General features: G+C 39.3%; 9 protein-coding genes and 3 long non-coding RNA genes across 30 annotated transcripts; 5 read left to right on the forward strand and 7 right to left on the reverse strand.

The window, feature by feature from the left end:
* Positions 1 to 2,372: 2,372 nt before the first annotated feature.
* Positions 2,373 to 6,893, forward strand: LOC114144195 (uncharacterized). Of its 2 annotated transcripts, none has more exons than XR_003595433.1 (2): positions 2,373 to 4,245; positions 4,318 to 6,893. It is a non-coding gene; the product is annotated as an uncharacterized LOC114144195 (long non-coding RNA). The 2 variants fall into 2 exon arrangements; XR_003595432.1 differs by having other exon boundaries at positions 4,339 to 6,893.
* Positions 6,126 to 7,537, reverse strand: LOC114144196 (uncharacterized). Its single transcript, XR_003595434.1, has 2 exons — positions 7,246 to 7,537; positions 6,126 to 7,165 (listed from the first exon to the last, which is right to left on the reverse strand). It is a non-coding gene; the product is annotated as an uncharacterized LOC114144196 (long non-coding RNA).
* Positions 7,538 to 17,090: 9,553 nt separating this feature from the next.
* On the reverse strand, positions 17,091 to 73,460 carry mgat3b (beta-1,4-mannosyl-glycoprotein 4-beta-N-acetylglucosaminyltransferase b). Of its 4 annotated transcripts, none has more exons than XM_028016742.1 (6): positions 72,724 to 73,459; positions 28,826 to 28,967; positions 24,235 to 24,688; positions 22,224 to 22,822; positions 18,947 to 19,229; positions 17,091 to 18,858 (listed from the first exon to the last, which is right to left on the reverse strand). In XM_028016742.1, exons 2-6 carry the CDS (start codon positions 28,894 to 28,896, stop codon positions 18,367 to 18,369), a joined length of 1,899 nt encoding a protein of 632 aa, XP_027872543.1. In that variant the 5' UTR covers positions 28,897 to 28,967; positions 72,724 to 73,459; the 3' UTR covers positions 17,091 to 18,366. The 4 variants fall into 4 exon arrangements, with proteins under 4 accessions (XP_027872543.1, XP_027872546.1, XP_027872544.1 ...); XM_028016745.1 differs by having other exon boundaries at positions 24,316 to 24,688; positions 72,724 to 73,458; XM_028016743.1 differs by lacking the exon at positions 28,826 to 28,967 and having other exon boundaries at positions 72,724 to 73,460.
* A 6,024-nt stretch (positions 73,461 to 79,484) lies between these two features.
* Positions 79,485 to 94,233, reverse strand: tab1 (TGF-beta activated kinase 1/MAP3K7 binding protein 1). Of its 5 annotated transcripts, none has more exons than XM_028016845.1 (11): positions 94,123 to 94,233; positions 93,454 to 93,581; positions 92,498 to 92,648; positions 92,225 to 92,320; positions 91,297 to 91,405; positions 88,637 to 88,753; positions 87,122 to 87,233; positions 85,378 to 85,522; positions 85,011 to 85,224; positions 83,966 to 84,119; positions 79,485 to 80,591 (listed from the first exon to the last, which is right to left on the reverse strand). In XM_028016845.1, exons 1-11 carry the CDS (start codon positions 94,153 to 94,155, stop codon positions 80,369 to 80,371), a joined length of 1,482 nt encoding a protein of 493 aa, XP_027872646.1. In that variant the 5' UTR covers positions 94,156 to 94,233; the 3' UTR covers positions 79,485 to 80,368. The 5 variants fall into 5 exon arrangements, with proteins under 5 accessions (XP_027872646.1, XP_027872642.1, XP_027872645.1 ...); XM_028016841.1 differs by having other exon boundaries at positions 79,485 to 80,594; XM_028016844.1 differs by having other exon boundaries at positions 85,008 to 85,224.
* Positions 94,234 to 96,884: 2,651 nt separating this feature from the next.
* Positions 96,885 to 119,346, reverse strand: syngr1b (synaptogyrin 1b). 4 transcript variants are annotated; one of them, XM_028016849.1, is made up of 5 exons: positions 119,195 to 119,346; positions 118,934 to 119,140; positions 105,863 to 106,100; positions 103,209 to 103,354; positions 96,885 to 100,052 (listed from the first exon to the last, which is right to left on the reverse strand). In XM_028016849.1, the coding sequence occupies exons 2-5, from the start codon at positions 119,033 to 119,035 to the stop codon at positions 99,837 to 99,839; spliced, it is 702 nt and encodes a 233-aa protein (XP_027872650.1). In that variant the 5' UTR covers positions 119,036 to 119,140; positions 119,195 to 119,346; the 3' UTR covers positions 96,885 to 99,836. The 4 variants fall into 4 exon arrangements, with proteins under 4 accessions (XP_027872650.1, XP_027872647.1, XP_027872649.1 ...); XM_028016848.1 differs by lacking the exons at positions 96,885 to 100,052; positions 119,195 to 119,346 and adding exons at positions 100,320 to 101,896; positions 101,941 to 102,089 and having other exon boundaries at positions 118,934 to 119,164; XM_028016846.1 differs by lacking the exon at positions 119,195 to 119,346 and having other exon boundaries at positions 118,934 to 119,164.
* A 711-nt stretch (positions 119,347 to 120,057) lies between these two features.
* Positions 120,058 to 127,418, forward strand: ift27 (intraflagellar transport 27 homolog (Chlamydomonas)). Of its 3 annotated transcripts, none has more exons than XM_028016852.1 (7): positions 120,058 to 120,238; positions 121,001 to 121,080; positions 124,629 to 124,688; positions 125,552 to 125,662; positions 125,759 to 125,876; positions 126,943 to 127,052; positions 127,233 to 127,418. In XM_028016852.1, the coding sequence occupies exons 1-7, from the start codon at positions 120,139 to 120,141 to the stop codon at positions 127,269 to 127,271; spliced, it is 618 nt and encodes a 205-aa protein (XP_027872653.1). In that variant the 5' UTR covers positions 120,058 to 120,138; the 3' UTR covers positions 127,272 to 127,418. The 3 variants fall into 3 exon arrangements, with proteins under 3 accessions (XP_027872653.1, XP_027872651.1, XP_027872652.1); XM_028016850.1 differs by having other exon boundaries at positions 120,060 to 120,238; positions 127,167 to 127,418; XM_028016851.1 differs by having other exon boundaries at positions 120,060 to 120,238; positions 125,552 to 125,611; positions 127,167 to 127,418.
* A 5,860-nt stretch (positions 127,419 to 133,278) lies between these two features.
* cacng2b (calcium channel, voltage-dependent, gamma subunit 2b) lies at positions 133,279 to 203,266 on the reverse strand. Its single transcript, XM_028018887.1, has 4 exons — positions 201,042 to 203,266; positions 150,706 to 150,789; positions 137,757 to 137,897; positions 133,279 to 135,599 (listed from the first exon to the last, which is right to left on the reverse strand). The coding sequence occupies exons 1-4, from the start codon at positions 201,250 to 201,252 to the stop codon at positions 135,082 to 135,084; spliced, it is 954 nt and encodes a 317-aa protein (XP_027874688.1). The 5' UTR covers positions 201,253 to 203,266; the 3' UTR covers positions 133,279 to 135,081.
* A 12,194-nt stretch (positions 203,267 to 215,460) lies between these two features.
* LOC114145376 (protein CutA homolog) lies at positions 215,461 to 219,676 on the forward strand. 5 transcript variants are annotated; one of them, XM_028018907.1, is made up of 8 exons: positions 215,535 to 215,581; positions 215,885 to 216,028; positions 216,101 to 216,166; positions 217,451 to 217,569; positions 217,810 to 217,869; positions 217,988 to 218,033; positions 219,088 to 219,137; positions 219,331 to 219,676. In XM_028018907.1, the coding sequence occupies exons 3-8, from the start codon at positions 216,104 to 216,106 to the stop codon at positions 219,428 to 219,430; spliced, it is 438 nt and encodes a 145-aa protein (XP_027874708.1). In that variant the 5' UTR covers positions 215,535 to 215,581; positions 215,885 to 216,028; positions 216,101 to 216,103; the 3' UTR covers positions 219,431 to 219,676. The 5 variants fall into 5 exon arrangements, with proteins under 5 accessions (XP_027874707.1, XP_027874705.1, XP_027874709.1 ...); XM_028018905.1 differs by having other exon boundaries at positions 215,539 to 215,581; positions 217,421 to 217,569; XM_028018906.1 differs by lacking the exon at positions 215,885 to 216,028 and having other exon boundaries at positions 215,461 to 215,581.
* On the reverse strand, positions 219,558 to 241,090 carry LOC114145375 (somatostatin receptor 3). The gene is made up of 3 exons (XM_028018903.1): positions 238,335 to 241,090; positions 221,989 to 222,841; positions 219,558 to 221,497 (listed from the first exon to the last, which is right to left on the reverse strand). The coding sequence occupies exons 2-3, from the start codon at positions 222,772 to 222,774 to the stop codon at positions 220,823 to 220,825; spliced, it is 1,461 nt and encodes a 486-aa protein (XP_027874704.1). The 5' UTR covers positions 222,775 to 222,841; positions 238,335 to 241,090; the 3' UTR covers positions 219,558 to 220,822.
* Positions 226,044 to 228,354, forward strand: LOC114145377 (uncharacterized). Its single transcript, XR_003595673.1, has 3 exons — positions 226,044 to 226,350; positions 227,256 to 227,365; positions 228,060 to 228,354. It is a non-coding gene; the product is annotated as an uncharacterized LOC114145377 (long non-coding RNA).
* Positions 241,091 to 246,230: 5,140 nt separating the features above from the next.
* LOC114144414 (snake venom serine protease BthaTL-like) lies at positions 246,231 to 248,731 on the forward strand. Its single transcript, XM_028017195.1, has 6 exons — positions 246,231 to 246,464; positions 246,929 to 247,115; positions 247,282 to 247,494; positions 247,858 to 247,919; positions 248,050 to 248,186; positions 248,305 to 248,731. The coding sequence occupies exons 1-6, from the start codon at positions 246,425 to 246,427 to the stop codon at positions 248,476 to 248,478; spliced, it is 813 nt and encodes a 270-aa protein (XP_027872996.1). The 5' UTR covers positions 246,231 to 246,424; the 3' UTR covers positions 248,479 to 248,731.
* Positions 248,732 to 250,634: 1,903 nt separating this feature from the next.
* On the reverse strand, positions 250,635 to 264,281 carry rac2 (Rac family small GTPase 2). 2 transcript variants are annotated; one of them, XM_028017197.1, is made up of 7 exons: positions 264,124 to 264,281; positions 258,268 to 258,339; positions 254,604 to 254,721; positions 254,116 to 254,178; positions 253,083 to 253,242; positions 252,606 to 252,739; positions 250,635 to 251,086 (listed from the first exon to the last, which is right to left on the reverse strand). In XM_028017197.1, the coding sequence occupies exons 1-6, from the start codon at positions 264,156 to 264,158 to the stop codon at positions 252,609 to 252,611; spliced, it is 579 nt and encodes a 192-aa protein (XP_027872998.1). In that variant the 5' UTR covers positions 264,159 to 264,281; the 3' UTR covers positions 250,635 to 251,086; positions 252,606 to 252,608. The 2 variants fall into 2 exon arrangements, with proteins under 2 accessions (XP_027872998.1, XP_027872997.1); XM_028017196.1 differs by having other exon boundaries at positions 250,635 to 251,090; positions 252,605 to 252,739.
* Between the last annotated feature and the right edge of the window lie 2,449 nt (positions 264,282 to 266,730).

The following is a 266,730-nucleotide window of genomic DNA, read 5'->3' on the forward strand; positions in this document are numbered from 1 at the left end:
TGCCAGGCACCATGGCGCGATGTGGGAATGATGGCTCAGAGACACAATTCTTACTCATAGGTGTTTGAACTTCACACCAGGATTCTGCTCCGGCTTGTTCTGGTTTTATTCATAGACGTTTCTTGGAGTTACTCAAACTTGGAAGCTGCTTTCTGCTTCGGCTGCAGAGCTTGAATTATCGTCTTCCTAGAGATTGAGATCAGAATTTATTAACACGAGTTTCGTTCCTTTCACGATGATTCACAGACACAGTGAGGCAGCAAGTGTGAATGAAAATCATAGGTCAAAAAACCAATTGGGCCGGCAGATGATAAAAAGCTTCAAATTGACTAATAAACTGAAGAAGGGATCATTATTCTGATGGATTCAGCAGAGACAAGAACGTTTTACTGGTGAGGTGTTGAAAGAGTGTTTTAATTTACAATCATCGGCACAAATATAAACTGAATGCAGCTAATAAGATAAAAAATTTCTTTCTTTTTTTATTTTAAGTTCAATGTTTCCTTCTCAGAATGAGAAAAACAGCATCAGCAGGTTTCTTTGTGTGAGGCTGATCTGGGGTCTTAACCCGGACCATTGACACTCCGTTCCCCGTCCGGATGAGTCGCTTACATGACGCCATTGTTTTTGTTTTAGAAAGGATTCCGGAGCATTCTGTGGTTTATTTTTATTATTATTATTATTATTATTATTATTGCGAACGTTGCTGGACGTTTCTGACGTAAAGCTCGGGGATCACGTATCGTTTCAAAGTCTGAGTGAGACGACAGCCAGTCGACTTTTAACTCCGTTTTTAAAGGCCACATTTTATCGCTGTTGTTCGGAAACCTGCCGCCATGATTCGCTGCCAGCGGTGGGACGCATTTTAAATTGGCTGCTAGCTACCAAGAGTTCGCAGGAGGTGCTGTGTTAAGACCTCGAAGGTTTCCACATGTGATTGTTATTGGGATTTTAGGTGAGAGACAAACACAAAGTTGTACATAATTGTGAAGTGGAAGCAAAAATGCTAACAGTTTGTGACAAAACCATGAAGAAGAAAAGCCTGTGGGAGAAGGTAAGAGGAGGCTGTGACCATGGTGGTGGCGCCATCATGCTGCGGGGAGCCTTTTTACTTTTTTTTTTTTTTAGTAAAAACTGGAACACTGCTCAGACTTGTGAAGTTGGATTAAACTGTATTCAAAAATCCCACTATATTTGGTGGAATGGTTTGGATTATAGCATATTCATGCTTTAGAACGGCCCAGTCAAAGTCCAGGACTAATCTGAGGATTTGTGGCACGACTTGAAAATTGCAATCCACCGACGCTTGCTATGCAATCGCCACACGCTTATGAGACTTTTTACTTGTGAAATCTTTTTCTAAATAATGCTATTTTGAGTGACCATAAAAACACATTAAAGCAGCGGTGTCCAAAGTGTGGCGCATGGGCCATTTGTGTCCCTTGAAATGATTTTGATCGGCCCCTTCTGTCCACAAGTCAAGAAAAGTACAAATTTGGCCAACCAAATAGAAAACAACTGATGACGTCCCCACATTTGTTTTGTTTATCATGCAAGCAAAACTAAAAAAAAAGAGGGAGAAAAAATCCCAATACATTAATTTTTACATTTTAAATTTAATTATATTTTCGGTCTACCAGTTGTTTTGGCAAAGACTGAAAGTTTGGACACCCACTACATTAACGTCTGAGTTTATAAAGTGAAAAACAAATGGGAAAAGTCCACAAAATGGCTGATATAACATGTCAGTTTTTACCTCACATTCACAATTTCAGGCTCAAAACTGATTTTTAATCACAGAAAACTGGGACATTCAGTGATGTTACATTACATCAAAGCTTTTGTGAGTTTTTACATCTGTTGAACAAGGATCTAAAAGTGTTAAAGTCTCCATCCTAAAGTGAGAACCTCTGTCCCAAATGTTTGTTTTTAACCTTTTTACATTTATTTGGTGAACATTTGAAATCTTTCTTGTATTCAGAGCAGAACACAAAGCATTAAAGTTAATAAAAACACCAAGTGAAATTTGTTCCAACAGAAAAAATGAGTTGTATAACAGATGAGAACTTATTCTACATTTAAAATCAAAAAATCTGCTTCTTCCCACCATAACATCACAGTTTTTTTATTGGAATTTTAGATATAAATTTCAGTGAGTTGAATTAAGTATAAGCATTTTTGCTAAGTTGAAGTAAGTAGAAAGTTACAGTTTTTTCCCCCTGTGATGATTCCTATCCAGGTGAATTGATGTGTTTTACAGTGCTGCCCTCTAGTGGTACGACTGACTGATGACGCGAATCACTGACATGCAGAGCAGAGAAACATTTTACTACCAACATTTCCGCAGATGCTTTGAAGAAAGAAAAAAAAGACAAAAACGCCGACAATGTCACATTTTCATATTTAATTTATTTCCTTTTTTTTAAATGGTAGATCTCATTGCTTTTTCATGGTTTACATACAGCCATTCGTATAGAGAACAAAGAAGATTCAATTTTCAATTAACTTAGAAATGTACACACTTCTTTGTGACCACACCCAGGAGAAAAATATCCTTTATTCAAAAGTATCGTCTCTCTTTTGGGGAAAGTTTGTTTGCTTTGTTTTGTTTTTTTCTCCTGATTGGAGAACGGGTTGGTTTCCATCCACCTGCTTCCTCCGTATGTTCCCTCCGTTCCTGTTTCTGTTTGTTTGGATGAGCGGACGTGGAGGTCAGGGAACACCTGGACACACCGGCACAACGACGAGCTGAACACTAAACGACTCCGTTTCCACTCACTGTACAGAAACTCAATGAACATCTCACAGCGACAAACGCAATTCAATGGAGCGGCGCTTGTAAGGCTACAAAAATAAAACAAAAAAAACATTTTGAATAAATCAACAGCAATAATTTGGTCTATTTAGCCTGACAGAGAGAAAACAAAATATGTGTGTGGGTCATATTTTCACTTTTTTATTCCAAAATTTATGAACGCCAGAGTTCCAACTAAGAAACAAAGTATTTAATTCACAAGCTAAATAGTGAGTTTACACACAGCGGGGCTTATAAAACCCAGCTTTTATACTCAACTTCTGCTTGTCGGCAAGCTAATTTGCACGTTAGATAAATACTTAGCCTTAAACACTCAGCTGAAGCTAAATATTTAGCTAGCAATTTAAATATTTAGTGTGGCAAATACATATTAAGTTTGAAAATTAAAAGCTTAGTTTGTAAATGAAATATTTAAATTGGACCTAAATATTTTGATACAAGTTAAGTATTTAGCTAGCAACTTGCAAGCAAGGTAAATATTCAGTTTGAAAATTAAGTGTTTAGTTTGGAAAATATTTAATTTGGAGCCAAATATTTAGTAAATCTTTGGCTTCAAATGAAATATTCACTTGGGAACTAAATATTTTTGCAAGCTAAATATTTAGCATCCTAACTAAATATTTAAAATTTTGCTAAATATTTAGATGTCTTGCTAAATATTTAACTTGTATCTATGTATTTAGGTCCAAATTTATAAATGAGTGAATGACGTGGTGAAAATATGACTTTAAAAAATGAACATCATGTCTTTATGACAGGCTAAATAAACTAAATTAGTGCTGTTGTGCAACTTTCCTGCCACCCGTTAAGTGTCAATAAAAAAGACTCCAAAATGTGACCAAAACACCAGCGATGATATAAAAAAAAATGAAAAAAAGACATAAATTATGTAAAATTACAGTCAGTGCATGGGAACAAAACAATAGAAATTCCTTTCTTCATTTCATTTGAACAAGTTCACCTCATTGTTTTAGCATAAAGAGCAGCAAAAAAAAAGACAATCCGAGAGCTTCGAAAAGCTGTTGCTCCAGCTCTGTAAACAGCATTTAGTCAGAGAAAGAGCCGACGGGTCAATTTGGCAAACCGGTGGAAGGGATGGAGGGAGGATTAGACCTGGCAGGCGCCCCTGCTAGTCGATTGGCCGCGAACAGAACTCTGGCCTGAGGACATGGGACCGGGTGGCAGCGCTGCACCGAGCGCCAGGCTTCTGCCAAAGCTGGACTGCTAATGCTGGTGTGTGTGTGTGTGTGTGTGAGTGCGCGTTTGTTTATAATACCTTTTGAGGACCATTTTTCCTGACACATACAACGTTGTGGGGACCCACTGCTCCTTGTGGGGACCGAAGCCTGGTCCCCACAAGGTACACGGTGTTTTTGAGTCTGGGGTCAGATGAAAGACTACGGTGTGAATTGAGTTTTGGATAGGGTTAGGTATATAATGGTTAGGGTTAGGTATATAATGGTTAGGGTTAGGTATATAATGGTTAGGTATATAATGGTTAGGGTTAGGTATATAATGGTTAGGGTTAGGTATATAATGGCTAGGGTTAGGTATATAATGGCTAGGGTTAGGTATATAATGGCTAGGGTTAGGTATATAATGGTTAGGGTTAGGTATATAATGGTTAGGGTTAGGTATATAATGGTTAGGGTTAGGATAATGCTAAGGTTTAAGCTGTAGAAATGAATGGGAGTCAATGGAAAGTCCCCACAACGATACCCATGCAAACGTGTGTGTGTGAGTGTGTGGGCGTGTGTGGGGGTGGGTGGGTGTATGAGTGCATCTTCTCAGTTCAAAATGGACGTGAAGTGCAGTTAATGTTTACGTTGAGTACACAAAGCGACATGCAAAGTGCCTTGTAGGGGTCACGGGTTCAAAACGGATCAGGCGTGTGGGTGCGGCGACGCAAACAGAAAATCCCCACGCAGCTCCGTAGCAGTGAACGTTGTTTTACAAGGCAAACACACAACTGCTAACTTAGTGCATCACAAAAAACACATTTTGATTATTTGATTAATTTAAATGTTCTCATATTACATTATTTAAGCAAAAAATTCAAGAAAGGACTGATTGTGACTGGAAACGGTGGGCATAAAATGGGAATGTACCACCGGGTATAGGGGTGCTGCGCTAGAGGGGGCGCCAAACGACAGAGTAAAAATAATTTCTGGTCAGCATTTTCAGTATTTGACAGCTATTTTTGCATGATGTGATTTAGAACAGAGGCACGCCTGCAGTGTGTCAGAAAGCAGAAAGTTCGCCCCGGACACCAGCACAGGAGGAAACTAATCATTTCAAACAAACATGTGCCATTGCACATGTTTGCTTTTCCTTTAGTTAGCCATTTCTTGATTAAAGAAGACAAACAGTTACATAAAATGCCCAAATCTCTACAATTTAACCTACTATTATATTGTTTCCTGGAAACATGATAATATTTTTTATTTATTTTATCCTCTGATCAGTTTGGACTCTTTATGCCAAATTCCGACTCCTGATCAAATCAAAAATAACGGAGAGATCCTGACATGTTGGAGTTGTAAAAACACATGTATTAAATAAATTATAGGCACATCTTCCAAAATTAGCTAAATCTGTCTGATTGGTCAGAATGAAACGCTGGGCGGCTCCGTTACCTGGAAACAAAACAGCGAAGGCACCAAATGACCAGAACCGCCGCAGGCTTGTTTACATGCTGCATCAAGCCTTAATGGGTCAAAACCAGTATCAACATGGAAACCAGTAGTTACCAGTCAGTGAATCATTTCTAACTTGGGTTCAAGGAAAGCTCATTGGCTGCTTAGGTTAAGAACAAGAAAACATTAAAGAGGACAAAAACCAAAGAAAATAAATTAGAACCCTGTTTAAGATACATAATGTGCACCGAGTAGCTCTTTTATAAAACTCAAAACACACACACACACACACACACACACCTTCATATATAAATACATGTATGTATGTATAAAGACAACAAAAACAAAACCACCTCCTTCCATTAAGGTGCAACACATGATTTTGCAGGCAGTTGAGTTGTTAATATGGAAAACAAAACAACAACAAAATAAAACAGGTAAAGATTACCGTGATATTTTTATAGATCTGGAAGGAAATGAGGACAAAAAAAAGAAGCGACTTTATAACAGACACAGATCACAGATGAGAGCAATGTTATCAGTATCCTGGATTATTTATTAATAATAATAATATTAAAAATGCACCAAAACTGCAAGTTTTTTGTGTGTGCCAAACAAGTGGAAGCCTTCACAGTAATCAGTGAGGGCACAAACCAAGTGCCTAGTAGTCAGAGTTATAAAACATTATAATATATATTTTTTGCAATATCTTTTTTTTTTTTTGTCTTGCTTTATATGCTGGGTTCATTTTTAAGTATATATCTGTCACCAAGAAATCAAAAGACATTCTGAAGCAGACAAGAGCCATGGAAAAACTCCGAGTGGTGATGAAAGCCAGTAGAGAACAGCTTGATCTGAGCGACGGCGTGAACAAGACGGAAACGGAAACGAGCCGCTAAAAACAGAGCCGAGGGACCCCGACCTCACACAACCCCCTGGAGAGACATTAGAGACAGAGCTGCCAAGTAGATGGACTTACAAAATATAGTACAAAAAAAATAATGGAATTTGGGGGGTGGGAGACCAAACATTCCCTGTCAATTTACACAAAAAAATTATTTTATAAATATAAAAAAGAAGAAGAAAAAGACCCAGAAAAAAAACCCCTTTATTTGAGCAAACTCAAAATGCACATGTGCAAATCAAAACCAAAACAGGCAGAGACTGCAAACATAGGAAGTGTGGCGTTTGAGCGGAAAATCCCTCCTTCTTCCTCCGTTTCTGACTGCAGGGAACTCAAAACTCTCCCCGAACTAAAACTGTTTCCTTTTCCTTTTTTTCTCACAGTCCGTCAGTCAGACCGGTCCCCCTCCCCTCCGGCTTCAGACGGGAACCGATCCGCGGCCGGGCCAGGTACTGGCGGCCGGTTCCGCCCACTTGCCTTCTCAGGCACATATGTGTCACTGTTTGTCTTTCTGCCGTGTCACTCTGACTTTCATCAATTTAAAAAAAAAAAAGTCTTTTTATCATCTACTGTGTCACAACATATGGAGCCCTGGGCCTGATTTGCCTAATATCCGCCCCAGAGCCAAACAATCTGCTGCGGAGCACGTTCAGAAACGCAGAGACTAACAAACACATACCAGAGATTCCAGACATCCGTATGCTAAACGCCGCCATGTTTACAGAGGAGCAGTCTCCAAGTCACAGAGCAGCAAATCTTAACTGCCTGTTGATTCAGTGAGTTTCTCCTACCAATGTCCCCATCCGTTCTCTGACAGAGAAAATGTTATTAAAATGGACTTCTTTTAGCTTTATATCTTGTTATAATGTTATTCCTTCATCAAAACATACCTGGAGCCTTGATTTGATTCTTTCATGCATGTTTGAGAAACCTGTGAATTTCCAACCATTCAGCTGTGCAAAGTGCCTGGGGGGAACCAACGCCACCACTCTACTCCTTCAGACTAGCCAGCAGCAATTGGCGAACACCTGTTGAAACTGTTCATCTTCTGAGCTCATTATAGGAGCCACTTCTCAGTGCAAACGTTGTGCAGTAAAAACGTCGTTAAAGGGTTAATAGAGGAGCCGTGTTGTGGTGACTTTCTGAAGGCGGAGTTTCAGAAAGAGCAGAACCTTCTTAAAGAGACAGAGGCCCAATTTCAAGGCGTTAACTTGCAAAGTTACATTTCTTTTATATATACGGCTACATTATAACAACTGAAGATAACATAGTTACTTGATTGTGCTATAAAATGGCAGTATGTGCCTGGAAAATACACAACACTGCCCCTTTGACCTTTTACACCAGTTAGCCGGACTTTGTTCATCAGAACGATTATTCAGTTGTGTGTTTTCCCAATATTTTAATCTGTGAATTAAGTAAACTCTGATAACAGCCAGTCCAAAATTTGTGTGGGGTAAAAATGTAATGCCAACAAACAATGGCATAGTATGAATTTAATAAAGAACAATCATTGGTTAGGTCTAGGCTCCAATTAGGTCTCTCCATATAATAACCGTTAACCTTTTTTTGATAAATAATCACACAATGCAACCATGACAGCGAATTAAATAGTCCTTGGATGAACTGTCTTGGCTTTTTAAGATCAGAGTTGTTTTACAGGTTTGTTTTGGTCTTAGTCCCTCGTGGATTAGCCACTAGCTAGCCATTAGCTTGAACCTCAAAGCCCAAGCTAATGCCTAGCGACACATATTAGCTTAAAAACATTCAACAAATGTTCATTTCAAAGTTCCCTATAAATTCATTAGCAATAGGAAGTTTTAATTTTATCCTATAACAGAAACGTAAGCTATGTGCCAAATGAAGTCGAACATTATGGGACTACAATGATGCCAACAGCTTGTCTGAAAGTAATTTTGCGACAGAACCCCAGGTCTTAAAGTGAATTAAACTGTCTTTGGATTAAACGTTCTGATGTTTTAAGTTCAAAGTTGTTTTAAATGTTTGTTTTAATCTTAGCTCCTCCCGGATTAGCCATTAGCTTCAACATCAAGGCTTAAGCTAATGCCTAGCGACAAATATTAGCTTAAAAACTTTCAGCAGTTGCTCACGTCAAGAATTCCCACAAACACACTAGCAATAGGAAGGTTTTATTCTAACATACAACATCTGGACTCTGAACATTACAGATCTACAATGATGCCAACAGCTTGCCTGAAAGTAATTTTGCGACAGAACCCCAGTTCTCTCTGTGTCGACACATTAATGGAGCTACTAGATTCGGCGCTGTAACGCAGTTTTCTGAATGTAAGTTTTCCCATTTTAGTTTCAGCCTCTATGAAGGATTTTTAAAGTTTATGTTTCATCATAGTTTTATGGCATTGACTAAATGTTAACTCCACACTTTCCAAACCCAGATAAGAACCGATCAAATATGACAAAAACAAAAGCAGTAACATAAGAAAAAAAAACCTCGACAATGAACTCCATTAAACATCCAGTCCCTTTCCTCGACACCGCCATGCATTCGCTTCTCTTTTCATTTCCACTCCACTAGCTGCCAAAGTTTGTTTTTTTTTGGTTTTAGAAAAACACAAAAAGCAGCTTATTAGTGGAAGCAACAATGCTGGACGAGGTCCAGAGTCATGTAGGAATGTCGGCTGAATGCGCAGGCGGCCAATCAGCTGCAATGAGACAACAAAAACAGATGGGAGAGAGGTCAACACTACCCAGAATGCCATCTGAATAGAAAACGCACATGCTGAACTCCACAAATATATTAAATATATTGTTAAATGATCTTAAGAGTTGATTCAACTTCTGATTTATTTTATTTGTCCCTGTTTTCAAGTCGTGCGCAGAAATATCCCCTGCTGGCTGAAATTACTCCCATTTTTGCTAAAAAAGAAAATTTTAGACGTCGCAGGAATTCAAGGACATCTGACCGACATCCAGCTACTAACTATGAACTGATGTACTACAGTAAAGCTGCGCACTAAATATGAAACCCTTCTCTGGTCTCCCTTACAGTCTAAGTTTAGACACCTCTGGTTTCGTACTCTGAATGCCCGTTCCCCGTTGCTAACATCAATAACTCCGAGCAATTAAAGCTTGCACAGAGAGCCGTTTCCTAGCAACTCCAAAACCCCTGTGCAGCAGGATCACCCTGTCTTCTCCACAGTTTTGCATTTTATGCTTAATAAATCCCCTCTTTTCCAGTCAACAGAATCAAGTCAGCCACATTTACTCCACCAGGCGCCTGATAAGAAAGGAGAATACATCTTTGATGGCACGCCGTCCTAATGTTCAAAATATTTATTTGAATAAATAACTATTTTAATAGCTATTTATGACAAATGTGTCGCACATTTTTATTCTGAGTTGAAGGATACGACGGTAACATTTTAGAAGCCCTCTGCTTAAGCTAAATAAATATCACATATTATTCATTGATAGAGAATATAGTTTCCAGATTACCCCAGTTGTTGCTCAGTTCAGCCACGAATTCCTAATCAATCTGAACTTTTATTATTGTAAAAGAAAAAGAGCAGCGTATTACTCACTATTAATAAGAGAGAACGAGGATAATCCTCGCTCTGGTTTTAAATGCACAGTCAAAGGTCTGTTTGACCAGGCAGCCTTAATCTGGAAAGTCAGTTCTGTATTGAATAAGAACATCGTTGGACGATTATTACTCTTTATTAATACAGAACGAGAATCCTGGGTCATAGCTCTGCTTGTCCAGCACCTTTAGTCCTCAGAGATGTTTTCATGGGATTCTTTGACAATAAAACTGTTTCTGCCAGAAATAAAATTTACATCCTTCCAAATATGTTATGTGCTCTAAACTGAGTGAGGCAGTCCTTAGGTGTCTTCACACCTGACAGTCCGGTAGACTCGATTCGATTGAGGCCCAAAATTACAACATTTGTTATATTTTCAGTTGTTGTTGTTCACTTTCACATTGTCCTGCATCAAACCAACGAAACCTTTTGAAAAACTTGTTCCCCTCCTCGCCTGTGGAGATGTGCAGCAAGAACCACTAAAGGAAACGACACAAAAACCACAGACGAAGACATGAGTGCAACTTCCGTCTTCAAGAAATGTCAAAAATGGAGTGATGGGAGACTTTAGGAGTTGCAGGATTTCTCTTTCGTCACTGACAAAAGACAACAAGACATTTCTCCTGCCAATGTTAGGCTAGCGTTTGTTTTGGTTGTATTTACCCAGAATGCCTTGCGCTACATTCCTCTTTCTGCTTTTGGAGCGGTCTCTGGTCCACTTGCATCCACCTATGCTTTTGAACCAAACCAGAGTTCACTTCAACCAAACCGAGACCAACGTTTTTCGGCAGGCCAGAGTTAGCTTTTTTGGTCCGCATCAGAGTTCAACTGCGCGTTCACACATCCCCCAAACGAATCGGACTTTCTAGACAAACGGACTGGAGTTTGATTAAAGCGGACCAAACAGGGCTGATGGGAATGAACAATGAGAAAAGATGGAAGAGGGGCGTGGCGGTGGCGCAGGGATAGAATGTGCGACCCATGTACGGAAAACTCAGTCTTTGTCACGAGTCCGACTCCTGACCCCATGACCTTTGCCACATGTTCTCCCACCTTTCTCACAGTCAATAAATGCCACCAAGCCAAAAAACCTTACAAGATATAGACCCTAATTCAGTTTAAGCGAATTACCTCCATGTATTGAAATATTAGTTACCCAAGGTATCCCCCTGAGCCCAGATTAGGGTGTGATGAGTCTGTAATTAGTGATCAGACACACACTGATCACTAATTAGAATAATTGAACCCAATATTTAGCCATAAATGTAACGAACTACAGATTTACTTGGCCTTTATTTTAAAAACTAAATGACACAAATGTCGGAGAGCTTCTGAAGAGCAAAGTGCCTTGTCGTAGAGACACAACAGCTCCGTAAAAATGCTGACTTGGGTAGTGGTCATGTGAACTCTGCAAGACTTGGACGGATGTTTGAATTTGTCCACTCCCATTTAACTTCGGCCTCATTATTTCTTTGCCGATTCAAGGCTTGATTATGATAAAACGAGACAGCAAACTGGCGAGGGTTGCCTTCGGACTGTCCGCACGCATAAAGGCCTCGTCGCCTTTAACATCTGCTGAGTGGACGCAATCTGCAGTAAGGTCCTTGAGCGAGACGGACCTTCCAATTTGGAGAACGGCTTAAAAAAAAGAAAGAAAAAAACCCCAGAAATAAATAAAAGGAAGAAATTTCTGCAAGCCCAACAAGGCAGCACAGACCGCCTCAAAACATTACAACTTCATCCGGGCCGAATCCGTCAGCGCTTCATAGATTTCCTTTTCCAGGGATGACGTACGGCTCGATTCATTTAGGACGGCTTTCGTTTAATCACTGTGATGACTCTACTTCAAAGTGTAAAATCAAGCCCTCTGCCTCTCTTCCACACAAACACGTTTCACACAATAAAGCTGTGAAACATCTCCCTGCTTCACAAGCTGCTCCGCATTCTCTCGGTTTTGATCTGCCCATGTTTTATTTGCAGATTGCGCTACAGAGGTGGCACCGGTGCTGCTCTTCGTGCATAATAACTGGGTTTCTGGCCATGAGCCCACAACCGCTCTGAGCATCCAGTGGTCTGTGATTTCTCCCGATTACTGGCTCTTGAACCACCGGTCTGCAGTCTTCGTGGATGACCTCAGGCTGTTGAGTATCTCGGGAACCCGAGGGGGGGATTGCTGCCATGGCGATAAAGCCGGTAACTGGCCAAGCCTTGAAGCGAACAAACATCCTTGTACGGCCCGGGCTGGCATGGCTGCTGCTCTCAGACAAAGGCTCAAAAAATGTACGCAGAAATGTAAACATGGGCGCTGTTCGCCAGATGTTTGGCTTGATGCGACTGCAGCAGCCGGGGAGCGGGGTGTTAACTCAAAGTCAATTCCTCCTGGCAGGGCGTGAGTAAAAATAGCCGCCCACGTTCTTTTATGGGGACCCTGCTTGTGGTTTCGTTTCTCAGATGCCGTTGAGCTAATGCAAAACTTTTTTTCTCCCCACTTTTTAAATGGTAACACCACAAAGACAGACAGGGCAGAGGGCATGAAGCCAGAGATGTAGAGGGTGGGCACTTAAACTGCTCAGCGGGATGTTTCTTACTTTAAATTCTCAGAAAGTCAAATACTTTTTTTTTTTTTTTAAAACTACACTAGATTAATGCAATTTTCCCTCCCAAAATTCAGGAAAAATACAGCTGATAAAGGTTTTTGATGCAAAAGTGATTCCCTGAATTAATCTGCATGTGCTAACACTGCAATCACGCTGCACATGCCTCACAGCTCAATCATGAATTACTAGGGACAGCCCACTCCAATCCCAAAATCTGGATTAGGGCCTTGTTCACATTATTTTCAAATGAACAGTAAATAAATAAATAAATCCATCTCAGCTCCCAATTCCTGTAGTTGTACCCGTCTGTGATTTTACCTCCAGCCAGCCTTCGGGCAGCAATTTGCACGGCACACATTTAGTGTGTCCACAGCTTGCAAAGACATATTAGAGATTGTCCAGTTCATTTGGTTGATCTAATAAAGTTCTCTGTGTCTGTTTCCTGTGACCCGCCATGGCTAAAGCTCTCAGCGTGGGAGACGGCTGGACCAAAAGCAGCCGAAACACGCGTCATTAAAGTTTATGCTGTTCAAAGCAAATCGTTTAGTTAATAAAGCAGAACAACGACTAAATCGTAGTCTGCATGTGATTGACTGAAACTGCACAGAAATGTGTTATCAGTCAAATTACCAATGAGTGATAGCAAATGAGACAGAAAACACGCTAGCAAGAAATCCAACAACGTTAGCTGGTTAGCAGGGAAATGAGAAATTAATTTGTTCAAGGCGTCACCAGAATATGTGAATCGTCAGTGGAGAGAAACTTACGTTGGATTTAGCTCTCCTACATGTCATTCTTTGACTGGACCGTCTAAAACTACAGATTTTTCAAGTATTTACCAGGCTCCCGACCAGTTGCAGATTTGGGAGTTGCACACCAAATCAGCAACTGGTTTCTGAAACTTTCTTCAACTCAATCTTAAGACATCTTTAAGATTACAAAGTAACATTTAAAACCTATATACTGATGGAAAAATTATTCAGTCATATCCTGTTGCATGCCCCATTTCTGGACCGTAGTTGCTCCCTCTCCCAAAAACTTTAGTGTAGGTCTCACTGTTTGGTTCCTGTAGTTTGATTTTAGATTTTTGGACTCTAAATTGCACTTAGTTTCATTTACAACGTTTGTTGACAATAGAAGTGAGTCAATGGAGAAAACTAACCAACTGGTGATAAATTTGCATTTTTATCCATGATGGAAAAAAAAAAAGCTAACTTGCTAACTAGGGTATGTTTGCTACTGGTAGCTTCAACTGCTTGAAGTCACAGAATACACTGAAGGTGTCCGACTCAAACCTTTGCCTGATGGGAAAGTCCCGCAAGAAAACAAAAAGACTACATACTGCCTATGAGAATAAGCCGAAATTAAACAGACCTGCCATAACGAAATTTAAGACCTGTGGTTAACGTATTTAAGGCCAACTTGTGTTTCTTTAAATGAACTTAAGACGTTTTAAGGCCTTAGTTTTAAACACATGAATTTAAAACTTTTCAAGAAGATGTGGACACTCTGGTATTGTTAAACTAGAAAATTTCGGAAGAAATTTAGCCGGGGCCTGCCAAGGCGTGCCCATCGGTTTGGGCCCGGCGTTGTCACGCTACAAATTGGCATCGATGCTAAAGAACGCTGCAACGTAATCAATAGCATGCTGAGAATCACAAGAACGTTAAGTAAGGTGGACGTGCACCATTCAGTATGATTTAAAATGTTCTCAAGGCTTTTATTTTGGAATTTTTGTTAAACTTCATTTCAAAGGGCCAAACTAATCCCATGAATAACAGTCATTGGATAAAATCAGTTATATAGTGCTCAAAACGCAAGTAGCTGATGTAAAAATATTCAAGGCTTTTATTTTGGAATTTTTGTTAAACTTCATTTCAAAGGGCCAAACCAATCCCATGTATAACAGTCATTGGGTTAAATCAGTTATATATTGCCCAACAGAGCAAATATCTGATTTAAAAATATTCAAGGCTTTTATTTTGAAATTATTATTATGCTTAATTTTAAAGTTCCAAGCTAATCCCATGTGTAACAGTTACTGAGTTAAATCAGTTATATACAGCCCATAGCAGCAAGTAGTTCTAAAGGCCAGTTCAGTCCTGATCTGTTTCAACTGAGCGTTCCACTATAGATAGAACTACAGTGATGCGTATTTGTAGTCCTAATCAGCAGCCAATAGGCTCTTGAGTTCCGTTGCTATGGTAAATAAGTTTCTCACCAAGGTGTGAACTGTTACTGACAGAGCCTGAGACAGCCTAGAAAATCCTGTCACATGACTTTGCTCTGAAGCACCGTGACAGAAAACCGTACGATCTAGATAAATTTCGAAAACATTTTACCGGAGCAGACAGGCGTATCAATGTGAGGACCGATTTTGATACCAATCGTGCGATATTTGTGGGCGTGATGGCGATTTCAAAATTATTTTGGGCTCAAAAAATCTCTTCATTTCTCACTCTAGCCGAGATCTAAAGGCCCTGGCTCTCACTCTAATTTTAGGAAAAATGAGAAACTTTGGGTCGCTTAGAGGCAAATTGTGGACAAACCGTAACTGGTATCGACGAGCCGTCTTCACTTTCGAAGATATCACAGACGTATCTACAAAATGAAATTTGAATGGCATTTCTACGTGAATTCGTGACGACACAGAAAATCCTCAAAAATAGGGTATTTCTAGGATTTTTCCCATTGACTTATAATGGGGTTTTTTTCGTAGTTTTTTGCGAATTATGTCGCCACGTTAAGCCCAAATCCCACCAAAAGTAATAGCTCCAATGGCGTGAATTTTCTGCACGTTTTGATACCTCATTTGTAGGTGTGCACGCAGCGGTATGAGCCGCATTAACGGTTACGGAAGAAAAATAAAGAATTGGGAGAATAGCAATAGGTTCCTGCCATTGCTTTGCATGGCAGGCCCCAATGACTCAGATTTGTGTTAGACCAACATCGACCTTTTCCAAATCACACACACACAAAAACTACAATCTAATTTAAAGCCTCCCATAAAGAGTCCCTGGCCATCTGATTTCAAATCATATTTGGAGCTAATTTCTCTGCTGCCTCCCAGGAATTAGACGGTTGATACCAACACCAAACCCCCGACAGCTGCTGCTACGTTCCACTGTACAGCCGTCCAGCCCAGAAACAGAAACCAGCATCACTGGCCTTCTGGCTAATCTCATTTTCTCCTCCCCGAGCAACGAGGCCGACAATCTCAGGCCAACATCCGGCCTCCAAATCAAATCACAGCTTTAAGAGCAAACTTTTGCCTGGTGAGGGTTTAATAAAATAGCAAACCTCCCAGAGATTTTACACTGGGAAATGATCGTTTCTTAAACTGAAGAGAACGTTCTCTGTTTTAGGTCTTAGCAACACCAAGTTACCTCTAGGTGGAGCTGGTCAATCGGCTTAAAAAAAAAAGACTAAGGTTTTTCCCATTTTTAGTCACTCTGTTACTTGTAAAGTTTTTCATTTGGGTTTGTGGTGATGTCAACATTTCTGCCATAATTTCCCTCACCCTCGACAAGAACGAAAACAAGCAGGCCCTTAAAGAGCAGACTTTTGAAGTGAGGCTCTGGTGGTTCCAGATATCCCACCTGCAGTATGTCATTTTCTTGCGTTCCTCATTTATTACAACTTGTTGAGATTAAAACTAATGGCTAATCAGAGCAGGACAGAGCTCTACAGTGTTAAAAAGAAACCTGGAAATGGTTTGTGTGAATGTTTTTTCAAAGTAAGGCCACTGATTAATCACACAGGACACTGAGGTCGGAGGAGGTGCGCCATCGATGATCTTCCAGAGAGAAACGTTGAGATAAGAACATATACAGGGGAAACTAATAAGTTAAGCAGTCTGAAGAGCAAAAATATTACTGATTGAGACAAACTGCCTTATTTTATTTCATGTATTTTTTTCTAGGTTAGCTGCAAATGTTTTTGTTTTTAAGCGTTTCACACAGTGGGATTATTGGTGGCGCACCGCCTCCAATCTCCCTTTTCCATGTTTATCAGCCTCTTTGCAAAAAAAAAAAAAAAAAAAGACATTTTAAATAAAGATTTAAAAATCAATAAAGTGACTTTCATATAAACGCTTTGATATACAACAGCTGCCGGCTTCCACTTCCTGTACTGATTTAAACTGATCCTGAGTTAAGATGTAAAGAGTATTTTTTACAGCAGGTAAGATATTATCTGAATTTATGAACCAAAGCAAATGTTCCTAACCTGCATTAAATTTATTAGACTCAAAATAAATGCATCAGTGTAGATGAGGTCAGTTGGTGTGTCCTTTGAGAAAAATGGTGGGAAGTAAGTTTGTAGCAATAATCAATTAAAGTCAAAATGAATTAAAATGTGCTGGATAATTTGAATTCTGATATTGACGATTTATTTGTTTACAGAAACTTCATAATCCATTTTATTTATGTTGCGGTCGCGTATGCTTTTTTATTTCCATTTTTTATTATGTCATTATCGTTATACAAGTCTCAAAATGACAATATTATCGTTTATCGCAATAATTACTGGGACAATTTATTGTCCAGCAAAATTTGTTATCGTGACATTTTTTCCTGCACTCATTGATCAGAGCCAATCAGGAGAATATTGGCAGGTTGCAACGTCTTCCTGAATGACTGGTGTATTTCTAACAGATGGCAAAATGAAAAACTGGGCCAATTTCAACTCATCTGACTCAACACATGAAGATGAGGAACTTAAAGAGCGTAAAAAAGGAGAATGGAAAACAAGATGGGACATAAGAAGGAATATGGAGACAGGAAAGTTGGCAGCGGCGCATAAAGACTCGTCCAGGGGACTTCTAGTGTTCAGACATAGCTAAGCACCGATGTGTGAACATCCTCGCGCCACACTCTCTGCAAGGTTTCAAGGAAAACCTGGCGACCCCAGCTGCTAACCGGACAGATCTGAAAACCTAAGCCTGAAGCTTCTCTCGGTTCTCCCCTGATGGGACCAAAACGTTTCGCTCAAATCGGTCCGTGAGCTCCGGAAAACACACTCCCAACTCAGTGCACACCATCCATGTGGTCTTTCATTTTATTTCCTTTTCATTTCGGCACACTTTTTTCTTCATGAACCTTCTTCACTCGCTTTGATTTTCTTAGTCCGAACGGCACAAACACAGAGCGCACACACACACACACACACACACACACACGGCTACACACGCACACTATTTACAACCACGCAGACGAGCTTAAGGTGCATGACCATGAACGTGAGCAGAAGCCTGCGATACTTGTTTGGTACTCTCAGCAGACCTTCAGGTCTCCATGTTTTGCTTCTGAACATGCGTCCGGCTCTGGAAGGAGGTCACCGATTACGACAGGAAGACATCAGAGGGCGACGGGGTTGAAAGCCGAGCGTCTGGCAGGCTGTAAACTTCAGTGAAAGCAGACAGGAACAGGCAAAAAAATAAAATAAAATAAAAACGCTTGTTGCTTCCCTGCCTTTTTTTTTAAATTTATTTTTCTTCCTACAAGTGTATCCAGTGGCGGATGAGATACAAAGTAAGCGGGCGAGGAGGAATAGCTTCGCCTCTCACTGTGATGAGGGAACGATGGGGAAAGCAGTGATTTTTTTTTTTTTTTGTTCATCCAGTGGTTTCGTCCCACCAACGCTGAACTTGTAAACCCATTGTTGTCATTTTTGTGTTCCCTTTTTAAAACCCGAAAATAATCTGAAGAGCTTTTAAATCCCTGCATCGCCTTCGTCATTGTCGTCCGTCGAGATTTCGTCCGTCGGCGTCAGCCCACCTCCAGAGCTCAGTGCGAAGGCCACTCTCGGGCACTTCTGTTAGGTATTTTCCCAAAGCGTGGTCTCTCAGACTTCATTCGTTCTGGACTTTGTGTTTATAAGGGTTCTCTAGGAGGTAGTGATACCTTTTATGGTTCTCCAGCATGTACTTGGGGGCAAACATGTGCTCTTTGGGGTCCGCTGGGGGATATTCCTGCACGGAGCCGTCAAACCAGCCCCCTGTCCGGATCAGTTCCCGGATGTAGTTGAGGTCGCGTTTGTCTTCGTAGTCCCCCCACCTGGGGAAGTCCCCGTTCTGCGCCGACACCAGCTTGAAGTAAATCCCCTCGGGCGTGAAGCACCAGGAGCAGTGCCAGCCGGCGAAGTGGAAGGGGCTCCCCACAGACCACTGCACCAGGATGTGGCCCGTGTCGTTCTCGTACTTGCGGAAGCCCGGCATGGTGTAGTACTCGCGGCGCCGCAGCTTGATGCCGTCGCCGTCGTAGACGTCGCGGAGCATCCCGAGCGTGCAGCCAGACACCACCTCCAGAGTCCCGAACTGCTTCCAGAAGAAGCCGTACAAAGACTGGAGACAGAGAGACAACCACAGTTACAAACAGCTCCGCCGTATGGTCGCCGTGTAGACGCCACTCCACGGCGTACGGCTCGCGTACCTTTCGCATGTGTATGGCGAACGGTTCGGTCCAGCCGTCGAACAGCTTGAGGAAAAGGAGGCCTTCCTGCGCCGGGATTTCGTCGGCGTCGTTGATGACGAACACGTCGTCCGACCTGGCCCCCTTCACCCTGGACAAGCCGTTCCGCGTTAGGAACGTCCGCAGATAGTCGTCGGCTATCCACCCGTCCTGCCGGCCGCCGTCGGGGAAGTGGTCGAGGAACACGTAGAGGATCTTATGACGGACGTAGTCGTACGTTCCGTTCAGAAGGAGACGCAGGAAGCTAGGGAGACAGATAAAGGGAAATCGTCAACGCTAAAGTTGCCATTTCCAATTCTCTTAACTTGGGCCAGAACCAGCTAATGGGCCGTTGGTCAGTCATTTCAAACTTACAGTGCCTCATTTCGTCACACTTATGTATTTAATACAATTTGATGTGACAGACAAACCGGTTGGTCTATCACCAAGTGATAGATCAACGGGTTTATCGGTTGGCCCCTTCATCCCTTGGATGATGGGAATCCAAAATAAGACATGGTTTTCATCATTTTTTACAAATAAAAAATGAAAAGAATGGTGTGTAGCTGTTTTCAACCAAGTCAGCACTTTGTAGACCTTTTCCTCCAACGACAGCTAGAAGTGTTTTGGGCCGTGTCTCTGCCAGCTTTTCTCATCTAGAATAAACATTCTAGATGTTTATTCATCTAGAATAAACATAGATTTTCAATTCATTCCACAGACTCTTAATTGAAGTTAGGTCTGGATTTTGACTGGGACAACACTCCAACATTATTTGATTTTAACTCCAGTTTAGGTAGGTTTGTAGTCAATGTAAAACTCTTTTCATTTTCAGATAAACTGAACTTTGCTGTTAGATGTCTGGGAAAAAGTTGTAGAACCCTGGTTTAAACATCACGGCTGACCCGTCTCAGGTCCTCTTTGGTCTTTGCGATGCTTTTCGTTTATAGATCTTCTCCAATAAATCTCTTAAGGCGTTCATAGAAAATTTTCAGATTTGTATTTGGAATGAAGAGTCTCTGTAAAGCTGCTAAAATCAAATTTCTCTGCCTAACCATTTCCCTTGGTGAATTAAAAATGAATTATGATTGCGGTTATTCTGTCTAACAGAAACCGACGAGCCCAGACGATCTCCGTTGGGTCGAGAACCAAACGGAGATCCAAACCGAATCCGCTGAGCGTCCGCTTGACAAACACCATCTCTCTGCACAGACGACCCTGCTCAACACACACCAGACTTCCTGAGAGGAGCAACTCTATTAACCTGTTGATACGCGTAGCCAAAAAAAAAAAAAAAAGCAGCGTGTGTAGCCGCTTTCATGCTGTGATACGTCCTGTGACTGAACACACCAATCTCCCTCCTCGCCCAGTCAATCATGCCTCTCGTCATAATCTCCTGGAAAATTGCTTTCAAGGTGTTTCACGTCGTTGCCGAAGAAACCAAACTGTAATTATTATTCTGCACACCGAGTCTCAGCAAGCATAAAGAATGACTGCGTACAAAGGAAGGAAGCTGGAGAAAAACACTCAAAGCAACAGCAGTTTGTTTTTGTCATCTGAATGGGAACGTAGAGCACGAATGGAGCTTCTCTGGTATTGATGACCTTAAATCAGGCATTCAGCAGAGCATCGACAGGTACGGCAGCATCAAAAAAGCTGCAGCAGCAACCAAAGCACAAATCTTGTTTCGGAGCCGTGAAAATGGCTAACATTGGCTTATTTTAAAACTAATTCGACACGTTTTGTTTTGAACCTGTCCAAGATGAACGGCCAACAGCAACGTTGAGGCGAAAGCAACAAAAAACAAAATCCACAACAAAAGGACGATCTCTGACTTTGACCAGAAACGAGTCACACCAGGATTGAATGATTCCAGCAACACACATTTGGTGCTCTGCACTTTCCAATTTCAAAATTAATTTCCAGATACCAAAAAAAAATTAAAAATTTCCATAGAAGTGGTCACAGAACATTTGAGCACAAATTTATAATGCGTCATTAAAAAAAACCTAAAAATGAAAAGAATAAGTAAATAAAATCCGATATCTTAAAATTGTTAGACATGAGCAGTTATTGTAAAAACAAAGTACAACCACTGTCAATTCAACAACTTTACTTATCAGCTCATTAATACTGATGTTGCCTTTATTGAGTTTTTGAAATGAAATTTAATCTAAAAAGCACACAATGGATCCAAAACTCACTGATTATTCAACAGAAATAAAGCTGAGAAGGGAAAGCTGTAAGTGTGTAACCTAAGGCAGCAGCCATTCGTTGATGATTAAATGCATTTATTTAACTGTTTAGGTAAAAATGTTGGATGCGTGTCTGCTACGGCTTGGTCAAAGTTGGACCCGAAACAACTGAAAATCCTACAACCGAGTGTTAGACAAAGAACACTCTGTTTTGTTTTATTTAGGATATTTAACACTTTAACTGTAATGTCCCAGTTAAAGTTCAGACCTAAACCTGACGCGGCGCCCGTGCAGAGACACGTCCGTAAACCTCCAACGACTGCATGGATGCTGTAAAGTCGGTCACAATTCCTCTGCAATTATGTGAGAGACTGATGGAGGAACTTTGATTGCCGTTAAAGACTTCGACACAAGCTGTTGACTCAGGCCGTGTACTTTGTTTAACCACCCATAGCTTTTCATTGTGGATTTATTTGTGCTGGATAAATAATAAAGTGGAATATGTTGTATGTTTTTCAACCAGAGTTAAATAACTTGATGATCTTAGAGATATTTTAACCAGACATCTAAAGCTTTAGCCTGTCACAATAAGTTATAAATCAGTTAATCACATGAGATATTAACAACTTTCACTTGGACAACAGTTGTCAAAGAGACGCTCCCATTTCATATCGCTGAAAAGCCGCCATTTTGAGAAACGTTGCAAACATTCGACACCCGGTGTGAAGTAGTTGGTCTGCACAACCTGCCACTTTTGCCTGTTTTCCCTGTCAAAACAGAATGACCGTAACAGAAATTGCTCTGTTTTGTTTTATTCTGGATATTTAAAATGTCTTCTGTTATCAGAGTTAAATTTTCTTTCGAAATTCAAGTTTGTTTGACTTTTCAGTATGTGTGCTCGCATTATTATGCCATTATTATTATGAGTTGAAACTGGCTTTAACATGACAATATTATCGTTCATCGCGATAACGTCTGGAGCAATTTATCGTGCGGTAAATTATATTACTGTGATCGTGCATTACATCCCGCTCCCAGATGAAGAAACGAAGATTGTGCCATACCTCAGCGGCCGTTTCTCTCCATATGCGGTAAAGTTTGACTCGCACACCAGGAACAAATCCACGGCCCGCGAAAGCTCGTGAAAGCGCGTGTGCAGCAGGTCGAACTCGTGGTTGATGTTGATGGCGTTGATGACTCTCCGCGGCGTCTTTCTGGGCGTCAGCCGCTCCTTCGTCGGCAGGTTGGAGTGGTACACCATGGTAGGAACCCCACAGTAAGGTCCGTGCCAGCCCGGTCGGCAAACACACTTCACCAGCTGCTTCCCGCTGCCCAAAGGCTGACCTTTGCCCTTTGCCTTTCCGGGCTGCTGCTGCTGCTGAAGCCCCAGAGGTTTCCGCTGAGCGGCTTTATCCACGTCCAAAACGTCACCAGCTGCACCCGCTGCTGCTTTTACAGAGGATTCCTTAATCTCCGTCCCCTGTCTGAAACAGTAGGCCCCACGACTCGTGCGCACAAAATACGAGGTTTTGTCATCCTGGAGCTGGTGACTGCGGGTGTGAAGGTCTCCCATGGACTTTATCGGGTTGGACAGCTTTTCTTTCCCTAATTGTTCCCGCAGTTTTTGTAGGCTGGGGTCAACGTGACGATCGTCACTTTGTTTCTAGGAAGGAAGAAGGTAAGAAGGAGTTCAGGTACACTTCAGGTAAACACTGGCATTTCATTTACCACGTATTTACTATTAGCACACATTGGCTAACTCTGAAAGTATGTTTATTTGTAAAACAATCGCTCTAGAAATAAGTGTTGTCTACTAAACCTTCAAAAGATTTTTTTTTAAAAGGTCTCAGCTGGAGGTCTTTTAAGGAATTACATTAAAAAAATATACAAAAGTTGTCAGTGCTAACTAAAACATTAGCTGCACTAACCCCAAAGCACTAATAATAAAACATTACTTCCATTTGCTGAAGGCGCTATACCAACATGGTACTTAGCAGAAGCTAATGGTATATCGCTAAATTCAACCAAGAGGAGAATGTGAGAACAACTCACACATAAGAAGTTTTGCATGTATTTGTTTAATTAACAGCCCTGGTTGTTAATTTCCCTCTGGGATTCATAAAGTATTTTTGAAGTTGTTTATGCGGGTGCTGTATTCTGCTTAAAATATATCCAGAAAAGCTACCGTAATTTAGGAGACGCTATGTGCTCTTAGCATTTTCAAAGTTAGCAAAACAAATAACTAGCTTAACTATTAGCGCATTAGCGGAGGTGTACCCTCCACTGCTTACATATTTATATTTTCCGTGCGACAGGCACAAAATTATGTTGTGCTTGTGGAGGCTTTCAGGTCAAAGAGGATTGTTCATATGGAGGAGAAAAATCAGAAAGCTAGCCTTCACATGGCTCTCGGCTCTGTTGTAGAACTGAACACAGAAACAACCAAGAGTGTAAAAAAAAGTCAGACATTCTCCTTCTACAGCTTGTGTCAATCGTTTTACCACTCATTATCTTAATATTTACCAGTCCACATAAGAGACAGATTTTATCTTTCAAATTGAGATATATTGACAAACCAAACACAAAATCTATTTTTGTCAGAATATATTCGGACCATCTCGATGATGGGAGTGAGAAGGTCTTATATTACGTCATCTTCCTAAAATGATGGTCTAAGTCTTCTTTTTTTTTTTTTTTGCCAAAAGATGATTTAGGTAAAAAAACAAAAAAAAAAAAAACTTTTGGCAAAATTAAGTGACGTAGGCCATCATTTTAGAAAGGTGACAATATCATGAATCCACTTAAACCTGTGTTGATAATACTCTAATATAAACTATTCAACAAAAAGTTAATCAAAACTAAAAAAAAACAATCTCTATCATCTATGTTATAAACTGAGGTCACCATCCTCCTCTGCCTTCATTTAGACAAAGATGGATCGACCATCCCGACAAAACAAAAGACAAGCCTAAGCTTTTCTCTTGTATCAGGAGGCATGATTTATCTTTATAGCCATATATTCCACTCTGCATGCACTGTTAGCATGCAGTAACTCAGAAAGCCAGGGTGTTGAACCTCTCTTGGCGAGTCTCCCAGCTGGTTCTCCTCTGGTTTTTCCCAGGGATGCGGGGGCTCCGGCTCCTTCATCGCTCTCACCTCGAAATGCTTAAGGCCGGCCATGCCGGCGACTCTGGCGTTGGCATCCAACGCTCCCGGGTCTACCGCTCCCCCTCCTCCGCCTCCGTCCCCCAAAGACCCCGCCCCTCCGCCAGGCTTCACCGCGCCCTGGCGGAGGACGGGCAGCGGCGGGGCCTCTTCGGGAGAGGCGGGACTGAGCGGGGTGGAGGCGACGCCCTTCTCCCTCCAGAAGAAGCCCGAGACCATGATGAAGGACTTGATGTTGGGGTACGGAGCGGAGAGCTCGCGCAGCAGGGAGACGTAGTGCAGGGCCTTGTAGTAATGGAGGAAGGAGATGACACACAGACCCACCGTGCACAGCAAGAACACTCTGTGCCGCCGCATTTTCATCCTGATGGGGAAAGAAGTGGACAGAAAGGAGGAAACGTGTCAATAAAAACGTGACATCCATAGGCTGATGAAGCCAGCTCAGCACACAGACCCAGTAAAGCACCAGGCTCCGACATCTTCACACGTCTTGTTCTCCATCGAGAAACTTTGATGGAGTTCAAAGAGATGTCACGTGACAGAGCGATGCAGAGTTACCTCACAGTAGTGAAGAATTAGGAAAGCATGTTTTTTTCCCCCCCAAGCATTTTGCAGTTGGAAATCTTAAAAGAAATGCGACGCACATTTCTATTCGACCTTCAAAACTCAGATTAAACACCTTTTCCTGCAGTTACAGCTGGAAATCCTTTGCATTACGTATCTATCAACTTTGAAGATGATATATTTACGCTCATTTGTAGCAAGAATAACTTTAACTAAGACTGGAACTGAACAGCGCATCCTCAACTGGATTGATGCAGAGCAAAAACAAAACCTTACATAGCATATTTTGGTTGAGTTTCTAGCGTACTACACTTGAAAGAAGAAAAAAAAAAAACTTAAATGTTTTTAGCAAGACATGAGAGCTTGTTGTAGCTCGATGATTAATTTTAAAAACGTACTAGTTCTACTGGCAGATTATTTAATTCATAACATGAGAAAAATGTCTCGTTATAAATGAAATAATCTGCCAGTTGAACTAGCATTTTTTTTCTTATCAATATTAAGAAATAATTGACCTAAAGCGACCTCTTGCTTGTTTTACATCTTGCTGAAAAGTTATCTGTAAGTTAGTTTTGTCTTATTTCAATTGTACTGAGATATATATTTTTTCCAGAAACTTGACCAAAAATGCTTGGTAAGATTTTGTGTTCTTTGCAGTGTGTCTATACTTTGACTGGGCCAGCATATGAACAAGGCTTTCCGTTAAGCTATTGCTAGCTGATTTTAGCCCAAGGGGGATTGTGATGACGACATGGATCATAACAAACCCTAATGTTGGTTTTCCCAGCCTCCAACAGCTTTTTGTCAAGCTTTCCGATACCAAAAAGCATGATGCTGCCACTGCCATGTTTTCCATCGGGATGATGTGCAGAGTTCAGTTTCTTCCAGGCATTTTTCGCAACTTGCTCAATCTTGGGCCTCATTTGGACACAATATCTTTTATGAGCAGCCCATTTCAGCTTAATTGTGAGATTTTTCACATTTTGGAACATTGCTTTTGTAACCTAATCCTGCTTTCAACTCGTTCACAACCAAACTACACTGTCTCGCGTAGTTTATTTCTAGATAAATTACACTTTAGTAAAGTTCATTCACCAATTAGACGAGACCTAGAGGGAGTTTGTTGTACTGGATATAATTTATTTGTATAAGAGGGGGCTAAATACCAAACCGCACCACACTTTTCAGATTGTTAATGGCGTTGCTACTGCTACTGCCACGTGTCACTACTTTGTGTCAACACGTCTAATGAAAGTCCCACTGATAGACAGCGAAGGCTGTTATTTTAACATGACAAAATATAGAAAAAGGTTCCACATAATCAAATACTTCCGCAATAAACTTCATGTGAAGTGAGTGTTGCGCAGAAAAAAGTAAGTCAGAACAGCAACGACCGAAACACAGATGACAAGGTGAGAAGTGACAAAGAGTTTAAGCCTTCCAAGCTCAGCTAATGTTCAAACAGGTCCCAGAAATTGGTCTGTTTTCAAACGTTTTCCATTTTCATAAAAGTTTCCACGTACAAGTTGTTTTTTTTTTTTTTTAAATAGAGCAGCTGCAAGAATTCGCTCTCGACTCGAGTGAACTGCAAGGTTCACTTTCAAACGAGTTGGACCGCTGGAGTGGAAAGTCCTCCAGATCCGGCAGAAGAGCAGATGCTGTGATGACTCCACCGATCTGTTTTATCAACGCGGTCACAGACACTCGCAGCGTCCTCAGCATCCTCTCTGTACGGGAACCCAGCAGTGACGAGCGTGAGCACCAGAAAATCCCAGACATTCCGAACAAAATGTCTCGTTTGTGCATAAAAACAAGCAACGCGTTAAATCACTACCACATTTAGAGCCGAGCCGGCACCAACAGGCTGCGCATATGTGGAGGACTTATGATGAAACGGAGCGCATTCAATGAATAAAAGTAAAAAAATCACGCGTGCGTGTTGGAATATCAGAGAGGCAGCCGTGACCCGGTCACATCCGCTTCAAACCTTCCACTCGCAAAGTGAACTGTAACTCTAGGAGCGGGAGTCAAAGCCAGCAAGAGTCAAACGCTTGTGAATCCAGAGTGCCAAGCGCAGGCTTCAGGAAAAACAGACCGGCAGTCTGGAACTAAATACTGCTGCGGTCGCCCGGTTGCAAATAAAACCATATTTAACAAAGGCGCAAAGCACATATGACTAAATCAGGACGCCTGCGCTCGGGCCAGAACAGAAATCAATTTAGGGCTCGACCGCGGCGGCTCTGATGGTAAATCCTGCATGTTGAGGCAGCCCGGCCTCTTGCTCTCCTTTCTGCTTTTGTGGCGCTTGCAGGTTGTGAAACAGTGATTTGTTTTGATTTGGTCGAGTTGACGCCGAGAGAAAAACGTGGACAGGTTTGGACAGGCGCGGCAGAAGGAAAGTGCACCTCGTGTTAGCTCCGGAGTTTTCAAATTTAGAGAAAAAACTAAAGATGTCTAAGTGACATATAAAGACGTAAGAGACGGCCTAACAAGTGCAAGTCACGCAAACCTTTTAGTGTGACGTAAAACCTGTTCAGACTGTGATGTCGTGCGTTACTAGAAACACGTTTGGCCTCCAAATTGCAATCATACTTTTCTTTTCTTTTTTTTTTTACCTTTGTTTATACAAGCTATCTCATTTAGATCCAAAATCTCATTAACCAGACAGACCGGCTTTGATAACAAAACAAATCATTAAGAAATTTGACTCAATAAGATAAGCTAATGAAATATATAAGTTTAAAACAAGGGCACGTTTCAGAAGATTTCTCTTTTTGTCTAGAAGTTTGAATCTTCCCAAAAGAATCAAAGTGTGTGTTGACAGAGTAGAATAAGAAAATTATTTTTTATTTATTTTTTACATTTATGAAATCTTATGTGGAGAAACCAAATGTTCTCCAGGTATTCAGAAAAAAATGGTATCAACTAACCAAGAGTTGACACCAAAAATATAAACGGTGAAAACGTGTGAATGCTACACATCTATTCAGACACGCACCAAAAAACACAAGACAACTGCACATTTCTTATGTTGAAGTTCATTTTAATACGTTTTGGATATACACAAGGTCACATTTTAAACTTTCAGCTCTTCATAAAACGCTTAATTTCTTTGGGTTAATGCTGGGTTTAAATCTGTGGATGTAAACGTTTGGATGCAGAAATGATAAAGGAATTGTAAAATTTGTAAATGAACTCTTGTGGGAATAAGGTGCAGAAGCTGTAGCCCCGTAACTATATGTGGATACATTTTAAAATAGAGTTGAGATTTTGTTATGACAGATGCTTTAATAGTTTAACAAAGATCCTACTTAAAACTAGAGATGCACCGATCTGATATTAATATCTGTATCGGTCCCAAAATTGAAAAAAAATAATCTAGACAGGGTATCAGTCACAATTTGCTCGATCCATAAGGGCAGATCTATTCAGTCTAGTTCTACGCTTTGTCCTCTTGTTGTAGTTTATTTTTACATGTTCTACAAACGTAGTCAACCTATTTATTATACATTGGCTGTTCTAGACCTAATTTTACTGACTGAACAAACTAAAGTTGTCTTTACATGTTTGATGAAGCTTCTGAAGCTTCTGGTGTGTTTAAGTGCGCTGTAATGGTGCAGAGTTATCCGATAAATTTGCAATTTAGTACATTCACGTCTGTGTTTAAGAAAAAGAAACGTTATAATTAGTTCAGCTTTGGTTTCTGTATCGGAGTCAGCCGATACTAAATCTGTATCCGTATCAGCAGCGAAAAAAAGTGGATTGGTGCCTCTCTACTTCAAATTCCCCTTTCTTTTCACCCGATTTTGAATTTGGAAAGCTCTGCAGCAGAGAGAAGAATCCCAAGCCGTCGGCCCAAAAGTCCAAAAGGCAGCAGCAGCAGCAGGTAGTTCAGCAGACAGAGCCCACCACCAGTCCGTACACAAAAATCACTTACGGATGGAGCAGCCGCCATTTTTGGGGTGAATCCAGCCGACCAGAAACCCTGGGCCATCTAAGCCAAGCCATGACCGTCGAAACTAATCCAGGTTGCTCATGTCAGCGGTTGCTTCCACAATGTTCCTGCCGAGCGATCCTGCTTGTATGATAACGCACAGGGTGGAGTTTTACAAGTCAAACAGAGTCCGCAATGCTGCTCCTGCGATTAAAAAGGGACAATGCACCTTTCCTTCAAGTTCAACAAATGTCCCCGCCCATGAGTCGCCGCATGGGGCGACTGAACACATGCTAGAAGCCGCACACCACACACACACACACAAAAGAAAAAATGTTGGCCTTCTGGAATAACTCACCAACTCTCTTCTTTGTTAACCCAACTGTTATTAGAGGCATGGCCCATATCAGGAAGATCTCTGCTCCCTACCTGCAATAAATGTTTCATTGTGTGGTTTTATGTTCCTTTTACACACCTTTAGAACAATCAACACCTGACAAGAAAGCTTTTGTAAGTTTTGACTGCAAACAACCCTTTGGTATGGAGAGTCACAAACACTGAAGAGGGACAATTCTCCCCGTTCACAGTAAGCCGTGTGAACATGGGAGCCTGCAAACACTGAATGTTTCACCAACGTTTTTTATATAAATTCATTCACCATAATTGTTGCAAAAAAACAAAACATGGAGACGATTAATTAAACATTTTGAAGAAAATCCGCAGGAACTGCAGCAAAGATAAGATTTATTGTCATTGTCATCAACAGATTACAACGAGATTGAGATTTGCTCGACTCGAGTTAAGATGCAGGTTATGTGTATATACATAATATACAAAAATAAAGAAATAAATAGTACAAAATGAGAAATAAATAGACATCAGAAGATGGTTGCAGCGCCTGGAGGTGTCGCAACAGAATTTACATTTATAACAAAGTTGTGTCAAGAGCAGAAGTTCTTATGCCTTTGAATTTAGTGCCATGATTGTATTCGGGTAAAAACTGTTTTTTAGGCGATTTGTCCTGGTTTTTATTGCTCTGTATCTCTTGCCTGATGGCAGCAGCTGGAAGAGACCATGGCCAGGGTGTGAAGAGTCATTTAAAATGTCCAAAACTTTCTTGTGGAGCCTGGAAGTGTAAATCTGGAAGTGTAAACGTTAGGGATTTCAAGTTTCTATAGCAACCGCTTTAAAACCGGGGGCCATTTTTACAAGCCGTGGATGACGAGACGTTCACTTGCTGACTAACTGTAAGGTCACACAGCGTCCAAACGTTTCCAACACGGGCCGGAGTGCCAAAGTTGGAAATATGCAAATTGTTTTTCAACGTTAAAATGCAAAATGATTTTGTAGTTACATTATTTCCCCCCATCTGCTCAGCAATAAATGAAACACATTTTGATGAAAAAAAAAAAAGAGGCGGTTTATAATAGTTTGGTTTTTTCAGTATTGTAATATTACATTGTAACTTTTTATTTGTCTGACTCAGTTAGCTTTGATTCGTTTTTAAGAGTGTGTTTTTATTAGTTAAATGTTTAGTTTTAGTCTTTATTATAGTGGTAGTTTTAGTTTTTGCTTTGGCTAATTCTTGGTGCAGAATTCAAAAAGGCTAATAAATATATTCGTAAACACAAAAACAAAACACGTTATAGCTATGATTTCAGTACGTTTTAGTGAGTTTTAGAAACACGCAGTGTAGTTAGTTTACGTTTTCATTATTTTGTTTGTTTTAATTGATTATAATAACCTTGCAAAAAGGCACTATTTGTTTAAAACAAAAGGTGGAGAGTTTCCTAACTTTTTTTTCAGTTTATTTGGTCTATTACATCTTTGAGTCTCTTCCCACCAAGAAAAATGGAAATTTTCCTCAAAAAAAGCTTCTATTAAAGTTTAACAAAGTAACTCGTCCCTGAATGTTTATAGTTCTATTGCTATGAAATTTAATTAAAAAGAAAAATACTTTGCGCCTAACACTTTCTGTCAAAGAAGAATTAGATTGAAATTGACATGATGAAAAAAATGACAGAAGTGTCCACTGGAGGGCCAAATTTGTACTATTTCCGAACTGCATTGGTTAAGGGGTGGGCGGCACACAAATTTGTTCAAAGGGCCAAAAACGTTTCCGGGGAAACACTTTGGACCCTCTGAATTAACAGATGATCATGAAATGATCATAATGGACAAATGTATTCTGCAGGTGTAAAATGTGATTGGCTGAGCCTTCCACGAACGCCCATGTGAGTGTGTGATCGCACGCTTTAATATGATTGGATCCGCTGTGCAGGTAGTTGCACAACAGAGCTTCCCCTTCCTGAATTTGAGAGATTCGTTTTGAAGAAACAGGATCTCGGCGAGGAGGAGTTCACACACACAACTGAAAAGCAGAACAGTGCGTTGGTTGCCGCTGTGCGACGGTCAGTGATGCCTGTAAGGTTTGGTGGTGGCTGCATCATGGTTTGGGTCCTTATGTCTTTAGATGGAAATGGGATCTTAGTTCCAAATACCAATCTGTGTCGTCATCCTATTCTCTGGCATCTGCATGAAAACTGATTATTTTCATACGTCAACATAACAACATCCTAAAGCACACAAATCAACAAAAGAATAGTTTCATCAGACGGAGATAAATATTGTAGCTCAGTCCTGCATCAGACTGAAAATCTGCAGGATGATCTGAAGTGAGGAATGTCCAGCTGGCCTCAAAAATGGACGTCAGGTGTTTTTACAGTATGGGCCAGTTAAGACTGGACGATAAATCGATTATATATCACTTGATCAATAGCAGTAGGTAAGATGTCTGACAGAACATTTGATATTCAATATATAGAATATGCATCAAACTCTGATGCAGAACCGCACAGCATTCTGGGAGATGGAGGCAGAGGAAAGACTTTAGCTGCTCAACCTCTCATGGCGAGCTAACTAGCCGGATAGCATCAACTCACTAGCTAGTTGGTTACCTAGCAACAACCTGTTGAGTAACTTGTGCAGCAGCAGTTTCAAGTTTTGCCGTAACTGCTTAAAAATAATAATAATATATATTTTTTTAACAACAATGTGGAGACAAAACTATAAAACAGGGAAGGTTTGGTAGTATTTCAGATGTTTAAAACAAAAAACTAAAACCAATAATTATCGACATGGGCTGATATGAAACGCTTGTATCGTGATACGTTTCTCAGCCATATCGTCTAGCCATATGGCAAATATTAGCAAATCCATTTTTTTAACTGTATGCATTTTTATTTCTATTTTAATGATCAGCCACTTCTTTAGTAAATCATCTGCACAAGCTACAGTTTTATATCTTTGCAAGTGAAAACTCTGCTCATTCCATGTAAGTGTATATACAAATAGTTTTAGAAAAAAAAACAACAACAAAAAAACAATCCCATGTAAAAACCTCTAAGTTATTTTTATTTTTTGCATGTACACACACTTCAGTTCTAGAAAAGCTCTGCTTTGTCTGGGCTTCAAAGCTCCTTTCTGATTCTACAGCAGCACACAGACCCCTCTGACCAGTCTGCTGATCTCACCTAACAAGCCCCCATGGTGGAATCGAAAAGCAAAAAACAAGACACGTTGCAGCTGCTGGAGAGAAAGAGGCTTCCTGCTAGAAAATCGCTCATCTGTAAAACCTTCAGCTGCAAGTAGTCACTGTAGTGAAACTCGTAGATTTAGCTTAGTCAGACTCAGAAAGAGAGAGACAGATTATCCATAGAGATTAAAAAAAAACAAAAAACGTTTTACTAGCCTGATCCTCCTGCTGCTACACAAATTGATTATCTTTTTATACACTGGTGGCCACTTTCCAGCTGCTCATGTGACTTTTATGTGGCTGGGCTTTCACCTGACAAACGCATACATTTTCCTGTTAATATTCTGAAGAGGCCAAAGTTCAAACGAGCCTGCTGGAGCCCCTGCAGATGATGAGATCATGTAAACTGTCGTTGACAAAAGCAGGTAAAAACACAGGACTCAGTGTTTACAGACGCATGCTTCTACAGGCAAAGATATACCGATAGGCTCTTACAGCGCTGCGGTTAAATGACAGAGAAGTCTTCGATCATGAACTGTCAAGAAAACAACTAACTCTTGTGTCGGTCTGTGAAACGGATCACTCATACAGTAAACGGATTCTAAAAAACACACCTGGGTTATTTCTTTAGCCCAAATGCAAGTTAGTTTTAACCCAAGCGCCCTACACATTTACCAGGTAAAAAATCCAGACTTTTAAAGAGTTAGCGCACCTCTCACTCCGCTATGTTCAAATGAAATTATGAAATACTAGAGATCACTTTAAATTCAACGCACATATTGATACAGTGGCTTGCCTGGAAAACCACTGTACTGCTGGAAGGAAGGAGCAACAAAAAAAGCATGAAAATGGGATTGGAAATGAAGTTGAAATTCAGTTCTTCCCCAAACTCTTATTTTCTTTACTTATCCAGACCTGAAAAATACTAGAATAAAATAAATTTTTTTCTTGACCAGTTTTTTGGGAAAGAAAGGAAACCAGAGAAACCCTTGTTGTTTTTCACAGGCAGCCATTTTGAACTTATAACAACCTGACCCAGACTTCTCCAAACCTATCTAAACGGGATGAAAGAAACGCCGAGATTGTAAGATTGTGGCTCTAACTCACATGCTGGGAAATATTGTGCGATAATGTCACAACTGACATATTATGTCATGAAGACCAGCATCGTGGTGGAGCTATCCCGAGTTTTAGAGGTGCCGAGTTGGCAAAATAAAGATTTTTTTTGTTACCAGGGAGGTTTTAGAAAGCTTACAGCTAAACTTTACATCCTTTGTTTACATATAAAATTACTCCTAATGTGTTTTCAGACTAGTGTCAAAGAGCCAGAGACTTAAAACTACATTTGTAAATTTAAAAACACTTTATCGAGTCAGGTTATGTATGCCACTGATTTCTACAGCTCTTGCTCTTGTGCCTTTTGTAAACTCGAGCTCAAAACCGGCTGCACTCAAAAATCAGAACATGCGTGAAATAAAGAAAAACCTACTGACAGATCTGGTGACCTCCTGTTCACCTCAGAAGTTTGACAGGTTTTGCCAGTTTTTCTTTTTTCCTTCTTCCGAGAAGTGGACACCTTGTTGAACCTCAAAGCCTGGCTCCCTTTGGCAGCAAAAGCGGGAAGTCCATCTCATCTCAGAAGTTCACGGGCCACAAAGCAAGCTTCGGAAGATTCCTTACGCAAATGCACAGTTTCACATGTGTGCGTTTGTGAAACTGTGTTTGTGTAATAATAATAATTATTTAAAAAAGGGACGCACGTCTTTGAGAGTAGAGATCTGGAGTTGAAGTATGAATGGGTGAAACCTCTGAGCCTCAAGGCAGCATGCAGTTTTTTGGCTTAGTATGAATGCGTGTGTGTGTGTGTGTGTGTGTGTGTGTGGACCTACGTGATGATGCTTGAACCGAGGTGGGAGGATGGGGAAAGCCAGAGGAGTGCCTCCATCTCTCTAACCTCATCTATAATTCAGCGCCGTCCACCAGGCCTTTCCAGCTTTCCCCACAACTGCAGCTGGAGAGAAGAGCTCAACTGATCTGTGTTGCGTCCCACCATCGCAACATCAATCTATTTTTATACACTAATGCCTCTCTCAGGGGTCATCGTACATGGGTAGAGGCATTGTAATCTTTTCCAGAATGAGCCGTGTTGAAAATGGAGAAAGGCCACAAAACAAATGAGAGGAAATATCAGGCAATGTTAAGGGCGACCTTAAGCGAGGCGCACTTTAAATTTCCAAAAACCAAGTGTTAAATAGGGAAGTGAAAACAGAACTGCAGACACCAATATAAAAGCACCGGGTGAACTTTTGCTCAATTCACCCATGTTCCTCAACCAATCTGACTACAATTTTTTATATATGGGTGGAACAATATACTCTTCACAGTTCTTTGTGATGTTCACAACACGCTGTGGGAATGTGTTGACAGCAGTGAAAAGGAAATCCTTGAGAAATCTTTTAAAAAATGATGTGAAAGAAGCAAACAAGGCAAAAAGAATAAAACGGGGCCAAGGACAGAACCCAGCGGAACAATAAAAGAAATCTTCTTAATAAAAAGCAGCTCACTAAAATTTCAATAGATAGTCCCATTCAACATTTTAAAGTCAAAGATAACTAAATGTTGAACTCAAAGCTACTTAAGACTGGAGCTGTATGAAAATCAGACAGAAACGTGTTCAAGATGTTTTCATTCTTTGCCATTCATTAATTCAGTTCAGTTTATTTATATACTGCCAATTCACCACAAATGTCATCACGAAAAAATCTTTTCAGTCCATTCACAAATGCATTCCAACTAGTTACCAAACTATTATGCTCAATAATTAATCAAAACGTTTCTAAGAAACCACGGCCAGCAGATTGCTTTAAAGACAAGAAAAACCTTCATTCACAAGAAGGTCTAGCTAAAGCTCTGTTCAGACATATTCCACAGCTCAGCAGTAACGCTATCGCTCCAACAGTTTTATCAGCTTCCTAAAGAAAACTGCATCCACAATCATCTGTTTTCACAGACCTTGTCCCAACTTTTGTTTGGTGGGAAAAATACAGAAACGCTGATTTAGCTGAACCAGCTCAAATGGTAAAACGACAACTAGCCCCTTTAGTTTTAACGAGACATATTTTTCACATGCTCTCAGGTGAACTGAGGGGTCTAAACGTCTGATTTGTGTTTGTGATGATCTCAGCCAGCTGCAGCCCACAATCAGTTCACAGCCAGTAAAGATGGTAAGTTTATCATGAGTTGCGCAGTCAAACCATTTCATGCTAGTTTCATTTAATTTAGGGACTTTCGCCGCCATGCACAGTTGCTAGTTGCATTTAAAACTATTATGCGTAGTTTCAAACGCTTTCCTGCTACACTTATCATGTCGTCCCTTTGTGAGTTACCTGGGCTGGGCGTCGGCTGCTTCCTGCTTCAGCAGAAGGTGTGGCCAAGGTCTGAGGGATCGAAAATCACAAAGCCTGATCCTCAGGGAGAAACACTAGTTTGGCATTTATTCGGGTTCAGATGGTTTATGTCAGGTTTCCTCTATTATGGGTAAATATTATGACCAGTAGATGTTAAGATGGCCTTAGGAGATTTTTGTGCGTTAAGGGAAAATTTCAATACATTAAAAGGGATCTTTCACATGGAACTACAAAAACACAGCTGCCTATTGCTGTGAACAGAAATGGGATTGGAGAAACAGCTCCTTAACCTCAGTTGGAAGAAAGAGGGAAGATTTCTTCAGTCTATCTACTGTTTTTACTGCAGGATGATGAAAAAGTTGGATTCCTTAATCCAAGAAGGAGAACACAACCCAGGCAAAACCTGGTGATTGTGGGAATAATGTTTCTAAGTCAAAAATGCCCAAGGTTTCACCATGGTTTTAATCCTCCAAATTCAAAATGTCTGCCCACATCGAACTGAGTGGAATTAAATGACAGACGGACATTTATTCCCCCACTTGTGAGCCAAATTAATTCTCTCAGTATTTTCACTTCTTTGTCGACCTTTGTGGTTTTTGTGGACGGATGTCTAAAGTTAAATTTAGACAGACTTAAAGAGTCCTGGGCGTGACAAATGGTATTGTCAGGCTAACGGCTTTTCAAGTGCATTATACGAAAATGACATCAAAGATCAATAAAGCTTAAACTCTAATGAACATTTAACACTGGGACTGGAAAACATTTTAATTATCCAAAAATAAATAAACAAAACAAGACAAACAGCAAATAAAAACGAATTATGAAGTTTCTGTAAACAAAATTGCCCTTAAAAAGGAGCAATTTGAGACAAATCAACCAGACTGCAGACTTTTGTCATCCACTTTTTGGTATAAAGAGAAAGAGAGAGAAAAGAGTAAAATGATAAGTCATGCAAATGAAAATTGTTGATATTGTTTTAATTTGTCATGCGCTCAAACGATTTGTTGCTTTTTCTGAACTCACATTTAAGAAGACTTTGAAAACACTCCTTGCTTCTTGGGTGGCCAGTGTGTTGCAGAGTTATGTCAGATTTCTATACATTGCGTTATCACTTTTGTCCTTACGTTTTCCTTAATTACTGAACTTTTCAGGGAAACAAAGAAAGAGAAAAAAAAAAACTTTCCCAGTGTCGCAGTCAGGCCCCTAACAATATTTATAAGTCTTAAATCTAGACAGTAAGTCCGCCTCTGGGCCTGCGGAGGCTAAACTGAATTCTACCTTTTTCCTCAAGTCGAATCAGCCATTTTAACTTTTTTTTTTTTTGTTCATTTCCTTGCCTCCTTTCGTTTCAGCTTTCTGTCACTGACTCTCAGCTGCATCGCTGACACCAGGGGTTCACACAGGCAGTCGAGGCATATTCACATCCCAATCTTCCCCTCAGCTGAACCGAATCTTTTTCTTTGCTCTGTTTGTGCAGCGCCTGGTTCCTGTGGACAGGGTGGCTCTCACCGAATTGACCCCTCCTCCCCCACCACCAGCTCCCCTCTAATTACATTTCCTCCACTTACTGAAGGTCACTGCAGAGATTTTAATGCTGATAGATGCTTTTCAAAAATCTGTCGGGCCATGATTTATTACAGAGCCTGCTATTTTTAGAAGCAACCAAATGATGTCAAAGGCTGCTGGAGTCTGCAGTTGGAGTTTATTTTTTTTTATTGGATTTTCATGTAATTCCATCATTTTTGCATAATTGCATGATTTTTCAACAGACAATCCTGCACAAGCGGATAAGGAAACAGACTTGCACACAGAGAAAATCTTTTTAAAAAAACATAATAAAGCTGTCTGAGAATACTTTTTTTTCAGTCTTGTAGGATTACACCAAGGAATCTTGTTATTTGGTTACCATAATCGATGCTGAGAGTTTAAAATCTCTAATGCAACACAAGAGGCAATTTATTAAAGATTTGAACCAATTCTTTCTTTCATCAAACACATTTATTTCAGATGTTTTAAAATTCATTTTTGTTTATGGGTTCCGACAGCATTAAAATGTAATTTTATTAACAGCTGCATAAAATCAGTCAAATTCAATTAATCCTTTTTTGATACCAAATGGAAATTAAATGTTGTTACTCATAAAAGTGATAATAAGTCTCCTTCCCTCAGTAACGACCTCACTGCTGAAGAGGGTTGCTGTTATGTTACGATGCGTTCACTGACTGGAAAGTATCCGACTGGCAGCTGACGTTTCTTAAAGGTGAAAAGCTATTGCATCATTTAAGCAGCTTTATTAATAATATGTTTTCAAGCAAAAAACATCAAAAGCAGAAATGGCTGAAATAGGGAAAATGTCGATGAGCAAAGTTTACACTCGCTGAAAAAGATGCCTAATTAAAAATGACAATGTTGAAGCATCAAAACTTGCGGTTCGTTTTCTATAACTGAATGTTTTAGTGAAGTTTTGCTTACAAAGCACTTTATTGTCCTTTCCCCCCCTATTTTTGTCTCACCCACTCACTCCCCTCTCCATGAGAAACTGAAGCAGCTAAAGGTACTGCAGGCGCGATGTGACTGTGCAGTGCACCGAAAACAAAGAAAGACAAATCTGTGGTAATGTCTGAACTTTACTCCCCATACATGTCTTTATCTTTTAATTTTGCATAAAATCCAAAATTGTTTTATTTTTTCTTCCATCTTTTCTACTTTCATCTTCTCTGAAGACTGCCGAATTAAAAACGGTTTAGGACAAAAAAAAAAACCCAAAAAAGAAACTGCGCAGACAGATTTTAAGCTCTACCTATTCTGGATATCCAGCTGTTTATTGCGTATATGGGGGCAGAAACGACACCAGAGTCGCTGCTAAAACACACATCAAGCTAGAGAAATGCCCACCTCTGTTGCATCCTCTCAGACTGACAGATGACAATCACAAAATAACACTCCATCAAAACTGCTGACACATCAGCCAGAACTGCTTGCTTTTTTAAATTCAGCTGCACGTAGGCGTGCACAAGCAGGCCAGGGATTAACTAAAGTAGGTCAGCTGGCATTAAAAGAAAGCAGGCTCCTATTGTCTCTCCTGCTATCAATGTTATTATGGAAACAGGAAGATTGAAGCCATTAGAAATATTCCATTTTGGCCTTATGGTCTTTTGCGGTCGCCGTGGTAATTGCTGAATCAGGCCTGATGCAGCGGAAGAACAGCGCCGTTGTGTCCGTTACCGTCCCGTGTCGTGTTCATTTGCTGTTGTTTCATTTCATTCATTTATGACTAATCTGGAACAAACTTCCGGAAAACAACAAAAAGGCCGAAACTCTGAGGGGTTTTTAAAAACCCATTTGTTTAGAGTTGCCTTTCACTCATAATACCAACTGAAATCAATTTTAGTCTTTAGTTCAACTTATCTCTACTTTTATTTGTGACCTCACTGAACTGTGCTCTTTTATGTTTTCATAACTTAAAGTACTTTGAATTATCTTGGTGGAGAAATGTGTTCAACAAGTAAACTTACCCGGCGTTGCCATTGAGACTGTCGCGTTCTTTGTTTTTTTCCAAGGTCAAAGTAAAGCTCGGCTTCATCACGCCATCCGACAAGGTTCTCCAACTGCCGGCGTGCGCTTGCAAAGGACGGAGCAAGCGAGTACCTACGCCGTGACGTGTTAAACTTCCTGAAATCTGCTGATATCTACAGTAACTTCCTGTTTCGGCAGCCCTCAAGTACCAACAATAATCCACAGTCATGCAGTTTCCTGTATAGAAGGATCTAATTTCCATACAAAACACCCTGTTGATGAAAATAAAACTACCGAAGGTTTCGTCTTAGTCTCCGTGGTAACAACTTCCACGCACGCAGAGGAGCGTTGACGAGGCGCTCTCAGCTTCACTGAGCATAAAAAGATCAAGTTTTCAGTTTCTTATCATCCAATCAAGCAAAATAGGAAACAAAAAAAAACTTTAAGTCTGTTTCTGCATAATTTACATTTATTCAGGTGACTGGGTTTTTTTTGTTTTTGTCGTAGGTTTCCTTTGCTAGGCCTTTTCAGTTTCACTCGTGTTTACAAAGTGCAAAATGACTAAAGTTAATTTGAACGGAACCGACCCGAAGAAAAGGTCATTCGTGGCCATTTGTGCATACAAAACAATAACTTTGACGATAATCTCCAATTTCAGTTCTTATTTAAATGTTTAAGACGCTTGCATACTGGGATGTTAATTGCATAATTTTGTTTACATGCTACGTATTGCCAGTTCTATAAGTGGTGCCTATTTTACTTCTCCTTAAACCACAGGAAAATTTGTCCATTAAAATAGAAACTTCACTCCATATCTCTGAAGCCGCACAGAGCAACTCAGGTTTCTCCGTCTTCCAAGCAGCGCGTCTTTCCCTTGCTTGCCGCCTTTCTGCTTCGTGCTGACTGAATGTTTTCGGTGTTTGCAGAACTCAGAACTGGAGCACGAGCCGTTCTACGAAAACAAACCCAGGAAGGGGGCGACGGGGTTACTACTAAAAATGAAACCTTAAAAAGTTACTGGTAATACCTGGCAGCTCCTGAATTAAGATTCTTCACGAAGCAGCAAAATCTGCCACCAAATCCCAGACAGGATGTGGTGCTGAGTTTCCAAAGAGCAACTGAGGTTTGCCAACACTGTTCAGTCACTTTAAACCTATTGCATTTTTAAATGCTTCGGTTTAATTGAAAATGGACTTTAAATCAAAAGATACTAATTCTAGAGGTATAAAACAGAAAAAAAACCCCATAAAGATGAGAAATAATTATGAGCAGTATGAGCATTTTCATTTAGGCATTTGTTGCAAGGTAATGTAGAAAAACAGTTCTTCTGCCTTGGGCCACAAAAAAGTAGCAACCTTTTATTTCCAGAACAAAGCCTTGAGGTGTGGTAAGAGCTAAGAGGCATTAGGAGAAACCCAACTAAGTTAATTGAGTTCCACTTGTGTGATTACAAATTTAATCTGAGTTAAGCAACTCTAAAGGGATTCTGGCAGCTGGAATATTACCCTGCTGGCTCTAATCTCCCCCATAAAAAAGATTGTAAACAGAGCGGAGGACACGGAGAGGAAGGAGGAGGAGGAAGAGTGAGGGAAGCATGGCAACATGCTTCACGTTGTTTAAAGTGAAGTAAGAAAAGAAGATGCTGACAAGGATATGTAAAACTTTTCTGACTCCTCTCAGAAAGTTCTCTTAAATTCACATTTAATCAACCCTTTGATTGCCGGTCAGCGATTCTACCTCGCACCTCCAGCTATTGAAACATGGATTAAAATCTGTTTAAACGCAATATATTGGACAAGGTTCTTGATTTACATGAGACAATAGGTTTCTGCTTTCTCTGTACTTCAGGGTTGAATATAGAGAAAAAAAACCCAGAAATGTCATTGGCTGAACATCTGTCGTTCTGTATTTCGAAAACAAACTGGCTCTACGGGCAACGTTGTGTATAATGTTTACACAAGACCTCCGTCTGGAAACTGCTGGTAATTTCAGATGTTGACTGGAGAAGAGCCGCCAAGACACCTGAAATTTGCTGTAGTTGTCATGCCAGGGCATTAGATGGTGCTGTCATTTTAGCATGTAGTCGAAACGAGCCCACGCTTCCACCTCATTTAGAAAACAGTAACCTGTCTGCAATGAACCAAGAAAACACTTTTCAGAGGGAGCTTTGAAAAGTGCCAAAGACGTGCAAATACGCGGCTGGACCGCAACAAAAATGCTGCGGTTTCACTAGGAGTCCGATTCAGGCATTGCAGCGACAAGCCCTTTCTACTTGAAACCGGCTACGTGTGTGGCTTTTGAGAAAATTGTAGTCAGCGGTTTTACAGAAAGGTTATGGATGCAACATGTTGGGATGAGACACAACTCTTTATGAAATGTGTGATGCTGTGAGAGCTCTGGTGGAGAGAGCTAAATATTGTCTATTGTTTTTTTATTGAGAAAAAACAACAGAAAAACAAATCATCATCTTGCTACTACTTCCTGTCGTCTTCTTCATCGTTTTCTCCAGTAGATCACGTGACTCGTGATGTGAAAAAAGTGTTTCCATTGCAGTTTTGCAAAATAGATTTATTTCAATATGGCTGACAAACCACTTCATCTAAGCGCAACAACTTTATATCAAAAAAGTGTTTTGTTTTTTTTATTGCCGTGTTTATGTTAAGCAAATTTATTTGCATAATTTCAATTTGCTCAATTTTATGTCTAATGGAAACAGTTACTGAAAATCGTCTCTACGTAAACGAGTCCATTGAATTTACAGCTTTACTGCTAACAATCAGACTTAAACACAAAACGGTACAAGTAGCACTGGTACCGAGTAAAATCACCATACCAACCAGTAACCACTTTTACATGGGAGACATCGTTCTCGTCGAGGGCGCCTCGTTGTCGTAAGGTGGCACGAGTGTTCGGAAAAAAACAGCTTTGCCTCCAATTAAATTTTTATTGCTTAGTATTTGCAATAGTTAGTGGGTGCCGCACTCTGTTGCTTGTTGTGCGTATTACAAAGCCCATCATAACATATGAACGTTTACCACGGCAACCAACGATCCTCGTGTTAGTGTCTGATTTCCAATACAGCCCTTCACAGGTTTATAAAGGGAACTGAACTCAACTGTTATTCATCAATTCAAATCAAGATGAGAAACAGTGAAAACTTAAGGTTACTACGACGAGGACAAAGCAGTTGAGGATATAGTATTTTTATAGTAAAGATAAATTAGTTCTTGGACTATAATTGAGTTGGGAAAATGACTATATTTTCAGGTTTCTATGGCGTAAAACTGCTTGTTTTCCTGAGCAGCCGGCATGAAAGTTGTACAATATACCAGAAAACATTCAATTATTTCATTATCTCCCCGGCGTTCGACAACATTTTTCTAAACTCAGTTGGAATTTAGGAAACATTTTCACGCCTGTGGCTCTTTCTTTGATCGTTCCGCCTTTCTTTCCTTTCACTGGTCGCCAGCTACCTGTAATTAAGCGGCTGATTTCTATGAAAACTTGTCAGCGGCTGAATGCAGCTCTGAAAACCCTCATGAAAGGATCACAAAGGTTCCCACTTCAAAAGTGGACAAGTGTTAATTAACGGTCATCTACAGGATTTGGATGTTTTTTGTTTTTTTTCTTGCGGCTCCGCCGTTATAGTTATGATTAAATTACTTTAAAATGTGTTTTTCTTTTAGGATTCTATTGAGTTGTCAGCCAGTGAATGACGAGATGAAGTGAACATGTTCAGCTGTTGGTCAAAAATCATGCTGGGCAAGTTGTTTTTACTTTTATTTTTGACACAAACCAGTTCTATACCTCACCTCACACGACCCCCGGAGAACACATTCTATCCTACACATACACACACACACACTTACCAAAGACCTCCTCTGTTTCCTGCTCTGTGAGTGTTACTCCCAGCTTCGCTCCGATACGGAGAGCAACTTTCTAGGCACAGTGACAGATTGATCTGCCATCGCCGCTGCTCGTGCGAGGGCGACAGTGTCCAATGAAGAGTGGCAGACTGCATAGAGCGGGGAGTGTTACACATTTGTAACGACTCCAATTGCCAAAGGCAAAAACAAGGATCCCTTTTCGCACCGCTGGGCTAACTTATATGAGATGAGAACAGTTCAGGACCGTCTGTGTTTGTGCGAAAAATGTCCAAGTGGAAAAAAACAAAACAAAACAAAACAACAAAAAAAAACCTCTCATGGGTACCTTGAAAAGTTGCACGTGAATACATGTCTGTCTGGAGAAACTGTTAAATCTTTGTTACTTGAGATCATGCTGCAACACAAAGCTTTTTTCACCACACCCTCTCGTGTACAGACTTGACCTGCCATTCATCTGAGGAGCTAATTTTAAACACAAAGGGGAGGGAGGGGAAATGTCTGCAGCCATATGATAAATAGAGATGTAATTTCAACCTCATTACATTGTTGTTCACGGTGGAGTAAAATCCCGTTTTGACCTCTGAAACTCTTGTAAGAACAACAACAGAGATCCTGACAAGAAAGCAGCCTCCGTTCAAAACACTCTTGATTCCTTAAGTCATTTTTATCACATCATATAACGGTGATATAGCCACAGGGATGACAGCAGGAGCTTTTTTCTACATTCTGGGACCCGTGACGGCCTCTGTGTTTAGATGTACCATCTCTCCTGCTGATATGAATATAGTCATTGCAGGGCCTTTTATGGAATTATATGTCATGTGAAAATAAATATTTTGCTCTTAATGCTTCTTTTTTCCCCTTTGCTTTGTAAATGCATTCAAAATGCAACATAAATGCAGATACAGTAAAAGTCAGCAGCTCTATTTATCATGAAAGTGGATAAAAACCCACAAGATATGATGCAGACATAGTCAAATGTCGGGTTTTGTCTACTTTCTCTTGTTCTGCTTCAAGCAACGGTCAATATTTCAGGTCACACAGTTGATTGTGACCACGAAGGTTGTAAATAGCTTCAGCAAAAGTTCAACTTCCGCTATTCTTTACATAAGTGTTGCTACAAAATATTCAAAACTGTTCCTGCATGTTACTGCAGAGATATAATACAGGAACTAAAAAAGGAAAAAAAAGCACAGAGTATTATACAATTTCACAAAAACAACGCTCTCTCTTTAATTCTCTGAAGCATCTTTCCGAGTTTTGAATGTGAATTAGTGTAAGCTGACACTACTGGCTCAGTCTTATTTAAAAGACTCTTTTGTCCTGCAGCAGCTCACAAGATCACTTTACTTCTAGGTTTACAAATTAAAAATTCAGCGAATGACGAGCAAAATACCTTCGGAGCAGGAGATTACCTGTTTCTTGGAAGCGGCTCTCCCTTTGGGTGTGGCACACAAACACCATCTCTGTGTCTGAAACTAAGATCAAAACTTACTCCGTCAAAGAGGAATAGTTCAATCTGACTCTGTTTACTAATCGCTTAATCGCCATATAAGGGGGAAAAGTTACGACAATTCTAATGGCCCCTGACCGACAGGGGGCCCTCCGCAATGTATTTATTGTTCACAGAAATTAAAAAAGGGGGGCCCTGTTAATTACAAAATTAATCATATTGTATTATCGAAGATTGTTTTAAGCAGTAAAAATTAAATGTTCCCACTCCCAGACCAAAAAACACACATCCATATTTACCCTGAACCCCCCTGGATCTGCATGAAATGGGTCGTTCCTGCTTGGAGCTTGACGGTGACGATGTTCAACAGCAGAAGTAGAAAACAAGAACAACTGTGGCTGTTACTGTGCTGCTAAGAAAAATTATCAGGTTTTTAAATAAAAAAAATGGAGAGAGAGAGAAAAAGGCAAGAGTGTCAATTTATAACCCAGTTTTTCTCTGAGAGGGTAGACTGTGTGAGATTATCAACCATTTAGCATAGTTAGCTTAGCTACAGACTGTTTGCCTCCATTTCACTAACATCTAATGAATTAAGGAAAAAAAAATACCAAGATATTCATATATTTAACTTGTCCCTGCACCTTTTACCACTTAACTACAGATGAGTCAGTCAGCAGCAGCTTTAGTTCCTCCTGACCTTCCCTCTCCTGAGTGAAATTAAAGCTGCAGTATGTAACTTTTATAAAAAAATATATATTTTCACATATTTGTTAAAACTGTCATTATGTTGTGACAGTACAGTATGAGAGATAATCTATGAAAAATCTATTTCCTCTGTTTTCTCAGTGCTAGAAACAACCAGTCAGTAGCAGGAGAGTTTTAGTGCTGCCAATCACAACCTCATGTTGCTGCTCATCCCTATGCTGCAGCTAGCATAGCCTGTTGTAAATGCTCAGTCTAGTTAGCAGAGCTACCAGTGATGGCAGATAAACATTTTTCCTGTAATGATATGTTGTTTCTCCACCATTAGTACATTTAGCAGCGAATGAATGAGATTGATTGACAGCGCTAAGACCCTCCTCCTGGTTCTGATTGGTTGTTTTGGTCATAACGTTGCGTTACTTTAGCCAGTAATAGTAGCTCAGGGAGGAGATTGATTGTTTTCACAGATGTTCTGTCTCATAACAAACTGTCACAACATGGTGACAGCTTTAACAAATATGGAGAAAACATATTTTTTATTAAAGTTATGTACTGCAGCTTGAACAAAATGCAACTACATAGCATTTTTTGAGAAGTCTGGATTGCTTCATGTATATTTTGCACGTTGCCTATGACTGTTGCTCGCGGGAAGAGACATTTCAGTAATCTAAAACTAATAGAAAACATTTAAGCAACCTACTTGTAAACTGTTTGCAGACTGTCTGATGTAAAATTCATGAGCAGTAAATATTGTGCTAGTTATCAGTATTGGACCAAAGAAAGTAAGGCCGCTGCAAGCCTTTAAAATTGTGACGCTTTTGATAGATCAGATAGACTCAAGAAATTGTAACAGCAGCTGCGTGGGGGGGCCCAATTTAATTTTTTGTCTGGGGGCCCAAGATTCCTGGCCCCTGTGATAATCAATAAATCGGTTAATTACATCATAAATGAAAATGAGCACAATAATTTCCATCTGGACAACAGTTCTTAAAGGGACGGCCCCTTCGATCTCGCAGAAAAGCCGGCACTTTGAGAAACGCTGCAAACGTTTGACACCCAGTACAAAGCAGTTAGCTTGCACTACCTGCTGCTTTGGCCTGTTTTCCCTGTCGAAGCTGAACGACTATTATTATTTGAAACACTATTTTGGTTACCGAGACTTCATAATCCATTTTGGTTATTGTTTCAGATGTTTTGTTTTTATTTTGGATATTTCATCTTTTCTTTCTTTCTCTCTTCCTTTCTTTCTTTTTTCTTTCTCAGTTTTCAGTTTTGTCCACAAATTGTTTTGTAGGTCCCTAATTAGTCAAAGGCAGCATAAAGTCAGTAGCCAATGACTTTTTTCCTAGATTGAAGCTTTGCACTGAGCTCATGTTTCCCTGCTGGTGGAAACACGACCATTTAGCAAGCTCAGGAAGTCGACTGAAATCTGTCTCTGTGCTCATGTCGGCCAATCTGTCTTTGTTTACAGTACAAACCGGAAAGGTCACAGAGGAAGAGGAAAAAGAAAACTGAAAGGAGAAAAAAAAGCAGCATGTTAGCATATCCAGACAACCTGAGAGTCTAAACAACCCAGGGCCATTTCCTGGCCTCCTCTCCACTCCAATGTTTATGCTAAGTTTCACAGAGGCGAACTAACAAACCTGCCAACATTTCTAACTTTCCCCTGCCATTTATTCCCAATTCCCGCCTCTCCTGATATCATTTCCCTACAATTTTTTATCTTCATTTCTTTAACAAAGTTTGAAAAACACAACAACAAAAAGTCCCTCACCCAATATTTGATGTGACAAAGGACAAAAGATGGATATTAACAAACCACCAAAAAAGTATAAGAATAGGTTTAAAATAAATAGAAACCAAAAAAAAAAAGAAAAAGAAAAAACTCGTGTCCTGCTTTAATCCAGACCGGATTGCTGGTGTTTACACTCATTTGCAGTTTTTGCCCATGTAGCCGTAGGCTACAGGAAAACATGGCAGTGGTCAGACTGTTCCAGATCAATGGTGAAGGAGAGGAGATAACCAAATTGTTTCCTGGACTACGTTTGAATACGAAAGCTATCAAACGAGCCGCAACAAAGCTGAAGTCTCGCTGTGTTTTGCATCAAATAGAAAAAGAAATCAGAGTCACTGGCGTGTGTGTGTGAGACACTGGGAAAGTTTACGTCAGAACTGGCAAACGCTTAGACAATGTACCATGTCAGGGAAATCAGAAAAAACCAACAGGCACTTTAAATACAGACAGAATGTGGATGTGATTTGATGCTAATTCTCATCCTATACAAGTATATCTCAATTAACCAGAATACCATCAAAATTGTAATTTATTTCAGCAAAAATTAAGTGAAACACATTTAAATTGGATTAGGCACTCTAAGAGTCTTGTATGTCAAGCTTTTATGTTTGTTTTCCGGTGACGATAAATGTGAAACATTTCTCAGCAGTTTCACGTGAGCTGAATTCGCTCTTGATAACAATCGTGGTCAGAGCTCTCTTGAGGTCCAGCAGATGTGAGGTATGCAGGAGTTACGTGGAAGGAGTGCAAGTTTATCTGAATGCAGTAAGCTACGCTAATGTACAGAAACAACCCAGAACCACCACAGGCAAAAGATGCTGACACAGACGCAACAGAGTATGAAAATGCCTTTATCATTTTAATAGTTGGATCACAGATTAAGTCAACCACACAAGTCTAAAAATTCTAAGTTTATGAACTATTTTTTCAGGTTATTGTTTATTCATCCTCCATATTTTCAAGCATTTTATGAAAAAACAAAGCTTTAAGAAAATTTGCAATAACGTTACGTTACGTTATGTCAAGCTAAGCTAAGAAGACGCTTTGTCTGCACTGATGAAGATTAGTCAGAGCTACACAGTGTATCAAATCACAACCATCAAAATCAGTGTGCACAACATGGCAAAGGCAAAGCACTCTGTATGTTTTTGGAAGGGGCATTATGCAATAGTAAAGAAAGTGTTTTTGAAAGTGAATAAGAATTGTGAATACTTATCATCCTGCCTTCTTCAGTGATAAACTACAAAGCATCCTTTGTTACCTCTGAGGCCGTTTTCACACCTTGGTTTGATTGAGGACCCAAACTGCAACATTTGTTACATTTTCAGCTGGTGCAGTTTGTTTTCACGCTGCACTTTGCCAAACCAACCAAACACAGAAAAACCTGTTCCCCCTCCTCTCCTGTGGTGGCGCTGCACCAAGAACCACTGAAGGAAGCGGCATGAAAACCTCTGAAGAAGACACTGAGCCCAACTTTCTTTTTCACAAAATGTAAACAAAAACGGAGTGGCGTCAGATTTTAGAGGATATTGGATTTCTCTTTCGCTAGCAAAGAATGTCGCATTTGTTTTGGTTGTATTTACCCAGAATGCCCTGCGCCAGAGTCCGCTTCCTGCTTTTGGAGCGACCTCCGGATCGCTTGTATCCACATATGCATTTGAATCACACCAGAATTCACTTCAGCTGAACCAAGACCTAGGAATGTAGGCGGACCGAACGTCCTCCAAACTAGAGTTCCATTAAAGCCGGGCCACTGCATTACATGAATTTACATGTTTAATTTGTGCATACAGACCCCTAATACGGTTTTTAGAAAGTATGCGATTCACTGCACTGTTTCGAGAAATTGAGCTGATGCCACAGTGACACAAAACCAGACTGACCGGGCATATGCGGAAGATTTTCTCCCCTCAAAACTGACACATTAGCAAATGAGCATTGCTCCCATCGGGCCACAGTGGCTATCTCTGTGGGAATATGTGTGAGGAGAGATAGCCTGCAGGCAGCTACTTATACAGCACAACCAGTAATGATGTGGGCTGTGGTTACATCTGAGGCCTATCGCTGGAGATGCTCCTGAGCTTCTATATCTACCAATAAAGTCTCTTTACAGCCGGGGTTTTTAATGTGCAGGGCAAGACCCCTGATGAGAGAAGTGGAGTTTGAGGGAAGAGGGTGTGTTGTTCTGACAAAATAATCTCATTTTTTTGCAAATGGAAGTAATATATAACCCTTCAATATGTCTACCCCGGTCCATTTTTCTGAATTACACAATCAACAAAGACCACTTTTCATGCTGTGTTGCATCTGACAGCATGAAATTTATAAAATATTTGTAAACACTCTACCTAATACAAGTCATTCAACTGAAAAAAAATATGATTAATTTTGTATACCATGACTAAAGTAAAACGTATTCTTTCAGTTTTGTCCAGTAAGGAGGCCTGAAAACGTTCTTCCTTTTAAGAACAACTGCTTTAAAACATTCTCGCTTTTTTACGCACCCAGATACATCAGATATTGTATTTATATATATTAATTTGGGGTAGTAGATCTAACAAAGCAGTACAGTCTAAACAAGCCCAGGCCAATTCTGCTAAATCTGTCCAATTATCAGCCTTGGGTTTTCTATAAACAGAAACTACAACACACATACATCGAGTGACAATATTCCTCTTCTTCTTAGGTCGTCTATAATCACTGCTGTAGATTTACAGACCTACTGAACAGAGTGTGAGTGCTTTACAAACCTGATAGATTAAGTTTGCAATCTGAGAGTCAGGACTCCACATTTCAGTAGTTCTCTTTCTCATTTCCTGTTCTTTGGATTGGATTACCATGTAGTTTTTGGCATCGTTCGGAGAATAAACTTCATTTCCTGGATCACTTCAGTTTCGATTTTTTCCTCACGAAATGCGGGATAAAAAGCTCAGGCCCGCATCATCAGAGATGGAACACCAAATACCTTTGACCTCGGATAGATCTTAGAGAGAAGTGCTAAACATGTGGCAATAAAAAGCAGACGAGTCCACGGTGTGGATGGAGGTGGACGTTGACGGAGTGCAATTCAGTGTGGCGATATGGGGTTTACGCTTTGTTTAAGAAGTGTGAAAGAGCAACCCCGTTGCCATTGTTATCGCAGTTGGTCAATATGTCGCTCAGTCACCCTGTTTTAATTCACAGCGGAGAAACTTTTCAATTAAAGGGACACAAAAACTATCAATAAATCCCTGAATCAGGAGACGCGGTCAAGCGACCAGTGCGGTTAAAGTGTTTATGCACAAATGCGTGGCTGTACGCTGGAAAAAAAAAAAAAAAGACAATTTAGATTCACACAAAGCCTCCCTCTTCCTCACTGAAATGCTGCATTGTGCTCCTGAAACAGAGCGCTCCTTTTTCCAAATTCAGCTGTCATCAGAGAGTAAAAGAGCAAAGTATAGACATTCCAATACATATGCAGGCACATTCACTCAAGCAAAGAAAAATACAATGGCCCTCCGGTGTTTGCAGGGTGATGGACCACAGAGGCCTGCAATTAGCTGAACTTTGCAAATATTTGAGTACAAGCACTTCTGAATGCCTTTTTTAACCCTTCCACAGTCTTAAGAGACGGGATCCATTGTTTACAAGGTTTCTTTTGTAGGTGTGTGTGGGTGTGGGTGTGTGTGTGGTTTCAGGAATTGACGGTCTGACAGGACAACCACTGGAAGGGCAAAGAGGGCATATAATTTTGTATGATTACTAAATCCTAGGGATACACTGATATGAAAATTTGGCCTAACATCAATATCCGATATTAATATTGCTGTTATGGCCCATAACAGATATTTACTTTTATATTATACATATATAACTAACCTTTCGACACCATTAAGAACAACCTGCACTGCATGCGTAGCTGCGTTTCCAATTCAATTGTGTGCAAAACTCACAATAAAATTTCGCACACAATTTCGCAATTGAAATTAAATAAAAAACGCAATTGAAATCACACGTGAATAAGTTTGTCCACGCAGTAACTGACTAAAAAAAACATGCAATACCGTCATCCTCCAACTACTTCCTGTCGTCTCCTTCATCTTTCCTACATCCAGTTTTCGGTGACGTGACTTGTGTTGCAAAAAAAAATGTTTCCATTGCAGTTTTGCGAAATACACAAATTTTGATGCAGCTGGAAAAACCACCTCATCCAAACACAAAAACTCTATCGAAAAACTTGATTTTTTTCAGCAATTGGTGTGTTTCCCTTAAGCAAATTTATTTTCGTAATTCCAATTTGCAAAATTGTACAATAAATGGAAACACGGCTACTTTCACTGTCACACCACCAAACAAAAGTTGACAAGATGGAAATAAACAGTAGTTGATAATATCATCCCAGTTTTATTTATCAGCCCGATACCAATAAAAATTGACATCGCTTGATGCTGGTGTTAGTGCCGATATATTGCGGATCCTTACAGCGACCAAAAGTCAAAGGAGTTGACTTGTGGTTAAAATAAAACTCTGAGCAGCCTCTCTGTCACCACACCACAGCGACGAAGATCACTAATGACACATTGGCGGTAATAGAAGGAGAGGCGCAGCAGGACAACTCCCAGACAGAGAAGAAGACATAAATAGTAAAGGAGGTGGTGGGAAGGGAAGAGGAGGCTGGGGGGGTTGACACAGATGTGTGTGTGTGTGTGAATTACAATAGGTGAGCAGACTACTGATTACAGGCACGACTTTGTGATCACAAGAATCCTGACAAGAAGGGGGTTAAATGTTTTACTAATGCTTGTTTCTGGGAGCAAAACGCACGAAAGAGAGCAAAGCATGGAAGAATAAATGTCCCCCACTTCCAACAATCCTAGAGGAGTTAACGGGATATTTTTTTCTCAAAATGGTCCGATTGTCAGATAAGAAATTATTTCTGTGCTGCCCAAGTAAACAAAAGCAAGTAGCTGATTTAGCTTGACTGATTATCATATTCAAAAACCCAACGACTGACTCCAGCGGAGCGCGCTGCAACATATAGCAACTGTACTTCAGCCCTGCCTGCGGGGCTCGCCATAACAACCAGGCATTTGTCAAGTGAAATAAGGGCAGAATGATTTTGGGTGTAATTTATTGGTTTTGACACAGTCGGCAGGAACATTTTTTTTCAGGCTCTATCTTTTTCCAACAAGCTGATTTATATTCAAATAGTGTTTAGCTTTGGGCTGTATATTCACCAAGAGTGCTATAGAACACCGGAGGGGAGAGAGGGAGCTTTTGTTATGTGTGTGTGTGTGTGTGTGTGTGTGTGCGTGTGTGGGTGTGTGTATGCGTGTGTGTGAGACGCTGAAATTGAATTACCACGGTGTGTATGTGTGGCGAACGTAATATTAATTCCTGTAACCAAAGCTTAAGTGTCTTACTTACACTGCTTTACAAAAGTATTCATATTAAAATTTTCCACCAATTGTTTTCACCTTTTAGTCGCAAACTTCACTGGAATTTTTATGTGGAGGATAAACACAAAGTGATACATAACTGGGAAATGGAAGGAAAATGGAATTTTAAAAGTTGTGCTGCGAGTTTGTACTTTGATAAATGTAATCCAGAGCAACTGAATGCCCTAATTAGTAACTTGAGGCCAACTGTGTGTAATTTAACCTCAGTGTAGCTACAGCTTGTCTTGTGAAGGCATCAAATGTTTTGTTAGAGAACATTAGCGTAAAAAAAGGGTCTCATGAAGACCAGTTAGCACAGCAGACAGTAGTGGAGAAGATTAAAGCAGGGTTAGGTCAGAAAAGGACACAGTAGTGATGCATTGATTGCAGTTTTCTGGCCGATCACAGATTGGCGATATTTAGTCTGGGCTGCAGATTTCGATTTTGGCCGAAACCATTTTCTTCATCTGAAAAGTCGCTAACTTCGCAACAGTGGTTTGACTATTGTTAACCGTGCGTGTGCAGATGTGACCTGGTGAGCGCGGTCTGTCAGTCAGCCCTCTCTCACGCTGAGCGAAAGGGGACAATAACTGTGTTTCTATTACAAACGTGTGTATATCTCTGTCAACACTGTATTTTTGCAATTGCTGTGTTTCCATGAAATAAGAAATTAAATGAAAATCACATGTGAATAAGCTTGTTCACGCGATAAGACGTTAAAAATCATGGCGGTGACGGAGGTAAACAGTTACATAAGATCTAGTCATGACTCAGCCAATCAGAGGAGACGTCTGCGTCTTATTCAGGCGATGGAGTGACAAACCACTTATAGTTGGGAGATTTGGAGAAATTCTTGTCAGCGAGTTTACAGAAGACGTGTGTTTACATGTTGAATGACACACAACTTTATGAACGGTGCTACGCTGTACGAGATCTGGTGGAGTCAGTTCCATATTGTCTGACAATAGCCTCAACTTAGCGCAATAACATTTTAGTTGTTGCACTTTATTTCATGTTTTTCCAAATTGCCGTGTTTCCATTAAGCAATTTTTTTTGTAATTTCAATTTGGCTCAATTTTATGGCCAATGGAAACACAGCTATTGGAAATCATCTGTATTTAAACAAGTCCAAAGCACAAGATATTGACTTTACACACGCAGGCAAAATTACTACGATACGGTTTAGATCACATTATATACATGTGCTAGAATGGCCCAGTCAAAGTTTTTTGTATGTTTGTTTCATCTAAACAGGTCTCTTGTGTGATCTTGGTTCTCAGTGAGATGACCTGCATAAATGAAGGTAAAAAATTAAAAGAAAAACAAGTCTGGATCTAAAACAAAAGGTAACAAGTTGTGCTCCAATCTAACTGAGCTTGATCTATTTTGCAAAGATAACTTATCCTCATCCAACGCCTGCAGCCAACAACAAAGCCACCTTTGCACCGCATCACCGTAGCAATCATTCGCCTCCTTTATTAAGCATATTTCATTTTTTAGCTGTTAGGTGCGCTAAACCTAGCAGCAGGTAAACAGCAGAACACACTCAGCGGCATGTCGAAAATTAACCATAAAATCAAATCACAAATAGGGTTAGAGAAGCTATGAACCGAGACAAAAAGTAAAATAGTGCCGCACCAAAACAAAAACAACAAAGAATATTGTTTTGTTTTTTTTTATTTTCCATTCTACCGGGAACACCGACAGAAAAATATTAACAGCAGGCTATGTTTTCATTTGATCTCCACGCTGTTCAAAAATTAAGACATCATGATTACCAACATCCCTGCCGAAGATCTTTTTTTTTCCAGCATACACAACGAGCTTAAACGGCATAAATATACAACACTTACTAGAAAACAAGACTTTCCATTAATTCCACTACAGTGCCATTCATTATGTGTGTGTGTGTGGATGCATGCAGTGTGTGTATGAAAATTTGCACCGCCAGGACAGTGCTGCTGGAAAACAACAGGGCTCATTCAATCCAGCGACCTGTGGGTTAAAGAAGTGTTGTCTCACTCAGAATGGGCGGGAAGCACACACACTCATCCTCAGTCACACACCATCTCTAAATAATACTCATTTTGATTAAATTTCACTGCAGGCGATTGTTACGCAGAGTGACCACGGGAGTTGTTTTTTCTTTTAATAAATGTAAAACCGAATACCGCTTCAGGAATTCTTGAAAAAACAACAATAACCCATCTTATCTCAGCTAAGACCCACCGGTGGTGGGTGTTGCATATTACAACACCCACCCATATGCAAAAAGCATAAGGGTGGGTGTTGTAAATTCTTCATGGTGATCAATAAAAAGGCTCCTGTGAGGGAAAGCGTCAAGGCTCAACTCGTTTCTGAAACTTCATATAATGCAGCACCCCAGGCAATTATTAGCATGCCTGGTAAATACATGGCCAGAGGTCTAAATATCACTTGTTGCTATGGTTTCTTGGTGACCCAAGGAGGTCATTCTTCATTTCAAGATAAGAGCATGAACATAACATGAAGATAACTAAAGATAACCAACACTTCATCACGGATGTCAAACTTTATTCGAGTGAAAGGTTACAAAACAGACAAGCAAGTTAGCGCTTAAGAATTTATCTTGAAAAATTAATTTAGGGGAAGCTAAGTGTACTAAGCGCTCAGTTAGTACTAAAGCGCTAACTGAAAAATTAGCTTTGCTACTAGCGTGTTAGCAGATTAGGGAAAGTGTGCCTGTGAGTTTAGTCATTCCCTGACTTATAACGATGAACACCATGCCTTTATTTTACAGGAATTGTTGCAGAGATGTTTTTCACCCACAGAAGAAATGCACTTAAATTAAACATTGTACTTTTCAGAAATCTTCCATGTCAGGTTATGCAACTGTAGCTGAAACACATTTGTTTTAAGGCTTCTTATGCCATGCTAATAAGTGTAGAGTGTGTGGTATCTCCCAAAAGTTGCAAGTGAAACGAGTTTATGCTCACTTTATGACTGAACTGGTTGCAGTGAAACATTTACAGCTGCAGTATTTCTCCATCGACTGGCTCAGACAATAATGATCCCCACAAGGCTTAACTCGACTAAATGTACCTTAGCTGATTAGATTTCGTTTAATTCCCTGGCCTGTGACCAAATGCCTGTAACATTTTTGCCAGCTTCAACTGTGCTTCATGTTTGCTGGTAACAGATGTTAAAACCCTAAAAAACAGTGGCTCCTTTAAACACTCTTACCTGACAGGATGTTAGTCAAAAAGGAAAACAAAAATAACAAAAAACAAACAACCCTGGAGTCAATTAAAAAGTATTCTGTGGGATATTTAAATAGCTTTTAAGAGCATGTATTTTATGTTAAACAATAAAGAAGCTATTCATTTTTAAGAGTCACTAATTTTACTTCCAACACTTTATTTATTAAAAAAATGTTAGCATAATTATAAAACAACATATAATTGTTTTATATACATTTTTCTTTTTCTTCTAAAGCATCTCTCAGTGTCCGAAAAAGAGCTATAAAAATGTTATGTATTATTATTATTATTTCATTATTGATTTTCAGTATTTTCAGTCCCTTTTTTAAACAGTTTAGCTTAATCATGAAAAAGCAGTAAAACATTTTTGTACAAATAAAACTTCATATTGTTTTAAGCTTGACTTTTGTCGTAAGAACTATTAAAGTACTGCTAGGTGTCACGGTCTGAGCAAACACAATTGTTAGGTGAAATTAAAGACATGTCTCTAATGTCAGCAGAGAAAAGTCAAACAATAGGTTCTTTCCTGCAGCATCATATTATTTTACTCATTCATAATCTAGTGCTTTAGGTGACAAGTACTTTTTAGGAGTTGGTTCGGTTCCATTCACGAGGTGAGACAGGAAGTGCCCCGCTGATCTAGTGGTTAGCGGTTAGCTTTTAGCTTTATCTACTTGATGCGACCTAGTTCCTGCAAACACACACCAAGTGCCAAAGCACACCTGATTGTTGTCACTCTTAGCTTTCCTCCCAATCTGTCAGCGACTCTGCCCCTGCGTTGTCTTTACTCTGTCTACAACCAAAATATCATTACGGGAGGGACTGGCGTCCTCTTACGCATTCTTTACAGTACAATGCTCATCCCGCTGGGCCGAGCCCACAAACAGAAACACAATATGATCATTATTTGACAATGAGGCAGGAAGCTGGGCTGCTCTTAAATAGGATGCATTGTCCTGGTGGAAACTCGAGACTGAGCAGAATGCTGACTGCGCAAAGTCGGAAGAGTCACTTTCTGGCATAACAGCGGCAGCCAAGGGTTAAATTAGTCCAAATTTCTCCATTGTGTACATATTTATAACAGGATGATAAAGTCTGATTGTAAGTTACTTTCAATATGCTAAGACTTTTAATTTTAATCCTCACAATTATTATGTAATCTGTGTATTTTTGCTATGTAAACGTGTTCAAGAAGTGAAAAGAACAAAACCACCTAATTCTTCAAGGGCCCTTTCTTTGTTGTTTTAAATTTTATATTGATTATGGTTATATTCATCATTATTTAACACTTTGGATGGAGTAGCTGGTCAGCAAATAAGCAATTTCCCCTTGAGGATCAATGAAGTCTAATCTATTCTATTCTATTTTGTTCTCTGTGTTCCTTGGACATTTTTCTTTGGAAGAGGTGTTATCCAAGTGTCAAATTAGCAACACTGTTGATTCTTTGTAAATAAGTTTGCCCACTTGCATCCATTTGACACAAAATGTAGTCTTTTAAAGTCTAATAAAGAGATATTTTGTATCAATCTAGTTCTTCCATCGAAGAACTAGATGTTCTTCAGTATTATTATGAGCACACCACGTACTGTATGCTAATGTACTTATTACAATACTTAGGGTTTTTTTCTAATTTGTATTATTTTGACTTTATTCAAGTACAAGTTTATTCTTATAATATCATGACTTTATTCTTGTAATTTAATGTTTTTTCATTTTCTTATTGTGGCCCTAATACTCTGTCACACTTTCTTTCTTTGGCAGTGTCAAAAAAAGTTATCAAAATCTTGAATTGTTGACAACTTTTACTAAGTGGTCATTTTAAATTTACAGTAAAATTAAATTTAGGAAAAAACCATAAAACACATCATTTCACCATCATGACCTAAAAAATATATAAATGTATTTTTGAATCTGGGTGCCAGAAAAAGAACAAACGGCCTTACGTACCCAGAATGAGCTATTGAGATCAAAAGTAGCTGGTCTAGAAGAGAACCTGAGGAAAAACACTGAAGGAAGAAGTTTTCCCCTGAAATTACACAACAGCCTTAACACATTTTATGCAATTTGTATGACAAAAGCCAAACTTCTGCAAAACAGGCCGAATAAAATAACCTCAACAAAGTTGAGGAGTTTATGGCAAAGTCCAAAACTTTAAAGAAATAGCAAAAGGTTTTCTTTAGTTCATAATAAATCTGTTTATAATAAGTAAAATATCTCAGTCTTTTCTTTTTCCTGCTTCTTAAAATATGTTTATGTGGAGGTCTTGAGTGAAAGTCCAGGATGTTTGAATCTCAGAGTGGCAGCTCCTCTCTCTGAAGTGTGTCGGTGTCGCAGAGGAGAAAGACGTGAAGCATTTGAAATTGTGCCAATACATCAAGTCAGATTCCCAAGATATTTTTATAAATCTAACAAGCAAATCCATTACTTTCTACTGCAGTTTACATAATGGTTCAGTCCATGCGGTTCCATTTTACTGCTGATTCTAGACCCAAAAATACTAAACCAAACCCAGCACTTATTCATGGCCGCATGTTGCAATCTGTTGAGTATTTTACGCAAAAATAAAACAGAAAATGAAAAATAATAACGAGCTGCAAGATAACAGTGAAAGGGTATAAAAAAGAAACATCACGGATACAAGTAAGTTCAAACTTTATTACGTTTTAAAGATCTATGTGTGGGCTCTCTCAATTTCCCTACAGCAGATGTACTGTATCTATTTGTATGCTTGTCAATAAGCTACTTTTCCTCCTGACAATAATGTTACTGCTGTAGCAGAGCAAACAGAGTCTTTAACACTGCTCTTTTACCACCAGGAAAGGTGTTATTTCTTTAGATGATTGATCAGACAACAGACCAACGGTTTGTTTTGTCTTTTATTGTAGGTGTGACAGGCTAACATTATAGTCCTGCAATTCTAACTCTTTCAGAAGGAATTGTTTCTGCTGTAGCAACAGCTGAGGAGGGACAACACATCCATCTTTAGGCGAGAGGCGATACATTTTGTTTTTACACCTCTGTTTTAAAGAATCTTTACGTCCCACAGTGACAGCAGTTTGATAGAGTCTTATGAGACAGACTTAACATATAACCAGGGTTTCCCCTAATGTACTTTAAGTCTGGCGGGCCACCAGGCTAAGAGTTGTTTGTTGAGTAACGGTGACAATAAAGACAAATTAAGCTAATTCTACCACTTTAAGCAAAGCAAGTGGCTCTTGCACCTCCAAATTTTGGGACATTTTTCAGCACAAAAGCACAGGCGGGCTGCCGTAGCGCCCCCACCAGGCTTGGCAGGTTTCTGGGGGAAACCCTGTAAAACCTTTAGTTAGAACGCCATGTCACGCCTCAAGACTCTCGAGGCACTAGTGCTTTTGCAAGTCGCGAATCTACGTCATTACCTCATTTTTTTTTTAGTTAACTTTTAACGCAGAGGTGTCCAAAGCGCGGCCCCGGGGTCCTTAGTGGCCCTTGGACTGATTTTGTGTGGCCCCCCAACTGCAATTCAAAAGTGATCCAAATTTGGCCCGTGTTTGTCTTTTTATAACCGAGTTTTAAGAAAAGGTGAAATAATGTTTATTCAGAGACTTTTACTGAAAATCCGACTTTCATTCACACAAATCAACTTTTATTTAATTTATTAAACTTGGCTAAATCTAGCAAATGTTTTGAAAGAAACTGACCCAAATCCTTGTTACTGAAAATAGATTTGCTAAATCCCAAAAGAAACTGAAAATTAGATGTTTTTCTACGACAGCGTATTAGAGAAGCAAATAGAAGAAGAAGAAAAAAACTTTGAAATTTTTAGATTAATCTCAGAAATTTTCTACAAAAAACATTTCTGGGTTTGAAAAGTTGAACATTTTTGACATTTTTCTAGAAAATGTCTGAGTTTTTTTGGTGGATATGTACTTATTTATTTCTTTTTTTATTGTCTACAATGGCTCTAACACATTATCATAAAAATTCCCTTTAAGTCTTGGAACTACAATAACTATTTCCATTTCAGAAAAAAAAAATGTATAAAAAAAATTCCAAAAATGGGGGCTACTTCATTTGCCTAGTTTGAGGTTGAATTTCTCTTTTTTTTTTATTTTGGCCCATCGCTATTTTTAACTCAACAATTTTGGCCCACATGACAAAACTGTTCTAACTCAAATACTGCAGTGTGACATCCGTACGTCAAACTCCAGAAGCAGCTCCGTGGCTCTGGTCCCTGAGTGTGCGTAACGTCGGCAGTGGAAAGCTGCCGTCGAGGGTTTCCTCCTGGCTGCGGCCTGCTGGTGGGCAGGAGATTGGGGATACGCAAAGAATAAACAGTGTAATCAAGTGGGAGGAATTCCAGGGAGATCCGGCATAGCGAGCGGACAAACAAAGCAAGCCAACACATACGTACCGTTTCAGAGCACGGTACTGAGATCAGGTGGCCGTGTCTTTCTGGAAGTAGTGAGCAGCCTCTCTTCCTTTCCTGTCTATTTCTACATTCCCCTCGCAAAACGGTCAATGGCAGCCTACTCGCTGACGTCTACATCTCACACAGCAGAAGATGAAAAATGAATGCCTCAAACCTGCGTCAACAAGGGTAAACGGTGAATGTGCCACTTTGTTGCTCAGACTGACTCATAATCTTGTCCTCCTAACTTAACCTTATCTCAGCGTTTGCCTTGGCCTACAGGGCATTTGCTACAATTGCTCCGTTTGCTCTACTATCTCTTCTAAGAAAATTGATGCAAGTTATACAGTACGGGTAGCAGATGACACAAAATCTATTTCTACATCCATTCTTAACAAGAACATTAAGAAATGTTTTTTAGCAACAATGACTCACGTTTGTAACTTCCACTTTGGGCAGTAACTTCTCTTAAAAAGCCCTTCTTTAGCTTGAATGTTGTAGACCAGTGGTTCTCAAACTTTTTTCAGTGATGTACCCCCTTAAAAATATATTTTTAGTCAAGTACCCCCTGACACGGGCAAAACATTTTTGGAATAAAAAAGAGGTACAGTGCTGTAAAAATCACTGTCTGATTTATTAAAGCCAAACAACTTATATCAGTGAACCTGACAAATACATCCATATTGCAAACATTGCATGGTTAAGCAAAAAAGAAAAACAGAAGACGGTGACCACCAGGAAGGTATAAAACCAGTCAAAACTGAAATATGCAAAACGCTGCTAATTTATATTGGTCTCTGTAATGGTACAAAATTAAATATATACATAAATAATAATTCAGTGCATGAACACACATTTATATTTTATCGAACTTTTTACAAACTAATTTTTCCCAAGACTTATTATGAGGAGCCTACTGATTTTTTAAAGATATTTTGAAAAGCTTCACATACCCCCAGGGGTACGCGTACCCCCATTTGAGAACCACTGTTGTAGACACTTGTCAAAAGTATCTCTGGTACGCATTTTGGGGATTTCTGCATAACATTAAAGCTTAAAAACGCTTTTTAGCTCCTCCTTGTCCAACACCACATGGTCAGGTCAACCAGCAATTATGATATGTATACCAAAACATTAACAACGATCACAGAAGCAGAAACAGCATCATCATCATCATCATCAGTAACAAATAAAAAAAGAAATCTTAGCAACATTTATCTTGAGCATCATTAGCATCATGCTAACCAGAGCATCGTAAGCGTTCAGAACTGACAGAAAAAAGTTAACGAGAAAAGAGCAGAGTAAGTACGGAAGCTAAAACTAACAGAATAAATTGTGATTCAAAGTGGAGAGTTTGGTCTAAGCTTCTCCTTGACTCCCGTTCTCGTCGTAGCAACTGAACAAAGTGGTTCAGTCCGTTGTGGCCACGCTTCCAAATACTGAATCAACGTTAGCAGCCATTTGGTTTGGCTTGCCACTTCTTTCTTTGCAGTGGAGGATGGTTGTTTATTGTTTTCATAGTGAAGCATTAGCGCATTACGTATGTCACAGCCAAATGTTAGCGCCTGGGTAAAATTCAAAACTTCAACAGAGTCCACGCCTCCAGGAAGCAATCGTTTCTCAATAGCTAAGAGCCCAGACACTCTGAACGAAGTGAAGCGTAGAACAAGGAGCTGTTTTGTCCAAGCTTGGGCAATGGTGGAAGAAAGCGCTAAATACAGAAAGAAGTCTTTCAAATTCCAGCGCAGGAGAACAAACAGAAGCATCTGCGTTAAAGAAATTTAGAGCCATTAAAAGGAATTTGTATTATTTTTATTTTATTTTTTTATTGTGGCGGTTCTTTAACAAGTAGCTGGACAGGCCCTTTTATCTTTAGGCACACACACTTCCTTCCTATCACTACACATGACTAAACACACTCAGTAATCGCTTCTAAAATAACTTATCAGAATCATTAAGAGCCAAACGTAAGCTGATGTGTTTGACATTACGACACAGTTTTATGAACCAGTGGGCTTAAATTCGAGAAGCGGATTTATCCGTCTGTGCCTTTAGAGATTAGGCAGTGCAGACATTTATGTTTACACATCTGCTCCCTTCGCACACAACCGGCACAGGAGAGGGATTCCTCAGAGGAGATAACATCTGAGCTACCTGGCGGTTGGAAATTGCTGCTTACTAAGCTATATCTGTCAGAAAGTTTCTTCGTAATCCAGTCTACCTGCTGGATTACAACATGAGTGTTAAGTCTGTGATGCTTCGTACTTTTACCGTCGAACACAGCAGACAGAAACTCTTCTGCTCACAAACGTGCCTCCTTTGTCAGCAGCTTAGTGCGCTTAAAGGGGCAGTACTTTGTGTTTCCCAGGCAGGTAGTGTCATTTTATAGCACAGCCAAGTAACTATGCTAACTTCACTTGTCATAAAAATGCTATATATATCAAATAAATGAAAAGAAATTTGACTTTATACTTTGACTCCTTTAAATTGGGTCTCTGTCTCTTTAAGAAATGCCTGCTCTTACTGAACCTCCGCCTTCAGGACGTCATCACATCACTCCTCTACTAAACCTTTAACAACATTTTTATCAGTGCTGCAGATGTTCAGTTGTTTGCTGATTGCTGCTGGCTAGTCTGAAGGAGCTGAGTGAGGGATTTTTGGGGAGGGGTGTTCTGTGAGGCTCAGAGGAGGAGCTTCGTCTTGAAGGCGGCGCTAGGTTTAACCCAGCGTTTTGAGCAGCTGAACAGTTGCCATGGTAGGATTTTCTTAAACATGCATGAAAGAATCACAGCAACACTCCAGCGATGCTTTTGATTAAAGAATATCATTAAAATATGATGTAGAGCTCAAAAATGTCAATTTTACATAACACTGCCCCTTTAAGCAAAGCAGGTGGCTGCTTTTTTAAAAATGGCATCCTAATTTGTCAGCTAACGGATACATCGGACTACCTCTAGCATTTGATAAGACAAAAAAAACTTTAAATTAAGGGATAATATCTGCACATTCATCCTCACTCAGATAATTCAATTCTAGTAATCGCAGGAATACGCTTTAGCAGTCGCAGACATGGGCAACACATAGACTTCTCCTACTCTGCACACTGGAAAAAAATAATTCTAAAGTTTTTTATTAAGCCTTTTATTTTTGGAACACAAAAACACACCATCTGCGTCACCCCCACGACAGATCCACATTTTCATCGGTGACCCTGCCGTGACTTCAGCTGCACTTCCAACTGGCACGAGGCACCTCCTATAAATTCTACAGCAGCGATACATTCTGCAATCACAGCCTCTATGAACACACACACACACACACGCCAACACACACCCCCACACATGCTGGGTCAGGCACAGGTCAGAAGCACTTCCACTCGCCCGTGGGTCTCCCAAGGTGTCCCACCGTCTCCGAGACTGCAACTAGATACCGAGGAGGGGCCAGAACAGGGACAGGGGGAAGCAGATCCTAAAGGACAGACGGCTTCTGTTTCGACCGGGTCGCTTGAGACAGTTTGGCAGCGAGACCGCGGCATAAGACACGACGCGTCTCTGTGTTGTTGAAGAGAGTGCTAAAGCGGGGAAGAGGGAAGGAAAGTCAAACACTCTCAGTGGGAAGAAGAAGGAAAAAAAGAAACATTCTTAAAAATACTAAGAAGCAGAGATGGACAAAAATGGGGTGTGACATGAAAAAAAACAAAAAAAAAACGTTGCAAAGCAGCTCCGTATCGCTGTGCTTAGACAGCAGCGCTGCGACAAGTGTTCTTCATCCCTGCACAGATAAGCCTCAGTTTTACCTGCCACCCTGGAAAGCCATATTTATTCATAGCCAGTATAGGCTCTCAAAAGCCCCCGCTTGCGAAGCGGTTGTGGGTGGGAATGGTAGCCTCGTTCAAACAAACCTGTCACGGTTTGTTATGGTGACACCGGCAGAAAACCCCGTGATGTTTCAAGGGAGGGCCTGCTGTCATTTTTATTTTTTGGCTTGTAGTCTCTAAAATCTAATTTAAGAATGGGCTTATTTGTTTCTCTGGGAATGGTACTTTAAAATGATCACATTTGTTAGGGGTTTTTTTGCCCATTAAAGAACTGATTTCACAGAGCTAGCTTGGTGCCATATCACTCTGACAGTAAAAGCTGAGAAAATTTAAGATGAGGATCAGGCGGTTCGCTTGGACTTGGGTTCACACCGACAGTGAGGTTGTATTTTCCACTTCTGCCCATGAAAATCACTGTCGATGTTCGGCAAATCCGCGCGCGCGAGATCACTTGTCGGAATCGAGATTTTAGGTGAGTAATGCACGCGCATTTATCCTTTTTTTTTTTTTTTTTTTGCAGAGATATCTCACTCGCAGTTTTGTGTAATTGCTGTCAAACGACAACAGCTGTAAATATCTAAAGCATATCTCATGTGACACCTGTTATATTATCTTTGTTGTGTACCACACATGCCTTCTCCCGGAACCGAGCTCAGTCAGCCTCGGATGGAAGTGGGCCTTCACAGTGACAGCAGAACACAATGGCGCTGGCTTTTAATGTGATATTTTTATCTGCACGGCTTGTTGGCTGACGGCAGGTAAGTGACTGGAAAACTGTGCGCCGTTCACGCGTGAAACCTTCGCCGCTCTCCGACCGACTTAATGAGGGCTCTCAACGCTCAAATCTGTTCCGTACCTTTTAGAGATTCTCCTCGTATGTCACGAACGCGACACGGGAAACGCATAATGTGTGGGAAGGGAAAGTTGCAATGCATGTATGCGGCGGAGGCTCAACGTGCATTTATGCAAAGCGTAGGCAGAGGAAGTAAGGAACCCAAGTAAAGTGAAATGAGAAGGTTATGCCAAGAGAGACGCGTGCTTGTCAGTTTCTCACAAGAGGAGTGTTAGGGAGGAGGATAGCGGTGTGTGTGTGTAGATGTGTGTGTCCAGGGATGCCAGATCAGAGGTTGAGCACGGTCTAATTCCCTAAGCAAGCAACAGCTGCAGTCTCTGCTCAACTGAACGTAACCTGTTAGGAACATCCTAAAGCCTCAGATGACCCCTTCTGAACAGCGAGAGAGAGAGATTACTCAACATGGTGGCAATGATTTGCACAGAGGTTTGCTCTGCCGGAAGATTCGGGAAAACACCAACAAAACGCAGCGCAGCGGAAAAACAAGAAATATTGACCCGAAATCCTCAAACGCTGATTGTCTAAGTGTTTTCCCCTATTCTCCACTGAGATAACTCTTATAATTGCTGTTTGTAGTAACGCTGTTTTATCAGCAAGAAATATTCTTTGTCCCTCTGAACACTTGTACAATCCGGACCAGTCGTCATCTTTAAACAGCTGGGAATCAACCCAGAGGCCTAAACACAGCAATGCTGCTATAATAACACAAGTTATTAATAATTACCAGCAGCCAATCACCAATCTTTAAAACAGCTGACCTGCCAATTCCAATTTTAGACAATAGTGTTTTCTTGGGGGGGGGGGGTTGACAGAGAAATTGCTACATATAGCTGGAAACTTGCTAAGTTAACAGCGGGGTGACTTGTTAACTGCGCAGGTGCAGACGTGACTTGGAGGTCAATAATTACAGTGTTCAAAACAACATGTCAGTTTATGAAGCAGGAGATTATCCTTATTCTAGGTTTTACACCCATAGAATTAAATGGAACTTCTAACAGAATGTTAACCAAATTATCAACAATTCATTTCAAAAAATAAAAAAATTAAGCTAGCTGACACTAGCCTAGCATCTCATTTACAAGTAAAGCTTTATCTGGAAGGTGTAGTGCTTTGCAATTACAAAAACGACCCATATGATTAGATCATTTTAAAGGCTAAAAAAATGTTAGAATTTGGACATGAAGTTTGCAAGACTGTGATCTACGGATTAAATTACATTGAACAATTTTAGATAGAATATATAGTCTATACATCTGGGATCAAAATTTCGCCACCCAGCAAGTGTTAACATGCAGACAGAGACGATGCGGAACTAAAATAAAATACTATTACATGCAGGCAGAGTTTATATGAAAAACTGAACCAATCATCTACAGTAACACACTGAGAAAGAAAGTGTTCAACTTCAGTGAGCTGCAGGAAGTGAGTGCTGTTTCACCCCTCAAAACCCACACGGCTAACTTTTTGTCAGAATATGACACACAGGAAGAGCCCTACTTCAACCCGTTGCCCGTCACTGAAAACTGCCAATGTGCTTTGCTCAACGGAAAAAAAAAAAACGCTTCAATATTTCACAGTCAAGAGAAGCATTAAAAGTCAAATCTGTTCCAGTTAATTGTATTAAACTTGGTGTCATCTGGTTTCAAAGAAAAACTGATGGGGGTATTGTCCATATTATGAGCTGGAATATTCTCACTGCTGTGTCTCATAACTTCAAACGAACTGTTAAGATTAGTGTTAAGATTCATCTAAAGTGTCAAATGATCAAAAAGCTGCAGACAATCAATGATCTGCATCAGTTTCTGTGAAATACGTTCACATTTCCTCTGCTTATCTTAAGACTTTTACATTTCACTTCATATATATTTTGAGCTAAGATAACGTTTACGATGATACAAATAACATAGTTGTCACACACATTAGTTATACACACTAAAATCATCGCTTTTATGGTGCCAATTTACCGGGATCCATGATATTTCCGCATTAACATCAATATCGATCGTAACTTTTCACAATACGCAATAAATTAATTGCATGCTAAATTATAAGGAGCTTGATCATTTTCATTTGCATATGAATAAACTCAAACTCTTTATTTTCTCTATTATATTTGGTTGTTTTGTTGAATTATTTTGGATATTTAAAATGTCTTCCAGTTCCAGTGTTAAACATAATTTAGAAAATCCAGCTTATCAGAGGGTGTATTTGCATTGTTATGCCATTATCATTTTATTAGTTGAAAATGGTGTCAAAACAACAATATTATCGTGTCTAGCAATAATTTGTGGAACAATATATAGTTCAGCAAAATTTGTTATTGTGACCTGCTTAGTTGTTAGCCATTTTTCAATATGCTGGTATCAGCCAACGCAAGTAATTTTTTAATATATCGGTATCGTGTATCGCATCAGCCGATGTCAGTAAATTTCTAACTGAAAGTTTCCTGCAGATCAACTTCAGTGATCTACGGGAAGTTAGTGATGATGTTAGTCATTTCTTTAACATATCGGTATCAGCCCGATAAGTGAACCTGGGTCGATATCAACAAACAGTGTTTATTTCCATCTTGCTGTTTACTTGTGTGTTTCAGGAGGCAGAGGGGACGAGGTCAGTGGTGTTGGTTTAGTCATGTGACGGCGAGAGTGATGCAGCATTGTGGGGTATTTAACTAAAGCAGAGAATAAATGCTGGGTTGTGTTTGTGAATGTATACCAATATATCAGTTGTCAGCCATGATGATAATTTTAATACTGGATACTGGGCCAAACCTTTCTTCTATTTGGCTTGTGTTCCATTTGCCGCACGCCAACGCTTCAGAACAAAAAGCACTACTTCCCAGGTATCTCCCTTGACAAGATTGTGGAGATTTCCTTTGGCCAAGGAAAACAGACTCTCCTGCACTTTGCCTTCATTCACTGCCACTTCCACACTACATGATATCAGATGTCTGTCTCCATCTGCCTAGAACAACAAGCCATGTTGTGCTCATTTCCTTCACGCAATATGCAACTTGGAAAAATTATTCCATTTTTTTTAGCTTGTTTTAAAGAATAGGGTGAAGTGAGAAGACCTTTTGACTTTTAGGGTTTACAGCGTGGACGGTGTAGCAGGAAGCTAATCACCTCTGGCAATATCCCCCAGACAACTCCTCCATGTGCCAGAAAAGCCATTTGGGTCAGAATGCAACCTGAGTCACGGGCCCTGAAAGGAAGGCCCAACATAATGCAAGAGCTGTGTGAGAGCATGAAAAGGACGGAGGATGATGGAGTGGGAAAGGCGTGACATTACTGACACAAACTAAGATTCATATCGCTGATGGCTGATGAGATAACAGGCCAATTTCTGGACTCAATAATCGTTTTTACGGATCCTTCTCACGTTTAGTCCTACAGCAAAACGTTCTGACATTTTGTGAAGTGCAGGTTGTCTAATTAAGAGGCTGATCTTCACCTTTTGAGACACAATGACACAGATCATTTCCCAGACTTCAAGGCCAACAGCTTTGTTATCCGTCATGGGAAAAGTGATCGAGGACAAACGATCTGACAGTCTACATTTCATTGCCTTTAAGTAATCGTTTGACATTTTAGGGGGCTGAAATTATTAGTTTTCCCATCAACGTGACAGGAGAATAATTGTGAAAGCAACAACAAAAACAAAGTTGATTTCTCTGACAAAACGGGATAAATAGAACTGATCTGGATCATGTGCAATATCAATAGCACAAAAGACTGCTTGAGCTGCAATAAATAGCAGACTATTATATTTCCTCAGCTCTAGATGTCCGCAACCGAGAAGCTAAAGCACACGGAGGTAGAAAGTGTTGCATGGTTACCGAGACCAGGAGACGCAAGGAGATGGATGGCTTCCCTAATTTGTGCAGCCGTAATATGAAGCATGGTTTTCTCTCAAGTACTTTCCTCGTGCAGCCGCGTCTTCCTTTTGTCTACATAATGGACCATTGTCTCCGCTGAAGGTCCTTACCACGCAAGTGTATTTACAAGTCATGCCGATACGTCAAACTGAAAGTGAAGCTGGGAGAGTGTGAGAGAAATCCATCGGGTCTGTTCTGAATCAAATCTGACACAGGAAGTGAGCTTCAGCCGGGCGGCTCAGGTGGGTTTCCCGAGTCTACATGGTTTTGGAGTTTTTTTCTTTGTCCTTCCAACATCTAAATAGCATTCTTCCTTTCAATCTATTTATGACTCGTATCTTCAAGCTGTCCTACACAGTCATTTGCTTTCAGTTTTCTTAAAAACCACAAATCCAACTCGTTCCTTCCTATTACATGTGCTGTACCCTTTTGCACATGTGAAAAGGCTCTTCACTCAGTCTTTGCACATCTGCATTTCTCTTCACCATGAAGAGAAAAGGCCATCAAGGAGTTCTCCGCAACATCTGTGAGGTAAGATTACAGCTGTGCTCATTGTTTGGCATCTTCTACTTACTTTTTTCTTTCGTCATTCTCTGTTGCTTGTTGTGAACCAGTGTCAGGTCAGTTTATCTATTCAGAATCAGTATATCTCTACTTGATCGGTTATCAGTAAGGCCTGACACAATAACAAATGTTACTGGATGATGAATTGTCCTTGAAGTTATTGTGATAACTGATGATATTGTTGTTTTGAGACTATTTTCAAGTAATGTAATGGTAAGGACATAATAATGCAAGAACATATTGTTAAAGGCCAATAAACCTTAAGATCTAATGAACATTGAACATTGGAACTGGAAGACACTTTAAATATTCAAAATAAATAAATAGAAACAACAAATAAAATGAATTATGAACTCTCTGTAAAGTTGAGACAAATGCAACAGACTGAAGACTTTTGCCATCCAGTTTTTGGTAGTGAGAAAGAAAAGACAAAAACGATAAACCACACGACTGGAAATTATTGAGATCGATATAATTTATTATACAATTAATCATTTATTGCGACAGCACGTCAAATACGACTTTCCCACTAATCTTCTATCAATAAACACATCAACAGATGGCATATATGAAGAGTGAACCGATTGCTGTTTTCTGGCCGATCATTGTGCTTTAAAGAGCCCAACCTGCCGATTTTGATGTTGGCCCAATACCAATATTTTTGTCTGAACAGTCACTAAATATAGCTTAGCAAAGGTAGATGAACTTAGATCACAAGTATCGTATCGTCTGATCGCCGATCTCTTCATTAATGAAAATCAGACCAATGAATCGCTCCGATTAATTGATCGGACACTTTGTGTGTGTTTTGATTCCTTCATATTCAAGTGGATTCTAAGCTACGACATCAGTCAAAGAAATTACATCAAATCTGAGTCGACAGGTTGGTGTTGGAAAAGACTCCTCTTTAGTTTGCTATTTTATCTACTATTTGACATCACAGCTGCTGTTGTACCAATAAAAGATAGAAAGCAGAAGAATGACATTTTCATACATTTTGACCAATGTCTTGCTGCTGAAAGCACAAGGAACCTGGTTATTAGTGAAGTCCCAGTGCACACAATTACACCCAGGGGCGGTCAGGTTTTACTGCGGCTCAGACTGTCGTACAGCTCGGCCCGTTTTACAGTTACTGCTGAATAATAACGATACTTGGTGGTAACTACCACGAGAAACAAAAAGTGAAACACATGAATGCTCCACGGAAAGATTTGTCCAGCGTCGTTCCTACACAGTGAAAGTCTTCTGCTCGACTCCCTTCAGCCTTCGCCACACCTCCTTGTTTATTAGAGCAAAGATTCCACCCAACTGTCCAACGGAGGCCGGCGAGTTCAATCTCACATGTGCGCGCGCTCCCCAAAGATCAATACCTGACCCCCTTAGCGCCGGCCAGGGAGCCGGCTCTCACAGGAAATTAGAAATGAGATTCAGCGTGGTGGCGGTATAGCGGCCCTGAGTTTTGGTTTCAGTTGACTATCTGCAAGATGAAAATAGAATCTGTCAGCTTGGCTTGCAGCCGGCACATTTGGAAGACGACCGCCAGGGGCAGAGAGTTTCAAACGTTTGGGAGGTGATGGTTGGCATTGGTTGTTCCTCTGGGAAGGAGGACGGAGCACAGACAGATGAGGAGTGTTGTATCAATGCTGTTGTGTTTTGTGTTTGTGTGGGAAAACAGGAAACGCACTACAAACTGGTTCCAGTATTAATGCACCAAAACGCTTGGAATTGATTTTAAAACAGGGTTGTTTCTATATTTGATGCGTTGTACTCAATTTATGTTTTATAGCTGCTTCACATTTGGAAGCGTGAAACAGATGACAATTTTAGACAGGGCTGTGACCTTTTGACCTCACAGTCTGTGCTTCCAAAACCCTCACTTTAATTTTTTTTTTTTAAAGACATGCTTTATGCTGTGTATTTCGAGTGAGATGTCTGAAAAAAAGAATTTTTGCACTTCTCTGTCATTTTCAAGACACATTTTTGGCTTTTTAAAAATGTTTCAGTGGCTTTTGATGTATATAAATATACAAATATATTTTGAAATCATTCTAACAACTAAAAATTCCCCGGAAAATGTAACAGCAAATTTAAAGTTAAGCTATTTTCGTTTCTAAATCTGATTACAAATGAATTTTTTGGAGACCTAGATTTTTCACAATAAGTCAAACGTTTTTTGGCGCCCCCTACTGGATGAGATCACACCCGTTTTGAGCGTGTACCGGTTGCAAGTCGGAAAACACTTGTATTTGGTAATTGTTGTGAAGCTAATTACTAGCATCACAATGTATGTTCACTTTATATCTTTAATTAAGGAATGCAACAATATTAAGATTTGGGCAGATGTTGATATCCGATAATATTACTGTCATCGCATGTATACATATGTATATATAATTACTACCTTTTCAAAACTTTGAAAAAACTGACCACACCCCAGCACTTCATCACTGTCGCTGTCACATGACCAAACAAATACCAAATGACCAATCTTTTCCCTTTCCCTTCCAGAACAACATGGAAATAAATATCTCTTAATATCGGTCCGATTTTATCAGACATTAGCCAATACCAATGTGCTGATATATCGTACACAACAACTTCAAGGGATTTTACTTTCACTGTGTTTTATACGTGCAGAGGCCAGTCTTTCTCCCACTTTTCAAAGTAGAATTCCGAGTTCGGAGACGCGTTCTTGTTGTATTCGGAAAATCTGATTTACGAGTACATATAGAATGCTGCATATCATATCACCTTTATTAACAGAGAAGAGAAGTGCTCTTAGGGGTCACCTGCTAGCCTGATAGTCCTTTCTAGCTGTTAAGTTTGTTTATGATAGCTAGAGGAATGAGTCCATTCGAATTGGTCAATTGGAAAACCAGAGTGCTGACTAATATCAGCTGCCTTCAAACGCTGAATGAACCAGTTCACAAATAGAGGGTATACCTTTTTGTAGCCTCTAGTTGAATAACATACAAACCACTGGAGGGGGTTAATAAATATGTTATACCAGCAAATGTATTTTTGTTTTATAGGAAGCAATCCTGAACTGCATGATGGCCATGTTGTTTTTCTAAGCATAAAAATAGACCATGCCATTTATGGAGTTTCTGGGACATCCCGAGGGCCCCCTGCTGGCCTGGAGGTCTTATAGCAGTTGCTTATGTTTCTCACCGGCTTCACATCTGCACAAAACTAAACCCAGCAGACGATTTTAAACGGGAGCCATAAACCCTGCAACGAGCTCTAAAAGCTTGTGGTTACTTCTATCCATGTTCCACTACATTGGACTGGTACAACTCCCATCAGCATCATAAACACGTTATGCACCCTGTTCGATTCAGGACTAACAAGACTAACACCAAAAGCAGTCCTTATCCACATCCACACACCCCCACCCCGTCTGAACACTCCTATTAAAAAACAGTCATAAGGAGAGCATCTCCTCTTACCCATCTGTGCCCGTGTCGGATGTCTTTTCAGAGGTTCATGGTGGAGACGAGCAGCGCCGATCTGACTCGAGCCTTTCGGTTTTGCTGCAGGAGCCGCTATGCCATCGCATTGGTGATGCTGGAGAGTCGGAGGGAAGAACCGGGGGGTCGGTGGAAGGGTTTCCGCTCCGCTCCTGCTCAGCAGCTACAATCCTCTTTGCCTCTCCCGACTCTCCTCTCCGGGGTTTTATCCACGGAAGCGTCCTGATCTCGCCGGGAATCCCGTCGGTTCGTTGCGCCGCCGCCGCTGGCGCTCGCGCACAGCCTCCTTATTTCTGCCTCCGACGTTTATTCCGCAGAAACCCGGAGCTAACGAGGAGCTACTCTGGCGAGCGGAGCCACCGAGTCAAACAGCGTAACAAACGAACGGGATGGAGATGAGAAGGTGGTGGTGGTGGTGGTGGTGGTGGGGGCTCACCGCTGTCTGCCGCTCTATTCGCCCGTTTTCTGTCGTGTTTACGCTCCGCTGTCGCCTCCTCCTTTCCGTACTCCTCGCGCTGCCCCCTGCACACGCCGTGACGCCTGTTCCGATCCCAAGAAACTAGAAGAAAAAAAAAAAGCCAACCCCTACTCGCCTCTTTGTTTTTTGTTACAGATTTTTCATCTCTCTTCTTGACACACCAGGCTGCTAGGAGAAGGTGGAGGTGGAGACGAGTGCTTGAAGGGGGGTGTGAGAGGTGACGGGGAGGGAGGGGGGACAAGTGGAAGAAAACGGAGAGAAGTGGAAGGAGGAGCCCCACGATCAGAGAGCTCCTCCCCGTTTTATGCTGCTTTATCAGCGGGTAGAAGGGCTGGGGGGGCCGCAAATCATGAGACATCTACATTTTGAAATATGAGAGACAGAGAGAGAGAGAGAGAGACAGAGAGAGAGAGAGAGAGAGAGAGAGAGAGAGAGAGAGAGAGGGGCTGGGTGGGAGTGGACAGAGAGGCTTCTGTTGGAAAGTGTCAATTCCTCAAAGATGCTTTGACACGGGCCAGCTGCATGCATCCAACTGTACATGAGTTTTTTTTTTTTGTGCAAAAGCAAGACTGAAAGAAACAAACAAAAACTAAACAAAATAAAAGAAAAACAAAGGCAAACTGAGATCAGAGCCACACTGATCAATGCGCACAATAAAAATGATGCGGTTACTCCAAACGTTGCAGCTGCGAAGCTCGGTGCATTTTGTTGGCTCGTAGAGAAGAAACTCGCTGTGGCCTGAAGGGAGCGCCGAAGAAACAGCAGTGACTACCATAAAAACAAGAATTATGTTAAAGAGGCAGCGTTATGTATTTCCTCGGCACATAGCGACATTTTATAGCACAGTCAAGTACATAGGCTGCCATTAGATGTTATAGAAATGTTTTAGGCTGTATATCAAACATAACTTAAAGGAAATTTGCCCTCGCAATTTGACTCAATAAAACTGGGCCAATAGAGGAAACGCGCTGACTTTCTTAAGGCAGAGTGTCAGAAAGAGCAAGAGGCGTTTATACTCGACATACTTGAGCAGTCAGCCATTAGGAAGGTCCGGGAATCGAACCCGCGACGGCCGCGTCCAGGACTCAAGGCCTCCACACACGGCTCCATACACGCCCCATGCTCTCCATTTCAATCAAATCTGGTTTGGGCTTTCCTACAACAAACTGCAGTACAGGTAGTGCTACAAAGCATTGACTCTGGGGGGCTGAACATAAATTCATGTCATATGTTTTGAAATGTTATTTGTAAAGAAGAAAAACTCTCCACAAATATCATGTATGGTTTTGCCTTTCGCTTCATAATTATATACCACTTTGTGTTGGTCGGAAGAAGGAAGATGTTGAAATAATGTGAAAAAGTTGAAGCAAAATGCAGATACGTTTACAAGGCTCCTGGTACAAAGATGGATTGTTTGGAGGACAAAAACAAAAAAAAAAGATCATAAATTCTTTTCTTAAAAGATTAATAAAACAACATTTTTTTTAAAGAGCTCCAGTACGTTGGCTCAGTTTAGATCATTTCATCCGGGCACACAGGTGTGGTTTTGTTTCCTGCTCCATATTCATGGAAACATGTTTCACCCAACATAGTTTTTTTTTCTTACCTGACTAACATTTTCCCTGAAGTGGCTGTTGGAGGAACTTGTGCGGACGTTTGATGCCTGCATCTCATGAAACCCATATGGCCCTCATGTAACCCTTTATTTTTTGCGACTGTTGCAACACTTCACTGAAACTTTTGAGTGGAGTGCACAAAGGCCCAGGTGCCTTTTATTTGGCCACTACGTGGGGCTTATGACTCATTGCCTTTCTAGTGAGACTCGGCATCAGCGAAGCTCGCAACACCTCGGCTCGTTACGGCTAATCCGGCTGGCTGCTGCGCCTCCCGGAGTGCAACATCCCTCATCTCGGTCTGGGATCCTCATCCTCAAAGGCCGTGTTTGTTCTCCCTCTGAGCAATCAGTAACCATAAAGGGAGATGCAGCAGCCCCACATATCATGCTGCTTCTCGCCTTTATCAAATATTGATGTCGGCCTGTCAGTGGCATCCAGTTGGATGGTTAGACACGGTTTTCTTCTTTTAGTTTTTTCCATCAACCGGTGGCTCCTACAGCTTAGGTTCACAGCTAGCCAAACAGCAGATCCTTTTTGAAGTCTGGCAGATGGTAAACAATCAGGTCAGTTTCAGTGATCAACATATTAATGAATACTAAGGAGAAAGAAGAGACATTTTTATCGCCCAGAAACCAGTTTCCGTATGGGGGTGGTCAATGACTGATCATCGCCTGAGTCACGCCGGAGCACAACATCTGCATTTTCCAAAGAATTCACTAAAGATAGAGTGTATTTTCTTAAACTGAATAAATGTATGGCGATATTTTTAAAATATATGAAGTGTAAGCATATATCACTGCTGCCACCAACTGTTTTGGAGGGGAACTGCATCACAACGACCAATCACATGTCAGGGTTGGCTGCCAAGTGATTGGTTTAATCTCGCATGCCATCAAACGCAAGAGACATTTTGGTCAGGGTTCAGGAAAACCAAAAACAAGATAAAGTAAATCGCCAAGCTGACGAAACCCCACAAGGACAGACTGTAGGGTTTCATCTGAATGTGTGGGAGAACATTGAAATTCCCGTTTCTAATCTAAACTAAGGCAGAAAAGTAGCGCGAGAGGCAAAAGTCGTTCGCGCACCGCTCGCCATGTTGGTGAAAACCGGAAGTGGTTACTTTAGACTGGAAGACAACCGTGTGGGTGGATTCATCTGAACCGTTTTGGACAGAAGCAGGAAGACGGTTTTTACAACCCGCAGATCTGCAAGTGTTCTCAAAGGTTACCGATTACTGCTGACTGGCATTCACTGCTTTTCCTTTATGGGCCCTGCAGCTGTTTATGGTTCTAATGTTCTTTCTCATGCAGACCTGCATTGTTTATGAACATGGTGTAGTCACACAAAAAAGGAATGGAAAGAAAACGTCCTCCTTATATTAAGTCAAACATCTTATTGTTAGATGTAGTGAGCTTATGGTAGCCAAACTAAGGCACTTGGGTCAGTCCCCATTGTTTTACCTGAATAGGTAAATGGGAGCATTCCAAGCAAGGTAACAAATATTAAAAATGTGCAAACCCACGTCATTCAAAAAGATGACAGAATTCAACACTTCACTGATGAGTTCGCATCAATCTGCTGCCTCTTTTCTGTCACCACAACTAGATTTAAGAGGCACAAACCTTAGAACGAGCAAGAAGCAGAAAGAGCAATCAAATTATTTCATTACCAGAAAATGATATATATATAAAGAAAAGACAAACACACAGATGCAGCAGTTAGAGGATCTTAGTAAAACAGTATATTTACCACATCCTGAACTGGCTTTTGATTCCCAGTCGAACCACTGTCAACGTTTTCTCTTCGCCTTCCAGAAAAAGCGAAGTACTCTCTGATTACAGACGTGGAAACAATAAGGCGGATGTGTTGCTGGTTAAAATAAAAAATAAATAAAACAAAAAAAACCCTTGAGCTATAGTAAGCGTGCGAGACCTGAGTTAATATTGCACTTCAGCATTACAGCTCAAACACGCCCACATGGAGGGATGTCCACCGAGCGGCTGGTAACTCTTTAACAGGAAATAAACGCTGCAATTAAAAAAAAGAAGAAAAGACGGAGAGCGAGAGAGAGACGGGAATATCAGCGTTGATTTTGTTGTATTTCATCTGTAAAGAAATTATATTTTACGCTTCAGCTTATGCTTTTATTCTGAAAATGAACTCAATGCCTTATAGGGTGGAAGTTAAAAACACTCCAGTGTGTGTAGCTTAGAAATGAGAGGTACAAACTGAAGTTTGGTATTCTTTAGAAGAAAATCAACTCATATTTTTTGTATCTACCATTTTTTCCCCCTTCCATTTATTTCTCAGCTCAGAATCTAACGTCTCCCTTGCAGAGACTTTCATGTTTGCTGACGCTTTGCACAAACAGATTCTACATATTGGTGATGTTGGGAGGTTCTTGTTGGTCATGCGCAGCTGAATAACCTGAATAACCTGTTATCTGTAAGATAAATGAGTGATTCTTTTTGGGCAGCAACATTCCATGTCCTCATGTTTTGCTTAGAATGATTTTTTCTAAAATGTGCCAAATATTTACAACGTATTTTAATTATACATTTAGATGTTTGCCATCATTCAAATATAAATGAAATGCATTTTAAATATTTTGCACTTTACACATCGTTTTGGTGACTCAATTCCATTGTGTCTGCAGTGCAGTGTAACAGACTTCCTCAAGAAGTTTAAACTATAAAATATATATTTCCTGTTGTTTTTCTTCAATAAGTTGATTGACTGTACTAAACCCTATTTTAATACGCAATTGAATGTGTTAAAACTATTTTTCTGATTTGATATTTTCTTCATATTAAAGAAGAGTCCTAGTATTAACATATGTAATGTTAGTACTGGGACAACCATTATACATGTTAGTCTCAGTACTGGGACATTTAGACATGTTCCAGTACTAACTGTCCAGCCTGTTAGAATGTTTCCTTTTTGCCTTCAAACAGACTAAAATTCCATAAAAGCCATTTAGTGGAAGTGACATCAATTGGTTTTGAAGTGAATTCAACCATGGAAAGCAAGGTAAGAATCAACTGTCACCATCTACTTACTTTCTTTTGTAAACATGTTAGTGATGCTGAGGTTCTTAGTAGGACGAGTTCCAGAGGGAGGGGGGTTCTGTCTAAGGCCCCATATTACCTTGGGCCGGCCCTGGAGGAACAGCTGTTGCGATGCGCATCTCTGGAATCTACCTGGAATCCCCCGGTGGCCCCTATGTCAGTCCCCCGATGCTTTGGAGACATGTTGATTAATTTCATTGTGGCATGTTTGGCTTTTTGCTCCTGTTCTAATTATTGCTACAATATTTTCTCTGATGTTCATTTTGTGACTCTAAATGGGCCGAATCTTCCTTTAACACTTGAGGTTCTGCAATAACTTCTATTTACAGTCCAGAACCTCCAGCCCAGATCCAGCCAGCAGCGGCTTTAACCCACCCAGTAGAAACGTTGAGGAGAAGCAGAGCGAACAGTCAGCAGGTGGTACCAGGTGGTACCGGGGCTTTAAGCTGCGTTGCGACTCGCGGTGACAGTACCGTGTCTTATACCATTATGTCTGATATAAAGACAGATATTCTTTCTATCTGTCAGTGGGACCGACCCAGACTGCCTGTAGTGAACCGAGCTTTTAGCAGAATGATGAAGTCAGAAGTTTTCTCTGAAGCATTTCTGTGTTTAGTGGCGAGGCGGGTTTTGTCCTGCTATTGCAAGGACAATTATGACAATATAAATAGAAACAGTTTTTCTAACGTCAGACATACGTTTTTATTCACAAACCAGTGTATGAAAAAATCTTCTTGCCCATAATTTGATAGTTAGAGGACACAGATCCCCCCTCCTCACCATGGACCCAGAGTCTGAACAACATGGAGGCTCACCACCGTCACACCTACATCGATAAACGGCTGGAATTCTATACGTAAATGTAAATATTTCTGTTAGAACCGTTTCCATGTCCAAAGGTTTTAGGCTGAGTTCTAAGAAAATGGGGATAAATGGAGAAGTTTAGAAACGACTAAACTCCACTGAGAAATATGAACGTAGGTTCGTTCATCCTTGCAGCAGATTTTATTAACATTTATTTAAAAAATGATTAAAAAAAAAACATACCAATTTATATTTAGGGATACAAATTTAAACTTCCTATCCTATAATTATTCCTATTAAACCTCCACGTTTCTCAAAAACATGGACTGCAGATGGTGGCCGTGGGCAGAAAATTGATTTGTCAAACCAAACAAACAAACAAGGCCATTCCTCCCGCCTTGATTAACCATTTTCATGCTGACTGCAATTCCAGACTGTTCTGCCGCCAAATTTCTGTAACGTGTGCAGAGTAACGTGTTTTGAAGCTTTGCTTGGTGACAGATGGCCGGTAACTCAAAACATGTGTCTGTAAAGCCGTCTTCAACACAAAGAGCCCCCCGGTCCACTGTAGAGAGAGCTGCACCGAGACGCACGAGCGAGGGGCGGACTGATCTTACAAATGTAAACACCCCCCACACAAACAAAACCAGGGAAAAAAAACTGCAAGTATTTTTTTTGTCGTATTCTGATGGAATTATCAATTATAAAAATATCTTAATGAAATGTTGCTAGTTTTCTAGTCTGCTCCCGGAAATAAGGTCAAGTGTCACAATGTGAAAGAATGTTGTCCAAATGGCCCCTTTAATGGTTCTGCTGGGAAATATAAAAAAAACAAAAACAAAACAAAAAAAACAGTCTTTTGGCTCTGCCACCTAAAGTTGTCTGACTTTTTTTTTTCTTTTTAATTATTTAGAGATCCAGCCTTTTAAGTTGTGGAGACATTCTTCAGCCGTTTTGGACAGAAGGTCAGAAAAAGTTTAAGTTTAAAAAGTTTGTTGTTTTTTTTTTTTTTAAAACTAGTGACGCTATTCAAATGTATTTAATAATTTGGCAGCAAAGAGGGTTTTGAATTGAAAATGTTGCTCGTTTTTGTTGACATACAGTTTTGGATCAACTCAATTAAAAATTTGAATCGAGTCCCACTATTAGTCAAAATAAATGGAATATAATGATGAGAAAAATTTGCACAGAAAAAAAGAAAACACAGACAAGTCCTTAAATTATCTGGAGATAGAATATATATATATATATATATATATATATATATATATATATGGACAGTAAATAAAAAATGTACTTTCAAACGCTTTCATTCATTCATTAGTTACAGTTTAAGGCCTTGATATTTGAAGGCATTTTTTGAATAAAACATCCTTGTCCAGCTCCTGGAGTTGCCTTCAACAGGTACTTCACCAATCTGGATTACTGTGACTGTTTATGTTTCAAAGAGAAGCAAACATTAATTGGGGTGCAGTGTGACGCCACTTCCTCACAGTTTTCATTGCAGAAATAATAGAAAGCCCCGGTCCCTTCCAACTCACACTCACAAAGTCTCTTTTGCAGTACACATTGTTCATAAATCCACAAGTCTGATTAAAAAACAAAACAAAAACAAAATTTCTCCTTGTAGTTCATGCCCCTCCTTCAGACTTTCCTCCTTACTGGGGTCCAAGGCCTCCCTGTGTGCTTTGGCTGTCGCTGTTGTCCCCTCCCCAAAGTCGGTAGAACTGACTAAAGTCCACGTAGGGTGGGACCCTGCCCGTCTCGTCGGGCTGCGCTGCTTGGCTCCCTCTCTGACGAAACAGGCTTCCATCCCCCGAGCTGGAGCTGGAGCTCTGTGTTTGGGTGTTGGTGGACTGCAGGGTGGCTGTAGGGCTCTGGCTGCTGGGATGAGAAGAGGAGGAGGAGGGAGGGGAGGAAGAGAAAGTTGGGTGGCGGGGAACAGTGGAGGAGGAAGAGGAGACAGCAGGTACGAGGGTTGGGATAGACGAGGAGAACGGGGGAAAGAGGTCCATGTCACGAGTGGAGAGACAAAACAGAGAGGTGGAGAGAGGGAGGGGAGGCCGGGGAGTGGTGGAGAGAGAGGAGTCAGAGATAGAGAGAGCGAGAGAGGGAGGAGGAGGTTGGGGAAGGGGGAGTTCAATTATAGGCTGCAGGATGTCAACAGAGACTTGGCTCGCGGTCGGGTTCAGCATGCTAACGGAGTAGTGGACAAACGACAGGCAAAGACGGAGAGTAAAGGACGCAGGATGGAGAACGACAAGCCAGGGCCAGTTAAAAAAAAAAAAAAACACAAACAGAGATGTGAGTCAAACGGCAAGAGAGAGAAAGATAGAGAGAGACTGGAACTCACAAAGGAGGAGGACCTGGATAGTTATCCCTCAGAGGGTCTAAATAAAGACGATTTGCACAAACAGCAAGCATATTCAAGTGCTACTTATCATTAGCTACAGTCAGCTATACAAGAGGCTGTACAGTAAAGAGGCTGGCAAACACTTATCCTGTCAGGTAAAACATGTATAATTAATAGGGATAGAAACACTTAATCACGTCGCAATTCTCCACTAATTTCTAGTTTCAAATTATTTCTAATCGATTAGCTTAGACCTCCTTTTAGTGTTGTAGTCTGACCGCCATCCAGCAGAGGGTGCCGCTGGTCATCTTTACGCTAAGCGGAGCCACTTGATCCAGGACTCAAGATGGCGGTGACAAAGAAGAACGGAAAAAGAAACGGTCCCGACAAAGCCTCGCGAGGGTTGAAAAATGCACTTTATGCGGTTCTGTTCTGGAATATAAACCCTCGGCACGCTCTTTGTGTTATCGCCTTAATAGCGGTACGTCTGTCTATCTCTCTGTTCAAGGAGGGTTATGTGTTTCACATGTTTTATTATTTTCATGTCTTATTTTACTATTCAGCAACCTAACTGGTTCCTGATTTGATTTATAAATACGTCTGAACTAAATAACGTGAGCCACAGTATTTAATACAACTGACACAAAATAATCTTTAAATTTACTCATGTTTTTTTTTTTAATTTCACCACATGAAAAATTTATCTTGTGGAATACCGGTCGTTTCTGTTGTTACAAGAGAAAACCCAGGTTTTTAATAAGATGGCCACTTATCAATTACTCAGTCAGCGTTATGATTAATTACTTTTAGATTAACTCAGTCGATAACTCGCACCTCTAATTATTACTGCCGCAGATCAATTCTATTTTAAAATGCTGATCTAAAATGAAATAAACTAATTTAATACTTCTGTGACTAAACCTAGTGTGTTTTGCACTGCATCAGAAGCTGAAATTGAAAACGGCAAGTCTTAAATATTCTCCAAGTGGTTTTTTTTTAAGGTTAGTGTTGAGTTTTGATGACTCAAACGCCTCACTTGAAGTAGAAGGTGATCAGAATAATCTCAGTTATGCATACGCTTGTTGTTTATGTAGTGACTCTGCCTGTGCTGAGGTTTACCTGTAGCGTAACATTCTGCCACGAGTCACAGTTCCAGGTTAATCCCAAAGCAACAGCAGCAGACAGGGAAAATGATTGATTACCAAAGTGAAGATCAGCTGTCATATTTTGCGTATGAGGGAAGTGAATCTCAGTCAGAGCTAAATTATACGCAGGAAGAACAGTTTGGGGAGAAATGGCTGTTAATCTGCAAGCTAATTTAGAATGGAGTTAGCATGTCAAGACGCAGATTGTCACAAATGGCAGTGCACACAAACCGAAACCTTGGAAGTTTTGAGTTTTTATCGTTTTCTAACAAAAGGGTTCTGTCAAGCAGCTGCTTCCTGCTTGACCTTCCTGAGATCTTCCTTCTTCTTCTGTGCCATTTTCTCATATGTTGCTTGTCAGTCTTGCAAAAAAAGGACCACAGAAAAAATGTTCCACACCCGTTTAAACTCTGAACTACATTTAAACGTTCATGGCACTGCAGCTGTACTGATGGTAACTTTTCTTCCCTTCAGTGTTTCTGTCAGCTTCTTGTGGTGTGCTGCCTTCAGGAGAGCGGGACGTCAGAATATGTCACCCTCATGGTATTTACTGTGTAAACTCTGAATAACGAACGCTCTCTTTCATGAACTTATCTTCAAATTGTTATCTCGGTGGTTATATATTTACAAGATTAGAAGTTCCGTTGTCGGACTTCCCCTGATAGTGTCCAGCATTCAAATGCACATTAAAACACTTTTTAATGCAAGCTGCTATGTTGACATTACATGTCCTGCAATTAAACTAAGCATTCCACAGTTACCCATGATTGACGTGAAAACGCTAGCTAGCTAGCAGGGGTCTATTAGCAGCTATATTGGTAGCTGCAACCGCCTCAAGTCACAGATGAATTTGTTTGCATGAGACAAACTTCTGGCTGACATAAAAGTCCCATGAGAAAAAAACTGAAAAACTACATAGAATATATCAAATGACATAATCCTGCCATGACAAAATTTAAGACCTGTGATTAAGATATTAAAGGATAACTTACTTTTTTTCCAAAAACAAATTTAAGACCTTTAAATGCCTTAAATATACATAAATAAATAAAAAAAGATTTTCTAAGGATGTTTGGACACTGCAAATATTGCTGTTAGCACCTTCTGTCCTCCTCTACATGCCCTGTAGGGGGCGGTACCACTCTCATTAAGAAGCACTAGTCTATACAATGCAATGCAAAATTCAGTTGTTTTTTTTGTTTTACCAACTTTATGCAGGTTTTTTCTCTTTTTGCAGATTTACTAAAAAACTATTTGTAATCAGCTCGCCTGCATCGATATTTTGCAGAACCTCCTCTCACTGAAATAACAGCAAGTCTTTTGTCAACTACAGTGAATTTGAGTACTTTAACGCATCTAAAACTATTGTGTTTGACATATGCTATGTGTAGGAGTATTATTAAGCATTACAATACCCGTTTTCAGCTGTAAAATGATAAGCTGCCCAGATCAACCCACAGCACATGTGTGAGGAAGTAAAAACTTTGCCTAAATGTAAATAAACACAGCCGCGTAGGCTAGACGCAGGGGAGTGAAAATCAAGCGCACCTTAAAATAAATACAGCAGAGGAAGAATGAGGAAGTCTAATCTTGCTTATTTAAAATACACTTAAAATAAACTCGCCCACAGCCGTAGAAACAAAAAAATAAAGATAAAGGTTGAGCAAGGAAAACAAAATGGCAGCGTTTCGAGAAGAAGGGAAAAACATAGCAACGGAAGGAGAAAGTCAGCAGGGAGAGAAAAAAGCCAAGCTTACCCCGGTGTGGGGGTTCCTTCCTCCAGGGTGGAGGCGGTGTTAGTCCCGTTGGTCAGGGTGCTTTGACACGGCATTACCAGTGAGAGGGTCACGCTGGTTTTACTGGTGCTCTGGCTGTTGGAGTATGGCACCGAAACTGGATAGATCCGCCCGCCTGGAAGAGGTGCAAGTGAAGATGTTAAAATCTGTGGCAAAACATCCCAGTTATTCATATTTTCCACTCTGTTTAAAAGTGTTGATGGGTTGCTTAAACATGGAAATGGGACATCTTTTTTTTTTTTACATTTTCTCAAAAATATTTCCATACAACTAAACGACGATGAACGGCGTGTGATTTCAGTGAAAATTTGATTCTTGGGAATGTGTTAAAAAAAAATTGAGAAGGTTACTTTGACCTTTTTTCTTCTTGGCAACACTGATAAGAGTCGTGATTTTATTTTCTCAAGGCCCAGAACTAAACACTGAAAACAACTGTAACAATCAGAGAGATCCAGGAACAGAAACTGCTCTGAAACTCAAAAACATTCTGCAGCGAACACGGCGACATTCTTCAGACGTAACAAACATATTGTTTTGAAATTTGGAATTTATTGTTACAATAAATTTAAATTCTTATCATGATAAGTAACGATAAGTGATATGATATATCACCTGACTGTTCCCTGATTGGTACAAACACACATACCCATAATCCGATATTAAAATCCCAACTTTGTGTGAACTACTGAGTACAAATATGAGAAACGAGGGTGTTGATTTTAACAGATCTAATTTTTTCTCATTTAAAAACAAAACTAAGAAATATAAGTCTAGACATTACACAGGACAAACATAAGATATTATTTAGCAAGAGGTTGTTAGCTGAGTTTGCAAAAGAAAAAAAAACAAAACTAACCATCATATTTAAATGTTGTGAGTAGGAAATTGCCAATAATAAAAAGAAAACACTGCAGCTTTGTAGCCATTGTAGGAGTTTTTAACCTTCCCAGAATTTTCTCCGGTGCAGTGGAACGGAAATTTTACGTCTGAGAATAACACTTTCTACCTTGTGTGGGCGTGAGCGTGGCGTCCGCCAGCGGGTAATTGATCGTGCGAATGAGCAGGGTCATGTCCTCGTGCCGAGAACAGAAGGCCGCTCTCTGACGGCCGGACACGAAGACGTCGTGGTGAAGCCTCTTGACCCGCTCCACCACGGACTGAGCCACCGCCTCCAAACTGGTCTGCTGGGCCAGCTCGGCCGCTACCATGGCTACAATTTCCTACGAAGGAGAGGGGGGAGATCATTTTAAAAAATAATAGCTACATTTGAGAAGGCAAGAGGAAAAAAGATTTGAACGCCAAAAAGACGTTTCATGTGAGGCTTGAAGAGCGAAAAGAACCAAAAAAAAAAAAGCAATAGCGTTGTTGCTAACCTGGTTGACCTGCTCTGGGCCGTGGGCGGACTCGAGGCCGTTTATTAGGCCCTCTGACATCAGCAGCAGGAATCCTGTTACACCATCCAAAGGGTGGCTGCCATGGATCTCTGGCTCAGAGATGATGGGCTTCGCCTTGGCCGCACTAATGGAGAGAGACAGAAAAGCGTGAGACGAAGACAAGAGAGGACACGGTTGGCAAAATACGAGTGGAAACAGAAAAACAGCAAAAAAAAAAAACAATTAAAGTCAATACAGCAAAAGAACATTAGAGGCTCGACATCAACACCAGTTTATTATGTTGATCCTTTTATTTATGAATTATATTGGATGTTCTGCTCTCTCCTTGGCAGCAGTAAGGAGATAATTCAGTACAGATTCCATTCTGTGTCTGATGGGGGTTAAAATTAGAGCGATGCAAAAGTATTTGGATATGATTTGCCTGGATATTGGATAACCTCAGGAAATGAGGAAATGGGGGTTTATGTGTGCGTTTATGAATAAAGGACTTTAAAGAGGCTTGGCTCTGGTACAGTAATGACGGCCATGAGAAGGAGAAGTAGAGATGAGAGATTAAACACTTCCAAATACTTCCTTAATAGTCACAGCATTGATTTCGTGCAACATTAATAAAAGGAGTTTACAGACATGGAGTTTAACGATGCATTTTTCATCCAGGGTGGAACGATTATATAACATTCAACATCTGTGATTTTCTTAAAACAATTGGCTCCACAACTCTGAATTCCTTATGAATTTTCTTCAACCAGCAAAACGTGATGCAATAATCTCTCCAGGGAAATTCCTGGAGAGATTATTGCATCACGACGGACGGAGAATGTGATGACCAAGAAAACACACACACACAAAAGAAAGGCTCTGCTTCAAGCTTCACTGAAATCAAGTGCATCAAGACAAAATGCCTTCGGGGTAAAAAAATTTTTTAAAAAAGTAAAAACTTGGAAGTCTGTTAAAGTCAAGGTGAGGTTTTCAAAGCTAAGAACACTACAACAGCTGTGAAGCATGGTGGCGGTAACATCATGCTGAAGGCCGGTTTTGCTAGCATTAGTATTGGAGCGTTGAACAAAATGGATGTTATATTCAAGAAGAAGAAGAGGAGTTAGCTGCACCTTAATCAAAAAGTTGATTAAGTTGAAATTTGGGCCGAAACAGTTCTCTAAACATGTAGTTTTTTGTCATCGTGTTGGAAATTATTGACTTTTTCCCCCCCATTTTCCATAAATTTCAACATCCCACAGAAGGAAATTTATCCATCTTCTTCTCTTTGCAAAGGATTTACATTTTTTCTTTATTTTAGAATCTAAAAACAGAAAATTGCATTTACCAAAACTTTTAAGTTGTCTTTAAAAAAAAATAAAGTTTTTTTAACATTTACAGCTGTACAGTGTTATTTAGCTGGACTGAAGGCAAATATGGCTCCTAGAATAGTAAAGCATCAACAGCTACAAGAATCATGTTGCTCCTCTGACACCTTATCAAAAACATGAGTGGATATCTGTAAGTATCTGAGCCTCTTGGTGTAATTTTGCTCCTGTGTAGGTTAGAGACATCAACAAATTCAAATGTGTAGATAAATGCTTTTCCCAACCAATCAAGTTGTATGCTGTGTTATAGTAAATGGGAAGACATGCAGGTGATTTCTCAGAAATGGACAAAGCACAAAGATAACACAACATGCATGAACCAATGTAAACATAGTCAGAATGGCGACGGCAGGCGTCACCTGAGCAGATCTATCTCAGAGTAGTTGATCTTGACTCTGCTGTCTCCCAGCCGCCTGGTGCTGCTCTGTCCAGCGATCTGTCCCGCTTGCCGTATTCGAGCCGCGTCCACCCCTACGACACAGGAGACACGCCGTAGACCACAGTGGAGCGGGCATTAAACACACACACATACACATCCCCACACACACAAGACGAATCGTAAGGAGCAGAGGAAGAATGCAGTAAACGGAGGTTGGGAAAATCAAAACAACACGAGTTTTCAGCTCGACGTTTCTCTTGCTTTGAATCATTTATCATTTTCTCTCTTCTTCACTTTGTGTTGGTGTTTCACATTAAATACCAATGGAATATATTTATGTTTGTGGTTGTAATGTGACAAAATATAAAGAAGTTGGGCGTGCCGTGGTGGCGTAGCGGTTAGCGCGACCCGTATTTGGAGGCCTTGAGTCCTCGACGCGGCCGTCGCGGGTTCGACTCCCGGACCCGACGACATTTGCCGCATATCTTCCCCCCTCTCCTTCCCTGTTTCCTGTCAGCCTACTATCATATAAGGGACACCGGAGGGGTAAAAAAATATATATAAAGAAGTTGTGCAACAGCCAAAGATTAACCAGGGTTTTCTCCCAGTGTATTATAAGTCTGGCAGGACAGCAGGCTGGACTTGCTCCCCCACCAGGCTGAGAATTGTTTGCTTGTTGATTTTATTTTATTTTTTAACACCAGTAACGGTGATAGTAAAGATGGGTTAAAGAGACTCTTTATTCTATATTCTCAGCGAATAAAATGACAAAAAAAAAAACAACTTTGGACACTTTAATTAGGGTGAAATAACCAAAGTGAAAAAAATTTATATATTTATTTAAATTGTATTTGTTTTATGTTTGCCTGTTTATAAGACTTTATAGTTGGTGTTTAGGTATTATTAATAATGCCATCCAATAACGCATAATTACCTAGTAATATTTTCAAATTTCCTGTCAACTTTAAACATTTTCCACTAAAAAACACAGTTGGATGACTGTTCAGGAAACAACCTCAAGGTAAGTACTAAAAAAAATAATTTGCATTTTTTTCACGTTTAAAGTTGATTTAGGGTCTTTGTGCCAACATTTAAACGACTTATTGGGCCCTAGTGAATAACTGACTGCAGCCTCAGACCAAAGCAAAATTTCTGTAATATTTGATTTAATTTAACAAAAAAAAAAAAAACTCATACCTTATCTTTTGTTATGCTACAAATGTTTGAAAAAGTGACAAATGTATTTGTTGGGTTGAGGCTGTACTTTTTAGTTCTTTTAAAGCCTGTTGTATGGAACGAACTGTTCCTTCAGCAGAGCACGTTATTAGCATCTAGGTGAGACGGTCTGTGCTCCACTGAGAAACTCTGGACGCCTAAATGACACATTTATCCTGTAAGGAACACGTCTAACAATAACTGCTTTAATGGCAATCCTGATGCATTCATTTTCAGATTTCCACCACATCACAGATGTGAGCACGGCAACGCTCCTCACCCATTGCCGCCAGTCTTTGTAGCTCGTCTTCATTGTCGGTGCTATGTGGCCGCCCGATCTGGAGAACCTGGTTCTGACCGTCGCTGCTGGACTTACACAGCAGGACCCGGTTTGTACCTGAAACCACAAACAAAGAATTTTAACGACACGCTAAATAAGTGTTGGTCACCACAATGTGATATTTAAGAATCTGATATAAAAAAAATTAAAAATACTGTTTCTATTGGAGACATCGTGTCTGGTGGTGTGAAAAAGTAGTTCCTCCCTTCTGCTTCTTTTTGTCATAATGAAATGTTGCAGAGCAACAAGATCATTTTAGCACTAGACAAAGAAGTAACTTTATTACGTAAATCAGGATTTATTCTTCTTTATTCTTCTTACTAAGAAGAAAAGCAAACTAAACCAAAGTGGTTGTATGTAAAAAAAAAAAATACAGCTGCACGCTTTTAACTAGACCATCTAAACCTTTGTTAGTTTTTTTTTTTGAAGTGTTAAAATAATATATATATATATGTATATATGCAGTTATTTTTACACCAGATTTAACAGGAAGCACACTTTACAAAATGATCAACTTTTGTTTCTTTTTTCAATTCTGTTTTTTTTTAGTGATGAATGTTTTACATGTTTTCACACATATGAATTCAACATTCTCGGCCCTTTGTGCATGGCTGAGAATGTTCGATCCATCCATACGTTCACAAGCGTAACCATAGCGATGATTGGTTTTTCCTATTTACCATTCAGGGATTTAAATTTGGGAAACACAATAAAGAGCAAATTTTAGGGTGATCCTAAGAAAATGAAAACACAAAAAGTGTAAACAAATACGACTTAAATTAGACGAATGACAGTCAAACCGCTGCAAAATATCTAATAATTCATCTTTAAAAACATACTAGTCTGCAATACTATTGCAAAAGTTATTTCGATCTATGCTAAAAATGTCAAATGATGTCATAACGCACTTTTTGATAAGATCACAAAGCAATTTTTTAAAATGTCATGGGGACCATCAAGATGTTTTTTGACAAATAAGAAAAGAAAATTTGTTTTCTTTTTGGTCAGCAGCACTTATTTTTCTCTTGGAAATCTCCCGTTTTTGCCAGCCCTCCTTATTGCTGAGTCATAAAAAAAAATTACCTTTACAAAGAACTGCAGTTTATCTTCAAAGTTCAAAGATTTTGGTAGACCAACCACTGTGGGGAAGTTTCACTACTGCTTTGTGTATTTTCCATTTATAAATAACTTATCGGATCGTTATCGGCCGACACTAAACCTCAGATATCTGTATCGATACCAGAAGTGAACAAAGTGGAAACTTTCTTTCTCATCTGCTCTGGGAATAACATTTTTATTTACATTGTCTGTCTAATACAGACATTTTTTAATGATCTAAAAAATGTCACAAACAAGCAGAGTTGAAAGCAGCATTTTGTGTTAGACGTACTGAATCTTAACAATTGAAAATGACTGGATAAAGTTCACAACGCTTTGAGTGGAGATGTTTGTATGTTGAGCGGGGCTTTGCTGAGAACCGACTTTAATGTAAAAACATCAAAGTAGCTCTGCTATCAATACTGCAAAAACGATTACAGGGTCAAGATGCACCATAACGCAAAGAAAAGACACTTCTGCAGTATCATTACACTTTACTGAAAAACTTCATCTGAAGTTACTTTAAAAAGGCTAAAAAATAAAAAAAATTCAGGTTTCTAGCTGGGGAAGCATAAGGCAGATCAATGATTAATTAACTTTTTAAAATTACATTTCTGGGTCAGTAAGCAGATGCTACATGCAGTTCCAGAGCAACCAACAGATTTCATATCCCTAAACTGCCTCAAGCTGTGTGTTGTAACGTTCTAATCAGCCGAACAAGGCCAGTCAATGCAGCCAATTTGCTTCATGTCAATCACAATCAGGCTTCTCTATACTAGAGAAAAAAAAAAAAAAAGGAGAGAAAACATCCGCCCGTTTGTCAAGCAAGGTTTTATGTTCGTGGGGGCAAAACGTTGAAAGTTAATGTAGCGCAGCTTTTCGCTCCACACGTTCCCGGCTCTGATATGTTCAACGCAGACAAACAGCTGGCAGTCATTTACAAAGCGCACTTCCAATATGTCTCGGTACAAACCTTCCTGCTAAACTTTGAACTCCTGATCCTCCCAGCCGGCCATTCCTATGTGTAATAAATCAGTCCTAAACCTAAGCTAGCAAATTGTTTTTTTGTTGCTAAATACAGCATTAGTTACTGAGCAAACAAGATTATTTTTCTAACTTGTATCAAATACATAGAGTCAGAATTGCATCCAACTCTGACTTCCTTCAAAATTCGATCCGAACTAAGGAATAATCTCACCTTTTGCATACATGCTAATGACTTTTTAAAGACAAACCGACTGGGGCGTTACACAAACCTGTGACTGTCAACACGCTTTGTGTTATGCTGCACCTCATTATTAATAGCTGAAATTTCTGTTCTGCATCTGCATCAAACGACTCAAATCTGCATCAAGTCTGACATCTGCTGGTGGAAAGCAGGAAGCATGTTTCTTTTTTAACGATCCTTTGCAGGCAGATATACTGCCTCTTTAGTGTCGCAAATTAAAAAAATACCGCTCAGAAAGTGTACAATTTTAAATAAATAAAACATGTATGCGTACCAACATTGGCGATGTAGAGCTTATTGTTGAGAATCAGAGCCACCACCGCCGTAGCGCCTCCTGACACTTCCTGCTCCAGCTCATTCAGACGCTCCTGGACCTTCTGACTCTGAGGAGAGACAGGCAGAGAGAGACTGTGGGACGGCACATTCTGGCCAGCCGGGAAGCATTCAGAGAAATAAAAATAACAGATGATAATAAGCCGGCAAAATGGAGATGAAAGAAACTGAGAAAATCAATAAGAGAAAATAGACAGGATAACTAGAGATGCACCGATCGGTCGCAATATTGAAAAAGATTCTAGACTGGGTATCAGTGACAATGTGCCCAATCCATAAGGACAGATCTATTCAGTCTAATTCTATGCTCTGAGCCGCGTCATGCTTTATTGTTTATTTTCCATTACATTTAGAAATCCTAAATGAACTTTCTGAACCGTTTGCTGCTGTTTATTTTTGTCAGTTTCAGTTCCTCTTGTCCTCTATTCTACGACTAGTTGCACTGACTGAACAGATTAAAGTTGTGTTGGTTTTACATGTTTGGCCAAGCTTGAGAAGCTATTGGTGTATTTAAGAACTTTGTAATTCAGTACATTGTGTTTAGAAAAAATGTTTTGAGTCAATTCAGCAATTTTTCTGTATCGGATCGATTTCGGCCAATACCAAACCTCAGATGTCTATATCGGAAGTGGAAAAAAAGTGGATCGGTGCGTCTATAGGTGTAATGCAAGTGAAAACCAATGCAAAAAACAAAAAAAAAACAAAAAAAAAAACAAGTCGATTGAAGCAGGCAGGAAAACGGCAGAGAAACAGGAAAAACTACAACGAGCGAAGGAGAGCTGAGTCAGACTGATGAAGCCTTAACCTGATGTTCTTAGGTACATTACTGCTTTTTTGTATCATAAAGTCACCTCTCTATGTGTGCATACCTCATTGTGCGGCAGGAGGTAGTTGGACAGGTGAGCCTTTTTAGCCAAAGCATCACCTATTGTATTAAAGTAACTCTCCTCCACCGCCTCAAAGGCCTGTAACAAAGAGAACACGTATCATAACTCGCTCAGCGGCTCTGTAGCACATCAGAGGAGCTGCAAAAAAAAAATGATAAAACCGCTAAATCAGAAGCGAAAAAAATCCAACGAATAAAAGGTTTCACAGAAGAGATGTGACTCCACAGACAGACAGACCAGTAAACAGTCAGAAACCTGAATGAGGATCCGACGGACGTCACCGTCTGTGTGACTTGAGTTGAGCTCCCCGAGAAGGAGTTCAGCGGTCAGACACTGGGCTGCAAAGTCCGCCACCCTGCTGCCGTCGTAGCCGTTAAAAACGCCGTAGAGGAAACAGTTCTCGCCTCTGATTGGATGACAAAGCGCAAGGAACATGAGCAAAAGCTGATTGTTTTGAGAGTAGTAATGCCATATTCAAATTTAAGTCCAATAGGAATTACAAAAAAAATTTGTTAGCAGCTTGAGAAATAACATTTAACTAGCTTAATAACTTTAACAAGTTAAATTTTTCGAGTAATGGCTTTATTTACACTTTGGTTACCCAACTTTGACGCCACCTTACAGTAGACTGCAAGACTCAGAAAGGTTACCTTTGACAAGTTTGAGCCAACTTTTGAAAACTAACCCAAAGCTAGTCCTGGATAATGTAACCAGAATGTTTAGCTGCCTAAAAATAAAATACAACATGCTAATTACTGCTGGAAAAAAAAAATAATTTCAACATACAACTAAATGATATATATGACATAAACAAGATTTAATGCATTTTCATTACATCCCAAATACTTGAGTATTGTTTATATTCATAAAAATCCCCAAATATACATACAACTCAAGTTTTATATAAAGTGCAATGTTTGCAAAACATATATATAAAAAAAAGAAAGAAAAAAAAAAAGTCTTTGAGGCCCCCTGAAAAATTGCCACCGCCCCTGTAAGCCCTTTGTAAAGTCTAAGAACATTTACCATCTGACATCTAACAAAAATTTACAAAAAAAATAAAAATACATCTGTTAATTGGAGAAGCAAGGTTAAAACCAATTCATATTGAACACTACAAATATTCCCAACTGGGAAAGAAGTTCTGAAAAGAAAATGTTTCACTATCTTGATGCCAACAGCTGAGTGAAGCTGCTCTGTCTCTCACACACCGCAGCCTGAGATGCCTGTCCTCCATGGGGTGGTTCTGGGTCCCTTCACCATCCGGGCTGTACACGCAGTTGGGCGCCACTCCGACGCCACACATCTCACACAGAGGCAGGTCATCTGTCCAGCTCTGCTGCAAACAGAAAAATAAATAAATAATAAAACAGCATAAGAAAAGATGTGTAACTATTTGTTCGTTTTAACTTTTTATTTCTAAATGACGTGTGTGCTCGTGTAATATGTTGAACTACAGCTACTTAAAAAGCAGGAAAATAAGAGTTGAGCGCTAAACCGAAACTCCCCCAGGTGTTATTATGTTTAATAAAATAGTACACGCCTACTTAGCTAGTTCGCTGTAAAGAAATAAATAAGGCCAGAAAAACACGGCTCACTGCGCGTCTTGACTAATCATCACTCCTCCTGCTTGTTGTTAAACTCGAGTATATTTGTTTCCCAGTCGTTTCAAAGTGTTGTTGGTTAGCTTACTGTTAGCAAGGTAACCTACAGAGCTCTACTAAAAATAGCTACAACTGGCATTATTAAAAGGCAGTAAGTGCCAATGAAAGAGTTAAAGTAAGCAACAAAGACCCCCGAGAGACACAAACGGGGTTAAAGTGACGTCCATGAGGAATATTAGCTGCCAGTGTCAAGTATAAACAACGCTTTTCACTTACGCTTTGCATCAAAGTCTTCGGCTCTGCCGCCATGTTGGATGCTATTTGCTGCGTTCAGGATCACGGCGCAGTGTCCGATAAATTAACTTCGATTACACAAATGCACATTTATTGATGTTAAGAAATTAAAAATCGCAACAAAGGCTTTTCTTAGTTTAACTATATATTTTTTTTATTAGTTTTAATTCCTGATGTGACTCTGTCGGGAGCATCCTTGGAGTATATTCTGGATTCTAGTCATTAGACACAATACCGCTGCCTATGAAGGCAACATGCTTAAGATCTTAGCTTCAGTTTATTATAAAGTGAATCTAATAATAAAATAACATTTTAAAAATGTTTTATGGTAACAATTACCATCGTTTTTCTACTTTTAAAATTAAATGTGCGTTGCAAATGAAATATAGAGAAGGCAAATCTTCAACAGTATGGAGTGGTTTCCTCCTGAGTGGCTCCTTTAACAATACTGCCACCGTGTGGGATTGTAATGAATTACAACCAACTGAGAAAAAGTCCATACTGAAGGTCTTCACAGATTTTGATTTTGTAGGGGTCTTCAAATCCAGGCCTCAAGGCGGGACTTTTACGGTCTAAAAGTCCCGTAACTTTTAGACTGCTTCTGTTTCAATAAGTCTGAGTCAGATAATCAGGTTATCAGCAGGACTCTGGAGAACTTAACTAAGTTAACTAAAATTGTGAAATTTACAAGAGTAAATCCTGTACAGTAGCAGGTGCAAACAGAAGGCTTTCCATCCAACCATCCATCTGTCTGTCCGTCCGATCGTCTGTCCATTCATCCATCCATTATCTTCCATTCTGTCGTCTCCGTAAAAATTATTTGAAAATGGAAGTATGCCACAACTTCAATCCTACAAAGACATTAGCTTCTACCTAAACTGACTAGCTTGGCAAAGAGACCATTAGGCAGACAGAAATCTGCAGACGAGTTCTCTAATATCTGTGGTAAGTGAAAGAGTGGGAATAAAAAAGCCTTTTCTTAAAAGAAAAAGTAAAGAGAAGTTCTTTCCACTGTTTTGTAAACATTGAAAATATGTGACAGAAAGAGCCCTTGAAAGGGAAGCTGGCCACAGTTGACGAGAAAAAATAAACTGGGGACAATCCATAGGGAAAAGTAGCTAGAGGTTATAAAAGACCTGAGATTGATCAATCAATCAATCAAATTTTATTTGTATAGCACATTTCAGCAGCAAGGGATTTCAAAGTGCTTTACATCATATCAAACACAGAAACACAAAGCAACATAGAATCAACAATCAAAACACGACATTAAGTCAAGTTCCATCAATAAATTTGTAATTGATTACGTTTCAAATACAATTCTAAACAGGTGGGTTTTTAGTCGAGTTTGCCTCCATAGAAGGTTTACCTGTTACACTCCTACTGTGTTATATGGAACAAAATACCTGTTGCTATTTTTATTCCCACTCACAATCACACAGTTTAAAACGATGTAAACAGCATTTTAATGGGCTTCTGGCACGAGGCTCCATACACCTCTCACGGAATTTCGAGTGTCTAGAATTTACAGGGTTTGTGTTACGAGCAGTGACCCTCAGTCACTCGCGTTTTTCTTTTGGCACGAGGCTCCATACACCTCTCACGGAATTTCGAGCAGGGACTCTGCCGTCCCTCGTGGATTTTTGTGCAATTCTATGGTACCTGTTAGTGTCTAGAATTTACAGGGTTTGTGTTACGCGCAGTGACCCTCAGTCACTCGTCGTTTTTCTTTCGGCGCCAGGCTCCGTACACCTCTCACGGAATTTCGCTCTGGGACTCCGTTGTCCCTCACAGAATTTTGTGCAATTTCAACATAGAATCAACAATCAGAGAAGGAAGAGAGGAACCAGTCGCTCTGTCTCCAGTTGATGTTGTATGAGCTTGTTCTGAAACGGTTTGCTCCTGATAAGCGGAGGGTTCCATCCTAGTCAGAACTCCTTGAGACCTGTTCTTCTGAAGCGATGATCACGTTGCTGTCCTTGTTGATAAAATGAAAAAGGTTTGCAGTGAGTAGCTTTGTCCCATGTTTATTAAGGCTGCCTTGATTATTAAGGCTGATTGATGCAACTGTTAGCCAGGCTATCGCGTTCGAACACAATTTCACTTTGATTCGCACCGCCCTTCAGTGTTCTGTTTGGCATTTCTCACATTGACTTGGATTCCTTTGGTAGAATACCAGGCCAGTCAGCGAACAGAAAGAGAAATAGTGAACAGCGTCCGCCTGCAGCTTTAGCAATGACAGCAGAAGAAGTGAAAGAAGACGTTCAGTCCATTTTGGCCACGCCTCCAATAATTAAACGTTAACAGCCATCTAGTTCGAACTGGAACTGCTGTCTTTGCAGTGAGCTATGGATTTTTACAGCGCAGACAATTTCCGGCAAGCTTCATAACGTGGAACTGGCACACTACATACAGTACGTCAACAGCTAAACGTTAGCGACTGGGTAAAACTTAAGAAACTATTGCTTCCTGGAGGTGGTGAAGTTTTAATAGCCGAGGGTTCAGACACTCTCTATGAAATAAAGCGTAGAACAAGGAGCTAGTTTTTACAAGGCTGGCCAGCTTGTGTAACTCTCTGGAAAACCCGTTCTTCTTTTACTCAGATGGGCTATAAACAAAACGAATGCCAGGCTTTTCAGAAATGTGTACGTAATAAAATGCTACAAACCGTGGGTCGCTCCTTCCGCTTCACATTTCCGCTCTCCTGTGCCAGCGAAATGAAAACCCAAAGCAGAAGCCTGACATATTTATCAGTACTGTCTTTATTTTTATGACTGAAACCAGATACATCAAAAACACACACTGTTGTTCTTAAGCCGTACCTTGCTTTCTTTAACAAATCTCACGGAGAAAACATCACACATTTCTACGACTACACAGAGGTATAAAGTACATATGGGTAAATATACGTTCGAATTTTTCTCTTTTTGTTTATTTTAGTAGCTATTGTATTGTTATCCCAAAAATAAAAACATCTCCCTATCTCGAAAGCAACATAAAAGACGAGGCACAGACAGCCTCGTCATATGTATCTTATCACAATAACACTCAACAGACAATAGAATTTATTTATGTTGTCTTTTCATTATAATTTTTTTTAATTATACATAACTAGAGTAATGCCCTAAAATAAAGCAGAATCTCTCTGTCAAACACTGAATTATCGCTTTACACATATGTATATATTTATAGAGAGAGATAGGTGTACATTACTGTAGAAGAAAATAGAGCAATGCGTGTTCATAAATACTCAGGAGGTTCACGGTTGAATCCTGTTGTTGAAATAAAACCGAGGCGAAGAGTTCTTTTGACAACGTCGACACGTGTGGCATTGATAATGCCGCATCATTTTAACTCAAGCTTGGTTTTGTTCTCTCGTTTTTGTGCCCTCCGAGTCCAAAGCCGCAGAAAATGTAACAAAATGAACTTTAGTGGGAAAAGGTTAGGAGTGAAAAGTGTAAGTTGGGACGTCGGGCATGCAAGTGTGTCGCCTTTGATGGTTGCATTTTGCTTGGCAGTCAGCACTAAGGCAACAATTGAACAAAAAATAAAAAAATAAACAGAAAAACAAAAAAATCTGTCTCACGTACAAGTATCAGGGAAACAAAACATTGTAACACACACGCATACACACACATAAATACACTGTTATTAGATACCAGCTACGCTTTATCCTGCATTAAACCGTGTATCTCATTAAAAATCAATCTACTCTTAATTTATTACCCGCTCTGGATGTGGGAGTCTTTATAGCGGACAGTGATTTATGTTACGGAGCTGACTGAGAGGAAAACAATGTGATCAGAAGTATTGATTTGCGAAAGGGTGATAATTTCCCCATAACTACACAATCTCCTTCTAGTTCTCTCCATTTCCAAACCATTTTTATCCAACTAATTCTTGTATTTCAAAACATTTTCCCACGCCTGTTCACATCACATACGTCTCCAAAGTGTAAACCACAACCGCAGTACCTTTGTATCCACTGGAACCCCTGGTAAAAAATGTTTAAAAAAAGCCCTGAAATAAATACATATTTTTTTAAAGTACAAAATGAAAAGAAAAAAAAGCAGCCTTTTCACATTAGTTATTATAGAATAGTTATTTAGAATAAAAAAATCAATTCCTTCAATTCTTTTTATATATGTACAAAATTACCAGTACCACACTTATTTTTAACCCTAATCTTTCCTTTGGTCATTTTATACTTAATTCCTTTAGTTGGTGATAATACACATGGGAACTATTAGTTCTAGGCCTCAAGGCGGGACTTTTACGGTCTAAAAGTCCCGTAACTTTTAGACTGCAGGCAAACAAGTCCCCCCTGTTTGCCTGGGGAAACAGCAAGTTTCCCCAGGCAAACAGGAAGGGACATGAGCAAATCATTGCTGCTTAAGGCCTCCAGCCAGCAGGGGTCCCCCAAGAGCCACTCCAATTCTCAGTTTGTTTCTCACAAGTTGTTTTTGTTGTTGTTTGTAGTTTAATTCATCAAAGATTTGAGCCAATTTGTAAATTGACAATATTGCTTCTAAAATACTAGTTCTAAATAATAATAATAATAATAGTCATAATAATATAAGCAAAAAAGCTAACACCTTTAAATGTAAAGTGTACTGCAGTGAAACTGAAGAAATGTAAATTTTTCATAGTTTCAAGGTCACACATCAATGCTGATGAGTTAGTTGAATAATTTCTGCTTCTTTTTTCTGAGCTTTTTGTCACTTTTCATCACCTCCCCACCATTTGCAAATAAATGTCAACAAGTAATTAGCAGGTTTCCGAACGTGCTTTTAAATAAATCAATCTTTGAATAAATCCACTTTTTTAAAAACTCTGCTAAATCTGTATTGAAACAGCATACACGATACCTGACTGGCAACAACAAATGAACAAGTGAGAGAAATGACATAATCTCAACTATTTGTTTACGGCTGTCACATTCTAAAATTCCTAATTCAAAGTGTAACTCAATAAATAAATAATACAAATCATAATTGGACTATTAAATGTAATTCTACGAAGAGTCTCAGCCCTGCCTTTTGGGGATAAACGCAAAGAAAACTTGCCATTGATGAAAGGAAGATTCATGTCACTCTTCTTATTTAAAGAAGTACAAATAAGCCAACACAATCCTCCAGGGTTGCCAATAGAGGAATGCAACAAAAAACAATTGCATGTTGGAGATAATGATCATTTATTTTAAGGCTTTTTAAAGCATCTTGACCGGGGGTGCTAATACCTGTTAACATATTCTAGAGATACATCCAAACATGAAGAGAGCTTCAAGCAACACAATAAAGTCAGAAAAAGTAATTGGTACAAATTGTTCCTCTGATTAGTGTGTCATACTTTCTACCATTGGTAGAAAATCTCTATAAATCTCTACAAACGTTCTACCAAGGTAGAGAATATGGTCCTCTCACACTACTAATTCTGTGAGACAATTTGTTACAGATCATAACCCACATGTCTGAGTTACCACGTCAACTTTCAGCCGTTGTGTCAAACAGCGGTTTAAAACAGCCCATCAGAATTGCGTGAACTCCGATTATTAGAGACCCGTAACCAGGGTCGGTCTGAGGCAGTGGTTTTCAGTGACAGAAAACAACAAAAATATTCATTCAGATTAGAATTTTTTTTTGTTTTGTTTGGGCAACAACATCTCAATCCCAAAGCACCATCTGAACCTCAACGTCTCAGTAGTCTTGGCGCTGGTAGCCTCCGGAGCCGTCGAAGGCCCCATCGCTGTTGGCCTGGCCGCCTCCGCCACCCGGGCTCTCCAAGTCATCCCCTCCAAAGGACGTGTAGGGCGCTCCGGCCGCATCCTGGCTGGGGTCAGTGTATTCGTGGGAGAAGAGGGCGGAGTCGGCCCCCAGCTTGTATCTCTGGAAGGCGAGGAATGACTGGCCCGCCTTTGGGGAAAACGGACGATGGAAATTGATGGAAGATGGAAGAGCAAGCAAGGGTGCAAGGGTGCAAGGGGCGCGTTCGAACGGCGAGGAAACAAGAGTGGGGTTACAGTGAAGCATTTGGAAGAGAAGAGAAAAAGAGCAGGAAGAAAACATCGATTAGTTTGCCGGAAACCTTGGGAAGCCATTTAGTCAGTCAAAGCAGACGACATCTAGTTGAGCTCGTCATTAGTTGCGTTTCCTTTGTGAAGGTACGGAAAAGTTTGTGGATATTCAGCTAATGTCAAAAAAACACAATTTCCGAATTGCAGTGTATTTGTTAATTAACATAATTAAAATCACATGGAATAAGTTTGTTTGCGTGATAAGTTGTTGAAAAACATGCCGGGCCATCATCCTCCTAACACTTCCTGTCGACTTCTTCATATTTTCCGCCTGTATTTACATCCGGTTTGTTGATCATGTGACTCTGTTGATGTGTTTCGCATTTGTGGGAAACACATCAATCTTGGTACGGCTGAAACCCCACCCCCAACTCCCCCGCCTCATCCTAGCGTAAAAACTTTGATCAAAAAAACAAAAGTTTTTCTCAAAATTGTGAGTGAATTTATTTTTGTAATTCCGATTTGCACAATCTTAAGGGCAATGCAAACACAGCTAGGGAGACACGAAACCTCAACCCTACTTTGGTCTACTTTCTTGATGCAAACAAGAAGTGTGTCTGTGTGTTGCTAATTCAAAACGATCCCGAAACATCTAATAAATATCCAGCGAAAGTGTTGTTGCCTTTTAAATCAAACTAGACAGCCTCTAAAAACTGCTAGCAACACAGCGTCCATGTGAATCTCCATGAAATAGTAAACCAAAGACGGGACATGCAAACTGCATGCAAGACTTCCTAAGTTGCTAGTATTCGTAATGTTTGAATTTTTCACACGAAAACTGCAAAACAGGTGACCCGGACTTAAATAAACTCAATTAATTTGTTGCAAGTACTCAAATGAAGTTAATCCAACTAAATATTATGTTTATACAGTTGTCATGTTAAACAAATGTAAATAAGGTAGGTTTGACCAACTTAATTCAGCAGAGAACTTCATTCTCTTATTTCAGTGCACATACTTAGATGTATTTTAGCAGAAATACATACATAATTTTGAAATTTCACAATAAAAATAAAGTCTGAAAGCTAACATTCTACCCCAGCTTTCACTAGAGTTACACCAGCAAACCTTTCAGAATATTTAATTAGCTAATTATGCACAACAAAAAATTCCAATAAGGTACACTAAAGTTATTAGCTATAATAACATGTTGAAACATCAAGTTCTGGAAGTATGAATACCTTCATCAGGTGATGAAGGTAAAGAAAGATGTGCACGGCACTTCAATATCTCTAAACTCCGGAAAAGATAGCTTTATTTAAAAAAAAAAAGCTAAAAAGTAAGAGATCCATAGCTTCGCCTGAGGGGAGCGAAACACACCAAAACCTCTTTGATCCATAAATCATGTCCTGTTGCTTATTCAGCCCTGAAGTACCGCAACTGAAAGCTTAAGGTAATCCACCGACTTCCTAAACCGCTTAACGCTTCCGTCAAAAACCGGAGAGACGGAGCCAAGTATCTTTCATTTTGTCTTTGATTAAAAGACAAAATGTCACGGTGCATTAATAGAGTCAAGAAACTAACAATCTTTGTTATTTTGGACCACTGGCTCAACAGTCACACATGTCAGTTGCTAGAATTGTTATTAAAACGTGCCGGAGTCAGGATTCAGATTTTCATACATTCATTTCCTCTAAAGACGTTCAGCCACTGCAACATAACAGGGGTGTGTGTGTGTGTGTGTGTGTGTGTGTGTGTGTGTGTGTGTGTGTGTGTGTGTGTGTGTGAGCAGCTGCAGAGGGTTCAGGTAGCAGGCATGGGAGACAGAACAGAGTCAGACAAAAGGTTGATGTGGCTGAGGGGGGAACAGCTTGGTGTACTCCTCTTCAAACGACACGTTCTTTAGTTTCTCCATAGAGAAGAGAGTCTGAGCGCCCTGTTGGAGAGACAGCCGCACTCTGGTGAGGTCATTCATGTTCACATTTATGACGGACGTCTGGGTAATGCGCATCAAAACAAGTCGAAGCTAATGGCTAACTACAACCTGGCAAGGATGCGTAAAATGTTTTCAAATAAATTCTTGTTTTGTTGCAGTATCTTAATTTCACGCTGGAAAAAAAGGAGAAAAATTCCAGTTTTAATTTGAGGTTATTTTAAACTAAATACGTTAGGAAATAATTGTTTTCAACAAAACCGCCAGTTTCAAAATTATTGGCAACTTTCACAATCACCATGAAACAAATGTAACCGAAGAGCGTTTTAAATAATAATAATAAGAAACAAGTAATTTATTCTACAAGAGGGGAAAGACAAAAGAAGGCACCTTTAAGTGTAGCCTGAAATATCTCACCATTTTTGCTAACTAAGTTTTACAGAAAGTTTTTTCTGCGCTTTTTTATGGTTTAGTTACATGGATTAAATCTCTCACTTAGAAAATGAATGTTATCTATTCATATGCCCCTACTGGAAAAGCAAACAGGTTTACACAGGATGTCAAAACTCATTCACAGGTCTGTTTTTCTAAGGGAAATGTGAAGAAGGTCGTTGCCCTCATGTCTTCTTCAGGGGTTCTCGTGTCGTTTCCTTTTGGTGCAGCGCCACCACAGGCGAAGGGAGGGAACAGGTTTTTCAATTGGTTTGGATTGCGTGACGCACTGTTGCAATCAAACTGAGTCTACCTGACTGTCCAACACATTCTCACTCCCAACTCGTCATATATTGACGAGTTGGGATGATTTCTGACCATGCGTCACATATTGACGTGAAGGGTACCCCCTTTGCGACGAGGATGGACCGTCCCATGCGTAAATATATGACGAGTCGGGAGTGAGAATGGGTTGGACTGTCAGGTGTAAAAACATCCTTGGATTGATGTAGACGATTCAGGCTGATGAAATACTCTCAAATTAAAGGTTGGATTTATCTAAGCTTTTCAGTGTGCTTCAGACCAAACACACTGAAGACCAATGTGTTTGGTCTGAAGGTGGTCTGTGGCTGCACACTGCCTCGGTGTCCTACAATCTGTGGACTAACGAGAGCAAAAAGAAGCTCTTACCCAGGTGAAGATTGAGAAAAAGGAGAAGGTGATGGCCGCCCGAGCAGCGTCGCCTCCCTCTCTCAAGGGGTTGTCCTCTTGCTTGGTCACCTGCCACTGATTGGCCAAAAAGCAGAAACCCACAAACCACATGAACGACCAAAACGCTGTACGGGCGAGAAAACAGAAACAAACAGAATAGAGTTCAAACCCTGACCAAAGTGTTAACAGGATCTTTCATCATTAACTCGTTTGGTTCATATGCTATAAACAAGACGAATTCATTTTGATTCTCTTGATGTACAAATCTCTGAGACTGAATCCAGGGGTTTCTGCTGGTCTCACCAATTCATACTTAAGCCTTTTCAAGGCCATTACGAATGAAATTTAAGACCTGTATCACAACGGAAATATATAAAAGAAAACTTCATATTTTATATAGTAGTAACAGAAAGCTTTTGGCAGTCCTACGAACTGGCAATAAATTTACACTTACCCATGTTAGAGGCAAAAACAGCTACCTAGCTAGCTAGTTAGCAGCTAGTTAGCGGTAACCTCAACCTCCTCAAGTCACAGAACGTAATGAGGTTGTCTGCGTGCGACTCAAAGGTTTGTTTGACAGAAATATCCCGCGAGAAAAAAAAATAAAACTACACAAAATAAACAAGACAAAATATAAGACCAGTGACTAAGACCACCTGCATTTTTTAAAAATAAATTTAAATCATTTTAAGGTATTAATTTTGGATACGCAGATTCAAGAATGTGTGAAGAATGTGTTCATAATTTAAAAAGATTCAGTAGATACATCAGATTATATTAAGTGATTAAATTAAATTGAGAAGTCCTGTTTGTCTTATTTTCTTTTCTTCTGTCTGTCTGACTTTGATGAACCTATAAACAAAAATAACAAAATATGAAACAACCAAACAGGTTGTCATATATACAATCATCTAAAATTAAGATTACATACATTTTGAATACGAAGTTACATAAAATATAATAACAGACAACTATACCAGTGTTTGTTTGTTTGTTTGTTTGGGGTTGTCTTTCTTTCTTTCCAAATACTTCACTTTTTTATATGGACTAAAATTAAATAGACTAACCTATGAAGTTTAAAAAAAAGAAAAAGTTCACACTACTTGTTTAAGATGACTGCAAACCACAAGTTGCGAAGTTATGTGCACTTGAAATTTTTTATTAAACAGAATGTTTTGTTTTACAGTGCACTCAAACAAACGAAAGATTTCACAAATCTGAAATTGTGTTTTCTATTTAAAAAAAAAGCAGACATATCAGAAACATCTGATCAGACTTCCAGCAGTTCTTTGGTTTTACTAATTTGTCAACTTTCATGGAAACATATGGTGACAAAGAGAAAGATAGAGAGAGTGTGTGTGTGTGTGTGTGTGTGTGTGTGTGTGTGCGCGCAGGAAAAAAACAAAAACAAAAGGCAGTATTGTCTGCGACAGGAACTACCTCATTAAAAAGCCTCTGTGCTTGACAATCTTGTCAGGTTCGGGGCAGAAGCAGTGCAGCAGAGAGGCAGACTGTCTGACACACTGCAGCTCATCGCCGAGACTTGTTAGCACCGGAGGAGGAGCTGTCTGCTTAACAACCGCTTTCATTCCCCATCGCCCCCTCCTCTCTGATCACACTTTAAAAACAAACGCTGCACCAAAGACGCTCGCCGCTGTCAAATAACGCGTTACTATGCCGATCAGCAAGAAATACACAGAAAGAAAACAGGTTTTTTTTTTTTTTTATCGAAATAAAAATGCAAACACAAAGGTAATCAGAAGAAGATGTCTGATTCGAATGTTGTTTTTTTGTTTCGCAGAAGTTTAAGGATAAGTAAATAAAATGTAAAAAAGAAGATTAAAAAAATGTTTTAGTTTAGTACATTTCTATTTATGTAAATAGAGTGCGTTCATCTTTTTGCCACAGTTTGTTACATTACGACAATGAACTTTAACAAATTTGATCTTTTGTCCCAAGAGAACAATACCAAGTACTGCATGATTGAGGAAAATTTTACTTAATGTTTGTATGAAAATAGTACAAAGTAAAATGCATTTTACTTTTCACTATAATAGAGGTATGAAATATGTGAAAAACAGAACTAAAGAAATTATTTTTTAAATTAGCAAATTTCTATTTTCTATTTATGTAAATAAGATTTTTTTTTCACATTTTGTCACATTACGACTACAAACCCTAATGAATTTTTATGATTTTTCCCCAAGTGTTGCATAACTGAGAAGCAGAAGGGAAATTAGATCTGTTTTTATTATTTTTGTATTAAAATACTAAATAATAACATGTATTAATATTTATGAAACTTTTAGAGACTCACATATTTGCCTATTATTCTTTAGATAGTTCCTATTAAGGCATCTTTTAAGCTTTGACTCAGACTCTAAATTCAATTTCGGTCTGGACTTTGAGTCAGTAATTAAAAAAAAAAAAATAATTAACAGACTTTGATCTAAGTTGTTTAATTTAATCTCTGGCTGCATGTTTTGGGTTTTCTGTAAAGCATTGCCCTGTATTTAGCACCATCCATTTTCTCATTAAGTCTGGGGCTGCAACATGACAAAATGGAGGCTATAACTTCTCTACCAAAGCGCTGCTGGTGGGAAGAAGAAGGAGAAGAAGAAGTGCGGCTTTACCTGAAATCCCGATGTCAGCCAGCACGGCCTTCTTCCGGTCTTTAACGCTGCTGATCTGGGGAAAGTAGACGTCCAGAGCCAGGAAGGCGACGCAGCAGAGGAAGGCCATGGAGCCCATGAACACGCCGTAGTTACAGGCGTTCTGGTTGCGGTTGAAGATGCAGTACTCCTCCACCTCGCTGGGCCGGTTGATGTAGCCCTCGTTGGCGATGCAGCCGAAGATCGCGATGGAGAAGAGCTGAAGAGGAAGAGACGAGAAAAGCTATCAGGGAAATATAAAGATAAAAACCAAGGAGAAAAAAATGAGCTACGAGCAGGCAGTCAGGCGTCAGAATAAAAACACTTAAAAACTTGGATCTAAAATAATGACTAGTACTTTATACACTCTTTTTAATCATAAAACATAAAAAATAGTATTAGGTTGTTTTTTTTTAATCTGTTTTTACACATTATCTACATTGGATTTCTGTAGCAAAATAAAATTAATTGCGAAAAAAAAATTAGAATTTTTTTTTTTTAGTTCATTCTTGATTTGTCATTTGGTTCCAAACTATCTGCTGCTTTCCTCTCCATCATCAAACAACACGCAATTTAAAACTATTTATTCATTCTCTTTTCAAAATCTTGGAAATAAAAAGAAAATAGTGTTTTCATTTCTTTACTCTTCATTTTAGAGAGCTGGATTTATAAAATCTATAAACTATCTATCTTAAATAAATCTATCTTTAAAAAGTAAAGTTCTCGGCGTATTTTACTCAGAGGGAAAATGAATAAAAGGGAGTTGTTCCTCTCCACCGTCACCTCATGCTTGCTCAAGGGTACGTCGCAGGTTGTATTTAACAGCAAACAAACCAAGACAGACTGTATCTGTTGCTTCCCATTGATAGACATTATTTGAACAAGTGGCACTTTGTGATCAACTTATTATGACGGTATTGTATTGTAACTGGATTGAATGGAGCTACTTATAATTAAAACCAAAATCAAACTGTATTGGAATGAACTGTATGAAGAGATCAGTAATACATTTTGGACATAACTGGATTGTATAATGGAAAACTATTTGTCTTTTATTAATTTTGTAGTAAACTTGCTGAGAATGCTTATTTTCAGCAAGTTTGACGATTTACACACATTTTAAATGCGAGTAAAAAACACAAAGCTAGATAAACAAAGCACTCTTGCTGTTGTCTGTAACGCTGCCAGTGCATTTCCAATGATAAATAGCATCCCACTCTGTGTCTGCTGCATCAATTTGGCTGCAGTGTGAGGCTAAGTGCATTGGAGGGAAAAAAAGCAATTACAGACTTATTTTCTGATGATGTTTTCCCCCCTCTTTGCTCCTGAAAAGCAAATAAAACGACAATGTTTCTTCCATAATTCCTCCTGCATCTTTTTTTCTCGCCTCTCTCTCTCTTTTTTTTTTTTACATTTCCCAAAAGGACAGACGATACAACAGGCTACAAAATGGAGTCGATACCAAGAGCAGGTTACTAAGATACCATCTAATCCCCCCTCTCTGCTCAATTCCACAGCGCAGCGTCACAGAAACGTCCTCGTCAATATGACACCACACATATGAACAAACAGGATCCTACAACCCAGCTTTACCTTTTATGTCATTGTATTTATTTATTTTTAGCAGCCAGACTCATACTCCTCTTGATAAAAGCAGATCAGACAAACTCCATCCAGCTGTCAAACCCTCAGAGCAAACCTCCCGGGAGCTCGATGCGTCCGGGTGAGAGAGAATGTCTGTGGACTTTCCTGAGATGAGCGATGGACTCGTGAATGCGACTGGGAGAGTGAAGCAGAGACAGAAGGTCGGAAGTGAACCTTGAGGTTGGCGAGTGGCTCAGTTCATTCAGCTGGTGCGTCAGTGTTTGAGTAGAGAATGACGGCAAAACAAAAGGAGAAACAAAAAACAACACAAAACATTCATTTCAGCACAGACACCGAGAGCTCATCAACGAATAAGCTCCATCGAACCAAGCTGAACATTTGGAGTTCTGACTGGGACAACAGACGAACAGTTCATTATTAATTCATTCTGAGGCACGAGTGGCTTTTATTCTGTTATTAGACGGGACTTCGTTTCTAGAAAAAAAACATCAAAGTGGCTTCTAGATGTGGTGACGTCACTTATGATGTTTCACATCTACTCAGTGTTTGAGGACAAACTGCAACATAAAGTGTGTCAATATTTCTAAGGTGAAACAATAAGGATGCACCGATGTGAAAATTTGGGCAGACATCCTTATCTGATATTAATACTGCTGTTATGGCCGATAACCAATATTTATTAAAATTATATATTATATGGCATATGTATATATTCTTCTACATTTTTGACATCATGTCAAAGCAACCACATTGTCTACTTTGCACCCTCACAATCCTGTGTTTCATCACTATCACTGTCACATGACTCAGGACGCACCAATATAAAAATGTAGGACAATATCGATAACCGATATTATTATTGCTACCATGGCCAATAACCGATATTTACAGATATCGTGCATATAGTTTCATATATATATATATTTCACCACCCTTTTTACATAAAAAACCCCCACAAATGGCAAGAAGATGAAAATAAATGCTGTTGGTTGTTAATAAATTAATTTATTGGTTCGATGCCGATATGCAAAAAACATTGCTAATATCAGCAGATGCCGATGTTTTTGTTAATGAACAAAAACATCATGCCCAAACGCCACCCTCTCCTGAAAGACATACGCAAATGGAAACAAGACTGGAATAAACATTGTTTGTGAATATGGCACATATTCACATATTCACATAGTTTTAGTTATCGGGCCGACACCGATATGTTGAATAAAACGACTAACATTGACCAATACTGATGTTGATGTCGCTATTTCGAGGATCACAATGGAAAACCTTTTAAAAAAAAGAGTGGTTTTCAAAGTTTGGACTAAACCCAAAATTGTTTTATCTGTTGTGTTTGGGTAAAGTGTTATTCTTGAAGTAGTTGCAGGTCAGCTCAGAGCAATATAAATCAAAAATACGAGTTGCCCTGCAAAGAAAATCTGAGCATAATAGTGACTTTTAATAGTTAAAAGGGGTCATTTACAAAGAAAATGCTGAATAAAAGTAAAAATGAAATAAAGTTGCACTACGTTTAGATGGATAACTTGAGTTGACACTGTGCTCTTAATTTTATATGATGAATGATAACCGAGTGAAGAATTTTTTTCAAGATTGCTGGTAGTAATAAAGCATTTAACAATACTAATAACCAAGCAGTAAAAAAAAAACAAAAAAAAAACAGGTTACTGATTTAGTGTAGAGTTGAGCTGAGTCAAGGTACACAATACAGTTGAAACCAGAAGTTTACATACAACAAATTAGGAGATGAAAATCTCTAAAAATGTTCTTGCAATGTTTTATGACATTTAATATAAACAATTACCAAATATAAATAATTTAGGTAATTCTATTGGCCAAAAACAGGAGAAGTTTGGTCTTATTTACCTTCAGAGATAAAGGAAAAATGTGTATGTGTCTTTTTCTTTAAATTCTGTGTATGTAAATATCTGGTTTCAGCTGTAGGCACTAGAAACGGGTCGTTATTTTTTTTTTTAATCATAAATAATATGGTTGTTTTCATTTCTAAATGTTACGTGGCAATAATTCTGACCATTTACCTTCAAAATGTAACTTCTGGGAATGTTTTGCATGTGACTCAATTGACTATATGCTTCATAACACTGAGAGAGACATTTTTTGACTGAAATCTATTAGTAACCGATAAAGTAATAACCAAACTGTTCACAATTATACTGTATGTTTGCAAAATGCTTTCTCATGTATTCCAGTTTGACTGAAGAAAGACGGAGTATATTTCCAATAATTTCAATACTGGAAGAGCTAGTCAGTGAGTACGTTTCCCTCCGTATCTCCATCGCTCTCGCTGAAACTCCCCCACCCCGCCCCGGCCCGCTCTCGCTGTTTGGAGGATGAAACTGACACCTGACTCCCCCACATCGACATAATGTCTTTTTCATTAGGGACGGAGAGGATGACGAGACTGAGGAAAGAATGCAGGGATTGTGGAGGCAGAAGGGATATGGAGGTGGTGCTATTTTTAGCACGCCTGCATCATGGCTCCGTCCTTCCCTCCCTCCCCCACTTCGTGTTCTCCCATCGCCCCTTGTTACTGGCCTCACCTCTGCCCACAAGCCTTCTCGAGAAGGGTGAGTGCGCTTCGTCACACAGATACATGCAGCTAAATTGCTGCTTCACAGAGACTCAGCTCAGAAAACACAAAGTCACAAGCACTAATATATTTCCCTCCACGCTATTCAGGACGTCGCATGATGTCAGAGGGAATGGAGAAGACTCAAGAAAATAGTCAATTTATAAAGACAATTTGAATATTTCAACCTCAAACATTGCTAACTGTGCCACTTATACACTAGCTTATTTGCTTGCTAGCTAGCTAGAATATATTTTTTTGATATTTTGGATATATTTGGACAAATATATCCAAAGTATAAAGCTAATTAATATAATTAACTCACTAAACATAATTATGTTGATAAGAAACTTAAGATTTGACAAAGTAAAGTGGGTTGGACTTCATAAAAGCAGGAACTGTTCATTCATGCTAATGCAAAGGCTATCTACTTTAAGTATCAGAAGCTAATGCTTTTAAGCTTTTAAAAATTGCTACTCTAAAAGCACTTGAGCAATGTTTCGGAAAGAAATGATTTGAAAACAATATATTTTTTTAACAGTAAGTTCACTTTTTTTCCCCATGTGGAATCAAGGAAGTGCTTAGAGGCTTTAGAATTTTCAAAATGGTGACATGCTAGTTAGCATAGCCTCTCTGACTCCAAGAATATCATGTTTTTGTTAGATTTTACCGTATGGGATGTAACGGGGGCTTGCTATGGAGGAGTTTTGACAGTAAAGATGCACACAACGGTTTTGATTGAAGACAGAAGCTGGACCGCAGATGCAATAAGCCAAGACTGGCCTAAAGCTGACCTGTATAAAGCAATTAAACCACATCTTTTTCCTGCTAATGTTCATCCGCTGGACAACAAGATAGACTACAGCTGTAAACAAACATGGAGTTTATCCACATTTTTCCTGGTGGAGTTACTGTAGGAATGCTCATGTGTGCAACCTCTCTTCATAGAGCAAAAGTTGCGATAAAACAGTTGGTTTGGACGGCTGATTTACTAAATTTGTTGTGTGTGTTAAACATGTCCACCAAAGTGAGACAGGTTGGTCTCTGCAGGAATCACAACAAACGTGGCATCTAAACCAGGGGTGGAAATTAAAAATCTTCTCCACCATCCACAGTGGCTGGTAGAGAAGATTTTTTACCGGCCACTCAGACATTTCACCAGCCTCATTTTCTTTCTTCTTTCAATTACAAACCCCACAAGTACAAGCAAATTATAGAACATATATAATTTATTCTTAGCTCTATGAAAACCAATTTACTGACAATAAGTTTACCATACAGATAAACTCTGTATTCTGTACCTATACAGAATAATTTAACACAAAGCATGGACACCTAAACAGGGTTGTAGTGCAATAAGTTAATTTGAAGTAATTACTAACCACAAACGTTAACTACACCACCCTAACATTCTTGCAATCATAGAACATTTCCACATTTCGGCAACAACTCTCCCTAATAAAAATATTTAAAAAATATTTTTAAATTGTATCAGTAGCTGAATGCAGCTTTTTTTTCCCCTTTTCTGTTCAAACCTTCAATCCGCCACAGTGGCGGGTTCAAACATATGTTCAGTGGTTTCTGAGATGGATGCTAAAGAAGTTAGTCAGTTCTCTTATCGAGGACAGTCAGACCTGGAGGGCAACTAGTGCAATGACACACTTTAGTTTTTCGGCTAGTCCCTTGAGTAATTCCTCCAGGAGATAAGCTTACCACCAGGGACTCCCTGCTCTCTACATTCCTTCAATTTCCTAATTCTTACTTTTTCTACCTGCTCCATTAACACATCCATAAGCCCCATAAATATTCTTATCAGATACCGATTGATTAAAGCATGGTCTTGTTTGCAGAAACTAGACCATAGGCTATATTGCCAGAAGTCTTGAACCATTGAATTCATGTGTTCAGTTCACTTCCATGGCCATAGGGGAGTAAAGTGAAGCATTTAGTGATTAGGACTGCTTCAACTGAAATTTGTGAAGGACTGAGCTGATCTCAGTAGCTCATTAAACTTATGGTTATGGTTTGGCAATGGCAGTGGATGAAGTGAACAATGCCATTCAGTCTGTATCGGCCATGCTTTTAAAATATTAGGTGATTAAAATTGGAACAATAGGAATGGGTAAGAAATGTTATTGCTGGCAAAGAAGTAGTGGTCCCATTCCCCATGGAGTTGCTTACAGCGCACGCAATTTCCGGTAAGCTTAATCGAACTCCTGCATCACATACATGCAAACAATAACGACTGGGTAAAATTAAATCTGATCATTTAAAACTTCAACAGAGTCCACGCCTCCTGCAAGAAGTTGTTTCTCAATAGCCGATGCTCCAGACCGTCTGTAAGAAAGGAAAGTGGCTGGTTTTTACCAGGCTAGCTGTTTTTCAGGAGTTGGGGTCGTCCTTTAAGTCCATTGAAACAAACCCCTCATGATTCAGGCATACAAGGAAACAAATTGGACAATTCCATGCCCCTAACTTTTGTAGAAACAGTTTTGGGTCGGCCCCTTCCTGTTCCTGTTCATCAGTCGGACATTTATGTTTGCGTTTGGTCTGGAGGAACTTGACTGGCCTGTACCGAGTCCTGTCCTCAACCTGACAGAACACCTTTGGCGTGAATTAGTGCGGAGACTACGATCCAGGCCTTGTTGCCCAACAGCAATGTCTCACCTTACAAATGCTGACCTGAATGAATGTTCAGAGCTTTCCTTTTTGAAAGCTGAAGGTTTTCTAGTGGCCTGTATTCAACAGTAGCTTGACAAGAAGAAGGGCAGAGAGAAAGAAGCAGGAAGATATGGAGCAAATGGCCCTAGATAGGAATCAAACCAACTGATCTACCACTGTGCCATGTGTTACCCCTGAACGGTTAGCTCTTCCCATAAACACACTCTGAACCTTGTAGATGTAATGAAGGGGCACAAGGACAGAGGATTTACTAAGGTATAATGTCAAGATTTTCACTTCCACTTTTAACTGCTTTGCTGTTCAGCAGGGGTGTAAAAAAAAAAAATCTTCTGACACCTTCACATTCTTCACTTGGTTAGTGAAAGTTAAGTATGGCTATGAGTGTGTGACTGTCTTTTTGTGTATTTGGAAAGTGGATCCCGCCCTGATCTGCAGACAGATCACAAGGCTTTAGGAGGTGAAGGAAAAGCATGTGGGCTTCTGATCTTGTGACCACTGGAGGGTCACATACAAATTCCATTTAAAGGAGGCCGACTGCTGCGACTGTGCGTCCATGCATGTGTGGACATGCTTGTGAAACTGTGTGCATGCATGCCTCAGTGCATGCATGCGACTTTCCTTCTCTACTGTTCCTTGTTTTTGACTACATTTCTGTGTAAGATTGTTTTTTAACTTACAGATTAACGGATTAACTGATTTCTAAATATAAAAGTCAAAACAGCCCAGTCTGTCATGAGTGATTTAAGCTAATGCTGCAACGGAGTGAGGAGCTTTGAGATACATCACACCGTCAAGGCAATTTACAAAAAAAGAGGCCAATCTAATCATGGGACTGTGACAGAAACAGCTTACCACATGATATGGTCAATAATATTGCTTCTTATTTCAACGATTTATCAAAGTAGAAGTCTACCAATTTAATAAATGAATTCCCATTGGTTATATACATAAAGCTCTGGAAAAAATGTAACGAGCGCTTAAAATGATCAGTTTCTCTGATTTGACCTTTTATAGGTTTATGTTTGAGTAAAATGAAGATTGTTCTTTTATTCTACGAACTACTGACAACATGTCCATGAAAGTCCAAGCAAACATTTGGTATTTATCTGCAGAACATGAGAAATGGTCAAAATAAAGAAACGGATGCAGAGCTTTCAGACTTCAAATAATGCAAAGACAACAAGTTGATATTCATTTAGAAGCAACAACACTAAAGAGTTCAGAAATCAATATTTGGTGGAATAACCAGGAGGTTTTCAATGGGGTTCAGTGCAGTGGGCTCTTTATTTTTTCCAGAGCTGCAGGTACGAAATGATTTGTTTACATGTGCAAGTAAACTGGTGAAGCTGTCCCAAAACTGATATTATGTATTGTATGTTTGAATGTTTTCTATTTTAAGAAAGTTTGAATAATTGTCCAATGTTTTCTTAACCCTATTCTTGTCATGTTTCAGGGAAACAAAGACTGAGAAGAGAAAAAATGACACTTTTTTCCATTCACCAGCAAAACCAAAAGTTTCACACAAAAATTTAAAGATTTTTTTCACTAAATACAAAAAATACTGAGAAATTACATTAGTAATTGGCTGATAGGGTTTACATTCCCTGTATGTGCGTGAGTGTGTTTGTGCAGCTTCTACATTACTGGATGCTGCAGAGCGTTGTCCTGGGCTGGGGATACCTGCCGTCGCCATGGCAGCAGCGGCTCGCGTAACGACAGTGAGAGCGGCAGAGACAGGAGGCCTTGTCAAAATATAATTCAAGGAGAGCCGCCGCAGTATCAAGGGGACGCAATGAGACAGGCACACACACAATGACAAGTCCAGGTCCCACCGGCTCACATGGCCTCTCATCCACTGCATTGAGTCACTTTTCACACCACACATTGTGTCACACTGAAAGCCTTGCTTTTAATTTAACTTCACTGAATGTTAGCGAAAGCGTAACCTCTTTCTGGTCAGAAAAAAAAATAATAATCTGCGTTCCGCACCACAGTGCTAATTTAATACATTGTTTTTTGTTTTAGAACGTCAGAGTGGTTAATCTTAGGCGTTTTGTGCAAAGCAGCAGTTGTTTTCTGGTAAATGTGTTTAAAGCCGAATGGGGAGGGGCATATCTGGACAGATGCCGAGGAACATGTGTATCCCTTCTTGTTCAACTTTGAATCTTGGAATCTCTTTGAAATCAAGACTAGTTTTTCACACAAGCACATTGAATGCCAGTCTTTAAGTGTTGTGTTGTGTAATCTATCAATTACTTTCACTTACAACTCTTAAGTGCATTTTAACCAATCTACATTTGATAATAAGCATCCTATTCTTTGTTGTGTTTAATCTCTACTGAGCAAATGTTACATGGTGATTACTCAAGAGAGATAACACAGTATTATCTGTGGAACAACTCCTTCTTTTTCTCCTTTTAGCTACTTGATTTAATCATTGTATGTTGCCCTTGGAGTACAAACTTCTCAAAAATCAGCCTAAACAAGCCGTTACCACTGTGATGCTAGGCAACTTAAAGACAGCACATTATAAAATTTAAATGCGCCATTTCAGCCCTTCTTTACGAAGATGTCAAAGATCCTTTGTGATCAACGACACCAAATAAAGTGGCCATTTTTATGTAATCTAAAGGTAGAACTCAGAGAGGCAGAAAAATAAACATTGCTTATTCTGCTAATGTCTAAGAACAAAATAAGAAACGCAATTAAAATCACATGTGAATACGTTTCTTCAAATCACTATAAAAACATGCAATGCCGTAGTCCTCTGACTACTTCCTGTCATCATCCTTTTTTTGTGGTTTGCCCCAGTAGCAACATCTGCTTATATAAAAAGTGTTTCCATTGCAGTTTTGCTAAATAAACCAACTTTTTCATGCTAGCACCAACACTTTTTATCAAAAAACTGGAGTTTTTTTCCAAAATTGCTGTGTTTCCGTTAAGTGAATCTATTCTTGAAATGTCAAATCGAGCAACTATACGATCAATGGAAACGTGGCTTCTGAGGGTTCATTTTCAGAAAATACTACATCAACGTACACGTCAATATAAACGCCACAACGCTTGCTTGGTTCGCGCGCACTCAACGCAAGCTTTCAAAACCGTGAAAAAAATCAGTATTTCAGTTTTTGAATGTCTCTGGAATGTATGTGATCATTGCTGGTTCAATCTCTAAATACCTTAGGCTGATAAAACCTGAGTTAGAATTTTTTACACTCAGACATTCTTTAAAACACAGTTTAAGACTTACAAAACCTTTCTTTCTGTTTGTGAAAACACAAAAAGGGAGATTTAAAAGTGTGTGTGTTTTTTTTTTTTAAAATGTGGGTGAGAATATTTTATGCTAATTCCATTCTTTACATTACATTTTATTTTTGTTTTTCAATCTCATGAGCTGGATGTGTCTTTACCAACTATAACTATAACATGCTAAATGAGATTCAGATTTATTGCTTTGTTGTCAGGTGCAAACAGATCTATGTCAAGCTAAGCCTGTCCAGCGGGCAATGACAAACTGAAAACAGGAAGTGTAATTGCATATGTGTATTTTGGGTAAAGGATGCATTTAGGTTCACCACAAAAGTTGGTAGTAACTGGCTCTGATCCATATCAATCAGAGACGTTTAGGGTGTTATTGACACCGACCCGCTAAATTCCTAAATGTTCAGTGACTCCAGATTCACACCAAACTGATTGTTGCTGTGTTATTCGTGACTAATAGCTGAAATTATGTGGATGCCTGACTAATAACAGCAGATCCAAGTGTATTCACTTGTATTCACGGTACGACCAAGCAACTGAAAGAGTGTCTGATTTCTGACTCGCGTACAAATTGACAGAGTGCGAGTGCACTCCCGGTTTAACACGCTCCCGAGAAAATGTTCCATACTGCCCAATTTCTGTCTGGGTCGCTACAAATAACAATGCCTCCTAGTATCTAAAATGCTAATCCCTGCTAAAATGTAAATGCTAACTCATTTAAATTTTAGCAGGGACACAGTGCTGCCCTTTCCCCACTTGTTACTTTAAGTGAGACCTGATATCATAGTTTTAAGTTTAAAAATATACAAATATTTATTTTAAGTGATGGATTCCTTGGATAGTCAGTGAAAAAAAGCAAGTATTTAGAGTTTGAAAATTAAGAGTAGAAACTGTATAAGTGAAGTTTGAAAATCTTGGTGTACTTTGCTAGTGTAAGACTCGTGGGTGTCCAGATACTGTGATTCTCCTTTGTAGAATAATCCACAGAAACAACTGAGCTCTTTCTCAGTGTGGAACATTTAATTTATTTTCCGCTACTCAATCAGCTGTCACTGAACTCAGCTGTCAGCCTTTCAAAATAAAACACTTCCAAAACATTTTACATGTTCATAACTCCAATTTTCAGTCTTACACTAGCTAAGCGACGCTCATATAGCTAGATCTGGCTCTTAAGGACTGAAAGACGTTCAAGGTCATTTATCTAAGCTTTAGATACAATAGGTAAAAGTACCAAACACCAAACTTCCTGTGTATTTGTTTTTGAAAAAGCAAAGATAAGCAGTCGTGCGCTACATTTTGTGCTGCACTGAGTTAATACTAAATCTAAAAACGCTTCGAGCACAAAGCTAAACTGAACATCCCATTTACATTTATAATGATTTGCCCCGCTGGCAGAATTTCAGGAACTCTGTACAAAGCAACAAAAGAAAAAAAGATGGGGGAACATCACCAGCTACGACAGCGGAGATCTCTCAAAACGCAGATCAAAGCCAAAAATACGTTCTCTTTGCTTGCTAAGTCAGGTTGACAGTGTTTGGTTTGCTCTTCATTTAAGGCTCCGATCAGACGCAGGGTACCCTCTTTTCCATCTGTCACTATGTTCCCTGCCGCTCCGCTCTGCCGTGCATCACAACATGCCTCACACACACTCATGATCACCCCCGCAGTCAGCTCCCATGATGGCCAACAAGTGGGACATTGACAGCCCTCCACTGCCATTCATGAACTAGTCTCTGGTCGTCCCTGCTTGATGTCCTCAGTCCAGGGACATTCAAGCAACAGACAGCTTCCTCCCCCACACACTGCAGCAGACTGAGTATCAACTCAAAACACCACAACTCCGCGCCCGTGGCTGTTACCATGGAGACGTGTTGTTGCTCCGGTGAGACTTTGGTGGCGGTGCATTTGATGACGGACCAAAGAGACTCTGCACACCTGGGTGTGTGAGCCCGATTAAAAACATTTAATGGTTTAAATGTTTTTAATGCGTTTTAACAAACAACAAAATGTCTGATCAAATGATCGGCAGTTTACATTTTGATAACTAGTCAAATACAACTTTGAGCTCTGCGGGAAATAGAGCTAGTTTTCATTAGAAAAATGTAATCATTTTTTTTAAAACATTTTTTTGTATCAATAATGAATTAATTGAATAAAAAAACACTAATCAAATCATTAGAATATTGCACAGAAAGTCTTTACAGCAACAGTGGGTCAGTTTCCAACTAACGTGCAAAACCTGCAGTCGTTTATTGCAAATATAACAATATCCATTATTGTTATTCTTTATTGTAAGTATCCAGATTAGAACAACTTGACATGATAAATCAAAGATTTTAATAACTGATTAAAAAATTATGTTACATTCTTAATAAACCAAAGATGTATTATTGTTTAGTAGACAGTACCACTCTATCTTGAAGTTAGAAGACATGCTAGTTGGGCTGGGCAACATCATTTAAAAATACAAAATCTGAGTATTTTTTTAAATGCCAAATTTTAAAGATTCCCCCCCCTCTCACTTTTTTCCCCTTAAAAATAAATCAAAGAAATGATTGAAAAAAAATCGTTTAAAAATTTGCTTCTATATCAATCATTCTGCTTTTTTCTTGCCTTCCTGTCGTAAAGGATATGCGTGCTGCATCGCTACTGCAGCAGCGGATTTTTAATTTTTTTACGGGAATCAGTTTGAAAGTGTCTAAAACCACGTGTACGCCACACTTGTAAGATTTTGACTTGCAAACATTCTTGAAGATCAAGGACATTATTTGCGTCTTTGATTAAAATGTCTTTTTTTTTTAATGCTGTAGAACAACTCACCAAATAAGGCCTACACAACGTCATACATGCACAACCATAACAAATCCCACTTTTCACGTCTGTCATCTCTGAGTTTTGCTTACCCAAGACACGATGCGGAGAATGGTCTGAGGCTGCTGGAGGAAGGTGACAGGGTCGAAGGCTCCCCCGGCTTTCCCGGCTCCGTATGCCTGCATCCCCTCCATTGTCCTCCACCTCCTCTCTAGACAGCCGCCTCTCAGATGATCCCCGTCTCCTTCCCCGCTGTGTGTGTGTGTGTGTGTGTGTTTTTCTTCAAAGGCACAAGGTAGGTGTGTGTGTGTGTGTGTGTGTGTGTGTGTGTGTGTGTGTGTGTGTGTGTGTGTGTGTGTGTGTGTGTGTGTGTAGAGAACCACCGGGTAGTCGACACGGAGAAATTCCCCCAGTCCTGCTCCGGACGGATGCAGAAAAATATTTAAAAAAAAAAAAAGCTCTCGAGCGCGCAATATTCTTCTCCTTCGTTTGTCTTTACTTTGTGTTTTTGTTTATTCCGGCCAGGAGCTGAGCTGTTTGGATGGAGGTGTGTTTCAGTGTTTTGATGATGCTGTATTGCCCCGTCACGTGAACGCGCTTCGGTCGTCACGCCTTGAGCGAATCGTGTTATTTCTAAGAGAGCGCGCCCAGCCACCCCCAACCCCCCCCCACCTCTACGCACCCCTCCGAGCTAATGTTTATAGGGCACGCGCCCCTGCTCACAGAATCTCAAGTAGTCACGCGCTGCTTTAGGTTGCTCTAATTCAAAGCGCCCTTTCCCCGGGGATGATGTCACACCGGTTAAATTTGAAACATATAGAAAACAGTTGCTTTCTTTATATCTATTTAAACCACACCACATTAAAAAGACAAAAGTAAATTTATGCATCTCAGTGTAATTGAGTGATTTATGGTGCATTTTCTGCCCTCTAGTGGTCATATCACACTTTGCTTAAATATGGACTTCTCCCTCTATTGTAATTACTGCTTTATGCATACTTTCTTTAAAACAGCCCATATTGACAACACTTGGTTAGCATACATGGAAATGCCGGAAACTGAGCCGCACAGAAAGGTTTGATATGCTTTTCTTCTTCTCTGCTTACAAAAGCTCTGCCTTACAAGACCTCCTCAGGGGAACTAATGCCATGTCATCACAAGTAGCCAATGAGAACATGATATAGCCACTTACGTACTGGCTGAGTGGACCAATGAGTCACCACAGGGAACGGTTGCTAGGAAACGAGCTTTGTCCATTTTTGCCGAGGCGAATGGAAGATTAAAGCTGCTAGCAGGAATGCTATTTAATTTATTAACAGACACTTACAATATTTCTCACGAGGTTTCGAATGTACGCCGAATAATGGTGAAGTTGAGGGCAAGATGTCTGCTTCTCGGTAAGGTTTGTGGAAGTTTAACTGCGAATTTACGCCGTCTTACAACCCCCCTTACATAGGGGCTGAAAGCTGATGAACAGGCAAACATCTGCTTCATCTTTATTAAATGCACCTAAAGCTCAGCTGACATACGTGTATTTATCTAATGTTATTATATATTAGCTACGGTTTGCTGTTCCTCCAATTTGCTGGTTAAATGCAGCTAAAAACTTTACCGGAAATGATGATCAGCCGGCTAGATGTAATGTTTATCGTCAGTATCTATCGTTCCACCTTTTCAAAGCATTTTTCATACACAATATAGCATGAAAACGGATCTGCTGGGTAGTAAAGATGACAAAAGACAGCAAAGTCAATTTGAAGACGTACAGCAACAAATGCAGAAGCAACTGTTTAGGTGATCAAATGTGTTCTTGATAGTATGTTGTAATGTGATGCAAACAGCAAAAACATAAAACAAAATTTAAGTCGACCTGAAAGATTTGTTCCCAACTTTCCAAGTTTTACTGAAAAATCATTATTTAAAAACATCTGTCTTGTCCTGATTTAGCCAAATATAATTGATTACCATCATTAACCTTATATCCTCACATCTGAAAAGACAATTGAAACAATCCATCTGTTATAATCGTTTAATGTATAAAATACAACAAAATCATTTAGTGAATTTTTATCTATGTTAACAAAAACATTTTTAAAAAATCATGACTGACAATGTAGTTTAAAATAAAGTCTTTTTTTTAATTATTCCTATGTGTACAGGGGATGCTGCAGTGGGGAAAAGTTCTCTTTTTCACATCTTCTACAATGATGGATCTCTGTTCCAGAAGAACTATAGCTTGGTGAGAGCAAATTGAAAAATGTTAATCATATCATGTCATCGCCTAAACTAGTCCGGAGAGCTTTCATCACCAATAATATTGGTCTTTGTAGTACATAAAGTACATAATGTGCTTTTTGAGAGCCCACATTAATCTGTTTGGAATCACTGAAGTACAAAATAATCATAGAGGAAGAAACTAAACTATTAACCTGACTCTGTAAACTATGGCTTTCATTGCTGGAGGAATTTAAAAGCTTTGGACTAGTAAGTTGCAGTAAGTTTCTGAAGTTAATCAAATGTAATATTTCAATTTCAGCTACAACTGATCACAGCAGGTTGATCCATGAGTATAGATTATTCTTGAAATTGTTTAACTACATTGTGCTTTATTAAATTTGTTGCAAATTGTTGAATTTTACTGACAGAAGCTAACTGAAGAACAAGTACAAAACGCAACATATTAGTAGTAGTGGTTGCGTAGGTTATTCGTTACATAATTTTATGTCATTTCAGATGTTGTGCAGTCTGTTAATATGATCTGTAAACGATTACAAAGCTGCAGTTAAAAACAAACAAACCAAAAGAAACGGGATATATTCAATTGATATATATTTGTGCTGATTATGAATATCGTTTTTGAAAAGTACGAGTATCTGTATTTGTACAGTGTTATGGTAAACTTCAAGCACTATGATAAATAAATCATTTGCTGGACGTCCATTTTGATCAAATGAAAAGAAAGCAACTTAGAGAAATCTAACAAATGCTTTAGTTATGTAACGTTAGCAATGTATGTACAGTTAAAAATTATTCACAGTTCTGGGAAATTAAGATTTGAAATGTACTCTAAATGGAAATACAGTCATGGTAATGAATTCTTGAATTTTAAGCCTTTTATTGACATCCATGTTCTTTTAGGTGAACTTATTTTTACATAAACATTCTTATTTTGTCTTCATCTTTTTGTTTCATTACTTTTCCGTGACATTGACGAGGTTTTATGGATTGAAGATTAGATTTAGCTAACTTTGTAAGCCAGTAAAGACCAGATCAAACAGTAGGAGTGACACTTTATTTTAATCATGCCTTCATTGCGTTATTTGAGAGTATAAAGCATATGCTTTATACTCTCGTTGCCCTCATTAATTTCTTTCAAAATAAATAAATGTTTGCTGAGTGTATCAATTAGTCTAGTGGCTCATTGCTAAACTAAACGGGTTGGAAAATACTGGGGAGTGGGGGGGGGGCAAGAGTTACTATGTGTGTTTGTGGGCGTGGGGGTGCACGTGTGTGTGTGTGTGTGTGTGTGTTTGTTTGTTTGTTTGTTCTGGCCTTGCTACTTCAGCACTATTGGTGTTCTGAGGTGACAAGAACATCGATAATTAATACTGCAGGATTCTGGAAAGCCACTATAGCAGGTACAGCAGCATTGTTGAGCGTTTTGATGTTATAACCACAAATTTAGGTTATTACCTAAAAAAATAAACACCAAAACAGAATATGCTTGTAAATGGAAAGTTTCAGGAAAACACAAAGATGGTATCTTCACTGCAGGGTTAGAACGATTTAAAAACGCAGCTTAAAACGTGAACTAATAGTCTTTGTTGGAAAAGTAAAAAGTCGCTAGATTTGTCGCTTTTTGTAAAGTAGTGGCTAGAGGTGTCTATAAAGTCACTAAATATAGCAACATAAGTTGCCAAGTTGGCAAGAGTGCGTTCCTTTGTCCTGACTACAACTTGGCTTAACCCTTTCTGCTCATCACCACACATTTGGCCACGCCCCTCAGCGTCTCTTGGCTCCGCCCACTTTGGTGGAACTCTTCAAAATTTGTGGGTTGTTTGCTTTCACATAGTTACACTTTAAAGAGAAGTTTCAATTTTAATAAAACATTTTAAAACACCTGAACAAAGTAAAGCTGAGTATTGCCTTTTCTGGAATATTCCCACAGCTACCTCTAAACATATATATGTAAAAGAAAGAGCTTCCATGAGCTAATGCTAGCCAAGAGCTAATAGTAGACTTGCTGAATCAACAATGGAGGCAGGGAGCCATTCAGAGGTTTTGCAGAAATCTGATTTATCCAGAAAATACCGTTTTAGCGAATCACATCTCTTGAGGTCATGTCAGTAATAACTGTCAACACATTTGCGTAGCTTTAACAGTAACAACCAAAATCAAGCACCACCTACATGCACTACGTTGGTTGAATTGAGAAAATAAGCACAATGCCAACGTAGTGCTTGTGTCATAAAAATAAAATTCTTGATGGAAAAAATAAAAAGCATGTTTCTTGATTTAGAAGTAACTCTACAAACAGGCTAATTCTGCAAATGATCAGCCCCTAGTTCACCCAAATCATCCTTTAGATTGTGAAACTTTTGATGTTGAACGGCGGCCGATGCCGGCCTGCCATTCTGCTCACGTCCTCCTTTGAAAATGTCAGACAGCCTGGCAGCAATATTCCAAGCTTATTTGTTGCTAATAGGCCCTCATTGACATTCCAGCAAGAAGCTTCCTATGCATCACGCCAGCTCATTAGACCGGTCTCTGGTGGGACTGCAGCATGTTCTGTGTGTGTGTATGCGTACCAGAGGAACCTTGTTATGAACTGTGACTGTGTATAAATCAGGTAAATGTTGATCCGAAGCTGTGTGTGTGTGTTTGTATTTCGCAGAAGCATCGACTGTGAAAGGTACGCGTGGGTGTTTGCAGATTTCAGCCTCTTGCATTTGACATGCTTAGTTAACTACGAGGTGCAGAGATCAGATCAATTTAGAGTTAGATGCTGATGTGAGGAAACCTAGAAATTTACTTCTCCAAGGTCAACTCTAATTGCTAATCAACAATTTTCTCTGAAGATAAACTCCTGGAACAATTATAGCAGGGTGCCTTAGCAGTCTGGAGGAGGATGGAATTTGATTGAAGTCCGTCTTTTTAAGTCTAGTCATTGAAACTGTGGCTGGGCGACGTGGCTGAAAAACGTAACACTTTATAAGAGAGAAAAGTGACACCATTTGTAGTTCAAACCACACTTTATATGCACATTAGTGCAGAAAAACACCCTTAACTTATTGACTTATTTCCAATTTTTGATATGCATTCCTAGCGATATAACCGAACGAACCTTACTGATATCGCAAACCCTCCCTCTTGATTTAACCAGTAAACCTTTGGATCTCCATCTTGTCATAACGCTTAGTGCTGTTTAGAGCTTGTACGTACTCCTCTTTCCTTATGAATTTATCTTTATTGAGACATTACTGGGACTTGGATATAAAGCAAATGAGACACAATACCTGAAGTCTGGCAAGGATCTCAGCATCAAGGTGGGTAGTGAATTTGCAGTCAAGCCAAGTCGAGCTGCACAGAGACAGTGATGTCTCTGTTGGCATGAGCCACAAATCACCATGGTCAGTTTGCTGTGATGCTGTGTGCAAAGACAACTCATTTACCTCAGTGTTTGGCTCTCTTGTTTGTATATAAGCATAATGTAGTTGTAGACTGATCAATTCATTTGAACAAAGCCACATGTGACGTGACAAAATGTTGTTTTTTTGTGTTTGTCAGACAACGGGAGTGGAGCTGGTGATGAAATGTATCAACATTCCAGAGACCAACGACTCCGTGGTAAGTCAATGAAAGTTCATGATCACTCCTTAGGAATTAGTTGTATTTCTGTGTAATTGAATTCACGATTACGTTTTTTCATAGTGAGCTACTATATACATATATAGGCCTCCAAACTCGCCACCACAGCACGCCCCCTGAGTGGGAATTTTGCCAGCACTTATTAATCAAAGCATAATATTTTTGAAATAAAAAGTGATACTAAATCGGATAAAATTGGATAAATTGGGAGATATAGAAGCAAACCATCTACATTGTATTCTTAACAAATTGTTGGACGTCGGTGAACGTATTAAATGTGTATGTATATTGAAATCCTCCACGACACAGAGCTTGAATATTAGAAAAACAATGACCTTTCAACTACAAATGGTTGAAAAGATAAGTCGCAGTTATAAAACAATGCATAGTATTTTATTCTGTTTTTTTTAATTAGGTGATCTATCTACTGGTTGCGGTTAGAATTCGGCAGAGGCAACTTTTGGCAATAAATATCCTGAATTACAACAAATTTAGAGACAAATAAGCAACGCTGTAGATTAATCTGTGGTAACATTTAGGCTTATCTGCACAAAATGAATTAGCTAGCCACGCGTTGTTCTTATCTGTTTTAAAATGCTCTAAAAACATTTTTAAAAAATCACAGGGGGGCTAAAAACAGAGAACCAGAAACCATCACTCACAGAGAAAAAGTTTCGCCAGACATGTAACATTGTTAGGTCCTTATCAGTATTCACTAAGCAATACGGCCGAAGAGTAGGGGAAGATGGATCTCCTTGCCACGGAGAAAAGGAATGTTAAATCGTGTGATTTGACTAAATCTCTGTGGGAAACACCTGTGCCGTCCTCTTCTCCCTTTCCAGGAGCTCTATATCTTAGACTCGGCGGGGAAGGAGACGCTAGCGGAGGGCTGCGAGAAAATGGTCAGAAGCTGCTCTGGATTCTTCTGTTTTCATTTGCATGAAACTAATCAGGTTCTCCGTCCGGAGCTGCTTTACTGTTATTAATGTCGCAGAATTAGAACAAATGAAAAGGGTGTGACCCCTCTGCAATCACCTTGCCTTCTGCAGTGGGGGGAGCCATCTTTGCTGTGTCTGGTGTTCGATTTGACCAGTGAGCAGTCTTTTGCTAACTGCGCATGTTGGATGGAAAGAGTCCAAGCACACTGCAAAGGCCTCCGTGTGCCAGGTAAGAAAAGGAGGACGAAAAATGAGACTAATTTGTGACAAACCTGGAATTCGATATAAAAACACAGGTCAACTTATAATTTCTTAATGAAAAAGATGACAGGTGGGAACCTAGTAGCCTCTTTGAAGGTTATCTAAATGAGAAGTTTGCTAAAATCTCAGCCAATTGGACGGTAGTTCACATCCGCTATATTCATACTTTTTCTTGTTTTAATCCTAATAGAATTTTTCAGTAACATAGCAAGAACTTGACAATTATGCAATATTACAAATGCATTAATTCATTCTAACAACTTCAAGATGTCATTGGAAAACGTTTTCTTTTTTTTCTTTTTCATCTTCGGTTAATTTAAATTAAAAAACGCCCCTCCCCCCTTCATTTAATTATGTTTAACTTTCTCTGAAAACCTAAAAGAAAAAACAAACTAAGTTATGGATGAAATTATTGAGATAATTTTGGTTTATTTGTGTAGTGAAGTCATTTAGGGGCAAGAACAGGCGAGCATAAATATGCAGTCTTGGTTTCCCCCAGTATATTATAAGCCTGGCGGGCCACCAGGCTTTACTTATGCCCCCACCAGGCTTAGCATTGCTTATTTATTTAAGTTTTTTCTTTGTTTGCATTTTTAAGACTTTATAGTTGCTCTTCAAGTATTAATCTTCCAAACTTCCAATAACACATAATTGTCAAGCGATATTTTCAAATTTCCTGCCAACTTTAAACATTTTTTAACTCAAAAAACACAACAGTATTCAACGAATTTAATGTTGAAAAGTTCATCCATTTCAGTAACAAAATTCACAAAGTGAAACACACTGATTTGGTGAATTATACACAGACTGATGTTTTCAAATGAAAACAAGACATTTAAAATTAAAAAATTACATCACACCACGCATATTCTAACGTATTGAATATGACTGCATGTATGTTTAAAAACAAGAGGTGCACCGATTGCAGTTTTCTAGCCAATCATCGATCGTTTAAAAGACTGACCTGCCGATTCCGATTTTTTTCCTTCTGTCTAGACAGTTGCTAAATATGCGTGTAAATGTCGACCTCCCAGGTGTTCTCGTGGGAAACAAGTCGGATCTGTCAGCTAGAAGGGAAGTACAGGCGTCCGTGGCCGAGGAGTGGGCCCAAAGCAAGGGACTGGAGTACCACGAGACATCAGCTGTGAGTTTAGCTGAAAACACTCCATGCTGTTAATAGCCTGATAATGAATTGTTCCTCAAACACAGCAGTGACATGTCAGCAGCACCTCATTGTGATCACGCTGATGTCTTCCAGAAAGAGATGGTCAACTGTGATGCCCCCCTCCTCAGTTTAGCACAGTCCTTCTATTCTCTCTACCAGGAGCAGCGTGAGATCATGCAGAACCTCGGGCCCGGCTAGACTCCTCTTCCTTCACCACAGAGCTCACAGCCGTTTGAGACGAACCACTGCGAAGGAATTGCTTTAGGAGAATAGGATTTTCTGGCAAGGATACTGAAAGGCTTTCTGATTGTTTTTGTTTTAAATAAAGGACTAAATAAGGAGCAAGCGGTGTCTTGTTTCCTCATCAGATAGCAAGGTCTGTTTTTACAGCAGTGATCGTTTTTAAAACTACAATATCACTGCAACTCATTCTACAGTAAAAGAAATAAGGCGTATAGCTGCAGTATTTAACTTTCATTGAAAAATATTTTTTTGATATTTGTTTAATCTTATACAATGTTGTGACAGTTTGTTATGAGACAGATAATCTGTGAAAAGATAATTCTCCTCTACCTCCTCCCTGAGCTACTATTGCCGTCTTAAGAAATGCACCAAAAACAACCAATCAGAGCAAGGAGGCGGGGCTTAGCGTTGTCAGCCAACTTGCTGCTGCTAAACGCTCTAATGGTGGAGAAACAATATACTGTTACCGGAAAACGGTTTATATACAATTTGCTAACTAAGACTGAGCACTCATGACAGGCTACGCTAGCTGCAGAGCAGTAGAGAGCACGGACGGGGAGGCGGAGGGAGGATGAGCAGCGCCACATGAAGTTGTGATTGATATTGCTAAGACCCGCCTCCTGGCTCTGATTGGCTGGAGAAGGCGGACGACCTCAATTTTTTCACAGATTCTCTGTCTCATGCCATACTGTAATGACACAGTGACAGTTTCAACCAATGTGCAAATAAATAGTTTTTATAAAAGTTATACTGCAGCTTCACAGCACCTCCTCCTTTCTCTTTGCCTCTCTACATAGCTGTTCCCAGTTTTGGGTGACACAATTTATTTCATATCAGCATTGTGTTTTCACTTGAATTGGATTGAAAGAGAAAAAAGAATAATATTCTTGCTCTTCTTACTTTCTTTATTATTTTTTTTCCTGCTTTCACCTTTTCCTCCTGCCCTTAAGATTTTTTCCTCTTGCGGTTTATCTTGCTTGCTCTTTTGTTGTACTGTTAAGCCCTCTACTCCAGGCTGTCAAACATATATGTATATTATATATTTGTATTTTTTTTTTTTTGGTCGTGTCCCCGGTGTGGCGCTAGCAACCAGTAATCACCATCCTAATTAGCGCCCTCCCATTCAGACCAGGTCACAGCCATGTCCTTGTTGTCTCTCTGCCTTTTAGACCAGCTGCCACCTCTCAAATGAGGCCATGATCAGCTCAAGCCAGGCACATTGTTTTTAGTTGTTTTCTTAAAAATCACATTGTTATATTACACAATTCACCATACATCTCATAATATTTGTCAATTTCTTTCAAGGACTCACGTTTTATTAAGCAATACTAGTAGATGAGCAGATGTTAGCACGACAACTAATTTGACTACTTCTAAGGCAGAATGTGACTTAATTTATTCACTACTTCTTTTTACAAGCAAGGAATCAAACTTCTGTGCCTAATAAAGTGGCTGGCAAAGGTACAAACTTCATTCATGAATGCAATAAATTATTTTCAAACTACAAAAAAAAAACGTGTCTGACATTTGTGTGAGACAAAATAATGTGTTTTCCAGCAACATAGTATAATTTTATAGGACTATCAAGTAACTATGTTACCGTCAGTTATAAAAAAATGATATCAAACATGACTTAAAAGAAATTTGACCTGGCTATGAAATTGGGCCTCTGTCTCTTTAAGAAAGTTCCAGCTCTTTCCCACACTCCTGTCTGGCGTCAACACGTTATCACGTCACTCCCCGTTTTAGCACGAGGACCCCAAAACCACACAAAATAACCTTGTAAAAGCCCGTGGGATGGACTCAGTCTCTTAAGACCTCAGAAAGGTTTGCAAACATTCGTAAGAGCGCTGGTCTGAGAAATAGCTCATATAATGAGCTCAGCTGATACGCGGTCACACCAGGTGTTTGCTAACTGCCGCTACTGCTAATTAGCAAACAATTTGGAAGCTCAGAAACGACGACGCGGAGGAGGAGCTGCTTCTGGAAGGCGGCGCTAGGTCCACCCAGGCGTTTCACACACCTGAGTGGTTTCCACGGGAGATTAAATCAAAGCAACCCTCCAGGTATGTTTTTTGATGAGGGAAAAACAATATAACATTATGTCAAGCTCAAAAAAGTAGATTTTACAGAACACTGCCTCTTTATGATACCGTTACTACTTTAATTGGAGGCTGTGTTGATCTAATTTAATAACCAGTAAGGATTAGGTGTAAAATGTCCACTTGAAACAGGTCATTGATTGATATAGTTGTTCCTTGAGACTTTATAAGCATCTAGATAATTGATGAAACAAAATACATGAACTAGAAGACTTCGCTAATACAGAAAGCAAAACACACACAGATCCATTGAACTACAATGAGTTTTATATCTTTCCAGATCTTCATTCTTTGTACCTGAGTTGCAATTCTAGTGTTCTAGTGGTAGCATATAACCTGGGAGCAAAACTTAATAATTTCACAGGACAGAGTGTGGGCTGTTGCTTATTGCTTTGGGAGAAGCCTGTTCATATCCACAGATATTGAAGCACTTGGTCAAAGAAAACAGAACTGCTTAGGTCAGGTCATTTTCACAAAGGTTTTCTGCAAACATATCCATCTCTTTGCAACAATTAGTATTTATGCCCTTGTTTGTAGGTCCTATGAAGTCTCCTTTGTGATTTCTAATTTGTGTAAGTTTAACCTTTTAGTACAAAGTGATGACAGATTATTCAGGTCAGTATTAATATCTTAAAAACTCTTTTTCTGTTTTTAGTATTGCACGAGTAAAGGCGCTCATCTTTTAATTTGGTTTCTCATTACAAATAAATAGCTTACGGCCTTGTGCGATAATGACGATTAAATTTGATGCCATTCATCAACCCTCATAAATGAAACGATCAAGGTTTCCAGATTAGCGCAAATGTTATATCAGTCGTTCCTTTGACGATTTCATGACGTTAGATTGGTCTTTCAAAAAATAACATTTAAGCGATCGCCAACAGTTTCAGTTTTACCAAACAGACTGAAAATAACTTGCAGACGACGTCTTGACACGTTTAATTTTAAATTAAAGACTTTGTGTGTGTCTCTGCATCACGCAAGTTAAGTGAATAAATGAGGGGTGATATTGACAGATTACCACTTCGAACATCAAATTATACCGTCATGTCAGAACAGTAGAAATAAGTCTAAAATGAACGCTGTGGTTTGTTGAACTGACCTTAAACGCAGACTTTTTTTTTTCCTGGTTTTCTGTCTCTGTGTTGATGGGTGTGTGTGTGTGTGTGTGTGTACCCAGCACAGCTTGTTCTATAGCCTCAAACAGTCTCTGACCTAAAAAGCTGGCTAATTGCAGGTGTGGAAGGAAACAGCAGCTGTTCCTAAAACAAGAAGGGGGGAAAAAATAAATCTGCCATCCCTCTGACTCAACCAGAGAATGCAATAATTAGCTTTAATACCTCCAGTCTCACAAACACGACAACGAAGAAGATTAATTTAATTGCCGTTTTCCATTGGAGAATAAGTTAAGCAGTAACTATAAAGAACAAAACAATAGCAACTGCATTCAAATGACTCTGTAGCATATTTCGAAATATATCAGTTGCTTTCATACTGTTTCTGTTATTGCTTTTCAGATAATTTGAAGAGTTTTGAACTTTTGACCTCATAAAACACACAGCAGGACCTGCTGATTGTAACAGCGTTTGAGGTTGAAGTAGTCATAGTACTAGCTATGTATCATTGGACACACAGCCAATAAGAACTCAATCATATTTGTTGTTTGAATACTATTGCTATTTCTTTATAACCACATAAAATCTGTTGCTAAATTAGCTCAATATGCTTCTCAAAGAATTGTTGCGGTTAAGGGTTTCCTAAAGTGGCCTTCTCTCATTTGAATCCCAACAAACGAAAAGGAATCGTGTCCCTGAAAAGTGCCTAACCAAAAACAGTTGAAAGCGTTGTGAACACTCTTTCTCGTTTAAAATATATATATTTTTTTCACATTTTTCTGTTATGCGGAAGAATTATGCAACCTAATCCACCTCGAGCGAAGGCTGCTCCAGTCACCGGGATTCCTCCGTGCCAGACGGAGGCAGTGTGGCACCGTTTCAGTCGGGCGCCACAGCTGCCCCGGACCCTTGTAGCTTTCCTCCTTCCCACTCACTCCTCCCTCGCCTCCCCTCGGCGATCACAGCAGTGCTGCAGAGAGACATGGCAGCCTCTCTGATCTTCACACCAGGGGAGGACACTGAGAGAGAGAGAGAGAGAAAAGGTGGCGACAGATGGAGAAAGAAATGGCTGAAAAGATGCACGCAGGATAGAGGGGCTGATGTTAAAGAATTAGATGGTGTTATTGCTGTTTCCACAGCAAAATATTATTAACAAATCCTCCCGAAAGCTGGTTCCTGAAGCTTAAAATCACCATGTCACTTTAGAGAGATTGAGCCGTTTCGTTACAATCACACTGAGTGAGCAAGAACCCGAACAGAAATCATAATGTGACGGACGGCTGTTAGAGAAGCCTGCATGCATGTACGGTACGATGTGTTGGCCAGCAGTTTAGAAAGGATCCATTCTTGTCCAAACCTTTTGGGTGGGTCGGTCTGACTGACAGCTGACCCAGCTGGCGCACCGAGGCACAAGATAAGCACATTTGCCATGGCAACTGCAGCTCATAGGTCAGGAACGGACCTATGAGCTGCAAAACAAGGAGCTCACCTTTTAACAAAGGTCAGGACTAATCCATCTGAAGTAAATACACACTTTAAACCTCTTTAATAATTAAAAGTTACTCCATTTGTTTCTCTCCTGCCCCCTTTGGGCTTTCTAATCACTGCTGATGTGATCATATTCCGCTGCAGCCTTTTGACATGTTTTCACACTTGATCGTCTGGTAGACTCGGTTCAAATGGGGACTAAAGTTACATTTGTTATATTTTCAGCTGCTGTGGTTCACTTTAACAATGCACTGTGTCAAACAAACCATATGAAAAACCTATTACCTTCCTTGCCTGTGGTGGCGCTGCACAAAGACCTCTTAAAGGAATTGACACAAAAACCTCCGAAGAAGACACTGAGCGCAACTTCCGTCTTTGAAAAATGTGAACAAAAATGGAGTAGTGTCAGATTTTAGCGGTTGTACGATTTCTCTTGTCGTTGGTAAAAGACCATGAGACGCTTGCGTCTGTTTTGGTTTTATTTACCCAGAATGCCCTGCGTCATAGCAGTGTCCAGTCTGCATGTATGCAGCCTCATTTTCAGAAGCTGAACTCATGTTAAGGAGCTCATGATACATGTAAGAGTCTTGTAAAAATATTTTTTATATTTTAATTTCGGCAGCATAAGATCTGCATTTCGCCACACCGCATTTAGAAAAGAACACTTTTAAGAGAAATGTGACTACTTCTGCAGTAACGAACATTTTCATATTCTTCTCTTGCTCTAGCAGAAATTACGGACAGTCAAAGCGAGACCTCCTTTCGCAGCTAAAAGCATTATTTTTTTCTGATCAAAAATTGCCATTATGTTGAAACGGCAGCTAAACCTGTTGCTGCCATCTTGAGCCGAATTCAATTCCTGTACAACTTTTGAAATTACACAAGTCTAGTTTTAAACCTCAATCGTTTCCCTCGCGTTCATTTCCAAAGCACAGCCATTCCACAGTTTTAACAGGTTTGCCGTTACACACTCTGACTGATCTAGTCAAAGTGTGTAACGGCTTTGACTAGACCAAAGCCGTTGGATGTAGCAGGTATCCAACCTGCTACATTTTATTTAAAAAAAAAAAATTGCTGTTTAACATCTATTAGCTCCCAACTTAGTCATAGAATCACATTTGGATGAATAAGAGTCTTGCTGTGCAAGCGCCAACCACTTAGCAAAGTAAAGGCTAACACAGATAAATTAAAAATATAAATATATTGTGTGTTTAGTTTTTTTTTGAGCACTTATAAACAACACACTCATTCAGGTTCTTACAAGGGAGGGGTGAATTTTTATTCGTCATCAGGACTTGAAGCATCCAAGTTCAGATTCATTCAGTTTTGGCACCCTGAAAGATGTTAGACTTTTTTTTTTTCTTTTTAAATATATATTCTCATTTACAACAACACAATGTTAAACCAAAGAAGCAAGAGAACTGAGATAAAGAAAGAAAGAAAAAAAGACTAAGGCTGTATCTGAGTTGAACTTGATCATGAAAACAAAATGAAATAAAGGCAAAGATTTTCTTCTCTTAAAAATAGCCTTGATACGTTTGTCCAAAGTTTTTTTTTGTTTGTTTTTTTTTGTTCCAAGCAAAGTAAAGCCCCCACTCCGAAGCCCTGAGCCCCACCCCCTAAAACAGGAAGAAAAATGGAAGAGACACAGTACTGTAACAGTTATTTCTATTTTTCCACTGCCCTTACTCGTACCATAGTCTAATTGTTCAAAAAGATGGGTTTCCTTAAAAGCAGATTTGATGATCGTTTTATTTTTTGATCAGCATGCATGTAAGTTGATAACTTCTGTTTCTTTGTTTTTTTTTTCTTCTTTTTGGAGTCACTTCACTTCAGCTCGCTGGTAGCTGTGTTCTCTCACGCACTACCGTGTGTCTTTGGCAGTAGTGGCGTTTCATTGTCCACAGTCGTCTTCAAGTTTGCAGAGAAACTTATTCCCCTCGCCCCACAGTTCATGTCCTCTCTACCCCTTCGAGAGGCCAAAAATAAATAAGTAAATAAATAGATACATTAATAAATTAAAACAGAAAAAATGACAAACGGAAAAAAAGGTAAACTTTTCACCTGTTAACCCTGAACAAATATGGCGGGTTGTTTTTTTTTCTTTTTTAATGGACTTCCAAATTGTTTTTTATATATATATTTTATTTTATTATCATAAAAAATGTGATAATGTGTCTAATACTAACCAATTTCTATTGAATAGGCAGAAGTCCAACAGACAAACTAGTCATGGTGAATCCTCCATCTTGGTTTCAGTTTGCATGACGACTTTAGTTTTACTACAGTAATTCTTCAGTTACTTTACATTTTTTCTCTTGTGAATATTTTTTTTTGCACCAGGGAAGGCTAGTCATGAAATAATAACATATATAGTTATATATAATCAGTAGTAACTTATTTGTCTTTTTTTTTAATGCGGCCTGAATTGCTCCCTGCTTGAATCCCAAACCGCAGTAGGTTCACAGTTTAATGAGATTAAAGAACGAAATCAAGAGGAAACGCCAACTCAACGAAGGAGCAGGGTGTATGGGACAACACTGTGTGTGTGTGTGTGTGTAAGAGGGTGTGTGGTATGACAGTGCAAGGGCAGTTTCATAGGCTGGGCCAAAGGGGCAAATTGTGCACCCAGTAGATTCCGATTAGGAATTAAAGAAAAAAACAAAACAAAGCATAATAACCTTCCTTAAGGCAGTCTGGCCCAGCCTACCACTCCATGGATCCACAGCCCTGAGACAGCCACAGACCCCAGACACCCCCCTCCTGATTTATAAACCTCCTCAAACATGTTTAAAACTTGTTAAACATTGTTCATGGGAAAATCATGCATGTTTCTTTTTTTTTTAATGCAATTTTACTTCTTTATGGTTTTTCTTGTTTTTCTTTTAACCAGAAGCTCAACGATTATCTGAGGACTTCTGAAGAGCTCAGAACCTCACCTCTGCTACTCGCCCCTCCGTCCCCCTTTTCCTCCCCAGTCTAATTCTGTTTCCCCTTCTTTACTCTAGCATTTTTCATTTGCTACTCTCCCCCAAAATCTATGGTCCGCCTTCCTTTTTCTCATACAGGTGTGGTGCGCCGGTTGGCCGCTGAGTCTTTGAGGTCCTTTTGAATGCAGTTGTGGACCTGTAGGAAGTTGTGGTCCCTTTCCGTAGAGTTATAGGTCGCTGTTGGGGTGCCCGTTTGGCCCTTGGGCAGCGTGTACATAGACAGCTCGGTGGAAGGCAGCGTCCCGAAGGCCTTCAGGCCCACCGGCGAGGCCTCGCGAGAGTGCGAGGGGTCCGTGGAGCGGGACGAAGAGCGCGAGCGGCGTCGATAGCGGTAACGGTAGCTCGGAATGCGCGTGATGGCAGCACCTTGGAGGTAGTCTGCGGCTCGTGCGCCAACTCGCAACTCTCTGTGGCGGTCGATGAACATGTGCACCGCTAGTACACCCACCATTTCGGCCATGATGAAGGAGAGGGCGCCAAAGTAAAAGGACCAGCCGTACGAGTAGCTGTTCTTCTTGGAGTCACTCTTTGAAGGGTCACCGGCGTTGGCTGATATATATACAATGATTCCTATAATGTTGCTCAGTCCTGAAAAGGAGAAGTAAAAATTTAATCAATAAAATTCAGAAAAAATCCAAACACATTTCTGTATTAAGAAAATAACATAAGTTACAGAATGTCTGTGGGCAGTAGAAGACGGGTGCTCAATAGGGTAATTGCAATCTACAAGTTGATTGTCAAGGAAATGCGGGTAGATCACATGACAAAAAAAAGTCTATTATCCATCCTGTCACTTGATTGATATACAGCCTCATATACCAGCTGATGGCGGTAAAGATCCTTTAGTTGCTGCCAACCAGCATTATAACATAAGAAGAAGATAATTTTTTATAACACCTGGGTCACTGTGCATGCACGAACAATGATGCTAAATGCAGCAGAACTGACTGACTAGCAAGTAACCTCCAATTTCTAGTCCTTGGTTTTTCTCTTAAATTTAAGAAAAGTTATAAAAGTAAGTGGGGAAGCTGGACCAAGTAAGAAGAAATAAACCTTTCATTTTCATATGGAGTTAAACATATAAAGAATTCTCAATAAAATTGTAAACAAATTCTACAAATAAACAAATAAATAGTAATTTTGTAGCATGTAGTGGGTGTTTTGACTTGTCATTTTCTAAGTAGCTTGCATGCTGAAAAAGTGTGAGCACCCCTGCTATCGAATGTCCAGCTATACTTTGAGTGGTATTAACAAGTGACATTTTCTTCTAATGCAATATTAAGTGTTCAGTAGTGGGCACCGCTAACCCTCTCAGGTCCCTCTTGAAAATGAGATCTAGATCTCAACGGGGTTTACCTGGTTAAATAAAGGAATAATAAAAAAATAACCAAAAAGCTAGTTGCACTAACCATAAAACACTAGACCGTAGTTCTACCAACGTGCTAGACCAACATGGTATTTAACGGAATTTAATGCTAAAGTGCTAAAAATAAATCAGCACTTTAGAATTTATCCACAAAAAAGTAACTTAGGAGAAGCTAAGAGCACTAAAGATGATTTCTTAACTAATTAAACCAAACTCTCACTGAGAGGTTATCTGTGGAAAACACATCTGAGCAGAAATTGTCTCGATTACCATACTGTTTGTTCCTGGCAGGAGCAGAAGATTATAATGTAAAATGTATTATTTCTCAATATTGAAAATCTCTGACCTATACATATGTCTTTGCCCTTTACTTGTAGCTAATTACGTTGTGTCTGTATGTTCACATTCATGTGAAAAATACACATTTAATGGGAAAATAAAGAGTAAGGATGACTTAAAAAGAACTCTTGAAAGAAGATGGAATTGTTTTTAACTTTAGGATTGTTTCTATCTTTGCATCTTATTGAGCACGAAGCGCATTTAGGACATGACTGTATCTCAGCGGGTAGAACCTTCTCCCAACAGGAATGTGAATCAATATAATGTAATGCTAGGTCCATCCATGATGCCAGAGTGCGGCTCTAGGTAGAACACGCCAAAGCACTTTATTTCTAAAGCACTTAAACAACAAACAAAACGTTTTATTTCAGATCCTTTGTAAATCTTTTCAATCTGTTCTGGAATCAAAATGACAAATCAAACCCAGCAAAAGAACAGTGCTTGAAATAAAAGGTTGTTTTAATTCTTGTTTCCCTGATTTTTCAAAGACCTGATTGAGATGGATCAAAGTAAACGAGTATCAGGGACGCCTTATTTTTAGAGTGCAATCCCAGTGGCCTCCTCCGAGCCTAGCAACAGGGTGAGAAAGAGAGACAGACGCAGCAAAAACCACAGAACAACACAGACTTCTCAACTCGGAGGAGAACTAGTTATGTAGCGCAGCGCAGTAGGCCACAGCCTAGAAACGCAGCACACAGTTAGACACAAAGTGTTCACGAAAATGGCAACCTCCCCTCTCGTAGTCCGCATGGCTTCCTCCTGAGACACTCATGACACGTTCGTCGAACGCCAGGCAACTGGCGGTCATCGGTAAATTTTCAGCATCAAGTCTAAACTTCTACTTTGTATTTTTGATCCACCTTGTCGAAGTTGTAAATTCCAACTTTTAAAGGAGTTCATTATTACTCAAGAATGTCAATTCACCTCGCGCCATCAAACTTTATTTCTCATTTTCTCTTGGCCCGTTACTTGAACTCCTTCAGTCCCTTCCTCCCTTTCCTGTCATCACCCCTCCCCCACTCCTCTTCCTCCCTGCGTACCTGCAGAGACGAACAGAATGCCGGCGCTGAGGATGATGTTGTGGCGTGACTTGTAGAACTCACTGGCGGCGATGCAGAGCCCCCCCATGAAGAGAAGGATCACACTCAGGATGGGGAAGATGCTGGAGGCTCGTACGGCACCTGGTGGGACAAAGAGGCAAAAGAAACGGTGCTTACCGCTGCGTACAAGCCGGAGATTTGTCCGATGTCGTATTAACGCCATTGTATGTAAGGGAAGAGGGAAAAAAAGGAGTAAATTTCTGGCAAAAATGAAGAAATTTCTGAACTCCAAAAGTTGAAAATATAGTTGAAAATTTCAATGTCTTCTAGAGATTCAACTAAAAATTTCAGTTTCAAAAGTCAAACACTTTTACCCATCGTTTTTTTTTGAAGAAGAAATGAACCCCCAGTTGTGAATCACTATTTGTGAATATTGCTTGTGCGTCAGATTTGTGAGTGTACCAGAAATGCAAAAGTTCCCTTAGTGCATTTGCAATAATTAAAGCGACTAATTATTTAAAATTATTCAAATTTATTGCATTAAAATCAATGTAATTATTTGATCAATTGGAATTAACGTGTTAAAGTCCGGGCCCTAATAGCCTACTTAGAATAACTTGTGTACTTTATCGGTTAGGCAACGTCTAAAGACGGTTGGTTGCACTAGATTTTATTTAGGAGCCAAATTTAAAGGGGATGAATACAAATGCAGACTAGACTTTTCATAATTTTAGAAAAATGGGTATTCTTTTTCTCACTTTATAGTTATGTACTGCTTCATGTTTGTTTATTAGTCAAATTCCAAACAAAACTTCAGCATGTGGTCGCAAGGTGACAAAAGTAGAAAAGTTAAAGAGCATGAATATTTTTTTCCAAGCCCCTGCCCTTGCGTCTGATAGGATTTATATTGGTAGTAGATGTAGACAGAGCTGAAAATCCATCATGCGAATTCATTCTGACTTGCCGAAGCTAGCACCTGTATGAACAGATGCCTGAACTGAAGCTTAAGAAAACAGACACATTAAAGATAAATCTTGTGTAAAAAAAAAATCCTGAAATTGTGAAAATACAACTGCTTTTAAACAATAAATAAAAAAAACCCCCTGCATATTAAAGAGAAATGTGAGAGCAGAGAGGCAAAGGGGAAGACGAGAGGAAGAGCACAAAGACTGCAGGCCTTCACTTCTCTGTGAAGCTGCTTTGCCTCCAGCAGTCTTTGTCTCACTGTCTCTCCCTGCTCTCTTTGCACTTGTGCTTTAAGCTGAAGGAAGGCAGTTTAAAAGGAGGATTATTATTATTTTTTTTAAATATGCGCGCCTCCAGGCACACCCTGCCACCAAGCACATCATGGCATAGACACACATAACGACGGAGAGGATTGAGCTGTGAGCGAATGCGCCGCATGGCAGCGGCATCAAGAGACGCTCTCAGTATGTTTTTGGTTTCCTTTAAAAGCCTCCTTGAGGCCGCCGTGGAGGCTGACACTCCGTCTTTCTGGTTGTTGATTGATGTCGCGTTTTTACATAATGCTGTCTTTCCACAGTCTACTGTGCCACTCACACAGCTATGCATACAAACTCAAACTTTTCACACATATCTATAGAATCTGCAGGTAAGGCAATCTGATATAAGGATTTTTCTATTCAAGTCAACAAGTTACTGTATGGTTGTATGTTTGTAGCCTTCTGAAGCATACACTTTATACTAATTCACTGGTAGTTATTTTGGAGCCTCTATGTTGAATTATGTTCAGTCATAGTGAATAGTAAATCCCTAAATGTGTAAATTGGTTTTGTAGGCATGTACATACTTGGTTTGGTTTTCTGATTTATGTCAGTTTGATTACTAGAATAACTGATTTTTGGTAAATCTCTGCTGACTACACCTTTAAATGTGTTTTAAGGAGACACATCAAGCTCATTGCTTGTGTGTAGTGATAGATGAATGAAAGAAATCCAACAAGATACATGAAGGAAAGCTTTGTTTTTACCCTACAAGTCTGGTTTTTCTTTGGATACCCTTTGAAAATGCCTTTAGGAACCACATTCACGCGTTCCATTATAAATACTATGGGAATGTTTCACTGCCAAATTGTAGGTAGGAGACAGATTATGTGCTATGGAGATGAACTTATTTTGCTACAAAATATAACAGCTTATGTAGTGCGATCTCACACCTCACTACATCTGCAGCAGTTAGTAAAAAAAAAATTACATTTGTGCAGAAGTGTCTGGTGGACTTCAAGTCCACATTGTTCCACATAGAGTATGTGCAAACCTTCCAAGAGAAAAGTACACCGGAGTGTTTTGGGAGCTTTGTGCAGACGTGTCCGATGGACATCTGGTCTGAGTCCGTCTCAAGTATGCGTGGAACTCCAAGGAGTGGAGTACGCTCGAGTGTGTTTGGAGCAACTTGAAATTGCTGCCACATCAGTTACTCAACAGGTTGTTGCTAGGTAACAAAAGAACGAGTAAGTTAGTTGATGCTACCAACCTTTCTTAACTGGTCCGCAGGAAGTTGACCGGCTGAAGCCTTTCCTCTGCCTACATCCTTCAGAGTGCTGTGCAGTTCTGGTTCATGGTTGTATCAGATGGATTTGCTATTGATATTGGTCAAGTGTCTATCACAACAGGTATCACTGTCGTTTTATTGACCAGCCCTATGGGATTGGTTTCATGGGCTGATCAACTGGAGCCAAGCCTTACATTATCAAAGCTAAGTGTTGGAATGAATGGTGTAAAGCCTGCTGCCACTGGACTTCAAAGCAGTGGAAATACGTTCTCCAGGTTGACCTATCAGACCTCCTCTGTCTGGAAATATACCAGACGAGTCTGGGTTTGGCATTTGCCAGAAGACCAGCACTTGTGTGATTTCTTTGCATCAAGTTTAAAGATTGTCAGCAAGCATGGAGTTTAGGGTGTGGGGCTGTTTTCAGGAATCGGACCTGGGGTTTTCGTTCCTTAGTGCATCACTCGAACACATTTTGAGCAATGTACCCAACTTTGTGGGAACTGTTTGGGAATGGCTTGTTCATGTTCCAACTTAACTTTGAACCACTGTTCAAAGCTAGGTCAATAAAGAGATGCATCAGTGGGTTTGGTGAGGAAGAACTTGCCTTGTACAACATCAGTACCTCACAAGTCTGCTTCTAGAAGGATTGCTAAAACATTCCTGTGAAGACGATCCTTGACATTGTGGGAAGTCTTTGCAGAAGCTGCCATAGCTGCAGAGGGTGGCCGAGATAATATTAATTTCTATGGATTAGGAAAGAGATGCCACTTAAATCGTATAAGCAGCAAGGTCAATGAGCAAATACTTGAAAAATAGTGCATATGGATAAATGGGGTCCAAATGTTTGATGCGGTAAGCAACTAAGATTCAAAGCAAATTTGTCATCTTATGATTGTTGGTGGCTACACTGGTAGGAATTTGCCTCATAATGGATGGGTTGCCAGTTGCTCTTGAGCAAGAAACTTCACCCGCCTTGCCTGTGGGTGATGACCAGAGGGCCCAGTGGTGCTGGTGGATGGCAGCGTCTCCTCTTATCAGACTGCCCTAGCGCAGCTGTGGCTATTTTCCAGTATCTTGCCACCATTGGCACATCAATGTGTGTGTGAATGTAGCACGAAGCATTTTGTGGTCTTCTGGACTTGATAAAGCACTATACAAGTACTAAAACTTCATCCAAATACTGCCCCTGTTTTGACTGTACAGGACTGTGAGGTGATTGAGTTTTTCATGGGAGGCTTACTAACTCTAGACTATTTACTGCCATGAAATTGGTTCGTAATATTGTTTCAATTCCCCCCCCTGGACATTACGAGATTAATGAGTCAGAGATGTTTCGAAGTAGGTCTATTATAATTAATCAAAAGTCAAGTCTATTTATCCAAAAGGACGGGCTTAGAAAATCTCAATGAGGTTGTTATTGATTCTGATTTTCTTAATGGTCAAAAAAAAGAATTTAGCAGCTCAGTAATGGTTTTTTTTGCTTATAAATCTTAACTTAAACTAAATTTCTAGGTTGAGTTTAACTTTAAGCAACACCCACACTTGTACAATGGATGCACAATACAGCAATAGAGGTCAGTCCTGCATCTTCTCCTTCCATCGTCCCTTTATTCGTTCCTCTTCCTGGATGCTTCTGCTGCAGTGGTGTGTGTTTGTTTGTGTGTGTCTCACACTGACTTATGGTTTCATTAGTTGCAGCAAAGGGGAGCCTTGTAATTGTTGCTGAATTATGGAGGCGGGGGTGGACATTGCCATGGGAGCTCCCCAGGTTCACACAAACCCTGAGTTTAATGTGTATGCACAATCCATCGTGCATAAACCCTCCTATTACTTTATCTCACACACACACACACACTCGCGCGCAGAAACTCATCCTCTCTCAACAAGCTACAAAGTGAACACATTCATCGATCAACCTACCACCTACTCACTCACTCTCTAAAGTGGGGTGTTTCCTATACACACTGCACGTTGCTCATGCACAAACAATCTGCTCGCTCTGCCACATGCGCGCCCTTTCTCTCTCTCACACACACACACACATGCATAAATTCGCCCACGAAGGAGAACCCAGCAGCAAAGAACATGTGGGATCAGGAACTCGGTGAAACAGCTTCAAGGGAGTAGCTCTACGCGCACACGTGTGTGTGTGTGTGCATCTGCATGCAAGGTTGAGAAGCACGGAATCGTGTCACCGATCTTACTGGGATGGAAGAAAGTAACCAGAGCGAGCGCTGTAGGCTGACCATCGGACGAGCGTTTCCGTGTGCCTGGTTGAATATGTGCAGATGTTGTGCGTTTTGTAATGACTATAGTACACACACACACGCCCACACACGGAGGAGTTCACACAGCCTGCCAGTCATTATCATGCCATATTACTCATGTAAATCGTGATATGCCCCCAATGTCAGGACTCGGGAGCCAAAAATAGCAGCAGAGGCAGAAATGAGTCAGATGACGTCATCAAAGGGGGGTGAGGGAGGACGGGTGACGTCACGTGTTTCCTTGTATCCCGACCCGAAATATTAGCATTTTGAACAAGCATCCAGCTTTCTAATTTTAGCAACACAAACAGAAACACAGCCGCAGCGCTTCTGCTTCGGCGATTTCGGAGCAAATTGGGAGTCATCAGGTTTTCTTTTTGGTTTCCGTCTTTGTGAGTTTTAGATGTTAGGATTGAGCAGATGTTTGAGATGCAAGTTTGTTTTCATCAAGTTTCATTCAATGGGATTTTATATCACAAAAAGTTTCATCTGGAAATCACAACAAATACCTTTATTTGTGGCCTTCATGGACAGACTGGAAATGGGTAGAGAGAGAGACATGCAGAAAAAATAGAGCCGGACAATGTGACTAAAAATGTATCACGATCACAGAGTGTTATATCCGCCGATATCAATAATTATTAATCAGTTTTTTGTTTTAAATATCTCAAATACAGTCAGACTGGTGTCGTGACCGTTCCTGTTTTATCCACAGTTTAACCCCACAACGTTTATTTTTATTTTTATGCAGCTATGAGGCACGTTGGAGAAACGTGAAACTACTGCTGCATCAGTTACTCAACAGGTTGTTGCTAGGTAACCAGAGAGTGAGTGAGTTAGCTGATCCCTCGAACCTTTTTTAGCTAGGCTGTGGGAGTTTGAGCGGCTAAAGCCTTTCCTCTGTCCCCAGAACGTACCTAGATTCCCCAGAATGCTCTGCGGTCCTGGGTCAAAGTTTGGTGAAATTATTGAACATTGTATCAGACGTATCATCTATATATCAAAATATATATTCTTACACACGACACCCCACAAATTTACAATTTTTCAGAAGATGCTAATAAATTTTCTTTTGTTTCTCTCATCCTGCTTCTCATGTTTTTGAATGAAATTATTTTTTAACAATCTGTTCAAGTCTAAAATTATTACAGCCTAGTTTTTGTCTCCATGGCGTCACATTAATTTCGTCGTCTCTTTTATCAAACGCGGCCAACAAATGTCAGTCATTCAGAGGCGTATCCACTGAATGCTGTGTTGCAGTTGAATAAGACATATTCAACAAAAATCTCAGCTTCAAATCAAATTCTTATTAAAACAGAGGATGAAAAGCAAGAACAATCCACGTACGAAGTTAAAGAACGTAGAAAATTTATAAAACAATATCACCGAACCGTAACTACCCCGAGAAACATGTTAAAAAATTGGCTAAATTTGAAGTTGCTGAACATTTATACAAAACAATGGCTCAGGACATAGAAAGATTTGAGAGTCATGTTTGATCATGCTACTTTTGTTACACCGTCAGTCTCCGGTCTTAATTTGATCAGCTTCCTCAGTTGTACTCCATCCGAATCCTTCTAACAGTCTTGTGACCTGGTGTCTATTTTAAGCCGCCCGTTCCCACGGCATTTAGGTTGGGATCCAAATCCCAATGCAGGATTCCCAATTCACAGAAAAAGACGCACCCTGACCCCCAGAAATAAAAATCAGAAAACATCTTATGTTTAATAGCATTTTTTTTTTTTTTTATCTCCAGCATAAACATCTGTGCTTAAATGTCATAAAAATCCCTCACGCTGTGCGCCCGAATAACTTTGCACTTTAGAGTGTCCTTATTCATTTGAATAATTACTTGACTTGACTGTTTCTGAATGTTGTAAGCCAAAAAATATATATATATATATAAATAGCACCCAGGACGCTCACTGTCTTTAAATGGACCTGAAACGACCTCGCGTCCAGACAACCTGCCAACATTTCCGTGCAAAGTGGATATGGCTTTGGAGTTAAAATCCGCCTGAGCAGGCTCGGCGTCGTCGTTGAGCTGCATTTTATTTACAACGCCGGCCAACGTAAAGCAACAACAAATGAGCTTGTTCCTGACTGGCGCGAATTAAATACAGAATATGGAAAATGAGGAAGAAATAATGTGACAAAGAAAAAAAAAGTATTAAAAACAGAATGATAAAAGAGAAAAAATAAATAATGAAACACAAAAGTAAACTAATGAAAGAGAGATTTCAAAAAATGGAAAATTAAGTAGTAATATAATACTGTTAACAATTTAAAAAATATTACTTTGTCACATTTTATAATCAAATAAGTTGGTAAAGTTAATTTTTGGGTACAATATTTGGCACATAAATGACTTTATTAAGCCTTTTATTTATTTCTATATTATTGCCAGTTTTTACAGGATCTCCACACAACGAGGCATTCTGTCTCTAGTTTTTTCTCACCATCATAAAACTCAATCTGTTTCTTATTAAAAGTAGGGTATGAATAAAAAACTCTATCAAAATTCCAGACTTCTCTTGTTTTCAACAGAAGCTGTAAAATGGAGAACTGTTTTATTAGGAATTTGCTCACCTTAAAGTGCCAAGAACAGAGGATTTAAGCAGATTTTAAATAAACGTACAAAGCATAATGTGTATTGGATTACGGCATAATGATTTGTTTTTTGGAGATATATGTTAATGAAAGAGATATATCCATGAATCATGTTTGTCACATTGTTTAGGGTTTGGATTTTCTTATTTCCAGACCAAACTATTATTAACTGCGTTGCCATTCAAAGTGTAGGCTAAACTTTGTCGATATTCCATTAATGTAAAAAAAAAAACAAAAAACAACAACACAATTTTACAATTCCATTAAATAAGAACCACAATTAAAATCACTTGTGAACAGATTTGTTTACGCGATGAATCATTTAAAAAAAACATCCTTCCGCTTCCTGTCGTCTTCGTCTTTTTCACCAGTACTAGTTGTTGATCATGTGACTCGTATGATGGGGAAAAAATGTGCTTCCATTACAATTTTGCAAAATACACTAATTTCGATATGGCCGAAAAACCACCTCATCCTAGTGCAAAAACTTTTCATCAAAGAGACAAAACAAAACAAACTGATTCTTTTTTCAAAATTACAGCGTTTCCATAAAGCAAATTGAATTTCCTAATTCCAATCTGCGCAATTAGCTGGCGAACAGAAACGCAGCGCTCTAGCGTAAACGACGTAAGACGAGAAAGCTCGAGTTGAAGCTCAAGACCAACAGTGGCTGGTGCAGCGTAAGGTCAAACGAAGCATGGCTGCGTCTCGTAGTGCAACTGCAACAGCATGAAGGCTGACTGCTCTCTCTGTTACATAACCACGCATGCAAATTCACCAGTAGAGGAGGAGGAGAAAGAGGTGGAGGGTGAGAGGAGACTGAAGAGACCCCAGGGATGGAGAATGAGAGAACGGGAGGAGATGAAGAATTCAAACTGAATGACGGCGTCCAGCCGTCACGTCACGGTGATCCGCTGTCGTTTTGCTCGTGGCGCGCCGTCTAACGTGCTTCGCTTTGTTTGTGATTTATCACATTCCTGTTTTTCCTCTGAAAATGTCAGCCACGTTCAGGGATGAGGATTTTTATTTTTGTCTTAATTTCCAGACCTGCTGCAGTGTCTTCCCAACTGGGTCCTGAGGCATGCGGGTTCGGTTGCATCAAGCAGAAATGTATCGGCCCGTTAATGCCAGAGTGAGATTGAAAGGAGGATCCGCGTGATATTAACCATGTTGGAACTAGTGGCAGTTTTTTGTTTTTTTTAACCTATTGTTGGAATTTGTCACAACTTGTGAGTCACTGAAATACATGCGTTTTCCATTAATATGTTAATTTGTTGAAGTTCCACTTTGTAACAATAGGTAAAGCTCAAAGCATTTCGTCTTTTTACAACAAGAACGTTTCTTGTTTTTACAACAGAAAACGTCCATTCTTCTGACACTGTAGGACTTTTTAAAAAGGCATAAAGGGACTCTCTGACTCGCCGACTTCTTACTGCTCCTTCCAAGCGTCCCACAAGGTGTTGCCGTTTTACTGTTACAACCTTTCCAGTTAAAATGAGGACCTGTTTTGGTTTTAACGAGATACAACATCAGTTTTACATCTGCGTTAAAACCAGAACGCTTCTCGATTTAACAAGATGTTACTCCTGCATTTATTTTCCATCTCTGGCAGTTCAACACTTCTGTAAACATTTTATTTATTCTTCAAATTTTAACTCTGAACAATCACAACCCCCCCTCAACACCCCAAAACATTCATATAATAATATTTTAGCATATTCTGCTCTGCAGGTAATTTGTAATGTCCAAAGACATGGAGCTCAGTGAATATAACTCTTCAAACTAACAGTGGAAACATGCAAAACTGGTCTGCAGCCAGAACAAGAGCTCGATTGCCGTAATTCATTGCTTTATGAGAAGGTATGGACAACATGTGACACGTCAATGTAAAACAAAAGTTAATAAAAACAGTTATTTTTTTCTGAGCTGATACACTTCTTACATTGTTTCATTGTCTTGTTAGGGTTGCCTTTCTCATTTCCTTAGTCAACTGAGCCATGTTTTATGCCATTGCATATTCTCATAAGGTTTTTAGAAAATGCTTAACTTAATTGTGATTATAATCTCCCCGTATAACTTAAAGCTCTAAACCGTGCTTATTATTTGTTTCTCCAAATGTTCGACTGAAAGCGGTCTGATAGTTGCCAGGTAGTTTCAACACGCAAACCTTGATCTGTTGGCGACATGCAGCGTTTTAAAGCAATATGGTCCTGAAAGAAATCTGCAAAACAACACAACTTTGTAGTAATGATGCCGTTTCAACAGAGAGTTCTCCTATATGAATATTGTAGAACGAGAAAGTGCTGCGGAAGACTCTGCAACCGAACATTTCACTTAATTATCAGTTACAATAAAAGGCTGTTTTTTTTGTCAATGAGATTATTATTATTGTTGTAGACATGATTCAGCGTTGAGTTTGTGATAAAGACGTCTCAGGGAGGAAAACAGCTAGAAGGAATGAATAAGAAAGAGCCTGAAAGTCTGTTTGGGTTTTAGTGCCTAACAGGTTGTATTACTAATGAATGAAATAATTATTATGCAGTAGCTTCTTCACGTAGAGAAACATCTGCCGCAACAAAACAAAGCAATTTGTGAAGAATTTTCAGTGAAATCAAAAAATATACAAAGACAAACACATCAGTTATTTTTCTTATTTGAACTATCATCTTCTATAACCTGCAAGGCAGTTTAAAAAAAGTTTCCAGATTATGAAACTAGTTCAGGTGAACGACTTAAACACTCACCAGAACAATAATTTATCACCCCTACAAATTGTGCGTAACTTCTTTTTCAGTCCATTTTCAGCCGAGTCAGCCTTTCTTGAATGACTAATTAGAGAGTAGCTGCGTTTCAATTAATTGGAAACATGAAAATAAATTTGCATAATGGAAAGAATTTAGTAAAAAACTAAAATGTTTTGATAAAACGTTTTTGAGGTGGTTCTTCGGATGTATCGAAATGATTGTATTTCGCCAAACCGACTCACACGAGTCATGTGATCAACAACCAGATGTTACTGCTGGCGGAAACGACGAAGAAGACGACAGGAAGCGGTAGGAGGATGACGGCACAGTATGTTTTTTTTTTTTTTTAGTGACTTATGGTGTGAGCAAACTTATTCACTTGTGATTTTAATCGTCTTTCTTATTGCGTTTTTTAGACAACATTTTGCGCACATTTGTATTGAAGCGCAGCTAGTGAAACATCAATTGACCAATTCAGCAAACACCGTAACCCTCTCTAGCATTTTTCAGAAAAAAATTAACACCATTTTGATGGAATAATAAGTATGCACAACAATAACATCAAATCTAATCTTTTTCAGTTATTAAAATAAACTAATTTGGGTGTTTGGTGAAATATTATTTAATTTTTTAAAAGGTTCAAAAACTTCCTAAAAAAAAAAAAAAAAAGTTTGAACACTGGCTAATTTTCTCTCTGCTCATTTCCGCCATCTTTCCAGGCTCCACCTCACCGTCTCCATCCGGCTGCTTTCAGACAGGCGTGAGGGCCTCGCCAGAGACGGACAGAAAAGAAAGAAAAGACAGAGTGGAAAGAAAAGCGAGAGGAGGTTGAGCGAGACGTACGGGAGGAAGGAGGAGAGTGAGACGTGTGACCCACTTTGCAGAGCCTAGAGTATTTATAGAAGTAAGTGTCCTAATTGGTGAGCCACAGGGAGAGCAACAGCACCGAACTGGTGCCCTACTCCTAGTCCTTCACCTCTTCAACCTTTTCCTCCTGCAGTGCTTTCACTTTCCTCCCTTGCCCCGTTCCTCCTGCATTCAGTCTGAAGACCCCATCACTCTTCCCTGTGCCATTTCCGCCTCCTACACTTCACTGATCAGTGACCTTCTCTTCATCCTTGTTCTTCCATTTCACCCCTCCTCCTCCTCATCCTTCGCTGCTCCGATTTTTACCTCGTCCTCTCTCCGGTTTCACCTCCTCATCAGTGATCGTTCATAGTAAAAGTATTTGAAGAAATATTTCTTCAAATATTGAAGAAATGTAAAAAACCCCGAAAACTCAAAAAACACAGATTAGTAAGATGTTATGAGGTGGAGGATAAAACATGCGTTGTTTTCTGTACATTTCGCAAATCTGCAAAGTGTGGCATTTTTTATTTAGGACCCCCTGAGTTGATGCTTTGAAGAACTAACTTTGTCAAAAATGATTGGATTAAGAGCATCTGTTAGCATCAACTCTGAAATCCTCAGTTTCATATTTGATTTAAAAGAGCTTTGTGAGCTTCTCAGAGCTAGCTTGGTAAAAACTAGTTCTCTGATTGGCCCGGCTGAAATTCTACCGGAGAAATCCACTTCAATGGGAGAAAGCCCAAACAGAGCAGTGATGTCAATTTTCTGTAGTCTGCCTGAAGTTTTTGAAATGGAGGAAGTGAACCAGGCTGCACAGTGGCGCAGTTGGTAGCACTGTTGCCTTGCAGCAAGAAGGTCCTGGGTTTGATTCCCGGAGGTCTTTCTGCATGGAGTTTGCATGCAGAAAGACTTCTGCATGCAAACGTTTCAGTGTTGGCTTATGCGACCCAGGTATGCAGTGTTTTTCATAGATTGATTATATTAAAGTGTTTTATATAAGCATTTAGTAAGTTTTGTATTTTGTTTTTAGTTTTATTACTTCCTTCTGTCCTTTTAGAGTTTGCTTTTTATTTTTGTTACTCTGCCCAGCTTCTGGATTGTTTGTTTTCTCCTGTGGAAGCCGGAGTACCCGGCTTTCAGCCGGGTACTCCGGCTTCCTCCCACAGTCCAAAAACATGACTGCTAGGTTAATTGGTCTCTCTCTCTAAATTCTCCCTAGGTGTGTGTGTGTGTGCGTGTGTGTGTGTGTGCGTGCGTGTGTGCGTGTGTGTGAATGGTTGTTTGTCCTGTATGTCACAGGCAAACGTTAGCAGCTGAGTAAAATTTCAAACCTCAACAGAATGCACGTCTCCAGGAAGCAATTGTTTGCTAACAGGCGAGGGTCCAGACTCACTGTACGAAGTTAAGCGTGCAATAAGGGTCTGGTTTTCAACTGGCTGGAGTGTTTTTTTTTTTTTGCTTAAACACTAATTACAAACATTAGGTCTGCTAATGTTAAAGCATTATATCAACCTGGTATTTATTGGAAGCTAATGGAAATAAGCCAAAGCGCTAAATGAAAAATGAGCTCTGCTATAAGCATATTATCAGACTATTCTGTGACACTATCAGAAGTGTATGACACACACTATTTAGTCTGTATGACTAAATAGATAAGTAAAAATAGATAATCCTACGAAAGAATTTAATTACACACATAGCGTCAAAGGTTATTGATTACAGTGAGTTTTATTTATCTGGCTAGAGGGCTAAATAGAAATTGTCCCACTTTTCAGCTGTTATTATTTAAGTTAAAAACATTTCAGTTGGAGGATAAAGTGCATTGAAGTTTGTTGATGGATTTTGATAAAGCTGATTAGGGATGTGGCCACTTTAAGGACAAGAAAACCCAAACCTCCTCCTTCTGAGGCCAAGAAATAAATAAAACCGTGGAATAAAACACAAATATGGAGGAAAGGGAGAACTCACGTAGGAAGTACTCTGAAGCATCCGCCTCATAGTCCGCATCCTCGGGGAAGTGGTCTATCTGCTTACACATCCCCTTAAAAGAACCTGGATGAGGAAAGAAAATAAAGAAAACGTAGAAAATTAGCAGCTAAAAACAAACAACAATGAAAGGGTGGATATGTAAGAACAGTGTTTCACAGAGAAAAATGACTAGAAAATGAAGGGCAATGATTGTCATCTTTGGAAATAAAAAACATTAAAAGGAAATATGTGAAATATGTTGAGAGCTTCTGCTAAATGAAGGTGTGTCCTTGTGTGAGGGATGATTGAGGGGAAAATTAGCCAAGAAAATAGAAGGACAGAATGCAGCTCATTAAGACAGAGCATGTGAGGGGGAGTGTGTGTGTGTGTGTGTGTGTGTGTGTGTGTGTGTAGACGTGAGCACGCGTGTGGCTTGGTTCAGCTCCAGTGCTAATTGTATGCCCTCCCAAACCACTGCAATTAAACGGGCCCTTGTTAATTGGCAATTAGAGGACGAAAGACCAGCACTTGGCTTTCAGATGGGCAGCAGTTAACATAAACACACACATACTTAAATATACCTCACGCTAGCAGCCGTATGCTACACATGCGAGTACTTAGACTGCAGCGTTGCGTCTCGGTGAAGGAATTTAAATGGAAACTTAAAATTTGGACCTTTGAGACAAAATCAAATAAATTTCACCCTCAACTGTAAATGTTGTGAATTTGATTATTTTCACTACCGCAATCAAAAAATATTCTTCTTCTTTTTTTTCTTTTTGTATTAGTGAACTTTATTGAAAAGGTTTAAGAAAATAAATCAGCATTTTGCAAAAATTATTAGTCAAATTTCAGCTTACAAATTCTGTTCTTTTCCATGGAGAACGGTGGTGAATGTCAGTGGCATGCAAGTTGGGAAAAGCTTATGAATAGTTTCATATAGAATAAGTAGAGGATTTCATTTGTTACGTTGTGACCATAGTGTGTTATACTTCACTTACAATACAATTATTGATTTTTTAACTTTTTTTTTTTTTTTTTACTAAAACTGCAGAATTGCAGCCTCTGTGATCCCCTTTTGTTAGACTTTACTGAGTAACTTAGGTAAATATGTTCATATATTTGATCAAAAAATGATATTGTTGCGTCGACACAATCTCCAAATAACAACAGTAGCCGCCGTGCGAATGGCGTACTCCGTGAATCGGTACACCAAATGACTATAATTTAACACGCCTGCGCCTACCAGCATCATAAAACCTTCGATATAGCAGTTGCTAGGTGATATACAAAGTAGAAGATCCAGCGAAGACATTGTTCACATCACTCCCACTGCTTTAATTACAATACTATTTGTGTCTGTGTTTGTGTTTAATTTATTGCCATGAGCGCCAGTGCCTTCATGTGATTATCTCACAATTTGACAAACGCATCACTGTGTAGGAATTCCATCGTCCTTTTTATTTTTCCACCAACACAGTCCTCTCTCTCTGTTTCTCTCTCTCTGTTCTTCTTCTCTCCGTCTATCCCGTTCACACGCTCCCTCACTTACTCCAACACATGCCCACCCACGCTGCACCACAATCACATGTAATCTGGAATTGCATTTTCCCTGTCCTTCTCTCTTCTATCTCACTCGCTCGTACACAGCCCCCTCTCTCAGTCTTTCACCTGTCCTCCCGTCGGTCTTTCACATGCATAGATGTTGCCGCCTGCACTCTGGAGACCAGATTGTCATTGGAACGGAGCTGGCTGCCACCAGCCCTTCCCTTCATCCTCTGCTCTTCTCTTTGTCCGTATGCCTTGTGCGGTTCAAATTAAAAGAACATTTTACTGCACCAACTTTGAAGAAGCTGGTACAGTACATTTCATGTTAGCTTTGTGAGCCATATGAAAGAAGCAACCGATGGCTTTTGGATTAAATGTGTCTGAGAATTTGAAGAAAATCTTCAAACACTAGACTAAAGTGATAAAATGTTATTGAAGACTCGAGGTGATGCACCACGAGCCATTCCTCCCTCTAGCTTCTGTTTTTGGTTGTATTTACCCAGAATGCCCTGCACTGCGGTTCGCTTCCTGCTTTTGGAGCGGCCTCCAGTCCGCTTGACATGCAAACCTACTCCTACTGCGCCAGAGTTCACTTTAATCAAACCAAGACCCAGGTTTTTATCAGAGTTCGAGATTCATTTCTTTTGTTTGTGCAGGTGTGAGTACATTCAACCGCGCCCTGGTTCGGTCCAAAGCATAGAATATACTGAGTAGCCCTTCTGGATTGGGCAGATTATCACAAGACCAAAGCATCTCTAGTTGTGGAGGGTTTACCTGAACCCAAAACCTGCTTAGACTGCAGATCTGCTTTAGATCGTGAAGGATCTCTGCAAAAGAAAACACACGCAAGCACATTAAATATTTCATTTTGTTTACGCTGTACATGCCCTCACTATACTTTAATTTAGCGTTTTCATCAACTGCTGTCTCATGACATAACCAGCATGTCTTTGTTAACACAACCATCTGCATATTTCAGCAGCGCCAACGTCGACCCGGCTTTCCCCTCTTCTCTGTGAAGCCATTCTGTTCTCCCTCCCTCCCTCTGTCTCTGCGCTGTGAAGCGTCGCTCTCCCAAATTGCCCCTTTTAAATTATACATTCGGCTTAAACATGGGAGAGATACTATTATTCTGAAATCAACCTGCACCTCTGGGGTCAAAGTGGCTCTGGCCTCCACTTACACTCACAGCCAGGTGGGAGTAAGGGGGCTGATTTATGCTAATACAAGGAGACCTTAATGACCCTCTCTTCACGAGCCAATCAGCACCCTGCTTACAAGCTGACCTCACAGCCGTTGAGGATAAGTTAATGTAACGTGATAAAGTAATCACAGGCAACCTTTTGTGTAGTATTAACATCTTAACCCTTATTGCAATATGAAATGTATTTTTCTTTCTGTGAATGTGTGTGTGTGTGTGTGTGTGTGTGTCTCCTCTCAACCAGCTGCTATGTAAATACTTGGCGAAGTTTTTTTAAATTTCATACAGTAATTACGGATCAGTTTATCTGTGTACTAAACTGCTAATTAGAGACCTTACAGCCGAATGTTTCATTAGCTCAGGCTGTAGAATTACAGAAAATTTCACAGGTCTTTTTTCGTCTATTAATGTAAATTCATAGCTCACGTTTTGAACATCGTTCATAATCTTTAAACAATTACTGCGTTTGTGCTTCAAAAGAAGCTCCATTTGAAAACTGACTTAGTCATTTCCTTTCTTTCTCTCTTTTGGTCCTTTCTATCTTCTTTCTGAATTTATCCTTTTGTTTTTCCTTTCTTGACTTCGGTCTATTGCTTTCTTTCATCATGTCTGTCTCTTTGTCTTTCTTTCTTTCCATCATTGTTTATTTTTCTACTTCTCTTTCTTTCTTTCAAGCTAATAATGCCACGCTCATGGGTGTTTGAAAAGTCCGAGTTCCCCGTTGCTTACCCCCCCCAAAAAATCCCCCAAATCCTTAACAAGTGGTTTATTTTAATAGTGGAGATAAACAAAATATTCTCAAAAGTAGTAGGCAAGTGACTGGCCGAATATTTTTTATCGATCAATTTTTTAAACTGTGGACGCAGGTTTGCATTTAAAAGAATAGTAGAAAAAGCAAAACAGTCTGGATTTTTAAAACCTCTAAGTTGTTCCCCCAGAGTAACCGTGCCATAAAAAAACTGAAACAAAAGCACATCAAACTGAGTTCAGGATTTTTGTCCAAAGCTTAGAAACATTTTGGGTGCTTTCAGATTAGAGTCCTGAATCAGACTCTAATCCGTTGGTCTAAAAAGTCAGATTTTCTTGGGGAGGTCAGAATGCAAATTTGAATTCCAAAGCGGACTTAAAAAGCGTACTCCCATCCAGTGTTTCTCAAACGTTTTCAGGCCGACGACCATTTAACAAACACTCACGGACTACCTAACCTGAAATTGCCCCACGATAACACATCTTAATATAAAATTCAACCTGAAATGAAAATATTAGTCTCTTAACTCACTTACTGTTGCTTTCTTTGTTCATCCTAATAAGAAGAGTGGTGCTGTTTGGTAAATGTGACTGGCCATGAACAGGTCTGCTTTGGCATTTTGAGTTATTTACAGAATCTGAAAGTGTCTAAGCTTTCCAATGATGTCAAAAACATGAAAATAAAAAAAAAGAAGTTGTGCTTTACTACCAAGTGTGTGTATTAATGACATTTAGGGCTGTTTGTGATTTAGAAGAATAGATTTAAGTTGCTTTAGCAGAAACAAAAACGCCTTTTCTGCACCATTACATATAAAAATAATCCACCCATTTCTAGAAATTGCATTTATTTATTGTATTAATTACATTTTTATCATTTTTAATTGAATAAAAATAATAGCTTTAAGCGTGTGAGCAGAACATCATAGGCAACTTCTGTATCTCGTTCTTGCCTCTCGGAAAGAAAAGATCACATTAAGATCCACTTGAGACTCGAGACGGAAAACGAGGAACTCGAGGAGATGATGGAAAACCCTCGGAGAAAAACGGAGCGTTCCGAAGATGGAAAAGGTTCCACGTCACGAGACCTTGAGTCAGAATATGAGATGCTCATCAGTGAAAACGAAGCTCTCAAAACGCAGCTCAAGTCTCTCTCTAGAAAATGTGACACTAGAGTTTAAAAACAAGGACTTGGAAGGTAGAGTGGAATACTTGTGGGGAAATAAGATCCGACCTGTGTTGCTCAAATTCTCATAAAAAGATCGGATACAGGTCGAATTACGGCAAAAAAAAAAAATGGAATCGGGCCACTTCAGTATTCACGCATTACTCTAATGTGACCTCTTGTTTCAGAAACAAGGAATCTAGCGCGTTACTATTTAGAATCCAATAATCAGATTAAAGTTGGCAATCCAAGTCACTGTGTTACTATATATTTCTCATTTTATTTTGTGAAAACATATATTGTCGCTTTCCTTTTTTTCTCAGAGAGTTAGTTACGTCTCGTGTGTAACACCAGCGACACAAACGTGAATAATGGAGGGAAAAGGGATGCGCATTTTCTAGCTGGACATATTTTTCATTGAATAATCAAGTTACTTTTTCAAAGTAATTAGCTGCAGTATATATCATATGCATGAGTTTTATGATCTCAAAGTGGCACACTGTCCCAAAAAAGCATCTTTTTCCATTTCCTCTCGAACAAAATGGCTTCGGTCTTTAATCAAGCAGAATGATTCATTCCAGGACTGAACACTTTATCATTTGCCCTCACAGCCAGCAAGCTAAATACTCTGGTAGCACACACAAGCCTGCTGCCAGATTCTGATATATTTTATTGGTCAGAATACATTTCATTATTGGTCAAAACTGCATTTATATATGTTGACTGGCATTTGAACTGGTTCTGCCTCTTCCGAAAACCGTAAGTGAAAAACTGCTAGTAAAATAGGACTCAGCTGTTTTAAAGTCAATACAGTAGTTAGACTGACAAATATAAAGTATAAAAAAAACAAGCTTTGTTTTTCTTGAACAACTCTCTGCATCAGTGCAACAGTTTGCCCTACAAAAATAAATAAAAATTACATTTTCTAACGGTACACCTAACAGACACATTAGCTCCTCACTGGTAGCTAACCCAGTGTGCCATCTCACTTTTTTTCCCTCTTGTCATTTTCAGCCACAAACATTTAATTAAAATATCTACAGATGTGTGTTTCTGTCTCTGCCTCACTCTGACTCTCTGCATCCTGATGTCTCTGCATGGCATTCATGTATTCACAACAGACACTACAGTAATGTACAGTATCAGAATGTGAACTACCTAAAAATTTTTTAAAAAGTATGTTTTTATTATGCTGGATGAGAATTTTAACAACCGACCTTCAGATGTGCTATTATAAATCTCATATGCTGTCAACTTTGTTTACTGCATAACTTATTTCCTACAGCAAAAGTTTTCATGTCTTTATTTTAAAACCTCTCCTTTTCATGTCTCCTGTCTCAAAATGTAAAATGGCTTCAGGGATGCACATGTAAGGTACATAAAACCAGCATAGAAATGATGTATTTTAGAGCCAAACGGGAAAAACAAAAACCCACTGACAGGTCACCATTACAAAAGCATTTCGCCATGTAAATGTGTAGAACATGAGTGGAGTGTTTTACTGCAGCTGATAATCGAATCATCACCTAACCACTACCCTTATAAATGAAGTGGAAATAATGAAAAAAATGTTGAAAGTTAAAAAAATGAACCTGACATCGGTGCTCACCTGTTCTCCTTTCTGGTTCTATTATAATTAATATGATTTCTAAACCTCCACACTCTCTTCCCTGACCTGCTATTTTCTTAGCAAAAAGAGCAGTTTTGGTTTATTTAAAAATGAATAACAGGTTATACACATTTAAATAAACTAACTGAAGACCTCACCTGAGCTTCCTCAGTCTCTTCACCTGTCTTCAACAGCATCGCTATTCTAGCACTGCCATTCTCCTGCTGAGACATTACACATAATATAATATACATGTTGAGAAATGGTGGAGGATGATCAGGTGTTGCGTAGCCATTGCTCACACTGTCATTACACTTTAAGCAATATAGTGATGCGACATTTACGCACGAGCCGATTCTTCTGACCGGCTCTTTACTGTGAACTATGGGCCTGGAGTCTCGCTGAGAACCGTTCCTTGTTTTGGTAAAGGTACTCCACTGCAGTAGCTATTATTACTCTATTTTATTTAAAATATACATTTATTTAATCGTCGAAGAAGCCTCTAATTGAAGACTAGTGGTGTTGCAGTGCGTGCGCCTGTGTTACGCTGCAACTGTTAGGCTGCGTGTTGCTAACCTTTAAAAACAAAAAAACTCAAAGGCCTCTGAACGTCAAGCGTCACGGAGTATCAGCAGGTTGAAACGGAGATGCTGTGTAACAGCAGTGTCTTTTATTCTGCAACCCAAAATAACTCGATTAGAAGTTATACTACGTTGTGTAGCGGCAATTCGCTACACAACGAGCACAACACCGCTTGTTCCTCCCGCCCGCTGAACACGGTAACAGCGGCAGCAGTTCACGAAGCAAACGTGACTTACGACGGAAACGATGCTAATAGGGAACTGAAAGTGGTAATTGATCCTTAACAAAGCCTGATAACATAACATAACTCAAGACATATCGCTACACAGCGGTTACACATGTCCGTTTTTAGTGACAGTTATCTCCTAGCAACGGTCATCTTTATCATTGCTGGAGCGATACTGACCCCTATTGGCAACTACTGTATGTCAAACTGCGACTAGTGATGAATAACATGTTCAATATTTTTATAACCAAAATTCTGATATCTTTCTGATCTAACCCCAGGAAAACAACGAGTAAATAACACAAAAAACACAAAACAATATGAATTTACATCAACTATTACTCCAATGTGGCCTGCGTGCCACACCTGTCTGTTCTGAACCTTTGTAGAAGCAGGTAATTCCTCATGCATGTACAATCTTGTGTTTGCATTACTGCTAATATGTTTTTATGTATTGACATTATCATCATATGATTCCTCTGCCAACATATAATCATTTCTCAGGTCATACCTGTCTGTGTGGGCTTGATTTTCACATTTTTGTCATTTATGTTCCTCACTATCTGCCTGCACTTTTACATGTTTGCTGTAGTTCAACTTGGTGGATTAGTCTTTCAGTCATACACTTTTCTGTATGAACCTGTTGTACGTGGGTCATGGAAAATTATATTGAAGGTCATGGAGAGTCATGAAAAAGTCATGGAATTGTTTTTCTAAATACCAGTGGGAACCCTGTGTTAGTCTTAACCTTTACAGCTTTAATTAAACTTTTATACAATAGACTTTTTTTTTTATTTCACAAAATTTTACATGAACATATTTAGATTTATGGAATTGCATTGTGTGGATGTTTTAGAATTATTTGTACGGCTACAAATGAGAATAAAATTGATCATAAAAGCCAAAATATCTTATCAACAAGGTAACACAGTCCACAAATAAAAGGTGGACGCAGAAAGAATGGAGATAAGAGCAGAAAGCTCTCACTTCATTAAGCAACTTCTTGTGAGCTGCATTTCATTTTAATCTTTGAACCCCGACAGCGTCTTTCATTGCTGCACAAATTCAGAACACATTCGACAATAGAAAGACCTATTAAAGATAATTGTAATAAACATGGAATTAGATTCTTACCCCATTTGCTCTAACTAATTTAGAGTAAGCAATTACTTTTCCTATCAGCAGGCTTGCACATGTGTGCACCCACAACGCGTACAGTAGCTTGATGCGCGGCGGAAAAGAGCCACGCAGCGACTCAGAACTGCTGGGTGAGCTGTTGGGAGGGAGGGGGGAGTTACCATTGACTTTTTTTTTTCTTTTTTTTGAGAAGGGGGATTTGTCCTCTGCAATGAGATGCTGCACAAAAAAAAACTGATAAGAATAATATTAATTTATTTTTTAAAATTCTGCTGCAAATAGCATCCACAGTCCACATTTCTAAATTATTAAAAGTAACATGAACGACGAAGGCTTCCTGAAGCACTTGCATTATTATTATAAAGTCCATTTAATTCAGGAACTTTATCACTCAGTCAAATGCATAATAAAGATTAATTTGAGAGCCTTTCTGTTAATTATGATGATTTCCTACTTGGAGGCAATAAAAACACGACGTTTAAACTGATCATTTTTGAGTGTATCTATTAGGTGTCTAACACCTCCTTGAATGTCGTCAGTTTCCAAAGTTACGTTTTATCTGAGATTCATTGTAACAATTTCTTTACTCGGTATCACTGTACTGTAGGTATAATATCAAATCAGTCAAATTTTATTTGCATAGCGCATTTCAGCAACAAAATCTTGGATGCTAATAGCATTTAGCATCAACTTAATGGTTGAATAACCTAAATAACAGATTTAAAAACAATAAATATCTTTATTGTTGAGCCCATTTGCTCATTTATTCAATAATTTAGCAGCGAAAAATGCTTTGGAATTAAAAATGTTGCTTATTTTGTCCATGTATGGTTTTCGATGGAAATTGTGATTAGTTAATTAGACTAAAACGTTTAATTGCGTTTCATCACTAATTCAATCAGATCAAGCACACAAAATGTAACAACCGTTTCTATGGAGGCGTTCGTTCAGCTGCTTATGTAGTTCTGGCATAAATGGCGCCGTGGGCTAACCACTCCCTCCACTGTCCCCAACCAATCAAAATCTAGGAAGCCATCTAAATCATGGAGCAGGATCAAATGCACAAGTCACATGAAGTAATCACCAACAACCTATTGAATGAAAAACCTGTTCAAGATGTAACAGGTTTGACCAGATCCTGTCCTTCCCCTTTTCTAATACCACCCTGGGCAATCACCCCTATGGCCCACATCACAAATGAGACGACATAAAGCTAATCATTGTAGCACAATCTGTTCTGTTTTATCCTTTTGAAGAGTGCCAGTATAGGTAGCTGCTGGATTGGTAGCTGTTGACAGTTTTTTTTTAATCATAAGTGGATTCAATGTTTTGCTGCAAAAAAAATAAAAAATTGAACCTTGTGTGGCGCATTGAACTGCCAGCGGACTTTTGATTCACCTTTCCAGATAATTATCTTTACCTCACTGCCAATTAGCGCAAATTCACACACAAGAAAATGAATACCTTTGACTTAGAAGTTATCGTTTTTGTACGTCTGTTTTGTAGCCACAGGCTAATCTGAAAACCCAATCCCACATTGGGCTTTTTATTAAGACAGCAAAATTGTAATGAAAGATTCCTGTCACACACTCAGATAAAATAAGGATGCATTTTAAGTGTATTTTAAAAATTTCTTACAATTAATAAAACGCCTGTTGTTATCGATTGATGAGAAGGTAGAACACTGACACAAAACCTGATTTAAGCTTGAACGCTTTTCATTACAAAAATGTGGGACGCTTTAAGTTTTTAAATCTAGAAATGCTACTTTGGGCCACACACAATACACTGTAAAAATTATTTATTTTTTATTCAGAAGGGCACATTTTCCTCCAGTGGAAAAAGGGCAGGATCTCCAGCACCCCGTAGTGTCTATCTGATGGCCATTGTAAGTCCATTAAATCTACAGGAAATCCAGACGGGGTCACTGTGCTAGTTATGCTATTAGTGCTAAACATTAACATAAGTTGCAGGTGATGACTGAAAAGGTCAACTCTGAACTGAAGTACTAGTAGAACCCTGCAGAGTTGTGTAAATCAGATCTAGATAAAAACCATTTACAGCTTAATCACAACAGAAGCACTCATGAATGGGGTTAACAGTTTAACATATTTAACAGTAAAATTGAATTTATTTCCACTCAAATATCAAGTTGCTAATTTTAAAGAGTGGACCTGCGGGGGGAAAACCCCCCCCAAAACATCTCAAGCTACATAATCAGGGATCCAAAATACCCAGAAGGTTAAGTTATATATATATTTTTTTACCCCTCCAGGGGGTCTTTTGTGGGCTCTAGTGTCCCTTATATGACAGTAGGCTGACAGGAAACGGGGAAGGCATGCGGCAAATATTGTCGGGTCCGGGAGTCGAACCCGCAACGGCCGAGTCGAGGACTCAAGGCCTCCAAATATGGGTCGCACTAACCGCTACGCCACCACGGCACGCCCGATTTTCTTTTGTAAAAGTATTTGAGACATGCTGTGATATTTTTCAGTTTTATTTGTGCAGACAGTCCAGTACAAACATTTTCCTTTTTTTTAATCGTCTCAAAAAGTAGAAGAAAAAGCACCATGCTGTTATGTCTAATATGGACAACTCAACTAAAATAAAATGTACAAAATAAAGAGGAACAAGGAGCCTGATGGGCCTTATAAGATGGAGAGTGTGTGGAAGAGTCCAAAACGATGACTGCCACCGTAAAGCATAACATGAGAACATGTCAGACTGAGAGCGTAAATACAAATCATTCTGATATATATCTCACATCTGGGTGCCTGGGGATAAAAAAAAAAAGTAAATTCGCAATGACATCAGAGGTGAATGGGTCTTTGGGTCTCTCGGGATTCATTTCTTGCTGAAAGAAAAAAAAAAATCATGAAAGATGAATCCACGTGACCAGGCACAATGTTGGGCCTGGTCACACTCAGGATACCAATGTGCCATGGAAACACTATGAGCGACACAAAAGAGTATATAAAATAAGAATCAGATACTTTTTATAAATGAAAATGAAAAAAGAATATGTCAATCAAATCAATTCTAAATGTCTCAAGAGACCAAGGACGCTCCTCTCTGTTTTAATTTGATCCTGGCTTTTATTGAGAACGATATTTGGAAAATGTACAAGAAGCTATGATTAAAAATGACAAGAAATCTAGACAAGAGCGTGTTTGGATTAGCATCCAGTGGATTTCTGGGCCTTCTGACGCACTAACTCACAAATTGTCTCACAAATTGTCATTTGTATCCCCCCCATGCAATGACTTTCCTGTTTCCTGTATAAGAATACAGTTGGGACAGTTTCAACAGTGCTTACAGTTTCTTTACTTGTGGTTTTTGGTCAATTCAGCACATTTATTTTCCTCGCAGAAATGTTGCAAAGCAGACCTAGTTTGGCCGGGTGGCGTCTGACCCGTCATAGGTCCATTTCATTGTTTCTCATGGTATGAGGCAGGCAGTAGCACGAAGGGTCTTGCCTAAGGACCCACACTGGACAGCTCAACTGATCCAGGCTGTGGCAGGAAGCCGGAGCGCCTGGAGAGAAACCTGCAAACAGGAAACTACTTTTTGATATTTATGAAATTTAATCACAAAATATTCAGCCTAATTCTAAAATTGTTCTTTGAATATTTTACCCCATTTTTTAGAATAATCACACTTTCTGAACTGTTTCAGAGACGTTTTGTTGCATTTTATTTTGAAATGTTTGACCAAGCTGTTGTTTTAGTTTCAGTTTCCTGATCTTTAGACAAAAAACGACAACTTCTAATTTTTAAAAAATTAATTTTACTTGGAGCTGGGAACTAAAGCAATAGCAATATCAATAGATCAGGGGTGCCCAAAGCTTTTAAGACTTTTTTGGTCCAAAATTGCAACATTTATTACATTTTCAGCGGCGTGGTTCACTTTCACACTGCACTGTGTCAAACTAAGAGCAGACGAGTAAAGTGTAAAAATATTGCTTGCAAAAATATTGTAAATATATAATGTATATGTGAATTTATTGCTTATAAATATTTAAAAACTTGACATGCTCAAAGTTCGACGCTACAGTTAGCTTATCAAAGGATTGTGTTTAAAAATAATAGTGGATAAATGGCTCAAGACCATTTATACCAGAGCAGGTATGGAAAACCACAAATGCAAAAATTAAATCACAGACAAATCTATTAATCTCTTCATGTTAAATAAATAAAAAATATTACTTTTTATTTAAGTATTTATGTCAGCTTGAGTTATGCAGAACTGATCTGATCGTTTCCATAGCAACAATCAGAGCCAGAAGTCCAGTGAGCTCACCGATGAGGTCATAGATGATGTCATGTACATCACAGTAGATCAAAGAAGTTGTAAAGCTTGAATGCCTGAATCTCAAAGCATCAGTCAGGATCAAGAGATTAATATTTGTGCTCAGCAACGATGTTGAGTGTTTCAAACGTGCTCATTCCTTTGTTTATCCCGCTTGGTTGGAGCCTGGGGTATGCTGTCACCATGGGGTTAAAGAGAGTGTTCCCTGGAAATGTTGATTTTCAAGAGAAGGATTTTGATAAAGGTGTCTATCAAGACGAGGAGGACGATTTGTTTTGGAAAGGTGTTCCTGAACGACGAGGAACAACATTTAAACGACAAAAAACAAACCGACACGGCCGGGTGGGTGTGTCCACAGCCAGTTTGTCGGTTGTTCGTTCTAAACAACCGACCAATATCTGTGGGACCACAGACATTGGTGCGACTGCGACTGTACAAGACCGTACCAAGTAGAATATCGTTACTCGAACAAAGTGACCCGGCTGGGGAAGCTTGTTCGAAGACGATCGTACACCGTGAGGGTCACAGTACAGTCGCAGGAAAATCTAACCCGGCTGGGGAGGATTTGTCTGTGTCTGAAGTAACAACACAAGCTTTGGTTTCGTTGGTTCCATCGCTTTTCTGTCATGACAAGAATTCTCTGAAGAAATTTATGGGACAAAAGGGTAAAAAGATTCGACAGGTTTCCTGTTTGCAGGTTTCTCTCCGGGCGCTCCGGCTTCCTGCCACAGCCTGGATCAGTTGAGCTGTCCAGTGTGGGTCCTTAGGCAAGACCCTTCGTGCGCTGCCTGCCTCATACCATGAGAAACAATGAAATTCACGCTATGACGGATCAGACGCCGCCCGGCCAAGCTAGGTCTATGTCAGGTGCTGGGGAACCAGAGCACCTTGATGAAAAACGGGCTACTGGAACAAGACGGAAATGGACGAGAGGTGAAAACATGGATCTGTAGAAGGGGCTACATGTAAAAAATGTGGGAGGACTGGTTACTTTGACATCCCCAGTCAACACTAACTGCCAAAAAACTAGCAGCTCAGTGTTCCAACATCCACAAACAGCAACTGCTATCACAACTTGAGATTGATGAGGTACCACACAAATGCTGCGGCAAGGCGGAGCCAGACTGACATAACTAGAAGCAAAAAGAAGGAGGATCTTGGCTGCAGATTTTTTTTCCTACCAAAGAGAAGAGAATGATTACTTTCAGGAAAAGCCCGACAGCCTTTAAAAAATTATAAAATCTGCTACATTAGGCCTCAGAAAAGGACTGATGGAAAATATTTAGGATTATCTTTTAATTTTCTTTACAGAATACTTACAGTTAAAACTGTTTATAACTATTTTTTCTTCATTTTATGACAAATGAACTAATTTTTCCTCCAAATTTTGTTCAATTAGCACTGCAAACGTTTTCATTTGATAAATACAAGAATGTTGAGATTTTCTGGCTGTTTCTTCAACATGCCTTTAGATACTAAGGATCTGAAAATTACAATAGTGTCATAAACGTTGAAACAGATGAGAACTAAAGGGCCTCTCTGCGAGGAAGAAACCATCAGTCCAAAAGCGACACAAAAAGTCAGTTTCTTAGTTCAGTTTAAGTAGCAGAGTTTGGTTTACTTCATCTCACTTGTCTCTTCAGCTTCTTTTAAGCAAATTTTGTTCACCTTTTTCTAGCAAAAATTTAGTTTCAAGTGGTCCCACCCTAGCATAGTTAGCTTAGACTTATTTAGCCTAACATCCATCCATCTATCAATCTATCTGTCTAGATATAGATCTATATTTATCTAGATATACTGTATATCTAGATAAAGGTCTATATAAATATATAGATCTAGATCTATATAGATCTCTATATATAGATGTAGATATATAGGTATATATATACTGTATATATATATATATAGATACAGTAGATAGATATATCTGTATGTATATATAGATCTATATATATATACGTATGTATATATATAGATATATACTGTATATAGATCTGAATCTATATATAGATCTATATATCTATATATATACCTGCAGATATACAGTAGATCTATATATATATAGATCTATATCTATACATATTTATATATAGATATATATTGATATATCTATATATATGTACACATATATAGATACATAGATATAGATATATATTGATATATATCTATGTATATATAGATATATAACAATATACTGTATATCTAAAATAAAAATATCTAAATGTCCAAGTTTAATTGAGGTAACTGAATTATTCTACGGTGGCAGCGCGTCTATGCATAACGTATAAGAATAGTCTTTTTGCCCTCCAGCTTTGTCTGCATGCACAAAATTTCCTCATGTAAACAATAAGATGCAGAGACCTATGGAGGGGCTCAAAGTTAAAAAAAGAGCACATTGAACAAGATCTTAAAACATCGTACAACAACACAGCAACAACACATATTGATCAAGAATCTAATTGGATCCTACTATATCATTGCCATCATGTGAGGACAATGCAAAGCAAATCTAGTCTCTATTTTCCCCAACAGGTATAAAGTTGCTGTTTCTGCTGCTGACAGTCCTGGAGATCTGAGCTGATCTGAGACTGTCGAACAGACCAGAGGAGAGAAGGTCAAAGGTTATGAAGTAATGAAATAAGCAAATTTGCTGCCATTTTATTAAACCCACCGGTCACTATAGTGACCAAGACATTTATTTCACTTTCAAGGACTCCAAAAAGATTACTGATTAAATGTTCAGTGTTTGGATAGTACTTCTGCAGTATCACATGTTTAGAGTAAATTATCACATGAATAGAGCTGTTTACATCTTGGTTGCACCAAGAAGGAAGACGAGAGGAAGACTGCCACAAACCTCCCAACTGCCAGACTAGTTTATTTTGATAAATTATTATATTTAGCTAAATATTATTGCTGAGGGGCACAAGCAGGCCTTCTAACATACAGATAAACAAATTAAAAAATTTGAAAAAAACAAAAAATCAAAAAGGGCACTAGGGGCATTTAGGATAAAAGCGGCCAGGGCTCAAGGTTCCCCCTCCCCCTTGCAATTGTACTATGAATTAAAAAAAATGTCTCCGTAAAAAGAGTCAAAAAAACTACTCAACCTTCCCAAACAAAGTAGGAAGTAAAAGTAGTTCTGTTGCTCACAGCGGGGCCTTGTGATGTGCCACCGGTGTGCAGCTCGCACAACTGGAACAAGAACATCGGCGCTTTAGTCAGAGGCCCACTTGTCTCCAAATAGAACTGCAGGTTTTCTGATGAGCCTGTCGACTTACAAGTACAAAGTTTTGTAACCTTTCAGCCACAGGAAGAGCGTTGATGGCAGGAAGAAAATAGAGCTGATAGGTGAAGGCAGACTGACATTTACAGAGTGTGTGTAGTCCTTTAAGAATGAACATTCCTGGGAAGCATGCAGAGCTGCAGTCTTGGTTAAGATAAGTGCATGCTCAGCGTAAGAGAAAAATATTTTAACCACCCTAATGAAAATGGATGAATTAAAAATAATTCAATCATGAAAATTTAAAGAAAAAAAAAACATAACAAAATGAAATGAACAATTGTCCTCCCCCACTTTCTCCCAAAGCTCTTATTGCAGACTGCAGAAGTGCAACGCTCCCGGTCACAAACGACCAATCAGAGCAAGGAGGAAGTTCGGTGGCTAAGCTAGCTAGCCTGAGCATTCACAACAGGCTCCATTGTGGAAAATAGCTATACACTAGATGTTAAATGCAATTAAACTTTTTAATCATCATAGCTTCCTCTTTTATGTTTGGCATAAACATTGTGTAATTGCAAAATAAAATTAGTTAATTGTACTTTTCTCAGGATATTATATTTCTGAAGTGAAGGGGGCGGGGCCTATTAAAGCTCACCCAAGTCCATGGCTCCTTTTTTTTTCTTCAATAAATGTTGAGGAAATGGCAAGCATACAAAAAGGAATAACACTTAAATACAACTAGAAAGAACTTTATGTGAGCTAAGCAGTTTTAGTAAATACTGCTAAATGTGTTTTGCTACAATGCACTGAGGTTCCAAGTTAACAAAACTAAACCTGTTTACTTTGATCAGTGTGTAAAAACTGTAACGGTTCAAAGCAATGGGTTCCCAAGTGATTTTCTAATAAGTCAACCAATTCAGGTAAAGAGTGTCTAGCGTACACAAACATGATTGACAGCGATAAGACCCTCCTCCTGACTCTGATTGGCTATTTCTAACAGCAGTGTATTCCTACAGATAGCATCAGGTGAGCTGGGAGTAGCTCATCTCTTTCAAAGTTTATGTCTCGACATACTGTCACGACTCACGACATAACAGTTTTAACAAATATATATATAAAAAAAAACACACACACAAAAAAATCCAACCATTTTTTAAAACAAAGGTTACATAGTGCAGCTTTAATGAAGCTGGTGCAAGATGATTACATTAATTTCACTTTGGGCTGTGATTTCATTTAGAGCTAATGTCTAAATTATAATAATTTTACTGAATAGTTCCAGAGTAAATATTAAACTTCTCCCAGTTATTGTGAAAACACAATATCTTCGGGTGAACCAAAATTTATGCAAACACGACTGTGATAGAAATATGACAGAGACGAGATGTAAGCTAGCAACCCTGAAGTTTCAAGACTGTGTTTTTTTTTGTTTTTTTTGTGAATTGGAAGACTGGTTTATAATCAGTTGCAATTCATCCTTTTAATAAACAAACCCGTCTTTAAATGGGAGCAAAGCCAAACTCTAGGAAGAACCAGGCTGTCCCCCTTTTTCCAGTTCTCCCACAACGCTCCATCCTGTCCCCTCACTGCTCTATCCTAGTTTTGTTTAGTGAAACTTTCCGCAATGCTTTCTGTCTCCTCCTCCTCCTCCTCCTCCCACCCCGATGAATACCCTTGGCACACAAAAAAAAACCGATGATAAAAAAGGGAGTGACAGGACCTCATAAAAGGAGGACAAGAGGAAAGAGGGGAAATGAGATGAGGAAAGAGACAGCCGGGGCTGGGAAAAACAGAGGAGGAAAGAAAAGTGATGGACTCGCAGAGCTTTTAGGCATCACAGCAAAACTCGCTGATAAATGGGGCAAAAAAAAAAAAAAGTTTGGCCATTTATGAAATCATATAGATTGGTGTTTATTTCTCCATGAACTGTTTTGTTGTGACTTTCTGTGCAGCAGAGATGGGAGTAAAATGTGGGTCCAGACTGACGGTCCATTTTACAGGATTTGGTCAAACCATTTAATGCTACTTGGCAAAATGTGTGTAACAATGATAAGCTAATTACATATTCAAAACACAACACTTTGCCTCACACTGGTCAGTCGTGGAGACGTAGTTGCACACATGTTGTCACGTTACAACGTCGAACCTCAGCTGGGACTGTAAATGGTTGACAAAAACATCCCCTGGCTTAATTTTCAAACACATTGCCAATACTGAAAAAAAAACCCAGGGTAGAAACGTCTACACTGAAGAGTGTTGTCTTTATGTCCTGTAGCTTAATTCTTTGGTGCATTCAGTGATCGGAAAAACACTGGATTTCGATTCGGTTCCAAAATACTTTGATTAATTCCAAACACAAACTAAACGCCGTAGTAGTAGCTCTTACTATAGTAGTGTCGTCACATGATTTCTTTCCGCTTCCTACTTGACGATAACCCGTCAGATCAGATAAAGCTGAATATTGACACAATTTCTCAGTGCACCTCTACATAAAACGTGTTGGTTTTGAACTGTGGGAGGAATCGCAGAGAAAACCCACGCGCTCATATCTGCACAGAGCCAAGGTTTGCACCAGGAACGTTCCCTCTGCAGAAGAAACGCAGCGCCAACCACCACACCGCTATCTGTCTGCCAAAATCTAGGCCTACTTCTTCATCACAAAATCACCTGCATCTGTCGAGGCTATTTTAGCACCTTCAAATATTAATAATCAACCCTGAACACTCACCAGCTCTAAAAGCCCATTCTACTTAATTAACCTACAGATGTATTCAATAATTTAAGATGAAGTCATACTTTGAGCTCTGGAAGTGGCTCATGTCCGCCGTGGTATGGTTAAAATGAGAATGAATGTTGGTTGCATACCCAAAATAATATGCTATAGATTTTTTTTTTGTTTTTGTGATAGATTACAATTAGGCATGTCATAATTACATTTTTTTCTGGACAATAAATTGTCCCAGAAGATATCGCCATAAGCGATAATACTGTTTTGAGACCATTTTCAACTTGTGGAAAAAAATCTACAAAATTTGAATTCTACATTTAACACTGTAACTGGTAGGCCATTTTACACATGCAAAATAAGTAAACAACACAACAGAAACAACAAATGAATTATGAAGTCTCTGTAAATAAAACTGTCTTCAAACGAAAGGGCTAACGGAGACCGAAGCACCAGACTGAAAACGTTTGAGGTATGAGAAAAGGGGAAAGAACATAACTCACGCAAATGGAAATTATCGAGCTCAATTTTAATTTATCATGAGATTAGTTGATTTATTGCCTATTTCGACTATAACAAACAAACAAACAAGTTTTGGTCATAAATCCAACTTGAAATGCATTTTTACACCAGCACAAGCGTAAACGAGTCAGAATCGGCCATTAGCTAATGAAAGCTAACCGACAAGACCAAAGCGACATAGTGGTTCCTGACCAATGAAAAGGCGAGGAGGCTTATCTTTTTATTTTTATTTTTTCCTGCCCCTTCACATTTCCAACCCCATCCGGCGCCATGTGCCTTTTCTTCCTCCTCCTCCTCCTCCTCGCCCCACCACCATCCCATGCCCCCCAGTGTGTCTGTGATGGCGGTTGTGTAACATTACCAAAGAAACAGCACACCAGCGAGCATCATCAGTGAGGGTGAGGAGGGAGTGGGGGTTGGGGGGTGCTGAGCAGGAAGCACTGACCCAATATCTAATGAGAGAGCACAAATATGAAGGGAAAAGGAACAGAGGAAATTATAGAAATTAGAAAATGGAGAAACGGACGGCGGGGGAGGGAAACGTAGAAAAGAGGGATGAGAATAAGCGTTTGAATTCATGAAAAGACGAGGAGAGGGGATGTGTGTGCGTGTGATATCGTGGAGGAACAAAAAAAGGGTGAAGAGGCTGGAGGGGGAGAGTGGGGAAAAGACAGGAAGGGGCAGACAATGAGTTCAGGCTACAAGAGTTGGGGCATTTCGGCTATAAATAGCCATCATGCTAGCAGCAGCGCTGGGCTTCTTTGTCTCCCAATCTTTGATCTCCTGCATCCTTCACCCCACGTTCAAATGCACACCTCTCAACGTGGTAGCAAATACACAGCAGATGAATATGTCGGAGACAAAATTCGAATGCGCTCAGATTGGTGATGAGGTTGCTCTGCCAGGTTTGTGTGGTCAGGGAAGTTTGAATTGTAAAAAAAAAAAAACTAGCGTGAAGTTTAAAGAAACCATAGAAATGTCAAGGTTTCTTTGTCAAAAGAACAAGTAAAGACAATATATTTAAATTAGTGAAGTAAGCACAAGCTCAGCGCTGCGTTTATAGAATTTGTTTGAAATAAAATGTTACGTTGACAGATATGAAAACACCACACATAATTATTTTATCATTTACTTTTTGTCGCTGTCGTTTCTAAAAGTAAGAGCCAGCCCTTTGGCTTTCAGAAAAGACATGTCAAGTGCATGTCAAGGTCAAAGGTCGCAGTACTTCCCTCTTGTTAATTATTTCGGTCGTCTCCCAGTTTATACTCGTCATATTTTCTGTTTGCATTTTTGCATGCAAACACATATTGCACAATTGAAATATGATAGTTTTGTTTTCACTGCATTCAAGTGCCTTGATTAGATCGGTAAACATTTATTTAACCTTGGTGAGAATGTTTTTTAAACAAACTAAAGAACTTTGGATTTCTGCCGTCAGCTTCAGAGGTCAGGCGAAGGACGATCTCACCCCAGCAATTTAGGGCAACGTTGCAATATTTTAGAGCGATTGTGTTCCAAGAAAAAAATGACAAAACAAACACAACCTACTGCATTGTTTATCTTCAACCAAATTTAAAGAATTTTTTTAGATTTTTTTTTTTTTTTGTCAGAGGAATGTCCAGACCAGGTCAGTAAAAAGTAAAAAAAAAATTCGGATGGTGTAGCTAAGAGAGAGAGAAAAAAGACGACACTGCAAGCCTTTTTATGACTGAACTTAAGGTGGTCAGCATTTTTCAAGAGAGTGCTGAAAAGAGACAAAATGGCCCTGAAGAATGTTTAAGAATGTTTCCTCTTAGGATTAAAATAGCTGTATTTTTTAAGATTGTGTCATGAATTTCCAAACAAGCAAAGAAGCACTTCAGATTGGGGCAAAATAAAAAAATGAAGCCTGCAGAAAACAGTGGGGCAGGTGAAGCCACAGCTGCTCTGACCGTTTGTGCGTCACTGTTGGGCACATGAGATAAGCATGAAAACCTGATAAAATATCAGATTTAGAGCTCAAAGCCAATCTAACATAGGAACTAGATGACTGAAACATTATGAAGCTACAGAATGTTGCAGTTTTTGTTCAGTTAGTTCTACTCAGCGACAGCAAAAGCTGACATTTCCACGTGGCACGTCGTGAAGCGCTCGCCACGGTAATTCCTCTTTAGAAAAAATAAATAAATAAATAAATAAATAAAATGTGCTGACTCAGCAAAAATACGGGGCAAAGGGAGTACGTGTGAGCGCGCCCCTCTGAAAGTTAATTTATTGATGTTCGCATACGTCTGCGCGACTCGGTGGAACGCATGCGCCTTGCGGTCGGGCGTGCACCTGCGTGTGTGTGAAGATGTGTGTCCCGGTCTGCATGTATTAAATATGAGCTGCGTGTGCATTGCATGTGCAGCGGTGCGTGCTGCTATATGCATTTATGACCTCCCCCCCAAAACAAAACCCGTATCCTGATGGGTGTGTGTGCACACACCCATCAGGAAACGACCCATGAGCTGTTATCCACAGGGAAGACATGTTAACAGATTAGGCTACCACCAAGAGGATTGCTAAGAAACAACGAGGCGCTGCGTTTGTGTGTTTGTCCAGGCGTGTGTGTGTGTGTGTGTGTGTGTGTGTGTCTCTGAAGTCCCACTGAGTCAGTGGAAGGAAAGCAGGGGGTATGACTGTGAAGGGTGTGGGGGCTGGAGGCTATGACTCATCTACTGCATGGGCCTCTGGCTCTCGCTCGCTGGCTTCCCCTGCATAGCAACAGCTGTGTAAAAAAACTCACAGAGATCCATAGCAACCAGAGACCATAGCGCGCTGGACCGTAAGCATCGCGCGGACCGGTCATGCCAACGAGGTCCGCGCGAGCACTGATGAGATCTCAGGAGGTCTAGAAATGTTCTAGATTCAACGTTTGCCGGGCAGAAAGCCAAGAGAAGGACATTTGTGATACGACTTTTATTTTCTTAAAGCATACATTTGTACGCAGATAGAATAAATTATGTGGGAAAAACTAGTTATGTGGGAAACTAAGCACGGTTGAAGACAAAGAAATGTTGAAAATAATTTGACTAAGACAAATATATAAGGCAAAACAAGTTTATGTGTACGGCATCATTTATACGCCATGGAATTTATAGTGTTTAACATTAAAATAAAGAAGGATACGACTTAAAACACTTAATGCATTAATAACATGTAGTACAATCAAGCGAAATCCTTTTAAAAAACCCAAATATAACCGATATACTTTAATAAAGAACTGTCAATACCCTTTTCAACACATACAGTATTTTTCTCGTGCTAAATATCTATGAAAGAAGTACGGTGAAGTTTTAAGTGCCACAAAAAGAAAATCAAAAAAATTTAATTACAAAAATAAAGTCCAAAAATTTCAATAATAAAGTTGCATGAGACTTTAATAATATATTATGTCTTTATTCTCATATTACTTTGTTCTTGTATTATTTCAACTTTATTTTTGTTAACTCTATTCTCAAAATATTACGAATCAATTCTTGCAATACTCCGATTTTATTCTCGCTTTATTTCCAGTTTAGTCTCGTAATTTTAGGCCTATTCTTGTAAGAATAATACTCTGTTCTAAAGAAGATCAAAGAATCTGCTTACATTTTTTTTTAAATTCATGATATTTTTTTAATCTAACATTATTTAGCATTCTCTCTCAAAAAGCTTAAAGTTTGTGTTCAAGTGAAGCCACAGAGGGGATTATGTGAAGCAAGTTTTGACGTTATCAACTTGCAAATGTTTCTCTTTGTCACGTTTGCGCGGATTCGCAATGACAAAACTGTCACGTTGTTTAGTCCATATCGCTCAGCACAACATCCAGGAAGTTTTTTGGGGGTTTTTTTTCTATGCCATCTCATTTCCTAAAAAGAAAAACATTCCTCCATAACTCGTTAGGGGTTCAACTGATGAGCATGTTCCTCTTTTTGTGAGCGCCTAACAAAATGGTGAGTTGGGCGACGAGCCACATCAAAACTGCCACTCCCTGTACTGCAATACATTAAACACCGTGCTTGCAATGCATACTGGGTAAAGCACATTTTCTGTTTACCTCAGGTTGTAACATTATTTAAATTCCATGCATATTTCTAATTTTGCCATTTGACTGAATTGGAGAAGGAGACGGACAAGTGTTTTATCAGAGAGGTGGAGATTGCCATGTCGGTTTTAATGCCACCTATAGCTCTTCAGGTGGGTGGTAAAAATCATAATCTATTGCTAGCAATGTGACATGTATCGCACAATTGTATTGTAGCTAGCAATTATTGTAGCTAAAACAATATCCCTAACATCTCAGCTGGACTCATTCCTGGAACTAAAATGAATGAAAATATGACCTCTGAGCTCGTTCAGTTTTAAAGTGAAAAAAAGAGTTGCGCTTCCTTTGATCTAAAAAAATTTGAATTTGGATTCAGATATTTCAATTTACTCAGTGGAAACCTGCCAATTAAAAAAAATAAAATAAATTTTTTTTTAAAAGAATTGCGCTAACATGGCGCCGTTTTTCAACCACATTCAAATTTAGCAAAACTGCAATGGAAACACTTTTTTTTTGCATGACAAAATTTACACCAATTCACACAGCAATAGCAAAGTGCTTATTTTAGGCCAGTGGTTCCCAAAGATGTTCTGGGCCCTCCTATGGATTACAATAAAATCCTCCCTAAAAATGAAAAATAAAATAAAATAAAATCAACTGGGCACACACATTATTCAACCAGACATAAACCTATACATATATTTTGTTTTCAAACTCCACAGACGTTTCTTTCACACTTCAGGTTGCAACAAAACAAACTACAAACCATCTTTACAGTGAAACACTTTTGTGTATCTGTTTTTGTTGTTTCTTTTTCATTCGTCCATACCGCTTCCCGCTGACACGAAGTGCGGGTGTGAGGTGGTGAGGCAGACGCTGTAGACCCAGATGAGATGAATAATGGAAGTTTAATGATAAAATAGGCTCAAATAAATACCAAAAGTCCAAAAACCTGGCAGCACAGTTGAGCAGAAGGCTAGGGCTCAGCACTGGTAGCAACAGGCTACACGTATGGACAAGATCACTTTGACAACGACAAGGACCCGACGAGGAACAAGGAACACAGGTGGAGTTAAATACACAGTGGGTAATCACAGAACGAGACACACCTGGGAACAATCAAGGGGAGGACAGGACAACGAAGAGACTCAAGGACACAGAAAACTCTAAATAAACACAGAAAAACACAGATCCTGACACCCGGGCCCCCCACTTTGGGAACCACTGTATTAGGCACCGGCATACTAGACGAGTGGCAACATTGCTGCGGTGTGCTAAAAGCCGCTCTAAGTGAATCTGGTTTTAGCTTTAACAAAAGTAGGTTGTTGATGCTACGCAATTCAAAAAGTAATGAACTCCATAGTTTTGGATCAGTTACAGCGAATGAACAGACGTTTGGATGTTGACACTTTCCAGGTCAAAGTCCAAACGTCCAAGAAGAGCCACGGGTTCGAACCTGTCGAATTCATGGCAACTTCAATTTCTCCAAACCGTGGCTTGTCGCTCCAAGGCCTGAATAAGACGCCGACATCTCCTGTTAGATGGTGAGCGTTAGCGCCATGCCTGGTTTATGAATATATTTCATGTAACTGTTTACATCCATGATTTCCAGTCATATTTTTTAAACAAGTTTATTTACGTGTGATTTTAATTGTGTTTCTCATTTAATGGATACACTGCAGTTGTGAAATTGTGTTTTGTCATTAGCAGAACATCACAAACGTTTTGAGCACATTTGTAATGGAAACGCAGCTAATGACCATTTCTTGGGCTCTACAGCCGTTCTAAAGTTCTCTATAAGTATTTTACAGAGAAAGCTTTTTTTGTGTGATTTTCTGACAATAATCAGAACCCACCGTTGTTGCCATCATCAAAGTCTGAATGAAAAACAAAATCTCAGTGTCATGCAATGTAATGAAACACGAAAGACAAATGAAGGTGAAAGTAAGCATGTCCTCCATTAACACATTTAAAAAAAAATAGAATCTTGTTGTGGATTATCCCAGAGTGAACAATATTATTTGACTTTAATGGGCATACTTGGGCACCTGTGGTAATAACGCTGACTTATTGCAACACTAGCAATTATTTTGCTACCTGAATGTAATAATAAAAGCAATAAATTTTCACATAACTATGATTTTGAGAAAACCGAGCATTAAAGCCCTTACTGTTCAATTGTTGGTAATTGCGCGCTGATTGCTGCAGCAGCCGAAGCGGCCATAAACGGCAGTAGGTGTGGCAAGTAAACAAAGCTAATAAGCTGTATTTGTGATGGATGACGCTTCCCAAAGAGGTTGCCTACTGTCTCTTTTCCCCGAATTCAGCAGCGCGGTAATTGAACGTTCTGTTTATACTGTGGTCGGATGCGTCTGAGGTTGGGGGGGAAAATAAACAAGCTTCTACTTTATGGTTCCTCAACGTGCTTGCTGTGTCGACATTACCCATAACTAAGAGCCACTCAAGCCGGCATCAGTCATCACCTTAGCGCCTCGCTCCTGCCCCCTCACACCTCACCTCCGTTCTCCCTGGCTCATTACAGATGTTGATCTCTGCGCAGATGTTGTTTGGAAAGAGTTTGCGCCGAACACATCCACAGCTAGCTCTCCCACCCTCGCAGATGTTGTTTGGCGCCTGTCTACCCGTCCCCGTCTTTCTCTGCTTTTCTTTCCTTTCCTTTAGTCCCTTCTTACCTCTAATCCTTACCACAATGTTTATCTTTGCATCTGTTCTTCCCTTTTATTTCCTTCATGATCAAATTTCTATTGACAGAGGCAATCGCTCCTGCAATGATACTAATTGTCCCATGAACATGTTTTGTCCCGAGCATTGATATACCATCACCTTCTTCACATTTTGTGACTTTACAGCCAGAAATGTTCTTATATTTTACTGGAATTTTATGTAACAGACCAACACAAAGTAGTACGTATTTATGAATTTAAAGGGACAATGACACAGTAAATACAATTCTAAAAAGTGCAGCACACATTTCTATTCTACCCTGAGATCTGGTCATATTTTCGGATCATTGTCTGGTTGGAATGGAAACCACTTTCCATTTCTCTAGTGTTGTGCAGATTTTAAGATTTTTTTCACACTTGTTAGTCTGGTAGACTCTGATTGGGGAACAAAATTGCAACATTTGTTATGTTTTCAAAAGGTGTAGTTCTCTTTTACACTGCACTGGGCCGACTCTTTGGAAAACCTTTTTACTTCCTTGCTTGTGGTGGTAATGTGACATAGTTGCAAAGGGTCAATACACAATGACATTAGATAACTTCTGAAGTTCAAATAGTAGCATTGAATTTTATTTAGAGATATCAAAATAAATTGAGTGGCACACTTTTCTGTTTAAAAAAACAACAACAACAACTAAATGGAACAACCATCGCCATGACGACAATGATTACTCATCCCTAAACAAGTGAAACAACAATGAATAACATCTAATCAGGCTCGACGCGCTGAAGGTGCGATTATACACACTGACGATGCCTTCGCTGCCTTATGCAAACCATCTCTCCGTGTCTCCGTGTTGCTCAAAGTGCTGTGGGCACAATGATTAATTTGCGACTATTGATTCCTTGAGAATGTGGGAGGGATTGAAAGAAAGCGAGGGAGGAGAGGAAGGAGCATCCAGTATTCTCGGTAGCGCCTCGCTGCAGCTCTCGCCTCCAGTGTTTCGTTTGAGGAGAAGAAGAAAGCCGAGTGCAGAGTTTGGATGCGCAAAATCACCTCCATCCATCCTTGTTTCTCTTTCCCTCCTGTCTCTTTCTTCTCCCAGCTCTCCTTTTTCATCTCTCGCTTTCTCCCCCCTCTTCCCTACTCCCCCTCTCCCCCCAACTCAACTTCCCTCCACCGCCTCCCGAGTGCTGCACTGTTTAATTTCTCAGTGAATATTCAACAAATGCCGGAGCGCTCGGCAATAAGCAGGAAGGAACCACAGGAAGAGGTAGGCGAAGTGCTTAGAAAACAAAAATAAAAATATTAGCACACCCGTAGAGTGCTAAAAAGCTTAAAGCAATAAGCTGGTATTTAGTCTTATTACTTCAATAAATCAGCTGAATACTGATCTGCTCAGGTTGTTGTAAAATTTTCTCCAACCCTCCCCCTAAAAAAACATGTTTATCAGGGCTCATTTGTTGTGTATCATTATACTTTTGAAAAGTTTTGGGCATCATTTTAGACTATCATCATTTCAGAATATTTTTTTAAAAGTAGCATTTTATTAGTAGGCAGTCTACACGTGTTTCAGTCTCTTCGGTCTTTTTTGCTGCAACCTGCAGCTCGGCGCCTCAGAGTGCGGTTACAAAACGCCACGCAAGCCGAGTGGCTGTGGGCCATTTCGTGTCCACAGGCCTGTGTCACTGAACTCTGAGCTGATCTGCTGAACAGTTTTTCCTTCTTCTGACTCAGCGCATGCACCGTCAGGCGTGCTGCACAGGAGAGGCTACCTGTGCCCTCGGAGCAGAGCAGGCGGACACAGACCTGAAATTAAAGCCCCATCGAGACGAACCAAAACAAATCTGGATATCTTCATTCTATTGTAATTCCTTTCATATGTCTTTATCTTGAGGCAATAATTTAGTCCTTACCATTTAGATTAAAAAAATCAAATCAATCAATCAATTAAAAAAGGACAAATCCATCACAAACAGATGAACAATTATTCCAATATTTTCTTTAAAAAGCTAGAAGTGTAACAACATCTCTATTTGTTGCAGTTGTCAGAGCTCTTAAGATTTTGCTACATCCAAGCCGCACATAAATGTATACATGGCATTCCTCAGTAAAGAGCTGCTACGTTACTCACTTGACTTGTGGAAGTCTGAGGAGTATCTAAAAGTAATTGAGTTGCTTATAGTGCAGATTCTTTTTTTTTTACTAAATTTGAAACAGATTCTACATATTTAACCAACGACATACCCCTTTTAAGATAGAATAGAATAAAATACCTTCATTGTCACCGATTCTGTTTATTACTTACTTTATTACTTTATTACATGGACAGAGTTTCTAGGGGCAGCCAAGGTGTTGAGGGGATCCGTTTTGGTGGCCGTAGGATCTCATCTCTGCTTTTCGCAGACGATGTGGTCCTATTGGCTTCATCAGGCCGTGATCTGCAGCTCTCGCTGGAGCGGTTCGCAGCTGAGTGTGAAGCGGCCGGGATGAGCGTCGGTGCCTCCAAATCCGAGGCCATGGTCTTGAGCCGGAAAAGGGCTCGTGTCTTCTCAGGGTCAGGGGGTTTGTCCTGCCCCAAGTGGAGGAGTTCAAGTATCTCTGGATCTTGTTCATGAATGAGGGAAGAAGGGAGCGGGAGATCAACAGGCGGATTGGCGCAGCGTCTGCCGTGAAGTGGTCGCTGTACCGGTCCGTCGTGGTAAAAAGAGAGCTGAGCCAAAAAGCAAAGCTCTCGATTTACCGGTCGATCTACGTTCCCACCCTCATCTATGACCCAAAGCTCATGATAGAAAGAACGAGATCGCGGATACAAGCGGCCGAAATGGGTTTTCTCCGTAGGGTGGCTGGGCTCTCCCTTAGAGATAGGGTGAGAAGCTCAGTCATCTGGGAGGGACTCAGAGTAGAGCCGCTGCTCCTTCACATCGAGAGGAGCCAGTTGAGGTGGCTCGGGCATCTGGTCAGGATGCCTCCTGGACGCCTCCCTGGTGAGGTGTTCCGGGCACGTCCCACCGGGAGGAGGCCCCGGGGAAGACCCAGGACACGCTGGAGGGACTATGTCTCTCGGCTGGCCTGGGAACGCCTCGGGATTCCCTCGGAAGAGCTGGAACAAGTGGCTGGGGAGGGAAGTCTGGGCCTCCTTTCTGAAGCTGCTACCCCCATGACCCGACCCCGGATAAGCGGAAGAAAATGGATGGAGTGAGTTCTCCAGGGGCAAACTGACATTTCAGTACAGCCCGTCGAAAACAAACAAGCAAAAAAAAAACAAAAAAAACAACAACATACGTTGTGGGGTAGACAGGTGAACAGGGTTGTGTCTTTTCAGCATATAAATTATTAAACAAACTAATATTTGTGGGGGAAAAAACAGCCTAAGCACAGCAGCAATTCCTGAGCAGATCACATCCCATTGCTGCATTCAGCCAGAATCGCAAAGGCACCGCTTGCCCATTACAACCAGTCTTTTACTGGGTCATTTAGCAGCTGCAGTTCATCAATGAGCAGTTAAATGTCTGGGTGGCTGATTCACTCTGGTACTTACTCTGCCGTCTCCTGTCCTGCAGGACCGCTAAGACGCAAAAGAAACCCAAATGTCACTGAAACTTTGCTGCCATATTTGTTTTTCCTGGGAAATGTAGAAACTTATCTTGAGATGTGATCATTTTAGCTACTGAATATTCTGTTTTGTTTAGCCAAAGTACGTCTAAAGTATCAAAAAGCGTGTTAGACAGTAGATGACTGTAAAAGATTGTCCTTAACAAATAATATAAAGCTACAAAGTTAATTATTAAATGGATTAGAAGTTGTTTTGTTGTTTTTTTACACCCCTGCAGCACATACATAAGCCTCTGAGTGTAGTTGGATAATCAGAAAGGTTGAAGGATCAAGCGAGGAAAGCACTCAACTGCTAATTACAGCAATCACCAATCTATTTGCCCTGTTCTGGGGTTAAGACCCATTAATTCAGCATGCCGAGAGCTGAACCGTTTCACAAAGCAAATATATGTTTAGTTAAATAATATTAGGATTCCAATCTAACCCCTGCTGGGGAGGCAGATGGATTTCGGCTTGAGCTTTCACAATGACCTTGCAGTTTTAACACATTTAAGAGCAATGCAAAACCTACTAATGTCAAGAAGGGGTCTGGCTTTTAAAGCTACAAATGTATAGGTAGCAATCACCTGAAAGATGACGGCAATTAGAACATTGGAGAATTGGAGAACTTTGAAAATAAAAAATGTAAATAAATAAAAACAGCGAGCCGCACTGACGACCTTACAAACAGAAGCCAGAAAAACAGTGGTTGGCGCACTTCTGCTAATAGCCAAGCTAATTTCTTGCTTAGTGCTTCAGCATTTTTCCTGCTTTTAAAAATATAAACATGGTTGAATTTAGCGCTTTAGCATTAGCTTTCACTAAGCACCATGTTGGTATAACGCTTTAGCATTTTTCTTAGCTTTGAAAATGTCAACAGGGTTTGACATTTTCAATTGCGTGCTTTAGCATCAACTTCCACTAATACTATCCTGGTTTACCGCCTTAGCATTTTTGTTAGCTATGAAAATATCAGCATATCAATTTAGCATCCACTACGTGACATGTTTGGTGTAGTGCCTTAGTGTTACCGTTAACTTTGAAAATGTCAATGTAGCGCTTCTGCTTCCACTAAAAACCTTTTAGTATAGTGCTTTAGCGTTTTGTTAGTTTTGTAAGAGTAAAAAGGGTTGAATCGACTGCTTTAGCATTAGCTTCCACTAAACACCATGTTGGTGTAGCGCTTTAGCACTGTCACAACCGACGTTGATGATTAGCGCTTTAGGATTAGTGTAACTAACGTTTTAGTTAGCGGTGCCCACCACAAACAGAAAGGTAACTTCTCTCTCTTCCACTAAGCTGTGCCTCACACTACAGCCAATCATTTTTGTAATTCCAAAGCAAATTATTCACAATTATTAGTATCATCTGAATTCTATGTAAATGTGTTGCAAATATGCAAAAAAAAAGTATAACAAGGTAGAGTTATTACAGCAGAGCTTTAATCATCTAATGAACAAATATGCGACTGCCTGATTTCTATATGCAGTGCGTCACTCGTGCTGCTCCCAGCACTGAGATCTTTTCTAGTGTTTTTAAAAGCTTGATTAAGAAAATGAGCAAATCTGACAACGCTCTTTATGAAATGATGTGACGAACAAATTACAGTCTGCTCCCAGAACGCACGATGCACTCAGCGTTCGTACTGTATTCACCCGCAGAACAGACACGAGATTATTCCAATCTGCTTTGAAAAACCTTAGAAGTTCAGAGCACACGTGCAGTATTATTTAGTAAATTATTACAATATTATTAAAAAGTTCATTTATTTCAGCAACTCACTTCACTACGTAAAACACATTATGTTGTTAAATTATGCAAGATAATTGTTTTATTTCTAATTATGACTTTTTTTTTCAATTCACAGCTAATAGAACAGAATATTACATCAGACCAATAACAAAACCATTTTTAACATAGAGACATGAGCTTAACGTGTAACATGTTTAATACTTGCTTGTAGTTTGTTTTTTTTAAAGGTACATTTAGTCTGAATCCATATTCTAATTTATTGAATATGACTGTATATCTGAGGGTTTCATTATGGAGAATTGAAGAAAGTGGCGATGAAGTTCATCAGCATTTTCTTGCTTTAAATCATTGGTTTCAGGTTAAAAAAAAAGAATATTTTCTGTTAAAATTTTGGCTTTCCATCCTGTGACAGATTGACAGATTGTCCAAGGTGTACCCCACCTCTCGCCTGATTACCGTTATACAAAGCTACCGGCAGCGGCGCTTATACGACTAGGGCTTCTTCATGGGGGCACAAGGCAAAAGAATAAACCAAAAACATGCCAGCATTTCATCGTTTAATATGTCAAGTGAGTCACCGAGACAAAGAGTCACTTGCGGCTCCACAGCCCTGAAAACTGTGATCCTGTCTCAATATGGCCGAAGCTAAAAGTACAAAATCTCACATTTTAATTTGTTGTCACATTCAAACTGTGGAAGTAAAAATGCAATCGGTCTACAAGACTAATTAGTCATGGTTTTGTGCCAGTGAATATCATAGAACAGATTTCTGACATTTTACCATAATGCTAGTTCAAGAAATATTAAGACCATTTGAAGACAAGAGAAAAGTTAACTTGGTTAGCATTATGTGCTATATGTGTAAAGATGAACTTTAAAACACAGCTGGATGTGACACTCGGTGCTTGGTGGCCTAAATATTCTTGTTTTTGTTTCTGTCAGTGGATATTTGTCCGGTGTAATTAATTTGAATTATTCCTTATCAGAGGAACTGAAGATATGTTAGGTGGTAGTTTTACTTTTAAACACTTCTAAAACAGTAAGAAATGTTAATATTTTAATCACGCCTATTTGGCTCTATGTTCTCTATCGAGAATATAAGCTGTTTCCATCAACCATAAAATTGCACAAATTGAAATTATGAAAATAAATTTGCTTCATGGAAGCACACCGATTTTGAAAAAAACACTTATCAATAGAAAGTTTTTGCACTCTAAGATGAGATGGTTTAAATGTACTTCGCAAAACTGCAATGGAAACACTTTTTTGCTCTACACAAGTCACATGATCAACGTTTCTGCCGGATGTTACTACCGGCAGAAACGACAAAGTAGGCAACAGGAAGTGGTCAGAGGATGATTTTTTTTTTTCAAACGACGTGCAGCTGGCTCCACCGGAGCTCTCACAGCATCAAACAGTTCATAAAAAATTGTGAGTCATTCCATCGTGTTGAACCCAGAGCTCTTCTCTGTAAAGTTGCTTTTCGCTCCATCGCCTGAATCAGATGTCGCCGTCTCCTCTGATTGGCTGATGAGTGATGAGCGGTAGCGCCGCGGCTGAATTATGAATATGTCTCATATAACTGTTTACATCCATCGTTGCCGTGATTTGGCGCATGAACAAGCTTATTCACGTGTGATTTTCATTTCATTTCGTATTTAACGGGAACAGCACAATTGCGAAATTGTGTTTTTTCAACATTAGCAGAACATAGATAAAGATTTGTGGACATTTGTAATGAAAACGCAGCTACGGTAGCCCAATCACGTTGATTTATTGTTTGAAATCATTCAAGTAAATGGAGGATATGTCCATAAAGAAGCATGTTCAGATTTCTTTGTACTGACAAAATGTCTTTACAACATTCAGGTCAGGTTTGTGAGAACCAAATGACATAACTTCACTCCTCTGGATAACATGAGCTCCTGTGTGTGTGTGTGAGCTATCTATCCTATGTGGATGGATATAAATCTGTGTGTGAGGTTCAAGGAGCGTTGTTTTTTTTTTTTTAGCTCACTCGCTGCCTAATTCATGACGTTTAAACTATGAGCAAATGTTCTATGTGCAGACGAGGAAGACTGCAGTCTTACACACACTAACACACACACCCCTACACACGCAAGTGATCTGAGTCATATGGCTTACAGATGACAGCGTTGTTACTCTGTCGGTTCGGCCATATGCTACGACTAGCAAACTTCATAACCGCTTCGCTAGCGTTCACACTGAAGCAGTTCAGCTGATCTATCACTGATTCACGGCATGATGAGCCTTTTCTGCCCTACAGCAAATAGGCCTTTATGCAAAATATAGGACACACTTTTCTTTTTCTTTACGTCACCAGTTATTTCAGAATTGAAATCATTCGCGGTGCCCAAATTAGACATTCCCTCTTGTACCGGCTGCAAATGTACAAAGTCAGGGCGATGTCCGCTGGTTGTTCCCGTCGGCTCCTCATATCTTCAGGATTAGAGAGCAGTCAGCCTGTCAGCACCTCTCCCACCAGGCGTTAAACAGGCCGTGTGGAGGTGCCAACAGCTCTCTGCGAAACTCTCAGCCCGGTAAACCAGAATACAGAGAGCATGACATACTGTTACTACCGCAGGACGCCGGGCCTCACTGTGAAACACGGCACACGCAGCTGTTTTAGGGGAAATCGCAGCAGTCGGGGCCATAAACGGCCATTCCCAGGCAAACAGTCGATGCTGCTTCTTTCAGCCTCCAAATGATGCATTATTTTATTCCACCGAGCCAACGAACCAACACGTTATGTCGCTTTGCAATTCTGCGAACTACAGATGAGTGCAGAGTCCATGTTCGACACATTTGTGCTTTTCAGAACGCATCCACAGTCTCGTTCTGTATCACATTTTACCGTCGGGATTAAACAGAAGAACGATTGTTGTGTCTTAAGCTAACATCAGTAGCATAAACCAGCAGCAGCAGTAGCGCTTTTATCAGCAGTGACTCGTTTTGGCTTCACCCGCATCCTTCCACATCTGCCTAAATGCCAGAAGATCTGCGAGAACAGATGAGAAACTTTAAACATATTTGAGTAGTGGTGCACCGATTGCAGTTTTCTGGCCGATCACCAATCTTTTAAAAGCCTAACCTGCTAATTCTGATTTTGACTTTGGCCGATACTAATTTTTTTGGGTCTAATAAGTCACTAAGTAATTAAACCACTTTGTGACATTTATGAAGCAGATGTCTTACGATAAGAAACTTATCGCAATAACTCACTAAACTACAAGCAGTAGCTGATAAACGATACAATAATTGCCCACCCCTACAAGAGAGATGGATGTCTGGGTTCTGTTACCCCGGCAACCTGATCTCAGATAATGGGGAGACTGGATGGATGGTAGATTTTTAAAAAATTAACTGACACATTCTTAACATTTTTAAGCTCAAACCAACACTTTTATTTGTTTTCTTCTGCTAAATCTAAGAACAGACTGAATCATACTACACTTGGGGTGAATCATAAAGGCATAAACATGGAGGTTTTCCTGTCCTCTACCTCTTCCCAAATTCTTCACTCGTCTATAAGCACAAATGAACCTACCCAGTATTGATTAGCTAGTTTTAACAAGCTTTGGCTGGGGGAAAAACCGAAACAGTACAAACAGCTGCCATTAATATTTTGAGTTATTTTTAATTTTTTTTAAAAACAATAAAAAAAACAGCCGCTGCGGTGAGTTCCAAAACGTCTCGTTTGTGCACAGCAGCGAGTCCTTCATCGATTCTGAGCAGGACTCCACCGTACCGGCACACGTCGCATCACACAGAGCGCCTCACGCTTTACGGGGAACGTGGGGAACTCAAAGAAAAAGACGAAGTGGAACGTCGCGCGCGGGTTTGGGCAGGTAGCCATGCAGAGGACTCCAGCAGCAACCTGAGGCGCTTCGGATACGATTTGTTCATATGGAGGCAGGAGGAGAAGTAGGGCAACAACACGGTGGAACAATTTAAAGCCTTCACAGTTTTGGTTGTAGCTATAGCCACCACAGGAGATTTCTCAGGCAATTTGCATGGGAATCTTGTCCTTTTTTACAGTTGATTGACAGTCTATTCCACTTTGCTTTATGGGTTAAGGAACCAATATCTGTATCGATCCCAATACTGAAAAAAATTCCAGATCTGTTCAGTCTAACTCTTTGTGCTCTGAGTAATGTCATGTTTTATTCTTGTATATTATATTTACTATTCCTAGTTGCACTTTCTGAAACCTTTGCCGTTTATTTTTTACATTTGACCAAAGAAGTCAACATATTGTTTTCTGTCAGTTTCAGTTTGTTATTTATTTCACGTTGGCTGTTGAGCTTATAATTACACTGACTGAGCAAATTAAAGTTGTGTTGCTTTTACATGTTTGACCGCGCTGGTGAAGCTATTTATGTGTTTAAGTGTGAGTTATCAAATAAATTTAGAATTCAGAACATTTAAGGCTGCGTTTTTAGAAAAGAAACATTTTAAGTTAACTCAGCTGTTTTCCTGTATCGGATCGGTATCGGCCGATACTAAACCTCAGACATCGGTTTCGGTATCAGAAGTGGAAAAAGTGAATCGGTGCAAGTAGCGGTGAGCGACATGGACTTAAAAAATGTTATCGCGATATTTTGTGGTAATATTATGATACAAACTGGGCTAAAAAACTATTTTTAGGTACAGTAAGTGTGTGACTGTTTCCATTCATTCCTCCATTTGAAGCAGGCGTCTTCAGGATGACACTAACTTAAAGAAGTGAGAATTTTTTAAATGTACTTTTGAATTTACTGAAATTTATTGGCGCTCTTGTGGAAAAATTGTGAAGGAAATGGTAAAAATGAAATTTTGAATAGTTAGTTTTGTTTTTTATTTAAGATAATTAATTGAAATGATTGAGACAACAATGAATTAAAAACCTTCTAATTTATTTTTTAAGATAAATAATAAACTATACGATAAATACCCACCCTAAAGGTGCAAGACAAAAAAAGAGCGGAAGGAAAAGGGGATCTGGATGAACCATAACGGGTAAATCAGGATAAAATGTCACACAGGTGAAAATATAAAAAGCAACACAAGAGACTGGAGGAACAGTTTCTGTAGACCGGATTAGGATTACGGTTATCTCTAAATTGTTCATTTGTGCTAAAACAAAACAAAAAAATCACAAATTGTCCTTTCTTTCTTTTTTTACAACCTTCCAATAAAGCTGAGAACAGTAGAGGATTTCAGGCAACATGTTGTGCATAAAACTCCCACACTATTATGCAATTCCCGTCTCTTTCATTTGATATACTTTTACCCACCGCAGCTGCTTCTTTAACCCAAATGCAGAGTTTCCGCTCTGGTTTGTTTTATCCAAACATTGGAGAAATGTTTAAATGTTCGCAATTCTCTTCAAGCCTTCAAGAAATGTTCAGGGATTTACAGAAATGTCCTGGACGTGAACATGAGCCAAAATGAAATTTAAACAGTCTGATCTCTCTTTCGCCGCATCGACACGCTGTCATTATTGGCTCATGAAATTATTAAACTCATTTGAGAGAAACTTCGGTGTTACCTGTCTTTAAATGTGACAGATCAGCCTAAAGCTCCTCAAAAGAGTTTGGGGGAAAAAAGTAGCCATTGTCTTTTTTTTTATATTTCGCTTGGATTATTGTAAATCTCTGCATGATGGTGTTGATAAAGCTGTAAGAAATGCAGCTGCTCGCCTTCTGATAAGAGCTCACACACGGTCCCATCACACCTGTCTGAACTGGCTTCATGTCAAAAAACAAGATTTGTTCTTTAAAGTCTCAGCCGCGCGGTAGCACCATATTTGTCTGAGCTGAGCCGACTCGGACGCAATATTTGGTTGCATTTCATATTTCAGGCGTCAATTTAGGACAATTGACTGCGATGCTAAAGCTGTAAATTATAGAATTGTAATAAAACAAAAAGTGTCCTGAAAAGGAGAGAGAACCGCAATCAATATTATTATTATTATTATTGGCAATTTTTAGGAACAGTGTTTCAAATGATTTCCCAGTAATTGTCAAGCCCTTTTAGTCTTAATGTAGAATAGAAATAATCTTTGTCTTGACGTTGACAACAAATTGAATCCTGTGTATTTACCAGCTGCTGAAGATGCAAGCGTCAGTTCGGAGGGATTACAAAATAAAGGCACACTTGATTTTTTATTTTTTTGTTGTTTTTTTTAACTTTTGGATCCAAATTTGAAACTGAAAGATTAGATCAATTAGCTGCATCAACCGAATGAAATGAGTTAACAAATTCAGCTGTTTGTTAGTCAAAGTCTTATTAGTATGACGAAGTATTAATAGTCATTATATTATCAGAATAAAGACACAATATTACCAGAAGAAAGTCATAATGTTTGTTCTCATATTATACTTCTTTTTTCCTCTTATTATTTTTTTCTCATATTACTATGACATTTTTCTCCTAACATTGCGACTACTTTGTCGTTTGGCTTCAATCTCAAATTATTGTCAATATATTCTTGTAATATTATAACTTCGTTCTCATATTATTACAACTTTTTCATGTATTATTTTATGAGTTTATGTTCGTTACAACTTTTTTCCACCTATTATTTTGACTTTATCTTCGTGACATTACAATTTTACTCACATTATTTTGACTTACTGTCGTACGACTTTACCCTCTTAATGTTCAGCCTTTATTCTCATATTATTACGACTTTTCCCCCAAATATTATTTGTACTTTATTCTCACAACACCACAACTTTATTCTCATAACATTTTGACTTAATTCTTGGACGTCTTTTATATCTTAATGACTTCATTCTCATATTATTCCAACTATTTTTAGCCTGGTCCAGTATATTAAAGAATTAACTAAAAACAGGGATTATTCATCTTACACCTGTTATTACTTGCTTATCAATCCAAGTTATGAATTATCTTCTTCAATCCACGTTTTGAGAGCCTCGATGTCAGACATTAGTCTCCAACCGGGTTTAGACTGACCCATATTTGACCCAGGAATGGGTCGTAATGAAACCTAAATTGGGATATTTTTAACCCAGCAGGCTTTAGGATGTAAAACTAATTTCTGCTTTGCATATGGACGTAAAAAACAACCTGAGGAACAAGTCCTGCTAACACTTCATTCATAGAATAAAAAAAAAGAAAACAGCAGAACAGTATAACGCTTTTATAATTAAGATAAGTTCTCTTACTTCTAACATTGATATAATCATCTTGTGGCCTCAAACCCCCGGTAGGGAGCTGCTGCTCCAGTTTCTCACTTGGCCTATTTGTGACTTCCTATTTACTCAACAGCTAACTTTTCAACCAAAAACTGGTAATAAAAAAATGACCACCAACTGGTGCTTCTTCCAAGGCGATGCTAGTTATTATTTTTATCTTTTCCACACTGAATAAAGTAGAGCGCGTTCAGCGGGGCTAACCCATAAAATGCAGACTACAAACAACAAAAACAAAGTTTACATCAAAACTTTTCACTTTTGAAACTCAGATATGCAGCATCTCACTCAGCATTTCACTTTGGACTTTCTCCTTGGTGTGTGTGCTGGGCTGCACATTATACCAACCACAGCGCTCTGGCACACTGTTGCTTCTGTTCTCACTGCTAACAGCTAACAGCTAACAGCTCTGTCCTGTTGGCTAAACACCTGAGCATCTGCGGCAGAGCAAGCAGCAACAGAGGAGATGCACCTGTGCAGCTTTTTATGTCATTCTTACGGGTTAACACAGAACGCTTTTGGTCGTACAGAAAACATATTTAAAAAATTAGATTTGCTCAACAAACTAGTTTTCAAAGAAACAAACTAGCCAAAACACCAGTAACTGTAATAGCAATATTACAGTGTTTTGTTAAATTCAACAAAACACTCTCGTTCTCCTTTGTTTTAAAGGGGCAGCATTATGTATTTTCCAGGCACGTTTTATATCACAATCAAGTAACTAAGTTACTTTCAGTTGTCATAAAAATGCTATGCTTGTCAAATATGACTTAAAGGAAATTGGACTTCATAATTTAATGCCTTGAAGTTGGGTCTCTGTCTCTTTAAAAATTGCTACTCTTTCTGAAACTCCGCCTTCAGGAAGTCATCCCAACATGGCTCCTCTATTAGCCCTTTAATGTTCTTACCAGTGTTTCACTGGGAAGTATCTCCTATAATGAACTCAGCAGATGCTCAGCTCCACCAGGTGTTTGCTAATTGCTGCTGGCTAGTCTGAAGGAGCAGAGTGGGGGAGTCGCCAGTGAGGGGCGCTCTGTAAAGCAGAAGTTTGGAAACTGTAGCTCGTAGATGGGGCTAGGTCCACCCAGGCGGTTTGTACGGCTGAAAGGTTGCCATGGAGATTCAAAGATTTCTCCAACATACATTAAGGTATCACAGCAAAACAACAGGTGTGTTTTTGATAAAAGAATAACATCATAACATGAGGCACAACTCAAAACAGTCGATTTTACACAATAGTATTACCGTACTTGTAAATATGGGTTATTATATTACAATTCCACAAAATAAGTTCCTTTTATAAAGAATTAATTCAAAATTTTTCTTTTTTTTAATGAAGTGATTACACTAGAAATTTAAAAATAAAGAAATTGTCATAATCTGGGATATTTCTTTTAAATAATAAAATACGGAAAGATGAAAACAAACAAAAAAAACAAATTTTTTTCGTTAGCTTAGTTTGTCAGACATGTTTCTGTGTCTCTTCTGCATGTTTTAATGCTGCATGTAAACATGTCCTGTGTGTGTGTGTGTGTGTGTGTGTGTGTGTGTGTGTGTGTGTGTGTGTGTGTGTGTGTGTGTGTGACTGACATCCCCTCCCACGGAGCACAGCAAAGTGTTTGTCAGTCCCAGGTGGTGTGTGTGCACACTCGTAAACAATCCCTTTGATTGAGAGACCGTGGTGTCCGTTTGACAGGCGGCCTTGTGCTGTCAACAGACTGCTGCATCGCCATAGTTACACTGTGTCATGTGGCCGCCACCGCCGTGAAAGAGGACAAATGCTACAGACAGAAACCGGGAGCAACTCTAGTAATTTGGTAAGTAGGAGGTCCAGGTAAAAAGGTTGGTGTTGTTTTTAAGTGCGAGTTTAGTAAAAACAAAATAAAACAAAACAAAACAAACAGCCAAAACATTAAAAGTTAAGAGTAAATACTTGAAATTATCACAAAAATTCAAGCTTAAAAATTCATGGCATATTTTAAACCTTTATTTGAAAGAAAAGGTCTAACCTGGTCCCACAACCTGATAATACTACCTATTATTGAAGAGATTATCTGAATATCTGTGTAATTATGTCCCGTTAGCATCAAAAGATTTTATTTTTAATGGTTTGACTCATTTAAAGTGCCTCCATATAAGAGTCAACCTTTATGTTACGTTTATTTGAATTTATGAGGCAAAAAATGAAAGGCGAAGCCTGAAAACTTCAGCTGCTGTCAAACCCGTCTTCCTGCATTGCCATGTATGTTTTGCCACGTTGAGAGATGCGCCACAGTCAAGACTACATGTGATGAAACGAAGCAGATTTCTTTGGAAAATCAAATCCGTTTCACATCCTTCAAATATTTGATTTTTATGAACTCTCGGTTTAAATGGTGAACATATGTTTTGATCCAGGGTGTGGAAATCAGTATTGGTACGTACTTCAGCAGTGAGGTCACGGTCTTTTCATAGTTAAGATTCAACTGACCCTCTGAAAATGAAATGTTTTTGGTCATGTAATTATAGGCCAAATTAATCAGAAAGTAGGTCATGCTGTCAGTTTCACTTTCGGTTTTGACCGTCCGACATGCTGAGGTCAGTGAATCTTCATCAGAGCAGACTGAGCACCTGCATGGTGTCTTATTAGATGGATTTAAGTTACCATTTCGACACTGCTGGGGTTGTTAGCAGTGGCACTGATGTAGAAGTGGCACTGAGGCTGCAGAATGTTTCTCTAAACTGGACTAGACTCCACATCTTATCTTAGTCTGTTTTCAAATTATGTCAGTTGTTTCCAAATTGATCATTAACATTCCAAAAACCTGACCCAATGACTGACATGCACGAGCTTCCATCTATGCCAGATAATAAAAGTTAGTCTTTGGGTAACGATTCAGGATTCTATACAAAGATAATAAAACCCCTCTGTTGGAAGCTGCTGCTGAAAAGCCAGTTTGAACATGTATCCTCAGTTCTCTCTGGTACACCAGCTCCTTTCCCCGAAACATATATTCTGTCAAACACACCTCACTTCGCTCTCAAAGCTGCCGTCACGGAGATTAATGGCAGCTTTTAGAGCCTGCTGAGTTCCACCTGTCAAGGCCCGGCTCCCCGGGGCCGATCCGGTCTGTGCCTTTGGACGAGAGATAGTCCCGGGGCAAGATTCATCACGGAAAGCCCACGACAGACTGAGAATCCGGAGCCAGCCTCAATAGCTGGACCACCAACATGGAGCCATTCGTCCAGCATGACAGGCGAGCCGGGCGAATCCGAGTGGAGCCGACTGCGTAGCTGTTCTAACGCGGGATCGGTCCGATATGAGGTCTGTCAGGTGAGAGCTGGGATTTTTATGGAAATAAATGTATAGGAAGCATAAATGTTTTTAATTTTTTTAGGGCAGATATGAGCCAAAAACAAGAGGCGGTCTAACAAATGATTAGAATCTATGCATGAAGGAAGACATTCATTCATTTCTTTGTTGTGTTTCAGTCGTCTATTGTGTTTTCTCTGAGGTTTTAGGTCTGAAGCAAGATTTTCTCTGAAGTTCGATTTGTCACAAGTAGAACAATGACAGGTACATTTTGACAAGCTGGTAAAAATGTGTTAAAATTAAGTAAAGTAAAACAGAAAAAGTGTCCTGGAAGAAGAGAAACGTTTTCTGTTCAGAAAATAAACTTAATAAAACCAACAAATATTTAATGTGTGACGTGTTGCATGACATCGAAAACCTGATTTTAATGTTTATACACTGAAAAAAGACAACTTTAAAAAAAAAATCAGTTAACAAAGTAAACTAAGTTTATCCAAGTAAATGTATTAAGATTATTAAGTTATCATGTTTGTCAAACATAAAGTCAATTTGACAAACTTAATTTATCTACATGTAACAAATGAACTATATATTTTTAAGTTGGATCTCCAATTTTTCCAATGTGAACTGAAAAGTAGTTCACAAATAAAAATGTATATTTTCTTATAATCATTTCTTATGACAGGCACTAAATGATAAAGTCTTGAGTTAAAAGAGGACGGAAGAGGTTTCCTGCTGTCTTCCAGTTGGCTTTCTTTGAATTCGAGCCTTCGCCGTCTTTACTGTTGTGGCGAAGCCGAAAAGTTAAAAATAATCTAAAAGTCAGTCGTTTGTTTATTGAGAAACATGTGAAGAAACTCTGTGGTTGGGCCATATTGACGACTGAGTTTGACAGCTGCCTTGGCTTGTCAGTCACTTCTATTACAGTATCAACAGCAGACCGCCCACAGAGCCCCGCTTGATGCTGCCGCACGCCTCCCTGTGCAGGAGGAACGACGGCTTTTTATGTCCTCACCCGGCTTTTCTCTGTAAAAACGCCACAAACAGCGTGTTGCTTATTTTTAGAGTTTGAACTTTGTTCATTCTGAAGCTTAGGGTAATTGGAGATATCCAGTGTTGTATAGTAACGAAGTAAAAATACTTCACTACTTTACTTAAGTATATTTTGGAGTACTTCATACTTTTCTCGAGTATGAAAATTTTTGATGACTTTCACTTTTACTTCACTATATTTCCGAACTTAATTGCGTACTTTTACTCCGATACATTTTCAATGTGTGGTTTAGTTACTCGTTACAAAAAAGCGAGAGAGAGAAACAAAGTGTTTTGACCCACCTACTGATTAGCAAGTAGCAAGCAGGCTACCGAACAAAGTCCGTAGCCTGCTTGCCTGGGCTTGTTCATCACCACTAATAGGATCCACCTGTTTCGCTTCTCCCATTAAACACAAAGCAAGTCTCGCAATCAGCAGCAGCCACATGGAGGAGGAGACGGAGACCACAACGACTGCAACTACGTCGGACACGGCTCCAGGGGAACCACCAGCTGGTGATGAGAGCCCATGGCCTTATTTAAACACAATATACTCTTTCGTGGGTGTTAAAGATTCGTCGTACCGCATGCAGTTTATGTTATTCCTGCCCAAAGATGTGGAAATTCTATCTTACAAAAACTCCCCGTCCAACTTGAAGAAACACATCGAGGTAACGTCTTATGAAATGGTTATAATCCTCCTGTTTCAGTAACTATAGCTTGGTCACTAGGCACTACTGTATTGTGAAACGTTGACCATAAATGAACTTTGTTTGGCATTGTTTCAGTTCCATACGTGGTGTATTTAGCTTAGGCCTAATGTTGACTGTAGCAGGCTACCTAGACTCCTCTGTTCAAGGGGGACAGAAGCCATAGCGATAGCAATTTAGACTAAATTTAACGAATATAGGAAAGGCATGCAAGTTCAAAACCAGGTTTACAGAGATGCCAATAAGCTGCATTTCCCTCCCAATTCTTTTTCCTTTTGCATAATGACCAGTTGTGTGCACCACCTACTGACTGTAGCATTGACTGGTTCACTGATTTGTGAAGTAGAGTAATCGTAACAGATCTTTTTCTTCATGTTGGCCGCATTTTCTGTACTATTTATTTTTCTCATTTTCAGCACTGACCTTACTTGAAGGGAAAACTTAAGGCTTACAAAAACTTTGTATTTTCTGTCCTGGAGGGTATACTAAGAAGCTGGTTCAGTTGTAAAGCAGGTTAAGTTAACCTTGTGCTATAGGTAAAGCACCTAATTTTCTTAACTAAATGATGCCTGCAGGTATATCTATTAGCAGGTTTAATTTTGCCTGCACTTGGTAGTGTACATTACTTTAAGTGTATTTGACAAGTTTACCAAAATATAAAAAAAAGTCATTCAAACTGCATTTGCCTTGTTTTACTTTTTACTTGTACTTTTCATTACATTACTTGAGTACATCCATTTTTACAGTAATTTCCATACTTAAGTACAAGAAGTTTCAGATACTTTAAGACTTTAACTCAAGTAACATTTCAGTCAGTGACTTGGACTTTTACCAAAGTCATATTTTGGAGAAGGTACTTATACTTTTACTTGACTCTGAGATTTCAGTACTTTATACAACACTGGAGATATCCGTGTGGTTATTTTACAAAATGATGCATTTTACGAGGTTAATTTACATTTCACATTTGTTCTTCAAATGAGCTGTTATAAAGTTAATGTCATGCTCTATGCGCTGTATCAGCACAAGCTAAAGGATCTTTTTTGTAGATTAATTGTGGAATAAACAGAAAACATATCAATTAAAGGAGAATTTTTGCAATTGTCACAATTATGTAAAATTCCACATTTTGTGCAACATGACCTGTGGCAATAAATGATCAACATACAAAGGTTTTGGGTGTTTGATAATGTTTGATAATAAGAAAATATCACTGTATGACAAAAAGAAAATAACACCTGCCAGCATAAAGTTTAAAAAATTATAATTTTCCACCCTGAGTAGTTTGGGTTTTTTTTACGAACAGAAAGTAAATGAAGGAATCAGTCAGTCATTGAAAATGGACAATTTTCCCAGATAAGTTACTGAAAAACTATTTTTCAATTCCTTAAATGAACCAAAACTAAACACTTTTTTTTTCTGTCCATAGGTCATTTGAACAACTAGCCAGTCACCCACAGCACTAATGTCTTCCCACCAGCCTGTATTCAGTCTCCTTGGTAACCAACATCTGAACTAGCCAAACGGTGCTGGTAACGTCTATCGCAACTGAGTTTCAACTTCAACCAATGCCAATGTTTCACATCAGGCTTGATGACGTCTCACACACAATGAAGGACAGGAGCAACATGCAGGTAGCATGTCCACCTGGATTCAGGCTTGTTGCTATGGAGCTAGTTAAAAACACGAACCACAGCAATCCTTTATGTGAAGACGTATGTAATGCATGTCCAGTGGAAAGAAATTTCCTTCTGGAATTTAAGTCTTGAACATTAACAGAAAACAATCAGTGGTCTACTGTCAACCTGGGCGGCTCAAAGCGTACATGCTAACAGGCATGCTACCTAGCTTCCAGGTGCTCTGTAAGCAAACCACATTCTGTGCGTCCTCACTCAGCCAGCCCTGTCAACTCATCGCCTCACCGATAATAAAACAGAATAGAATATACTTTATTATCCCCGGGAGGAAAGTTGTCATGAACTCTAGGAGGCATAGCAGCAGCTACCCAAATATACAATAAATACACATACAAGTCATGTAAAAAGCTGTAGACTACATACACACCAGATCAAAAAACAGCAGCAAGGTTACTGCACACCTCAGTAACTTAAATCTGTTTAAAATTTTGATAGAGGTGGGTACATAAAATAACACTTTAACATTAAAAGAAAAAGCTACAAAAGGTTCTAGGGGAACGATAACAGGAATTGTCCAAAATGGATTAAAATGTAGTCAAAATGATAACTTTGTGTTTGATGCACTGTAGCGCGATTATTTCCAGTTATTATAATTTGTGTTTCTACCTGCTACAGTGGCCTTCAACCTATTACAGCTTCCTGACAGAGTCTTGGTGAAGGAGATCGTGTGGATTTATTTTTCTCTAAACAGGATTACTTCAATCACCAGATTACCGATCGTTTGTGCTCCCCAGCCACTGAAACTCTTACTGGAGCTTTAGATAAACTGACAGTCTGCATCGTTTTTCTTTCTTTTTTTCTTTAAACCAAGGGATTATTTTTGTTATCTGATTCCCTGCAATTAGTTATCGCACAATCCTAGAATATCACTAGCTGCGGCTTTAGATAATGAGACTCGGCAGTAAGGACAGGAAAATTACCGGACGAGTTGGCTGGAATAAAAAACTAATGTCAGAGCTGTAATGGGTGGGGGATCGTTTTAATATTATGACAGAACTTTATATTTTACATCTGTATTCAAGTTGAAGCATAAAAACGATGTAGTTTCACATAAAAAACAAAACAAAACAAGATGTCAGAGTCAATGGAGATATTTCCAGTTTTGCAGCGCCAACAGGTAACGACGCGAGCAAAAACTTGCTTCTCAACAGCATCTGCACATTGTGTACATCGTGTCCCCGGCATTAAGCGGAAATTGCAGCGACGCTGCGATGTATTACGTTAAAAGGTGCAGTGAGATAGGTTAGATAGAAAGTGGGCCTGCGTGTTAAAGATAGCATAAGATGCCTGAGGGCGTGTGACAGCAAACCAGAGCTGCTTCTGCTTAGTTTTTTTTCTCTCTTTTTTTTTTCTTTTCCTGTCTCTTCTTCTCGCTCCTCTCTCCTCGGCGCACAGTTTGTATGGCAACTGTAGCTCCGATGGCGAGGCGAGGCGTTCGAGCTGGACATCTTTCAAAATCTCTGCTCTTAATCGTTTCGAATCTCTGGTGCCAAGGACACCAAGTGTGCCGAGAATGTGCAAAGTAAAGGCACGTTGCAAAGAAAATAAGAGTTTCTCTTGAAGGAAACGTGTTGATGTTTTTGATGTGGTTTAGCATAGTTCATGATTTCATACTACAGTATATGTTTCTGAGGACATAAACATGGTGTCGTATGGCTCGAGTAACATTTGTTGGTTTCTATTCCTAAAAACATTCAGACAGTTTTAACGCAGTTTATTGTCACTAATGTAGCAATGTGACCTAGCAATCTGGGAAATCAGTGTAATTAAATTGAATTCAAATTAAAAAAAAAAAATTAACGTTATTTAGTTCTTGAACTTATTAGTTCAAGAAGGTCCTGGGTTCGATTCCCGGAGGTCTTTCTGCATGGAGTTTGGATGTTCTCCCTGTGCATGCGTGGGTTTTCTCCAGGTGCTCCGGCTTCCTCCCACAGTCCAAAAACATGACTGTCAGGTTAATTGGTGTCTCTAAATTCTTCCTAGGTGTGAGTGTGTGTGTGAATGGTTGTTTGTCCTGTATGTCTCTGTGTTGCCCTGCGACAGACTGGCGACCTGTCCAGGTGACCCCGCCTCTCGCCCGGAACGTAGCTGGAGATGGGCACCAGCAACCCTCCCGACCCCATTAGGGACAAAGGGTGAACAGAAAATGGATGGATGGATAGTTCTTATTTAGTAAGAGAAGTTGTTTAGTAAGTAACAATAGCAGCATTTATATTGACCAAATTGGAATTACAAAAATAAATTTGCTTCATGGAAACACGGCAATTCAGGAAAAAAAACCAACACGTTTTTCGATTTAAAACGTTTTGGAGCTAGGATTTTTCGGCTGTCTTGAAATTAGTGTATACGGCAAAACTGCCATGGGAAAACGTTGTTTGCATCACACGAGTTACGGGATCAACGACCTGACAGGAAGTGTTAGGAGGATGATGGCTTGTCTTTTAATAACTTATCACATGAACAAACTTTTTCACATGTGACTTTAATTGCGTTTCTTATTTAATGGAAACAACACAATTCCAAAATTGTGTGTTTGTTTTTTTTTTTTGACAACAATAAGATTTATACCTCTATCTTATTGTTGAAACCAACATGTAGTCTTTGATATTACGACTTATTAAAGCCGTAGACATAATGAAAAAAAAAACATGTATACATTATTTAGTTATACTGTATATACCTAAATAATGAAGAATGTTGCAACTACAAATTCCTTAACGATTTCAAATAAACTTCTCAAAAACTTTATTTGTCCAGTTAAGAGCAAATGACACAACTACTTTACAAATCAAAGAACAATGTTATTTTTTTTTCATTTTTGAATAGTTTATCAATTAAATGAATTATCAAATACAAACATAATCTAAATATTTGTTTTGTCTTTACCCTTCCATATTAAGTCATGCCTGAGTTACATATTGAATAAAATTCAAACATAGTTCAATGTAAAGGCAGGAACTGTATTTTTAAAAATGAAGCTTTCCACTTTCTGTAACACGCTCTGTATATTAATACGTTGCATACATTGGAATTGTATTACGTAAATACAGGAATTCTCATCTTCTATAAAGTGTCATAAAATAAAGCCTTAACTGGGAAAAGTATAGATTTAAATGTTATCTTATTCAAAAGTTCTGACTGACTTTTAAAACACTAACAGGATTGTATTTCAATAAGCAAGCAGGTTTTTGAGTATTCACAATTAAAGCTCCGAAAATGTCACTAGATGAGCAATGACATACGCCACACGCAAGGTGGTTTCCCTCTATTTTAAACCCTCATTCAAAAATAAAGTCAAAAGCTATTCCTGTGGAAATCTCCCACAGACACAAAGGACCAAATGAATCATGAGAAGAGAAATCCCACAAATCTATGTCATCAGCCCATGGCTTTGTCTTGTGAATCAGGTGAATGTGGGGCCTGGTATGTTCTGATTCAGTCTGATGATAGATAGAAGAGGACTAGTCTGTGTGTGTGTGTGCGTGTGCGTGTGTGCGTGTGTGTGTGTGTGCCGATGTACTGTGTCAAATCTGTTTCACACTTAAGGAGACATTTCACAGCTTCCCTATTGTATAATCACAAACAAACTCACACTGCAAGACACATATGCTTTGAGCTCTCTTTTTTTCCTAACTTAACTGAACATATGTCTGAACAATCGGCCAAACTTATGCCACAGTCTATCTCATTTATGTCTATCTCAGGTGTCCAGAATGGTAGCTGGTGCACCCTCTACCTTTGCCTGAGTTTTGAACCTTACTGTGTCTTCACACGTGATAGTCAGGTAGACTCGGTTCGACTGGGGACCATAATTGCAACATCTGTTACATTTTCAGCTGGTGCGGTTCTCTTTTACGCAGCACTATGCCAAACAATTCAGACCATCTGAAGAACCAGTTCACCCCCCTCGCCTGTGGCGGCGCTGCACCAAAAACCACTGAAGAAAACCACAGAAAAACCTTAGAAGAAGATACAAGCGCAACTTCCTTATTCATAAAACGTCAGCAGAAATGGAGTAGCCTCAGATTTTAGCGGTTGTAGGATTTCACTTTTCTTTAGCCAAAGATGACGAGCCATTTCTCCAGCTAGTACTATACTCACAAATTTGTTTTGGTTGTATTTTTCCCAGAATGCCCTGCGCGATAGCCCTCTTCCTAACTAGAGGATGATTAAAGCGGACTAAGCAGGGCTGGTGTGAATGTAACCCTTACAGAAGGTCAGATGTTTTTGGAAAAAAAAAAAAAAGAAATATATATAATTGGGTCTCCAGTGGCCCTTTAAACTGTCATAACCAAATAACTGCTGGTTCACAGCTGATTTATCTCCAGATTGCTGAAATTAGGATTGTGGGTTTCATTCATCAGTAGTTGGGGTTTTTTTCACCGAAATGGTTCCAGTGCTAGGGACTAGTGCTAGAGCATAGAGCAGCAGGTTCATGTGTGTCCACTGACCAAACCTGATCCGAGGGACTGGTGCTAACCTTTCACGGGCTGGCTATTGGAAGCAGCAGCCAATCCAAACTTTGTGAGCCCCAACATTTAAAATGCCAGAATTTCGCTTTTCTTCAGCTCCGGTGACATCGGACATTAAACGATGATAAATCTTCTTCTAAAGCGTTGTGTTGGACTCGTATCCAAACCTAGCACCTTCTTGTTGCAAGGCAACTGTTGTTGTGACTGTTGCTCCGCTATCCAACCTGTATCCTTTCCTGATTACTTAATGATCCTTACATCATCACTCTGTTGCCCGAACCAAATTCAGTACACCGTCCCTTCAATGTAATAGTCAGTTAGGCAAACAACTGCCCTGTGTAGGGCAAATATGCACTGACGCTGCAAGGCAACCAATTCCACTATGCCAGAAAAAACAAGGTTACCAAACATCCTTTCTAAGACCTAAATCAAGAGTCCATTTGTCAGCTAAAACATTATATTGTCCTTGACTTCTGCAGAGGACGTGAAATTTGTACCACTTATGGGTTTATGAAGGAGATGTGAGTGTAGCGTACACCTTATTTGAATATTGATGATAGATAGATAGATAGATAGATAGATAGATAGATAGATAGATAGATAGATAGATAGATAGATAGATATTGCAGAAAATTATTGCAGAGTACATACAGAAGAGTGTGGGTTTGTGATTTTCTGTGTAGGCATGTAGGTGCAAATGCAGGACCATGTGAAAATGAGTGTGGACATGAAGGGACTGATCTGCTCACGGCGGCATTGTTGGCAGGTCTGTGCATGTGTGTCTATAGAGGTTACATATATTCCCGTGTACACATACATGGCTACCTTTAAGTCTTTGACTCACCTTCTAGGCAGCACGTCCTCCAGAGGCCCGAGTGCGTCATAACCTCCTCGTTCTTCTTGCTCGTCTCGTTCTCGTTGGTGCTCTTGATCTTGCAGACGCCGCGCGAGTACAGCCAGTAGTCCGTCCCCACAGCGATGGTCATGAGGCTGAAGGCAGCAAAGGCGCCCACTGTGGTCAGCAGCATCTGAACTCCGCGGTCAAACACACCCATGTTGCCACATTCCACGAAAGGGGAGCCCCCTTTCCTTTTGATGTACAGGAAGTAAATATTTGTGAGTTTGCGTCGCCACGCCAGCTCGGAAAGCGGGGGGTGGGCTGCGTCGGGCGGACGACGGTAGCGGGGGACGGCTGGGGGGGTGGGGGAGTTAGGGGAGCTCGGGGGAAATCGTATGGTTGGTTTTTGGGGGGGGACCGGCACAAAGACGAAAAACAAAATAAAAAATTCGGAAGACGGTTAAGGTTTCGGGTGGATTTCCAGCTGTTTGACCCGACAAAAAGGGGGTCAAACACCCTTTGGCAATGACGGCAACAGCCTTAAGAGGTAAAGTTCTCTAAATTCTGAACTTCTGATGGCAGTAAGTTGCCCTACTCCGGAAATAAAAAAAGGCTGACCTAAAAACACGAGTTTCAGCAGATTCCACAAGAGACCTGGTCTGGGATCGGGGCCTACTTTGTTGAGTTTGAAGGCCTCTGAATGTCAAACTCTGAAAAAGGCCAAGATAATGAGGGGGGATGGAGGACTTTGGCTGCTTCAGACCTAATTTTGGCTTTCTGAGCTAACTGAAGGCATCAGATACATTACAGTCCTCACAGCTTTAATGATGTGGTAATGGGATAACGTACGTGGCACGAGAAGACGATCTCACGCAGCGTACGCCGACTTTCTTACAGACCCAAACTTTCATGCACACACCTGTACATGCATGAGCACCCAGACGCGCACAGTTCCAGTTTGAATTAATTGATACCGAAAAGGGATTTAGGGGGGAGTGGCGGTGGAGCGTGGTTAAGACAAACACAGTTGGCGGCCTGGTTTCCTTCAAAATTAACCCCCCCCCCCAAACTCCGAAAGAAACAGAAGCAGCGATCACAAATGGAGAATGACACAAGACTAATTTGGTGTGATCAAAAGGATAAGCAAACTGTATAGATTTATGTCGAGCGTGATTTGGATAACCCAGCAGTAACATAACACATTATGGGGAAAGAGGGACGATGGAAGGCAGGCAAGACAGACAGGCAGGGCCAGGGATGTATGAGGAAATGAGCACTAGATGTCTTAAAAGAAATTCAAAGTAGCCGAATCAAACATTAATCAAACAACAAGGGCAAAACGAAAAAATAACGCAAAATATCAGCAAGTAACATGACTGCCATGGAACCCATTCCTTAAGAGATGATGGAGCACAAAAACAAGGAAGAGATGCCCCTCTCTCTCTAAAAAAAGGAAGGAAAAGAGAAAAAGGATAGATAAACGAAAGAGAAGAAAAATACAGTTTGGAGAAGAAAAAAAATCTGACAACAGCCTGTTTAGTTCTGAAATTACGATCCCCAGTTTCCATATGTGGTCCCTAGACCTTTCTCCGGCAACAGCGGAAACCTGCTGTCAGGGGATCGGGGCAGCGGCAGCGACGGTACACCGGTTACAGAGGGGCGCATCCAGGCGGAGAGGCCGAGCATCACCGGTCATGCAGCCGCTCGCGGCTGGAGAAGAACACGGTGGAGATGAGCGAAGCTTTCCCGGCGCCCCGGAGCCTCTTCTTCCCGCATGAAAACAACGAGTCCCAGCGCTGTCTGTTACGGCCAGCCGGAGAATAGCGAGAGGACACAGAGACGGCCACTAACTGTCATCCCGTAAAATTGATGAAACATTATCGAAAACGCGTTTTTTTCTTCTTCTTCTTCCCCGGTTTGGAAGAGCTGGCGTGGCGCGACGCGTTTGTGTGCGCGCGAGAGACGGAAGGAGAGAGAGAGAGAGAGAGAGAGAGAGAGAGAGAGGATGGGGGGATCAAGTAGAGCAACACATCAATCCTTGGTTTCCTGCTTTCTCTTCTTCGGAGAGCTGAGATAGAAGTGGAGAAAAGAGAGGAGGAGGAGGAAGAAGAGAAAGAGGAGGAGGAGGAGGGTGAGGAGAAGGGGGCGGATTATGGTTAGAAGCAGGGGATGAAAAAAAAAATCTACAGCGCCACAGAGTGAGGAAGAAGCGGAGAGAAAGCGAGGAAGATGTTCGGCGCGCAGCGGCGGCGGCAGCGGCGCTGTACGCAAAAACAAGCGCCCCCACCTTCCCCTCAACAGATAAACAAATAAATACAGACGTTCAGGTCAAACCGAGCCTGCTTTCCAAAAGAAGAAGAAAAAAATCACATTTGGCCATTTTACAGCCACAACTTTCGGAATATTTCGTCAGGAACTTCAGTGACAAAGCAGCACGAATTGAAAGGAAGATCATTTTTTTCTTAATTCTTTTGCACATAAGAGAAGCATACCGATGCGGTCCACTGAACTCTGACAGCTCTAAGTTAAATCTAGTTCAATCTAAAATGCCTTTAGAAGTTATCTAAATAGTAAATAGAGAGCACCTGGATGTGGTTTAATGTTCATAAGTATGCAGCTGTTGTGTGAAGGTCTTAGAGTCACGTTTATTTGTATGGCACGTTTTAGAAACAGTGGCTTACACCATAAAAACACAACACACGAAACAAGCAGTAAATATTGTATTTTGGCAGGACAAACACTAGTTTGACATTCCACAAATCTGCGGTTTCTGAAAAAGTGCTAAGAAATTTTTTTTTTAGCCAAGTAAAATAATTCAGTTTGCCACAGTGGAGACATAACAGACGAAGCAAATATTTAAAAGAAGCACGAGAGCAACACAGAGTTCTGTGTGAAGGGAAAACTAACATTGCACATGACACTGAAAACACCTGGCACAGATCAGTTCGATACCGGTCCGATACCAGGCCCAGTATCGGTATCAGACAATACCCAGTATCGGTATCACTACCAGCATCAATACTGACACCGATACAATACATTTTTGAGTTTGATATAATCATCAAACTTCTGACATTGAGGTGTTTTATTTTATTTTTATTTTTGTTTTACGATTGAACAAAATAATTAAAAGTTTATTGATTCCCACAAAATACTTTAATAACACAATTTGTTTGCATTTTTTCTAAATAAGCAAAGTGCAAAAAAAAAAAAAAAAGTGATCCAACAATCCAAAAGCATTTTTTTGAGGTAGAGTTGCGAAACTACGACACAAAAACAAAATAACATTTTAAGAGGGAATTTGAAACTTAAGCACCGGTCTTATGTTAGTGTCGCTCTGATACCAATTTGGTATCTATATTATCAATATTTTGGATCGATTCACCCAGCACTGCCTGAACTGGGGCGTAGAGTTATCTCTGAAAATACAACCAGAGATACAGCAGGCAGTTTTGATTGACCCACATGCTAGAACGGCATAGTCAAAGTCCAGATCTGTATCCTAATAGGAATCTTTGAGAAAACTTGACAATTAAGGTTCTGTCTGAAATGTGCTAAACGTGTAACATAAGTTGTATTGGATCCGTTTGCATCGGATTGCAAATTGTTACTTTTTATGGGCCTCAATGTTGATTGTTGTACATGGATTGTTAAGCGAGCTGGACGCTCCACAAACCAGGCGCCCTTTGGCCTCTTCCATGTTAGCTCCCATAGCTTCCCTTTCCCTGCTGCCTGTGTGACTCCTAACGTCTGACCCAATAAGGTGTGACCTTGTTATCAGAGGTTATGATTTATTTATTTTTTTCTCGCAGGCTGCTGTGTATTATAATTTCCCGGGGAAGGGGAAAGGGAGACATGTTTAATGAAAGGCGGGGAGCGGCAATCGTAAAACACCTGACTGAGCGGTCAGAGGCTCTGACGGCTGGGAACTGAAGCAGATGTACGAGGCCGTAAAAGTCACCGATCCGTGGTCTGTACGTCTGACACGCTCTTCTGTTTCACAGCCACTCGACAGCAAACCTTTACGCTGTCACAGCTACACGCAGATTCATAGCATGTTGTTGTTTGGGCTGATCTTGAAGCTAATTTACTTAAAAACACAACTTGGTTTTTTTTGTTGAGGTTTTAAAGTTTTTTTTAGGGAGCTTTCTGCACTCTGTTTTTAATGTTGGTCACTTTTAAGCAAATTTCTATTGAGAGAATTGGCAGAAAATGACATGTTTCGTTTCGTTTTAACCGTTTTATGCTGCTGCTGCTTGTTGGTGCTGCTGAAGCGGACAGCTCCTGCAGTCGGTGGGATCCTGGCAGCTTGTCTCCCTCTTTTGATAGGCTGCACTGTTGCCACATGTTCCTACGGATAAGCAGAGACACAGAAACAAGACACGCAAACGCAAAGATATTGGCCGATCATTCCATAATCGCTTCAAAAACAGTTCACCGATCATGGAGGCAGATTTAATTTTCTTCAAAGACTCGCAGATGCTACTGCAGCAGTCCATGTTGCAGTGGTTCTAAAGAACCCTCTGTCTGAAGACGCACTGTTGATGTTCAGAGTAGTTTATACTTGGCTAAAATGTTTCATTATTTAATGATTTTGTTGATATTTGCTGAACATTCTGGGCAAAAATAATGGTTTTGATCAAAACTACAAATTTATAACATTTCGGTTCTTACAAAAAAAGAAGGGGGGAAAAAACCATATTGGAACACCATGAATAAAAATGCAGCTCTCACCAACGTAACGCAATCCAACGCAATTTATCCACCAGATAGAAACTGTGATAGAGGCAAAGTGTCTATCAGAGGAAGTTATAAAAGACAAACAGGGTGTTTGCATATCCATGATCATTTCAAGCTTAAGAACCACAAAGAGAAACGAGTTATAAAACAGATCTCTGTAGCAGCTCTGGACACCTAGAACTATCCATCCATCCATCCATTTTCTGTGCACCCTTGTCCCTAATGGGGTCGGGAGGGTTGCTGGTGCCCATCTCCAGCTACGTTCCAGGCGGGAGGCGGGGTACACCCTGGACAGGTCGCCAGTCTGTCGCAGGGCAACACAAAGACATACAGGACAAACAACCATTCACACACAAACACACACCTAGGGAGAATTTAGATAGACCAATTAACCTAACAGTCATGTTTTTGGACTGTGGGAGGAAGCCGGAGTACCCAGAGAGAACCCACGCATGCACAGGGAGAACATGCAAACTCCATGCAGAAAGACCCCGGCCGGGAATCGAACCCAGGACCTTCTTGCTGCAAGGCAACAGTGCTACCAACTGCGCCACTGTGCAGCCCCACCTAGAACTAAAACCTCTTAATATAGCTCTGTACTTTGACTGGGACATTCCAACAAATGACATGATTTGCTCTAAACTATTTCATTTTGGTGCTGCAGAATTCGTCATGTTGTCTCGATGGACGGTGGACTCCTGCCACCGTCTCGGGCGTTCTGCGCTCTCCGACAAACTTTCTTCGATGATTACCCTCCATCTTACTTTCTAATGTAATAATGTTCTATTATCACCATGCATCGTTTAATTTAAAACGCTGCCATCAACATGTTTCATCCCACTGTGGGGGATGATGTGTTCGAGGTCACCTCCGGTGTTTCATCCTCCACATTGTGTGTTGCATTTTTAGCTAAAAATAATTTGACGTTTTCAACTCAAACAACCAGATTCATTCCTAATAAACTTTTTTTTTGTTCTTTTCTGTTCCAAAAAGAACAAGTTGGATTAATCCTTATAATATCCTAACTTGTAGTTTTTGTTTACAGTTTTTCTCTGTCAACGCTCCAGTGTTTTTACCCTTTAAGTTAATTCCTCATAATAAATGAAAAAGCAACGCAAGTTTCTAGTTGCATATCTATTCTTTGCATGCTTTATTTTTAACCAAGTAGAACTGTCCTAAAGACAAAGCGATTATTAGAAATTGAATTATTCATTCTGGGTTTTTTTCTTCTTAAAGGAGACTGAACTGTTGTCGAACGAGACTTACCTAATTGAATGACGCAAATCATTTAGCCTAATGAAATTTCACGCACCGACTGAATTGCAATTAGGGCCCCGGACGGCTCGACGGGCCGCAGCCGACGCACGGAGAGCGACAAGTATTAACAGCTCCTGGAATCCAGTGACGCAGAACGACACAGCCGGAGCCGTTTATGCGGCTGTGGTTGGGGGGGAAACGGTCTCCATATTGGCTGGTGTTCCTCTTCCTCCGGGGTCTAGAGGACATGTTTAACATTCTGCTCGACTTCGACTCCTCCTCCTCCTCCTCCTCCTCTCATCCAGCCACAGCCTCAAGTCCCTGCTGCACTCTGGTTACTGACGGCCAGAGATGAGAGGAGAAGCGCAGCAAATCCCTTCATCATGACCGCCGCCACATTGTCGCGGGATTTAGTTTTTCCTCTGTGTTCGTTTATTCAGGTCTTTGAAATCTCTTTGTCCACTTGAGAGAATCGAAGTCTTGAAATTTGCCTTGAATCGAAATTTGTTTTTCTAGCACTTTTCTGATGGAAAACAGAGGAAACATACGTGTGACTTTCCAACTGTTGCGCCTGCCTAGTTTTGACCTTCTAGTCTGCGTAGGAAAAAACAAACAAAACTCTGCATCTGAAATCAAACTGAGGATCGAATGTCAAACAGAACATCGATAAACCAAACAAATACAACCAGCGGTCTCGATCTACAGAACATCTGTGTCTATATCTTTATATCTACAGCTCTGGAAACGTTTAAGCGGCCACTGCACTGAACCCCATCGAGAACCTCCTGGTTATTCCACCAAATATTGATTTTAACTCTTCCTGAGTTAAAACATTAGTGTTGTTGCTTCTAAATGAATATCAACTTGTTTTCTTTGCATTATTTGACGCATCTTTTTCATTATTTTAACCATTTCTAATTTTCTGCAAATAAATACTAAATTTTTGCTTGGAATTTCAGAGACATGTTGTTAGTAGTTCACCGAATAAAAGAACAATCCTCATTTTACTCAAACATAGACCTGTAAAAAGTAAAATTATAGAAACTGATCATTTGCAGCTGCTGTGTCTTCATTTTTCCCAGACCTGTGTGTCCAGGGCCGGTGCTTTAAATTTAAATTTCTCTGATACAGATTTAGATTCCCAAAGCTGTTAGTTAAACCTCCAGTACAATTATTACTTTAGTCATTTGTGTTCGTCATAGAAGCAGTTTCTCATTCCTTCCAACAGATTATGAATCCTTTTGGACATGTCTCAGTTGTTTCCATGCTGTTTTTTTTGTTTGTTTGCATCATTTGCTTATATTCTGTCAGTTAAAATGAACTATATCAATTTAAAATAAAACTAATAGTCGTCATTTCATTGCTTGAGTCACTATAAGCCAAAATGTTGGACTGGTTCTCAAAATCCGACAACTGTATGTTATTTTTTCCCCTCATTCTTTCTAGAACGACTCCCAGCAGTTTCTCGCTCATCACCAACGTCATCAGCTGATATTGCTCACAGTTGTGCACAGCTTTACCCAAATGGCATTTCTCCTTTTGTTGTGAACAAGTTGGCACTTTGCTTCTGCACGATGCCACAAACAAATTAGAACCGCAAAAGAGCATGTGAGGTAGAAATGCGAAGCATCATGTCTGCTTCTCATTTGCCTCACTTACTGTAACTGCAGATTTTACAGGAAAGTTGTGGATTCAACATTTTACAGTGACACAAAACTTTTATGAACTGCGCAACGCTTTGAGAGCTCTGGTGGAGCCACAGCTGGTGCTACTATGGATTGTAGCAACTTGCGCCACCCACTGGACCTAGGGAGAAACAACAGCCCCAGCTTCCTGCTCCATGTTACACTAAACATCTGCTAAAGGTGCTACTGATCGCTAACAGTATCAGGCAGGAGTTTCTGAAATTCTGATTGTAGGCAGGAGTTTGTTCACCCAACCAAGTCCCTACATCCAGTGTGCGGCGCACGTTGCTACAATCCATAGTAGCACACGGGCACAGCCACAAACGCACCCAGTACTACACTTTTATTCTACTGGCTGAGAGGTTGCCAGGCAACGGTGCATTTTTGTTCCAGAAGCAAGCAGAGATTGTTTCGTAAGCAAGCAGAGACTAAGACTGAGCGCCAGGAGACGTTTTGAGTACAAGCGTTACCAGTTTTGAGAAGAGAGACATGAAGTCCTGCTTTCAAAATGAAAATGTGTTGCTCTTGGATTATGGCAGAAAAATTCCCCAGTAGCCATGCGGTTGTCGAACACGCGACTCGTGTGATGCGAGGAAAAGCGTTTCCGTCGCAGCTTTGTGGGACACAAAAACACTTCATCCTAGAACTTTATGTTTTCTTTATCCAAAAAGCACATTTATTTTCATAATTTCTACTCTATGGTTAATGGAAATGCAGCTACTGAGTCAAGCCTGCTCACAAAATTCATCATGAACAAATGTTCTTTGATCCTATTTGTTGTTTTGTACACGCTCGTCATGTCTTGACCTCTGACGTCCTCTAGAAATATAAAAAATACCTTTTTGGCTGCCGTTTACTAACTAGCATTGGCTAGGAAAATGAGCTGTGCGTGCTACGTCTGTCAGTCCATGGAGCTGAAAGTCAGTGAGGACAGACCCTCTTTTTTTTTAGGCCTGAGTGGCATTTTACTGGGAAAAGAGGAGACAGTCAGTGGAAAGGAGGTGCAGCGTGAGCTCTGAGCAGGAGCAGCTGCTCTGCATTTTAGATTTAAAGTGCTTAATTTATGCAGGTCTATGAGTATTTCAACAGCTCTCATACAGGAGACCTGTTTGCACCCGTCTTATTTAGGTCACCGCTGCTCCTCTCTCTTCTCCCACCGCCGTTTCATCCGTCTTTGTTCTCTCTTTTGGTCACATTTCGGTCTTGCCTTCCACCGCCTTGTTTTCGCACAAACGCCCTTTTCCTCCTTCCTGGGCCTCTTGACGCCCGAGGACGAACCAGGGTGTCCTGTTCCTCGCGCTCTCATCGGGAATCTAAAGTTTGCATGAGTGACTCGGCGTTACCCGCTGCAAACTGGCCTACTTCAAAAGCCCCCCCCCCATTTCGTCTAAGCTTCGTTGCCACCAGCAAAGTGAAAACCAGACAGATAGAGACGGCAGTTTGGTATAAAAACTGCGGAGAGGGAGCAGAACTGCACAGGTTTGGATATGTAAGGATTACATATCCAAGGAAGCAAATTAACTTTATTTCATAATCCAAAGTGGACACGTGTGTTTTATTATTTTTACTCGAATTGATCAGAAACTGCTAGTTAAAGGTGCATTATGTAACTTTCATAAAAATATGGTTTTTTCTCCATATTTTTTAAAACTGTCACCATATCATGACGATATGTTATGAGACAGTTTGCGAAAACATCGATCTCATTCACCTCCTCCCTGAGCTACTGTTGCCTTCTGAAATGCATCAAAAATAACCAATCAGAGCCAGGAGGCAGGTCTTAACGGTGTCAATCAATCTCATGTATATCATGCTAAATGTGGCAGAGAAACAACTCACCGTTACAGGAGAACCGTTTATCTGTCGTCATTTGTGCTCATGCTGATTCAACAACGGGCTGTTAGTTGAAGCCTAGGCATCATGGAGGTGATGGACAGCGCTAAGACCCGCCTCCTGGCTCTGATTGGTTGTTTTTAGCTAAAATTGGGAGAAGGCAGAGGAGCTCGATATTTTTTTTTCTCAGATTATCTGTCTCATACCATACTGTAGCAAGAAATATGTAAAAAATAAATAAATTAACGCAAACGTAAAGGACTTGTTGTTGGAGTAAAAACAAATAAAGCCATTTTTTATAATTTAATATATTCTTAATATTTAAAACAAACTTTTCAGTAAGGCACCCTGCTCTTTGTGGTGGTTTAGAATCAGACCTGTATAGTGTTGGGGGAAAAAAAGAAATCTAATTAAGCCCATTGCAGCCCATTCTTCCCCGTTTTTCCTTTGTTCTCATTATCTGTGGGAGCGCCTAGTCCAATCATTTATACATTTACTTTTTAGCGCACGTTGCGAAATTAGGGCATCTGTAAGAAGGCAGGAAGGCTGCACAATGAATTTAACTAGGTCAGATACGGAGAGCATTCAGTCAGATTTATACAAAGCAGAAAACTGGAACGATTCTCTATCAGGACTCTTTTTTTTTTTTTAAATGCAGGATTGTTTCTGTATCGCTTTACGTTAGGAAACCTCTAAATCAAATCAAAATCTTATGATGGAAAATGTTAGGTACAACAAAAGTATCTGTTTGTTGATAACCACACCACTGACTTCTCTTTACATTGGAAGTAAATAAGACTACATCTATCCAATAACTTTGACTCAAAAGTTTACCCAAATCAGCTTTTATTTAATGTTATAAACTTGCATAAATACAAGTGTTTTCAAGGAAAAGAACGATCAAAATCCTCATCTTGTTGCTGAGAGTCAACCACATTTTTTAAAATCTCTTTTAAAGTTTTGGATCTACAGTTATTTCCATTTTCTATTTTCTTGGTTTAATTAAAACATTGCATCTTTCACACATTGTTGAACAAGTCGAATAAATTCACAATCTCAACTTTTTAATATATTTTAGTTTTCTATTTAAAAGCTAAAATAATAGGTACTAACAGTATAAATATATTTAGATATTTTTACAGCTCTGTAAATATATATATAAATATGAATATATATATATATGCTATAGACATTATATAAATTTTATTATTATATTATATAATATATTTTATTATAATATATATGATGTATAGCTCTGGAAAAAAATTAAAGAAATCACTGCAAAATGATCAGTTTCTCTCATATTACTCTTTACAGGTTTATGTTTGAGTAAAATGAAGATTGTTCTTTTATTCTATGAACTACTGACAACATGTCTCTGAAATTCCAAGCAAAAATTTAGTATTTATTTGCAGTAAATGAGAAATGGTCAAAATAACAAAAAAAGATGCAGAGCTTTCAGACCTCAAATAACGCAAAGAAAACAAGTTGACATTCATTTAGAAACAACACTAAAGAGTTCAGGAAACAGTATTTGGTGGAATAACCAGGAGGTTTTCAATGGGATTCAGTGCAGTGGTTTCTTTCCAGATATGTGTGTGTGTGTGTGTGTGTGTGTGTGTGTCTTGGCCCTTGAGTACTTTTGAGTTGACAATTTGTCCTGTGTGACGAAACGTTTTGAACAAAACTGGACTGACTGTTTTTACCTTTTACTTTCTCTGGTGGATTGTCTCTGAAACTCTGATCTCTAAGGTGAGCTCCTTCCCAATCTAAGGGAATAATGTATTTTGGTTTGTTTTGATGTCACATATGCATATTTCTGGGCTTCTCACAAACCAAGACAGAAATCTGCCTTAATTCAGCCTTTTTCTTTTCTTTCCCTTCCTTCTTTTTCTCTCTGTTTTTGTTTTATTTCCTTTCTGTTTCTGTTCTGTTGTCTTGTCTTTTCTAATTTCCTTTCCTTCCTCTGCTTTCCTTTTGCCTTGTTTCCGCTGTGCAGACACATCTGTCTGACCTTCAGTTGAACAGATCCCAATCACGCCTCAGAGTCAGAAGCCTGCAGCTGCCTGTGGATGATTGGTGGTACATTATTTCTAACATTTTGATCTTCCTGGCAAATATATAATTTAGGATTTCCCTGTGTTATTTCCCTCTCTTATTAAGAGAAGCACAATCCAGTGCTGCTCAGAGTGAATCAGATGCAGATTGTCTAAGTTAATCATGACAGGTTAATTTGCCATTTCGACAGTGGAGTATTGTAAGGAATAGGCAATATCCATATAAATGCCCACCATTAACTTTGTTACAAGCTCTTGTAAAATCATAATGAACATAAAGGTAAGTTAAAAGGAATTTGCTCATAGTTAGGCATCAATATCCACCAATAATTTCTAAGGATCTAACTGAGCATGTATGATATTTAGTTCGGCAACTTTTTAACTACTAATATTCTCCACAATCATCTTTTTACTTTAAAACTTCATTTAAATTGAACACCTAGTTTCTTTAAACTAACTCCCTTCAATTTTTTTATGTACTAACACCATATTGTTCTCCATAAACCACAGTCATTATCGAGACACTTTTCAAAATAAAATCACTTCCTGCTATACTTATTTAGAATTTCCGTATTCACCTTTATGTTGTTTCCGTTTTTTTAACCGTCATTAAAACAACAACGTGTGGACCACTGTTTTGACTTGACAGCAAAGCTTTAAAACACAAATATAGCACAAAATTTCTAAATAATCCTGTGATGAATTTATGTGATGCAACTAAAGAAGAAGAAAAGCCTCTTGTTTTAATGTGCTATCTTGTAAAGAAGGGGACGGTAGCTGCTTTTGTACGTTTTCCATTACAAATGCAAAACCTTGTCGATATAAAAAAAAGCCTAACAAATTTGCAATTGCGCCATTTCCATTAAATTAGAAACTACATTAAAATCACATGAGAATCAAATTGTTCACACAATAAATAATTAAAAACATGTCACGCCATGGTCCTCTGACTACTTCCTGTCTTCTTCGTCTTTTCCGCCAGTAGTAACATCCTGTTGTTGATCATGTGACTCGTGTGTCGCAAAAAAGAAAGCGTTTCCATTGCAGTTTTCCAAAAGAAATCAATTTCGATAATGCCAAAAAAAGAACACCTCATCCATAGAACCAAATCTTTTTTTGGTGCTATAACCTTTTCGAAATTGCCATGTTTTTACGAAACGGAAGTTGACAACTCGGCTTCAACGTCCCTTAGTTGAAGTCTGGCCTCACCTACTCCTGGTCTCTCTCTCTCTCTCTCTGTTTCTTCGTCCGTCTCTCTCCGGAAGTGAAAGGGCTAGTCAAGCCTTATTAGAATGCAGAGGAGGAAGGCTCTGCTGCAAATTGAAAACATATTGATTCTCCTCATGCTTTCAGGCAGAAGGGGCAAAAGAGAGAGGTGGAAGAAGGAGATGGACAGGAGCAAAATGAGAGAGAAAGCCTGCTGGAGGAACAGAGTCTGGCAGTTTGGGTCTCTTTGCTATATTTCTATAATAAATGCACACAGGCGCGGTTTCAATTTGTAAAAGAAACATCCTCCGGATTCGAAGCGCCAAGTTAAGGGATGCTTTCTTGGCGAGAATATGCGTGGATTGACAGTTTGTGTTTGCTCTTTTATTATCATTCTTTTTTTTCTTTTGCATGTGAGAGCACGCTGTCATGTCCGGTTGAGGTGGCGAGAGGCCGCAGGATTCCAATAGGAAAGGACAGCGCATAAGCCGTACAGATGTGCTGACTGCACAGTTTCCATGGGAACAAATCTACCCCACCCACCCACCATCTTCACCACCACCACCACCACCAATGCTCCTCGTTGCAAAACCCTGACGAGCTCATCTAACGCTCCCCGCTTCGTCTTCATGTGTGTCCAGCAGTTCCTGGTTCACTTCTTACATCAGCTGCAGCTCAGGCCTGTCTTCTAACAAGTGTTCATATGAAATGTTTGTGCGTATGCCAGTGTGTGTGTGTGTGTGTGTGTGTAAACACCAGTGTAGGTGCAATGCTTGTCTTCTTCTTTAATCAAGGATGAAGCCAAAGACAGGGCAGCGTGGGCGAATTCGCTCAGGCTGTCGCTTTTAGGAGCAGGAGCAAATCCACAACTGCAAATAAATTGTTTTGGATGCGTGACGCTGTGGAACACTTCAAAACAGAAACCTGTTCACCGTATCTATAGGAATATAACTGATATAAGCAAGCTACCATAAAGGACATCATGATTATTAAAAAAAATAAAGAATAAAATAAAATAAAAAAGATAGAAATCTTTGAGTAAAAGCTGCCATCTTGAGGCCGTTTGCTGAAGTGTTGGTTTTCTCTTGTAATTTTTTTAATACTTCTTATATTTCTTTGAGTACTTCTAAACAAACCTGGCCAGAGGCAAGTTTCATCAGTTATTAGTAGATTTTGTGTCACTGTTTAAAATGTGCATTTTTGTGTCAACCATTTCAAATCAATTTCCTGATTCTGTCTTTAACATTATTCCTTTAAAGCAATCATATTGTTTATTGAATGGCATAAATGGAAACCAATTTTTTTAATCATAAAAATAGTCTAATAATTATGACTAAGCAAATATTAAAACTGTGAAAATAATGTAAGGCAAAATATGCCATTTTTGCTATTAATAAATTGTAATTAGGCATCACAAAAAGGAAAAAAATGTTAAATTCAATCCAATCATATTGCCTAGTTTTTATACATGGTGTAAAGCTTTTAGTTATTCTATCCATCCATCCATCTCGTTATGTTGCCTTATGCAGGGACACTTTATGTCGCCAAACTATACATAAACACAATATATACCGTCATACGTCATTGAGCTTAAAAAAAATCACGTTCACTTTTAAATAATTTAAATGTTTAAAACTTCTTATTTTCCTTGATGTGAAAATAGCTTTTACAGAGAGAGCAGGTTACGGCTGATTTACGACAGTTTCACAAACATACCACTGTCACAATTTGCGGCAGCGAGAAAGGGGGACAGTGGCACTGTCGTAAGGTAAAGTTGCTCAAGAAAAACAGGAAAAAAAATATATTTAAAACATGTTTCGTGTTCTGAAAAGTATGAATGTGGTGCTGCGGTGTCCTCTAGTTTCTCTCTGACTTGTTGTCGTCGGTGTTTTTTTTTTTTTTGTTGAACTGTTTATCTTACGTCTTGCGCCTGCGTGTCATATTTGAATCCTACTGATTTTGGGTTAATATGCAGCGATTGTAAGTCTAAAATTAGCGCCCTTTTCATGTATTGTGTTGTAGTTTTCGACCTCATGAATATGTAGTACTGACCGCTGTGGTTCGCTTCAAGCTTCAGGCTTGTGAAGCGACAAAACTCCGTTTCAAGCGTTATGAATGAGACGTAAATGGGAGTGAATGGACCCAAGACCTGAGCAGTCACATAGATTGACAACTCATTTCTTGTACTACTGTCGGAAATAATCGGTTTGAGAAAGTACGCATTAGCAAATAAAACAAGATTGTGATACAAGAAACGTGCGTGTGAAAAGTGTTACTATGTACACAGGTGATGCGCAGTGGAGCGCCCGGCGCAGAGACATTCCAGAGTGGATCCTTAAAGGCTCTGATTTTGGTGAGAATGGACTAATTGTGACCTTTTAGCTTTTATTGAACGCATACATGAATTACGTCATGTGGTGAGCTGAAGACGTATTTGCTCTCCATGTTGTTCTTTTTTTTGTCTTTTTGCCACATTGTATGGAGCCCAGGCTCCATAACATTGAAATAGTTTGGATCCTCAAGCAGATTTTAATATTAGACAGAGATTGTCTGTGTAAATACTAAAACAGGTTTTAAATGGTGATTTCATATATTGGATAAAAAGCTGTTGAAACCAAAGCAGTTTTAAATGAAAACGTGACCCCGTGTTAGGTGAGAAATTTGACCTTTAGAATTAAGAAATTACATCGATCTTTAAAAAGCCTGATTTGTTGATTTCTATTTTTGTTAATACAGGTTTTGTTCACAAAGTCACTATATTTACTGTAACTTATAATACTATAAAATTGGTTACTCATGTAGGGATCGATCAATATCCCAAAAAATAATAGTAACAAAAAAAAAGTGGGGCCAGTTTCTTTGTGCACCCTTAGAAATTACTTATAACCTTTCTGAAAGCATGAAGTAGGCTAAAGAGCTCAAATACTAACACTTAATGACTCAGGCTAAAGAAATTCAAGAGTAGACTAGAAACCAACTTACTGACGTCTATCAGTCTGGAAAGGGTTACAAAGCCATCCGAAGGGATGCGAGCAACTAAGAGCCACATCCACAAAATGATCGAATAGGAAATCTTTCCAGGTGTAGCTAGCTGACCAGAATTATATCAAAACCTCATCCAGGAAGTGACAAAACAACCCAGAACATCGAAAGCAGTGCAAATATCACTTTACACTGAAGCATCAGTTATTAAACTGGAGTACTTTCTCTACGTAACGAAACCTGCTTTACTAGAAGGTCTAGAACAGGGGTGTCAAACTCCAGTCCTCAAGGGCCGCTGTCCTGCAACTTTTAGATGTGCCTCTGCTGCACCACACCTGAATAGAATAATTAGGTCATTAAGGCTCTGGAGAACTGATCTACACAAGGAGGAGGTAATTAAGTCATTTCATCCCAGTGTTTTGTACCTGTGGCACATCTAAAAACTGCAGGACAGCGGCCCTCGAGGACTGGAGTTTCACACCTGTGGTCTAGAAGAAGAATGTCTAACCTTCAGTTTGTGACCTTAATATTAAACCCACTTGAGTCATGCTGCAGGACAATAGTAATAATCAATCTTTAAGTGGGGCTCTACTTATTCCTGGCTGTGTGTGTTTGGGTATTTCAGACGGCGCTCCTGAGTGTGTTTATGTTCCAGCTGCTGAGGACTGTTGGACTGCGAGCGTTCTCCATGGCATCCGAGACGTACATGTCGGGAACACACTCTGCTGCTTTCGTCACCTGTCCAAATGACACTGTAGCTAAAGACTTGGCTAGGTGAGCCCAGGCTATAAATGTCTGATTTAATAATTAGAGAAAAAAGTAGTTTGAGTCAGTAACTCATGAAACTGTCCTCAATAGTTTGATATAGTGCTTATTTATGGATAAAAAGCTTGAACTCTTTTAGTCACGCAGTTGACAATATGTTGTATTTTTTTCACATATATATTTATGTGTAATATTAAATATTTAAACTTTAATGTATACAGTTGCTTATTGTTTTCAATTATCCCCCAGAGGGATTGTGGAAAGGAAACTGGCTGCTTGTGTGAACATCGTCCCAGCGATTAAATCGGTGTAAGTTTTCACCTCATTGTCTTTAAGTTTTCTATAAAAGTGACGTTTTTGTAACATATTTTGCTCCCTATTGATTAAAAAAAATAATCTTGGCCTTGTCCTTTATGTCTTTTTCTAGATATGAATGGCAGGGAAAGATAGAAGAGGATAATGAAGTACTTCTGGTGAGTGCTGACTCGGACTTATTAAAATCCACACTGGAATTGAAACTGTAGCACATTAAGTACATTGATCTATAGCAATGTTTAGAAATCAACCACCAAAGACCATCACAGAGTTTTAAAACTACAGAGATTTTGGACATCACTGCAAAAGTAAATTTAGTTGGTTAGAAAAAAAGAAAGAAAGTGGTAATCTAAAATCTGAAGATACAAAATTTGTGATAAAATACAGTTTAAACTAGAAGGTTACACACTCTGAAAAAGAAGACACATAACACATTGTGACCTTAATCTCAAACCCACTTCTCTGACCAAACTTCAGAGAGGTTTGGTCTTATTTATGGATAAAAAGAAGTTAAATCTGACCAAACCTCTCTGGTTTTAGGTCAGCCAAAATCATCAAAATTATTTCTATTAGCTAAATGCCACAATAATGAGAAAAATAACAAGTCAGAGTTGATTTCTTAATGTCTACAAAATCAGACATCTGTTATACTACACTTAGGGTTCGGATTAATGAGGCGTCATGAAAACACTTCCATAATGGCTTCTCCTGCAGAATATCAAGTTTTAACTCACACTTGGTGAATAACTTGTGGCAGCATGTTATTTATGTCAGATTATTTCTACAGAAGGAAACTAGTTCATGATTGATCTCCACATGCAATTGATTTTAAAGCCAAATGCATCATTTTGGTGTTTATGAGGCTATGTATAGTAAATGGAGGATGGTGTAGTACAGATGGTTTCAAAGTCATCTGAAGTGGATCCTAATGTGTTCAGAAGCTAGATAAAACCCTAGCTACACTAGTTTTAATATGTCTAATATATTTATACTGTATGTATTTAATCCATGTACTGTAACAGATTAAAAAAACAATCAGTTACAGTACAATTTGCTAATATTTTCTGCTCAACAAAAAAACAGCTGGACAAACTTTATTCATTTGTTATTAGCTCATGCTCAGCAGTTTGACACCGTTAACGTTTGTGTCCAAAATCCAATATAGAGCATGTTTTTATAAAATCTATATGACGTCGTGTCTTTCCTATTTAGATGATCAAAACAAGAAGTTCCAGAGTGCCTGCGCTTGCTGAATATGTCCGGTGGGTTTTTAGTTTTTGTCAAATTTTGACCGTTTGATGCAGTCAAATCTAACAGGATAATTATGGCTTCTATCTGGTCCATTAGTTGCCATCGTTTATGCAGTCAAAGAGTACAACCTTAAGTACTTGTGTTGATGTGTTCTGCGTCGTGCAATGTGTTGACTGTAAATGAAATGGTTGTTTTTCTCACCAGCTCTAACCATCCCTACGAGGTGGCCGAGGTCATCAGTCTGCCTATTGAGCAGGGCAACCCACCTTACCTCAAGTGGATAGGAGATGTTGTGCCTGAGTAGAAATAGATGGATGGGTAAATGTAAAAAAATAAACAAAAATGCAACTGTTACCAAACTGTAGAAAACATAGATGAACGTGATCATTGTGAAATTAAAAAACAAGCAATCGACCTAATATGCTTTCTTACCACTAGAGGGCAGCATCTTTTTCGTTTCCGAAATTAAACAGTTGCTGCTTTGACCTGTTGGAAACGATTTATTGCTGTCTTCTTGTGCTGCAATGTGAAATACATTTTTCTAAAATAATTATTTTGTACTTTGTCATTTGTTATATTCAATGTTGGCCCACTCAGCTTAAAAGTAGTTAAAGTGACAAAGCTTACAACACAAGGTATTCCCATTTATTGAGCGCAATGTCGACACACAAAACACTATTTTGTTTCATTCACACAGAATGTCCAGTACATATTTTATACCCAATATGTTAATTTTGGTTTGATCTATAAGTTTTAAATAATTCATAAAATACATATTTCACACAATACTACTATATTGACCATTACATTGAAATAATTTAACTGATCCAGGCTATAATGAAGTAAACATTTCTGTATCAATTAAGCTTTAAAAGCTTAATTATGTATCAACACTTAATTATTTAAGCGCCTTTATCTCAGCACAATCATACAAAGGATATTTAAACATAACATTAAAGGTATGCTACTGTAATATCATGTAAAACATTTCAACCTGAAGGAAAACAGACTAAGTGACTGTATTAGAGGCTCACTTTTACTCTTACTACATATCTTTCATCATAAATTATGGCAATTAGTTGATTTTTGGGAAAATATATGCCTGATATTTAACAATGCTCAGTTCAATCTGCATGCTGTTTCACAAAACGCTCATTTTGTCCGTACATTGAATACTTACTGTTAAAGGACTTAGCAGCTGAACACTTGACATTTTTGTTCCATTTCACAGTAGGTCAATCATTATCTGCTATCTACCACAGAGAACATGATTCATACAGTGTATAAGCCTTTCAGCACAAGTTGTTCCTTGTCTAAAAGTTAAAATCACCTTTAAAGTACTAGCAATACATGCTGTAATAAAGCCTTTCCCATATAAAGGTGAGAAGTTTCATCAGCCTGGTGACCAGATGTTCAGAAACATCATAATACTGCAATAGGCCAGGAAAAAGTAAAAGCCAGCAGCAATAACTGAAAAACTTCAACCAGTTTCCCCAAAATGAGGGTCTTTCAACATGTTGTACACATTTAAATGAAGGTCCTATCTCAGATTTTGATGGGCTGACACCTCAAAGTTAGTTACACCACGTATAAAAACGTTTGCATCAAAACAGACAGTCTCTAAACTTTAAAGAATTGCACAATGTAAATGTACTGAGGCCCCATTCTTGTAAATGGAAGGCCCTGTCATCAACTCTTACAGATAGCTAATTTCGAGCACAGAGTTTTTGTCTGTGACCTCTTCAGTTTGTGAGTTCCTGTTCTGACATTTATTGGCCTTACAATGAGCTATCTCAAGAGCATCATCACCTGGAGTCAGTTCAGGATTAGCTTCCTGTATAACAGGGGATGTACCATCATCTTCTGCTTTGGAGTTTTGTCCTTTATGTGACAATCTGCTCCTTTCTCTCATTTGCAAGCCTCCCTCTGCTCCAACTACTTCCTCCAGTACATCATTTTCACCACAATATTTCCCATGCATGTTGGTGATTCTCTTCTGCGACAGGAGTACGATGCCGCCCCACTCCTCCGTCGGCCGCTGTACCTCGGTGCCAGCCTTTTCATTGTTCTTCACCTTGCGTGAAGCGCGGCACAAGGCCTTCCTGAAGCCTCTCTTGAAGTTGTCTGACAGAAAACCATACAGTATGGGGTTGGCGCAGCTATTTGCATATGAAAGCACGACAACAAAATAGTAGAGCCCCCTGAAGTCTCCGGGCAGGACCACGAGCAGGTTTAAGATGTTGAGGGCATAGAATGGTAGCCAACAGAAAACGAACACTGCTACGACTACCACCACCATTCGTGTGATTTTTCGCTCCGACCTCCTGCGTCTGGAGGATGTGGTCTGGGTCCGCCTCCCAACATTCCTCACCTGGAAGGAAAAAGGAAAGAAAATCAAGGAACGTTATTCTTAACTAAGTTGTTGTTTACTACACTCATTCAAAATGTAACTGAGGATGCGGAATGAGGAATATTTAGAAAGACCAATCAACCTAGCAGTCATGTTTTTGGACTGGGGAGCTCATTCTTTTGTCTTTTCCAACATTCTCTTTGAAAGTTAATGTAGACCAGGTATATAGTACCCAAAATTATGCCAAAAACATAATTTTACATTTCAACAGCGACATTGAAAAGAGTCAAATCTTGAGTTATTTAATGGTGCTCTAAATGTTTACCCTTGAATTTCTTTTGAAGTAGTAGAAGAGCTTAGGTCTACTTATGCAGTGTTTTTGTTCAATTTATTTAAGCATTAAAAGATATTAGTGAGATTACTTAATTGTTGATTTTATAAGTTACTAAGTCCAAAAGGACCTAAAGAAGTGGGTATTTGAAGGAGCGCAGGAACTTAGGCAAAGGTCCTACCTTGACGATGATCAGCAGGTAGCATAAAGAGATGACAAGCAAAGGACAGAAGAAGCCAACAGTGCACGTGTACACAATAAAAGATGTTTTCCACACTTCGGCTGGTTCAGGCCACACAATGCTGCAGTTCCCGTCATCCTTCAGAACATCGGCGAAGACCACCACCGGCAGCACCACCACAAAGGACACCAGCCAAACTGTGGCACTGATAGCCTTTGCTACATGGGGGCGTCGCCACCAGGAGGCCCGGATTGGGTGGACGACAGCCAAGTATCGATCCACTGACATCACAGTGAGACAAAAGATGCTGGTGAACTGGTTGAAGGCGTCCACTGTCATCACAACACGGCACATCAGTGAGCCAAAGGGCCAAGAGAGGAGAGCATTTTGCACAGCCAAAAAGGGCAAACCTAGCATAAAAAGTTCATCTGCGATGGCAAGATTGAGGATGTAGATGTTTGTGACCGACTCATTCTTGGTGTAGTTTACGATGACGTGGATGACCAGAGTGTTTCCCAGTAAGCCAACTATACACACTATGCCATAAATAAGAGGAATGAAGATTCCTGCCAACCCAGGGAGGGATGTGGGTGTGCTTTTAGTAGAGTTTAAACAACTGCTGTTAAATAGGAAAGATTCCTCAGCTTGACTGATGCTGGGAAGTGGTGCGTAGGGGACGGTGGAGAACAAGGGGCGGTAGTAGAGAAGGACTGAGTTGTTGTTCCAGGTTGCAGTGGTTCCTTCCTGTGGCACTAGGGAAACCTGGGTGGCCTGGATGAGCTCCATTGAGGTTTTAAAAGTTATCACACTTTAGTCAACCCTGTGGGATCCCATCAATGACACATCAGTAGCCCTATAAGGAAAAGAAGAAAGAAAACATTCAGAACATTTGAGATATGAAGACCTTCTAAAGGGCTTGTTACATCAAAAATGTAACTTGATATTTAGTCGAAGATTTGATAAATGCTAACTAAAGTTATTGTATATACTAATTGATTGGTAAGGTGGGTTCCAGGCCTTCCGAGCAAAAAGTCCAAATAAAGGAGACCATATTAAATTCTTGCTCCCTAAAACTATTATTATTCAAACATGGAGTATCTATAAATCTTTGGATATTGGTCCAAAATCAAGAAAGTAAATTGTGTTATGTGACAAGTGAGGTCATGTTTTATATTGCATCCCGTTTGGGTTAAAGGTCTTCATTACATTGTTCTATTGTGTACGGACAATGTTGTCCCTACCTTGTTTTTCTTCTTTTTCCATACCAGTCAGTCTCAGACTGACATTTCAATGCATCATATACTGTACAGTCTATGATTGTCCCCAAAAGTGGTCAAAGGAAAATCACTCCCATGTGAGCCACTTGAAGCTGTCAGCATGTTGAGGTCAACATGCTCAATATGAATTTATTGTTATAATTGCACTATTCCCATGTTTGTGTAGCACTTATACAGGGTGTATATTGCAGCTCTAAGTTACTAAGCTCATGCTACAGAATATTACAACATCGGAAATCAATCGGAGACAGGGCTGTGTAAATTTGTGCTGATTTCTTGTTTTGGTTTTTTGCCTTCCCCAACCTGCGATAGTGCAAACTGCAGTTTTCAAATTATGATTTCATTCAGATAAAAAACAACAACAACCTGCACCGTGGAGAAGTCCGATATCATGAATTAATTGCGATTAAGCAGAACTTTTTGACAGCTGAGTTCAATTTGAACAATCCAAACCCAAACCTGATGACTGCAAGGGCTGTAGAATAAATAAGTTGGTTAAACTTATTTAACCAACTTATTTCTGGAAACAGGAAGTAGTCTAAAAAAATCTAAAACAACCAACATATCCTTGGTCGGTCTGAAGAAATTAAAGAAGAAATCAGAGAATAATTGACATTTATTACTTTAGAAAGAGTTACTCTCCTGGGAACGTTCCCAATGTGAGTCTCAAAGTGTTAGAAATTGATTTTTTGTTTTCATTTCTTATTTACTGAAGTTGCTGAGGTGTTGGCAACAAGCAGGGCCCCGTGTTGTATAGAGTTATGGTTTGAGTGTCTGGCCTACTTAAAGTTTTAATACAGCCAATAAACTAGATTGCACTATTTTAATTGAAAGCAGTACATATTACCTGATGCCTAACATTGACCAAATTAGTCTTTTATCGTAGCACAACACATTCATAAGAACTTTCTAATCAGTGAACATTAACATATATAGATCAGGTTTTTGTAGATGACAAATAACCGAGGGAGACGTTGATGTTACATCAGGAAAAAAGTTTGAAAAAGTTTGCCGTCATCTCTGTGGGGCCTCCTGTCGCATACTAAAACGCTGATCAGCTGCACTGGCCCTCCTTCCGTCACAACAAAAACAAACCGGCGACGACACAACCACTCAAAGTACTTAGTCTGATTAGCAGAAGACTTGTTTATAAAGCCATCCTCTGCTTCTTAATAACTACTATGCCACCCACAGGCACACCCTCATCCCTTACAGCAACCACTAATAATTGGATGAGCGTTGGAAACAGGATGCACCGACCTATGGAGAGAAAATAAAATTACACAACCGTGGCTACATGCAGATATGGGGTAAATGTACAAGGGGAAATAAATTACACTGCAGGAGATGGACTGGGTCAGGGAAGTATAACAATAAAAAAAGTCAATATTTCATACAGTGTTAATCACTAAAACAGAAATGTTATTTTAAAATATTTGGGATTAATTGTTGGGGTTTTTTTGTAGGAAATGCTAAATGCAAAAGTAACTACATACTGTACATTTTAAGCTGAAACACCTTAATGAATAACTACTGCCCTTATTACCTTGTATTAATTATCTCTCTTTATAAGATTTGCAATGCAAACAGTAATAAATGCACATTCATGAATGCCTCCATGCAAGTACATTTTTACCACATTCTTAAAAGTTTTTTTTTGTTTTTTTTTTTTGCAAATATGACTGCAGAACAATGCCCCCCCCAAACATTTGGCCCTATCATCTAACTTCATTCCTTTCTTTGGATTAAAATATATGATCAGAAGGAGGAAATAGGATCCTGGCCTGAGAACAGAGGACTACATGCCAAAAGTAAACAGCTGAAAACTAGCTTTAAACAAATTAAACCGTTGTACCAACTCACACAGCTCAATACAAATTCAATAGTTTAGTTTTATTATCATCACCATCTTTGTTGCTATGGGTGCAATTAGAAAATCTAAGAAAGAAAATGAGTATCTTGATTTACTTGCCGAGAGCTTGCAATGGAAAGGAGTTTGGGGAAAAAAACGGGTACCTCTGGTGATCCAACCCCTCAAGACATATTTGTTTAAACAGGATGATGCTGTACGTTGGATGAAAAATCCCCTCAAATGAGTCACTGGTGGCTGTGGGGCTGGGAGTGGGAGAGATGATTGGAATCTGGATGGTGTGATGTAGAGCAGGGACTACTGATGAGATAATTAGAGGAACTCATGATCCTTTGTCTTGGGTAGAAAAAAAAAACGTGAATGGAGTGGAGAAAGGGTGCATCAATCTGACAATGAAGCAAAGGATCACTGGAAAAAACATTTATTATAAGCCAATAATGCTGATTGTCAGTGAGAAGGTGAGATCAATTTTATATGTTTTTAAAAAAGCACAAAAAAGAAGAGGTCACACGGTCCAAATGGATTAGGCTAAAATCATTCAGAAACACCAACACAGGACATTAATGAAAGCAGCATTTTCATTGATTGTTTCTATATAGGGATACCTTGAATGAAGTACTACAGTAAAACCAATTAACCAATCATTTTACAGCAAGTAGCCCCTTGTCTACACTCCTGGTAAATCAATACGGCCATTTAACTGTGGCTCTACAGCGATGTTAAGAAATCAACCAACAAAGACCATCACAGAATGTTAAACCTAGAGATTTTGGATACCACTGCAAAAGTACATTTAGTTGGTTAGAAAAAGAGAAAGGAAAACTAAGCACAGCGCTAATTAAGACTTGAGCTTATAGACAAATATACCTACCGTATATATCCTTACACCCAGGCACGTGCAGAGGGGGGGGGGCTGGGGGTGCTTGAGCACCTGCCCTTTTCGCTCCTTGCCCTAAAGTGCCCTTTTGGTCCAATTTTTTTTTTTCTTTTTTTTTAAAGTTAATTTCCCAAGCCCTCCTCTGATATGTACTAAAATTATTATTTTTTGTTGTTGTTGTTTTTATTTAAAGAAAAACAACATAATAAGCCCTTCGGGTCACCTTATTACCTTTGACCTTTTGTCCGTGACGCATGACGCAGCTGCCTCCCGCTCAGTCAGTGAGACTGCGCAGTAGCTTACTGCGGAGCTCAACGTGGAGGAGGAAGGAAGGAAAAGTAAGGAAAAACTGTTCTTATCGATTCAGTATTTTATCATACAGACATTAGGCTGTTGTTGTTGTCCTATTAGCTAGCTGTTAGCTAACGAGTTTGGTAGCAAAGCAAGATAACTAAAAAGCTTCTTCCCTGTATCGCTAATGATAGCGGTCATTCTTCATTATTGCTGATGGGGCCACATCAACGATCCAAAACCGATCATCTCTCTATAATGAATATATGTCCGATTATCTAATTTCCTTTGCTGCATAATGTATATTAATTGCATTTATTCTGGCATTAGGTTAATGTATCTTGAAGGGGAATAGAATTTACAAAACTGCTTGAATTATAATGATTTATTTTTTTTAAACAAAAAGTTTTATTTTAATTTTTTTAATTAAATAACTAAATTTTGTCTTGTTAACTTAAAAAGTTCTTTGCAAAACAAACTTTTATTTGCACACATCAGAATTCTTTTGTTGCAATTTTCGGCCCTGCCCACGACGTCATGTGAGAAGCAAGCAAAACTTTGAATCACAAACAAAAACTTACAATAGCAAGAAAAGATTTATGACATGAGCAAATAAGTTTGTTCACAAATAATTTTTCTCACTTTGAGACATAAATCTCTGATTTTAATTTAAAAAAAAAATTTTTAAGCAAAACTTTTGTTTAAAAAGTGTTTCAATTCAAAATGTATTGATCACAATTGTATTTTATTTAATTGAGGTTATTATTATATTTTTAATAGAATAATTGTGAAACATATTGAGCTCCACAGCAGAGGCCTCCTTTTCTCTGAAATTAATATTATGTTGTGCTAAGGACTGAAAAACATATTGGTTTAAACACAAAGGTAAATAATTGGTAGTGTGGTTAATACAGTGTTCTTATCATAATTCATTATGTTTTGCTTTTTTCAGTTCAAAGATGCCACGTTAAGAAAGACGGCAGAAACAAAAAAGAAAAGAATTGATAGATGCAGCAAAAGGTAGTGGATTGTTGACCGACTGGGTCAGAACGAGTACTGCAGGTACGAACAAAAAAAAAAAAAGGTACTTACAAAATACACTAAGACACAAATAGAGATATAGGTGATAGGTATTTTCCTTTCGAACCTAAATAAAAGAAAGAACCACAGACAACGTATATGAATTTTATGTAGAGCTTTTGCAAAAGGAGAAGGCTCTGAGAACCTTTCCTCCGAGGAATCCACAAAGCATTCTGATCGGCTCTCACTTGAGCTCCTGTTTTATTGTCAAAGAAGAACAGGCAAGGGGGCAGTCAGGAAAAACAACAGAGGTCGTAAAGCTTCTAACCCAAACATCTAACAACCCAGTTCCAGATGTGATATCTGATCAAAGGTCTGAGCCCGGTTCAAATCTCGGTCAATACTGTCAAGAAAACAAAATACGACTGTTCACAGGGAGTTACTAAATTAGGAGGTGTTCTTGCAAAAGGATTTAAGGTCTGAGAAACTTAATGTTATCTATTTCTCGTAAAGTTGAACAGACAGTAGTGACCTCCAGGTCAGTTAAAGAAGAGAACACTTTAAACAGAAAATCACAAAGATCTATAGGCTGAATGTGAACTAAAGTAAGAATAAAATGATAATACCAAAAAATCTCTAACAATAGGCATACATTTTGGTAGGCAGTAAGTCTCAGTAGGCTTTGCTCATGGTGACATGCATTAACAATTCAATTTGTGCTTTTTTTTTTCTGCAGTTCCACGTTAAAGTTTGATGCAGCTCTGCTTTCCTGAATCTTAATTTCCAATGTAAGTGCAGCAAACAGGCAGCTCTTTTTTTTTTATTATAAATTACAGTACACTAAAAGGTTGTATTGTGCCCTTGTTTATATTTTTAATAGTGTAATTCTGTAAAGACAAAATATGTAAATCGGAGCTAAACCATCAGCTCTGATTTACATATTTTGCTAAATTGCGGGTTTGAATATTGCAATACTTTCCTATAACAAAATAGACCTGCAGAAAGAAATTACTAATAAAATATCTAACATATGCATAGTGTTATGCTCCATATAGAGTTTTTCCTTAGCTTATATTGTATGTCTCACAATTTTGTAATTTATCATTTTTATTAAGCTCTGAAAGCTGTGTGGTTTTGTTAATAGTCTTTCCTAGAATGCGGTTAGATGTGCCCTTTTTTTTTGAGCACCTGCCCTTTCAGTGGTCTCTGCACAGGCCTGCTTACACCCCCATATATTCACATGTATAGATAAATATATACTCAGTAAAAGTTAAAAAAAAGTATCATGTAAGAGTAAAGAATTTAGTAGAAAGGCAAAGTGCTGAGATCATATCATCTGATTGAATTTGTACAAAATGATGCAATAAAACTCACAAAAATAAAACCTTATGTGCAAATCATGGCACTTTAAAGCTTAAGGGAAAAAAAAGAGTAAAAATTAGTAACAGAAATACAAGTAGAAGAAATACATTTCCAAATCTAATTGTTTCACATCATAAAGCTATAGAAAAACTCTAGGACAGCTCTTCAAATGCTTCTTTAGTAATTCTGATTTAAATCAAGGACTTTTGTTTACTAGATTGTTAATTAAACATTTAGACGTCAACATTGCCTTGATTTGAGTGATAAAAAGAAGAGGAGTAGTTAAACAAATGCCATTCAGTCCAAAATGTAGGCACCCTTAACTTATGTGAAAAATAAAGTTATTTGTACCAGTGGAAAAAGTTTCATAAAGGGGTCAAATATCCAGCAAGAATTTTACAACATGCTAAGCAATGCTTACAGAATCATGTTGTCAAGATGTGACTTTCTAATCGGCATTTAGCCATAATAGTAAATGTATACCCTATTATTGAGGTTATATGTATGCATTTCATTTTTGGTATATGAGGTTATATATTTATAAGAAGATCAAATAAAACACAAAAGCTCAAAATTTATGTGACATATATTCCTATAACGTGATTTCTACTGGAACTGTAGAAATCATTTGATATGTTTGCACGCTGCAGGCATATTAACACACACACTCACCCCCCCCCCCCACACACACACACATTTCTTTCTCTCTTTGCTACACCATCCCATCCTAATCTCAGAGAAACACAACACCAACAGACTGACAATCTTTCTAACCAAAATGAATCTCCTCCCAGTGTCAGCCGCATTGTACGACCAGATCCAGGAAAAGAAATATCCATTTAGATGTTGCTATGGTAAAATAAGGTCAAGACAAGGCTTAAAAGATCTAGTGTGGAACAAATCAAAGAGATAAATAGGAACATGAATGAATGCTGACTCGAGAGTCTGCCCCCCTTTACACTGAGCCACAAAGGCAACGCTGAGCCTTGTCTGATAGGACATGTGAGCGATGCATCTTGGATGCTACATTTGCCTCATGTGCTTCTGTTGAAGGTAGATAGAAAATAATTGTTCCAGAACGTTTTTTTCACAGTTTTCATTTGTTTATAATGGGGAAAAAAAGGTGGCGTGAAACGTTAATAGAATTACCTTTGTCTCCCCGTGAGCCTTTGGGCGGCGTTCTACTGGCCTATCTGGTCCCGATTCATCACAAATATTAAAAATAGTATAGTAATAAACATGCGGCAACACTGTTTTATTGCTTCAAAGCAAAACCACTGTGCATAAAGCTGTGCAAGATTATTAGGTATTACACTAATATTCCCCTCTGTGATGTCTCACCTATTTTTAACGTTTCAAATCCTGTCACAAATTTTACAAACAGAATTTTTTTGCAGCCATTAGCAGCGCAGCCCTCACTTTTCAAGTTTACATATCCAATTTCCAGCCTTTGTTTGACTGCAAGGTGATTAAAGGAAACATTTTGAAAATGAATGCTGGCTGTTTTGAGTGACTGGGACAGCAATTATTGGTGAATACATTACCATCTTTCTGTGAAAACGTCAGCAGCATGCTCAAATTATATGTAAGTGGCGCTCTTCTCGCTTCTATTTGAGGCTACATTTGTCTGGGAAAAAAAGTGTTGTTGAATAGATGCGGTTTTAGTAAGAAATAACATATAGATAACATTGGTAGCATGTTTGGAGGAAGGCAGGAAAGCATGAGGACAATGGTGTCTCTTTCTAGGTGGTGCTTGGATAATTATGTCAAGCAATGAGGAATGAATTATCAGCTTTACGAATTGGACCCAAAGTTTTTATACCCTTGTAATTTCACAAGTCAGAGCCCAGGATTGAAAATGTATATAATATAAACCAATAATACAGTACCAAGCTTCTGTATTTTCCATTTGGATTGCATGTGATAAATCAACACAAAGTGGTGTAAGTGGAAATGGAATAAGACATGGTCTCCAAAATTGTTCCAAAAAATATGGCACGCCCCTTTTACTTAATTAAAACTAACAGGTCTGTCAAGTAGAGCAGAGATCAGCTCTGATCTATAGACAAACACTTAAAAAGAATTTTTTTTTATTGCTGTGTTTTGGGGATACACTGATCGATCAGCTCCGATTTACATAAATTTGGGTGATCGATGGTCAGCCAAAACTTACAAAGTGATACCATTCACTGACCGACAGGCAGACCTGCCCACCGGGTTAACAGCTGTCAGCACCACTGTTGAAACTTAGTTATTGTTTTGGTATATTTAGCAAATTAAATGTGTATCTTCCAAAATCACAACTGGCAGCGGTGGCTTTATAAAGATCATTGATCATCTGCTAGAAAACTGGAATCGATGCAACCCTACTTTCTTTTAATAACAGCGATCACCCTGTAGAACAATTGATCGCTGCAATCAATGTAATGATCATTAATACAAGGTAATAATATATTTAACAGCTACACAGGAGATCTTGGATGTCTACATTTCACAGAAGATTTACAAGGAAAATCGAAAATGTTCTTTATTCATCTTTTATGTACTCTAACTGTATCTCTTCATTTCTGTATCTGTTTTATCTGCTTTTCTCCATCTTCCAAACTTTATATGCCTGGTCGTGGACCTCTTAATTTCTGTAACTCGTCACAGATTGCACGTCTCCTTTCAATCAAAATTAATAATTTGGAAGATGTTTTTGCAGAGCAGGTTCACCTCTACCGGCATTGATGAGATCTGTCTATGAGGCATCATTTTCAGAGAATATCGCCTCAACAAATGAGTCAAGTAAAAAAGCTTGTGACAGCAAACATCATGTTTTAAAGTCCAGACCTAAATTGAACGCAGTTTGTGTTTTTTGTCATCGATGCTCTTCGTCCAATCTGACTGAGCTTGAGCTACTTTGCAAGTAGAAATCTTTTTCCTCATCTGTAAACCTGGTTGAAACGCACCTTAAAAACTGAAAATGTTGCAAAATAAAAATATTGAGCCTGGGGGTTGAATATAAATATATGGCCTTTTTTTTGTTAGATTTTAATACTTAGGAAAAGAATAGGTTTATTTTTTCTTAACATCAAAATATGCATTATTTCTCACAGGTTGTTAACATGAAATCTGCAATAATTTCCAGGGGTATTAATATTTTTTGCAGATACACATCACCTTTTTGTTACAGCAGTTTTACTGCATCCACAACTTGTTTTACTGTATGACCAAGCTGCATGTCTTTCATATAAAACCTACATTTGAAATGAGTTTCTTGACAACCGAGGTCGCACTGAATACAGGAGTGTTTATTTGACCTGAGCCAGTGGTACTGCTGTGGGACACTTATACAGGAAATGTTCATTTCCATCCCAGTGAGAAATATTTAACCAAATCTATTCTTCTTATTGCTCATTTAATCCCTAGTTAGGATTTTTATATGGATATTTTAATGATCTTCTCTTGGATAGGAATGTCTTTCTGGCAGCTGAGTGGTTCGAACTCTGAACTTTTCTGAATCAACATTCCAGCTCAGAGAGAATGAACTGTTTTATCAAAAATAATACTGTTTGGAGCTCTGCTTTGTTTGCTACAGATGGGAGTCTACAGAAATCAGACATCAAAGCTGTAACTGATCTTGAACAAGACTGTTTCCTGACTAGGAAAAAACCCCTCAAAAATTACGAATGAGTGATGAATTTATTATTTTTTATTTTTTTTGCAGTATATCAATTCTGTTTCTGGGAAGCCTCTTTCCATGAACAATAATGCAAATCGATGCCGCTTCCTGACTGCCCATTTTATTGATGTTTGCATAATTCCTCATAATCTTTAAGACACAGACTGACTCCACACTCAACATCAAACAAATGCTTGTCTGATATGTATTTATTCTGAGAAATTAATTTATGCATCGTGACTAATTATGTCCTAAGTATAAGTAAAATACCACTAGGATGCCAATGCATTGATAATGAAGGGACATTTTTGCTAATGGCACATTTCATTCAATTGGGGGGGAAAATGACAGTGTCTGGTGATTTATGAATCATAAAGCCTGGTTCAATTAGTGCTGCTTTTGTTAATTTGATTAGTCCCAACATTTGACGCTCTGGCTTATTGTTAGCAGGTATTCTCTGAGAGACGGAAACAGGTCTGAAAAATATGGGTTGCATGGTTACGCTTTACATAACAATGGACCTGCACTGCATGAAATCCACCTCTCAGATTGTAACCTGCAGTTCAAAAACATTTCAGATGATTATCAGTTTGGTCTTTAAAGACCAACATTTTTTAAATATGTTTCTAGGAGCTCTAAACATATTGAGACTGATTTATTTTTTTACATAGTGCATGTGATCTGCACAGGGCTTTGATTGGGCCATTCTAACATGAAGCTTTGGTCTAGCTCTGGCTGTAAACAGAGTTTCTTTCCTGCAGGAGGATGGATCTCCATCTAAGCCTGCGATACGCAACTAATCAATTATTTGCATAATAAATTACAAATTACAATTAAGTTGACAATTTCCATTTTAATAATTAATATTTTTGAAAGCTAATGTTGTTTACAGGAACTCCATAATCTGTTTTATTTGTGGTTTTTATTTTGGGTATTTAACATGTCTTCCAGTTCCAGTGTGAAATGTTCTGCACAAAATTAAAGTTTATTAGTCTTTGAGAGGACAAACTTGCATTATTATGCCATTATCAATATATTGAAAACGGTCTCAAACAACATTACTGTTGGCCCCAGAAATGATTCTAATAAACAATGTTGTGCATTGCCTACTGCGAAAAACAGTATTATTATTTATTGCAATCATTTGTGGGATAATTGTTAATTCTATAAAATGTGCTATTGTGACAGGTCTAGATGTACAGGCATTATTTTGAGATTATAAATATATTAGTTGGAAATGGTCTCACAATGACAATATAATTGTTTTATCGCAATAATTTCTGGGACAATTTATAATCCAGTAAAGTTAATTAACAAGTCTCCATCCTAGTCTGGAGTGTCTAACAGATTTCCTCCAGGATCGGCTTGTTTTTATCTTTTAATGCATTGGCTCATCAAGCCTTGCCTAATTCTTGTTTCCTGCTATAGGAAGGCTTACCGACAGCATAATGCTACCACAACTATGCTGCAGGGATGGCAGGCTAATTTTTTTGTTGTTGTTTTTTTCATGCACATATTAGGTCAAAAAGAGCATTTTTGCTTTATTTCCTACAGTGTCTTTTTTGTCTAACGGTGAACCTCTTGTCAATCTTCCTTAGATTTGGGGAGTGCATGACAAAAAAATTGCGACTTTCTGGGAAGTTCTGGTAAAATACAGCTGAAATGTGAAGCCGTACCGTGACAAAATGCTCTAGCATCGCAGAGTGAAGAAACAAGCTCAATGGCTATGAATACTTTTGCCAGGTGCTGTAAATAGAACCACTATTTACATAACTAGCATTATGCTCTACTTAAGTCTCATTATCAGAGAAACTGAGTTCCGTTTGGCAGAGCAAACAGTGAGAAGTGGGGTCATGTTTCTCAAACACACCGACTTTTACGAGCAACTGTAAGGATTGTTGCGTTCACAGAAAATGCCGTACCAAAAGGTTACGCAATCACTGCAGTTCATGTCTACTCCAGAGCTAAAAAAAAAAAAGGTTTACCATGAGAGGCGGATTTTTTTAGCCGCAAGAAGACAAAGCAAGCGAGTTCGAAGACGTTACATCCAAGAACGAAAAAGCACGTAGGCTACGAAAGAGACAACATCAGCTAACAGGTGTATCAGTCAGTCCTTATCAGTCTTATTCCCCAGGGGAGTCTACCGCGTTTGTTGCAATCCCTTTACTGGATTTGCAGTGTTTGGATCCAGTTTCATTACAGCCATGCAGCCGCCTTCACATTTTTCATTACAAAGACTGACGGCGGCTCATAGATCTGCCACAATCTGATCAATACTCCCACTAGATCTTCATGCTGATCTCGCGGTGGAAACGGTAAACACCGTCACCGAAGGGTGGTTCGTTGTTCAAAAGCTGGAGGGAAAAAAAACAAACAGTAGAACTCTCAATATATATTTGATATGTTTTACCACAGCACATGAGAGAAAAGAATACATAAACTGTTCAATTCTACAACTGCAACAATTATTTTGGCCTTCCCACACAATGTTCTGCACACATGCATCTATACAAATTTGTGCCAAATCGACTAGATGAAAAAAAAATGGGTAAAAAGCTTTGAAAGCTACTGAGTGGACATTGAGCAATTAAATAAAAAGCTTCTGTATCTACCCACAGCTGTGGCTGACGACAGTCAAAGAGGCTGGGAGAAAAAAGGGTCACCAGAGATTATTTGTTTTCCGTTTCATTCCAGCTTCATTTAACAGTTTAAAAATCAAAGTGAGAGCCAAAGTTTCTCTCCCCTCTTACTTTTTGCTCCTAACCTCTTTTATTTATCTCCTTTTCTTCTTTATTTTGAACCTGGCTGACGCGTCCTCTCAGACCACGCCTGATGTCCCATTAATCTCCTTAATTTGTCACCAGAATAGGGCAGAAACGATTCCTGGAATGATTCGAGTTCCTCGATTATTAAAATTCCTCGAGGAAAATTTACCTGCCTCAAAACTTTGTTAATTTATGGTTTATTATTTAGCGCACCGTGTTCCGGCCGGAACATTATTTGTGTTACGCGGAGCTCTGACTTCCCCCTCTGAGTTGTTGACGAAAGCTAAGTGTTAGCGGCATAATGTTCGATCTCCAAGTTCGGCCTGTGGGGATTTTATTGATTGATGATAATGCCCAGGTCTTCATCGTTTTTGGGGGACCAATAAGCATCCTTAAATTGACTGGCATGATGCCTGGAGTACGGCAGTCTTTCTTCTCCGAGAGCTGCTGTTGAAAGCGAATGGTGGGAAGAACGAGCGCTGCAGGAGTATTTATACAGGTGAGCAGATAGACTGAACATGGCGGGCGGCTGAGTAGTTGATGCTTACAGTGTAAGTATAGCTTTACGAACGAACCGCACAATAAATTTCATATATTCTGGTCTCAACAAACAGATGGTGGAAAGCATCGTGGCGGTACATGGATGGTAGATGACTTTTTTAGTGTGATGGACAAAGGTGCCGTAAATATCCTGTATTGCCCCCTCGTTCTTATGTTCGTCCCCTGCCTGGTCTACTGGTCGTCTTTCCCCCCCGGACTTACGTTCGCCACCACCACCAAACCCCCCCACTCCAGATGAATGTCTAAGCTCCAGCATAGATAATTTTATAAGCGTATTTGTGAGCCTGTCTCTTTATTATTAAATTGAATATAATTTCAGATGTTTGTATAACTTTTCTTCCAGTTAACTTAGAAAGTGAGCTATTATAGTTACAGGTTAGTTTTCTAAACTACAAAAAAGTAACTGGTAGAGAAGTTCAAAAATTAAAAATTGGACTGATATTGATATCTGATAGTAACACTGGTGTGATGCCAGATTTACCAATATTTTATTTTATCTTTTTTTTATCCGATTACTCGATTAATCGTAAGAATAATCGATAGATTACTCGATTACTAAAATATTTGTTTACAACAGCCCTACACCAGAGTGCAGGAGAAGGTGACCAGAGAAGAGAGTTTGGAGTGAGAAATTTATGATCCATTCTCTGCAAATCACCGTGGATACGCAGCTGAACTGGTGACATTTCATCTGTGATTTCCTACCCGTTTAGAAAAAATACCTGAAGACCACACAGAGTGAGAAATGATCTACTAAGTCAATTGAGGAATCAAATGACTGAAAGTGAAAGTGGTCCCAAGACTGGTCTGCTCCTCTTCCTTTATCCTGTTTTTCTATCTAATCTACTTTTTTCGTAGGTTAACTCATTTTTTTATCTCACAAACCCATCTTTTCTCACTTTCCTTTGACACTCTGTTCCCACTTGCCTCCTCTGGATTTAATCAAATCGACCTCCCTCTTTCTAACTCATCACAATATCTGTCAGTTTCACTTTTTAGGAAGCATTCACACCAGCTCTGCTTTAATCTGCTTTAATACAACTCCAGTCTGTCTGCCTAGAAAATCCAGTTTGTTTGCGGTGGTGTGAATGCGCAATTGAACTCTGGTCCGCCTACAAACCTTGGTCTCGGTTTGGCTGAAGGGAACTCTTGTGCGGTTTGAATGCAGATGTGAATGCAGACTACAGCGCAGAGCCTTTTGGCCATAACACGATGTGTATACGAGAAATGTATCCTGAGATTATGAAAGGCTGTGTATGATTTAACATTACTAATATGCAAATATTAGAGAAATAGAAACTCTAATGAAGGGCTAGCTTGCTACGTTGCCCTTTAATGTCTCTAAAGGTATCATGTTGTGGCCTTTTAAGATAATTGAACAGTCATGAACGTCTGAGTGACTACCCAGTGATATACACTCACTGTCCCCTTAGTCAGGCGCACCTTGATCACCTTTCACCTTCAGATCTGCTTTCATGGTTCCTTCCATAGATTTAAAAAATGTCTGAAATTTTCCTCTGGCATTCTGGTCCACTATTGGGATGAGAGCATCACGTAGTTACCGAAAATTGTCAGATGCACATCTGTGATGTTCCACCACCTTCCAAAATGCGCTCTATTATATTGTATTGACGTCTGGTGATTGTTGAAAAGCAATAAACTGACTGTCATATTCCATAAACAAATTTGAGAAGGTTTAAAGTTTCTGACACGGTCCATTATATTGCTCATAGTGGCCATCAGAAGATGTGTACACTGTGACGATGAAAGGATGGACATGAGCAGCAACACTACTCAGGTAGGCTGTGACTCGTTTTGTACCAAGTGGCCCAATGCGTGTACAAAAAAAATTCCCCCACACAAAATACATTATGCTTACAGACATTAATGTTGTTTACGCCAAATTTTGACCATATACCATCTGAATGTTACAGCAGAAATTGAGACCCATCAGCTCTGGCAACCATTTTTCAATCTGTTACTCTCACACTTCTGATAGCCTGACTAAACTGCAGCCTCAGTTTCCAAAAACCAGTCCCCTCTGGCATGTAACAACACTGCGTTTTATTCCACACAACTGCTGCTCACTGGATATTTCAAACTATTTCCCGTACGCTGCAAGAGACATCTAGAAGTTTCTGAAATCTGTCTGACATTGAGCCTTCAATGCCATTTTCTCCCCCCCTCATTCTGATGCTTGGTTTAAACTTCAGCGATTCTTCCACACATCTAGAACCTAAACGAGTTGCAGCCATGAGACAGGATAACTCACTGCTTTAACAGGTGTTTCTAATGAAGTGGTTGGTGAGAATATATTTTTACTGCCTGGTTAAGCGAAGAAGGAATTGAAGACGGAATTACTCTTGATAGCAGAAACAAGACTCTCAATATCTCACAACCAGTTTAATAAAAAAATAAAATAAAATCACGCCACTTGTTGATAAATGAAAAAAAAAAAAAAAGAAAATATAGAGGCGCATGAAAACACTAACTGCGAAAATAATAACTCGGACATGCTCGATAAACCAACGTGAAAGGCAAAGCTAGCGCCTGTGATTTATTGTTTTACATACGTTGTGGAATAAAACGTGATTATAGAACACGAAACAATACAATACAGGCAAAACTGTCATTTAAAAGAAAAAAAAAACATAGATACCTTTCTCCATGTAGTCGTTTTGTTCACCGTTTCCGTGAGGTCAGAGTTGGACCGACAATAAATAAAGTGAACGTGCAAACAGCCGCGTTCCTCTGCGAGCTGCGTCCGTCCGCGCGCAGCTGAGGGATGCTAGGAGACCCCCACCTTCCTCTTCCTCCTCTTCCTCCTCCACCTCTCCATGCCGCTCACCTTCCCCATCAGCCCTCACACACACACACACACACACACACACACACACACACCCACACACACACACACACACACAGAGAGAGAGCTCGTAAGGGACTTCCATTATATCAGCCATCGCAAAAAACAAAAACAAAAAAACGATTCAGATGGGAACCGCTGAGATTTTACGCCACCTAATTGAAATAAACTCGTTTTTTTTTTCTCCACACAAAAACGGAACCTCAACTGATTAGTTTTTTTTTTCTTTCCTCTTTGTTTGTGTCGCAGCTGGAAGAAGTCAAGAAAATACAAGGGGGAGGGAAAAAAATAAAACAAAAAGCAAATGAAAAGTAGTCGAAACAGTAGTGTTATACTGGACAGTAATGTATTACATCTACTTGCAATAAATACATGCTATAAAAATACCTATTGGGTTTTTGTATCCCCCAAAATACAGTGAACAGCACATTTAGAAGGCTTTGGAAAAGTATTCAAACTCACTGAAGTTTGATTTTAAATTTTGTGACCATTGCAGATCCTACTTGGAGTAGGAGGAAAGTAATACATGTGTTGCAAGTAAAAAAAAAAAAAAAAGGCAAATAAACAAACAACTAAAAGTAATGTGTATTTCAGCCTTCTGTCCATGCTAAGTTTTCCCACCTTTCACTGCAGTTGAAGCTGTTTGTGTTTTGGAAAATCAATCGCCTTTGTACACTAGAGATTGAAATTGTCACCCATTTTAAAAAATAGCTCAAATAGAGGTGGATTAAATAGAACAACAATATTCCTGCAGCTCTGAGATATTCTTTGATTTAACCAAGGGCTGCGCGATACGGACTTTATTGTGAAAGTTTCATCACGATAATTTGAGGTACTATTTCAATAACAATAAAGGTTATGATAAAGCTATTTATCGCTTAGTAAAAATAACAATCCTGACAATTTTAGTTTTTTTTAAACATCATTTATTATTAATTTATCATGACAACAATAAATCAAAATATTATGAAATCATTTATTGCGATAAATGATAAACGATGCGATAAATGCCCTAAACCATTCCATTGTTGCTCAGGCTTTTGTTATCCTGCTAGACCAACCTGGAGTGTTTTGCTGTTTCAGCCGTAGCTCCATCTATCCTGTTATCAACTCTGGACATTTCTCTGTCTCCGCTAAGAAGAAGCATTCCCCAGCCCAGATAGTGGTGGATCTGCCACCATGTTTTTATAATGGGGGGCAGCTGTGTGTCCAGGGTTATGTGCTGTGGTAGTTTCTCAGCACACAGTGTTACGCAGTGTTTTGCTGGTTGTACGTTTAATTTCAGATCTGACCAGAATCCATTTTGTCTACCAGTTTGCTTTGGCATGACCTGAAGCAAAGTGCAAACAGGATTTCTTTTGGGTTCGTGTGGAAGCCAGGTGCAATTTGTGCTTTTCCTGTTGACAGCCTGAGCTGCTTCTCTGCAGATCTCTGGACCTCTCTTTGCACAGCTTGTCAGCTCACCTTCTCCGTTTTGGTAGGTTTGCAACTGTGCCGTACTGCGTCAATTGCCAGCGCTCAGTCGGCTGCTCAGCGTTTGGGATGTTGCTGTATAACCTCATCGTTTTCTAAACCTCTCCTCAACCTCATCCGTGACCGGTCTAGGCTGTTTCTTTGGTCTTCTTGTTCGCCCACTGCTGTTCTCTAACAAACCTGAAAAGTTTGAAAAGAAAATCTGGATTTATACAGAGATTAAATTGCAAACAGACTAATCTTATCAGAATTTCATTGGAAAGCTCTTTGGAAAACCCTGTCTGATTTTGCTTCCACTTCGAATTCATGTGCCACTTTGTGTTGGTCTGTTTTTGTAAAAATCCAAATAAGCAACATGTGGTTCAAGATTTAGTTCAACATTTATGAATACCTCTGCAGTAATTATCATAAAAATAATAGCTTTACTTCTGTTAATAACTTTCCCCCCCATCCTCAGAAATGAGCTTATTTCAATAGTTTTAGCTTAAGCACATGTTTTTGTCATGAAATTCTAGGGTTTTGAGGCAGAGATGGAGGTAAACTGTAACACAAATAAGTTCTGCATTGTAAAGCTTCTCAGGGACAAACACCTTTTGATTCGCTGAGAACAAAACAAGTCGTGATTGCACACTTAAAGTGGAAAACTTTAACAAATTGCATGAAAAGGAGGCTGGAGCAGTTTTGCTCTCCCAAGGTTTTGAAACAAAGCACCGACTGCCTGCTGTAGACGGTTAAGCAACTCATGACCAAAGCATCACACTATTGATACGGTAAAAATATGACACAAGACAGAACAACTTGATAAGAAAAACAACTATGGTGAATGATTCCTCTTTACTTTATATCATTTTTATATTGGTTATCTATGCTTTCCTATGTTTTTCATCAGGGTACAATTAATTTGTTTTTGATCGATCGCCTCTGTTGTGAAGTTATTTTATTTTGAATTTGTTATATGATTTGTGTACATTTTCAGCGTGTGTGGACCTCATGAAGATCAGATGCAGAGAAGTGCAACCAAAGGGGCTCCAAAGGAAAAAAAATAAAGAAAAAATAAATAAATCAGTCAATAAAAATGTTGTCTGTTTTGCTCAATTTAAAATGCCACCATCACCACCAGCCGACCAGCCCAGTCCCGTCTGCACAACACTTGAAAGCTGGTGAAGGATTCTCAACTGTTTGTCTCTGCTGGTTGTTGTGTTTGTTGCTGTGGTCAAATTGGCCCAGTTTTTCCTTTGTCTGGCCATGAAATGTTTCTCCAGAAGGCATTTTGTTTCTCAGTGTGAGCAGCCGCTAATTTCAGTCAACACTGAAAGTTTCGATTTGGAATCTGGGGCTTCTCTCCCGGTCGATGCGCTCTCAGCTCCTGGTGATGTAAAACTTGCTTCACTGCGGACACCAACACCGATCCTCCTCTGTCGGGGACAGTTTGGGTCAAGATGGCCGAAACTTAGACACAACTGGGTGGGGGTTTCAACAGGACATTAACAACAGAGTGAAAACTTTGTTCTGGAATCAATGACGCAGCGTAAAACCAAAGCCTTCCTGACTGTTTGTGAGCGACGCTATGAAGCTGTTTTAGTGTAAAAATAACAGATTTTTAAAAAGCCTCAGCCTTCATACTCTGAAAAGTGTTTAAGTACGTAATCAATAAAACATAAGCAGCACACCTCATAGTACATTCAGCATGTCTGTCAGCTTCTCTGCACATATTTCACTGTTGTCGAGTGAGTCTGGGTGTGTGTGTGGTGGTGGTGGTGGGGGGGGGACTTGTGTGTGTTTTCTGGACCTTGTCTAAAGCAAAAAGAGTAATATCATAAATGACAGCAAAACAGCACCAAGCTGGGTTTTTATTATTATTATTTTCTCCATCATTTGCAGAGGGTGCTGTGGAAAAAAAAAGAGAAAGTCCATTACCTACAGTTTTTATAATGATGGTGAAAAGACTGCATATTCTGACATCATGCAGGATAAACTGTTGACAACTTCCACAACAAGCAGGGGCAAATATCAGGCTTTCCTGGGTAGAAATAATCGAGGTTATCCACACAGTCGTGTGAAAAAGAAAACGAAGGCCGCATCTGCTTTGCCAAATTCAAGGTGGTAACATATTTGCAAAAATATGAAAAGCAATAAATTTCACATGTAGGTATAACAGCAAACCCCGAGGTAAAACGAATTGTGGTGTTTATCCTTCTGAACTGTTATTTTACTGAGAGCTGCTAAAAAAGCTCCATGAAAGCTTTTGAATTCATAACCACAGGATTCAGACTTGAGCCGCAACAGATTGTGAAAAAGCTTTCGTATTTTCAGCAGAGGAAATCACATGTAGCTCTCACAGAATGTTTTATATATATATATATATATATATATATATATATATATATATATTAGCTACTGTTAGCAGTATTTGTTTGACTGCTCATAAGAAATACATCCAGGTCAATTTTGCCTCAACACCTCGCAGGTAATTTGATTCTCCGAACATTCAGGCTCAAAGATTACGAGGGACTGAGAGCGACCCGGTGACAGAGCCGATGCCACTGAGGTTCCCTGACTCGGCACAATTTCCAGCTGGGGTGAAAACTATCGACCTTCCTGACCGTGTAAATCAACCTGGAGATGCTAAATCAGACCTTACTGGCTGTTTTATATTCTGACTTTTGTCTGTTTACGCTGGGACTGCAGATCTTGTTGATGAATGTTTGTGCAAAATAATTTCTAGTGTTTAAGATATTATGTGCAGTGGCAGTTCTGTTTTTCATCCTGCTTTGCTCTTGGAAAAACAAAAAAGAAAGTTTTGTAGGTTGAGAATTCAACCTACAAAATTCACTTCTGCCTTGAGAATGAATCTTTGTTTCTTATCGGGTTTCCTGTTCTGTTTCATTTGAAATCTTGATGCCAAACATGAATGTCACGATGATGCATCAACAACATAACACTCCTAACAGCCGAAAAAGGTTTCAGTGAGTAGAGGATCTTTGTTGCGGCACATAAAGTGTGCCTGAGCTCACTTCGGCTTGGCCTGCACCTGCTGTACACCAACATCATTTTGATGTAAGTGATATGAAGCGGTTGTGAATCGAACAAGTAAAGAAAATTCTCAATAACGTCTTAATGGCAGGAAAGGGAAGGAAAAATACCCATAAAACCCACAACAATAACTGAGACTGAACTGTCTGGTCATTATTTTATACAAACGTTGCCGTGTGAAGTCATGCACACACAGGATCCTGATCCAACTGTGATCCAAGAAACTGCTTCCCGACAACCACTGGTTTTAGCGGTCCAGTTGTCAACGTAAATCACTAAATCTGAAAAGTAAGCTGGCATATAACTCTACGACGACTAGACAACAAGGTTAGGAAAAAGTGTTATTTTTAAAAAAATAAATAACTAAGGCGAGGAAAGTAGTTTGGCTATGCTAGCTTGACTTTGACCACTCTAACGTGTAGATGTGCTGTGGAATTCGGTGTGTTTTGGTTCAGTTAAGAAAAAAGGCGGCCCACTCACCAACTCTCTGATCATCAGTAGAGCGCCGCTGTGGTATGTTAACTGCCACATCAGTAGCTAATCTACCACAGGGATCACTTATTAATAATCACATTAATGATAGAAAGATAAGCATCAAGCCTGAAAACGAAACTGTAATTCTAAATATTTGTGTACAGTTTCAAATGTAAAAACTGTATTATTTTAGTTTTTGAACTAAAATAATCCTTAGATGTCCAAAACACAACCTAGTCTTTAAAGAAATTAACCCTTACTGTAAATAAAATGCAATCTTTTTCAGCACTAGTTATATCGTTGTATTTTCTACATTTGTTGGCTGATATATAAAAAGTAAATGTTAAACCTGAAGCTGTTTTCATGCTAACAGTTCCAGTATGTTTCCTCCCTGTTATGAAACATTTTTTCCCCTTCTTACTTCTGTATTAAAGGTGACTGCTTGTTTTTCCATGTTCTCCCTTCAGTGATTCACACTAATTGTCGTAACTTTTACTTTCCACCATGAATAGCCAAAAAACTGAACTGTTTAACATTGAAAGTCTTACCAGTTTCATTACGATTATTGTATCATTTATTATCACTGTCACTTACATTATATTTGTCAGAATTATTCAAAGCAAAAACCTGAAGGCTTCAACTTTTTGCTGTAGTGCCAACTTTCAGAAATCAACATACTTTTTAATGGTTGTTTAGCTCTGTTACAAAAAACAAAAGGATTTAATAATCAATAATTTAATTATTAATTTAATTATTAATAAATTATGAAAAAAAATGTCTGGTGTACTTTTTACTAGTCATTCTCAGATGTATTTTATTTATTTTTGGTCTCATTAAAAAAATGTTTTTATGTTAAATATTTTAATTTCCACTGTCTGCACAGTAGCAGGATCTCTACTTAGGTTATTTTAATTAAAATATCTTATATTTTAACACATTTTAAAAAACCTTTTGTTCACAGACACGACTGTGAGCTGCATTTGTCTGATGATCTAGGGTACACTAAAGATCTCTCATCAATCGATCAGGTTTATTTGTATCGTATTTCAGCGACGCGGCAGTTCAAAGTACCTGACATTATGAAAACATAAAAAGAAAACATCATAAACACATCATAAAGTCCACAGTCATTAGAATCATCCGTACGATGTGAAACAATGTCATAAAGTTTAAGCTGTAGATTAATAATTATCAACACTTTTTTTTTTTCTTTTAGCGTGTCCTGTCCGGCAGTGGCAAAGAGAAACACAACAGATTTACTTTTACAAGGGACTTTCAATATAATATGCCACTATTTTTATATAAACTTTATTAGAAATTGCTTTGCCTTTATTTTAAATGCAATGGACATTGACATGGGGCTGCACAGTGGCGCAGTTGCCTTGCAGCAAGAAGGTTTTGGGTTCGATTCCCGACCCGGGGTCTTTCTGCATGGAGTTTGCATGTTCTCCCTGTGCATGTTCTCTCCAGGTTCTCCGGCTTCCTCCCACAGTCCAAAAACATGACTGTCAGGTTAATTGGTCTCTCTAAATTCTCCCTAGGTGTGTGTGTGAAGAAAGGCACCAGCACCGTTCCTGACCCCAATAGGGACAAGGGTGTTAGGAAATGGATGGATGGACATTGACATGGAGAAGAAAGGGAAAAAAGATCAAACATTTTTTGAGATATAATAAATATTACCCAAGAAGCCTGCTCCTACACCTGGAGAAAGGGAGCAAAGAAACAATAGTTTATATTATATGCTCTACTGTATATACTATACAATATATGTCATTAAAAAGTACACAATACCAGGGTTTCCCCCAGAAAACTTGGTAAGCCCTGTACTCAGGGAGCTAGGGCAGTCATCCATGCCATGTTTTCGAGTTACAAAAATGTTTAAAGTGGACAGAAAATTTGAAAATATTACTTGATAATTATGCATTTTTGGAAGACTGGAAGATTAATACCTAAACACCAACTATAAAGTCTTAAAAAAGGCAATAATTAAAAATAGGAAAACATAAGACATATTAACAATACTCGTGTTAATTGTAAAGTCTGGTGGCCCCCCAGGCTTATAGTACACTGAGGGAAATCCTAAATACTGATTAATGCAAAATGTACTTAGTAGCAACCACAGCCCGAGAAAGAGAGCCCAGACAACACCTGAATCCAAATCAAATAGAATATCAAATCAGACTAATAAAAAAACATTTTTAATACAGACATGTGGGCTTATAAAGTATGTCTAATAGTTATTGTCAAAAAATATTTTTAATCTGACACTTAGAACATATTCAGACCTTGACTGTACACTTAAAAACATTTTCATTAGATCAATGGAAAAGTATTTATTAACTCTTTCTACTGGGTGCTACTGACCAATCTCGATGAATTAGTCTCTGTTAGCAAACAAACACATTGATAGGAGTTATCTGAACTGCCGAAGGGTTTTAGTTTTCTCTTCACGTGTCTCAACGTAAACTCAGTAAAACACGAGTGACTAGCTTTGAATTTTGAGTTTCCAAATTTCCTGTGTATATTCACACAATAACATACATATTTTACAGTGTTGGTTCCTCCAGCATAAAGTTTACTTTAATCTAAACTTTGGCAAAAAAAAAAAAAGTGTTCCAAGATCCATTTCAGCGTCAACTTCATTTTTTTTCATTTCACAAGAAATTTAGAAGATAAAGTTTGCATTTATTTCTTTAAAAATTGGTTTGGAATGACAAACAAAATGTTTCCTTTGCCAATGTTGTGCAATGTCACTAACCATTGCACAATGAGGCAACGAAATATGGTTGCCTAACAAACGTATTTTTGTTGAAAGGTCTTTGAAATGTGATTGGTTGGTGGACAAATTTGTAGAGTATAAAAGGTTTGTTGGGTCACCGGTCTTTAGGCACCAAGTTCCAACCATGGCTGCCATGACGGTTCTCCTGGTTCTGCTGTGGCTCGGTGAGTGTCACATGTTGCAATTGATCATTCTTTATGTGGGATCCCTGGTTTGCAGGTAAACACTGATGTTTCTGGGGGTTTTTTTTCCTGTTAAATGCTTTGTTCTTACACTAATAATTGGTTAAAGTAACCCATGAAAACTGGAAGAAAAAGATGTGTATTGTGTATAATAATTACATTTTGGGAAGAAATTATCTAACTTTCAGACAAGTGGAATGAGAATTGCTTTCAATAAAGTTGAGTTTAAGTTTTAACGTGAATGTTGGGAGCTTTTCAATAAAAATCAAAGGCGTGTCAAAGGCGTGGTGGGCAAAGGAAGGTCTGTCGGGTCTCTGGCACAAAAACCAAAAGTGAATCTCATATGAAAGTTTGTGAAAGTTAGTAGATAATTCCAGAACATGCTCTGATTTGATCAATTTTCACCCTGAAACTGAGCCTCACCATTTGATAACTTTCATTTTTAGGTGTCACAACAAGCTCAAAGGTCGATCTGCAAAAGAGAATCATCAGGGGTCAACCATGCAGCCAGAATGAGCGCCGGTATCATGTTCTCTTAGTGGCAACAGACAGGAAGGGCCAAAGTTTTTGTGGAGGCTCTCTACTGCGTAACGGCTGGATCCTGACTGCAGCTCACTGCTGGGAAAGTGGACAGTAAGAACATCTGCATATTTCCCCACTGAGGAATTTTGATATAGATCTTTGTAAAATTGACTATTATAACTGTTGGTAACATAGAAATATGACCAAACCTTCCTCAAACTATTGTTTGTTTTGTCATGCATAAAAATTAAAAAACTAACTACCAACTTTATTGCAGGAAGGTTGATGCATATTTAGGATGGCACTTGGGTAACAGAGAACCAATACGCATACCACTGGGTTTCTTTAAAAGACCTAAAATTTATAAAGTCGGATTCTGGTTTTTTGGAAAGCAACATGACTTGATGCTGCTGAAGCTCCCTGACACGGCAACGATTCCACAAGACGTGACAACGATCCAGCTTCCTGACTGCTCACACCGGCCTAACATGTGAGTAAGAAACGAAGCGTCTTTGACTGTCCTGAAAAGCGTCGTATAAATAAATTTGACATGTTCTAATGTTATAAATGAAGCACTGTTGGATTTCTTTCAGACTACATATATTGGGCCAGATAACTAAATTTTCAGCACAGATAAAGAGAGTTAGCGGTTTGAGAAAATGCTACTAGGGCATTTTATAATATGCCTTAGTAGCCCTAATAATCTTGTTATAAATAATAATAAGATTGTTAAAATTACTGCTTACCCTCTACAGGAAATGTTATCTCCCACCATGATGAATAATGCTGACATGTTTTTGTGATTGCTTGTTGGTGTTAAGCCTTTTTAAAACTTTTACCTGATCAATTTCAGAAACGATGTGGTGCAGATTGCAGGTCAAGGTTCGACTTTTGGAAGTATTTTTACCACCAGAAGTGAGTTTTTTCCTTTCTTTTTATATTTCATAGACATTGTATAAGGCTATATAGTGTCTATTGTGATTCCCAGTGTGTAATAATTTTACATTGAAATAATTTTTATAATTAAGCTACTCTTTTTTTCCAGGACCTGGCTTTACACGAGATCTTCAGTGTGCGAATATTAATAAGGTTAGATGTCCTCAACAACAAATATTTCCCAGGAACAAGTACATTTACAAATATTTGTTCTGTGGCCAAACTCCAGGAGTGGATCTGTGCTCGGTAAGTTGACATTGCAACATAATAAAAGAAAAAAAAACAATTTACATTTTTAAAGACATGTCTTCATTTGATTAAATTTGATCACAGTGTTTTTAAGTGTAATGTTTGTCTTTCACAGGGCGACTCTGGTGGAGGAATTGAGTACAACGGCAGGATTTATGGTATCCATGTTTTAGGTGGAAAATATCCATGCAGGACACCAGCAGCATTCATGGATCTCTGCCATCAAGACTATCTGAGCTGGATTGAAAATACTATTGGACCAGCTCCAAACCCAGGATATGATGTCTAAATTGTTCATTTTGTTTGATCTACGCATGAATATTAAACCTTAACCAGGTATTAAAAAAAATAAAAAAATGAAAGCAGCTAGCATCCGAACAATGAATAATATTGTCTTATTTTAACTTTTTCTCTGGCATTGAGAAGATTTGCTTTCCCAGTGGTTGCTGGTTTTAAACAACTGGATCATTTTCATCTTTAACTCCTTGTTGTTTCAGCTACAGCTTGAAAAATGACAATAAAAACAACCAATGAAAACCTGAGCAACATTTTTCTAACTCCAAAACAAAATTCAAGACTCTAGCATTTGGCTGCTTATAAACCTATTTCATTAATTTTATATAAGACACTTTCTTTCTAAACAAAACTAATTTATTATTTAATTGATAACAAAATTAATCAAGACATTTTTTATCACCAGTAACTTAGACCAGGCTTTCCCAGAGCATAACTATTAAATGCTAAAGAGAGCTAAGCTTCTAGTCTTAGCGTCAGTAACATCACATGTAGTACAAAAATGTTTGTTGGCAAACTACCGTTACCACGGTAACTCACTGAATACACGAAATGAAAGAGTGAAACAAAAATCCTAAGGCATGTAGTGAAAGCAGAGAGGGCGACGCGAGGGACGATCTTGAGTGAAGATAATGATTTAATTTTTGATATTTCTGCCTGTAGAGAAGAAAAACGCAAACATCTGAAGGACATAAAGACTTTTGAACTGTTCTAGCCTATTAGCATATCCTTTATTTTTGACTTGACGTGCCTTTTATGACTGTTTATGCAGACTTATGAGGCAGGATCCCTTAAAGAACAGAACATAGCTGCATTTATCCTTTGATACCTTGGATTTTTTCTAACATGGTCTTACCCCACATCTGATCTCTGCTTAGATTTATTTGCAAGTGACACAAAGAAGTTGCTGTCACATTTTATTTGCTGTATAAAAACACTACGTCAACTACGTGCGTGTATTAATGATAAAATTAAGATAAATATAAGCCTACAACAGTTTATTAAAGTAGAAACTCAAAGCAAATATTAGGGAACAGACCTTTTACCCCCCAACAAAAGAAAACTGTAATAACTTTCATCTACATGGGAATGTAGAGGGCAGCTTAACCTCGTAAGATCAGAGCAATTTAGGCTTTTTAACAGCTGAAAACATAAAATGATTCATTTTTATCTCAAGCGTTTATTTCATTTCCTCATGAGAGATCTGGCAAGTTAGTTTCATCCAGTACGAGTCTTAATGTTTGTGATCGAAGGGGTGGATTTTATCTTACGTCTTACCTTGTCCACATTTGTGGACATAAACAAAATGATTAAAATCAGTCTCTATCATCAGCTAAGTGGATGTGCAGAAGAATCACTCTGGATGAAATACTGATCTGTCAGGAGAAATAAGTAAATTGAGGTTTGGACCACACTCTTTGATTTCAAAAGGTTAATATAACAGTTGCAGCCGTAGTACATTGTGCGTTTGGACTGTAAGTTGTTGGTGACATCGTTGAATAATGGTCAGTTGTCCAATTTGTTAATTTTGTTCATTATCGCTAATAAAAACATCCAAACTAATCTTCTTACCGGCCTCACCTTGTGTGACTCTGGCAGCCAGAGGTTTGTATAATCTTTAACTGGAAGCACCTCTGCCTCTAATAACACTGCTAGTGTTAAGTTTATGAAACTTTACACTCTATTACATTCAGAAATGATCGACAAAGAAATGTCATTATACTCTTAACCTCGGCTTTGAGCTTTAGAAAACCGACGCGCCCCGAGCCTCAGACAGAGAGCGGCTAATGCGTTCCACCTCGCGTTCTCACCATTAATCAGGTTTCCCGCTGGTGATCGCCGCAAATGAATCAGATTGATGTTATTGCCACAACGTCTTGCCCTTCAGGAAGGCAAAGTGAGACGGATGAGGCTCATAACAGATGGCAGGAATGCCATCAGATAAATCACCATTATCTCAGACGCTCGCTCATCCATTGCTGCAGCGGCCATGCAGACCGTGATGCACATCTGGCAGCGCAACACGCGGGGAGGGGAATATTTTCACAAATGAATTCACATAATTCATTTTCATGGAAAACTTCACTTTATTTGTGAGTTTTTATTATTATTTTTAAACACCATAACAAATATATCTATTTATTACAACACTTTTGATCAAGATGTTTTTTATTTTTATACTAAGCGTCTCAACGGTACACCTTGAACACATCTCATGGAAACACTGCTTACAATAAGAATGGTTACTCTGATATGTTGCACAACTACTATTTTTTTTTTTAGGATTGTAAATTAGACACACCAAAAAAAAGTAACATATACATTTCTCATAAGCTCATAGAGTGATAACACAGTGTGCAAACCTGGGACAGTTACTATGAGAATTTTCCATATTAGACAGAGACGTCGAATCTCTTGCAGCATCCATATTGCTCAGTATTAGAAGGCTGCTAATAGATGTTTGCTGCTATTTAATCGTAACTGTCCAGGTGTTTTATACAATTACAGTGGAGATTTATAAGAAACTTTGACAAAAGAACTTTAAAATCTTCTCTTAAGGCAGAGTCAGCAGTCTGAATGCCTGGCGTTGCTCCTTTCCTGTCCTGTTCAAACACAACACACGTAAATCACACATTGAAGCAGAAATGTAAATCATACAGGATATTCATTGAAAAACATGTTCGCAAAATTAATAAAAGGTTTTTTTTTTTTAAATTACAGCAGCTCAGAGACTTACTATTCCATATCTTACTCTGGTGAAAAAAAATCATAATTTCTCAGCATATTGCTTTTCTACTGTACAGCAAGGATGCAATTATTGTATTAATTCCAAAACAGCAGGAAACCAAAATCGAGTCATTTAAAAAATATATTATTATTATTATATATTATTAGATATATATTATTATTGTTATAATTGAATCCTGAGCTTTTTAGCTTCTAACGCAGTACCAGTGCAGTAGCTGCAGCTAACAGTATTGTTCATTAAACTCTTGGTTTACTGGAAGGTTTAAATGTTTCTTCCCAGCTAATTGGAAAGCTTCCCTGATGTGTTCACTATAATTACTGATGTTTTGCTGTAGTAAAGAACTTACTACAGCTTACTCTTAAGTGCTAGCTTAAGAGTAGCTAGCACTTAAGCTAGCTGTTCTAGCTTAGCTAGCTAGTGCAAGCAGGTTTAAGAAAAAAAATGTTTATTTTTGACTCTCTCTGTTACGACTCTGCTACGTTTTTTGTGTAAGTTTTGTAGATAAGGATATTATTATTACTGTTAATGAGAAGTAGTGAAGTAAATGAGCTGACTGAGTGAATACGGTGTTGCTGGAGATGGAAACTGAGGTAACAAGTGTGAACTAAGGTTAATTTATGGCTAAACTCCAAGTAACAACGGCTTCTATTTCCGTGGAAAACTGACTGAATGTTTTACAGCTGCAGATAAATATGCAGAATTTAGTACTTCAAGTAAGAGACTTGTGTTTTTGTTTATTGACAGTTTCCATGTACAGACAGTCGGTTGCTAACTCTGAGGGCATTCCTCAGTATGTCTAAATAATTCAATTTATTTAGGCATAAATAAATTGCCTAATTCAATTCAGGCCTAAAATAATTCAATTCAGGTTGTTCATAAGTGATGGTAGGATGGAGCAGGAAGTGGCTGGATGGGTTAGGTCTTTGTTTGGGGCAATGCTACCTCATCTACAGTCATGAGCTAGCAGTCCTGGCAGCTAATAATTCTCCATACAGACCATAAGGTTGTGTTTGGGTTTGATGCCAAACCTTCTGCATAGTCTGTAGTTATTGCAGATATTTGAGTTGAAACCCAAAACAGCGATCAAAGTAATGGATTCTGCCACCATCCGGTTGGTTTAGCAGTTATTTTCCAGTGGAGCCTAAAGGCAGACTGACGACCAAAGAAAGAACACCGATTTCTATAGCAGGTCAACCTGTACATCATGTTTCCGTCAAGGTCATTTCTAATTCTTCAGAAAATTTGTTTCCGTAATTCTACCTTTTTTTTTTCTTTTTAACTGTGACTCATTTTATTCTCCTTGTCCGTGTTGCAAACTGTACAAAATGTTGTTTTCCTAAACGTCCTGCCCCCTTTCTCCACGTGTGCCTCACCTGTTACAGCATTGAACAAGCATTCTTCTTGACCTTGGCAGGCTGGGGGCAGAGCACCGCCCGGATGGCCTCATCGAACACAGTTTTCAAGCCGCGCTGAGTCAAGGCAGAGCACTCCAGGTACTTTACGGCGTCTGAACGCACGGAGAACGACACACATACATGCAAATAAACCTTCAAATAACGCATATATTCAGCAACAGGGTAAATTGCAGCGATTTCTAGTTTTACGGTAGTAAAGGAAGGGCATGAAGACATTCAAAACGTTAAGAAGACATCACAAGTGCTATTTACCTCTCTCTTTTTTGTAAGGATGTTTTGGCTCTAGTGGCCTTTATTTCACAGTACACAAGAGCGATGTGAAGGAGGGAGAAGACATTTGGCAAAAGTCAGCGAGCCGTGACAAGAGCTGAAGGCTCCGAACACGGGTTGCATTGCTCGCTCTACCTAACACACCATCGCCACGCCCCAACTTACCTATCTCCTTAGCCAGAGCGAGACCCTGTGGGTAAGTGATGGGGGCCAGCTTCTTTTCCTTCAGCTTCTCAATGGTCTCCTTCTCATCCCTCAGATCCAGCTTGGTGCCCACCAGGATGATGGGGGTGGATGGGCAGTGGTGACGAACCTCTGGGTACCACTGAAAACAAAGACAGCCACCAAGAGAACTTTATTTAAGTGCTGCAACACAAATCAAACATAGCCGCATTTTACTTCTTTAAGAATAAACAGGTTATTGTCAGAATTGCAGCTGTGACCTTTCATCTTTATGTCACAGACGTTTCTCCCATTTGTTTTCTGCCTCGTCGTCGTTTTTTCTCATCCACCCTTCCCTTTGTCACTTCTACACTCACTTCTTCCTGTCCATTAGTCTGTAATGGATGTGGTATTTGACTGACAAATGCAGCCATCTTAATAGCATTGCTTGCACCATCGGATTGACGCACACTAGTTGTGAGAATTACCAAATGAATCATGCTGCTGCTACCTTTACTGGATTCTTGTTGGGCATTTATTAGACTCAAACAATTATGAAAGTTGCTTCATGAGCTCAATTTAACTTCTCTGTTTTGCAATTAGGATCAAATTTTGAGTACAAAATCAAATTGAAATCTATCTATATGATTGTGATGTATTGTAAGTGATATGATTATGCAGTTCTTGATATGATTTGAACCTTTACCTGATAAAAAGAGCCTTGAGATGACATTGTTGCAAATTGACAAACAGAACTGAATCGACTCAAACTGGAGTCAAGTGATTGTTGGTTTAGATAAGTATAATTACACCAGCTTTTTTTTCTTAAAAACATTCTTCTTCCCTGATTACTTTTAGAAATATAAGTGCTATTTCAATGTACCAACACAAATCCTTTATAACAGTTTTATCTTGTTGTTTGCTTCTTGTTTATTCTTGTAAATCACTTTGTGCTGCATGTCATTGTATGATACAGTAAGTTGCCACACAAATTCGACTTATAGAAAGCTTTTTGGTGTAAGAAACTGAGACTCACCTTGGCTCTGACGTTCTCATACGAGGCTGGGCTGACCAGGGAAAAACAGATGAGGAAGACGTCCTAGATAGACCAAAATAGAAAAAAGAAAAAAAGATTGTTCATCTTAAATTTATGTGGTTGGTGGGATATTTAATCATCAGTTTAAACGTCTACTGACTTATAAATGACCAGATATTGATCTGGCAACTTGTCTCTCCATCTTTAAAAAGCTGTATGCAGCAGTCTCTTATCGCCTCAATATTTTTTTTGAAAGACAGATGGTTCATTTCCTTTTGCTGTCTGCATCATCATGAACACTTTTCTTTTATTTCCCTCCCTGTTGCTCCAATCAATGAAAACACGGCTCCGTCAGACTGACATTTGGTATAAATTTGACAGCTGCAATTTAAATCGCATCACTCTCCACAGCTGGGGTTTAAGATGGATTTTGTTTTCTAATGAAACGCCTGGCGTGTGCACTCGGTCGTGTGGAAACGACTGCATACCGTCTGTGGATAGGACAGCGGGCGGAGCCTGTCGTAATCCTCCTGTCCTGCTGTATCCCAGAGGCCCAAGTTCACCGGCTTGCTGTCCACCATCACATTAGCCGAGTAGTTGTCAAAGCTGGAAAACACAGAAGGTCAGTCGTCCGTCAGAGAGCCAGTAAGTGAGCCTTCAACTTAACAAGCAATTTAAGCTATCGGTCAGTTGATTTGTTGGCGCCACAGACACACAGTAAAGTTATATGAACAATTTGAAATAGGAAATGATACAAAGAAGAAGAAAAAAAGAAATATGGCGCAGTGATTAGAGCGCGAGCCCCACACCGAGACCTGGACGTGACCTTTACCGTCCTCGGTTTCTGTGCTGCATGTCTTTACCTCCTTCCCTTTCCTACCAGAATACTTTCAAATAAGGCCTATTAGCGCCAAAAACAAAAAAACAAAAAAAAAAACTAGAAAACGAAAAAATAAATAAAAATAATGCCTCTTAGAAAGAACCCAAGGGACTTTGTGATGTCATAAAACAATAAGAATAAGTCATTTATTTAGGCGCGATTTACAGATCAAAATTTTAAGCAACACTGCCACTTAGTGGCCGAAATTAAACACTACAGACTCCTCTTTGAGCAGGTGTATTTTTCACCAAAAATGATTTTTGAAATAAAAACACGGCATGGTTGTTGCTTCAAAACAAAGCTGAACTATATATATATATATATATTTTTTTTTTTTTTCTAAAGCTAAGAACATAAAACTGCAACGCAAAGCCAAAGCATGACAATGCATGTTTGACTTCCTCTTCTAGGGTCAAAACGACGTTTCCCTTTAGCAAAGTTCAAACATTCAGCTTCAGTTTTGCTTCTGTGTCACACATTTGCTCAAATTAGCTCTCATATGTCCGTCTCAGACAGTTCAAACTTGCAGCAATTAAAAAGTGAACTGTTTTCTGATTTATTTATTTATTTAGCTATTTTACTAATTTTGGTAAGAAAAAAAAATTAAGGTATCTCCAAATACTTAATTGTTTATATCTATCATTGGTGATTATTGTGTGGCAAAGTCTCTTTCTGTCTGGTGCTGTAGTTTTGGATCTGTGGGTGTACGCGTTTGCCTTCAGTTATAGATCAAGCCAACTGATCCCATTGAAACATTTTAATAAAAAATAATAGATGTTTAAATCCAAAAGATTTAGTCGTTCCTATAACTTTTTAAAGGGACAGTAATGAACACATTTCAGGCAGGAAACTTCAGTTGTTTAAAATAAGCCATATCTCTTAAACATGAAAAACCAACATTAAAACTGAGGAGGTTGCTTGTCTTCAAACCAAGTGGGCTCACTACAATTTACCAAACATGTGAAAACAACAGCTTATCTAACAATAGTGTCATTATCAATAATGACAATAAAATGACCCAAAAGAGTCAGAGGATGAACAGAAAGGAATAGTTTAACCTGGACTGCACTATTACTTCAATGATCCTAACAATGATTAATACGCTTGGACCTCTAAACCAAAAATTAGAATAAAAGAATCCCCTGAAACATGATGTATCTTCAAGAATAGTACATGAAGAAACCAGCCTATTTTCTTTCTTTTAATCACCGAATAACAAATAAAAAGCACCAATAAATTTATAGGGGAACATTTTCAGAGGTGGTCCAACAAAGAGAGCTAATATCACGGTACACGGCCAAAACAAAACACTGTAGTAGACTTTCAGGCGTTTGTAGAACTCTGTCATTATGTTTAGGAAGCTGGCATTTAAAAGTGGTTCTCTATAAAGAAATAAATGAAATGGGTGAGGTATGAATAGGAACAGCAACAATGAAAAGAACATTTTAAAAAATGTGAACAGACACAGAAAATGACAGAAAACCCACAAAGCTAGCCGGGCAGAACATGACCTTGACCGCTATACTGATCAAAGTTTGACCTGAATGCACGAGAGTAATAATTTTATTTAGCCAGTTTAGAAAATCAGGAAGTTGCAAAAATATCCAAACTGTGTTGTGACTTTAATTGCTGATTACTTTTGTGTTAAATACATCATGTGAAACTCATTTTACTTAACATAATAATTGTGTATGATGTACTCGAATGTGAAAACTAAAATTGCCATAAGGAGCTTACAGGAATAGACTGACAGACATTATTTCTAGCATGATATATCTTTCATGTAACTCAAAGAGTCTGCTTCTGATTGGCTTATTAGTCCCTTATGACGACTCCGCCCCCAAAGACAAACTCTGCAGAGTAAGCAATTGTGGCTACGTTTACATGAGACCACTGTCTAAAAACTGCCGCTATTTTCAGATGTTGATTGGAGAGAAGTTCAATGTTTAGACTAGACCACCAAGACTCTTCGAATCCGCTGCAGCTGTCATGCCAGGCCACCACATGGCGCTGTGATTTTAACATATCCTTGAACTTTTGATCTTTAGCATCCACCTCATTTAAAACAGTGGCCCGTCTCATGTAACACATATTTCTTATCAGAAACGGCACACACAGCACAACGCGAGCCGCCATTGTTTTCAATGTTATTTTGCCCATGCATGCATTCTGCACATGTGCGCGTTCACGCCTCCTCTAGCTGGGGTTTTTACAGACAAGTTTCACTCTGAGACCTGGTTTCAAGAAGTGCCGGTGTCACAGACTCCGGTAGCTGGAGGCGAGCAGCTGGATCGTAAAGCTTAACAAGTATGTTAGCTTTAAGCTAACAAGATGCTAGTTTGTTAAGCTAACATAGCTCACACGCTAATTTAAGAATGTTTGCTAACATATTTGTTATCTTAACAAGCTAAAGTATGTTAGCAGTAAGCCCCAACTAGTAGCTTAGCAAGCAACAGTATGTTAAACTGTAGCTTAACATACTGTGGTAGCTAAGCTACAGCTTAACATACTGTGGTAGCTACGCTACAGTTTAACATACTGTGGTAAGCTACAGGTTGGGGCTGTCTGCTAGCATACTGTAGTTTAATCATCAAGTGTAACTGGATTCCAATAAATTATATCAGTGAAACTAGTCTTTACTCCTCAATTTGTTTAAAAAAAAAAAGCCAAATAGAGTACTTGCCCACTCTGCCCTCCTTTTGGTTTCCAAAAGAAACAAAAAAGATCAGCTGATAAAATTTCTGCTTTTCTTTAAGACTGAATGATGCAAAATAGTTTATTTTAAATTTGTCAAGATAATTTTTTTTTTATTTTTTACAAATTGAGTCATAGTCTGTCAGAATACATGTTGCAACCGAGCGAGTGCAACATGTCCTCCTGCACTGTGATGCCTCTCATGAAGCACTCTGTGGTGTTTGTGGGTCAGTGGCACAGTGACACGTAGAAAGGGAATGTGAGCGAAAAGGTCTCTTCCTGTTGCTCCTCTCCTAAGCTTCGAAGACGCTCGAGTTTGAAAAGAGGCATGTCTTCCTCTGAGGGTCGCTGCTTGTCCCGACATGCCCCTGTTAGCGCTTCCAGATATCTACAGCGGCACGTGTTGGTTGTTATTGTCATAAAGAAGGCAAAAGTCGAAATATTTCAAATTGCTCCTGAGTTGTTTGCGTTGCTCCAGACAAATGTCCATGTATGCCTGGATTTTAGGTGTAACCTTAAAACCTAAAAGCAGAAAATGTGTGTGTGTGGGCGTGTAGGCGTGTGTATATTATACTCACACTGTAGGAATGTACTCCCCAGGGAAGGCATTGGTGGTATAGCTGATGAGAAGACATGTTTTACCCACAGCTCTGTAACAAAAGAAACAACAACAATCACTCTGGGTAATATCAAGGAAATGTCACTGTAGAGCACATGTGTCAAACTCAAGGCCCGGGGGCCAAATCTGGCCCGCATTAGCTGCTTATGAGGCCCTCTAGTCTCCAAAGGGATGCATAAATAGAACAGTTGTATGCTCAAATATTATTTTATCAATCAAATCAAAGCAGTTTTTTATTTTTGTATGTTGCCAAAACACACCAATCAGTCCCTCCAGTTTTTCGCGAATCCGCCATCATGACAATTCACGCAATAATCGACAGATCCTTAAGTGATCTAACTCCCACCTGCAGGTGGCAGTAGTCACAACAGTCTATGGTAGCTGCAGAGTAGCAGAGCGCAAGGGAGGGAGGGCGCCATGCAAGATTGTGATTGACAGCGCTAAGACCCGCCTCCTGGCTCTGATTGGTTGTTTCTAGTTTGCACTGGGGGAAGGCAGAATATCTGCCTCATGTCAAACTGTTGCAATGTCTTGACAGTTTCAATGTTTCAAAGTCTATGTCTTGACTTTTATATACATATATAAAAGTTAAATACTGCAGCTTTAGTGAGGTCAAGTTACACCTCATAATTGATATGGCGAGTAACAAAAAGTCACATTCAGAAATGCGCAAATATTGCTAAATTCCTTGCAGATACTTTAAAATCAGAACCAGTTCGTTGGGGTGCTGATCAATGTGAAGATGTTCAGCACTATTTAATTTAAAAAAGTTGTCACTGAATGCAGACACACCTTTTTATTAGTATTTTTGTTGATGGGTTTCTATCAACGCATAGAAACCCATCAACACCCAAAACAATAATGAGTTATAGCATGTTCATGTCATTGCAACATATTTATTGATTAAACCCACATAATGCAACTAGAATTAGAAAAAAAAAGAAGACATCTTGCACTGACAGGAAATGATGCATCAAGCACACGAACTGAAATGAGTTACTGCGGCTGTGACCTACTTATTTGCAGAGTTGTTTAAAAGTGGGAGGGAAAAAAAACAGGTCTTCAAACTTTAAGAAAGTTGCCCGGTTTGGATTCTGTGACATTTCAGGCCATAAGGTATCGCATGAAAAACTGCAGAACTTGCAAAACTTATTCCGAGTTGCAAATCGCTGCGCTCAAGAGCCAACCTTAGACTCAGGGCGCAGAATAAAACAACTTTAAAGCAAACCGTAAAAAACATCACTGCAGGGCTGTAAAACCAGGCGGAATGGGAGTGATTACGGGAGCTCGCCAAACCGGCTGCTTCAGCAACCGCAGGGACGGAGCAGCGCAGGAGAGAGGCCGGTCAACAAGCACCGACTGGCCCGCTTCTAATTTTGTTCCAGGAATTTGCTCTCAGTGTTTAACAACAACAACAACGTGTCGCCGATTCACAGAAAAAAAATAAAAATAAATAATGAAAAAAAAATCGTACTTCAAGCAGACGAGGTTCTGAATAAAACTTCTGAGGAATTTGTTTGAACGTGTTTTCCCCTGAAAGTACATCTCTTGATGTTGTGTCTGAAATGTTCTCGTTTTCTAACAAGGTGGGTTTTTTCCACGTACTTATGTTTTTATATAATTATGATAGTTCACCACTGCACAGTTTGACGTGCAACTGTTTTTTCTCCCCTAACGACCAGCTTCTGACAGTTATAAAACAAGATATCTATCTATCTATCTATCTATCTATCTATCTATCTATCTATCTGGTAAACTGAAAGGTTCGGCACGAAGCCAGATGCTGAGTAAAGGTAGGGTTTTAAACGACTGCATTCTATAACTTATTGCCATTATTTGTGTGCATGAATGTGTGCGGGTGTGTGTGGGTGTGTGTGTGTGTGTGTACGGGTGTGGGCGTGTGCGAGCCGAGTGGTGAAGTGTTCGAGTGTCAGAAAGGAAGTGTTTCAGAAACATCAGTAGAAGCTGAAAACAGGAACCAGCCATTTTAAGCCTAAACCCTAAACATAAACTGAATTCCACTAAATCCTAAAACAAACTTTTTGGTTTCTACTCCTTTTTTTATGCTTCACTTCGTTTCATATTTTTGCATATTTTAGGAGTCTTCTTTTGTTTTCAGTCCAGAACAACAGCACTAGTTACACACTGAAACATAAAAGAAAAATGCTGCCAAAAAATGTATGTTTGCAACAATGACGGTCGATTTTAGCCATCCAGAGTTTCGTGAGGTAAAACTTCAGCAAACCAACATAGAAATGTGAATTATTGTGTCTCCCTGGTGCACTAACATAATAGCAAAAACCTTACTGGGTGATATAATATCTGATGTAAGAGGACATACAATTTGATTTCCAATCTAAGTCTGGCCACCATTTTTTTTTTTACATGTTGAAAAATTCTGTGGCATGAGCATTTTAATTTTATACAAGAGCTACTCCTCTTTAATCACACAAATTAATCTCATCCTATGCTATGCAGACATTCAGTATGCACTGATGAAGATGGCCAAGGTAAGCGAACAGAAGTTGACCCCACTTGCTTTGTGAATTCAGCCAATAATTATTCGAGTTCTCTGCATAAATAAAGGCCTATGTCATGTTTTGCTAAAACATCTTTGGGTTAAAAAAAACAACAAAAGAACCAATAGTCTTTCACCCCAAGATCAGACAATTATTAAAATAGAAAAAAAGTGAAGAATGTAACATTGTGGCAACAGTAATTTACAGACACACACTGTAAATATCAAACTTGTAATACACATTTCTGTAAGTTACCCGCTTTTCTCTTCATACCACAGAAAACCAAAATGGTACAACGTGGACTGGATCAGATCAGCCTTATGATTATCGCCTGAATAAATGTCTACATTGTGGTTTTGAATGAAGCTATGCTTCATATTTTTAGCTGATGCGAAATTCATTCCCATTACTTTCACTTCTTTATGTTATGATTGTGAATACATTTGCTGAGTCTGAGATAAAAAAGGCAAACATTTCTGAAGTGTTTTAGTTTCTATTAACACGCATGTTGATTCAGAGTAAACATACATTTTTCTTCTCTGCTGTCGTTTCCTGCAATCGTTTTTGGTTTCTCGTCAGACTTGTTGTTCATGTAGTCGTACTACGATGTTCCATCAGGTTCAAACTGCGCCATCTTTTCATGAAGTCAATCTGATAGGTTGACAAATGTCCCTGATTTTGGTCCCAGCCTGTCATTGATGGGCCATGGCGGCTGACCCGTTGAGCGCAGACAGTCCTACACTATCGGACTTTTATGATTACTTATTACGGTTTGTACTGGATGTAAAAATACTTGTCAAATAAAAATGTCTCTGTTGTAGGTCAGGTGAGAGAGTAGCTGTCGTTTAGTCAGGGCATTGCTGGTTTCGTCCCAGTCATCCAGAATACTCTAAATCAACCTACAGTGCAACGTAGGAAAATGTCTTGGACAGAGGACAAAAAAATATGAGATATAAACACTGTTAAAGAGGCAGGATTGTGTTAAATAGACTTTAGTTTTTCTACTTTAAATCATGTTATTACGTTATCCACTCATCAAAAACATGCCAGGAGTATTGTCTTAATTCTTTCGTTCACGTTTGAGAAATCACTTCATCTCCATGGCAACCATGCAAAACGCCTGGTTGGACCTAGCTCCGCCTTTGAGGACAAAGCTCCTCCTCAGAGCTGCAGTTTCCAAGCCTCACAGAGCTCCTTTCCCCCCGCAACTCCCACCGCTCGGTTCCTTCAGACTAGCCAGCAGCAATTAGCAAACACCTGGTGGAACTGAGGATCCGCTGAGCTCGTTGTAGGAGCTGCTTGTCAGTGAAACACTGGTAAAAATGTTGTTGAAGGGTTAATAGAGGAGCCATGTTGTGATGACTTCCTGAAGGCGGAGTTTAAGAAAGAGCAGGAGTTTTTAAAGAGACAGAGGCCCAATTTGATGGTGATAAATTATGAAGTGATATTCTTTTTAGGTCATGTTGCCTATATGTAGCATTTTTATAACAACTGAAGCTAACATAGTTACTTAATTGTGCCATAAAATGTCACTATGTGCCTGGAAAACACATAATACTGCACCGGTAAATATTTTACTTACTGGCAACAGCGCATGGATGGATTTTAAAAAGTGGATAAAGTTAACACTTTTGCAAGTGTAGTCTTTGCTTTGTACCATTTGCCTCCTAAATATTGAATTCCTTCACTGAAGTACTGCTATTGGTAAAATCTTCATCGGCTTAAAATGCCATGGATTTAACTGGTCTATCCTAGAAAGTGACCGTTTTACATTTATTGGTATTTCTGATCAGTTTTGAAGTAATTTCATGAAATGTGGCGCTCTGTTCACAAAAAAAAAAATCGTGCAAAAATCTTTCTACTAAGACATCCTTCTTCGTTCACATTCTCTAAAATACCTTTAGATTTGCATATTTTATAGGTCAAACTGTAACCACTTTGACTCGTGAAGGACTTTAAATCTCTCGTCCCATCAGGTCATAAATATTTAAAGCGGTCAAGTTTAACTTGAAGGTTATATGGAGATTCAAAGAGCAAACTTCCCTGCAATCTAAAACCGACTTCCTCTTTTTGGAGTCGCGCTGCAAGACCGACAGACACGTGTTCACCCAGAGCGCACAGCTGCTCCGCTTCTTTTAATAGTTTCCACAAGGTCCAGCTTGCAAGCCCAAGCCCGAGACATGGTGTTGCGTCACCAGCGCAACTGAAGTCTCTGCCTGCTGCATCAATGAAACGTGGAAATGTTGCCGTCAGAGCAATTAAATAACAGTTTTACACGAGTTGGTCGCTTTTTCTGGCAGGTTTTTGGACGCCTGTTCCTAAAGTCCTGATCTATTTTTAATCATCCAAAGAGGAGCGTTTTTGTGTGGTGTGTTTTTGACACTCATCCGCACACACCGATACACACACACAAAAAAGTAAAAACTCCTACCGTTGACTAATTTTTTTTACTCTTTCCCACTTATTTCTTCGACCTTTGGATTGTCACTCGGTTCGCTTTTACGTTTTTGGCAGTGGAAGCGTCACCCCCGTGCTTTTACTTTTACTGATAAGCATCGTTATTCGTGTGTTGTTGCTTAGTTCCTCTGCGTCTTGCTTGACATCTCTAAATCAGAGATGTGCAACAGGAAGCTCAGCACATGAGGAAATGCAGCAGCACTGCCTGCGTTAAACCTCCGATGGGTCAACTGCCTTTTTTATCGCTCAACCAGGCAAGGAAAGTAGCTTTAGTCTGACAAAAATCATCTCAAAGATGTTGCTTTGAGTAGCAATTTGGGGTTTTTTTGTTTGTTTTTTTAATTTATGTGACACATGGTTCAAATTTGTCAGTAGAGAAGAGTTTCAAGCAAATAAATTCACCAAATCCCGTTTTTTTTCTTCTTATTTTCTCCTTTAATAAACAGCTGTTTCAACCCCTTCTCTAAAAAGGGCAGTTGCACTTTTACTTTGCTCCTTCAACGCATTTTCCTGCATGTTGTGACCTGCACGGCTCATTCAGTGCCCACACAGCAAAATCAGTACCATCAAAAAATGGAAAAAAACAAAACAAAACACAGAGAAGGCTACAGGTTTAACGCGGGACCTTCTCCGTTTGAGTTATTGACACATCACTGCGGAAGTTGGAGAAACTCCGATTCAGCCTCGTTTCTCTGCTGGAATCCTGACACCTAAAGCTCAGGTTCTGGCATCGTCATCACCATCATCATCAACTCCATCGACTGATATAAACTTTGAGACAACCCCAGAAGTGCAGCTGAAGCTAAGGCAAGAAAAGTGAAGAAGAAATAATGGCGTACCCATCTCCAACGACCACACATTTGATCGCCTGCATCCTGTTCCGCTCAGCTTCGTCTCTGCTCCGCTCTGCGACACACAAACTCAGAGAGGAGAGGTTGAGAGACTCAGATCAGCATGCAACTACAGGAAATTGTTGCACACCTCCCTCTCTCGCTGTCTCTCCCTCCCTCTTCACCTCATGCACCCTTTGCTAGCTCTTCTTCTTCTTCTTCTCTCATGCTCACCCTCCTCCTTACTCGTTGCACACATCTTCTCTTCCTGTTTGCTTTTCTTTCTCTCATTTTCTTTTCCTCTTCAGAGCGGCGTAACTTTGAAGAGTTTTCTCACGGAAATGTTTTAACGATTGTTTATGATGAAATTGATAAAGAAAATGACAATTCAAACAGCAAAAAAAAACAACAAAACAAAAGAGGAAGACTGTCCGTTGATTCTAACAGCTCAATCTGAAACTTCCTCCTTTGTCTTGCATGCACTCCAGCGGTCACAGCTGCTCTGTTTCTCATTCCTCTTGAAATACAAAGACTTGGACTGAGTTTGGGGGAAAAATTGCATTAGAAATTGACAGCAACACAGTCTTGCTTGCCATTCTCAAGAGGACCATTCAGCGCACAAACACCAATCTGTTATTATCTTCCACTTGTCTTGAGGCCATTTTGATCCGATGCCCAAAGCACCAGAACTGATCGCTTTCGATGAGGACCAGTGGTTCTATTCCAAATTTTCCTCTGGATCATGGAGTTCTGCATCGTACCACTGCGGCCGGTTCAATAGATTTAATGGACAAAGTAAATTTCACACACTTGTACCGGCAATCGCTTCCCTTTGTCAGAAATGTCACAGTCTCGTTACCCTAGGAGAGGGGTGATACGTAGACAGATTTGAAAATTGTAAACTTTGGCTTTTGCCGCAGCTTTTCCTTCACCACTAAAGACATGGTGATGCCTGTATCACTGCGGACAAGGGCCCAATATGAATTTCTCAATGCTACCATCAATCCAATCCAATCCAATGTTTTACATTACCCCAAGGGACAGCATAAATATGAACATTAAAATTACAAGTGTCGTTACAAAACTGCAAAATACTTCCAAAACAGATATAACCGACCCAACGACACATCCTGGAGATGCCAATTCTGATATTGACCTTACAGAAAAATGCTCAAAGTTTGCCTTGCAAACACCTAATTACAGTTATAAATACACTAGGTCAGCGCTGGCCACCTCATACGTCTGTCTATCGCCAACTGGCTCCGGACTTTGGACAGAGGCGTGGATAGGAAGGAGCAAAGAACTTCTGCCTTTAGACTCATGAGCGACAGATCCTACACTTCCATAAGTGGATGAGGAAATTTAAAGGTAAAATAAATATGTTTGCGTTATAAACAAACCTGATTAGCAACATGCATGCAAACACGCAAGAGCCAACACACACAGAAACACCAGAGCAATTCAGACAGTAATGGCAGCTAGCTGGTTTGGCAAATTGCAAAAACTAGCTCAATTTTTGATTGATGACAAATAAGACATATTGTTCCACACAATAGCCATCAATGACAAACACACACTATGAATAGGGTAATGTTAGCCAGTTCAGAAAACAATAAAATAGAAAACAATTTCAGTTGACGGTAAACAGTCACAAAGAGCGACGAATCAAAAATCCATACAGACACAATAACAGAGAAGAGTTTTCTTTTCCTCCGTTGCTACTTGCTTTTTTTTATAAGTTCCTTGGGACGATGTGTTTTGAATTGACATTATATATAAATAAACTGAACTGAGAAAATGAGCTCAATTAGCTAGCTAGCTAATGCTAATATTTCACTACATCTTTTTCACACAGTACAAATACACACAATGAGGTGAAAATCTGAAGATATTTACATGAATCAGATGTTGCTGTTTAGCAAAATGGTTCGTTGTGTCCTTGGGCAAGACGGTTTAGCTTTTACCGTATCACTAACAGATTTTTCTTTTGTTGGCCTGTTATTAGCAAGAGCTGTGGGATCTGGGAAAAGTTTGTTTTTAAAAAAAATTGAGATAGAACTGTTGTAAATTCACAGGAACATAAGGACAAACTGTTGTAAAAAAAAAACAAAACAGCAGCAGACAGAGTCCTGTAGAGGGGTGGAGACGTAAAAACAAAGTCAAGCATCAAATGGGGGAACCTGTTGGGTTTAAGTGACTCTCAGGTAAAGAAGACAGAGTCACAGGCTTAAACTGGACAAAAGTTAGACTGAGCTCACCAGCCAGAACCTGGTTGATGAGCCTTGGCTGATGGGGCTCAGTTGGGCCCCAAAAAACTATCAGGAAGACCCCAGTGAACAGGCCAGAACCAGGGCTTTCACATGCTAACGTTTGCTAATGTAATGGGTCTTATAGACACAATGAGGTCTTACAAATTACAACGTTCATCTCAACATCTGTGTTTTATAGCTGATTAATGCTGGTTAAGGTCTAAGGATAACAATAAACTCCAACTCTACTCTACAAAAACACCAAATCTTACCAAGTATTTTTTTAACCTAGTTTCTAGTGCAAATATCTTAGTACACTTAAAATAAGAGAAAAGTTAACTTCATTAACGTACAAGTAACTTTTCAG

Source organism: Xiphophorus couchianus, chromosome 5, assembly GCF_001444195.1.
Source record: "Xiphophorus couchianus chromosome 5, X_couchianus-1.0, whole genome shotgun sequence".
In the NCBI taxonomy this organism is placed as follows: Eukaryota; Metazoa; Chordata; class Actinopteri; order Cyprinodontiformes; family Poeciliidae; genus Xiphophorus; species Xiphophorus couchianus.

What these genes read in the sequence shown, in the direction of transcription:
- mgat3b (XM_028016742.1), bottom strand. Translation starts at nt 28,896, where the DNA reads ATGGCTTGGCTTAGATGGCCCAGGGTTTCTGGTCGGCTGGATTCACCC. An exon ending in TGGGAGACTCGCCAAGAGAG is followed by an intron (nt 22,823 to 24,234) that starts GTTCAACACCCT and finishes CTTCCTTCCTAG; the next exon opens with AAACAAAGTGACGATCGTCA. An exon ending in TCGCCATACACATGCGAAAG is followed by an intron (nt 18,859 to 18,946) that starts GTACGCGAGCCG and finishes CTCTGTCTCCAG; the next exon opens with TCTTTGTACGGCTTCTTCTG.
- tab1 (XM_028016840.1), bottom strand. Translation starts at nt 94,155, where the DNA reads ATGGCGGCAGAGCCGAAGACTTTGATGCAAAGC. An exon ending in GCTCTACATCGCCAATGTTG is followed by an intron (nt 88,754 to 91,296) that starts GTACGCATACAT and finishes TTGTGGTTTCAG; the next exon opens with GTACAAACCGGGTCCTGCTG. An exon ending in TCTGAGATAGATCTGCTCAG is followed by an intron (nt 85,523 to 87,121) that starts GTGACGCCTGCC and finishes TCTCTCCATTAG; the next exon opens with TGCGGCCAAGGCGAAGCCCA.
- syngr1b (XM_028016849.1), bottom strand. Translation starts at nt 119,035, where the DNA reads ATGGAGGGGATGCAGGCATACGGAGCCGGGAAAGCCGGGGGAGCCTTC. An exon ending in GGCTGACATCGGGATTTCAG is followed by an intron (nt 103,355 to 105,862) that starts GTAAAGCCGCAC and finishes TCGCCCGTACAG; the next exon opens with CGTTTTGGTCGTTCATGTGG. An exon ending in TTTTCTCAATCTTCACCTGG is followed by an intron (nt 100,053 to 103,208) that starts GTAAGAGCTTCT and finishes TTTTCCCCAAAG; the next exon opens with GCGGGCCAGTCATTCCTCGC.
- ift27 (XM_028016850.1), top strand. Translation starts at nt 120,139, where the DNA reads ATGCTATTTAATTTATTAACAGACACTTACAATATTTCTCACGAGGTT. An exon ending in CAGAGACCAACGACTCCGTG is followed by an intron (nt 124,689 to 125,551) that starts GTAAGTCAATGA and finishes CTCCCTTTCCAG; the next exon opens with GAGCTCTATATCTTAGACTC. An exon ending in ATTTGCATGAAACTAATCAG is followed by an intron (nt 125,663 to 125,758) that starts GTTCTCCGTCCG and finishes TGCCTTCTGCAG; the next exon opens with TGGGGGGAGCCATCTTTGCT.
- cacng2b (XM_028018887.1), bottom strand. Translation starts at nt 201,252, where the DNA reads ATGGGTGTGTTTGACCGCGGAGTTCAGATGCTGCTGACCACAGTGGGC. An exon ending in GAGGACGTGCTGCCTAGAAG is followed by an intron (nt 150,790 to 201,041) that starts GTGAGTCAAAGA and finishes TTCCTCATCCAG; the next exon opens with GTTCTTTTAAGGGGATGTGT. An exon ending in TGCTTCAGAGTACTTCCTAC is followed by an intron (nt 137,898 to 150,705) that starts GTGAGTTCTCCC and finishes TTGTCCCACCAG; the next exon opens with GTGCCGTACGAGCCTCCAGC.
- LOC114145376 (XM_028018904.1), top strand. Translation starts at nt 216,104, where the DNA reads ATGCGCAGTGGAGCGCCCGGCGCAGAGACATTCCAGAGTGGATCCTTA. An exon ending in AGGATAATGAAGTACTTCTG is followed by an intron (nt 218,034 to 219,087) that starts GTGAGTGCTGAC and finishes TTTCCTATTTAG; the next exon opens with ATGATCAAAACAAGAAGTTC. An exon ending in GCGCTTGCTGAATATGTCCG is followed by an intron (nt 219,138 to 219,330) that starts GTGGGTTTTTAG and finishes TTTTCTCACCAG; the next exon opens with CTCTAACCATCCCTACGAGG.
- LOC114145375 (XM_028018903.1), bottom strand. Translation starts at nt 222,774, where the DNA reads ATGGAGCTCATCCAGGCCACCCAGGTTTCCCTAGTGCCACAGGAAGGA. An exon ending in ACCTGCTGATCATCGTCAAG is followed by an intron (nt 221,498 to 221,988) that starts GTAGGACCTTTG and finishes TTTTCCTTCCAG; the next exon opens with GTGAGGAATGTTGGGAGGCG.
- LOC114144414 (XM_028017195.1), top strand. Translation starts at nt 246,425, where the DNA reads ATGGCTGCCATGACGGTTCTCCTGGTTCTGCTGTGGCTCG. An exon ending in TGCTCACACCGGCCTAACAT is followed by an intron (nt 247,495 to 247,857) that starts GTGAGTAAGAAA and finishes GATCAATTTCAG; the next exon opens with AAACGATGTGGTGCAGATTG. An exon ending in AAGTATTTTTACCACCAGAA is followed by an intron (nt 247,920 to 248,049) that starts GTGAGTTTTTTC and finishes CTTTTTTTCCAG; the next exon opens with GACCTGGCTTTACACGAGAT.
- rac2 (XM_028017197.1), bottom strand. Translation starts at nt 264,158, where the DNA reads ATGCAGGCGATCAAATGTGTGGTCGTTGGAGATGG. An exon ending in TGTGTGGTCGTTGGAGATGG is followed by an intron (nt 258,340 to 264,123) that starts GTACGCCATTAT and finishes CTTTTGTTACAG; the next exon opens with AGCTGTGGGTAAAACATGTC. An exon ending in CGCTCTGGCTAAGGAGATAG is followed by an intron (nt 252,740 to 253,082) that starts GTAAGTTGGGGC and finishes CCGTGCGTTCAG; the next exon opens with ACGCCGTAAAGTACCTGGAG.